This window comes from Lynx rufus, unplaced genomic scaffold (genome assembly GCF_022079265.1).
Source record: "Lynx rufus isolate CCGP_SWC_20201006 ecotype Redwood Valley unplaced genomic scaffold, mLynRuf1.p SCAF_3, whole genome shotgun sequence".
Lineage (NCBI taxonomy): Eukaryota > Metazoa > Chordata > Mammalia > Carnivora > Felidae > Lynx > Lynx rufus.
Window position 1 is genome coordinate 148,832,848 of NW_025814845.1, and position 288,358 is coordinate 149,121,205.

Below are 288,358 nucleotides of genomic sequence, written 5' to 3' on the forward strand. Positions count from 1 at the left end.
AACTCAGGTGCTAAAGTTCATCAAGTTTGGTGCAGGTCTGAGCCGTATGTCTAACTTGGTAGCTCTGTGAGTAATTATTATATGCCTTAGTTTCCTCAGCTCTAAAATAGGAACAGGAAAAGGAACTTTTTCAGGAGTTGTAAAGCATGAATGAGATCCCACACATACTGAGTTTAGTCCAATGCCCAAATGGTTGTGTTGTTTATGGTTTTGTTTGTGTAGCAGATTAAAGCCTATACATACACAAAACACAGCTAGAAAGATAAATTATTTATTCAAAAAAATAGCTTATTTGTTTATTCTTTCTCAAACCATTTCATGGGGCCTATTCTGTGCCCTCACCTATGTTAAGTATTACTGGATATTTGAGGACAAGAAGGCAGTTACTGCTCCCAGGTGGTTGATGACTAATGGGGGCCAAGGCCACGAACAATTAGATTGCACTGCAACTTTGTAAGGTCCTCGAGGACAGGGACCATACATTTCGATGTAACGCATTATCTGGCATAGACTGCACACACCAAAAATATCTGTTTAAAGAAGGAAGGGAAAAGAAGACAGGGATGAAAGGAACGAGAGGGCAAGGTGATGAGAAGAACTATTAAAGAAGTTGTAAAGAAAATGCATTAAAAATGAATGAACATTTCCAGATAGTCACCCTGGAGAGAAAAGATGATATCTGAAAGTGAGTTGTAAAACATGAGGTGAGTAGCTCTGTTCAATTTAGCTCTCTTTTCATCTCACACCGCATGTCATTCTCAGACAGTCCCATCTAAACAGCTTTAAAAGATGAGGTGAGTGGTGCCTGGGTGGCTCAGTTGGCTGAGTGTCCAACTCTTGTTATCAACTCGGGTCATGATCTCATAGCTGTGGGATGGAGCCCCGCATCGCACTAGCTGCTGTCAGCTCAGAACCTGCTCCAAACCCTCTGTCCGCCTCTTGCACTCGCTCAAAAATAAATGAAACATTTTTTAAAAAGATAAAAGTTGAGGTGAAGAAATGCAAGAAAATTATTCCAGGTCAAGGAACGTATGTAATGTTGAAAAATCATAAAATAACACCGACAACTTGAGGAAGTACTGGTGGAATGGAGTGTAGGTTCATGGGGTAGGAAGAAGAGTGATGGGTCATGTCAAGTAAGGCTTGAAAGTCGGTGTTGCCGCAAAACTGTGACAATCCTGATAGTCGAGCTTGGCGACAAGAAGCTTTTCTTTCAGGTGATGGGAATCAAGAAAAACTTGTTATTAGAAGAGCACCTTAACGTGCTTTACTTTGAGAAAGATAATCAGGGCTTATTGGTGACGTACACATGACCTAGACAGAGTGGTGACACAGAGGCCACTTACGAGGGAATTGCACAAATTAAAGCAAATTATGATCCGCCGGGCTGGATTTGGATAAACCTACACAAGAGCCAAAGATCTGTAGAGGCAGTTATTCCCCTCGGCACTTTCTCCCTCCTTCCACCTCAGGGACTATGCATACTACTTCTTGACATCTTCGGGCTACCCACTGCAGGGTTTGAAAAATTCACCCAACCCCGTCCCTTGATCCAGGAAGTGAGTCATCGCTCAGGCAAAACTTACAGGCTGAAACCAGCATCTAAGGTCAGGATGAACAGGAAATCAACACCTGGATAAACATGAGAACAAAAGGAAATAAGAAAACCAAGTAACTGGAAAGCAGGCAAGGGTACGAATGGATAAGAATAGACCAGGAGAAAATGTGAAATGAAACTGGTCCCTGGAAGATATGTCGAACATGCAGACATGCAGTAGCAAAGTATGTAAGTGGATAGAGAGGAATAAAGGAACAAGTGAATAAATTGCAAAAGAAAAATAGGAAATCCACAAAATTTGGAAAAGCAAACAAGCACATGGCACCAATATTGAGACCCTAATGACAGAGACGGCTGTCTGCTTCGGTCTCACTTACCTATTTGATTTCTGCTGGAATAAGTGTCTACCTTTCCCATGGTTCTTATGCACACACCCACACTTAAACACCCCCTCCACACATACACACACCCCACTATGGCTTACACATAAAAGGAAGTAATAAAACAACAAAATCTGTTCCAAGAAGTAGACTGGAACACCCGAACTTGCCTCTCTTATTGTTTCCTTTGTCCTGTAATTCCTGGCTTTGAACACAGGCTTTCAATAGTGTTTGTTTCTCTGGCTCTTTGGTTCCAGCTGGCTCTCACCTTACTGGGCTTCGATATTCATGAAGTTTTCCGAGAAAAAGTGAGTTCCTGCAGCCCCTCACTGGCTGAGCTCTGCCTCCCGTCCCGCTTCTAATAGCTTCACTTGGAAAGTTCGAGAAAGGCAAATCTAAGTCATGCATCTGGGAGCAAGACTGTGAGAGTACCTGGCTCAGGTGAAGGAGTGTACCTGCCAAAAGGAAAGCTTCCATCAAACAGATCCAGACAACTCAGTCTGTCCCTGACGACTAGGATAGAGTACACTCGTCTCTTTTTTTTTTTCCCTTGGCATATTTTAGATTACTTCACATATAAACCGATATCTTGCATGATAAACCCATCTAACATATTGAGCTATGATAACCCTAGAAAATATTGTATAAGCCCGTTGAAAGGAATGACTTTAACATGGGCGAAAACATGAAGTTCAATTCTCAGCGTTCCCTGCTTCCCCAACTACCAATGACGTGAACAGTACTTGCCATGGGCGCTGACATCTTATGAGAAAATGGCCCCAACTATTTTTTTCTTTTCTTTTGTCTTTACTCACTATGACTTCTGCAATATGATATTTTTAGAGTGGAAACCAGAAACCAAACTACTTGTTTAAAGACGAGGTATGTTCCACGAATGCCTATATATACCATACTTGTCAAATGTAATTTAATATGAGGGATAGCTTAGAAGGGATTCCAGACACCTCTACCATGGTTGACATGAATTCTGCCTGAAAAAGATATTCTGCACCAAAAGGCAAGAAACAACTGAAATGATAATTATCGCTTTTAATTCTTACCATTGCAAAGTATTGTGCTAGCTTTCAAAAAATACATTATCTTGGAGCGCCTGGGTGGCTCAGTTGGTTAAGCATCCGACTCTTGATTTCAGTTCACGTCCTGATCTCATGGTTCGTGGGCTCCAGCCCCAAGTCATGTTCAGCACTGACAGCGTGGAACCTGCTTGGGAGTCTCTCTCTCTGCCCCTCCCCCACTCACATGCGCATGTTCACTTTCTCTCTCTCAAAAATAAATAAACATTTAAAAAATACATTATCTCATTTAATCCTCATAAGAAACCATGAGGTAGATATTAGGCTGCAGTTTTACACATAAGAAAATGAAAGCTTTTTTTTTTTTTTAATGATTTATTTAAGAGAGAGAGAGAGAGACAAAGGGTGAGCACAGAGGGGCAGAGAAAGAGGAAGATACAAAATCCAAAGTCGACTCCAGGTTCTGAACTGTCAACACAGAGCCAGAAGCGAGGCCCAAGCCCAAGAACCATGAGATCATGATCTGAGCTGACCTCAGATGCTTAACGGACTGAGCCACCCAGGTGACCCTAGAAAATGAAAGTTTTTAAAGGCGCTAAGTAAAATGCCTAAGATCACATAGCAAGGACATATGTGAAAACACACTAATAAATCATATGTGTAAAAGGCAAAGTATAGTAACGAAAAAAAGATGTCTTTAAAATTATGCATGTATATCAGCCTAAATTTTTCATTCCTTTAAATTCGTGGTGAGATTAATAGATCTGCTGGGCAGTAAGCAGTGATCTAACTGACAACGGACTTTCTTTAAAAGGCGAAGCAAAAAGCCAATGTTCAACTTTCTCTTGCCAACTTTTCTCAAAAAAAAGAGGACATAATATTGAGTATCATCATCTCTAATAAATATTAGAATGTTATCTTTTACAATTATGGATTCCTGATATTTATAAGTTAGCTTATTTGTTCTTTTTTAAATGTTTTTTAATGTTTTATTTATTTTAGAGAGAGAGAGAGAGAGAGACAGACAGACAGCTTGCGAGTCGGGGAGGGGCAGAGAGAGAAGGAGACACAGAATCCTAAGCAGGCTCCAGGCTCTGAGCTGTCAACAGAGAGCCCGATGTGGGGCTCGAACTCACAAACTGCAAGATCATGACCTGAGCTGAAGTCAGATGCTTAACAGACTGAGCCACTCAGGCACCTCAAGCTTATTTATTCTTTTTAACAAAATACTAAATTCTCCCCTGTGGCACACATCATCCTATATCCGGAAGATCCAATGGTAGATGAGGAAGCCAGTGTCCCTGTTGTCATGGAGCTTACATTCTAGTTCTAGTTCAAATGAAAGAATTCCCAGTCGGCATCAGTGATACAAAGGTTACAAAGGGCTTATATAGAGAGTAAAAGGATGGGGGAGGGGGGTTGTCAGAAGAGATGATCTCGGAGCAAGTTTAGTGGACTTCAGCTCATTTGGTCCATCCAGCCTGCATCTTGATGATTTGTGAACTATTTGTTCTCAGCGCTGAGAAATTGGGAACACATTGTCGGCCAAGGTGCCTACTCCACCTACCATAGAGGGTGGGGTCGTGGTTCCTTTCCCTCATAACTGTGATTTGTTTAAGGATGAGCACATAACCCACCTGAGGAGAACCAGAATCTCATATTTTAACAAGGAAGAAGTTCTCATTCTGGTAGAGCCATTAAGCTTGTAAAAAATAGTCTGTGTCACCTTTATAACTTAGAGGGAATTTGTCTAAGAACCAAAATGGGGAGGGGTGGGGGAGAGAGACAGAGGGAGATCTTAACACCAAACCCAACTGTGACTAAAGCCACAATCCACCTCTGCACATTTCAGTTTGGGGCCAATAAATTACCCCTAAGTTGCTTAAATTAGTTTGTCATTGGTTCCTGTATCATTATTCATGAAAGATTCATGGATTATTCACAGGTGAGATTTAAGCTTTGGCATGAATGATATGAAGGAAACAGCTGTGAAGAATATGGAGAAAATAGCACCATAGGCAGGGAAAATGGGACGTGAAAATTTCCCAAGGTAGGAAATAATTCTGTAGCTTGTTCTAGAAACTAATAGTTTTATCACCCAGTAAGAGAAGATAATACAACAATGCTTACTATCATTGATACAGATCAACATTTTACTGGAGTTCCTTGCCAATAAAGGAAGGAAGTATTAAAAATAAAGGGGGGCAGGGTAAGAAATGAGGAGATATTTGTCTTTATAGAAAATTTAAAGTACACACACACACGCTGTTAGAACAAATAAGAGTTCTTCAGAAATTGTGGGAGAAAGATCAATACGAAGAACTGAGTGGTGTTTTTACACACCAACAATAATCTACTAGAAAATGTAATCATATAAAAATATTATATTTGTGATAGCACAAAGATAGTGTTTTTATGAACAAAATTAATAAGAGACAAGCAAAACTGCCATACAGAAAAACTGCAAAATATTATAAATGGACATAAAATAAAATGAAGAAAGTTCAACATTACATATGTTTCACTTTCTCCTCAAATTTACAAGTCTAATGCAATTGCAATCAAGATATCCAGGGAATCTTTTATGAAGCTACTGAAGGGAAAACAAAACCTAACTCTATGCTCTTAGGGTCTATGAGTAGGCCTAAGAATTAAGTTGCCATAAAACAGATTAACAAGAGAAAAGCATACAGATACTTACATGTAATGGGAGCCTCCGTAGGAAAATGAAGATCCAAAGAAGTAGCAAGTGTTTCTTTAGTAGATTGAACAGAGTGGCAATTCTTAAAAAGGAACTAAAATGTACAGGGAGGTTAAAGGAAGATCAGAGTTATTTTAACAAGATCTATCTGTACAGATTTTTCTGGCCTCAATCCCCTGTAATAGAATGTTTCATTTCTCCTGGTACAGAGAAAGCATCTTTCATATGTTTTATTTCCTGCTTTTAGGAAGAAAAGGAGAAATCAGAAGTAGCCCTTTTGAGGGCACGTGTGTGGCTCAGTTGGCTAAGTGTCCAACTCTCAGTTTCTGCTCAGATCATGATCTCACGATTTTGTGAGTTCGAGCCCCACATCAGGCTCTGTGCTGACAGTGCAGAGACATCTTGGGATTCTCTCCCTCTTCCTCTCTCTCTCTGCCCCTCCCCTGCTCATGCTGCCTCTGTCTGTCTCAAAATAAATAAATACATTAAAAATTTTTTTTAAAATACATCCCCTTTGTATCTGCTGTTTGTGAAGTGCCTTTGGATCAAAATAATGTTTATACTCAATGGTTTATGTTTATGCCAAATATGCTACATGGCACATTTTCCCACCCTTCACTACCTAAATTAATTCTAAAATTCATTTGGAAAAATACAAACCCAAAAACCCAGACAATTCTGAAACCTAGCCAATCAAGTCAGAGAGTTCTTTTCTAGTATCTTGCTCAACGAGGGATCTACGACTAGGGGCATCAGAGTGTCCCAGAGGCTTGTGGACGATGCAGAATTTCACGTTCTGTCTCACACTTACCAAATCAGAATCTACATTTTAACACAAGGTAGGGAGGTGATAGGTATTCAAATTAAGGTTTTCAGAGCAATCATCATTGTACCTCCTTCCCATAGATCTAACCTTTTGGACTCTCGGATTATAAACTGGGGCTTGGGTTATATGATTTATTTTGCTTTCATTCTGTATGATTTGCTTCATATGGTCAAGGTCTAATTTAAAATTTCTAGATATGCCTTCTCTATATATAGATAAAAAAAAAGACAAGAAATATTATCCAAACTAGCAATGTATGCCTTGAATTCTACCATATTAAAGGAACACCATATTATCTAATTATTCTCTCCTAGAAGTTATTTCCACATGAAATACAGAGAAACAAATGAAACACTAATTACTCATTAAAATGATTTAAGTTGTAGGTTAAAAAAGAAGCTAAAATATTCAGGGACGTTGTGGCTGCCCTCTAAGACGTCTGTGGTAACATACTTCCTTTCCTTCTTTATTTATTTAATGTTCCCTTTTGTGTGTGTGTGGTTGGCTTTCTTGCTGTAGTTTATGGCAGCAGCAGCAAACTTTTATTGGTTTTCGAGTTTTCCCTGCCAAAGTTCCACCTGCTGTTCCCTGTGAACTTTCATCTCTATTATCAAAAGATCAAGATTCTGAGACATTGCTTTGTTTCTTCCAGCATCAGAGCATGGCATTATTTGTAGAATGGTATAAATGTGCCTTTTCTCCTTTGCTTTTCCTTTTATGCACCTCACCTTTCTACTACCAAAGGCATGCTTTTGCCTTGAGATGGTCTAGGATGGCTTAACAAAGAATGTAAAGAATCAACAGAGTTTTATATATAAAATAAGGTTTTTAAGACTACAATAAGCATATAGGCTTAAATAAAAAGCTTTACCCCAAATAATTTCCTAAATAATATAGTAATGTCCAGGATCTGGTCAAGTTGACTGTTAGTATCTGAAACCGCCAAGGATATGTAAAAGTCACGATACGATATAAGGGGAATTCTTGCCATAAGGGAAGAGGGAAAAACTAATTCCTTCCTCTCTCAAGGAAGCATGGACTTCAGGGAGGTAGAGAGAGGGAGAGGCATGGGGTGCAAAATCCATGTCCTTGTGGGATGAATTCTCAGAAAGCGTGCATAGATTTGGGGAGGGAGATGCAATTAGAAGGGTTTGGGGTCCTATTCTTGATATAAAACTCTGAGTGGGGTACTGTCGTCTATTGTGTGGGGTGACTCAGCGCTTGCATAGGGCTTCTGCAACAGAATAAAGCTGACGTTATGGCAGAGAGAAACCAGGAAAGCGTAAAGAAGTTAGTTCTAGGTGGCCCTTGATTTCCATGTGGTATAAAAGGACTCCAGGTTACCTATAAGAAGAAGCAGGTAGGTTGAGAGCAAAGAGGTGCCCTTGGGAGATAAGACTCACAGCGGTGAATGGTTAAGTGACCCTGCAAGAGAGTCTGTGAGGTCTAGGTGCCACGTTAAGGAATGTGGATAATATCTGGAACATGATGGGAAGCCACTAAATAATTTTTCAGCAGAATACCATAGCTAGCTACATTTTGACTCAGTTGTCCAAGTTTTCCAACTCCATGTTGACACCTGCACCATCCACATGCTGGGTTTTGGTCATTCTTAACAATTTTTGAATTTTCTATACCCTTCATGCCACCTTGTATTTGTATGTCTCCCATTTCCTGAAAATTCATCCCCTTTCTCCACTAGCCAGGCATTCCAGCTCTTTAAACTTTGCTCAGTCACCACCTCCTCCCAGGCATCTGCTATGACACAACCACACCCAGTCTGCATCCCCAACCTGAGGACTACATTTCTCTCATCAGGGTTTCCCAAATCCCTGCAATTATCCTCAGTATTCTCTTCTAGAACTACTCTAGTGCATTGTAATTGCATGTTTTTTTGTCTGTCTGCCCTGGGCTGATCTCCTTGAAAGGCAGACGCTCTCTTTTATCTCTAAGCATTAGCATCTAACATAATGCCTGGCACTCAGTTAACACTCAATAATGACTTCTTGAAGGAAGAATTTAAAAAGGCACACAAGTTGGTAAGCAGGCCCAGTTAATTATAACTGCCTGGAAAATCAGAGTAGATTTTTCTTGGGAGGTGAAGGTGGAGGTGGAAAATAGGTCTTAGAATTCTTAATTTTTGATTTTTAATCCTTTAAAAAAATTTTTTAACGTTTATTTATTTTTGAGAGACAGAGAGAGACAGAGCATGAGTGGGGAGGGACAGACAGAGAGACAGAGAGGGAGAGAGAGAGACAGAATCCAAGCAAGCTCCAGGCTCCGAGCTGTAAGTCGGAGCTGATCATGACTTGAGCCAAAAGTCGGACACTTAAACAACGGAGTCACCCAGGTGCCCCAATTTTTAATCCTTTTTAATAGCATATAATTCAAGGTTCCTAAATATCTATTTTTTGTTTAAAACTATGTTATATCACTCATGGCTAAGTTAATATAGCTACATAAATGTCCAAGAATAAGTTAGTATTTTCTCAAAAATGTTACTTATGGTTGTGTTTAGTGTAATTCAGGTATCTGCCATACTTATTGGGGAAAAAAAAGCTTCAATTTCTTCTCATTGCTAAGAAGTCTGGTAAATTTTATCCATTTTCACTGTTGAAAACGCATTTTGCTGGCTTAAGCCTCTCAGCTGTAGTTGGATTTATAGAAATCTGCTTGATACGAAGGGCTTCTTCTCATAAGTTTAGAGATTTCCGTTTCACATGGCTTCTCTTTCCTGTAACTCTACGCTTCTTTTTTTTTTTCCCAAGCAAAATAGAAAACTCAAGGAGATAATAACTGCATATTCAAAATATTTGATTACTTTCATCTTCCTTGCTAATTAGTTGATTTTTTTTTCAATTAAGCATCTTAATCTCCTTATCACAGATGTTAATTACTAGGTTTGAACATTTCTTAATCTTTGTAACTTTTGCAATTTCCCCTGAGACAGAGGTTCTAGAATTTATTTCAGGGTGTAGTGAAAATCATAGACCAGAGCACAAAAGAAATATAAAGAGAGACATATAAACATACCCATATATATATATATACCCATATATATATATATACCCATACACACACACACACACACACACACACACACACACACGACATTTATATATAATTTTGAGGGGTCAGTTAACAAGATTTATTTATTTATTTTATTTTTTTTAATGTTTATTTATTTTTGAAAGACAGAGAGACAGGGCAGAGAGGGAGAGGGGCAGAGAGAGAGAGGGAGACACAGAATCTGAAGCAGGCTCCAGGCTCAAAGCTGTTAGCACAGAGGTGGATGTGGGGCTTGAACTCATGAACTGTGAGGTCATGACCTGAGCTGAAGTCAGACACTTAACTGACTGAGCCACCCATGTGCCCTGATAAGATTTATGTTTAAAGACACTCTACCCTTTTTTCTAAGTATTTAAACAGGTCTTTGGTATTTTAAAAGTTTTCAAATATAACCTTACATTAACTTACTTACAGAATAACTGATATTTATGCTAAGTGCTAGAAGATGTATATACACTGTTATCATTTAAACCACCCAACCATTATTCTTTCTTGGAGACTTTTTTTTGTACTTGCATTAAAACTACAATTTATGTATCAAAATATTGCTCTGATTTGGATTTATGTAGAGGTAACTGGAGAAAATTGAGACATTAATTGTACCATATGGTAAGAATTTTCCAAGTGCAGCTCTGTGTATATCACAACCTCTTTAAAACCATGGAGATTAATTTTCCTTCTTTTAGGAAAAATTAGAGAATGATTCCACTTTATTGTTAAGTAAATTTAAAACAATATGGATAGGTTCTTTAATTTTCTACAAATATATAGAAACATAAGAACAAGTGCAGTTGAGGATATGGAGAAAAGGGAATCCCCATGCACTGTTGGTAGGAATGCAAATCGGTGCACCCTTTGTGGCAAACAGTATCCATTTTCCTCAAAAAATTAAGAATAGAAATACCATATGATCCAGTAATTACACCCTGGGAGTTAACACCCACCCCCCCAAATAAAAACACTCATTCAAAAAGATATATGCACACCTATATTTATTGCAGCGTTATTTACAATAGCAAGGATATGGCAGAAACCTATGTCCATTGATAAAACAATAAGGAAAGATGTAGTGTATGTGTGTATGTGTGTACACACACAATGGTATATTACTCAGCCGTTAAGAAGCATAAACTCTTGGGGCGCCTGGGTGGCTCAGTCGGTTGAGCGACCGACTTCGGCTCAGGTCATGATCCCACGGTTTGTGAGTTCGAGCCCCGCGTGGAGCTCGGAATTTTACAGACGATGAAATGAAGGCAAAAACAATGCAACATTTTCGCCCCAAATAGATGATGCTGGTAGTACCTTCTACTTCTAGCAGATGGTGTGACCAAGTTTTTAGTTCAGGTAGTCTGCCGCCAGTGTTCATGTTCTTAACCACTTTTATACGCTGCCTTTTAAAACACGTGTGATAGAATTCCCTTTGTGTTATGACTAATTACATCTATGTGGATATGATTCTTCTAATCTGGTCCTCATCTTGCATCTCTGAGTTAATTGCATCTTTCTGGAGGACAGGGTTTCTATTCAGTCTTTAATATAAATCATCACATGTGTCTACAGCTAAGGGACGATAAACGATTACAGCTAAGGGATGAAATGATAATGCCACTGGTTATGTTGGTCACCACTAATATCAGAAGGCAATAATTGTTCTTCCTTGAAATCTTCCCAGAACCATCAATCATTAATGAAGCACATGTTATCATAGACAGTAACATCACGGTGAATCACAGGAATTCTCAGAGGGACGTACATATTAACATATTGTTTATATGCCGTAGGCTCTGAGTCACAGGGGCGAACTGCCATAACACAACTGGCCTCTAGGTACTACAGTAATTCTTCTGAAAAATGACTTACGTTGCCTGTTATGTAATACCATTGAGAAAGTTTTCCACGTTATGCTCCCCTTTGTGACATGGTCAAGTTCTATTGGTTTAGGTACTTTGTTTTGTTTTGTTCTGTTTTGTTTTTCGCCTTTCCTTCAGGCTGTTCTATTATGTGGGCTTGTGCAACAGAGTTGAAAATAATAGATCCTTAAAATTCACACACAACATCCAGTCGACCTTACTCTGCCTCAATTTATTAACAGCGGTAGACACCGAATACAAGGTATCATATTCACACTAAATTACTTGCAAACATATATTGACTATGACCCATCTTCTCATTTTCCTTTCAACGTATTGACTTTTGATGTAATTCATCAAGACCCCAAATTTACCACGGATGTTTTTTTATATTTACCGCTGGAGCAGTGTTTGTTCAAATTCACAGTTGAACATGTCTCACTGACATTCCCTAGTGCAAAAGGATTCAAATGTTTGAGATGCTGCAGGTGGCTTTCAAATGTATTCCCCCGAGGTATGAACCTGTTGCCAAGGAAACAGTTTGCGAATGTTAGTAAATCTCTCACTTCCTTGCTTTTTCACATGTCCCTGTGGTTTGTGCGTGTGCTGAGCCCATTTTGCAGAGTTCTGCTGGCAGCTGCCACCCTCACTATAAATACATTAGAGCCTCATAAAGAACTAAGCAGAATTGTCTGGGAGAAAATTCTTCTGGTTTTCTTTTCGGCGAGAAAGCAATAAAAATAGAGGGTGACACTGATTAGAAATAGTGTTACCAATTCAAAAAATCTTGAGTAATAGGGTTGGAGGGAATTTGGAAAAAAACCAAACCCCAAAACGCTGCAATTGTAATGGTAGCAATATTTAAGCTGCATCGTACTAAATAATCTGGATTATTGCAAATCTGAATGTTGATAATTCTGGGAACTATGGGATTAACAGGATAGATATTAAAGTTTGGCTTATAATAATATTGTTTCCTGGGACAGATAAAATGCCATTTTATGTTTTTAAATAATCTTTTTAAGCACATTACGAGTTCACTACAAAAACTTACTATTACCTTACGATCCAGATTCTTTCCTCCTCTCAACTTCCCAACTTCAGTGCATGAATGGAGTCATAAATTCTGAATGTGAGAGGTTTCTGGTGCACTAAAATGTATTGTTTATCTATTTTGAAAAGGTAATTTAACTCTGTCTAATACAGAGGGGCATTGCATGAAGCAGATAAATATGCCATAGACTGGACTGGTGCCTATACCCAGTCAAAATATTCATATTTAATCTTATAAAAGAATTTTTTAAGGAAGCTAGATTATGAGCATACTGACAAGCCATCATATGCCTCAAATTTCTACAATAAACAACATTTGGTATTGGCTGTATTTCAATATTTCATAAAACAGCTATGTAGTCATTGATCACTTCCTAGATAAGTGCTTGTTGTTGAGGTTACAAAAGTACCATATGGCCCCTGCTCTGAACAGTGCAATTCTAATACAAACATGTAAACAGAGGAATGATAGTCATGTGGTATTACAGATGAATTAAGGAGAACGTATGAGTTTTCTATTGATCCTGCCCCTTACTACTAAACTTTTAACTTCATCAAGAGGGAGATTGTGTAGGGGCGCCTGGGTGGCTCAGTTGGTTAAGTGTCCAATTTCAGCTCAGGTCATGATCCCATGGTTCATGGGTTCAAGCCCCGCATTGGGCTCTGTGCTGACAGCTCAGAGCCTGGAGCCTGCCTCGGATTCTGTGTCTCCCTCTTTCTCTGCCCTTCCCCCGCTCATGCTCTCCCAGTCTCTCAAAAATAATAAACACACACAAAAAAAGAAGGAGATTTTGGAAAATAACAGTCTTGCTCTTTACGAGGAACAGCTTATTCATGGTTTCATGCCTGGAAGGACATAAGTTTTAGGGAAAGGTCTAGGTGACTGAAAAGGACTAGTGCTAGGTAGAAGGCTATAACTTTTGGCATTTATAACAAAGGAGAATGTACATATTTTTGGCCTTGAGCCCTCTTTCTTCACTCCTGATTTTTCCCCACAGATGACCAGAGACAATTAATCTGGCACAGAGGTCACTGAACTACTACTAGATGACCCTCAAGGTTTATATCACTTTTATATGCACCCGTTGTCTCACTTAGGGTGGTACATATTGAGTAGAGACCCTGAACCAAATTAGTCTCCCCTGAATTCTACAATCTGGAGATGACATAAGGCAGGTATGAATTTAAACGAGGCACAAGAAGATAACATATTTATGTTGGAACATTTAAATTAAACTCTACTTGACCTTATTGTAACAGTTTCTAAACTTCCCGAATCGTATAAGAATTATTTTATTTGTTGAAAAACACTTGGGATTTGTTTAAACTATGACTATGGCATGATTTATGTGCTTGCTTCTCTGTGTTTGAAAAAGGCCACTAAGCAGAATGTATACACTGTAGAAACATCAGAAGGACATTTTATTATTAATAAATATACAGAAGCTGAAAGTAAACTCATAGTTTCAACTTTTATACTCTACATCAAACAAGCAATAAAAATATCATAAGCTTATTGAAGAATAAAGACTTACTGAAAGGGAGATGTAAGGGTGAATAATGAAGAGTACAGAGGCATCCAAAGAACTTTTAGACATTAGTTCAATGCAAAAAATTTCATGTTCCCTTTCTCTAATATGTTTCTTTATATTACAATTTTAGCAGACTCAGCATGATTTTTGAGGGCAGATGCCAATTCTTGTGTTTTTCAATTATTCTGATAGGAGGGGTGATTTTTGATAATTTTCTAAATTATAATTTTACCATGTACAAAAGATATTAATTTATATTTTATTTTTCTTTGAATAACATAGAGCAGAGATGAATTAAAGAATTTAATCTAAATGCTTTCCAAAATTAGAAATTCATGCATGAGATGGGTGCCTGGGTGGCTCAGTCAGTTGAAGCATCCGACTTTGGCTCAGGTCATAATCTCATGGTTCATGGGTTCGAGACCTGTGTCGGGCTCTGTGCTGACAACTCAGAGATGAGACTGCTTCGAATTCTGTGTCCACCTCTCTCTCTGCCCCTCCCCTGCTCTCACTCTGTCTCTCTCTCAAAAATAACATTAAAAAAGAAACATTTTTTTGTTTAATGTTTTGTTTAATGTTTAATAAAACAATTAAAAAGAAATTTTAAAAAAGAATTTCATGCACAAGAAAAAAGTGTTTTTTGAGATAAAAGTTTTAATGTCTAATTAAAATATTTCTATTTTTATTGTTAAATAGAAATTGAATAATGTTCCACTGAAACACACACACACACACACACACACACAATGGAATATTACACACACACACACACACACACACACACACACAATGGAATATTACTCAGCCATAAAAAAGAATGAAATCCTGCCATTTGCAGTGACATGGGCGGAGCTAGAGAGTATTATGGTAAGTGAAATAAATCAGTCAGAGTAAGACAAATACCGTATGATCTCAGTCATATGTAGAATTTAAGAAACAAGACAAAGGAGCAAAAGTAAACAAAAGAGAAAGAGACAAAACCAAGAAACAGATTTTTAACTATTGGGAACAAACTGACGGTTATCAGAGAACAGATGGGTAGCGGGATGGATGAAGCAGGTGACCAGGATTAAGGAGTGCACTTGCTGTGATAAGCACTGGGTGACGTAAGGAAGTGTTGAATCACTATATTGTACACCTGAAACTACGTAACACTGTAAGTTAACTAAGTGGAATTTAAATTAAAAACAAAACAAAACAAAAACAAAACAAAACATAAAATTGTTTATTCCTTGGGGTTGTCTGGGTGGCTCAGTCGGTTAACCATACGACTTCGGCTCAGGTCATGATCTCACAGTCTGTGAGTTCGAGCCCCGCATCGGGCTCTGTGCTGACAGCTCAAAGCCTGGAGCCTGCTTCGGATTCTGTGTCTCCCTCTCTCTGCTCCTTCCCCACTCATACTCTGTCTCTCAAAAAATAAAAATAAACAGTAAAATTTTTTAAAAAACTTGTTTATTCCTTTAGCTTCAATATTATTCAATTTTTATTTGATTTGGAATCTGTGAATTTATGCAAATGACATCATTGAGGTGAATTTATGCAAATGACTATAAAAAAGCTAGAAAATGGTGATGTTAAGAAACAGCTGGAAGTAGCAATTTGAGTTCTCTTTTCACACTCTAGCCACATGATTATGACATTGTGGCTGTAAATAAATACTATAATATCATGGTATTCAGACTATCCCAATGCTGAATAGTTTTATTTCATTAAGAATAAAAACAAATTTTGTTTCATGGAATACACATAATTACTTAAATTTGATGAAAAACGTGGTGCCAATTTGAAGCAGTTCTTTCTCTAAATAGAAGCTGTCAAGTTGATTAAATTTGAATTAATTGGAAATTCTTTGGCTTTATAATGAGATAAGCACTAATTAGAGCCCTACATTTGGATTGGAAACATACATGTATTTTGACCTTGGAGAAGACAGAAGAGAAAGGAAATAACAGAAAAGTAATATGATAGCAATAGAGGCAGAAAGAGAGAAAAAAAAAGAGTGGAGAGAGAGAAAGCACTGATAGCATTCTTTTTTTTAATTTTTAATTTTTTTTAGCATTTTATTTTGATTGTGTACTTGTGCTTTGCCTGAAGAGGACATTTAAACAAGGCTAACGATGTTCTATGTTTCCATTGCTGGATATTTTCTGTACTGAATTTTTTTCCTATTAAAGATTTTGATGAATAGTTAAAAAAATAAATGGAAGTTAAAATTCAAATGAAATAGGCATATATCTAAAGCCAGAAAGAAATAGTAAAAGGAAATATCTAAAGTAACAAAACTTTGCTTTTATGGCTTAAATAACACAAGACCATTGCTACATTGAAGAGATAGATTTTAAGTCATATATTGAAATAGGCAAACTGCAGGACATATGGTTGAACTCAAACTTGGTCATCTTGACACATATTTTGATTTCCCATGGATTATTTTCTCTCTTATTTTTTGCTTATTTTTTCTTAAATATTTGACATGCAGGGGCCATATCTTCTATAGTATTAGTGGCCAGTTAACTCACTCAAGAAATTAAGCCACTTAGGTCAGTGTTTCAATGCAAAGATGATGGAGAAACCAAGTAAGAATTTTCTTTATCTCTTCTCCTTTCCTTTCTTATAAAGTTATCTCTACACGGCCTTCTCAGCCTTTTGGCATCCAGTCAGGTGGGGAAGAGTAAGTAGATATAAAATGAAGCACAGAGAAGAGGAACATGAACTTAATGTTAGGATGTAAATGGTGATGGTACTCCTGCACATGTTTTCTTCTTCTTTCTTTCTTTCATTCTTTCTTTAATTATATTTTTAGAGAGAAAGAGAGCACATGCAAACGTGAGGGGGGAGGGGACAGAGGAAGAAAGAGAATCTTATTTTTTTCAGAGAGAGAATACATGCACATGTGCGCACACATGTGCGAGAAGGGGGGGGCAGTGGGAGAGACAGAGAGAGAGAGAGAGAGAGAGAGAGAGAGAGAGAAACTCCCAAGTGGGCTCCATGCTGGGATCCCACAACCCTGGGATCATGACCTGAGCTGAAATCAAGAGTCTGTTGCTCAACCCAATGAGCGACTCAGGAGCCCCATGTTTTCTTGACTTCAAAATTAATACATACCCTCAGCGGTAGCTACTCTGTATTTATGCTTCTTAAATTAGCTCAAGAGAGACTGTATGGTTCCCAGAAATGCTTAAACATTTCCACCAAGAACTGTTAAAGAAATTGGAATGGAAATGGGAAGCAAATGGTGCCTATAGCAGATTTTCTTCTATGACACCGAACTTTTCTATTTGTCTCATATTTTATAATCATTTTATTACATTTCTTTCATGACGTAGGATTCTCAAACTTTAGAGTACAGTTGTCAATCCAGGAGGATGTTAATATTTATCTTGTATCTTCTAATTCCAGCAAATCAGGGCTTTCTTATTTTAATTTAAAGATTAAGAGCAAGGATCACCTGAGAGGGTAGTAGCATGTCTGGTTTCAGTACTTACTGGGATTAGTAACATTGAGCCCAATTCCCTTACGTCTTTAGGCTCCGTTTCATCACTTGTAAGATAATAAGGTTTTTTTTATTTTTAAAAAAATTTTTTTAACGTTTATTTTTGAGACAGAGAGAGACAGAGCATGAATGGGGGGAGGGTCAGAGAGAGAGGGAGACATAGAATCAGAAGCAGGCTCTAGGTTCTGAGCTGTCAGCACAGAACCCCACGCGGGGCTCGAACTCACGGATCACAAGATCACAACCTGAGCCGAAGCCGGTTGCTTAACCGACTGAGCCACTCAGGCACCCCATGAAATAATAGGGTTTGAGTAGGTTATCCCTCCAACCTTATTTAATAAAGGCGTTAAACAGAAGAATTACACTGACTTGTATAATTTTTAAAAACTGTAATATACTTCTTATGTCAAAATATGGCCTTCGATCATTCATGAAATTAGCCTCATCATTTTCAATGACATTTATAATTCCCAAACCAATGAGAGGGAGCCATCTTGTGGTTTAGGCCCAGAGTGATCTACATTTATAAGACAAGAATATGTAATCTGCAAAAATATAATAGCCTTAGATACCTTATGAATGTGATCAAACATTTTAATTTATAGGTAATTTTAAAAACTCCAATTATGAGTTTGAATAGTTGTTCTTTAGACAATTTGGGGGATATACAATAAGGATATGCAGCACATAGCATGTAACTGCTTGTGATTTATTTTGTGAAAACCTTTCAGTATGTAGAGTCAGCAGTTGTAATGCTTACTAAAGGTACGAAAGGGGTTTGGGCCATCTCACTTAGGAAATAACATAATAATGATATTAAAATAGATAATTGCATATTACTTTTTATATTCTGTAATTATATTTCCAAGTCATAAGAATCAAACTTTTTGATGAGTTAGGGATTTAAACAGGCTAATAATGGAATGTGAGGTTGTCAGATTTTATTGTTTTAGAATATAATATATAACATATATTAAAACGTATGCACGTTTAGGGGCACCTGGGTGTCTCAGTCAGTTAAGCATCCAACTCTTGATCTCTGCTCAGGTCATGATCTCACACCGATGCAACAGTTAATAAAAAATATGCTCACAGTGTTAAATACTATAACATTAATATTAATTTATAAAGTTTCCTTCTAGAAACTAAATTATATTGTCATTAGGTAAATAAGTCATATGAACATAGTTTCCCTACATGTATTTCTTTACGATGTAAAATAACATCTTTTTTCATTAGTTAACTTTCACAAACACTATGAAAACAATACTTACGTAATCAATTCAGCATCTAAATGGGTTATGCTTTTTTAGATTCAAAGTGAATTACAAAGAATATACAATCCCTGTTTCTCATTATTCTTCTTTTTCATTCAAAAAGGGGCAAAAACAAATAGTTAGAATTGGAAACATATTTATTGGCTATATGCAACACATGAATTTAAATTCCATTATTTTAGAAGATCGAGTCTTATTGATTACCTAGAAATGGTGTAAAGTGTATATAAAATAAACCTCTCATCCATAACACATAGTTCCTGCAGATGTTACTTCCTTCCTTGCTTTGCTCCTGAACTTGGAAGAAGCTTTCCTGTTTGCCACCCCTTGAGGTTTTCACTGGCCTAATCAGTAAAGACTCAAAAAGATCTGTGGATGATGATTAGAAGAACAAAGGAAGCAGCCAGAGATAACAGTATTATCAGCAGGTAGACTTGCAGTGTCCATTCTAGTATTTGTTAAATAACAATACACAAGATTAAAACTATATTTATTTCAAGGGATTTAATAGTCCATTATGAACCACTTTCTGGCAATTAAAAAAAATAAATCTATGTTTTTGGATTTTCTACTCTGTTTTAAATATTTTGGAAGTTTGAATAAATTCACTTAGTTTCCTATCTATATTTCATACCAAACTTTTTTGATTAGCTACTTAGGCAATACAACATCACAGTACTAAGAATGATCTTTCATAGAATAAACATTTCAAACAAGGCCAATCGTGTAAATACTTTTCTGCAAAAAGTAATTGTTTCAAAAAAGACTGTATAAACGTATAAATGCAATTATTTCTGTACCGATCATTTAGAAGAGGTTTTTTTTTTTTTTTTTCCCACGAGAAAAATGGAATCTGACATAAATTCAAACATTGAAAGAATAATGAATTATATGGGTGACTTGAAAACAGAGACTTATTTGGAAGAGCAAGAGCCATTCATTAGGTTACACATGTAATTGTGTTATGCATCAAATTATCATGTGATTTCTATCTAGTGTTCTATCTAGTGTTCGAGAAGTTCTCGAACCAGTCATTTCTCAATGGACTATGAGTGAGCCTTCTTTCCCAGCACAGCTTCCGGTCAACCATGTGAATTTTTTTTCTTTAAGTTTTATTTACTTATGTTAAGAGAGAGAGAGAAAACAAGCTGGGAGTGGCAGAGGGAGAGAGAGAACCTGAAGTAGTATCCATGCTGTCAACAAAGAGCCTGACCTGGGGCTCGAACCCACAAACCACGAGATCATGACCTGAACTGAAATCAAGAGTCAGGTGCTCAATTGACTGAGCCACACAGCTGCCCCCTGAGTGAAATTCTTAGAGCAATCCACTGCTGTGTAAAGAGTAACTAATGTGATAACTTGATATGACAAGGTATGGAGTCAAAAATAATGAAACAGAGAAACAAAATATCTGATATTTATAGTATACTATCAGCTACTCTAAAGTATACTAAATATAGTAATATGGCTTCATTTCAATTTAAGATTTCCAAGGATGGGTAAATAAAATGTACACTGTACAAAATGACAAAAAGTATATATTTAGAAAATAAGTTTCTCAAGGAAGAAAGCAACTGTCAGCAAGAGTAAATTGTGATAAATTACCTGGAGAAAAACAACCAATTTAGTGGTATTGGAAATAGTGGATATAATGAAAATAATGAAAATATTTTCATTTTTTTTAAGTTTATTTATTTTGAGAGAGAGAGAAAGAGCAGGAGTGGGGAAGTGAGCAGAGAGAGAATCCTAAGATCCCAAGCAGGCTCCGTGCTGTCAGTGCAGAACCCCACACAGGGCTTGATCCCATAACCCTTTAGGGACCATGACCTAAAGCCTACACCAAGAGTCGGACACTTAACCAACTGAGCCGCCACCCAGGTTCCCCCATAATGAAGATATTTTAAATCATTGTAGTACACATTGATTTTTAAAAATCATAGTTTACCAATAAACTATAGTCACATTATGCTTATTCATATACATTTGTTTAAGCATCTATCACATATACATACTTCTGGCACTTGTACTTACTGATGAGCTTGCCTGATTCTATGGAAGCATTTCAGTCAAGAATCTGCTGACATTATATAAACTATTAAAGTACAACTCAAATAATGAAGGCCAAGTCATCAAAGAAAATCATAATGTCAATTTAGCAAGGAATTTTCAGTCTGTCAATTTTCCTGAACCTTGTGCAAGCTAATAAATGTATGAAATTCTGTAAAATAGTGTTACTAGGCTCCCAAAAAGAGAGACTTGTTATCACATACCATACTGTAAAATTTTTAGTTTTTTATACATTAATTTTTTCTCATTTCTGTAATATTATATTGTCACTAAACCCCAGTCTTCTTATGTAAAGGAAAAAATATTCCAGATTAAAAAAAAAAAAAGAAAAAACACCAGTGTTCCATTCTGAAAAGATCTTTATGAGCAAGTGAGGTAAAAGTCATTTATTCCATAAACAGCTTTTAAGGAAAAGTCTTTTAAATAAGCAAAAATTATAAATATAATAATGTCAAATCATTTTTCTAGATAGTAACACATGTCTCATCTATCCTGAGTGAAAAGCTCCATTCACTGTTTCCCTTATCATACTTTTCCTATAATAGAATGCATATATTAAAGCTTCTCTAAATGATATATCACTGAGTTTGTGGCCTAGATGTGATGGTTTCCATCGGAACAGAAATCTAGTCTGACTTTTGTCACGAAAACACTGTGACCCTCTGATAAAATTTGATCCTTGTAAAAATGGGACAAAAGAGGTATCCACATTCTTGAAAAGTGTTCATTTTTATTGTTTTTGATCAAATTATCTACAGTTACATGATAAATACCATATTCTGTACATGAGTTAATGACTCTGATTAGAGAGTTTGTTAGTTGCAGAAATGAACTAAAGACGATATCATGAGAAACAAGTTGATAAAATCATGCATACATTTGTAAATATACTTTCGGCATAGTTTCCTGAAAAAATATGACATCATCTGGACAGGAAGACAGACAGACATCAGACTCAGGAAGACATGTTTTAAATGTACAGAAAAATAGTTAACACCATAAAATAGCAATACCTTTTTTTTTTTTTTGGTAGTCTTTTAAACAGTTTGGCTCACTAACAATAAAGTCACTGTATGTGATATTAAGATGGCACACTGAAAATATGTGGCACATTTTCTTTTTCTTTTCTTTTCCACAGCATGTTATATAATATTCATAAAATGATGGGCTACTTCACTCTATTTCCCCCCCACCCCCCAGTATTATCATCTGCCATATGCTAAAATATAAATTTAAGGAATTAAGGAATGGCTATTGCATAATTCAGAGAGATGAAAGTGAAAGAGTGCAAAACTATTCAAGCATGTTTATACACAGTCTTACATCTGAATCCTTCCCCGGCCTCTAACCCGCAGCTCCTTTTCTCTTTGTTGACATTAACAAGCCAGGTTGGATAATGTGTATGCTGGTGGGGCTACTGAAGGCACCTTTGCTGAAGCTACCTCAGCGAGAAGCCAACTATTAAAATAAAACCACTTCGTTCATTATATTTTTCTTATAGCTTTATTCTAAAAATATGATTTCCATTTGGCTAAGAGTTTTTCTAATTCATATTACTTTGTAGGGTATTATATAGTATCTTCGTATCATGAAATATATTTTAAGTACTTAATTTAAAATTATTGCTATGTTCTAGGAATACACTTAAAGTTACTGCAAATAATTTCCATAGAAATTTGTGTCGATTTCTAGTTATCTATATAGACAATTAATTTTATATGTCATTATTTTATAAACCTGAAGACATCTCATCATTGTTTAACACATAAAGTGCATTTATAAATGGCTTAAATGAGAATAAAACTAGTCATAAGGGGTTGAGAAAATGGTACTGAGCCTGAACATATACAAAAGATAGGAAAAATAAAAGATGCGTTGTCTCAAGGGAATGGAGATTTATTTGCAATTTACCAAGTAAACGTCATTTCTTAACAAAGAAAAGCTTTTTTTTTTCTTTAAATTTAGATCTATGTCACAGTGGAACAGGCTGACTTCAGAGTAATCAGTTACTACCAGTTACTTAAGAATTTTAGAAGAATTTGGACAATTTTGTATCAGGAGTTTAATGGTGAAGATTCTGAATTCGGGAGGGAGCGTGAACTGAAACGCCTCAAAGGTTTATTGTTTAATTCTGTGAATGTAGATGAGAGAGCTAAAATGAATTTAAAGAAGGAAAAAATTATGAAAATATCAGGTGTAAATCGAATCTTATTAGAAAAATAGGTTTATGCATGTTCACGTCAATTGTTCTCACTTGTGGAACTTTGCCAATAATCTAGATGTTTCATGTTTTACCCCAAACGTACTGAATTCAGCACTTAGAACAATGGCAGTTACATAGAAGGTGCCTGACGAATATTTATTTAATCAGTGATTGAATGAATTATAATCTCCTGTGTTGAACATCAACCTGTATATATTTTTCAAAGCACATAAGGGATTCTGATGTACTGCCAGGGAGCAGAATCATTATTTTTTAAAATAGTATTCTACCACCTCTAAAATTTTCCTTTTATTTTACTTATGTATGAACCATAAAAGATACTGAGAAAAATGCCTGTTAAGACACTATGAAATCATCTAGTATTACTGTTTATTACTGGAGGCTTTGTAGACGGACAGTTTGACAAATATTTAGTCCTTCTTCAAGGATAGTCCAAGTGGTGTTTTAGAATTCTACTGTTAATAGTTGGAGAAAATTTTGACCCATATAGCTCTATTCGTGTGTTGTTGAGGCAAAATATTATGCTTACATAATTAAGAGATGGCCAAATCCAGTGACTACTCTGCTCATATTTCCCACCAGGAATCATTTATCTTGAAAGCATATCACAAAATCCCAGAAAAGTTGACTTTTTTTACATTTCCAATTTGAAGGAATTATTCCATTAACAGTCTGTAAGAGTGTGTGTATGGGCACACATGTGGATGAGTGCATTTGTGCAGAAGAGATGGAAAAGGAAGGAGATGTAGGCAGCATTAAGATGGAAAGTGTAAAAGACAAAAATGAGTAAAAGAATCCCTGCTGCTAGCTCAGGAGTTCTCTTTCTTTTGTTCTAATTTCTGGGAGAAGCTTCTCCAGAATATTTTCCCTGCCCTTATTATTTTCAAATCCTAGGGAGTTAAATTTTATGCACCATGGGTTCTAAGCATCTTTGTAATGGAAAAATAAGCATCACTACTTTTTTTTTTTTAAGTAATGAAAACAACAGCTGTCTCCCTATGGAGGTTCACTTTGTTTCCAAAGAGGAATGGGGGCTGGGATAGAAATTAAATTAATACAATTTGTAGTGTACATTGCTTATTTATTCATGAATAGCATATATAGCAAAGAGCATAAAATGGGACCGTTATATTTTACCACTCCTTATAGTACCTGAACAAGAAAATAAAAGCCTATGTATCTGCTGAAGAAGACATTTCTTAGAAAGGAATAAAAGTACAACTGGTATAATGGATATTTCAATCGTGTATTTGCTTGGGAATACGTATTTATCGTTACTATACTAAGAAAGTGTGCCCATATACACTGTATTTTTCTAAAATACTGTATTAAAAATCACCGGATGGTCTCATGGCCACAAGCAGTAATTCTTATTTTTAGCATCTCTTTGAAATGTCAAAGTGAATGAAATGATGCACTTTAAAGTCTACAATCTAGATGTCATAGAAACTAGAGCTCACTGTGATTAAAGATTAATTGGTGATCACTGAGATGGACAGGATTATTCCCACACTGCTATGAATGACTATCATGGCCAAAATAGAGGGATGTGGTAAGAAATTATGAAGGCAGTGTGGACAGTAAGACTCAGTTGTCATTATATTCAAAATGTTGGTCTTTTATAGAATTCTAAGCCTCAAGTCATACCTTTCCACTGCCCATTATTAGATAAGTTCAGTTACAGAAAGTGGTCTTGTCAAAATTATTTGAAAAACTATACCTTTAATTTTGCTTAAGCAGATTAAGCAATTGGGATATAGTTTAAATAGATTTAAAAATTTTAATACTTGGGGCGTCTGGGTGGCTCAGTCTGTTAAGCGTCCGACTCCGGCTCAGGTCATGATCTCACGGCTCGTGAGTTCGAGCCCCGCGTCAGGCTCTGTGCTGACAGCTCAGAGCCTGGAGCCTGTTTCAGATTCTGTGTCTCCCTCTCTCTCTCTGACCCTCCCCCGTTCATGCTCTGTCTCTCTCTGTCTCAAAAGTAAATAAACGTCAAAAAAAATTTTTTTTTTAATTTACAAAAATAAAAATTTTAATACTTGTCACTTAAGAAATTGTGCAGTCTTTGTAACTAAGTTATTTTCTGAAATGCACATGAAAATCACAGTATGTCAGAACTGATTGTGCCGTTTCAATAGCTCTATAGCAGCAAGCAACAGTCCAGAAGCCAAGCATAGGCAATGAAATGATCTGGTTCCAAAACTGAATACCCAAATTAACTAGAAAAGGCTAGTTATCACAATAGTGTGTGTAATAGATGAGGATAATTCAAAAGACAAGCTTCTAACTAGAAAGATGCAAAAAATATTCTCTGAGTCACTAGACAATTCTTGACTAATCTCAGTGAACCAAGGTAACTATTAAAGGTTAATTTCTATTGATTGTAGGCAATTTTTTTGGTTAGATCGTTAAAATGCAAATCCCTGGGGTAGAAACCATACATATTATTTTAATATATATTTAACCAATCTCATGATGTTTATAGTCTTTAACTTGTCAGCATACTGAATACTGATGACTGATGTATGAATACTCATCGACTAAATGTAAGTTTATGCAGTGTGCATGGAGTGGCTTGCTTTCTCTACTAGTTCAGCGTCAATTAGATGAGAAATGCAGATGGTATATGCTGATAAATTTTGGGAGGTTTTTCTATTACCTGTCGTACAAAGTACATGAAATCTGTCTTGGATTAAGAGACAGGACCTCAAAGATTGTTAATGATTGATTGGTCTAAGGACTGTGGCATATTTTCAAACTACAAGTTTCATTTTTAGAGTGCTCTAGTTGTTGTTAGAGACATCTATGAATTTCAGTATTTCCAATTTCCTACTTTTTTTTTTTAATTTTTTTTTTCAACGTTTATTTATTTTTTGGGACAGAGAGAGACAGAGCATGAACGGGGGAGGGGCAGAGAGAGAGGGAGACACAGAATCGGAAACAGGCTCCAGGCTCTGAGCCATCAGCCCAGAGCCCGACGCGGGGCTCGAACTCACGGACCGCGAGATCGTGACCTGGCTGAAGTCGGACGCTTAACCGACTGCGCCACCCAGGCGCCCCACCAATTTCCTACTTTTAATATTGAGAGTATTTTCTACTTTTAATATTGGCAACTCCCATAATCCCTTGAGTCCATTTCATGGAGTGTGTACTTTATAGATGAAAGGAAAATTTAACTGCCAATATTCAGTCCTCTGAAGTGACCAGCAGGTTGAGGTATATCATGTTAAGTACACACAAATATATTGTAAAAAAGTGGGATGTATAGTATGGAAGATATACTTATCTTTCTCTTAAAATCACAACTGACAGTGCTAAAGTAGTTAACACATTTCTCTCTTCTGTTAAACATGTTGGCTTATTTTTTCACATTTTCTTTCTAGAATTCCCATTATCTGCCATAAGGTTTCGGGAATTCATAAACCCAATGTATTCATATTTTAGGGATATATAGGTTTTAAAAACATTTATAGTTTAAAGTTAAGGTAAACATCATTAGACTATATCCATAGAATAGGAATTGATGACAGAACAAGTAGCCAGAACAATCTCTCTCTCTCTATTTCAAGTTTACTTATTTATTTTGGAAGAGAGAGAAAAAGACAGTAAGCTGGGGAGGGGCAGAGATAGAGGGAGAGAGACAATCCCAAGCAGGCTCTGTGCCCTTAGGGCAGAGCCTGACGCAGTGCTTGATCCCACGAATTGCCAGATCATGACCTGGGCAGAAATCAAGGGTCAGAAGCTCAGCCAACTGAGCCACCCAGGCGTCCCAGTTGTCATAACAACCAGGAGTTGGATAGGCTCTGCAGGTGATTAACTACCATGGAGAAACATGTGGAAAGGTTAGAGAAAGGTTAGAGAAATTTTAAAGATCGTTGGCTTTCTTGCTTCCACAGTGGAATCTTTCTGGAATCTATTTTAAGTGGTAAAGAAAGCTCCAGATCCTCCCTAGAGTTGAACTTCAATTCTACTGTTTGGGAAATAAAGAAGTACAGCATATATATATGCTGAGTAAGGTACAAGGTTTCCTAAAAATTCTTATAGTATGGAACCATAAATTTCCATGGTTGAAATACATAATAATAAGAAAAATTGCAATAAACTGCATGTACAAAAGTTACAAACTTTTTAATGTGGCCATTTCCAAATACTTGAAATATCCATATTAGAACTCCAACTTGTATGTGGGTCATTAGTGTATATGGACACGTTTTAATTTCCTCACTATTAATAGTTTTCTGGTTGGTTTAATTTGAAATATTCAGGTTTGACACAGGGTTTATTGCGGCAACTACTACCTTGAGATGCTAATTGCAGTGTGGTTTCCGGTTTAAAACACTCCATAAGTGTTCATTAGAGCGGACATATTCCTTTAAACCTTTTGAATTGAGCCCTCCAAATATTGTCATTGTTGCCATATGAGTCACGACTGTACTTTCTTAGTATAGTAAGGCAACGATAAATACGTATTCCCAAGCAAATACAGAGATTTCTACCGTACCAGTGCCCCTGCTGAAAAATTGTCCTGTGGCTAGTATTTTTACATTCCAAGTTTCAGGTATAAAAGAGACATGTTTTAATATTCTCAAATATGAAAATAGTGATGTCTGTGAATTCTGGGGGGGGGGGGATAGGTGCATTACATTTCTTTTTGCGTCTGGCAGAATTCACTGAATTTAAGCAATGATGGAGAGCTTTTGAAATAGGATGTGTAAAGTACAGAAAAATGTATTCAAGTATTTCAGAGACATATTGAGACAATGTGGTTTATCATAACTTCGAACCACACAGCTTTTCCTCAGGGAACACAAACAACGTTGTGTTCTAATCTATCTTTAGTACAAGAATATATTTCCATGATTTTGATTCATATACACCAGATAAAGAAGACTGTGTTCAACTTTCGGGTGCACAGTCTGCAGAATAAGAGTAACAATTTCTTTCAGTTGTGACATTTGCCTTTAATGCCAAATATGGTTTTTGTATGTTTGCCTGTTTTTTCCAATAATGTTTTAAATTACTTATAAAGGAGGGCAGTTTGGCCCTTCACTTAGCAAAAATCACTGAGCATACATTATTTTTTCACAAGTTATTTTTAAACACTACAACTGGATACACCAAAGTTTAATAACTTTGAGAACTTTTTAGCTTTAAAAGGCAGTTCTTGCTTTTAGTTTGAGATTGACTAAAATTCAGAAAATAATACCATTGGATTCAAAGACTGGCTTATTTTTTCCTCTTAAAGCTGAGTTAATTGTTTCTTAATGTTTAAACTTTTCTCTGTCAACCTTTTGGCACATTGAGTTTCTATTCAGCAAATCTGACCAAAAATTAAACATATCTAAAGAGCATTCCGGAGCTTTTTAAAAATACAACAATAATGATAAAAATAATGCAGAAACATAGCAAAAATTCAAAAGAATCAGAACCTGGTTCAATTTAACCAAGAACTCTATCATATATTTGTACTTAATTACACTGCATGAAATTAGTTAATGCCCCATTGTAACTGAAATAATTCCATGGGTTGCTGATAAATTTTAAGTAAAAATTGTATTTAAAATTATTCACATCTAGTGAATGGCATATATATTGAAATCATTAGTTCAGAAATATAAAAACAACCAATCCTCACTTTATAGAAATGACTTATTTATATAATTTAGAATTAAAATCTTCCCTCCTTACATTTGGAGCTAAGAGTTTGAACCTATATAACTTTGATCGGAAAACTGTTCTTATTTAAAAAATCTTTCATAAATCCATTTTTGTTTTAACTAAATTCATTTTTATCAAAATGTAAATACTATAATCCCATTGAACTTTAAAGTCTCATTCTAAGCTAAAATATAAAAATCTTAATGAACTTTGTTCAATTATATCAAAACATTAAACATAATTACATACAGACAATTAAGCAGCTATTAAAAAACTAACAAAACAAGGGTGCTGGCTTGCGGTTTTCAGTGTTTGGCAATAATTCCAAATACACACCTATAACACTTATTTAAAAATGATAATGTTATTTTCAGTATTTCCATCTTCATTCATAGAGATATAGCTACGAAAAGCAGATTTTGTATATAATATGATCTCTTAAGCCATTTGTTTGAGATTTCCAAAGAGGGAAATATTGTATTTGAAACAATTAGATTTAGTATATAAATAACAAAACTTTTTAATTTTAAATTTATGATTTGAATTTTTTTGGTATTACATAAGTCGGGCCGGTAGTATCTGTATGTGCAATCCTCTGAGGGCGTGAGTTTTCTACAGAATTAACTGATTATTTTCTGTTTTGTAACTATAGCATAAGAACATGTTTTAAAGCCTCAAACTACTGATGTTTAAAGTCTTCAACATTTTCCCTTTTTCCATTTGTAAAGTTAATTGTGCAAAATTTACTTTTGTAAGATTTAATGTCATTGAGCTGAAAAGCAAGAAATTCCAAAGAAGTTTTCACGTGTACTATTATGTGACATTATATAACAACACAAACACATTGGCAATAATATGTCCACTTACAGGATATACTGTGAAAGGACAGATAATCTTAAAGTAATGTGAAATAGAATCCTCATATTTTGTATGTTTATTTTGTATCCATTAAAAGCCTCTTAATATGCCTGTGACTTTGCAGAGCAAATCATAATAATACCTTCCCATATGCCACTTTAATTTGATGGTCCTTATTTGTATACCACACACACACACATACACACACCCATGGCAAAGAAACTTTCCTTTGAATTGATCGTTCGCACTTGCATGCCCCCAGAGGCTTAATCTTGTTGCTGATGAATATCCTCATGCCTAAGAATTTTATAGATAACCCAGTAGAAAATGTTAAAAATCAAAAAGGCTAATGGGAAACAAGCTCGAGAGATGGTGTCAATCTTCTTGGCTCTGTCGATAAAGACCTTCCTCATTTCATCAGGGCTTTTCGGCATTACCTGGACAGGATGGTTTGGGCCCTTTGGGGTCACACCATCTTTTGCTTGCAGACATGGCCCCATTCCATAGGCTGTGAAGCTGAATCGACTTTCCCTTACCTCATCATCCTGTCAGAAGAAAAACATAAGAAAACACTTGAGTCATGGAATAGAGCGTGTATAACAGGCATTTCGGATTCGTAATGTAAACTGTATCACGATAAAGATTACAAGCATATAAAGATTGAGTTGCTTTGTTTCCCATTCAAGTTTTACTGATTTATCCTGCTGCATCATATAAATGTGTCTATTAAGAAATACGAAACTCTCAAATAATATGTTTTATTGGAAAAACTAAACATTCTGGTATTATCTACGTATTGCTACAATATATAAATAAGTTGAGTAAGCAAAGGAATCTATTGGGATCTTATACATGTTCATATACTATGTTTTTGGGGTTTTTTTACATAATGTGGATAAATAATATGATGTCAAGGGGGGAAATATCAAGATCATTGACTGGATTTTTCTTTTTCATAGAGGCAAACTTTAATGTTTATTTCCTATAATTTTTATATGACTTCATTGGAAAATACACTCTAGCTCAAGAACGCTGTTTGGGTTTTGTTATCCTCACCTAACGTGACTTCTATGTTTTACACTAAACCATCTAGAAGACTCTAAGATAGTCATATATTCTAGTTTATATGTGATTATTTTTCAGGTACATGGACTGAGTTTAAATTATGAATGAAATTTGGCTGAAGTTTATTTCATGTTCTGGAAAGATATTGTTACCTTTCTCTTAAATGTTGCAAATTAAAGAATTCTCCATATACATACGTGAAAAGAAAACCAAAATTTAAACCAAAATTTCCTTAATAAAAATATGATAAATGAAATGTGTTCATGATAGGAAAACATGGCATTTAGAGTTTATAATGAAACTCATTAATGAATAATTTAATTTAATTCATTTATTTATAATGTAACAATAGACAACTGCCAATTAATTAGGGGTTTTTTTTGCTACTAAAACTGAAAATTTAAAAGATGACATTTTCTAAAGTTGTTTTAAAGTTGTCAAAGCTCTCCTTTTATGAAAGTAATTTTTAATGGTAATATAGGAGACAAAAGTAATAAATTATTTTGGGTCTGTTTAAGCAGAGGCTCAATAAAATGTATATTACAAAATATGAAACTGAAAAATGGAAATTAAAATGGATTCTGAACATGAGAAGATGATCAACGTTCATGTAATAATGTTTGAAATAGTTTTTTGGGAATAATGGAGTAAGGCAATTTCACATGAAAAATAAAAACAAATAATTCTTAGGAAACAGCTGAACTGTAAGATGCATAAGCAATTGAATTGTGAGGAAACAAATCTGAAGTAAATGTCGATGATCCTAATTATACTTAACTGCTGTTGTAATCTTATAAAAATTGGAAACAATTTTCAGTACTCTTTAAAAAAGATGTTCATTTATACTGGCTTTTTTTTTTAGTTTCCATGGAAATTTTAAGGCTAAATTATTATTTGCCTTGAATTTTTTATGTCCCGGAAAAAAGTGGATATACAAGAAATTAAGCTGTTCCTACGTAAGTGCTAAAACAGTTTCCTTATAATTTAGGAAATCATGCTGCTGTTTGCATTTCAGAAAAAAAGTGTAGATCATTGGAGAATTTGTACAACTTTTGGGTGCAAATCAGCTGAATGCTGAAGGATATATAAAATAGCCTTTTAACCTATATCAACCCATGTGTCCAAAAAAAAGCCATCTCAAAATAGGAAAAAGATAATTTCTCAATGAGCATTTACAATGAGGTGTTGACATATTAGTTGAAGCAATTAAGAGATGGGTTACAAAAATGCTAGAATTTTAGGATTCTACTGTATTTAGTAAAGTAGAATCCATTTATTTTTTCCCCCTAGCTTTACTAAGAAACAACTGGCATACATTACTGTACAAGTTTAAGGTATACAGCATGACCGTTTGATTTACATATACGATAAAATGATTATCACAGTAGTTTTAGTATCCATCACCTCACATAGAAAAAAAAGAAAAGAAAAAAAAAATTCTCCCTGGGATGAAAATTCTTAGGATCTACTATCTGAACAACTTTCCTGTAGATCATGCAGCAGCATTAGCTATAGTCATCATGTTGTACATTACTTTCCTAGTGCTTATTTATCTTATAAACGGAAGTTTGTGTCTTTAACCACCTACCTCCATTGACTACCTTTCTAACCATCAATTTGGAAGAACTTAACTATGTTCAAACCCTTAGAGACTCCACCCCCCCCCACCCCGCTCCAGTTCTCCATCTCAAAACAGAGACAACCTTTTCAAGATTTAAGATATTCAGTGAACAACCACATTATGTTCCATGGCATCTTTCCACTAACTGTGAGTAGAGGGTTAATCTCAGGGCCTGGGCTGATGAATGACTTCTGATCCTTTCAGCATCATTTCCTTGAAAACAATAGAGCTCACTAAATGGGGAAGGTGGAGTTTGCTACATTTACTGCGCAGGGCACCGCTGTGTGATGGCCTGAAGGCCCTTGGGCTACGTGACCAGAACGTAGACAAGTCTGGTAAGAAATAAGGGCTGTGGCTTCTTTGTGTCAATGTGATAACATATGCTCTGACGTTTGTCCGTGGCAGCGCGTCTACATGTGCCTGTGGATGAGGCCCAAAGCAGCTGTGCTCATGAGTAACTGCCCTGCCTCCTGGGGAGATGAGAAAATGCTACCTCTGATGTGCCGGCTGCCTCACATGCTCGTGTAGGACTGAGTGAAGCCCAGTGTGTCTGGAGGGTCTGATTGACAAATTTAACCCCGCATTTCAACGGTGGTGACAGAAGCTGACCTGGCTTTCAGATCCTTTCAGACTCAATATGGCCCAAAGTTCAGGGAGGGAATTTGATAAGAATGTTGATACTGATCCCCCCTGGGGTTGAGATAGCCAAAGTCCCGCGGAAAATAACTGGGAATAAATCTTACTATCGTAATGTGGAAGACAGAGAATGATCCCTTATTGAATTGGTAGACGGGTGATTAACGAGATAAAACCGAAGGAGACCAGGTGATAAAACCGAGGGGAAAATGGCTCAAAATACAATTTTCTTGTCTCCTATTTAGTTGATTATCTGTGAAACTGAAACCACTTGGTAGAAAGAGAAATTAGAGCAAGTAAAGCAAGCGGCTTCATGGCCTGTGTCAAGTCCACTTGGGAGTTGGAAGAACATTGCATTTAATCCCTGATGTTACTTCTTTGCAACCTTAGGCCAACAACACTGGAAACTAGTGAGTATTGTGTAGTCCCGTCCAATAGAGATATACTGGGAGCCACACATGAAGTCCGTGTGTATAATTTTCAATTTAAATTTTACACTATCTACCATTTTAATAAGTTAAAAGAAACCAATGAAATTAAGTTCAGTATTCCATTTTCTTTAACTTAGTATGTCCTAATATGATTTAAATATTTACTCACAGTAAAAAGATCTTCTATATTCTTTATTTCATGCTAAGTCCTTGAAATCAGCATATATTTTTAATACACCTCTGTTCAGACTCTATATTTATTTTTTTAAATGTTTTTCAAGGTTTATTTATTTTTGAGAGACAGAGAGAGAGATAGAGTTCAAGCAAGGGAGGGGCAGAGAGAGAGGGAGACCCAGAATCCGAAGCAGGCTCCAACTGACTGAGCCACCCAGGGGCCCCTCAGACTATATTTCTAGTGTTCAATAGACACATGTGGCTTGTGGCTACCATTTTGTATGAAGCAATTATAACATAAAGAAGCGGATCTCTTTACTGTGAAGTACCAGCTGATATCTGTGGTCTATGCTTTCTAGGATTGACATAGGGGTGTATATATATATATATATATATATATATATATATACCGCAGCATGAAAAACAATGTTAGCTGTGAACGCTGACTTCTAATGTGCTGCAGCTACTGGCCAGCATGTAACCAATGACCCTTTTGGAGCAGGTAAAGTCTGGGGTGGTATGAATCTATGATGAGGACCAGCTTCCTGGTTCTCCCACTGCTGTGACATTGAACAGCAGAAGTAGTTACGTTAAGGGAAGTAGCAAACCTGGCCTGGCCATGTGATAAATAAAAATGAGCCTAGCCAAACCACATTCTCTGACCTAAACTCTGGCAGACACTGTGATTTGGGGAGTCCTCCAGGCGTGGGTTCCGCACGTACTTCTCCTTCTGGAAACGCAGGAAGCTACACATGATTCATGGGTACATTTGCTTTTATAGCTGCCATGCTGGGTTTTGCCGATGGGCAAAAATTCTGGGCTATTCACAAGAAAGATCATGGCCAGAGGTAAATCTATTAGCTCTCTTTAGGTGGCTTTTAAGACACAGAATGAAAATTGACAGGAGTCCTATGAAAGATTTCCTGGCACATTTTTGCCAGCTGGGAGGAAGGAAATCTGTTCCAGTTCCGGCAGCTGTTTCCTTTAAGGAACCCTGTTAAATATGCTGCTTTCATCTCAGAAGTTAAATCAATGATGCTGGTGGGGAAAGGAAACAAAAGGCACTGATATGGGCTGCTGAATTTACTCCATCCATGAAGGCAGTTGAAACAAAGAAGACTGGTTTGAAGGCTGGGCTCTCCTGGCCCAGCTCGGAGTGGAATATCCAGCAGATGGTATCACCTTTGGCTAAATGCATAAGTGGAAACGACATGACACATGCACGAAGGATCTTGCCATTTCTGGTTTGAACTTAATCTCGGGCAGTTGTTTCCTAGCCCAGCTACAATTGGATGTACTAAATGGGAAGCCATTAGAATTGCTTAAACCTTCCTTTGTGGTGACTATTAAACAGTACAAGATTCCAGGAAGGTACGGGGCACTTGGATGGCTCAGTGTGTTAAGCATCTCATTTCAGCTCAGGTCATGATCTCACAGTTCCGTGAGTTCAAGCCCTGCATTGGGTCTCCGCTCTCAGTGCAGAGCCTGCTGTGAATCCTCTGTCTCTCTCTCCTCCTCCCCGGCTCACACACTCTCTCTCTCTCTAAAATAAATAAACATTAAAAAAAAAAAAGATTCCAGGAAAGTAAATGAGACTCTTAGTTCTGATTAAAGAAATAGTGGAAGCAGGGGTGCTAAGTCCTTCATTAATTTTCTCTAGAATAGCTCTATCTGGTCTATGATAAAGCTACATATATCCTACAGTCTGACTGCTGACTACTTGGGGTCACTAAAGAAGTCCCTCAACAGCCTCTACCATGATAAATAGTAAAAACTGAAGAGCTTCAGAAAGACAAAGGAGGATGGTATGCCTTTTTTAAAATATTTCATTTTTAAGTAATATCTACACCCAGCATGGGGCTTGAACTCACAACCCCAAGATCAAGAGTCACATAGTCCACTGTCAGCCAGGCTCCCCGAGGCACTGGTATACTTAACAGACTGGACTAGGGTTTTCCTGTTAGGTTTATACAAAGAAAAAAGCCTGACACTGTGTATCTTCATGTGGTGTAGACCCAGTTAAGGAAACGTGAAATCTCCAGCTTATTATCACAAACCGGTTTGAAAGAGTTTGGTCTAGGTCACTGTCAGAAGGAAGTTGGTTAATGATAAATGGTAGTTTCTCTCTCTGAGGAGAAAGTCAAGGGAGGGTTTCGTAACTAGTGGCCCATGTGACTAGGTAAAGGTAACTAATTAACCTGGTTAAAATTCAGGGCCCAGCCCCATCAGACCAATTTCCAGAAATAATTGGAGGAAACCATTAGGAATGATTTACAAACAATAAAGGACAAACCATTATCTCTTCTGCATCCCTGTATGAGAAAAACAGCTTGTATGTAACACTATTTGTAATTTGGCAGATACATTTTGATTCCTGTTGACCATTTTGTATAAAGTGGCTGGAAGGCAGAATGAATTTGAAAGTGGAACATGGGCAAACGAACTGTGACAGGTCTGAGGCAGGCAACAAATAGCCCAAGTTCCCTCTCTGACGCCTTAAAATCCATCAGCTCTAGAGGCATCTGCTATGAAAACACATGCAGACTGGAATTTCTGAAGAAGACTCAACAGTGGTACTGTAAGACGGCTGCCAGAATTCTAGACTGGAAATCTCTCTGATCTATTTGAATGGCAACTACTGATACTCTCTTGTGCTCTGGTAGAAGCAGTTTCCAAACTGAAGGAACCCAAAGGGCATCAGACTTTATTTAGGCTTAAAAACCCTATCATCCTATGATGGGCAAGGTCAGAAAGGTATTTCAGTCTAAGTTCCCTGATAAAATGAGAACGGTATCTTTAGGAACAAGCGAAGGAGAACTACTCAGGCGAAGTACATCATATCCATGAAAAGGTAGCTTATTTGACAATGGACCAGAGATGGAATCTCCAGCTGGAGCTATCCAGAGAGGTATGAATCTCATGATTCTCTTCCCACTGAGACAAAGCTGGTCACCTCGTTCACCAATAGAAATTTTTACGTAGAAGGTCAGGAGCTAAACCACACCTTCAGTCTAATAAATAATTGTAGTTGAAAGCGAGGTAAGTCCACAAAATGAACTGGCTTGAGAACCGGTGTATGTGGCAGTATCCGAAGTATTGCTCTCAGAGCAATATCTGCATATTCAAAAGCTCTTGACTCTAGCCAGTGGCGTTGCCTTATGGTCAGGCAAGTGGCCCAGGTTAAACGAACAATTAACAACATCCCACGGTGGGAGATGAAATTCCTTATAAAAATTCCAGGGTATAATTAAATTAAGTCAAGTAATGTTTTCCTGGTTGTTAGCTCAGAAGGAGAATAGAGTGCCAAATCAGATGTCTTGGACCGGCCATGGATGTAGCCATGATGGTGTGCAGGCCATGCAACGATGGACAGAACTGTGATATATTCCTCTGTTGTGTCATTGATGTGGTGGCAGCTTGACCTGAATATTAATGAAGGAAAATATTGCTTGAAAATTGCCTTTGAATTAAATCTCCTGAGGATAAGTGCTAACACATTGCTGGCAGATGGAATGCTAAGGTCTTTGACTATGGCTCCTGGAGGATTCCGTGGATTTTAGCAGAAATAGACAGAGTCCATCTTGGGCTTTTTTTTATACCATAACAGAAGCCACAGATGAAAATACTATTAATGGCTTGGAACAAAGCATTTTTATATCAGTTTGGGCTCCTGGAATAGATCTCATTGAACAAAAGAACACATTTAAACATGACCAGTGAACAAAATGGCCCAAAAGTGCAACAGAGTGAGGGCATTTAAATAGAAACTGGAATGAGGAATTAAAACACTTATTACTAAAGACAGGACAGCAAGGACATAAAGAGCTGGCTAGTTCACAGGATGAGTGTGTAGATCACTTGAGTATGAGTGCCAGCAACAAAGAATGCCTTTAACAAGGTTTCTAGTTTCTGGTGGTTGAAGTGTGGGGGGTTGGGAGCAATGCTGTGACGTTATTTTGTTATTCCCACTTACAGACATTTCTTTTGCATTATAATGGTTCTGATATAGCATATCAGATATATATTATGTACCTGATATAATGGTTCTGGGCCCATGATTACATTTTCTAGCTGATGGGATCATTGCTGCTTCTGATCTATTATTAGATCATATTTATATTAGATGATATTAATAGATAGATCATATCTATTTCTTTAAACTAGGAAGACATCCATGCTCCCTGTGAGTGAGGGGACAAAACATGTTGAGTCCCGTGAGGACTTCCCATTAGACGAAGATACTTTATCTGCTGTTTCTCCTGACTTTTATCCTTCTAAAAGTTAAATAAATGACGTGAGACTAAAGCTTATTTCTGTCTTGTAACCATGACTGCGTTCTCAAACCTGTAATCAGGCTATAGTGCTGTAATGAACAAAGCTACTTGACCTCTAGATGTCGGTTTTCATAGAAAAATGACACATTTGAACAATTTAAATTTAATCGTCTTTATGTAGCATTGATTCCTCATAAAATTTGGCAACACCCTGTCAAATCACCAGCATTCTATGTGCATGCAATAATGACAGCCTGGGGGAGGGCAATGTTTCTCACACTGCGGTCCACAAAACACCTGCCTTGGAATCACTGGGACGGGTTGCAGAGATCCAGTTTTCTGAATGGCAATTGTGGAGATTTGTACTCATCAGCCTTTAGGTTGTCCCAGAAATCTGCATTCCCCACAAGTTTTCTAGGTGATCATAATGCACAGCAAATTCTACAAGCGTTTCCAAGAGGCATTAATGTATCTATCCAAGCAGGCTTGAATTTAGTGAAGAAACATCTTTTGAATTCCACTCAAATTTACATTTTTAAGTGGCAGTTTATGAACACATACTCTGGGATGACTTTTGTGTTAGTATTTAACTATTATTTCATTTTTAAATAATTTTCTGTTTTACCTAAGGCTGCTTCTAGGTAATGTTATGTGTAAGGTTATTTATATGATCTGTATCTTTATCCATTTTTAAATCTACCATGGGCCAAAGCATATCCTGGGCAATGGACTTTGCATAATTATGTGTCACAGCATGATAGAGTGCATTACTGTTTTCGAAAGCATCCGGAATACGGTTTCACTAACATCATACTTTCGATTAATTGTGGTGCTGGAGAAATAGAAACACTTTGAACTTCAATGAAAACATTTCCCTCATGAAAATGTCTTGTTCAAATACTTATTTCCTAGTAATGGTAACAAAAACAAGGTGTTGAGGAGAACTTACATTCTAAAAAACATGAAAATAAATTGGGCATTTGCATTATAAAAATATGTGTGTGCTATATAGGAAGTCATTTCCAAATATATCCTTTTAATCTCAAAAATATTAGATGGTCCAAATTTACAATCTGACTCAAGATTGACATTTGAAATGCAAATGTGCAGTGAAGTTCTTTATTCCAATTAGTACTCAAATATTTGTTTGAAATAATTCAGTTTTCTGGAGATATCTTCAGCTTGAGTTTCTAATAGACTGAAGGTCAAACATGTGAAATAGTTAGACCAACATCTAAAACTTTTGACTCAAACACTATATGTTAGCCAATATTTAATGTTGATAAAAGTAAGGCACTTTCCAACCCAAGATATAGGTAATGATAAAAATTAAATAGAATGAGTTAAAATGAGCAAAAAATGAGCAAAAGAACATGGCTGATTTAAAAAGTAAAATTGAAGACATACCTTAATTTACTCACAAGTAAAATCACTTACTATGCTTTAAGCAAGTTAGAAGGGTAGGCAATGAAGAACGTAAAAACCCATTTAGTTAGTGTGCAATTCTTTATACAGGAGACCTGTTTTCACTAAGTTTGAAAGTGAGAAAAATGTTTCAGTAATTAAACATCAAGATCACATTGTGAAATATGCTACATGCTTTTTCATTTTATTAGAGAGTGATGCCAAAGAGTGACTCATGGAACATGCATAGTATAACTAGAAATATTGAAAATAGAAAATCCAAGTCTAGGGGCATTTGGGTGGCTCAGTGGCTTCAGCACCCAACTCTTGGTTTCAGCTCAGGTCATGATCTCATGGTTTGTGAGTTTGGGCCCCATGTCAGGCTCTGTGCTGACAGCTGCTTGGGATTCTATGTCTCCCCCTCTCTCTCCCAAAATAAATAAATAAACTATTAAAAAAAATCCAAGGGCAGAGACAGTCATTCAGTTGAATTACTTCATCTCCATCATATAACAAATATATATTAACATAAGTAATATAAAATTAATATAAAAATTTATTTCCTATCCTCTTCTTAGTCCTTAAAAATGGCCAAAATCTTATTTTTGGGTGTGGGAGTGGTGAAAGCATGAAGCTTGCTAGTGAGTGATAATAAAACATGAAGACTCTACGACAGCATGAATGATGATTTATTATGTGAACTGCTGTGGGGTACAACAGCATTAACTACATTATTTTCATCCTAATGTTTCTCCCCTGGTAGGTGCCTTTGGGTGTTCTGTATACAATCAAGATGTCAAGTAATTATGCCAAAGGTCTTTCTGTTTCAACAATTTTCTGTAACTTCTAATTGCCAAATAGGAGAGTAACAAAGGAAGGAAAAGTGAATTGCTGTTCATTTCCATTTACAGGGTTTCAAAGTGTGTGGATTTTGAAAAGAAAATTTACTAATAAACGTAACAGTGGCTTATTTTTGTTGGGAAGATCTCCATCACTTAGAAAATTCTGAGGTAAGATGAAATATAGGAATGAATTAAAAATTCTTTTTCCAAAATACATATCAGTTTAATACATCTATATACATTTCCGTATTATTTTAAAATGGAAAGCTTCAAAGAATACAATTATAGATGAGATTAAAAATACATTATGGTTGCAAGTCAATTGTCAATATAAAATTATTTAAAATCCAGTTTTCACGAGAACTTTGCATTTATTATTGATGACATGCATTAGTTATGAATTAGCCAAGTTTATGTTTATATATTGAAATTAGATTCAGAAATGGTTTGGAAATTATTTACATGGTAAAATGTAGGCTTAAAAAGATGAATGCTAAGATAAAATAAAACAAAGATGGAATACATACATTTTAGGAGATTGATGAGAAATCAAGGAAATAATTCTTTTAAATACTCATGTATCTATTTCTAGCACAATATGCCAGATTCGTTCAGTGCCAACTCGAATTAAAGGGAGACATAAGATAATATGTTATGATAGGCAACATATGTAAAAAGCTGTAAATGTGTTTTAGTTAACTTTGAGATGGAAGTCACTATAATGCATGCGAAATTAGATTAAGTAGAAGTTACATTATTTTATTGAATGCTATTTTCCTAAATAGATATTTCAGAGAGGATATAGCTCCAAGATTTAGCTGTGTTTAACACAGACCCTAAATATTTGTTTGCAGGAAATCTTTAAATTCTAACAATTTTTGGTTTACTTGAGAGGATGAAATTTTGAACCCCTCCCATATCAGAGTCATTCAAATATAATTTAGTTTGAAATGATTGGGAAACTACTCTTCCTTGGGCATGTATCAAAGAAATTTGTAGGAAATATTTTCCTGCTTAAAAATTATCTTATACTCCAGAGTATAGCATAAACTGAGCTAAATGGAAACTTTATTATATAATTTAATATATATGGGTACCACGTTGCTTTCAACTGTCTATGGAGCCTCATCCCTTCAAAATACTGTATGTATATACACATACATATATGTATATGGATATATATACATATATAAATATATTTATGGATATATATGTACATATATATATTTATGGATATGTATATGTGTGTGTGTGTGTGTGCGTGTGTGTGTGTCCTAAAACTATAGAGCCGAAAAACTGTACAGGGCAGAAAAAACAACTATTTGTTATTCTTAGAAGTTACCTTGAGTTATTTTTGAGGTAAGACAGCATATAAATACATAAGTCAATAAAATAATGACAAGCTTTTGTACAGATAGTCAAAATGCAGTCAATGATATATTTTTTTTTCAAATTTTTGTTTAAATTCTACTTAGTTAATATAGTGTAATACTGCTTGCAGGAATAGAATTTAGTGATTTGTCACATGCATATAACACCCAGTGGTCATCATAAGAAGTATCCTTCTAGATACCCATCACCCATTTAGCCCATCCCCCAAGATAACCATTGTGCTTAGCAAAATATAAACTTGGCCGTTATTTCTCAAATCCAGAACTAATGGCTCATTTTTCTTTCATTTGAGTATATAAATAGCAATGGACACACAATAACAAGCAGGAAGACAGAGGTACTGGAATACTGTGTGAATATGTTTTCTCTCAGTAAACCATTGCATCATTACACTGTGATGCAGAAGAAGCTTTGTCAAATGCATTAAAGCAACCCCACATCATCCATTTCTCTCCACAAATAACATGTATTTAGAAACATTTTGGGCACACCTTTATAACCCTGCAGGACTAAAGTAATGATATCACATGTGGGAAGAGCAACTTCTAACCAAAACACTTTCATATCATGCATACACCCACACATATACAGCACTGGGGGTAAGCGTCTACGACATGGTGCAGTGGGTACTCGGCACACAGCAGGCTATGACAGTGTGGGGTGGGGAAATTTGGATACAAGAGCAAACTTGTATTCTTTCACAATAGACCAAAGATTCACTCGCTCATACCTTAATGGAGAAAAAGTAAAATATAAGAGATTCCACACAATGCTAAGCCAATTCTGAACCAAGTTAAAAGTTTTCTAGAAATAATATTTACATTAGTATAAGGCCCCCTGTTGTGACAAACTTTTTATACTGAGGCTATTTTATTTACTTTGCCTATTCTGCCAATTTAGAGCGCTTGATAAAAGCTATGTAAACCAGTACTCGTGAAAATATAGGGTATTGGATCAACATTTAGACTCATTTAGATTACTTTGATTTAAAGATTTGGATTGCTCAGACTGTTTCTAAGCGAGTTACAGGTTTTAAAAATGATGAATTCAAAGACTTGTTAGTTTGAGAAAAATAGTTTTCAGAAAGTCAAAATAATCATCCCCAAATTTGCACAAGGATTGGAATATTATAAAAAAAGTGGAATTCATATAATTTCCCATGAATGTATTTGCATTACCATTTTGTTTCTTTTTAAAAAATAAGTATTTATAATGGTTGCTGAGGAAAACCTAATTTTTTATCAGAGTTCTTTTTGCATTGTTTTGTAAAGCAATATTTAATTAAATATATAGGAATTAAATTAAATATTTAATTAAATATATAGGAACTAAAGTTCCTATAGGCATTAACTGCTTAATTACTAGGGGTTTAAGTATATTGTCTCCCAAAGAGGTTACTATTTGTGTTATGCAAATACAATGCAATTACATTTTTTCTTAAAATTTATATTTAAGATAATTAAGTAAAAGTAATTGAATCAAGTGAATTTTTTGTTTTTTTCAGGGATGAAAAAATAAAGGAGATGTGGCTAGCTCTGTTGGGAACAAATCTGCAATTTTAGTAGAAAAATCAGTTGAACAATTATATATTATAAGAAAATTTAGTAAGTGCTTTAAAATAATACTGGCCCTAGATACCTGCTATGACATTGAGAATCCTTCAATTAGAGGAATGTAACATGTTTCCTATCTGTTCATCTAACACTGTATGTATTCTTAACCAAGATGTGAGCCAGAATCATCTGGGGAGGTATTTTTAAATGCACTTTATTCCAGAAATTTTAGTTTAGTAGACTGGACTGTTTGTGATTCCCCAGCCCAAATTTCTTGGCTTGGACGTGTTTCAATTCAACCACTGAATGCTATATCATAGGGTGGCCAAGTCAAGCAAATAATATGCTCTCGTATAGATTAACTTTCTAACTGTTTAGCTATTATACTTGGACATGTGACCTTGTGATCTCTTTTTCACCAAAGAGTTCAAAGGATGCTGCTATCAAAACCAAACTCTTTCATTTATTATAAAGAATCTCAACATTAAGAATGGATTCTAAAGATACACAGGTTGGACAAAGCATTTTACTTTTGCCTTATTTTTAGGTCTCTATTTTTCTGACAAGAAAGGCTACAGTTAGAACTTCTTTGTGCAAATAAATTTTCCCTTAATTTTTGAACTAATTTTGCTAAAGCAAATGATTATTTCCTTCATGGAGACTATTAGAAGGTTGCATGTGTTATTTCTGTTTAACATATACTTAAAAATCATTTTGATCCATCAACTATCTCAGTTGATAAGATGAAGGATGTTTAAATATCTTTTCACTGAGTGAGGGAAGACAAATGGAATTTGACGAGAATATCCTTAGCTGAAGGGGGATGGTGGTTGTTTGGATTTAAATATGCAAGGGGCTATGTTTCCCCACCAAACACTGCCTGGGTGCAGAATATGCTGTCTGCTTTTTTACTGATAACCACATTCCTCTACTTAGAGTTAAGAAAGCGAATTTACCGTGTCTGAGAAACGGTAAAACTTCTCCAATGCAAAAGCTTCTGTCTGTGGGAAGGTAAAGTGGACCAAGAGGGATTGAGAAACCAGAGAATCAAGTCATATATGAGTAAATATAATTGCACAATTGGTTTTAATTGCATATATCATTTTCACATACACATTAATCGATTTCACATATGCAAGGTATGCAACCCCCAAAGTATGAAATGAACTTAAAAAAAAAGCTATTTTTTTTTTCCTGCACTAAATCTCAGTTACATTATTTGCTCCCTGTATATTTCAACTGGTCGTTAGAAAATAATAAGGTATTACTATTTGTGCATTTCCGTATTTTCCTAGAGAGCCTCTCACTAGAAAATTTAATCTTGTCATCTTTCTGTGAACTAAAGAATAATGGGCTTCAGTATGTATCCTGATATTCTCATAGGTAGTAAAATTAAAGAGCTGCTTTGGTAGGATAATCCTTTTTGAGGAGGGACCAGAGTTGAGCATCTAGACTTACAATACAGTCTATCATGTTACCCATTGGACACTATGGCTGTTGGATGTGTGGTAGGTGTGGAAAATGCCCGAGCTCTTAGCCCTCATTTGGACACCATGTACCTAATACTTCTCAGCACCTGGCTGATACATTTAAAATTGTATAGAAATGAGGAGGGAGGTAGAGAAATGGACAATAAAAGCAAAAAAGCAAACCAAAATGAGAAGAGGAAATAAGCATTACTTTGTATTAATATTAGAAGGAAAAAATGGTCTTTATCAGTCATTTACAAGGAAAGAAGAAACAGAAGCTTAACCCTTATGATAGAGAATTTTTTTTGTCCTGTGATAGTGTTTCAGCCAGTGCTAAGTGTCATGAGAGAAAGGAGAGCAAGTAGGTAGTAGGAAGGGAGAAAGAAGGAGAGGAAAGAGACAGTAAAAGAATGAGAAAGGTACAAGGAAACCAGTAGATGGGGGTGTGATGGGGAGAAGAGGATAAAGAAAAGTTATACTCTCCATCAAAATGTGTTTCAATATATAAATAATGTGCTTTTATTTTCATAACAACTTGATCAAATATAAGCCCAAGCACTGTGTTAGTCCAATGTGTTGCTCAGAGAATCACAATCCTGATGTTCCTTCCATGCTATTGTGAATTGGGTATTTTTTATGATTTGGGGGAGTCAAATAGATAGGACTGAATACACTATCATGTTAGAATATGTTTACTGCTCAGTACTGAGAGATCATGCTCTTGGGGTTTACAAAATTTAAGGAATATATAAATTGCAGCAAATAATTCAGAAACTATAAGGAATCCTTAAAAAAATTAAATCCTTTCAACATCCTTAAAAGTGCATACTGCATGAACCAAACTACTCTGTTGAAGATTTGAGCATGTTTTGACTTAAATATTCCAATATATGGGATTCTAGACAAGTTTCTCCTGTGCATACAACTTTGACATTTCTCTATTGCATGTGAGTCCATTTGCTTTTAAATGTCAGTTGGCACTTTCATATTAAAAGAAGTAAACTCATAGATATGCTGGTCAATAGAAATTTTCCCTTACAGAAAAGCAAAGGGGGTTGATTGGACGTATGTGCACATATAAACAGAGATGACATTACAAGTCTTAATAGAGGGGAACGACCCCATTCTGCACATCTACATTCAATTATGAGATTATTTCTACAACTTCTTGTGGTCTTCTAATGATGTTCTAAATACAATTTCTTCTGGGTTTCATTTAACAGGTGTAGCCAGGCAAAAATAGCACCTTCTTGTGTTTCCCATAGAGCTTCAGAATAAACAACTTAACAACATGAAAGTATGCATAAACTTTTCCACATACTTTTACATGAGTATCATAGCATTAATAAATAGATATTGGTTTATGGAAACAATTAAAGGAATTAGTTTGATGAAAAGGAACAACTTTAATAGTTATATTTGATGACATGTTAAGTCAGACCATCAGTAAGATCCTCACACTGCAAGTAAGAAATGATATATTTTGTTAATTGAAGCAAAAAATGGTGTTGTTCCAGGAAGTACATTAGAAAGAAGTTGATAAATTCTCATGTCACCAGATATGTTGTGTAAAGTAGACCTAGGTGTCACCATTTTCTCCCTGAAGCTATTTTTGACAATTTCAGTTTCGATTGGACAAAACCAAAGGAATATTCATATGATCGGGTCCTCAGATTCCATTTCCTCTCTGTGCCACTGTATTAAATGTAACAAATTGACTTTCCAGTGAAAATTGGTATCCCAGTGAACCCAACGCATTTAATCACCTACCTTATTCTTTCTCTTTCGTCGAAATCTCAGAAGTTCTTTGTGTTGTCTAGATACAAAATTTACAGCCGCATATTCCAGAAGTGCTGAAAACACAAAAAGGAGGCATACTGCCATCCAAATGTCAATAGCTTTGACATATGAAACCTGGCCAAGAGAGAAAGAGAGAGTGAACAAACTGATTTGTACTGTGGTTTCCACTGAGTACAAAACTGAACATCTGATTCTACATTGTACCATTTATATCATCTTGAAGAAGAAAGGAATAAGATCAATACTTCTTGAGCTTAATAAACACTTTTTAGAAATTAATTGTGCAAGTTTATATATTAATCATACATCAAAACTTATGTATGTTTTACTAAATAAAGTTTGCTGTCAACTGAGGCACAAGACCAAACGTATGATTAAGACAAAATAAGTTGGAAATGTAATTTTACCTTCAGTGAAATCTGGAACAACGCTTGAAGAAAACATAAAGTAACATCGAAATATAGATAATGCCATTTACATGTTAGTTCCATGTTTTCTTCATTATTTTTTTTTACTTTGAAATAATTTTAACATTAGCAAATGTGTTGCAGGAACAGTAAAAAACATAAAAATAAAAAACAAACAAAAAACCTCCCAAGTTCTCCAGTTGTTAATATTTGACCAAATGTCAAATATATTTCTCTCTATCTTTATCATTTATGGCCTTTCCTTGAACTACTTGAGAGTAATTTGCAAACACGATGCCTCATTACCCTAAAATACTTGTATTTTCTAAAAGGAAAAGACAGTCTCCTCCTATATAACTCTAGTACACCCCCAAAATCAGATTGACGTTAGTAAAATACAACCATCCAACCCAAAAACCCATTCTCATTTCAGCAATCATCCAAATAATGCCCTTTTTACCAGAAAAACATTTGTCCTTCCAGTCCAGGATTTAATCTAGAATTATATGCTGTCCCTTGGTGTCAGATCTCTTTGGGCTTCAATGTGGAACATTATGGTCAGCCTTTTCTTGCCTTCTGTGACCTTGATATTTTGGATAAGTGCAGACCAGATTTTTTTTTAGTGTCTCCCACTTTTGGCTTATTTGATGTTTCTTTATACTCAGGTTATGGGATTTTAATAGGAACAGTGATGCCCTGTTCTTCAAGTGTATCATATCAGAAAGCACTCAAAGTTGATCAGTTGGTTAAGGTGCTATCTACTAGGTCTCTCTATTATAAAGTTACCAATTTCTCTTGAGTAAATAAATATCTTCTTACTCATTAAGTTTCATCCATTAGACCTTGATGATTTTTGTCTGAATCAATTATCACAATGATGATTCCACACGTGGATTTCCGAATTCCATCATTCCATCTACATTTGTTAGTTAGCACTCTACAGTAAGAGAAGTTTGTCTTCCACATTACTTACATCAGTATAGACAAGTAATGATTTTGTTCAATGGGTTACCATGCATTAACATCACTATTTTGATGCTCACATTACACAGATTGGGTCAGTAGGAGCCCCTAGAAGTTAGGCCATGCATCCTTTTGGCAAGTCTCCATGATTTGGGTACTTTCTCACTTTCTGGCATAAGGCATTCCAGACTTATCTGTAATTTCTTGTTCCAGTATTTGACTGAGGGCTTTCTCTAAGAATCCTTTTTTTTTCTTTTTAACTGAAGAATGACTTTTAGAAACCAAGGATCTGGGCACTGGGTGTGCTCATTGTTTCCTGGGTATAACTACTTATAGGCCTTCTTAGTAGGCAGAGTTAGGAATGATATATATACATATATAACTAATATATATGATATATGATATATATACATATATATGATATGTATATTATATATAATATGTATAATATTATATATAAATTATGTATAATAATATAATATAGTATATAGATATAATATATTATAATGTATTATATAATTATTATTATATATACAACATATATATAACTTACCTATCATCTATCTCTGTATCTATCATTTATCTATCTATATTGAAAACATGAATTCACACTGGCATCTCTAATTCCAACTCAATATGACAGGGTTCACTCTAGTTTTCACTCTTTTCATGATGTAACAGTTTCTTGGACAGTGACAAACTTGTCTGATTCTTTAACATATATTTGAAGAGTCTCCCTTTATGTAACTAGTATCTTAATTCCGCTGGCCCCCTCCAGCCTCAGCCCCATTAATCCCAGATGCCTTACTGACTCGGGCCTCACACCCAAAGTCCCCACTGGCTGCCTTGGTCCTGACCATGTCCTTGACCCCTGGACTTTGGTCCTGCCCACCCCAGCCAGCATCGTTGACCCTGACTACCCCCTTAGCTCCACAGGGTCTTCCTATCTTCTGCCACCTCAAAGGTAAGAAAGAGAATATAAAGAAAGGAAAAGGAAAACAACAGAACAGAGAAACTTAAAAATTATTACTATTTTGGCCATGCCTGGGTGGCTCAGTCCGTTAAGCATCAAACTTCAGCTCAGGTCATGATCTCCATGTCTGTGGGTTTGAGCCTCGTGTTGGGCTCTGTGCCCACAGCTCAGAGCCTGAAGCCTGCTTCAGATTCTGTGTCTCCCTCTCTCTCCGTCCCTCCCCCACTCACACTCTCTCTCTGTCTCTCAAAAATAAACATTTAAAATTATAAAAAAAAAAAAGTATTACTATTTTTGATAGGAAAAAAAAACACAAAAAGAAGCGAAGCGAAACAAGGGAACGTAAAAAGGAGGAAGTATGTCCCTATTTCCTAGAAACAGATTCATACAGACCAAAGACCTTTGGAGGGAACAAGTCAGTAACCTTTAAGAAACTGCTTTAATTTTTCTCTCAGCTTAATGGTGTGGTGATTTGATGATGCGATTGAACAAATGTTGCTGTATGTCAGTTGCTTAAGGATGAAAATTTTCTGTAAGTTTTAGTATCTTTTCTTATTGAATATGTATGTGCCTGTATTACACACAGTGTTGTATCATGAAAGCAATATCAATAAAATCATCACCTTTTGTGCCATGAGCATGAGATAACTCATTTTGTTAGATAACTTAGTCTTGCCAATTAGGTGTTGGAAAAAATACTCTCTCATTTGCCAGGAATGAGATTAAGAATGAAAGACATTTATGCGAAGCTTTTTTTTTTTTTTTTTTTTTTTTTACATTCTTCCTGGGAAATGGATAATTACCTAGAACTTTGCTTCCCCACTGATAGAAACAAATGTCCCTTCCCTAAGAAGATGTGGATCCAGGACAGCAGAAATATAGACGAGATGCAAGCAAAGATGTACTAATTACTTCTTGGAACTCAATGTACCTTGGAGATCAAAATCTTATGCTTTAGAAATTTGACTAGTTCTGTGCTGTCTGTATATTCTGTATTTTTTTCTCTCTTCATTCTTCATATTTAATGATGTTATTTTTGTCCAATGTCAACATTTGGAAACCTTGATCAAATTTAGGTTGTGGTTCAAAGGAGAGAAGTCTATGATGGGGAGAGCAGTAAATACTAAAGTGAAGAAAAACCCCTCTCCCACCCTTCTCAGTTGGCCTTTTAGGTCTCAGGCTAGACTTTGCCCAAGTCTGGCTCAGAATCCCATGGCACTTGTGCTTAACTGAACACACTGCACTGTAATTGCCTATTCTTTTTTTTTTTTTTTCAACGTTTATTTATTTTTGGGACAGAGAGAGACAGAGCATGAACGGGGGAGGGGCAGAGAGAGAGGCAGACACAGAATCGGAAACAGGCTCCAGGCTCCGAGCCATCAGCCCAGAGCCTGACGCGGGGCTCGAACTCACGGACCGCGAGATCGTGACATGGCTGAAGTCGGACGCTTAACCGACTGCGCCACCCAGGCGCCCCTGTAATTGCCTATTCTTATTCTCTTTCTGTTTAGACTCTTTGCGGGCAGATGTCATCTCTGAGTTGTTCACCACTGCAATAATGTTTGGCATGTGTGCACATATTTGCTGAATAAGTGGACAGATAAATGAAGGCGTAAAATGTTAAAATACAGGTGAAAAATGAATCACAGATGATGATTTATGTGTAGCTTCGCTTTCTGAAGTGATGTTTTGTTCATATCTTGGAATGGATTAATTATCTTTTAAAAAGAGGTCATTTCTTGACGCTTACAACGGTGTCAACCTACATATGAAATATGTCAACAAGGGAGCCCTCAACATCTCCTCCTCTATCTTAAGTGTGACTTCCAGGCATTTTATTTCAGGGCTGTACTAAGTGTCCAATTGTTTATAAAATATAGATTTAAACCTCATGAGTTCTACAATTTGCCAGAAATCTTTGGCTGCCCTCAAATACATACTGTCCTGGAAGATATAATACAGATTTCAAAAATGCTATCTCAAACTACACCATTCCTGGAAGAATATGACTCACAAAGTATGTGCTCATTCTTTAACAACCTGAATCTATAATGTGAACCAGAGACAAATCAGAAATTTAATTTCCGTATTAATCCAATGAATATTTCCAATGACAACAGAGATAGGTATACATCATTTATGCCTGCCAGGGTTCTGCTCATTGTGAACAGCTCCCGAGTGTTAAGCCTGAAGGGCTTACTTTCCTTGTCCTCTTCTCTGACCCCCTTCGCCAATTTCAACTCTTTTTCTCCTCTGCTACCCTCACTGCTCATCTCGGTACAGCAAACTCAGGATGTGGGAAGTTTGGAACTCTAGGGATAGTAACTAAAATATGGACAACAGTTCTTACTCCAACACATGCACAACATACTCATGATATACAACACACCCCATGTGATTCAGATTCATCACCGTCTTTCCATCCTCTACTTGTTGCTGTCTCTTGGGGAAGACTTACTCCAATCAAGAGGCAGTTCATTCCTCTGAACCACCTTGTCAACAGTCCCAACGTCCAATGTGCTGTTGGAAGCATGATTCAATTTTATGCAACAATCCCTTCTCGATATTACCCCTTGAATAGAAAAGTATGAGAAAATAAAACCTAAACATTTACTAATTAAATGCGCCAGTCAGGAGGACCTTTGTCCTGGAGACCCCTTCAAAGCCACCGTACCGAAGATTGCTTCCTTCTTGGAGCCCACTCTTCCCAGGGCTCCCATGACCCATGTTTTTCAGGTTTCTCTTCCTCTGCTCTAACACACTCTGCTTTGGGGGCCCTTCCTCCTTATCCTGCGTTCCTCAGGTATACAGTCCAGCCACTCTTCTATTCTAACTCTGAAGTTTCTCCCTATTCAACCTCATCCATTTTCATGGATTCAATTCCTCCTCTGTGCTCATGGACCCCAAATCTAGTTTTGCTCACTAGACCACTCTCTAGCCAGCTTTCTTACCTCTTGGATGTCCCATGCACCTCAAATTTACTCTGACTAAAAACAAAAGCTATGGAGCACCTGGGTGGCTCAGTCAGTTGAGTGTACTACTCTTGATTTGGGTTCAGGTCATGATCCCAGGGTTGTGGGACTGAACCCCATGTTGGGCTCTGCACTGAAGAAGAGCCTGCTTAAGATTCTTTTCTCTCTCCCTCTGCCCCGCCCCCTGCTCTCTCTCTCTCTCTCTCTCTCTAATAAAAAAATAAAAATAAATAAGAAAAACAACAACAACAACAACAAAGCTATGAAGCTCTACCAGACTCTACCAAACAAATAGGAAACAAACGCAACTGCCTCCTACTCCCCATTAAAAGGCTATACTCTGAAGTTGTTCATACCCACACTAGAAGTCCTCTTTTTCTCTCATATCAAAGACCCAGCCCTGTTATTTATACTTTCTTTCTATTTCTCAAATTTATCATTTTCTGTCCTTCCTACGGCCATCCCATTGATCTCAACCACAATAATCTGTTCTTCAGCCCCTCAACTCTATCCCCGACATAATCACAATAAGTGATTATTTTTAAATGCAAATCCATGCCTCCTTCCACTTAAAACTCTTCCTGTGCTTTCACTTAATTTAAAGTCTCAAATCTGTTTTAGGTCAAGCCCTTCATGATTGGCCCCCACCTTACTTCTCTTACCACATGCACTCAATCTTTTTTTTTCATTCAACATTTATTGAACATCATTGATGTACCCAAGTCCAGTTCTTAGTGTGTAGTTACAGAGATGAGTGAGATAAATAAAATCTGTCTTTAATGGAACTTACATTCCATTTGGGGAAATCATACAATAAAAACACAGATATAATTTAAAAGAAGTGCAACAGAGAAACCACAATGGGGTAATGGGAAGAGAAGGGCAGGGTGAAGAGAGTTATGCTAGATAGGGATGGTCAGTGAAGGCCTCTGAGGATTGATATTTACCATCTTATGCCACTTCCTTACTTGCTTATTATGCTCTAATTATACTTCCCTTCTTTTATATTTTGGAATCTGAAAGCAACTGACAAACCTCATCCTGCCTCAGCAGCTTTTCATCCCTCTTATTTTCATCTGGAACATTCCTTCTTTTGGGTTTCCTTCAGGTCTCAGCTTCGACAAAATATTCTTAGGGAAACCTTCTCCAGATGTCCAGACCAGGATAGACTTTCTCAGCTTCTACCTCCCCTTTCCTTATAGAAACCCTTTCCCAGTCCACTCTTCACAATTGTAATTCTATGTATTTATAGGCAAGTTCTACAGGATGACTGGTGGCTAGCACCACTTGAATGTTATTTATTTAGTTAATTGTTCTATTTCACAATCTCTAAGTGCTTTCTATTTTTCAAAAACCTTGGCTAAGGGGATACCAAAATGAGTATGTTCTGGAGAATTTCAATGAGAAGTATCTATAGTGATATTCTAACAAATTATGTCTAAGCAAACATCAAATTATTCATCTTATTATTGACCTAGCTCCACCAGACTGACATTATCTTTTTATGTATCTTTCTCCTTTTAGGCTAATATATCCCATGGGCTAAGACAAAAGCCAGGTCTTATTCATCTTGGTATTTCTAGGACCTAGACTGTGTTCATCATGCTCTGCATTCGCAGGTCATGTTGAATTGATTCCATGTCACACGGAAGGACTTCAAATCACCAGCCATTTATTATTAGAGAAAAATTATAACACTTAACATGCCAGGAGGTGTTCTTAGTAGTGTCCATAGAACTACTGAATCTTCTTAGTTGTTGTCTAAAATTAACACTTTTAATCCTCACCATTGAGGAAACTACTCCCATCTTAAAGATGAGACTTAGGCACAATAAAGTAACTTGCTTAAGTAACTTGTCTCATAGTAACTGTTATGGACTGAATATGTCCTTCCAAAATTCAGACATTGAAATCTCACCCCCAAGGTGACAGCATTAGGAAGTGGTGCTTTGGAAGATGATCAGGTTGTAAGGGCACAGCCTTCATGAATGAGGTTAGTGCCCTTGGAGGAAGGGTCCCAGAGAGCTCCTTCATGCCTTTTACTAGCTAAAGGATCACCATCTATGAACCAGGAGGAAGACTCTTACCGGACACTGATTCTGCCAGTGTCTTGATCTTCAACTTCTCAGGCTCCAGAGCTGTGAGAATAAATGTCTGTGGTCTTTACAGCACCTATTCTATGGTCTTCTGTTATAGGAGCTTGAGTTGACTAAGACTGCTACCATTCTGCAAAGCCAGATTTGAATACAACTCCTCTGGTTCCAAAGCCCACAAACTTAACTACTATTTTCTATCACCTAGGTTTTAGGCTGCTTCTTTTTAGGCTACCATTACATATCGACAACTGTGAATGCACTAAATAAGAATACTCTCTGTACTTTAGTATTCCAGCCTCTTTAACTTTTATCTGGTAGTTAAGACTGAAATCAGTACGCAAAATACATATTGTAAGGTCCTCTCTATATGCTGATCCTAAAATCTTACAAACAGCTTCCTAGCAAACAATGTAGAAAAAGAGACATGAGCATTGTATTTACCACATAAAACAAACCAGTTGCTCTGAAGAAGCAAAACCAGATCAGGAAAGCATTTTATCTTCTGAAATGCAATGAAAGTCCCCTCAACAACATTCTTACATTAGTTAAAATGAAGTGTTTTTATGAGCAGGGAAACCATTCCCTACTTGTCATGTGATAATCTAAGAAGAGATCAGTTTGATAAATTATCATTTGAATATGCAAAGCTAGGTTACTGCAAGGCCTTGTCTTTCTCATTCTAAAAAAATGTTTTATAATGTAGAGAAAGGAATATAAGAATTATTATGTTCTATGGACTTCTTATGTCAGTTTTTTCCCCAGAAAGATTATGCATTCATTCTACTTTTAATGTTATCATTAGAAAATAGAGACAGTCTGCTTTTTGTGTCCCAAATATATATATATATATATATATATATATATAAATATATACATATATACATATACATATATATACATATATACAAATACATATATATATACACAAATACACACATACACACACACATATATATACTGATAATGATAAAATACAATTATATATTAACATATATTAATAATATATATTATAACTATATATTATTATAATATATATTATTAATATATATATATTATATATATATATATATATAATTGGACTTTATCATTATCAGTCACAGTCATCCTGGCTATAAAGACTAGAATCAAATGAATCAAATTTCCTTGACCTTGGGGAGCAATCGTGTTCGGGGAGCTTGTCTAAGCCTGAATTTCTCTACACCTATCCTACCAATGATGCAAGGAAGTAGGTATAAGGATTCAAGCTAGGATAGGACACAGTAATCCCCAAATCTCCATAATCCCCACAATCCCCAAATCTCACTGGCATGAAACAAAGAACAATAAAAGACACTGCATGTCCACTTTGAATTACATGGTGACTCTTGTGACTGTCATTCTTACTGGGACCTCAGCTGATAGGGCAGTCACTATCTGGAACATTGGCAGCGGCGACAGTACAGGAAAACCTGGCACTGGTGGGTCTCATGTTTGCTAACAAATACTCCAGGCTAGAAGTGGCACCGCTCACTGTGTTCGAAACTTATCAGCCGGCACTCCTTCCGGTCAGCCCCTACAGAACTGAGAGGTACAACCTTACCATGTGCCTGGAAGGAAGATAAAGCCAGCACGAGTGGCAGACGGAGTAGGGGTGGGAAGGTTTCCACTAGTTTTATTTCTGAAACAAAAACAAGGATTCCGGATTCCTACAGGTACAGAACTGAGGACAGTGTGGATAGGATCTAATCACGGCTTACGATGTCTCCATAGAGAACTACAACAGCTTTGTTGAAGAGCAAAACTCACTGCTTTATTTAAAAAAAGAAAAAAAAAACAAAGCTATTAATTAATTAAAGTGCGGCAGAAACCTCCCTTGATCTCCAGCCCAAAATTTCCTCAAACCTTAGTGTCAGGTCAGAATTCAGTAAAATCAATTGTGATGGGATATAGAAAATAGAGTCCAGGTAGCATTCCGAAGCGCTAACGTAATCTAGGACAGATAGTATATTGCCTACCTGGTGGCAAGTAAAGACAGGCAGGCTGCAAGCCAAATTTAGGCACGGGAATAAGTTTGCCCGTGCTCCACAGTGCCTTGAAGAAGAAAAGGAACGTGCTTCTAAGTATGGAAGGCACCTCCCAGTTAACCATGGTGCTCATCTCCACACTTAATAACTATACCAGAACACTCTGCGGTTAACTTATTTGTGCCTATGCCCTCTGAAGCCATTTGATTTTGCGTTCTCGGAATTCAGAGTAGATATGCGTTGCATACATTTCAGACAACCCTTCATAAATATATTTACCTTGACCCTAGCTTTTGGTAAGATTATTAAGTAGCAGAAATTTTAGAACACATTCCTTTACAAGGTCATTGGGTGAGTTGTGTTACAAGTATGGCACCAAACGGTGTAGTCAAGAAGACGGCCAAGATACATGGCTTTACTTTACTCCGCATAGAGGTGGTTGAAAGGATTGTCTACTGGGACCGATAATGCCTTAGATTACAGCTCACAGATGACAGTGCATTAGTGAGTAAATATTTATTAGACTATAAGCCAGACTACTTATTTATAGTAAATTATAGTTATTAAATTACAAATTATAACTATTATTAGCCAATAGTTTCCAGAAATAGACTTTTAAAATGCATTTACAAGCAACACGACTTAAGAAATTGATTAGACCAGAACCAGGAGTTGAGGCTCACAAAATCTCATACAAACCTACATGTTGGCACTCCAGGGAAGGGAAGGGAAGGTAGATTTTCCAGCAAACATTTGAGAGTGAATATTTTGTCAATTCTCTTCTCAATCTAAGTTTGCTGTTTTTGAGAAAGAGGCAGAGTAAAACATCACATTATATTGCTTTTGATTAGCTAAAATAGCCCTTTCATTAGGGTGATTTTTCTCACTTTAAAGGCAGTCAATTTTGGTAGATACTCCCAGTTCCTTAGAATTGTCAAGTAAACTGTGATGAACAGTTCTGGCTGTGGAATGGACAAATGACTCAAGCATACAACGAAGTGCTATTCTTCTGAGATACACTGAAAGATTTCCTGCCTGTGTCACAGCTTTTTTCTGGGAATTTTCAGATCACACTGACTATTCCTCAATCTTGGTTTTGTAAAATCCAGATTGTGGTATATTTGATCCTACATTTCTCCCTGGTGTAAAACCCGTATAAGAACTTTCCATTTTGTAACTTTTATAGGAAAAAACATTAGTCTCAAAATCGTTTTGAGCTTCTTTTAAGACCTAAGACGAGAGAGAGACAAAAATAAGAACAAAAGAAAAGAATAAACACTGTTTTAGAAATAGGTATTAAAGTAGTATAAATTGGATATGGAAAAATAAAAGAAACTATGTGAAAAACTGTTTTCTTGGAACACCAGGCAGTGAATCACACAGCATAAGATTTTGTGAACTTTGCCATTTATCACCCTGGGGAGCTACTCCCAACGGCCCAGGCTAACTGCTGTTGCATTCATACTGATTATGACCCTCAGAAACCTTAGAAAATGAATGGTGCTTCAAGTACAGTATTTCTTTTCCAAATAAAGGTTTTTATTTTAAGAGATGCAATCATAATACAGCAGAACTGCATTATTTCCTAAGTAATGGATTTGGCCAATCCCTCCAGTCACCAGATAAGAAAGGTGCAATCACAAAGGCTAAGGGATTTGGAAAGGTCATCTACTTATCTCTGACTTCTCCCTCAGTTATGGGAGTTTTTCCATCATCCCTTCTACAGGGTAAGGCTGTTATGTTTAACATTTAAATAAAACTGTAAAATCTAGATACCAGTGGAAATATTTCTTAGGTGCATGCTGTTAGTTACTGGCATTTCTTTATATATTATCTGTTTTAACTGCTCAGTTAAGGATGAATTATACCTTTGACTTCTTTCTCCTCTGTATTTTTGTACAGGAATCTCTTTATTTCCATAATATTATCTTTGTTTTAACCATATACCTTCCTAGCCCCTTTTCTCTGAGTTCTAAGATCCTTCATTTACAACTAGAACTAAGAGTTCTAAGACCTTCATTTACAACTTCAAACAGGAATCATAAAGACAGAGGAAACCTGTTAGTTGCTTAACCACACTGATTTAGGGACCATGTTCTTTATTCCGCTGGTGAGAGGGAGTTGTACTCCATTTTAATCTGTCTGGAAGGTTTGTGGTACGAGTCTAGGATGTATGTGAATGTGGAAAAAGGAGTTACTAAAACATTATTTAGGTAAAATTGTCTCAAAGTGGCATATACTTGTTTTGCTTTTAAATTTAATCTGATGCCAAAGCCATTGTATTTTATCATTTTCTAAATTTAAACTTTGTCATTTGATTATGTGCTTTTTCATAATTGGACCATCAGATTTAAGAATATATGCAGTGGCTCTGACTCTGTCACCTATCAGAAGACAGGCTTGATACTTGTTAATTTTCAGTTTAGGGAGATCTAGGAAGCCAAGTAAATGTAAATTTATGTTAACCAAGTAAATGTAGATCTAAGGTTAAATGTAAAACCAGTTTGCCCGTGCAAACTTAGATAGAAATTTATCAATTTCTATCCTTCTTATTATAGGAACTACCCTATGTTTAGGAATTATCTGTTTATAGATAATAGATAAAACACTAATAAAATTGGATGACATACACATGCATTATATTCTGTGATTTTTAACAAAAAAGGTATGAAGAAATGACTTTCATTTTCTATGCCTTTTTATTTTTTCTTTTTTTCCCTAGGTGAATATAATATGAAATCAAACTCTTAGTATATTTATACATTAAAAAAAATAAATGTATTGCTTGCATCAGATATTCTATTATAAGTTGAATACAATTGCTAATGGGGCACCTGGGTGCCTCAGTCAGTTAAGCATCCAACTCGGTTTTGGCTCAGGTCATGATTCTCACAGTTCGAGAGTTTATTTGCTTTTTTTTTTTAAAGTTTATTAATTTATTTTGAGAGAGAGAATGAGAAGCACAAGCAGGGGAGGGACAGAGAGAGAGAAAGGAAGAGAATCTCAAGCAGGCTCCCTGCTGTCAGCACAGAGCCTGGGCTATATCCTACAAGAGATCATGACATGAGCTGAAATCAAGAGTCAGGCACTTAATCGACTGAGTCACCTCGGTGACCCAGCAATTTACTCTCCTTTAAAACTTCATTTTTTTTTAGAAGAATGAAAACTAATTAGATAAGAACACAATAGTGAGTATAAACCCTCCAGGTTTCTTTCCATCCTTCTCTTTTCAATGCAATCTCACATATAGATCTTTGTGTCCCCACACAACCATCGTATCCAAATAAAAATATAATAGTTCAATTGCTATTTTCTAACATTTGTAATCACTTCTATAAATTATGTTTTTAGGAAGAGTGAAAACTTAATATAAAAGCTATCTTTGTTATATCTTCTAAAATCAATATTTTTATTACACTGTAAAGTAGATACTTTCAATCTTTAATTTTTGTCAGTAAGTTGGTGATTCTCAAGTGGAAAAATATGGTTATGCACAAGAGTAATTCACTTGAATTTTTACATTCCTTTAGAAAGACATGATAAAATGACAAACTCTCTTCTTTTCCAAGTTTAGACTGAGTACTAAGTAAATGTTTAAAAGTTCTTGTCTTTAAATATCTGCATGATATTTACTCAGTAGACATATATCATGTGCTGACTTAGGTTCTGAGGATAGAACTATAAAAAATCTTTTGTTCTCTCAAAAATTTACTTCTGATGGTTTTCCCAAATTGGGGGAAAAAAGCAAAAAGAAATTATTTAAGATAAACAGCTTTTAGTGCAGAATTTGAGATTTTCAAAGCCTACAGGCTTCTGAGCTTGTGTGAAATATTTAATTGACAGTCCACCTTTGAAATTTCTAGTGTTTCTTAATTTCTAACATTTAGTAGCTCTGCTCCAAATGACATGTCCATAGTGGTGAGGGCAGAGTGGCATAGAATCTTCCAGGAACTCTTCACTCTTTCCTCTCCCCATCCCATTTTCTCCCCTTGTTTTCTTGAGTATTTACTAATATGGCAGAGTCAGGTCTAGGAAAGGAGACAGACAGTTTTAACAAACCATTGTCCCTAAGGTAGATGAGATTATTTCTTGACAATCCTTTTTTTCTCCTTTTCTGTTCAAGGTTACCCTGTGGGTGGAGTCCATTCCCCACCCCCCTTGACTTGGGTTTGGCTATGAAACCTGGTATGACTTACAAAATGAGAACAGAAGTCACTCTGTGTCAGTTCTGAGCAAAAGCACTGCAAGTTCCTGCTTGCCTTCCTGCTTTCCTACACTCCTCCGTGAAAAGAACATGCTACCCACACCTCCACTCCCAAAATGGGGAGACACAGGGAACAGAACCTACTCCACAGCCTAGATCCAAGTCCCCCCAAGTCAGCCAATCTCAGACAAACCCAGAAGAGAGCTGCTCACAGGCAGCTAACAAGGCTGTGAACAAGAATAAATGTGGTAAACCATTGAGACTTGGGGATTGGTTGTTATACGGAATAACTGCAACTTAATTATACTGAAATGGTTTTGGGTTCTAAGACTATATTGTGTTAAGAGCTAGGGTTTGGATGAAGTTGGAGTCTAGAGATTCTCTGGCCTCTGCCAAGCTTGTGTCTGGGTGTGTGTGTGTGGGGGGGGGCACATGCACATACATCTGTTTGTTCAGCATGTTATCTTTAAATATTCTCTGTTATTACAATAAGTTTGAAACTCATTTTTAAAAGACTAATCTAGGGTGTGCATGGTAATATTTGTGTACTTCTGCAGATGATATAAAACAGAAAAGATGTAACAAAGCTGGACCTTTGCTGGTCCCAATGAAAGAGAATGAAAAAGGGATAGGAGTAGGATTTGAAGAAGAAATAACTGATCTTTGAAAGCAGGAAAGAAAGGGTAAGATGTATGTGATATTGCTATATAGCTGAGATCTTCCCAGAATTCCCTCGTGCAGAATCTTGCTAGAACCCATAATTTCCAAATTAAAATTATATTTTGTCCCTTCTACCAATTTTCTCTATTCTGATCCATCTCTAGACATAATAAAAAATATAATTCCCTCAGTGCCAAGATTTTAACTAGGTATTAGTATAAATCAAATATATACTCAAAACTAATTAAATGATTATTACCATCTTCTCTTTCACCTCTAATTAAACCTGAGTCTCCTGGGAAGATTGCTTTTCTAAATGTAAAAAAAAAAAAAAAAAAATCACAAAATGTTGAGATCTTAGAGTTTGGGAGTAAAGTTTTAAGGTGAGTGGGTCTTGCCTTTAATTCAGCTGTCTAATCTATTCTGTGTGTGTGTGTGTGTGTGTGAGACAGAGAGAGAGAGAGAGAGAGAGAGGATGGTGGGGAGATGGCCCTGGGAAAAGAAAAGAAAAAGAAGACTGAATATTCAGGTTTATTTCCAACTGGAGGAGGAGGGCCAACCACAAATACATCTTTTTCCCTTCTTTCTGGGCTTGCTTTCTTTCTTAGGAAAATCATCTCTATTCTGCTTCCCTATCCAGCTATAGGTTTACTCCCTGAAGTCTGAGGCCTGAGTGTCCCCTGTCATAATGTATTTCACTTCCAAATACATTTTTCTTTAAAACACTTACCTCTTTCTAAATACATCCGCTACTCTCCACCTCTATGGCTACCAGTCTAGCCAGACCATCACCTGCTCTAGACTACAATTGTTTGTTTGGAGTTTCTCTGCTTCCACTTCTACCCTTTCTATCTGATCTTCAAATAAAAGTCAGAATGATTACTGCTCTCATTAAAATCCCTCCAAAATCCACTAAAAATCAACCTGATCTTCATTAAGGTTTATAAGACCATCCATGACGTGGCTCCATGGTCATCACCATTTTTTTCCCTCGCTCATTCTGCTCCAAGCACACAGTGTTGAAGAGTGTCCCTAAAGTTATACAACTTTATAAAATTGCTGGCAATAGGCTGTATGGTCACCCTCTTCTTGTCACCTAATGTAGGCCCTGCAGAAACTCCATATAGTTCCACATTCCAAGAAATGAATCACAGGGGTCTTTTTGCTTTAGACTATCACATGCTTGATTTATTATGACACTGTAGAGGGCAATGCAACAGGAAATATCAGAGAGGAATCTTTTCAGCTCTGTAGTTCTCAAGGTGCTGACTAAGGTATATCCTTTGAGACTTTCCAATTTTCTACCCTGACCCTTACTTGACTGATTTCCAAGCTCCTTTGTATCCTGCAGGAGATGCATTGGCACACAGCCTGGACAAAACACCAAGCAATTACCATAAATTAATGATTTATTGTTTCTTCCTCTTCTGTCTGATAATCTTCTATTGGTTTCCTGAATTTAATTTTGTTTTCCTACTTCCTAGATTTTGTCAGTAGGAGAATGGTGGATATTTCAGTGGCAAGATTTTTAGACATCTTGAAGGTTCTTTTGTGAGGTTGAGAATATAGCAGGCCTTAAGGTGTAGGATTTAGTCATCTGTTCCCAAAGGCAAGTGTGGGCCCTCACCTCTTGTCTTTCTAGCACCCCAAAGTCACAGGATAAAAATTTCATTTTTCAAGAGATTTTCTCCTCTTTTGAATGATCTCTTCGAATAGGTTAATTCTTGTTGTTTATCCTTGATCATCAGTGCTTCCCTTCCTGAGTTCTAATATACATAACTGAATATGTTCTGGGGCACCTAGGTGAGTCAGTCAGTTAAGCATCTGATTCTTGATTTGGGCTCAGGTCATGATCTCACTGTCCATGAATTTGAGCAACACATCAGACTTGGGACTCTCTCTCCTTCTCTCTTTTCCTCACATGTGCTCTTTCTCACTCTCTCTCTTTCTCTCTCTCTCTGTCTCTCAAAATAAATTAATAAACTTAAAAAAATAATAACAATATGTTCAACCTCCCATTCCTTAACTATCACAAAGCCTAAAATGATACGGTCACTTTCTCTTAAGATATTACTTTGCTAATCAATTATTTTTTTGTGGGTTGGAATTAAATCTGTTATCACATTTCCATTGTGGTCATTGTTTCTATGATTTAAGAGATGTAAAGGCTTTGTATACATTTATGTATATAATTAACTCATAATTGAAAATTTATTCCTTCCCTGAGATCATAGTGAAATTAATGATTTTTTTAAAAAAATATTTCTTATATCTTAAGAAATAGTATAAAGACATCCCAAGACTTTCTTTCTTTTTAAAAAAACTTGTGTCTCGGGGCGCCTGGGTGGCTCAGTCGGTTGGGCGTCCGACTTTGGCTCAGGTCACGATCTCGCGGTCCGTGAGTTCGAGCCCCGCGTCGGGCTCTGGGCTGATGGCTCAGAGCCTGGAGCCTGCTTCCGATTCTGTGCCTCCCTCTCTCTCTGTCCCTCCCCCGTTCATGCTCTGTCTCTCTCTGTCTCAAAAATAAATAGTTAAAAAAAAATTAAAAAAAAAAACTTGTGTCTCTATTCTTTTGTTTTAAAAGAAAAAATTGTTGCTTTCTTTATTTCTGTTTCTTCCACTCAGACCTTCATGCTCTCCCAATTCTGCCTCAATGTCTGTATTCAAATGTCTTTATACTGTGTCTCATAGAAGCTGTTGCTTTCTGAAATGGAACATTTTGTTCTCTTCTTTCTAGTTGACAACTTACAGAATGAATGTGCTTTCATTTTTGTTTAGCTCATGAAGAAAATCAATGAGTAAACTGGCAATTTCCTTTACAAATTGACTATAGGACTTCAACTATTTTAATCAGAGCCCTTGAGACATTTATACCTATATAAATAATCATTGAGACTTATTAACTTAATCTTATAAGCAGACTTATAATTTTCACTTGAACAATATTTTATAAAGCACTAGTTGATGTGAATCATTTTGAAAATTCAATTAACTGTCAATAAAAGTAGACTTTATTTTGAAAGACAACCATTAAATTTTATCTAGGCAGCGTGAGCATTGTTAAATGTCAAGTTCTTCCTATATGAAGTAACATTTTAGTGATAAAATGTCCTGCCATCAGCTTTTATTTATTTAGGCATTTTAATCTAATAAATTGAATCATACAATGTGATTCAGTAAGAGTTAAGGAAGCCGTGACCGTAGATTTATAATTTGCTTGGCATTGCAGATAGATAGCATCAAATGCACAAGAAAAGCTACTATATTCTATTACATCTCTATGATCGTAATGAAAATAATAGTGAAGCTTGTTGGAAGCTAGACAGGATTACTTAATTTAGATACTAGAAATTTTTCTTAGAAGTCATTTAGGAGAGGAAAATAATTTTCTATTGCTATTTTGCTAAATGGATTAAAAAAGCTTCCTATGTTTTATTTCAGCATATGTCGTAAAAGGAAATATTGGGTTCTTTTATAAACTTCATAGAGAGAACAGTTTATTTTAATTCTGGCAGCTCAGCATGGACTAAAATCATATTAGATAAGCTTTCCTTTTTATTGACCTATGGCAACTTAAAAGCCAGAGGAGAAAAAAAAAACCCACAAAAATAATAAATGCTACATATAGCACTATGGGTGCCCTCATACAATACTTGTAGGAGTAACTGCCGTGGATTTTTCTTGAGATACATTTGGCAATACGTATCAATACGTACAGCTATTAGTACAGTGAATCCAATTCTAAGAATTTATACTAAGGAAAAGTGCAAAGTATATGTAAAGCTATACACACACACACACACACATATACATATACATACACACACATACCACACACACATACATATTCATGAATATAATGTCCATCATATTAAAGTTCATTATTGTGTCAGTCCTAATAGTAAGCATATTACTATAGCAGCACATCCATGCAATGGAGTATTGGGCCACCATGTAAAGTTACTGTGTAGATTTCACTTACACACATGTTTTATAGATCTCTAAATGTTTAAAAATCTATAGATAAAAAAATTCCACAATGTATAAGAGTGTTACTGATATTTAAATAACTGGGGATTATAACACAACTGCAAAGGAAGATATCATTGGTTTACAGAAATCTTCCCCATCTATTTCTGTGATTTACAAGTTTTTTTCCTTGGTTATACATTACCTTAAAAATTAGTAATCAATACTACACCCTGTTGAAAAAGAAATGACGAAAGCTGGCAATTGTATCTATGTGAATTTTCTAATGTAAAAATATTTTCTATCTGCAAATATTTGTGCAAATGTATGTGTATGTCCATTTAGCACACTTACCTTTGGTAAGGACGCTCGAGATCCTGAACTCTGTGTGGTCATAGTCAGAACAGTAGTTATTCCCAAGGCTACCCTGGCTGGAGCGGCATCCATATTGATCCAGAATGAAACCCAGGATAGAATCACGATCAGGAGACTGGGAATGTACATCTGGATCAGATAGTATCCCATTTGTCGTTCAAGATGGAATCGCACTTCTATACATGTAAATTTGCCTAGTTGGTTGTAAAATAAATGCAGCAATTGGTAAAAATAGGTCTTTGTATGGTATCAAATGTCACATTTTTTTTTTATATTCTGTCCTAAAATTTTCCGTGACAGTGAGAAGGGATCCTAAATCATATATGCAAATTGGTTTCTGAAAATATAGTTTTCTTCTTGTTCTGTAAGCGTCTGGAAGCAACATGAGAGTATACTTACCAGGAAATAGTTTGTAATCTTATTACTTCACATTTGATTAGCACTTCCTACTTTGAAAGTACTCAAACATCTATTATTTCACTTGATTCTAGCAATTGTTTCTGAGATAATACAGGAGAAGTGTGTGTCTATTACATAAAAACCTTCTTTACTCATTGATGGGTCTGTTTAGTACTTATTTAGAGCCAGGTGCTATTTGGTCCAGAGGCCTTTACATTTACTTTAAAGTAAGTGCTAAAGGAAAAATTCAGTTGAAGATAAATACTTCCTTAAATGTAATTTATATAAATTATGCATTAATAATTTGGAAACTATTAATGCAAAGAAGAGCAAAACATGTTATTTTCCATCAATAAATTTGAGCATAATTTAAAAACACACTAAAATAACCTGAGATATATTTGCTCTATATATTTACGACATGTGTCTCTATTATGGTAAGTAACTAATAGAGGAATTAATTATGTCTTAGTTAACCATTTTGTTGTTATCTCTGCTTACCCTTGGACTATAGTTCTTAGTGCTATTACCATGTTATCTTTCCCTAAAATAACTGTTTATCTGAATAACCAAATTCTTGGTTTTATTAAGGTCAGTGAGTTAACACGCTGACCTTTTTTTAAGTGACATTCTCTGATCCAGTTGTGAAAGAGAATCACAGAGCACATCCAAGAAAATTAGTAGTGTATTCTTAGATAAGTTTCAGTGCAAAATTTCTAGAAATGTGGCTTGAGCCACGTGCTACTGTGATGCATGGGACAGTCACTAGATGAAAGGATGGATGAGATTTCAGAGCTTAAAATCCCTAACAAAGTTTCAGAAACTCTGGGGAAGTTAGATTCCACTCTTTAGTGATCAGAAACATACACACAAGCTATCTATGTTCCTTTCATCAATTTATCAACTACATACAGAATGCCTAGAAATTCTTGAAATATATAAAAATAAATTTAGATTTTTAAGATTATATTAAAACATATGGGCTCTGTGCTGACAGCTTAGAGCCTGGAGTCTACTTCGGATTCTGTGTCTCCCTCTCTCTCTACCCCTCCCCCACTTGCGCTCTGTCTCTTGCAGAAATAAACATAAAAAAAATTAAGATTATATTAAAATATAAAGAGTTAAATAATGAAATAGGGTAAGAATAACAGACATTTTCTTGTTATCACTATTAATAATCCAAGTAATCTCATGATATAATTAATAATAAATTAATTGATAATAAATAAAAATATACACATGTATACCACATGTGTATGTGTGGTTCTAGAGAGAAAAATGAACAAGTTATACAAATTCTGATATAAGCACTGGAGCTTCTTTAAGTACATTTATATTTTGGCTATCATTTTATTTTATTATTAGTTATTTAATTATTTTACTTTTAAGGCTTAAATTTTATTTCTTGTAAGTGATTCAAAATTTATTTTGATTGATTCATTTTTTAGTTACAAAGTAAAAAAAAATGCATTTTAGTCTCAATTTTTCTTCAAAAAAAAAAAAAAACCCTAGAGAAAATGTAAAGAATCATTGCAATTCAATGATAAAAAGGCAAATAATCCAATATAAAAATGGGCACAAGGTTGACTATTTTATGGCAGTTGAACTTTTTATTTGGGTTGTCTGTAATTTGCAATTAAAATATCCTGGCTGAGATGGATCAAGCAAAAAAAAAGTTATTAAAAGCAGGTATTAAAGAGAGGATATTGCTACTTGGAGAAATTAAAAGGATTATAAAAATTACTAGGAATAACTGTATACCAACAAGCGATGAAATGTACAAATATATAAAATGACACATATTACTGAAACTGATTCAAGAAGAAATAGAAATCTGAATAGGCCTATAAAAAGTAGAGGTTGAATTAGTCATTTTAAAACTTCACACAAGGGAAAACTAAAGACCAGAAAGCTTCACTGGTGAATTCTGTTAAACATTTAAAGACAAATGAATAACAATCCTACATAAACTCTTCCAGGAAATAGAAGGGAATACTTCCTAATTCATTCAATGAGGTGAGTATTACCCTGATAGAAAAACCAGATAAAGACATCCCAGGAAAAAAAATGTATACAGCCAATATCTCTTATGAATATAAATGCAAGAAAACCAGAAAAATACTAGCAAACTGAATCTAGCAACATATGAAAAGAGCTATACACCGTAACCAACTACAATTATGGAATGAAAGCAAGTTGGCTTAGCCTTAAAGTCAATGTAATACACTATATTAATAGAACAAAAACCAAAACTAAATGATCATCTCAACAGAAGTAAAACTTTGTGAAAAATCCAACAGTCTTTCATAACAAACACAACAAACTAGAAACAGAAGGGAATTTCCTCAACCTGATAAAAGGCTTCTATGAAAAACTTACAGCTAATACCATACTTAATGGTGAAAAGCTGAGTGCTTTCCTACTAAATTCTGGAACAAGGCAAGAATCTCTTCTCTTGCCACATCTATTAAGCATTGTAGTGAGAGGTTCTAGCCACGATAATTAGGCCAACAATTAAGAAAAAGGCATTCAGATTGAAAAGGAAGTACTAAAAGTATCTCTATAAGCAGGAGATATTACCTTGCATGTGGGAAATCCTAGAGAATTCACTAAAAATCTAGTTGAACTGCTGAGTTCAGCAAGGTTATAAGATATACTATCACTATACAAAAATCAGTTGTGTTTCTCAACACTAGCGATAAACAATAAAAAATCAAATTAAAAAAAAAACCAATTCCATTTATAATAGAACCACATAAAATAAAATACTAATAAGTAAATTTAATGAAAGAAATGCAAGGCTTCCACACTAAAGAAATACAAAACATAGCTGAACAAAATTAAAGAAAATTGGAACAAATGGAAAGTCATTCTGTAGTCATTAATTAAAACACTAAATATGGCTAAATCAAAATACTTCCCAAGTTGCTCTACAAATTCATTTCAATCTCTCTCAAAATATCAACTGCCTTTATGCAGAAATTTACAAGCTGATTCTAAAATTAGTATGGAAATGCAAGGGACCTAGAATAACCAACCAATACAGCCTTCAGGGGAAAAAAGAACAAATTTGGAGGACTCACATTTCCCCATTTCAAGGCTTGCTACAAATCTACAATAACTACAAAACATGGTCATCTCATATAGATATGCAGATCACTGGAATAGAGCTGAAGTCCAGAAATGATCATTTATGGTCAACTGATTTTCAGCAAAGGACTAAAGCTATTCTATAGCGAAATATCAGTCTTTTCAATAGATGTACAGGGAGAACTTTGTGTTCACATGCAAAAGAATGAACATCTACCCCATCTCATACTATTCAAAATGGATCATAGACCTATATGCAAATTCTAAAACTACAAAATTCTTAGAAGAAGGCATGGGGTAAATCTTTATAGCCTTGGGTTAAGCAATATTTTTTTAATACAATACCAAAATCACAAGAAATAAAAGAAAAAAAGTGATCAATTTGGCTTCCTCAAAATTAAAGGTTTTGGGGCTTCAAATGACACAATTAAGAAAGTGAAAAGACAATCTACTGACTGGGAAAAAGCATATGTAAGTCAATACTAAAAAAGAGAAATAACTGAATCAGAAAATAGGTAAGAAAATTGAATAAACATCTTTTTCCAAAGAAGATATGCAAATATCAATAAGCACATGAAAAGGGGACCCAGGATGGCTCGGTCTATTAAGTGCTTAAGTGTCAGATTTCAGCTCAGGTCACAATCTCAGGTTCATGAGTTCAAGTCCCACCACATAGGGTTCTGGGATGACAGCACAGAGCCTGCTTTGGATCCTCTTCCTCTCTCTCTGCCCCTCCCTTGCTCTCTCTCTCTCTCTCTCTCTCTCTCAAAAATAAACAAACATTCAAAAAAAGCACATGCAAAGATTTTCATCATTACCCATTAAAGAAATGTAAATCAGAACCACAATGAGATATTGTTTCACCCACTAAAATGGCTATAATAAAAGAGATGAACAATAACAAGGGTTGGTTAGGATGTGGAGAAACTGGAACCTTCACTGACTGATGGAAGGGTTGTAAAATGGTATGAATTCTTTGAAAAACAGACTGGCAATTCTTTAAAATGTTAAACATAAATTTATCACATGATCCAACTTTCTACTCCTAATTATATACCCAAGAGATATGACATAGATCCACCCCAAAATATGTATATGAGTGTTCATAAGTGGCTCATAAGTTGGAAACACTCCCAATGTCTATCAACTGGTGAATGAATAAAAAAAACAAATGAGGTATATCCATACAATAGAGTACTATTTGGGAATAAAAAGGAATGAAGTATGAAAATATGCTACCATGGGGATGAATCTCAAAAACATTCTTCTAAGTGAAAAAAGACCATCACAAAGACCACATGTGATTCCATTTATATAAAACATCCAGAAAATATAAAGCTATAGAGACAGAAAGTTGACTACTGATTACCTAGGGCTGCTGGATGGGAAGGAGTGCTAATGGTTATGAGGTTTATTTTTTTTAGGTGATAAAATGTTCTGAGATATGGTGATGGTCACACACCTCTGTAAATATACTAAAAATCACTGAGCTGTATTCCTTAAACAAATGAATTTTATAGTACCTCAATTATATCTCAATTGAGTTATTGCATTGTTTTAAATGTTTATTTATTTATTTTGAAAGAGAGAGAAAGAGTGCGAAAATGCAAGTGAGAGAGGGGCAAAGAGGGGAAGAGAGAGTGATTCCCAAGCGGGTTCCACACTGTCAGTGCAGAGGCCACAGGCCTCTGTCTCACCAACAGTGAGATCATGACCTGATCTGAAATCAAGAGTCAGATGCTTAACCAACTGAGAGCCACCCAGGAGCCCCTCAATAGAGTTGTTTAAAAAAACAATTCCTTTGTTACAAGATGAACAAGGTCTGAGGATCTAGATAACATGGCAACTAGAGTTGATAACACTACTGTATAATTGAAATTTGCTAGGAGAGTAGAATGTAAATATTTTCATACACACAAAAGGTAAGTATGTGAAGAGATGGGTGTATTAACTAATTTGATAGGGGAAATCCTTTAACAGTGTATACATATATTAAATCAGCATGCTGTAAGCTGATTAACCTATTATTTTATGTCAATTACACCTCAACACAACTGGAGGGGAAAAAAAGCCTGCTTGCCGATACAGAGCTAAAGGGAAAGTTTCCTGTTTAGAGTAAATCTGCCCCTCCCAGGAAAAGATTGTAATATTCTCACATGTACAGACAAATTCTCCATGTTCAAATCCACTTTTTATTTACTATTTTACTCAACAAATACTTGTTGAGTATCTTCATACTTCAGCAGACTGAGGAAACACAGAAATAGACTATATATAATCCTTGGCTTTCAAAACTTTTGGTAATAAAGGAAACAATACATAAGTAAGCATAGAAATTAAAGATAAAATTTTAGGCAGTGAAAGCAGTAAGTGGAAGGGGGCATTTGGGCATTTAGCATATGCTTGTTATGGAGTCATTTGAGCAGTCCGGAACTATGTGAGAGTATTGAGTTTGGGACAATTTGAGGAAACAGTATGTTTGTGTGTGTAGAAGAATGTACGTAGAGAAGTACGTATGTAAGTATAGAAGAGCATGTGCAGAAGGAAGAGCAAATACAAAGGAACCAAAGCAGGAATCGGTGAGTGTACGTAAGAAAGCAAGCCACTGTGGCCAACTCATAGAGTAAGGGGAGACGTAGAAGAGGGTCTTGGGGAGACCCCGAGTTTGTGGCACTTTGTCACAGCAGCCCTAGGAAACCAAATCACTAGCTTACACCAACTCTAGTCGCTTCTTAGCATCTCTCTAAAATTTGCTTGTCACTGTGACTGCCCCTGGAGACTTGAGCCAGGACCCTGGTATTGACCTGCTTGCCCTTTATCTTTGGGTTGAGATCTTAACCTTGAACTCCCCATTAAATTAAATATCAGCCTCATCCCTGGGCTAAGAAAACAGCAGTGACTTTTTCACCAGGTACTATGAATTGATTAAAGAGATAAAAGAGATTGAAGACCTTGTAGAGTGAAAGGTCAGGTCACAGTACCGGCAATCGATGAGCCAAAGAGGAATCATAGTTACTGTAAGGAAATAATAGGAGCAGCAGCTGATGCCAGTGGGAGGCTGTGGACTAACCGCACTGAAGTGATGACTCACTTGTGGGTGGTTTAACAGAATTTGTAGGAATGGTTTAGGCAGCAAGAATAAATATTATGGGAATAGTCCGTACTGATTGAGAGAAGAGAACAGATCTCATGAATGTGCAAATATATCAATCCTTGGTGTTAAAAACAAAATCTTGGGGCGCCTGGGGGGCTCAGTTGCTTGAGTATCTGACTTCTGCTCAGGTCATGATCCCCCGGTTCGTGAGTTCCAGCCCCGTGTGGGACTCTGTGCTGACAGCTCAGAGCCTGGAGCCTGCTTCGGATTCTGTGTGTGTGTCTCTCTCTCTGCCTCTCCCCTGCTCACACGCGCTCTCTCTCTCTCTCTCTCAAAAATAAATATTAAAAAAATTTAAAGTTAAAAACATATATCTATCCTCAAAGGCAAAAGGCTGCTGTGTCAGTGTAAGTAGTAGGTGCTTAGGTAACAGTAACTTGAAATGCATAAAACTGTAGCCAAAAGAGAGGTTTAGGCAAATGAAGCTTAAAAAAAAAAAAAAAGCAATTTCTTTTCATTTTGTCATCAAACACAACGTATATTGTCCAAGAAGAGCTAGAAAGTACATTTTATTGTTCACGTAGAAATTAAAGGAACTTTTTTTTTTGAAACATCATTTAGACCGAACTATGGGCTTTTTGCAAAAGAAAAAAATAGATATAATTGAGCATTTCTTTGATCCTATACGAATCAGTTATATAACAACATGCATTGAGTTGAAGTATTCGTAAATTTCACATGCATTTGTTTTCTGCTGTCACTATGAAAAATACTGAGCTATAAATAGTTAAAATAATTAATCTACCACTATAATTAAGAAATATTGAACATCATAAAACCAGAAGTCACAAGCATAATAAAGAATGCTCAAACCCTACCTGTGTTGTAATGTTTAGTGCAGTATCGTAAATCTTTCTCTTCTTTCAGCAGAAACTGGGGCAAAGTGAGTCCTTCGGCCACTTGTACAGGCGCCTCATCTTGCCATTCAAAAATGAGATCATTCATTGTGTACCCAACTAGTTAAAACATAATAAACATATTAATAGCATAAAAGCGCATTCAAAGAAATAAAATTAAAAAAAAACAAAAAACTTGTACATTTCACATAGGGTGGGAAGACCAGTGTCATCTTAACTCGATAGACTGACAGTTTCATCTCACCAAAGTCTGTTGAAATCCATTCTCATAGAATACTCACCAAATAATGTGAGAAAACATAGTAGGTTAATAAAAACCATGACATGGCATATAGAAACTTCAAAGGACATGCATATCCATTGTTTCCTTGGAATGGGCCACAACAGAATTATTACAACAGTTCATTTTGGTTCCACTCCATTAGATATCTCCTCACCTCTCAAAGTACTCAGGATTCTTTCAACAAAAACTGAAATTGTTACTGATTAGGAAAAGGCCTAAACTGTAATATCTATGGGGGAAAATATCAAGGCTTATATCTTTCTTTCTCTCTCTCTCTCTTTCTTTTTTCTTTCTTTCTTTCTTTCTTTCTTTCTTTCTTTCTTTCTTTCTTTCTTTTTTTCTTTCTTCCTTTCTCTTCCTCTTTCTTTCTTTCTTTTCTTTCTTTCTTTCTGTTTATTTGTTTATTTATCTTCAGAAAGAGCGAGCAAGAGAGAAATACAGAGGAAAACACGAGATGGGAAGTGACAGAGAGAAAGAGAGAGAGAGAATCCCAAGCAGGCTCTGAACATTGTCAGTGCAGAGCCCGACATGGGGCTCAAACTCATGAACCATGAGATCATGACCTGGGCCAAGATCAAGAGTCGGATGCTTAGGCGACTGAGCCTCCCAGGCACCACAAGCCTTCTAGCTTTCTTGATTTAATCATTAACTATTTTAGTTGATGGCATTTGCTTCTACATTCCAAATCCCAAAATGAACAAAATGGTATTTTAAATAGAAATGCCAGCTATTCAGAGAAACTCAGAGTACAAAGAAAATCCATGTGAGACAGTTTGTGGAGGAGGAAACTCTTGCACATACTATCGGTGAATTCAGGACAGAATTAACCAATATATTTTGTAATAAGTCAGCATCTTTTAGTAAATGAAAAATTCATATTTATATAGGAGTGGCACCTAAGAAAAGAAGGATTTCATCTTCCCCCTGTTCTGAATGAGAAGCTGCTGAAACATACACTTAAAGACAAAAAGTGAATGGAGCTTTTGGAGGAAGACTGCTACCATGGAGGTAGAGAGAGGACATAGGATCTGGCTTCTGAGCTAAGTCAAGTGGGCGATAAAGGAAGCAGGAGCTCTAAATCCATGAAGCAGCAAGCAAGGGAAATTGTCCCAAACAAGCTATCCTGGAAATGAGCTGGTGTTGTAGGGAAGAGGCTGTTGGGTGATTAGGAACAACTGGTATGGAGCAGATTTGGCTGGACAGAGCAATGTGTACGGAAGGGAACTGATCATCCTCCCTTCTCCCACAATACCTGGAAAAGAACCTTCCGGAAAGAGCAGAATCTGGAGTCAGAGGTTCAACTGCACGCACCTAACCCTTGGGCATATCTAGTAGAATATACCCCACTGTTGGCGGGGATGGTAATAGTGAGAGCATCAGTGATTAGAGATAGGATCTCTCTGGACTTTGCGGGAGTCTGCTGTCGAAGTTTTAGCACAGTGTCATCAGTGTGATGGCTCCTTATGGAGCGAGAACTATTTGCTAGCTGTTGGAAAGTCACCTAGAGTGAAGGCGCATGTCTGAATTCTGGTTTCAGAGCAGATATGGGAACCTATAGGGCTACGCTTGATTTGCTTTAACTGTAATACATTTCACTGAACCTCACAATTAATGATTTGGTTACTAGTGATTAAAAGGCTCTTCCTTATATTCATAAGCCCTCTGATATATCCATTATAAATACCATTTTACCCAGAAAGAAAATACATGCAATTTCTTAAAGATCAAAGGTAGTAAAACAGGGGTGGCTGGGTGGCTCAGTCGGTTAAGCATCTGACTCTTGAATTCCCCTCTGGTCATGCATGATCTCGCGGCTTGTGAGATCGAGCCCCATTTGGGGCTCTGTGTTGATAGCACGGAACTGCTTGGGATTCTCTCTCTCCCTATCTCTCTGCCCATCCCTCCTTGCATGCTTTCTCTCTCACAGTAAATTTTAAAAAAAGACATTAAAAAAAAGATATTAATACAGGCACCACTGCTTATCTGCTTCCAGGTAAGACATGTGCCATATTCTCCCATACCTGCAATGACTAAGACAAAATATGTGAGATTTCATCCCAATTTAGACAGACCAATGGAGAAACTTCATTTTGTTTTTACATTCTAAGTTTTTCTTGGGGTCTTCTGTGAAAAGAAACGAGCTCTCTGAGATTTCCTCAAAGCAAGCTGTAGTCTCTAATGCCATTTATAGGCAGAATTTTTAGCTTCCTTATGTTAGACAATTGCCCACACAAAGTGACTTAGGTATGGGAAACTCATAATCAAAATATGCTAGCTCCTTATGGTCCCTAAAATATCTGCTTGAAACCAGAAAGATAATAGTCCGATGGCATGGATGGGGGTAATTCTTTTGTTCTGAGAAATTTACTCGGATGTCCAAGGAAGATAACTAAATGGTAATTTTGTCTCAATAAACCTTCAAATGTGACTTAAAAAAAAATCAATACTCTTTTCCACAGTTCAAAGTGTTGTAACATTCTTATGCTCTTGTTTGGGAGATCTTGATATAAGCTTGAGAATGTTAAGGAGAATAGGATTGACTAATGAGATCAAGGTGGTGAGGTGAATTGCCTTGTATCATAATGAACTTCACAACAAGAAATACTCTATTCAGGGAACAGAGACATTAACCCTAATTTCAGCCAACAATCCCATATGGTAGCTGCAGTGAAACACGTGCACAAATGGTTCAATGCAACCAAACGTTCAAGTATTTACCGAGCACCAACTGTGTGTCAGACATCCTCCTAGGCTGCAGGGATGGTGAGGTGTTATCACAGGGTAGAACGTAAATGGCAGGGGAGAGGTACAGAGTGCTGAGTGCATTCAGAAGGGGGATCTATGATAGCCACTTAGGCCTCATTTGAGTTGGACCTTGAAAAAAAGATGTGGCTTCATACAAAGAATGTGAGAAAAAATAAGGCCCTCAGGCATAGAGAATGCTATAATTAGTTGAGGGAAACTGCAAACTCCCAGGGTTTGTAATAGAAATAGAAATAGCTTCGTTTGTTCTAGAGCCAGTTTGCACGAAGGCGATATGGAATGAAAAGATAAATTAACGTAAGAGTGTGTGCATTTTAACTTCCAGGTTGAGAGCTTTGATTTTTTAACATTCCCTGTGGGCAATGATGAACAATTGGAATCTCATGAGCGGAGGAGTGAGATGACAAAAACTAGGCTGTAGGAACATTAGCAAGATCCATTCATGAGTTTCTCAAGGTCCCAACTACTTTCATAATTATGAGAAGACATTCACCTTTTTCCTTGTGTTGACATTCGCTGGATCGGATGGTGAAGAAACAATGGAGGGTAAAACTTCTGGTGCTTTAGCATAATTAAAGACAATGGCAACAAACTACCTGCGTGGTTATTGTGTTCTTAATGCCACATCTTGTAGTGTAGTACTAACAATGCTAATTCTAAAGAGGGTCTACCATCCTTGATGAAGCAGTAACAATGATCATTTTATGACATTTTGACTCTTATGTAAAAGTCCTTTTAATATCCTGTGTGTTAAAATGTTAAGTACCGGGGCGCCTGGGTGGCGCAGTCGGTTAAGCGTCCGACTTCAGCCAGGTCACAATCTCGCGGTCCGTGAGTTCGAGCCCCGCGTCGGGCTCTGGGGCTGATGGCTCAGAGCCTGGAGCCTGTTTCCGATTCTGTGTCTCCCTCTCTCTCTGCCCCTCCCCCGTTCATGCTCTGTCTCTCTCTGTCCCAAAAATAAATAAACGTTGAAAAAAAAAATGTTAAGTACCTAGAAAGTACTTCAGCTGCATACTGTTTTATGATGGTTCTTCTAAGGAAGAGTACCGGGGTGACTGATCGGCCAATTACACCAGTTGTGTTTGTGTGTGTGTGTGTGTGTGTGTGTGTGTGTGTGTGTGTGAAATATCATTTTTACCTGAAAAAAAAAAAAGGCTGGTAAACTATAGTTATTATTTATGGCAAACCATTTTCTCAAAAACGAAGGAAGTGAGTCTATCATATTGAGGGAAATAACTGAGAGTATTTGTCATCAATGATAGATGTTGAACTTTCAAGTCAAAATTGGACTCTTGGAAAAATTGTTTACGCGATACTTAAGGACGTTTAAAGTTCGAGACTTAAAGTTCGAGAGAGAGATAGAGAGTGGTGGGCAAGGGGCAGAGAGAGGTGGGGGAGGACAGAATCCAAGCAGGCTCCACACTGTCAGCATGGAGCCTACCTCGGGGCTCGACTCACAAACCGTGAAATCACGACCGAGTAGAAATCAAAAGTCAAACGCTTAAACTACTGAGCCACCCAGGCATCTTTGTTGTTTTAAAGGGCTGAGTAGTGTTTCATTGTACGTATATACTACTTTTCTTTTTTTATCCATTCATCTGTCAATGGATATTTACATTATTTCCACTTCTTGGCTATTGTAAATAGTACTGCAATAAACATAGTGGTGTTAATATTTTTTTTTGAGATCCTGATTTTAATTCTTTTGGAAAAAAAACATAGAAGTAGAATTACTGGATCGTATGGTTCCTATTTTCAATTTTTGCTACAACACGGATGAACCTTGAGGATATTATGCTAGGTGCAATAAGCTAGTCACAGAATAACAAATACTGCATGATTTCACTTATATGAGGTATATAAAATAGTGAAATCAATTGAATAAAAGAGTGAAATAGGGACTGAGGGTGAAGGGAAAATGAAAATTACTAATCCACCAGCCTGAAGTTTTAGTCAAGCAAGCTGAATAAGTTCTAGAGATCTGTGCAGCATTGTACCTGCAGTCAACAATAATATATCCTTAAAAATTTAAGAGAGCAGAACTCATGCTAAGTGTTCTTGCCACAATAAAATAAATTTTTAAAAAGTCGTTTGCACTCTTGAGATGGCAAAGAAAAAAAACCTCTCATTCTTTTCCAATGGTCCTTAAGGAATATAAGTCAGAGATAATATTTCAGCAGCTTGTTTTGTCAACATTGGGGATTAATTAAAAATATATTTAGGGAAAAATAAGTTGAGGAAACTTCGAAGTTTCAGGTCTAAGTAACTGAAAGGTAGCTATGCCACAGTCTTTACTTTATATTTCATGTCATTAGAGTAGCCTTCTCTGACCATCTTATAAAATACTTTTCTTCCAAATAGTCTGCACTAGTTTTTTCCTGTTCGCTTTTCCCACAGAACTTATCTCTACTTGACATTGTATATATGCATCAAGTTTTTAGTATTTTTCTACCTAGCCTCCAAGAACTGAAACTTCATAAAAGCTGAGATTATTCCATTTTGGTTACTGGCATATTTTTAAGTACCTAAAATAGTATATGGCATATATCAGTAATTTGAATATTTAAATCAGAAATAGATAAGGAAGGAGGTAGGGGAGGGTGTGTGTGTGTGTGTGTGTGTGTGTGTGTGTGTGTGTATTTTATTTTTTTATTTTATTTTAGACAGAGAGAGCATGTGAGAGGGAGAGAGGGTCAGAGGGAGAGAGAGAAAATCTCAAGCAGGCTCCACACTCAGAGCAGAACCCCATGTGGGATTCGATCATACTATCCCAGGATCATGACCTGAGCCAATATCTAGAGTTGGATGCTCAATCAACTGAGCCACCCAGGTGCCCCTATGTGTGTACTTGTATATGAAGAGCTTATTTTGGGGTACCTTGAGTCTAAGATGCCAGCAGAAGATGCAGGTGTTGATGGTCATAAGTCTGAACATTGACTTATATGTTGAAAATAGTTGAAATCATTCACATATGTTCTGAAAATGAGGTCAAGATCAAAGATAAAGGTTTGAAAGTCACCTACCTATGGATGATGATATTAAAATTACACATCTTGGTTTGCCAAGACAGCCCTATAGTACTTATTTTTTTTCCTCATATCCTCTCTGGCTTAGCATTTGTTCTAGATTTTTCATTTTAAAATTTTATTTATTTATTTTATTTTATAGGGAGAGAGAGAGTGCGATTGGGGGAGAGGGGCAGAGGGAGAGAGAGAATCTTAAGCAGGCTCCACACTGAGTATGGAGGACTTGATCATACAAATCTGAGATCATGACTGAGACAAAATCAAGAGTCAGATGCTTAACTGACTGAACCACCCATGTGCCCCAAGATTTTTCATTTTTAGATTAGGTATTATTAGTCATTGTTTTAAAATACATCATTGTTGCTTTGACTGATCTTCAATTTTACTTCTAGATTCTCCCATGGCATAAGAGTATGAGACTATTTTAATAGTTTCACATTAAATTAAATTTGTACAACAGCAAACATCCGGAATGGTCCATCTGTCTTTATTGAATTCTTCCCGTAACGAAGAAACTACCATCTTCCTTTCAGAGGATGCTGACTCCTGAATTGAATGGGGGCAGAAGTGTGTAACTTTCCCCCTCTGCTGCCCACTTGGTGCACAAACCTGTGACATCTGTAAGGTGGGTTAAAGTATCCAAGTGTCATGGATATGAGTTACAAAACTATAAGTGAAAGCTGAGCAGTGAATGCTTTGAAACCTACAAACATTTCTTTATTTCATTATTTGGCAACACTCTTACATTTCACAATAAATCCTTTTAGCAGAATGGGCTAAAAGAAATGAAAGTTCAATGTTCATTGAAAAATTAAGCAACAGATTTCTATTTTACAAGAAAGTTGATGATGAATGTGTAACATCAATAAAACATTGTCTATATCTAACATTCACAAAAGCTCCGTCCACATAAAAGCCACAGGAACACAGAGCTAAAAACTCATCAGCACCTACTTCAAAAGATACAGTCCTTTCAAGAACACTGCCCAAAGATGATCATTTGATATGTGCATTTGTAGGGAAAGCATTTACATATTACATTATAGAAACCAAGTCTTTATTTATATCAAACTGTTGCTTTTCTGAATTAATTTGACTCTTTTTTCATTTTAATTTTTCCTGGAAAAGTGCATGATGGGAAATTTGCAAGCAATGAAATGATGTGAGGCTTGTTTCAGTATCATTTCCTACTTTAAAGAGAAAATTGGTTAAATTAATTTTAAATTAATTTTTAAATCTAATTCTGTAATCAAAGTAAAGCTTTTGGAATTACATTTGTTGAAGATGAGCTATGTAATGTCACTGTAAATTCCATTGAGAAGTCTCTCTTAAATTCACTTAAAAAGTTCAACATTGAAAATAAATGTCACTTGCTTGTGATAGAGCTGAATAAAATCTCTGTTGGAATTCATCACAGTTGTAAAAAAGCCAGTAAGTCACAGGGATAAAAGGTACAGCATAGGGAATACTGTCAATGGAATTGTAATAGTGTTGTGCGGTAAGACATGTTAGTTGCACTTAAGGTGAGCACAGCATAACTTAAAAGAAAAAAAAAGAAATCTGTGGAGCTGCAGCGTTTTTGGAATTAGTTATGATGCATATATGATTTATTTTATATCCATAAACTCTTACACTCTATCAATGAAAGAGTAGCAGTAGTCATTAACATTTATGACTTCTTTATTGGAACAGAGCACCTGAACTATATTTCCTTGTATCTGACAAAGCTGATGTAGAATTAAAAATTACATTTGATTATGGCACAACAAGCCTTCTCTATTTACTGCTTGTTATCTGGGAAATTTTTAAGAAGTATGAACATTTGAAGAAGTATTTTGTAAATCACCGTGTATGTTCTGCAATTATATTGAACTTTTGATAAATATGTTCTCTAAATTTTGGTTGCAGTTGTTTAAGATCAGTCGGAAATATTTAATCAAATTATTTTAAGAATGGAACACTAAAATTTTGCATTTTGAAGCTTTTAGAAATGGTAATTATAAAAATAAAATTTCTATGCAGGAATACCTTGAGATTAATCCCTATAATATAAAGGAAAAAATAATAAAATCTTAAATGACATGCACTATTTTTTTATTGGAATTTGATAGCTGTGTTTTGGAATGGGAAGATTATATTGATAGACTGCTTGTTTTTAATTGGATAACTTATATTGAAATGGAAATGGAATTGAGAAGACATATACACCCAAATCTAAATTAGACAAAAAATTAAAAGATTCCTAAGTAGAAACAATTAATTTGACTGAGTTTTGTCCTAAAAAACATATTTATTGATAAAAACCCCTCTTATTCAAGACAAAGACAATATCTATAAAAATAAATGGCTTAAATAGTTACATATATCAATATAAAATACATAAAATCAAGCTCTGACTTTATCAAGTATTGTAGCTACCTCAACTCTAGAGAACATTTTCTCATTGAAATCATTATATTATATGGCACGGTCAACTGATAGTGTTAACACTTTCAAATTTAATACCAAAATTGCAACTTTAAAGAGAATTCCAATTATTTTGGTTTTCTCTTTAATATATATATATTTATATACAAGTTATACATTTATATATATAATAAATATACATAATATATAAATGCATGTATTTATTTAGAAAGGACATACTTTATTAATTATTATTATTTTGAGAGGGAGAGAGGGCACCAGCACAAGTGGAGGCGGGGCAGAGTGAGCAAGAGAGCAAATCTCAAGCAGGCTCCATGCAGAGCCAGAGGTAGGTCTCCATCTTCAGACCCTGAGACCATGACCTGAACAGAAATCGAGAGTCTGACGCTCAACTGATGGAGCCACCTAGGCACCTCAGAAAAGATAGATTTTAAAAAGAAATAGTTTAGGACTATTTAATTTACCCATTAACATTCTAAAAAACCTGTCAGTTAATAAATAGATATTATAAAATACAATAATTTCAATATCTGTGGTGCCTTTCCTTTAGTCTTTTAAGTGTCCCCATTTTAAGAAGTTATAGGTTACCCTGGGGCGCCTGGGTGGCGCAGTCGGTTAAGCGTCCGACTTCAGCCAGGTCACGATCTCGCGGTCCGTGAGTTCGAGCCCCGCGTCGGGCTCTGGGCTGATGGCTCAGAGCCTGGAGCCTGTTTCCGATTCTGTGTCTCCCTCTCTCTCTGCCCCTCCCCCGTTCATGCTCTGTCTCTGTCTGTCCCAAAAATAAATAAATGTTGAAAAAAAAAATTAAAAAAAAAAAAAGAAGTTATAGGTTACCCTGATAATAGGGAGGACCTTTAGCACCCTGATGGCAATGAGAAGAAATGAGTGGAAGACCACATGAACCGACGTCATTTCGCCACTTTCAACCCTTTCTACCCTCCACTTCAGGATGTTTCACCATGGCTCTGCGGGGCTGTACCTTCACATCCAACAAAATCTGAGGCTGGTAAAATCCAGTTCTCTTGGCATCATCATACTTTTGATGTTTCCCTTTGTTGCGGGGATACAACGTTTCAGCCATACCTTCCAATCAGTTCTTATCTTACATTTACTCAGCCTTCAGGCTTTGTTCTAAAATCTTTTTGTTCCCTCAAATAATATGATATGGAAGCTACTTTGGTGTAAACCTCATGGTGGATCAGTTAGAAATTGAGATTCCCAGCCGTATTACACGTTCATGAAACATTTATAACCGTATGCATGGCCCATGTGTGTGTATAAGCGCGCGCGCGCACACACACACACACACACACACACACACACACACAGAGTAAAAGAAGAGGGGTCACGACAAAACTGGTTAACACTAGTAAGAAAGGATTGTTCAGTTGAGGCTAAAACATGTTTTTGTTTTTCAGTCTCTTTTGTTCAAATTTCCCAGTATAAACGTGCTGGTTTTGAAGACATCATTCAGATGTATTATGTTATCATTAAAAAAAAAAAATCAAATAACCTTTGGTTATTTAAAAAACAGTTCAAAAGACTACAGGAAAATAAAAGAAAAAGGATATTGTTTAATACCTTATAGTAGTATGTAAAAGAAATACTTATTCAAAGGGAAGGTATGACTGACAATATATTTAAGTTGAAATCCGTTTTGAGAGTTATAAATAAACTATAGATTCACGTTCAGTTTTAAGTGACCTAGAATCACATTTGGCCCAGCTTTCTCAGTCAAATAAAGGAGAGAGAGAGACTGAGATTTCTCGGTTTGACACAGCTTGCAAACGCTGATGTCCTTAACTAGGAGCTGGAATTTAAAAAACAAGAGGAAGAAAATGCTCACTCTTGGCACATGTTTGCTGATTATTGCCAGGAGGAATATTACCCAAGTAAATTTTATTGACTTGACAAGGAACAACTGCTATGTCAAAATGTATTTAACTAAAACATTTTTATTTATAATGTGTGCATTATTTTGAATAATCTTACCGTTAACCAGGTTGTTAGATGTGGTTTCGTTTAAGTTATAGGCCTGCTAAATTATCTTAATAATTACACTTTCTCTAAGACTCTCTGGTAAACTAACCTATAACAATTACTCTACTAGTATTTTGGCTACTAGAACTAGATTTAAAAAGAACTAATGCTTGTTATAAATTTGTGAGCTATTAATTCACAGAAGTTTGCTCTGTCCACTTGATAGTTGTGTGACTGTGGGAAAGTCACTTTACCTTTCTAAACCTTCATTTGCTGATTTTTACAATATAAAAATAATAAAACCTATCTCATTAAGTTGCACTTAGGATTAAATCAAATAATATATGTAAAGGATAATACAACCACTGTGATGTCACCTTTTTGTAAGACACAACTACACCATCTTTTTTTTTTATTGTCATGTGTTTAGAATATCTGATAATCAGCAAAGTCAAATTAGAAAGATGAGGACAGACTGAGACAGAATAGTCATGGTGTTAAAAGGGTGCAATAATGTTTAAGTGGGGAGTAATTTTATGAGTAGCTAGTTCATCAATGAATATTTTTGTCTCAGGGAAAACTTGCTTTCTAACTAACATTGTAACTGTAGAGGCTTCAGTAATAAATACTCGGAAAAACAAGAACCATCTGTATCTCTAACTAGCCAGGCAAAAGGCATAGAATTATTTTGCAAAATATCCACACTGTTTTAAATTATGAAAGAGCTTGAAAACAGTAGAGATCATTAGGAAATAATTGTGAGAAATCTTCACCAAACTCCTTAAATAGTCTCCAGAGTAACCAATCTGCATCATATCAGATGTGGTTTTGAAATGAATCTGCAAACTAAATAACAAAAACTTCCCATCTGTCTTTAGACCTTTCCATCCAAAAACCCCATTAAAGCGTATTTTGAAAGTTTCTTACAATTTGTGTCTAATTTTTTTTTTTAAGTTGACCTTAAGAGTATCTTTTCCTATAGTTTTAGGGATTTAGGCTGTTCCTTGTGGAAAAGGGCCCTTTCCTCCCTGAATTATTTCCTTGTATTTTCTTTTCTAACCTGAGTAATTAAAATTTCTTTAGCTTTCTCACACTGGTGAGGTTTTCCTGTTTGGTTGCCAACATTCGTCTTTAGATAGGAAATCAGGAATTAGATCTTTTATTGATATAGTGACATTATATACACCATGTCATCTTTGGCTTCTTATAAAAAATGAAGCTTTATTACGAGTCTAGGAAATTATTACTCAATATTCTACAAAGATTAAAAATATCCTCCATCCCTTACTTTGCCTGGGAAACCTGTCAATTTCGAAATTTTCTTTATGGTATAAATCAAAGGCTGAAAATTAAATCTTTCATTTTGGTCTCACCCCTATTCCCGCACATCAATTTCTACTGCCAATCCCTCAGGGGCACAGTCTAAGTCATAATATGGCTGTGTTTCCTTGCCTCACAGATTAGCTATTTGTGAAGCAAACAGACAAAATGCATTTATAAATAAAACTGTGATATCAGTAAAAATTTGTCTTTTGAAGAGATAGCTTTGTGTTTTATTTCCTACAGTCAATTAAAAAAAGAAAGGATTAGGGGCGCCTGGGTGGCTCAGTCTGTTAAGCGTCCAGCTTTGGCTCAGGTCATGATCTCGCAGTTCAGAAGTTCAAGCCCTGCGTCGAACTTGGAACCTACAGGCATCCTTAGGGATATATTATTGGTTCCGTTCCAGAGCACTGTGATAAAGCAAATATTGCAATAAAGCTAGTCAAATCATTTTTTGGCTTCCCAGTGCATATAAAAGTTATGTGCATACTATACTATAGCCTATTAAGTGGGCAATAGCATTAAGTCTAAAAAAACACACTGTACCTACCTTAATTTAAAAATATTTTATTACTAAAAAATGCTAACCATCATCTGCGCTTTCAATGAGTCATAAACTTTTTTGCTGGTGCAGGGTCTTACCTTGACACTGATGGCTGCTGAGTGGTCAGGGTGGTGGCTGCTGAGGATTGGGGGGGCTGTAGCAATTTCTTAAAATAAGGCAACAATGAAGTTTGCTGCATCGGCAGACTACTTTTCACCAATGATTTCTCTGTGGCACGTGATGCTGTTAGATAGCATTTTACCCACATCAGAACTTCTTTCAAAACTGGGCCGGGGGGGCTCCTGGGTGGCTCCTGGGTGGCTCAGTGGGTGTAGTGTCTGACTCTTGATTTCAACTCAACTCATGATCTCACGGTTTGTGAGACTGAGCCCTGAATCAGGCTCTCTGCTGACCGCACGGAGCCTGCTTGGGATTCTGTCTCCCTCGCTCTCTGTCTCTTCCTTGCTTGTGCTCGCTCTCTCTTTCAAAAATAAATAAACTAAAAACAACAACAACAACAACAACAAAAAACCTGGAGTCAATCCTCTCAAACCCTCCTGCTGTTTTATTGACTAAATTTATGCAATACTCTCAATCCTTTGTTGTCATTTCAACAATCTTTACAGCATCTTCACCAAAAGTAGATTCCATCTTAAGAGACCACTTTCTTCGTTCATCCATAAGAAAGAGTCCCTCACCTTTTCAAGTTTGATCATGAGCTTGCAGCAATTCAGCCCCATCTTCAGGCTCCACTTCTAATTCTGGTTCTCTTGCTTCTCTCCCACTTCTGCAGTGACTTCCCTCTCTGAGGTCTTGAGCCCTTCAAAATTTTCCATGAGGGTTGGAATCAACTTCTTCCAAACTCCTGTTCATATTGATATTTTCACCTCTTCCCATGTATCACAAATGTTCTTAATGGCACCCAGAATGGTATATCCTTTCTAGGTTTATAATTTACTTTGCCCAGATCCATCAGAGGAATCACTAAGTATGGCAGCTATAGTGTTACAACATGTGTTTATTAAAAATAAGACTTGAAAATCAAAATTACTCCTTGATCCATGGGCTGCAGAATGCATGTCATGTTCGCAGACTTGAAAACAACATTAATTTCACTGCCCATCTCCCACAGAACTCTTGGGTGACCAAGTGCATTGTCAATAAGCAGTCCTGTTTGGAAGCAAATCTTTTTTTCTGAGCAGATCTCAACAGTGGGCTTAAAATATTCAGTAAACCATGCTTAGACAGATGTGCTGTCATCCAGGCTTTGTTGTTCCATTTAGAGCACAGGCAGAGTAGATTTAGCATAATTCGTAAGGGCCCTGGGATTTTTGGAGTGGTCAATGAGCATTGACTTCAACTTAAAATCACCAGCTAACTTTGCCCCTAACAAGAGAGTCAGCCTGTCTTTTGAAGCTTTGAAGCCCGGCGCTAATTTCTCCTTTCTAGTTAGGAAAATCCTAGATGGCATCTTCTTTTGATAAGTGGCTGTTTCCTCTACACGAAAAATCTGTTATTTAGTGTAGCCACCTTCATTAATTGTCTGAGCTAGATTGTCTAGATAACATGCCGCAGCTTCTACATCAGTTCTTGCTGCTTGACTTTGCGCTTTGATGTGATAGAAATAGCTTCCTTCCTTAAATTTCCTGAACCAAACTCTGCTAGCTTCAAACTTTTCTTTTTTAGCTTCCTCACCTCTCCCAGCCTTCACAGCACTGCAGAGAGTTAGGGCCGTCCTCTGGAACACCTTTTGGGTTAAGGGAATGTGGTAGCTGGTTTGATCTTGTATCCAGACCATTCAAACATTGTCCACATCAGCAGTAAAGCAATTTTGCCTTCTTATCATTTGTGTTCACTGGAATAGCACTCTTGAATGCCTTCAAACTTTTTCCTTGTTATTGGCTAATGGGCCATTCCAATTTGGCTAATTGGCATAAGATCCCTAGCTTTCAGCTTATCTCAGCTTTTGACATGCCTTCCTCACTAACCTTAATCACTTCTAGCTTTGATTTAAAGTGAGAGATATGTGGGGGCACCTGGGTGACTCAGGCAATTAAATGTCCAATTCTTGATTTCAGCTCAGGTCATGATCTCATGGTTCCTGAGTTTGAGTACAGAACCTGCTTGGGATTCTCTCTCTCTCTCTCTCTCTCTCTCTCTCAAAAAAAAAAAACAAAAACAAAACAAAAAAAAAACAAAAAAAAACCAAACAAACAAACAAAAAACTTTTAAATAAATAAATACAGTGAGAGATCTATGAATTTTTCCTTCACCTGAACACTAAAAGGCCACTGTAGAGTTATGAATTGGCCTAATTTCATTATGTCTCAGAACATAAGGAGGCCCAAGGAGAGGGAGAGAGATGGGGCGATGGCTGCCCAGTGGGGCAGTCAGAACGCATACATTTATTGACTGAGTTCGCTGTCTTATATGGGTGTGATTCGTGGAGCCCCAAAACAATTACACTAGTAACATCAAAGATCACTGATCGGGGCGCCTGGGTGGCGCAGTCGGTTAAGCGTCCGACTTCAGCCAGGTCACGATCTCGCGGTCCGTGAGTTCGAGCCCCGCGTCGGGCTCTGGGCTGATGGCTCAGAGCCTGGAGCCTATTTCCGATTCTGTGTCTCCCTCTCTCTCTGCCCCTCCCCCGTTCATGCTCTGTCTCTCTCTGTCCCAAAAATAAAAAAAAAAAAAGATCACTGATCACAGATCACTGTAAAAAACATAGTAATAATGAAAAAGTTTGAAATATTGTGAGAATTATCAAAATACGATCCAGAACCCAAAGTGAGCAAATGCTGTTGGAAAAAATGGTGTCGATGGACTTGCCTGATGCAGGCTGTCACAAACCTTCCACTTATAAAACACACGTAATGTCTGCGAAGCACGATCAAGTAAAAGCGCAATAAAACGAAGTGTGCCTGTATACATGGGGCACCATTCTTTCCTTTGGCTTCAGAGGAATTCTCAGTGATGAGATTTCAGCTTTCTAGGTCACTTTAAGGATAAAGTTCAGTTTTACTGTGGTTAGTTCATGTTGATTTTAAATGGCAGCAGAATGAATCACTATGATAAACCCCATTTGAATTGCAGCTAAGACATTTCTATTTATAGTTAAATATTGAAAAAAGGTAATTTTGGTTTTCTATTTTTTCTTGAAGTTCAGCGCGAGTGCTACATGAATGTACGTTCCATGAATAGAATAAGAATATTTGAAAAACAATCTCTAGGAAACACATGTTAAAATGTTACAAAGAGTTTTCAGTGACTTTCTCTGTTTTACCTTTTCTGTTCGTCCTCCGATTTTCATTAAACTCAATGATGCTATCTTCTTTTCCTCTCTTTTGCGCTTTCTTTCTTTCTTTCTTCCTTTCATGTTTATTTTTGAGAGAGAACAAGGGTGCGCAAGTGGGGGAGAGGGAGAAAGAGGGGCAGGGCACACGATCTGAAGTGGGCCCCAGGACGACTGCAGAGAGCCTGATGTGGGGCCTGAACTCAGGAACTGCAAAGATCGTCAACCCACTGAGCCACCCAAGTGCCCCCTTTGCTCTTTATTTTTAAGATGACCTTCAGGAATCTCGTTTATCTTCACGTCTTCAAGCAATATTGCCAATCTTATTTCTCTATATTTTCACAACCATTTCTTATTCAGGCTGCATTCCAAAACATCCAGGAATCTAAAACAAATTTCTGGTGAAGTTATGTATTTTTACAAGAAACACAGCATATTTAAGCAGAAGTCAGCTTCTGCACTATTTTCTTCATGAATCGACTCTTTTCTAACTCATGTAACTGAAGCAACACTTAATCCTTGTGATTAAAAGAAAACTTGAATCGTCTTTATGCTTAATTCTTTATGCAAGTCATTGAAAAAGTCCTCAAAATGTTCTGTTTTTCTCATTATTGTCTCAGGTCTTTGAATTTCTCGTTAATTTATGATGACATTAGCTATCCGCAGGGTATGGATTTCTTTTCATTCTCTTTTTCAAATACAGCTTTTGCCTCAGGTTCTTTTCTAATGTCCGATCAGTAGATATGACTGGAAAAGATGGAGTGCTCAGGATTTTCTTGTATTGTTTCCAATCTAGTGGACCCACTATTATTTTCTTCTCTTCACCCTGCATCTTATATGCAACCTAATTTCTTTTTTTCTTTGAAGAGTTTCTCCTAGGTTCTTAGACCTTTCAAAGCACCAGTTTTAGGTTTTTTATGTGATTCTTTGAATGCTCTATTATTCCTTTTTCGTCTTCTTGAATAAAAGGCTTAGCTCCATGGTTGTTAGTACGAAGTTCTCCTTTCTTTCTTTCTTTCTTTTTTCTTTCTTTCTTTCTTTCTTTCTTTCTTTCTTTCTTTCTTTCTTTCTTTTTTTAATAAAAGATCCATTTTATTTTACAGGATTTTGAGCTCAACAATCTCCTTTATTTCTTTAAACAAAAAGTCACTTACTAAATGCTATCAGTTTCCAGATCTACCATTGCATAGTAATATGTAATAATTATTGGAATATAATTTATAGCAACTTTATATTGTAGTTAGTCATATTGCATTTTAGAGAGAGATCACAGTCCATCATGTGTTGATTTTTAGGAATTGATTAAAGCTTCCTTTGTGGCTTTTGTAATTGTAACATTTTTGTAAATGTTCTTGCATGCTAAAACAATGAGTTTCTCTTTATCTATCTTTAAATTACTTCTGTTCCCATATTTATACCTGTGCTTTCAAGTAAATTACTGATTTGTCTATTTTTTTAATTGCAGTTCTGCCTGCTTTTGCTTTATGTATTTGGAAGTCATATGGAAGATGTTTTTATAATTATTACAGCTTCTTTATATATGATTTCTTTATCAACATGTTACTCAAGCATTTGTGTCCAATAATTTTTTTCTATACTTATTTTTTTCTGATATTGAATTATTGTCTGGGAATTTTTTAAGAAACATTTCTAGATACATATTTTTTCTGTCTTTTTCCCAAAATTTTTTTGCATAATGGTTTTAAAAAGCGTTTAGTTGACAACATATTGTTGGGTCTTAACATTTGTTAACATCTAGTTTGAGAATCCCTATTTTGCTATGTTAATTTAACCTTTGCATTTGTTTTAATTATGGTAGCATTGAAAGTTATTTTTGCTCTTTTTCTATGCTTCCTCTATACTATATTTTCATTTCTTTCATTTTTCTCCTTTCCCATTTTCTAGCTAATGAATCAGTATTTTTTAGTTCTGGCTCGAAAGTTATTTATTCCCTTTCATGGTACCCTTGGCTTATACATTTATTTATTTATTTATTTATTTATTTATCTCATCAGTTTCTATCACAGGACTTCTCTTCCCCAGCCCTCTTCCTGCCCACCTCTTTCCAGTAACTTGCTTCTCCAAATGCTAGGAATTGTGTGTCACCCAGGATTTTATTTTATTATTTTTTTTTAAATTTTTTTTAACGTTTATTTATTTTTGAGACAGAGAGAGGCAGAACATGAACAGGGGAAGGGCAGAGAGAGAGGGAGACACAGAATCTGAAACAGGCTCCAGGCTCTGAGCTGTCAGCACAGAGCCCGACGCGGGGCTCGAACTCACGGACCATGAGATTGTGACCTGAGCTGAAGTCGGACGCTTAACCGACCAATCCACCCAGGCGCACCTCACCCAGGATTTTAAATCCAAGTCATGAATATACACTTTTAGGGGTGTGAGGTCATTGCGAATTTAGACAAAATATACTTCTCTGAGTATTTTATTCACTTTCAGCACTGCTCTTCCCTTAGTCACTTTCCCTTTTGTGCTAACAGTATCCATGAACATATACTTATCATTTGTAGGAAGAACACCTCAACTGGTCCTCCAGGTCCTTAAAAACAGGGACTTTTGTGCTTTACGTATGTTGTGTTGTGTGGAATATGATACTTCATAGATATTTTCCAACTGACGCTTAGATGAATGAACATTGCTCAGGTCACTTAAGACCGTCCTGACCAGTGACAGACATTATTGAACATTCACTGAATTTAAGAAACGTGGATCATTACAGACCATTAAAACCTTTGCCTTTACTAAATGGGTAATGGTAATTAAGGAGGGCACTTGTGTTGAGCACTAGGTGTTACATGTAAGTGACAAATCACTAAATTCTACTTCTGAAACCAATAGAAAGATAGATACATAGATATATAGATAAAATCACACTGAAGCTTTGGCAACCCCTCTACCTGACACCGTACACAGAACTCAATCCAAGATTATTAAAACAAAACAACACACACACACACACACATACACACACACAAACCCTTTGCCTTTGGAGCACCTGGGTGGCTTAGTCGGTTGAGCATCTGACTTCAGCTCAGGTCTCAGGTCATGATCTCACAGTTTGTGAGTTCAAGCCCCCACACTGGGATCAACTCTGTCAGACTGTCAGCACAGAGCCCGTTTTGGATCCTCTGTCCCCCTCTCTCTGTCCCTCTCCCACTTGTGTTCTCCCACCCAAAAAATAAATATTAAGAAAAAAAACCTTTGCCTTTAAATTATGTGTCTTTTTTGCTCATTTTCTATGCCTCTCAACCCAATTTGCTTTCTTTTTCTCCTTTGCAGTCAGAATTCAATCAATAAAAGACACTAGTTTCCTTATAGCTCTTGCTTTCCAGCAGATTAACTTGTCACTTTAAACAGTTATTAAAATAAAAAAAAAAAGTGAGTGATTGCTCTAAAAGAGTTCACGAAAAGTATCTTGAAGGATTTGACTTCAGTAGCTTCTGCTTTGACAAGATTTTCTTAGCATCTGCTAAAGAAGTTTGATAAACAGTATCTCTGTTGTGAGCTTGATTAATGTTTAATAAGGGAGCAGGAAGTGTTTAATGACATGTGAGGCAAACTATTCGTTCCTGATAAAGGAAATACGAAACAAGAGGGAGGGGGCAGGAGGCTCTGTTTTCCCACTTAGAGTTTTTGATTGATTTGGAAATGTTCTGGGAAAAGCAGAAACAATGAAAGGTCCTGTTATGTCAGCTTTTTGTCCTGCAAAATAGCCCAGTATGCTTTCCTTACCCTAAAAAAGAAGTTCCTATGACCCAGTTATCCCTCAGGCACTGTACTCTTTCCCATCTTTCTTTAGTAACTAACATTCACGGAGTCATAGATGTTACTCACCACTCCCACTTTCTCATCATGGACTTAAAAAAAACACATAAAACTTCGAATCCAGATTTGACCCTCACCATTCTAACCACATTTGTCTTTGTCATAAATAACAATGGCTCTGTTTTCAGTTGCCTTAATTTTTTTTTTTTTTGGTAGCATTTGATGCTGTTAAACAGATCTCAGCAGTTTCTTTTGAGATTGAATGATACTGATTTTAATTTGCTATCTAGGACCATCCCTTGACTGGAAGTCCTTCCAACAACCTCTAAATGCAGGTATTTCTAAAGGGTCCTTTCTTCTTTGTTTCCCTCTCTATCCTCCTTCAGAAATTTCATCTTACTGTTTGAACCACTTCCTATATGGCTTTTAATAGTGTATCCCCACTTCTAACTCCTCCTTTTTGGCTTTCTATAGTTAAATTCCCCAAACCTCGAATATATGAAGATGAGATTTGTTAATATTCCCTTCCACATTTATTTCTCATCCTACTTTTTTCCTCTGTTAATATTTCCAGTATGATTCTATTTACCTAAGCTCTGAGCTCATCTGCTCCTAGAGACACTGCTCCATTTTGTGTCAAAGCAAATGAAGGGTGGTAGCCTCTTGCCGCCCCCAAATATGCCACGTTAGCACAAGGATTATTTTGGGCTAAAGATGCTTGAAAAATAGTCGATGCCAGAAGGACACTCTAATCCCCTCCCCCCCTTTTTCCCTGAAAACGGGAGATAAAAACTCTCATGTGAAAGATGTGTTCCCTATACCAGGAAAAAAGAAACATTCTTCAGTAGGGAATCAAAGCCCAGAGAATTCTGTACAGACCTCGTTAAAATAATTCTTATCTTCTTCGAGCTTCCCCCGCATAGTTTAGTTACCTTTGCACAATGGCCTCTCCTTGTTCAACCTGCTATAAAACATTTAGGTTTTGCCATTTCTCAGTCTTCATTTCATTCTGAGGAATCCCACATTACATAAAACTTACATTAAAAAAATGTGTATCCTTTTCTCCTGTTAATCTGTGTTATGTCTGTTTAATTCTCAAGCCCAGCTGAAAAAGGATAAGAGGGTAAAGATAAAATTTTGCCTCCCTTAGAGTATCAACCTCTATTGTTTCTACCTTCCACATCATCCCCCTTTGTCCCTACTTTTCTTCTTCTCTCTTTTTTTTCTGAATATTATAAAAACTTCTTTTAAAAAAGATGTTTATTTATTTTTGAGAGAGAGGGAGTGGTAGTGGGGAAGGGGCAGATAGAGACTAGAGACGGGGACAGGGAATCCGAGGCAGGCTCTGTGCTGACAGCAGCTAGCCCAGTGTGGAGGTCGAACTCATGAACTATGAGATCATGACCTGAGCTGAAGCTGGACATCAACCAACTGAGCCACCGGGCACCCTATGAAACCTTCTTAAGTAACTGTGGTTCATTTGACCGAGATAATTTTTAAGAACATTAAAAGCATAATATTGAGCAAATCCTTTTCTTGCTCCTAACTCTTGAACTGCTCCTCCTGCTTATTGGATAATGACAAGGGAGCATGAGGCAGGCTGAAGGTTAAAGCACAAGCTAGCACCCCCAACCCCAGGTGGGATCCGTGTACTATTCCTCAAACACTCCTGGCTGCCCAAGAACAAAGAAAAGGGGTTAAAGTGCTTGCCATGGTAATATGGGAAACTAAGGCAAATGGAAAATTAAATTCCCTTACTGCCTATAGCCCACTGACAAGTCCTTGAGACTGGCAGAGTGACCTCCCTCTAGGACCTCAGCTGCCTCCATGATGTCACTTTGCTGGGGGCAAAAGAGACCCTTAGCTTAACATTATCCCAACCTGGAGGATCCTGTAAGTCAACTTCCTTTATCTCAACTGCCCCAAGATATATGCTGGCAATCAGACTCCAAGCTTATGGCCCCAGATATATATCTAAAGGATCTCATGACTGAGGTAGTATTAAACGGTAATAAATGGTGTTTCCCTAGGAACAGCTAGACCCTCAGGGTCCTGGAAACGTGTTTCCAAAATTCCTTAGAGACTTACTCTATCCCTGACCCCCTCCCAACCTGAGGGTATACAATGAGTTACTGGTCATGACCCCATGCTCTTCCTGCCATGGGTCCTGTCCCCTTGCTTTAATAAAATCGCCTTTCTGCACCAAAGATGTCTTCAAGAATTCTTTCTTGGCTATTGGCTCTGGACCCTATGAACCCCCCATCACCCCAAAACTTCATCAGGTAACATCCAGCATGTCTGGTTTAGTAATTAGGGCAGTCATTTGTCTGAGATATTTTGCATATGATTTTTTTCCTGATACCCTTCTATGTACCTCATTTTGTTTGCAACCAAGATACAGAATCAGCCTATCCTCAAAATGCCTTCATGGTATCCACTGCTCTACTTCTGAGAATCTTTTGTGGCCCCTCCCCATTTAGATTTCTAAATAGCACTCCCAACTAACTTTATTCCTGCGAATGCTTACAATTTAAGAACTATTTATAAAAGTAATGCATTTAAATTTAACAAGGAGTTATGAATAAAGAAAGAGAGACTTCCACTTTCTTGCTTCAAGAAGAGACATGGCCACATTCCCCCATGAAGTAGGCTCGCCATCTAGTGACGGATCCGCCACACTACAAACCTTGCCTCTGAGGCCGGCAAATCTGGAGACCCACCTTCAAATTCTCCTCAAGGAACCCATCAGACAAACTTTTTTTCCCCCCCAATATGACACAGTACCACATAAAAAAGATTACACAATGATTCCTTTTTTATGGCATTGAACACTGAAAAACAATTAACTTTGGGCTGATTCTTTTTCTTTCTGTCTTTTTTTTAAAGTTTATTTATTTTGAGCGAAAGAGAGAGCAGAGGAGGGGCAGAGAGAGAGGGATAGAGAGAATCCCAGGCAGGCTCTGTGCTGTCAGCGCAGACCCTGATGCAGGGCTCGGACTCATTAACCATGAGATCATGACCTGAGTTGAAACCAAGAGTTGGAGACATGACCGACCGAGCCACCCAGATGCCCCTAAGTTTGGGCCGATTCTATAGATAAGTTCAGAGAAACAGAAAAACTTGAAATTTTTATACGTTAACATTAATCAGTGATGTACGTGGATCCACTTTGCAAGACAAAATTTAAAGGAATGGTTGTAAGCTTGGCTAAATCTCTGATAAAGTGTGAGAAATTTTCCTCCTTCTGAGATAACATATATTACATACCCAGCAGAGTATACTCTGAATAAATATTAGCTGGGTGGTGGCAAAATGGTTCGAAGTAAGCATAAGCTTGGGAACCAGATGGTCTGCTGTCACCACCTCCATAAATTGGAACACAATACTCAAGCACTCAAAATGGCCACTTTGACATATGGAAACATGGGGACAGCAATATCTTTTTTGTGAGTATTGAAAATAACATATGCAAAATGCTTGGCCTATAGCAAGCACTCAAGGAAAAATGGTGGTTTGTCTTTAATGATTATTATATTTTTTTACCTTTGGTAATTTGTATAGGGGTATGGCTTTTTTTCAAGCCTAAAAATGTTATTCCTAGGTCCTCTATTTATAATAGTATAGACTGCATGTGTTGATAGACATCACTTTCAATATGCTGTGAAAGATAACATGCCTGTTTAGTAAATATCTGACAAAAACAATTACAAAATTATAAATTACATAATCCATTAAAATTTATATCTACTACACTTTTTAAAGTGCTCAGAAAAAGTAAGCTGTTCATACTTACAGCTTTCCAGTTGCATTATACATGTTTGCACGTCCATTGGAAAATTCTTGAGATCCATTGGACAAGAAAGTGTTAATGTCAATCTGAAAGAGTTCAAAGTAATTATTTTTAAAAGTAATTTATGATATCATACTACTATTCTGCTGTTCAGGGTACAACTGGGAAACAATCTTTGGTGAATGACTAACAAGTATCCAAATAAAATTGTTCCAGCTTGGGTATGTTATTTACTGTAGAATAGCTAGCTGTACCTTTATATAAATCTGTCTTTCAGGGAGGAGAAAAGCTGTATATTTAAATATCCAATCACATTTATTTATTTTGATCATTCATTTATTCCTTTACAGAATGCTATAGATGTCTACTAAAGATCTATATTTCCAGAAAAGACCCTCAAAAAGATATTTGAGTGGTTTCTATAAAATTAATACCAAAATGCCGAAAGGCATAGTTCCCAAGATCACCTGTATAGTATATTTGAGGAGGCAAGTATATCCGGGGAATTGGAAGAACAGGGTGCCGAGAAGCAATCCTATGTGACAACTTTCAGTTGGTCATCTTTGTAACATTGAAGAAGTGGTCCATAAACATGCAGCAGTAATATCAGAGGAAAAAAAATCTCTGAATCTAGAAGACTTGAAAGTTCTAGGTGTTAAGAGTCTTTTGCCGTAGGACTAGGGGGTTTCACCAGGTCTTACAAGGGTCAAGAAATCGTCCTCTAGAATATGTGTGACATAATCCTATGCTCACCAAAACAAACTTTGAATTTGGCTTCGCACAAAGTGAGATGACTGGATGGCACAGACCAGCATTCTGCCCACATTTCCCTTCCAGAAAGTATTTGCATGTTGGTATTCCAGATAATTCATCACTCACAAATATATATATATATATATATATATATATTATCGGAAAAGTATATTACAAAGGTAATCTTTTTTTATATTTTTTTTACTGCTTACTTATTTTTGAGAGAGAGAGAGAGAGAGACAGAGCACAGGCAGAGGAGGGGCAGAGAGAGGGAGACACAGAATCTGAAGCAGGCTCCAGGCTCTGAGTTGTCAGCACAGAGCCCGATGTGGGGCTCGAACCCACAAACTGTGAGATCATGACCTGAGCCAAAGCTGGATGCTTAACTGACTAAGCCACCCAGGCGCTCCAATGACAAAAATAATTTTAAAGGATTACCAAGTATTTGTAGTTCTTGGACCAGAGGAATAAAACAAACAAACCCAAGTTTATTCAAATACAGTTCTTACCTGAGAACTCTCTAGCCAGCCCCTTTCTTTAAAGTATTCCCATTGAAATTCAGCATGTCAGTGAGCATTTCAGGTGGATTTGTTTGCCTAAACTTTGTGACAGTAGGTAGATTATTTCACCTCACTATATTTCAGAGTTCTTTGGTCCAAAATGAATGTAGCAATAGAACTTGCTCTGGAGAAACCTTGTGAACATATATGACTTAATACATGTAAAGTGCTTAGACAAGTATCGTGACACATAGTAAGCACTCAATAGATATCAGTTATTAAGGATTACTAGTATATTCTACTGCTCCAGACTGCTCCATCTACCCTTCCCCAGAATTATATATGATGGGCGAAAAGATGGCTGAATGAAATCGCGCATAAAGCCTATTTAAGCTTTAACAAGAAATAATCAGCAGCCCTACTAAATGTAACCACGTTCTCCAAACTGGCATTTTCATGTAGACCCTGGACATAAAGTTATAATAATGCATGTTCTACAGTGAATACTCTTGGTGAGGTCCAATTAACATAATTTGAGAGATATAAATGGACAGACATGTGAAGCTGTTGAATTTTTTAGAGCCCCAGGAGGATCACTTGACGATCCCTTCAAGTCAGAGTCCCTAGCACACTAAAATAATTCATACCGTCCACTCTTCAAAAGCTGTTTTCTCCTGGCTCAGCTAGGTTAAGTGATCCTGGAAGTAGGATCCTGTAGATCTACAAAGTTCTCTCTTCAAAAGGCAATTGTAAAATCAGGTGGACACAATGTTCTCTGTCTTGCGATGGGGCTTTTTAGAAGTGTATGCACAAGTATATTTTGAACACATGCACATTAATTTTCCAAACTTCCAAGGCTCTCTGGACGGCCAGTTTCAAATGTTGGCTTGGAGGATTAATTCTGTGACCTTTTGTATGAGAGTGAATAGCATTCTTAGAATCTTTTCCAAGCTCTCACCATGCATGTGATGTCAAATTCATATCCTGGCTATTTTTTTTGGCATAAAATGAGAAACATTACATAATTCTTTTAAAAAGAAGGGCTTGAAAGGAATTACTTGGCAAAGAAAAACACACTTTGTAGAACTTCTGTCATAAATCATATCCTGAAAAACATCTGTTTATTGACATTCCTTTGTTGAAAGTACTGTACCATGATGTCTTTAACAACATATGGATTAAAAAAATACATGTCAATTTGGTGGGTGTGATTCTGAATTTCTTCATTAAAACATGACATATAAATTAAAGATACGTTCTGACCACATCAAAAGAAAACTAAATCAAAAGGCAATTAATCACATTCTACTGTTTTGGAAATGAATATCTTCTTGTGTAAGAGAGGACACTAGGTTCTCTTTCTGAGACAAGACACATAAACAGGATATGGTGTTTTTTATTTTCTCTTAAAAAGTCTTGGCTTTGTGAAATAGTAATGTTAAAAAAGATGACTATAATCTATGACTTTAATCAGCTGACCTGATTAAAACTGAGGTATTGTCCATTTTTGAATAAGCATTGCCTAGGTGTCTATCTCAAACATTAAGTAAGTATATATAGAAACAATAACACATCTTTTCTGACTCCATTTTTGGCTCTTTATGAAACTGACAAGTTTTTTTAAACATTTTTAATGTTTATTTATTTAATTTTATTTAAAAATTTTTTTTAATATTTCTTTGTTTTTGAGAGAGAGACAAAGCACGAGCAGGGGAGGAGCAGAGAGGGAGGGAGACACAGAAGCCAAAGCAGGCTCCAGGCTCCGAGCTGTCAGCACAGAACCTGATGCGGGGCTTGAATGCATGAACCGCAAGATCATGACCTGAGTCGAAGTCAGACACTTAACCAACTGAGCCACCCAGGTGCCCCATACTGATAAGTATTTTTATTAGTTCTTAATATTTCTAATTTACTTTTATAAGAACAGCTCTTGACTAATTATCGGTTTTGCAATATTGTCTATAATATCATAATAGGTAATATATCTATTGTACTCACTATGTAGTAGACACTATTTTATTTTATATTTTATTTTATTTTATTATATTTTATTTTATTTTATTTTATCTTGTTTTGTTTTGTTTTGTTTTTAGGGGGGTATGATTTTTATTAATTGGTTTTCTTTTAACATATCTTTTTTTTTTTTTTTTAGTTTCTCTGTTACTCTTTTTTTTTTTTTTTAACGTTTATTTATTTTTGGGACAGAGAGAGACAGAGCATGAACAGGGGAGGGGCAGAGAGAGAGGGAGACACAGAATCGGAAACAGGCTCCAGGCTCTGAGCCATCAGCCCAGAGCCCGACGCGGGGCTCGAACTCACGGACCGAGAGATCGTGACCTGGCTGAAGTCGGACGCTTAACCGACTGCGCCACCCAGGCGCCCCTGTTACTCTTTTTTTAATATAATCTATTGTCAAGTTAGCTAACATACAGTGTATACTGTGTTCTTGCTTATGGGGTAGATTCCCGTGATTCATCGCTTACATACTACACCCAGTGCTCATCACAGCAAGTGCCCTCCTCAATACCCATCACTCCTTTTCCCCTCTCCCCTGCCCCCACATTAACCCTCAATTTGTTCTCTGTATTTAAGAGTCCTTCTGGATTTGCCTCCCTTTTTGTTCAAAACTACCTTTCCCTCCTCCCTTCCCCCCCATGGTCTTCTGTTAAGTTTCTCAAGTTCCACATATGAGTGGAAACATATGGTCTCTGTCTTTCTCTGACTGACTTATTTCACTTAGCATAATACCCTCTAGTTCCATCCATGGTGTTGCAAATGGCAGGATTTCATTCTTTCTCATTGCCAAGTGGTATTCCATTGCATCTATAAACCAGATCTTCTTTATCCATTCATCAATTGATGGACATTTGGGATCTTTCCATGATTTGGCTATTGTTGAAAGCACTGCTGTAAACATTGGAGTACATGTGACCCTATGAATCAGCACTCCTGTAGCCCTTGGATAAATTCCTAGTAGTGCTATTGCTGGGTTGTAGGGTAGTTCTGTTTTTAATTTTTTGAGGAACCTCCACACTGTTTTCCAAAGTGGCTGCACCAGTTTGCATTCCCACCAACAGTGCAAGAGGGTTCCTGTTTCTCCACATCCTCACCAACATGTGTTGTTTCCTGAGTTGTTAATTTTAGCCACTCTGACCAGTGTGAGGTGGTATCTCAATGTGGTTTTGATTTGTATTTCCCTGATGATGAGTGATGTCAAGCATGTTTTCATGGGTCTGTTGACCGTCTGGATGTTGGAAAAGTGTCTATTCATGTCTACTGCTCATTTCTTCACTGGATTATTTGTTTTTCAGGTGTTGAGTTTAGTAAGTTTTTTATAGATTTTGGATACTAACCCTTTATCTGATATGTCATTTGCAAATATCTTCTTCCATTCCACTGGTTGCCTTTTAGTTTTGCTGATTGTTTCCTTTGCAGTGAAGAAGTATTTTATCTTGATGAGGTCCTAATAGTTCATTTTTACTTTTATTCCCTTACCTTCGCAGACATGTGGAGTAAGAAGTTGCTGTGGCTGAGGTCAAAGAGATTGTTGTCTGTTTTCTCCTCTAGGGTTTTGATGGTTTTCTGTCTCACATTTAGGTCTTTTATTCATTTTGAGTTTATTTTTGTGTATGGTGTAAGAAAGTGGTCCAGTTTCATTCTTGTGTATGTTGCTGTCCGATTTTAAATACTTTACATTATTTCTCAACTCACTTATTCCTTACTACAAGTTTATAAGACAGATAAACTGTATTATCCTTATTTTAGAGATGAGGAAACTAACAGGTCAGCTCACCTGACATTACAAGGAAGAAATTATAGAGCTGAATTTACAACACTGGGAGTCCAGCTCTAAGTACCTCTTAGAACTTTAACCTCTAAGTACACTGCCTTTCAAAGGCATTGAAACATTTTTCATGAAAATGAGTTCTCTAATTAATATGACTTTTCAAATTTTATATTTATATAATGCAAGAAATGATATATTTCAGTCAGTATTAATTATTACATTTAAAGTAAAAGATAACAGGGGCACCTGGGTGGCTCAGTTGGTTGTGTCCAACTTTGGCTCAGGTCATGATCTCACAGTTCGTGGGTTGGAGCCCTGCGTCAGGTTCTATGCTGACAGCTCAGAGCCTGGAGCCTGCTTCAGATTCTGTGTCTCCCTCTCTCTCTCCCCCTCCCCTGCTTGTGTGCTCTCTCTCTTTCTCTCTCTCTCAAAAATAAATAAATAAACATTAAAAAAATAAAGTAGAAGATACATAAATAATTCTTTCAAAAAATCAGAGAAATGTAATTAAACTTTAGAAAATATAAGGAATTCCCCCATTAATTTTATATATTTACTTGAGTGTTTTGGTAGTTTCTTATGATTCTATAAAGGTCAAAAACTTTCTGGAGAAATTGGATTGTTGGAGCACTAGAAGGGAGATTCTAACTAGTGTTCTAATCTGGAATTTGTTGTCATTTGATTTTAGAGATGATTATAAAGCTTATCAATCCACCACCAGTGAAATCTCAGTATTATTGATGGTTACTTAAGGAAGCTGATGTAAGCTAAGGACCTCTTCAGAGAAATATGCATAATCACACACATGCAAAATTCTTCTTACAACAGCTATTTTACGGTATTGTAAATTGATTACCCTTGAATAAACAACATCTTTAAAAAGCATCTGTTGATAAGTTTGCCTTTTCTAGTAAAAATTAATGTTCAAAAAATACATATTGTATAAGTAAACCTTAATTCCTTTCACAACCGAATTTCAAAGAAAGAGTGATTATATTTAGTTTATTTTTAAAAATTTTTTTTAACATTTATTTATTTTTGAGAGACAGAGCAGGAGCAAGGGACGGGCAGAGAGAGAGGGAGACACAGAATCCGAAACAGGCTCCAGGCTCTGAGCCATCAGCACAGAGTCCAATGTGGGCTTGAACTCAAGAACCATGAGATCATGACCTGAGCCAAAGTCAGATGCTTAACCGACTGAGCCACCCAGGAGCCCCTGATTATATTTACTTAAAATGAAAGTTGAAATTGTGTTAGGATCTTTGGCAAGTCACTGTGCATAGCATTATTGATATAAAATTTCTTCCCATTATTTGATTTTTTTAATTTCAATTTTTATTTTATTTTTTTCAGTATATGAAATTTATTGTCAAGATGGTTTCCATCCATTATTTGATTTTTAATGAAAATAATGCTCCTGTAATATAAGCAGTAAAGTTGGATGAGTACCTATTAGAATGTATTAGTAAAGTAAGCAGTAGATAACATTAAACTGCCTCTGATGTGCTTCCATTATTTTGTGAGGATTTTGCCATTCTCACTTTACAATTGACAAGATGGAGACTTAGATTAATAACTTGCGAGTGTCCATACAGTGTTCATTTACAGATTCTGGAAAATACCAGAACTTGCACATTTTGGGGGGGGTATTTTTTTGAGGAAGATAAAAATAACTTCACTGTCTATTGTATGCCTAGAACTCTGCTGGGTGCTTTACATACATTATTTCAGGCTCAAGGTAATCAGTATTTTCACTATCATGCATATATGAAAAATGAGCCTTTCACAACCAGAGACTTGCCCTACATCACAGCTGGTAAATCAGAGAGCCGGGATCTGGCTTGGGAGAGACAGTCCTCCTTGGACGACTTGCTGGGTATGTGCCAAGACTGCAGGCCCTGACTATTCTTTTACCTGAGCCATTTCTCAGGGTTGTCCATACAGCTGCTAATTTTGAGAGATGAGACCATGTTGTTCCTTTAGACAAACAGAAGGCTTGCTTCCAGCTTGCTAGAAAGCCAGTGGATTCCCCAAACTCAGTGTGCCACAGCCGTGTCATGGACACAGAGTGTGCGTGATACCCATCAGTGCCTGGTTCATCACCCCAGTGAAATTTGAGGGCAATGGAGCAGTTAGGCAAATTCGCTGATGCTTGTGTTACTTGCTTACAGTGAGTACATTCATTTGTCTCTGACTCAGAGTCTTGTGTCTTCTGTCAGCATCCATAAAATAAGTGAAAGGCTAATTTTATAAGTAGAGTAAAACCAAATCCCAACTTTGACAATCTAAGAAAGGGTCATGTTTCTGGCCCTAAGGGCCTCACTTGAAAAGTACTTCATTTAAAAATTATCAATATAATTCATGGATATCATTTACAAAGTTCAAAGAGTATAGAAAGCATAAAAAAACCAGTTATATTTTTGTCCCACCCATCTTACCCCTGGTTCAGTTCTAGCTTCTCAGAGGCAGCCTTTCTTTAGATACTCCACTAAGATTTATAGTCATATATCCAAATTGCTATTATACTATGCTTGGTTTTTAAATTTGTAAAATTATCCATTTCCTACAAGGAAAAAAAATTCTTTTATACCACACTCCACGCACTTAACTCTCCCATAATACTCAAAATTTAGTTACATAAATATTTATGGTTAAATTAATATTCAGTGCTTACGTGCTATGAACATGTAATTAGGTTCATGGTTACGTGTGGTAGTTTGCTCTAACTCTTGAGTAGCATGTTGTTTTCCTTAGTACTAATAATCGTCTCATCTTAATAGTCAACAAATTCCCTATCAGAGCTACAAATTCAACACACTTCCTATCAGAGCAACGAAGCCCCTCTCAATGGTTAATATAGCAGCTAATCTATCAATTCCTTTTTTTCATGGGAACCTCTATTTTCTTTCATTCTTTCATTCTAATCAGATAGTAATCCTCTGTATCGATGTTCTGATTTTCATATTCTTTCTTTTCTACTTCTGTATATCTTGATATAACTTCTTAGGAGATTTCTTCACTTCATCTTCCAAATGCTCTACTGATTCTTTTCACCAAAGTGAAAAACTTTGGTTTACTATTTGCTCCTGTTATGCTCTGAATGACTCCTTTATTCCTGTCCTAGAAGGATCTTACTTCATACATGCAATTGTCTAATCTACCTAGAGATGATTTTTTTTAATGGTCTCTTCTGCTCTCTTCATTTTCTCTTGAGTCAATACTTTTTCTTTAACTTTCTCCTCTTTTCTCTTTATTTTTCTCTGTATGTTTCTTCTAGCCTCTGCTTCTTTTTTTTAATTTTAGATTATTGTTAATATTATAGAATGGTCTCCTTTGTCTGTTTTTATTTAAGAGTGAGGCAATAAAAAAAAAAAAAAAAAAAAAAAAAAAAAGAGTGAGGCAATAAAAACTATTTGGAAGTCAGTTAGTAGTGGATGGTTCATTGAGTAATGGTCTCAACTGTAGGATAAAACATGGCTGCACAGATTTTTCCTTTGTGGTTCTCTAATCGTCAGCATCTATAGATCTTTTTCCAGAGGTGTATTCTTCTGACTACTACTACTCAATGAAAGAAGTTTAGAACTGGCTTTCAGCATTTTAGGGAGAACAAGAGTTTCACCATACAGTGTGCAAGCCTCATGTAATCTCTATTTTTTTTAGTACAATGACACATGATAGATGCCACCCATGCCTGAAGTCCCTACTCCTGAAGCTCTTGGCACAACCTCTCCAAGATTTTTTTTCTGTCCTGCTTTCTGCCCACTTCAGAAGGCAAAAAGGCAATTTCTACTCTGAAGGACAAGTGCAAGAAGATCAGGAATAGAAATCTCAGCCTTTTGGGGCGCCTGGGTAGCTCAGTTGGTTAAGTGTCCGACTTTGGCTCAGGTCATGATCTCACTGTACGTCAGTTCAAACCCTGCATTGGGCTCTGTGCTGACAGCTCAGAGCCTGGAGCCTGCTTCAGATCTTGTGTCTCCCTCTGTCTCTGCCCCTCCCCTGCTCATATTCTGTCTCTGTCTTTCTCTCAAAAATAAATAAACATTAAAATAATTTTCTGAAAAAGAAATCTCAGTCTTCTTTCTACAAAGTTTAAATCAATTGTTGTCCTTTTATTTCTTTTCTAGCTCTTACTTTCTGAAGTCTGAGCTGCCTTACATTTCTGAAAGTGTGAGGATATTATTTTCTTCCTTTTGGGCTCCCCCTGTTAGCTTAGGTTTCAGCTCTGTTAAGTCAGTTTTCACAAGTGCATTCATTTTGAAGCTTCCTAAAATATGTCATCATCGCTCATCTGTCACTGTCTTCTTTCCTGTTACTTTCATCCTCCTGTGTGTTAATGCCATTTTTACTCCTTATTCAGTTTATTTTTTGTTTTAGTAGGAAGTACAGATAAATGGATCTGTTCATTTATGGATAAATTCAATAAGCCAGGTCTGCCAGAACATTCTTTAAACAAGCAGGAAAGCCAAATCTGTCATGAAACATCGCAGATGTTTCATTTGTAAATTGAGTGACAAATAGCACAACTCTTGTGAATAAAGAAACTGTTAGCCATTTGAAGATTATAAAGTCCTGTGAGATTTCTAAAAACAATTCATAAAAAGTGAAGTTAGTCTGTTTATGTGAGCCAGAGTATAACAAACAAAAACTAGGAGCCTGATAGACATCATCTGTTTCATCTGAACTCATACTGAAAGACAAAAGATGCAACTCAGAATCATTTCCCCAAAATATTACAAGAATGTAAGCAATCTAGGGGTGCCTGGGTGGCTCGGTCAGTTAAGCATTTGATTTCGGCTCAGGTCATGATCTCATGGTTCATGGGTTCGAGCCCCACATCAGGCTGTGTGCTGACAGCTCAGCGCCTGGAGCCTGCTTCAGATTCTGTGTCTCCCTCTCTCTCTGCCTCTCCCCTGCTCGTACTCTATCTCTCAAAAATAAATAAACATTAAAAAAGTTTTAAAAATTTAAAAAATGAATGCAAGCAATCTGTAATGAATTGTCCATATCCAACAAGACTTGATATAAACAATGAAATGTCCATATATAAACTAAATAAAGAAAATAATTACGGAAGTTTTAAGATAATCATTTATTTTAGAATATTTTTCAGGTGTGACACAAATCACCACATATATCCTTTCAAGTTGTTATTTATTGAATTTACGCTTATTTGATATTTAATAGACAAAGTTGAATGAGCTCCAAAGTTCAGTAGTCAAGAAATTTTAATATTAGTGTTTAAGTTTTGGTAATAATTATTGTTATGCTTTGGTATTCGTTTTTAAAAGCGACATAGTTTTCTTAGAAATGCATAATAAATAAAATCTAAATAAGATCTTTTCTAAAGGATGAACAGAGAAGCCCAAGGATATTAAAACAAAAATACAAATACCTGACAGATAATTTATGGAAAATGAATCCCAAATGAGCAAATCCAAATATTCCTTCACTTATAAATATTTAAAGGAAGTATACATTCATAAAAATATAATCACAATGTATGAATCATCTACCATTCAATTTACCTTTAAACTACCCACCAATTTGGCTGATATTAAGAGGCTGTTAAAAATATAGATTTTTCAAGAATTATACAGTTCCTAGATCTGGAACTTGGGTCTATTATTGGTGATTAGACACATTTGGGAAATGGTATAATAGAGGAACTCAAGCAGAACAATGGTAGCCCTTACTCAAAAATCTCAAAACATTCATAAAAAGAAAAAAAAAGAAAGAAACAGTAACACTGCATTTCACTGAAATCAAGTATTTTAAATCTATGACTCACCTTATTGAGTAAAGAACATTTCCATTCTTGAAAATTCTTAACAATTTATTGTCTGTAGTAACTTCATGAAAGTTGGCACCTTTTTCATTGGCAAAGAACAAATCAGGTTTCCAAATGGAGTCCAACATGGAAGGGTCTAGGTCTAAAGAATCATCAGGGTATTCACTATATGCAAGGCGAGGATCATTCCACTTCTGTCGAAGGAAGATATTGACTCTGTAATCCTATGACAGAAGAAAGAAAGGGGGGAAAAAACCTGCTTTAAAACTTTAGAATCTTATGTGCTATTCTTTGGATGCCTCTGAATTTTAGCAAAAGCCACTGACCTCCTTGTGAGCTTTCATACCTCACAATCCTCACTCATTACCACTGACAAGAGTTGTTTAAGTTACAAGGCTTTGCCCATGTTTTAGTGATCTATATATCTCTAAAGAAAAGGCCACAGAGGAGTACACTTTTATCATGCCTATATTTTGCCATTCCATTCAAATTTAACTTGGTTTGTCAGAATAAAATGTTAGGTTGCTATTAGACACTTGAAGTAAAATATTTTCAGCATCACATTTATTTTCTAGAACCATTTCTTTTCGTAAATATCCAATAGCATCCAGAATGCATTTAGTGAAATTTTCTTGAAAGCTGTCTTCTAAAAATGACTATATATACTTTACAATGAAGACACATTTCCTCATGTTTAATATAACAGTGAGTTCCATGAAACAGGTGATTTGGGAAAAATAAAAGGTGATTTTGAAATAAGAAGAGAATAATAGAGGAATATTATTGCCGGTAATCCTTTAAGAAGATTTGGCTGAAGAGTTTTCCCAATTAGACTACTCATAGTTAAGTTTTAAAAGGGGAAGAGTCAGGGGCACCTGGGTGGTTCAGCGTCCCACTTTGGCTCAGGTCTTGATCTCATGGCTCCTCAGTTTGAGCCCTGTGTTGGGCTCTGTGCTGACAGCTCGGAGCCTGGAGCCTGCTTCAGATTTGTGTCTCCCTGTCTCTCTGTCCCTCCTTGGCTCATACTCTGTTTCTCTCTCTCTCTCTCTCTCTCTCTCTCTCAAAAATAAACATTAACAAAAAAGGTGGGGGGAAGAGTCAATGACTTCATCAAATTCTTGCTCACAATTTCTGGACTAATGTATAGAATGACAAAGATTGATAGCCAGTATATGGATATAAGCACCACCTATGACTTTTGAAATGAGCACATAAATTTTAGATTTTTGAAATGAGCAAATAAATTAAACATGTAGATTTCATTATAAGCAGGAGTAAAGTGAACATTTTAGGAAGGTTTTACTTCCATGGAATATAGCCAAGGCTGGAGATATTCAGAGAAACTCAACACCAGTTTTCATCTATTTTTTTATTCTTTGAATACCAAATTACCAGGTATCAGAATATGTAACCAAGCAATCACAAAGAATGTTTCCATAAAATCAGGTCTGGTAGATTGCTTTCTCTCGCAGGGAGGTGAAACTCAGAGTAGTGAATGTTACAAATCTATATGTTCCCCGGGCACCTGGGTGGCTCAGTTGGTCAGGTGACCAACTTCGGCTCAGGTCATGATCTCGGAGTTTGTGGGTTTGAGCCCTGCGTCGGGCTCTGTGCTGACATCTCAGAGCCTGGAGCGTGCTTCGGATTCTGTGTCTCCCTCTCTCTCTGCCCTTCCCCTGATCCTGCTCTGTCTTTGTCTCAAAAATAAAGAAGACATTAAAAAAATTTTTTTAAAATAAATCTATATGTTCCCTTGATCATTATTTGCACACCGAAACCCTTATCTTCTAACTGCAACTGAGGTTACATACCAGATAATATTTTTTTCTGCTTGCTAGGTACCCCATGTATCTTCCAAAGTGACAATGGAACAGAGTTCACTTTGGCTTTTTACCACAAAGTTCACGATAATGTGGAAATCTCACCAGCCACAGGATCTGCAGAACCTGTAAATGGGGATACGTGAACAAGCTTCTACCAGCCAAAGACAGGTCACCCTCTTTTCGCCTAGAATTCAGAATGCCAAGGAGCAGAGCTCCATGGTTGGCGGCCAGTTTTTGCATCGCTTTGCTGCTCTGAAGTCTGTGCTTCAGCCCTGACTACCACCAAAGGAATAATTTCCCTCTGTCTTAACCATAGGAGAAGATGAAAGCAACCCCAGTTATAATGATGCCTGCCAGGAAAAATAACCGACAGCTAAAGAATTTCCTTGGGACTGATTCTTACAATTATATGCATAATTGAGAATACGCTGCAAATGTTCCTCACTGTGAGGCTAAAATAAAAGTACTTTTTTTTTTTTAACGTTTTATTTATTTTTGAGACAGAGAGAGACAGAGTATGAATGGGGGAGGGTCAGAGAGAGAGGGAGACACAGAATCTGAAGCAGGCTCCAGGCTCTGAGCTGTCAGCACAGAGCCCGACGCAGGGCTTGAACTCACTAACCTTGAATCATGACCTGAGCCGAAGTCAGACGCTCAACCGACTGAGCCACCCAGGCGCCCCTAAAAGTACTTTTTAACCGCAGTGTATACAGTAAGATTTGGTTGACTCTCCTTATCCTATGCTATTGGTTTCGTGATAAGCTTTATAGACACAATCTCAGATCTTCCCGAAACACTTTTTGCTCTAAGACTGAGTTTAAAAAAGACATCAAGTATCCTTCAGTTTCTGTTTCTAAATCACACAGGGCAGAAACCACCTGCCACCTGTCACCAAGGCCAAATGTTATCTTACATCCATTGTGCTCTTTCTGTGAATAACCAGAAATATCTTTGTTTACTAACATATTTAAGTCTTTGTTTAGGACCGGGGTCTAATGAAAAACTCAAAAATGGCCATCTCTTGATGACCTAGAAACTAAGCTTTTAACAGTTCTCACAGTCTGCATTTTGACCTGCCTGCAAATGAACATTGTGCTAGGAAGCTTCCCCATTAAACAACCAAATTCAGCATTTTGAAAATAAATTTTTAAAGCTGATTCCTCATAGCCAATGTATCCCATTTACACTAGGCAACCATTTATATTATCCGTGAGTCTTGATCACTTGTGAAAATGTGCAAAGGGTAAATAAAATGACATAGTCAAATAATGCCACCTAAGAGAAGTCCTCGTAACTCAATTTGAAATAACTTGCCTATACTAAAAGAGCAAAAATAAAGAAATAAAGACACAGTTTTGCAAAATAGAGATAATGGATGTGTATGCAGCACATGCAGAAAAATTTAAAATAGACCCACTAAAGCCAGCTTCAAAGTGTGTAATAATTCTTTGGCTATACATAAAAGAAAGACTGTTTTATTAATGGAAGTTCCTCTGTTCACCTGGGCTATACTTCTATAATGGTGAAAATGTAGAAAGGTTATACGCAAGTAAAAAAAAAAAGGACAACGATAAAAATGAGATAATATATATTGAGAATGAAATAAATATTTGTATCTCACATTTCTAAAATCTAGATATGCACTGAATTCATTCATAAGTCATATAAGGCAACTGAATTGACTTTTATATGGAATCATCAAATTTTAGGACAAAGACATTTAATGATTCTTTTCCCTACAAACCCCTTTTGTAGTAAACCCTCCAGAAGCTAATTTTATTTTTTCATCATTTTTTCATGCTACATAATAAATGAGTGATTTGTAAATATACGCTATACTATAGTAATTTATTATTAATATTTTACAGTAACAGTGATGAAATACAGCCATTATTTCATAAATTAGAAGAAACACTAATTTTGACCTTTCAGAAGTCAAAATTTATTATTACTATTATTAGAATGGAATGATACACATTAATAACTTTAATTTTGTAAGAAAATATCTTGTTGACAAAGTTATATACCATGTTTCATTTTGAAAGCAAGTATCCATTCAAATGTACTTAACTTTCATGTGTATGTCACATAGTAAATACCAGGCCCAATATTTAAAATTCTTACACTGTAAGGCACAAAAAAATAATAATTCAATTAGGCGAATATTGTAACATTTTATATACTAGACCCAGAAGTAAATCTTCTTGGGATCAAATCTCAGCTCTCCCAGTGAACAGCTTTCTAATATTCCTGTGTCTTGTTTTTTTCCTCCATAAAATAGGGATGGTTACAACAGTACTTCCCCTGAGAGGGGTGCTTTGAACACTGGATTGATCCACACAAGTATTAGGACCACACTTATTAAATATTAGCTTTTAGATCCTCAAAATTAGAATTCATATTAAATAGGAATTTGGTTGTATTTTCGGTTTATAAATTAGTTTTTGAAATAATAGGCATTTGGGACAGATAATTGTAATGTTGAACCTGGTGACTAGTATCTTACGGAAAATTTACAAACTCTTATGATAAGCTTATCATTAACTTTTTGTATTTACTTTTGCATTTCAACATTTATGTATATTTGTATTTCCTGTCTGTATTCAATTGCCCCTCCACCCCCTGCCTCTATAATTTGTTTGTGTTATAAAGCCCCTTTCCATAATGTCAAATATAGCTGCTTACATTTCACTCTGTGCCTCATGTTATACTAGGTGCTTCATGGATTATTCCTACTATCCTCATCACAAATCTATGAGGTAGGTGTTATTATTTGCCTAGTTTTACAGATGTGGACTGTGAGACAAAGATAAGCTAACTAACTTCAACGTGATTACTGAGCTAACAGGTGGCGGAACTGTAATCCAGACCCATGCATCCTGGTTTCAGAGCTTTGAAGAATACATTGCCCGCATGATTTAGTGCCAGTCATGACTGCCTTGTATGCACACCAAATGTTTTGTAAATTAATGCAAAGATTCTGGGTTTCTGTGGTTTGTGTTTGCTTGTTTTGTAATAAATTTTGGGGGTTACAGACCAACATACTCACTGACAGGAAATCACAAGTCCTATACCTAAATGTTATCCAATTAAATCTAATAGGTGCCAGGTTGTCATTGCTCCATAATAGGTACCCTGGGGAAAGACCAAATTTAGTAAAAACCACAGCCCAGTGTATCACCGAAAATGACACAGAACACAATACTCATCTTTGGCTGCATAAGGGAGTATAGGATTGCTAGAAACTAACGAAAATGACCAGTTAGAAAAAAAATAGAGAAAAATAATCATCTAATGTTAATACAAGTTGTCAACTGCTTCTCTTCCCTCTGGTCTATGATTCAGTTAAGTTTTAAGTTCCCTAGTGTTTTCAGGTCATTTCCAATCCCACAGCCTTCCCCCACTTTCTCCTTTTTTCCCCTGCCTTCTTACTTATTTCTGCCCTCTACTCTCCTTTTTAATCTGTTTCTCTGTCTCTGTGTCTGTCTCCCTCTCTCCTCCTCCCTCCTCCCCACCTCACGCATGTATGTACACACATATTGCCTCTGTAGGAGTAGCCACCACATTTCTATACTGGTGATGTGTGCAAGTGGGTTTCAAATGTGTTGTTACAGAATAAAGGAAACCGATCTCAACGATGCTATCACTGTTGACATCTTGATGTGTTTGTTTCCTTTCTTTTCTTTATCCTACACATTTTCACATAGTTGAAATTATATTGCACATGTGTTTTTGCATCTTTCATTTTCACTTAATGAATTTTTTGCATTTTCTAATCATTCTTAATTGTCATTCCAATAGCTATACAGTGCATTTTTTTTTCAGTGTTTATTCAAATTCCAGTTGGTTAACATGCACTATAAGATTAGTTTCGGGTATAGAATCTAATGATTCAACACTTCATACAGCACCCAGTGCTCATCACAAGTGCATTCCTTAATCCCCATCACCTATTTAACCCCTCTCCCCACCCACTTCCTCTCTGGGAACCATCAGTTTGTTCTCTATAGTTAATTGGTTTGCCTCTCTCTTTTCTCCCCCTTTGCTCGTTTGTTTTGTTGATGCATTTTTTCTTATACAAATAATTTTTCATGTGATGGATTAGGGTCTAGCTCATATGGAATCATACAATTTGCAAACACCTTAAAGGTGTTGATTTACTTACTATAACTAAACATATTTTTGTGTCATGTCTCAAATTTTGACAAAAATTAGGAGTATAAAGTATTATTATTTTTAAGTTTATTTATTTTGAGAAGGAGAAAGCATTAGTCAGGGAGAATGAAGAAAGAAAGAGAGAGGGGGGAGAATCCCAAGGAGGTGCCATGTTGTCAGCACAGAGCCCGACAGAGGGCTTGAACCCATGAACCATGAGATCATGACCTGAGCCGAAGTTGGTCACCCAACCAACTGAGCCATCCAGGTGCCCTGAATATAAAGTATTCTTAAAAATGAATATGCTAGGAATATTTTCAGAAGATACTTCTTTAAAAATACTCTATTAAAATGTTATTATGAAAATACTCATTGCAAAATAGCACAAAAATAAATATTATCACCAAGTAGAGGATTTTTTAAAAACCACTTGGATGCTTTCCAATGATTGTAAACATTTTCATCTAAAATGATGATTTCGTGGAAACTATTACTGCCTTTCTTATTTAAATCTGATTTAATCAGAATGGTTTTACAAATTCAACATTTAGAATATTAATTAATCTTTTGAAAAGATACTTTTTCCAAGTTAAAGAATTCAGTTCCTATCGCTGTTTTTAAAATTGCTGATGATGTTGTTAATGCTATTATTTGAGAATGGTATTTAACCTCATTAAATTATTGGAAACTTATTTGAAAACTGCGATGCTTAACTTGATGTAAGTTTGCCACAGTACATCATTATTCAATGGCTTTCTGCAAAAGTAAAATGTGTATATTTAATGGCACATGCATATATTTGAGCACCTCTATGTTGAAAAGTTAAGATGGATCATTTATTTTTACTAAAAATTCAACAAAATTTATTCAAATTAAGTATTAAAGGGGTGTCTGGGTGGCTCAGTCATTGAATGTCGGACTCTTGATTTCAGTTCAGGTCATGAAATCACAGTTCATGAGTTCAAGCCCTGCATCAGGCTCTGCACTGACAGCGTGGATCCTGCTTGGGATTCTCTCTTTCTCCCTCTCTCTCTGCCCCTCTCTGCTCTTGTGCTTCCCCCTACTCCATAAATAAATAAATAAACATTAAAAAATATATTAACAGACCAATGTTATCCTCAAATTTATTTAGATTCATTCAACAAATGCTTATCACATATTGCCAACCTGTGATTCAGTTGAGTGCTGATGACACAATATTTACAGATGATCTCTGCTATCACTATGTTGCGCAAGATATATCGTAAACAATTAGCTTTCCACCTTATAAGTGCTCTGTTGGAAGCATTGCACAGCAAGCTATGGAAACACAAGGAATATGTAGCTAACAGGGACCAAGGTGGAAGGATCAGGGAAGATGTCCTTAGGAAAATCTAATTGGGCTTGATCTTCAAAGTGAAAAAAATTTAGGTAGGCAAACATAATAAAATGTATCTTGTATTTTGACACAAAATCCAGTAATCATTGTAATTTTGGATGATTAGCACAGGAAGCTGGCTGAATTTTAATATCATAATTTATTTTTTTCACTTGATATCTATTGAACACTTTCTACGTAGCAGGCAATTGCAGAGGATTATAAGGTGAATTATGCATAGTGCCTGTCATCTGGAGGTGAACAGTCTAAAGGAAAGAGAAAGGAAGACAATACGAATCAAAGCAGGGGATAAGGAAGAAATATATTATGAAAATAAGAGCTTTACTGACTTTTACCTGGTGTTATTTTATTTAAAAATTAAAATATAATAAAGAGTGTGAGAAAACAAGGCTTGATGTGTAAGAAATACAGGTATAGATACAGATACTGATGAAAAACATATTTATAAAGACTTGTGCTTCCAACATAATGGTAGATTGGACACATGGAAGGGCCCACCTATTGTAGATTATTTTCTGAATAAAGGAAATATATATATACTTTTTAAAAAGTTTACTGTCTTCAAGAAAATACCGAGATTCTTCAAAGACAAAAATGGTAACAAAAATAAGAGTTAGCTAAAGCCACAGTAAAAGCAGTGACGGTAAATAAATACAAAGGTCTAGATTGGGAAACTGAGTCATGTGCCACCACAAAATGGAAAACCCGAACCTGTGACTAAGAATTAACCCATTAGATCCTCAAGTATATCACAGATTATGTTCAGATAAATGTGTTTATAGCAACAGCAATAATTTACTACAGACATAAAAAGGAGACATGAGCAGGCATGAACTTTAATGGAAATAGCATATCAAAATATGGAATAAACATGTAACATATATTTAAGGAAATAAAAGGTAAATTCAGGACTAGAAGCCAATAATTACCAGGAATATTTGAAAAATCATAAAATAAAATAATTATAAAATAAAAATATAACTGTTGAAATTAAAGACTTGATGGATGTGTTAAAGCATATAAGAAACATCTGAATAAAGAATTTTGTAGCACAAACAAAAGAAACTAATGCACAGATACAGGGACGTCAAACATACCAATAAAGGTAAATAAAAAAAAGTCCATATGAAGACATTATATTAAAACTGTGTTTAAAAGAATCACCTTTCTATTGCCAAACAATATTCCCTTGTATGGAATAGCACATTTTATTAAAAAAAAATAATGTTTACTTATTGAGAGAGATAGAGAGAGAGAGAGAGAACAAGCAGGGGAGGGACAGAGACAGAGGGAGACACAGAATCTGAAGCAGGCTCTAGGCTCTGAGCTGTCAGCACAGAGCCCGACGACGTAGGGTTAGAACTCACCGACCGTGAGATCATGACCTGACCTGAGGTCAGACTCTCAACCAACTGAGCGACCCAGAAGTTCCAGCACATTTTATTTAAACATTCATCAAAATAAATGGAGTACTGATACATGCTGCAACATGGGAGAATCTTGCAAATATTATGCTAAAAAAGCCAGGCACAAAACCATGTATTGTAGGATTCCATGTATATAAAATGTTCACATTAGACAAATCTATGGAGACAGAAAGTAGAATAGTAGTTGGGGAGAGGTAAAAAGTGACTTCTAAAGTGTACTTGGTTTCTTTTGGGACAATAAATATTCAAAAATGGTTGTGGTGATGGTTGCACAACTGTGTGAATACACTAAAAATCATTTAATTATAGACTGACAAGGACGAATCATATGATACATGAATGATACATAAATAATCACCATTATTGGAAAATACTTAGACTGGTGGTGGACTTTGCATCAATAATGAAATCCAGAATATAGTGGGTTAACATACTCAAAATATTAAGAGAATATTATAGTTAATTTGATTAGTATACTCAGTAATAATCTTTCAAAATTGAAAGTGAAAAAATCATTAAAGAAAAAGTTTTCTCTTGAACATTTATAAAGTAGACTTTTAATTAATGCACTTCAGAAGGACAGAATTAAAAAAAAACACGTAGAATGCTGCTCTGAAATGCAAACAGAAATGAGGGACAAGAACTGGAAAACTTTGATATGAATTTGAGTACACTTCTTCTATATAAAAAATTGCTATGAATGGATAATTTATGCGGTTGAAATGAACTGAAATATTGAAAAAACAGTATCACAGGCTATGACTGATCACATAAGACACATAGAAATAAATCTTTAAAAACATGAAAGAGTTTTACCTAGAACACCTTCTAATTTCTTGAAAACGTAAGTAAATAAATGGGAGGAAACTCCATGATTCTACAAAGAAAGAGGAAATGTTACAAAGGTAACAATTATTTACTAACTAGCTGCTAGATTCAGTGTAATTTTTGTCAAAACAAAACAATGTTTTGAGACAATTGATTAGCTAATTACATAATTTGTATAGAATACTACCAAAGGTCCAGGATAGTCAAGGCAGTCTTAGAGAAGAAGAAAAGAGTAGAAAGACTTACTACAGGACCTATTTAAGATGAGTGTAAAACTTTAAAACATTATGGTTGGTTCAAAGACAAAGTGATCAACGGGACAAAATGAGGAGTCTAAAAACAACCGTTCATGTGGTATACAAAGGAAGTAGAGCTGCAGATTACTGGTGGCTGCATGGACTACTTACTAAATGGTTTTGTGTATGACAAGAAGGTTAAATTTTATCCCAACAATAAGGCTCAATAGAGCAAGTTTGGATGAATTAAAAGTTCAAATAAGATGGGTTAAAAAAAAAACCAGAAAACACCGTAGAGTAGTCTAGCCTTGAGGTAGGGTCGATTTTTTAAGAAGCACAATAGTACTGATCATAAAATAAAGATTAATAAATTCCATGATGTCAAAAGTAAGAAATTCTTTTTGTAAGATTTTTTTAGGTTTATTTATTTTTGAAAGAGAGAAGGGGAGGGAGAGAGAGAATCCCAAACAGGCTCCACACTGTCAGCACAGAGCCCAACCCAGGGCTTGAATTCACAAACTGTGAGATCATGACCGAGACTGAAATCAAGAGTTGGATGCTCAACCAACTGAGCCACCCGGGATCCCCTCCAAATTAAGAAATTCTTTTCATTAAAAGCCCACTTAAGAATAATGAAAAGCCAAACCACCCTGGAAGAAGGTATTTGTCACACAGGTATAACTGACAATTGGCTATTGTCAAACTATAAAATATCTCATACTAATCGTTGAGAAAAAGACAAAGAATTGAGTAGAAAAATGATCAAAGGTAGACACATTTCACTGGGCAAAGATCACAAATGTCCAAGAAATATGTGAAAAGTTGCTCAAACTCATTTGTAAGCAAAGCGATGCAAAATGAAGACATTAAGTTTGATGATATCAGAATTTGGCAAACATATAGAGCAAAATAATCCTATATACACTACTGTTGAAAGTAGAAAAAGATGGAAAAAATTGACATTGTACTGTAAATTAAATATGAATACTCAAGATACCAATATTTTAGTTCTAAGTATAGATCCTAAACTCCTGCACATGTACATGAGGAGACATAACACAAAATATTTATACTAGTCTGTTAGCTATAGTAAAAAAAAACAAACCACAAACAAAACTGGGAACTAATCCAAATATGCATTGTCAAGAAAATGGATAATAAACTACAATACATCAACAAAATTAGATATTACATAACAGTGAAATGAGTTGATGCTACTCTCTGCAATAAAGAGGATGAATCTTAGCAATGTTAAATTTTAGTGAAAACAAAGGAAATGTCAAAATATGTTATGGCCCTATTTTTGTAAAATTCAAAACCAGGCAATCCCTCTCTCTTTATCTAGCTATCTATCTATCTATCTATCTAATCTATCTATCATCTATCTATCTATCATCTGTCTATCTTCTACCTATTTCACTATCATCAAAATTGTGAAAGCAACAAAGGGAATTACAACACAAAATCCATGATAGTGGTTACCTGGGGAGATATTAAGGGAATGGGTTTGGGGTGGACTATACAGGTATGTTTAATATTGGTCATGCTTTAGTTCTGAAGTTAGGTGGTAGTTTCAATAGTTTTTGCTCTATTACATTATACCTTGTCACTTACATATATTATTCATGTAGTTATATACCAAAATATTGATATCTGAATATGAAATGAATCATTGGAAATGCTCATTGGAACTGTCTATTCATTTATAGGAAATACACTACACTTTGCAGTGTTTTGCCATTGATATACTTTTTGTAAAATATTTTATAATTTTTCCCACATAGTATTAGCATCTTTTTATTGCACATCTTTTTTTTTAATTTTTTTTCAACGTTTATTTATTTTTGGGACAGAGAGAGACAGAGCATGAACGGGGGAGGGGCAGAGAGAGAGGGAGACACAGAATCGGAAACAGGCTCCAGGCTCTGAGCCATCAGCCCAGAGCCTGACGCGGGGCTCGAACTCACGGAGCGCGAGATCGTGACCTGGCTGAAGTCGGACGCTTAACCGACTGGGCCACCCAGGCGCCCCTTTATTGCACATCTTATATGATGTTGTGGTGGGTGGGGTGATGGCCCAAAGATGTGTACATCATAATCCCCAGAATCTGTGAATGCGCACTCTCATTTAGTGCAAGAGATTTTGCAGATGTGATTAAGAACCTAGAAATGGGATTATCCAGATGGGCCCAATGTAACTACAAGGATCCTTATAAGTGAAATAGAGGCAGAGTCAGTATCAGAGTGATGTGATGTGGGATTGAGTTGGGTTACAATAAAGGAAGGAGGCCATGAGCCAAAGAGGAAGAGAAGCCTCTAGAAATGTAGAAAGAAAGGGAATGGGTTCACTCCCAGAGTTCGTCAAAGAAATCTGCAGGCACCTTGATTTTTGCTCTGTAAAACCCATTTTTGACTTCTGAGCTCCAGAACTGTAGGAGAATGCTTTTGTGTCGCTAATCCACTAATTTGGTAACATTTTGTTACCGCAGCAATTAAACAAACAAATCCTGATACATATATGTCTATTAATTGATTTGCATGCATTATCATTCTCATGCTTCAAAGAAGTTTCTAGAACAATAGAATATTTTGTCAATCATTTGAGCGATAGAACATTTAAGGCAAAAATCACTGAATTCATATGCAAATGGAAAAATAACTCAGAATTCTTCCTGTTTTTAGGAGTCCTCATGAGACACCCTGGTTAATTTCAAAATGATCAGAAAATAATTTTCCTTTCTCAAAGAAATAAGGACAAAGCACACACTCCCTAACAAATGTCTTGCTGGTTTCATTTTATAAGATTTTCTAACTCTGCAGTACTGTACAACGAAGGTTTCCATGCATCACAAAGTGCAGAACACTAATACTCAATGGTAGAATAATTGCTACTAATGTCATCTCCATAATATTCCCCATGTTGCTGGTACCATCTGCTCTATAAACCCCACCACAGGGAGGGTGGTCATTTGGGGCCACTGATTCTGAAATAATGGCCCACTGGGAAAGTGCCTTTCCATTGTCAGTTACTAAACCAGGAGGGAGAAAAAAAACATTTTGTAAGAACTATTTAGAGTCTCAGAAAGGTTATTTAAAATCTCCCCTTGACTTCTTCATTATCCATATGCTTAATTATCCTCTAGAAAAGGGTAGAGTTGTTTTAGAATTATGAAAACATGTTTTTAGCAAACCTAATTATGTACCGATTCTGGAAACATAAAGTTAAGAATTTCCGAGAATTAAAGTAGACTCTCAAAAAATATGTAGACAATACAAACAAAATCAATCCCTATTTTTTTTCAGAATTTGAGAGGTTTTCTCTTACCATTGTAAGAGCAGGGGAGGAGCATAGAGAGGGAGAGAGAGTATTTAAAGGAAATGTTAGTTATTAGAATTTAACAGGATTGGTCAGAATATGTGTGTTGAGTCGATTCAATAACACCGTTTCATTCAGTAAACTCTGATTTGTCTTAGTCTGTCCAAGCTGCTATAACAAAATATGATAGCTTGAGTGGCTTATACACAACAATAATTTATTTTTCACAGTTCTGGGGGCCAGAAGTCCAAAATCAGGATGCCAGGTTGTAGACTTCTCATTGTATCTTCACATGGTGAGGCTGGGAGTCTGCAGGATCTCTGTATAAAATCACTAATCCCATTCATGAGGGTTCCTCATGACCTACACATCTCTCCTAGTCCTACCCACTACCTTTGGCAGGGTTAGGATTTCAATATATGAATTTCGGGGAGGACACAAACATTCAGACAATAGCAAGATTAAAAAAATAAACCACTGGCAAAAACAATAAAGAGCTATATTCTACTGCTCAGTGTGTAAATTTCCGGGGAGGTAAATTTAGTCCATGGGAACGTTCTTGCAGAAGATTTTTTCCAATTAATATAGTTCATTCAGTTTGGGCATGTCTGGCTTTAGAGGTGAAGATCTGGACAGAGTCAATACTTCCAGTGGCTGCTTCCTTTCAATGAAAACTAGTCATTTATGTTCTTCTTTGGTTGTAATGTAGCAAATTCTTCTATGTCTTAATGTGTTCATTGCAGTGCTCCATGAGATCCAGTTTAACTAGAGACTTCCTTCTGCTTCCAGTGCTCACTTCCATTCCTACTGAATTCCCCTTTGCCTGCAGATTGTATGCACAGGCATTCCATCTCAACCTTCTCACAGCCAGCTAGAATGCATTCTCTGCTAAAGCAATCTGTGCCAACAACCACCCCCCCCAAAAAAAAAACCCAAACTGGCACAATCTTCCTGTCTCATGTTTCTGCCCAAATCAGTGTCTAAACTTCAGTTAACTCCATTTGGTATTATACCAAATAGGAAGAGGAAGTTTATATGTTTTTCCAGGTTTAGGCAACAAAGACACGGAAATTCTATCACTACTACTGTCATTCATGACCCAAAATTTGTATCAAAATTTATACCCAAAACAGAATGTGCTTATCTGTTTGCTTTTATTTCTACCTAATGTTAGCCTCATAATTTGTGTGTTCAAATGAACGTAACCGTTTACACATAGCACTTACTACTTTGCAATTTGCATATTTAATGACATGTGGGCAGCGATTTGCTTATTATTATTTATTTTTGGAACTTCCATTAAATAACTGTTGTTCCACTACTGGAACATATGACTTGGATCATAAAAAGATAAATGTCTTTTGGAAAATCAACTATCGTTTGGTCTTCAGAGCATCCTCTCTCTCAGTCAACAATATAAAAGCTCTTCAAATCAAACAGGAAATTCTAAGAACTCACTAACAGGAAGAAAACTTCTCTGAGAATAGTTGAGACATACTCCACACTAAAGGGTGGATAAATAGTGAAATAAAATACTTTATTTGAAGATCTTTTAACTAATATGTTTCCGTAAATGTTCTATGCAAACTGTGTTATGTTTTATTATACGTGTTTTTTTTTCTTTAATTTAAATTGTGGTCAGGGGCACCTGGGTGGCTCCTCCTCTTGGCTCAGGTCATAATCTTATGGTTCATGCCATCGAGCCCTGCATTGGGCTCTGCGCTGACAGTGCGGAGCCTGCTTGGGACTCTCTCTCTCCCTCTCTATGCTCCTCCCCTGCTCACTTATGCTCTCTCTCTCTCTCAAAATAAACATTAAAAAAATAAAATCCTTATTAAAATAAATAAATTGTTATCAAATGCATACATATAATACTTACCATCAGACACATTTAGTACATTCATAATATTGTGTAACCATCAACACTATCTAGTTTCCAGGTCCCTGTGCCTATTAAGCAGTCATTTACGTGTTTCCAGTTTAAATATATTTAGATTTTTAGTTATACACTTATATATTTTTCAAGTTTAATCTATTATTTTGGGATCATGCCCCCACTTCCTTTCACATTTTAATGAACTCTTAGTACTTAGCAATATTAATTTTGGGACAAGACATGATTTAATAAAACAAAAACTAAAATGAAACAAAAAATAGGTATTATTGGCAAAGGATTATTGTTTTCGCGTGTTCATTTTTGCATTTGTCCTTAGTCAGAAAATTGGTCATGTAAATCAATTATTTCAATAAATACTTTCAGTATTTTCAAATTGTTCTAACATTGAGGCTTGTTATCACAATTTTACATTTTAATTGATATTTAAACATTCAACGCTTTTTCTGAAAAACCCCTAAGTCTTCTGTGAATCTTTGAATTCATGAGGGCTTATGTTGTATATGATTTTCTATGAAATGACAGAGGAAAAATATTAAAAGGAGCTAATTTTAGAAAAGATTTAGTGAGTTATATATGTTCAAAATGAACTTAGATTTTCTTTGGAATGATTTCCTTCTGAGCAATCCAGATAATTCTTACCTAGCTATTTGTCGATTTGAGGAGAGGCCAAAAGCTGTGTGGAGGCTATTAACTGCACTTTAGAGCTATAGAAGAATTAACTTCTTTTAGAAACAATTATTAAATATTGCGGTGAAGTGGCCTCTACCCCTCTGGCCAACATACTGCTCTTTAAGTTTTAGTAATCACCTTTAGCCCGCGGGATTGATTGACCAACATTTCTTCTTATATCTGTACATCCTGCATTATTTCCTAGAAAGAACAGAGCACTTCTGCACATCAGAAAACAGGAACCAGACCCCCTTAGACAATTCCCTTGCACAATATCCCAGCACGGAGATAAAACCTGTACAAGCCATCAATGGAGTCTGCACGTAATCAAGAAATGCTTGGGGACCACTGCACTCCTTTTACTGATTAACTGCCTTAATCTCCTTTAGAAACCCCTGGGCTAGGCAGAAGCCTCAAAGTTAGCCTCTGGACAAGAGTCTGCCTTCTCCCTGGGTGGCCAGCCTCCTGAAAGAAACTCTTACTCCTTCCCAGTCAAAACTGATCTCTTGAATATTGGCTTTTGAGCAATGGGCAGCCAAAGATGGGTTTCAGTAATAAATTTTGGCAAGCCAGCCAGGGGCCAATGCCGGTCACTGTGGCACTCAGTTTCCCCAGGAATCTCAAGGCAGCCCAGGCTAATAACTTAGATGGCTGACAGGACGTTAGCCGCTTAGGTGCTCGTTGGTCTCAGGGAAGGAGTCTGAGAGATCTGTCCCTGCAGGGATCTGTCTCAGGGCAACTGCTTCCTATTCTCCACCAAAGCTAGCTGCCAATTTCGCCTTTTGGTTGGAGTGGAAAGGAAAGGCGCATCTGGGGCAACTGACCAGCCTGGGGACTGAATAAGTCCTTCAGAGTATACACTGACACAGGTATCTTTTACTTGTGAAGCAATTGTGTGTGTTTTTGTTTTGCCCTCCATGCTTTTCCCATGAGGAAGGTGTGGCTTTCAGGAAAAACTAAAAGGGAATTGAATAACGGTCACTGAATTTGGAATTTGGAACACCTCTGTTTCAGCATGTTTGTGTGTGTGGAGGGGGGTGTTGCATTGTGTTAAATTTGTGTGGAATAGTAGGATCCATCTCTATGCCACCAAGTAGCCCACTGGGCTGAATCTTGACTAAGTGGAAGGAGTGTCACCAGGACCGTATGGCTAAGAAAAAGATAGTTTTATTGTAACACCACCTTGCTATGTAGGTTAAGCTCAGAGGAAAGATGACCACAAAATGGCTGTCTTGGATTTCTTCCTACCATTGGGTTGTCTCCAAATAGAGGGTGTTGGTTTGGCTCTCTCAGCTTGTCTAGGGAACCATTTAGTTTAGTCAGTGGACTCTGACTTTGGGGAGGATCCAGAAACTAGGAGACTATTTGGTTCAGTCCATAAAGTCCCCCAACTTTGGGGGGGGGGTGAATGCCAACAGAGGTGCTACTCAGTCACGGTGTTGTTTCTTCTGTGTTCTTTCTGAACTTTTGCCCAGGAAGATGGGAAATACACTAAAGAACATCTATTAGGATATATTTTCAATAAATGGTGCAGAGGACTGGAAAACAATCAGAAAACAAAACAAAACACAAAATGTGTCGTGCAGGAGGGACAGGCAGGGGACACAGAGCTGGTGGCACCCTTGCACCTGTTTTTGCTTCATCTTCCTGTTTCTGCATGACTGCCGTCTTGGCTGGCATACCTTCCTAAGTATCTCGGGCACCATTGACTCCTGATCGCCCTACCCTCTCTGTCAAGGAGTGAAAAGCGCCTCATGCTGTGAGACTGCCTTCTTAAGAAGTTCAAATGGAAGCACCTCTCAAATGAACATGAAGGGGTCCAGCAGCTCTCTTGGACTTTAACCATCCACTTTAGATTTCCCATGAAGAGCCCCGGGTAAAAAGTTGACGATGGGAAACAAACTGATTGTTAGTGGACATTGGTGCGAAGTATTTGGTATTGAAGCTAGTTTAAGTGTGTTGGTTTAATTAAAATAGACATGTTTTAGAGTTATCTACATTAAATATTATCTCAGCAGTTGGAGGTTGTGCAAAGGTGTTGTCCGAAGGGGTCTGTTTCCTGTTTTGTGATGTGCACAAGTGCTCTTTTCTTTCTAGGACAGAATGCATGATCTACAGATATACAAAGAAAGAAATGTTAGTTAATCAATCACGGGGCTGAGGATGACTGCTAAGGCTTAAAGACCACCAGATTGGCCAGAAGGGGCAGAGGTTGTTTCAATAACCCACTGTCAAGTTCATCATTCCCTATCTATGGGATTAGGGACAAAGATCCATCTTCTGTAGCTACTTCATGCTGATCAGGGATGATGAATAGATTTTGGAGTGGGAGATTTTACAGAGTAGGAGAATCTGGTTTCCGGCACAAAAGTTTTTTTTTTAATTTTTTTTATGTTTATTAATTTTTTGAAAGACAGAGAGAGACAGAGCACAAGCAGCGGTGGGGCAGAAAGAGAGGGGGACACAGAATCTGAAGCAGGCTCCAGGCTCTGAGCTGTCAGCACAGAGCCTGACGCGAGGCTCAAACTCACGAACTGCGAGATCATGACCTGAGCCAAAGTCAGACACTCAACTGACTGAGCCACCCAGGCGCCCCACTGGCACAAAAATTTTAATCATCTTCCTCCATTTATTCGGTCCCATGTTACTAATTCTTGTACGTTTAAAGGAAGCTTTTCCATTATTTCTGGAAATTCTTACCCAGGTTTGTTTTTATGATCTTAAAGATAAGAAATCTGTATTGGTCAAAAGACCTTTTCATAAATCTTGTTGACGATATAACACATTTTGCAAGGGCATCAGAACAATAACTATAAATGACAAATCATCAAAAATGGACATGGCTAAAGATCTGATGAGAGTTCATTGCAGTGTAGTTGACAAGGAAACCTGGTTAGTTCTGTGACACCCAACATTTCAATGATTAGAGTGTCAAGAGATGATCCTATACCAGGACTGCTAAAACTTCAGAAATGTATATATTTTCTAGAACAGATAGAGCATTTACCCATGCAATACCAGCTAAGAAGGTTTATCATCATTTGTTTGACAATGTTTCCCAAGTAACTGGACATACCAAATAAATAAGCTTCATTCGTCAAAAAGACTTCACTTAGAATTCCAATCTTGGACGCTTGTTAAAAACATCAGAAAGTTTTAAAGTGCATGTTGAACTAGGATTACAGATCATTACAGAACTTAATATTTAATTATGTGTATAATCAAGGTAGTAATAAGAGATTCCACATAAGGTTAGACTATTGTTAGCAAAACTTAGCTCCTGTAATATTGAGAAGTTTTAGTTCTCTTATGTGATCAAAGACCTAATAAAGACAAAACATACAAACTTTGGTTCTGTGGGCCAAGAACAGCCAACTTTGTTTACAATTTCTTATCAAGTGAAAGCCAACAACCCAAGAAAACTTTGTCTTTTTAATAAAGAGCAAAGCAGAAATTCAATTTTATACCACTGTAGTTTTATAATCCATTCGTTTCGATCTGAATCAGTCCTGACCACACACAAAATTATTTTCCAAAGCTTCCAAAGCTTCTCAAACCTTCTCCAACTTTCTTTTTCATTCAGAGTTTGTCCTAAAACTTTCCTCTCCAAATATCAGTCTCATTGTAGGACAAAATTACTTTCTTTCGCCTCAATAACCATGTATTCTCTTTTCTTATGCCTTTCTTACACATCTCCTACTTTCCTACATACAGAGTCGCTTCCCTTATCATTTCCATCAGGTTCAATTATATTTAGCAGAATTTTAACTCTTAGAAACCTTAGTCTACAGTAAAAATTATGTAGTAAACAACTGTGAACTGTTACACCAGAATTCCTTATATTGGAGGTTCATGAATACATTTCATGATTTCTAGAAACACGAGCTTTTCCACACTACAATCTTTTAATAAAAGATAAAGCATGTTTACCCAAACACCTGAGTATCCTCTATTTCTCTAAAATAAGAAGCCAATGTGGACAAACTGATTTTCAGTAATTAATGCTCTAGTATTCTATCCCATTTGGAAAAGACCTAGCTATCCAAGAATTCAAGCCAATTTATCACTTAGCAAAACTAAAATTCTAGGTTATCAATGATTTTGAAAGCTATCTTAACATTTTGTATGGTAAATGTTTCTCCATTGCCTCACTTTCAATCTGCTGGTGTCTTTCACTCTAAAATGTGTGTATTGTAGTGTTGTAGGCAGCATATACACGTTTCTTGCTTTTGTTTTGTTTTTTTTTTGTTTGTTTGTTTTTGTTTTTGTTTTTATCCATTATGATACCCTATGTCTTTTGACTGGAGTGTTTAGTCTATTTTCATTCAGAATGATTATTGATAGGTATGTATTTAGTGCAATTTTATTACTTGTTTTGTCATTATTTACTGTTCCCTTTCTTGTCTTTGTCAATTTGGTCTTTCCTTTCCACTCAAAGAGTCCCCTTTAATATTTCTTTCAGGGCTGGTTTAGTGGTCTTGATCTCCTTTAGTTTTTGTTTGTCTGGCAAACTATCTCTCCTTCTATTCTGAATCATGGCCTTGCTGGATAGAGTATTCTTGGCTAAGGACTCTTCCCATTCTTTGAATATATCATGCCACTCTATTCTGGCTTATCAGTTTCTGTTGAGAAATCTGCAGCTAGCCTTACGGGTCTTCCCTTGTAAGTTAAGGATTTCTTTTGCTGCTTTTAAGGCTTTTGTGTTTATTGCTGTATTTTGCAAATTTAATTACAGTATGTCTTGGTGCTGGGAAGCTTTTGTTGATTTTGATGGGAGTTCCCTGTGCCTCCTGCCTATGGATGCTTGTTTCCTTCCCCATATTAGGTAAGTTTTCTGTCATGATTTCCTCAAATAAATTTTCTGCCATTTTCTTTTTTCCTCTTTGATGCTTATAATACAAATGTCATTATGTTTAATGGAGTTACTGAGTTCCCTAAATCTATTCTGATGTTCCATAATTCTTTCTCTTTTTTTTTCAGCTCCATTATTTTCCATCATTTTGTCTTCTGTATCCCTCATTCATTTCTCTGATTCTTTCAGCTTCGTTCATTGCATGAAACCTGTTTCTAATCTCAGTTATTATGTTTTTCATTACTTTCATTTTCATTACTTTCATTTTCATTCTTTTTTAACTCTTATCTCTGTTGTAAGTGTCATCATAATAAAGGGGACAATCTAACAAGAAGATCTAACAATTGTAGATATTTATGTACCCAGCATGAAAGCATCCAAATATATAAAACAATTAATAACAAACCCAAAGGAACTAATTGACAATAATATAATAATAGTAGGAGACTGCAACATCCCTCTTACATCAATGGACAGATCATCTAAACAAAAAATCAACAAGGAAACAATGGCTTTGAATTATATCCTGAACCAGATGGACTTAACAGATATATTCAGAACATTGCATCGTAAGGCAGCAGAATACACATTCTTTTCAAGTGCACATGGGACATTTTCCAGAATATAGATCATATACTAGGTTACAAATCAGGCCTCAACAAGTAAAAACTGCATTTTCAATGCATATTTTTTTTATCACAGTGCTGTGAAACTTGAAGTCAACCACAAGAAGAAAATTGGAAAGACCACAAATACATGAAGGTTAAACAACATATTACTATGTACAATAACAAATTATGTAAAGAGGCCAAATGTCCATTGACTGATGAATGGATAAATAGATGTGGTATATACAAGGGATATTACTTAGCCACAAAAAGAGCATGGAATCTTGCCATTTGAAATGATGTGGATGGAGATAGAGAGTATTATGTTAAGTGAAATAGGTCAGTCAGAGAAAGACAAATACCATATGAGCTCACTTATTTGTAGAATTTAAGAAACAAAACAAACATTATAGGGGGAAAAAAGAGAGAGGCAAACCAAGAAAGACTCTTAATTATACAGAACAAACTTATGGTTACCATAGAGGAAGTGAGTGGGGGAATGGGTTAAATAGATGATGGGGATTAAAAAGTACCCTTGTGATGAGCACCAGGTGTTGGATGGAAGTCTTCAATCACTGAATTGTACCCTTGAAACTAATATCACACTACGTGTTCGCTAACTGGAATTTAAATACAAATTAATAAAAAGAAATATCAGTCTAGTGTACTTCCTTTATTGATTAACTCCCCTAAACTCCTTTAAAAACCCCTGGGCAAGGCAGAAACGGCAGAGTTAGCCTTTGGACAGGAGTCTGCCTTCTCCTCAGGTGGCCAGCTTCCTGAATAAAGCTCATATTCCTTTCCAATCTAAACTCCTCTCTTGAGTATTGGTTTTCTGAGTGATGGGTAGCTGATCTTGGGTTTCAGTAACAGCAGCCTCATTTAGGATAGTTCTTTAACGTAACAGATGGAATATTTGCTTTTTCTACATGAAATGAAATAACCATTTAACAAAATACAAAATTTACTTTCAAAACAATTACCTAGTAGTATATATGCAACCCACCAAATACAGAATTATAAGAAAACTGTAATCCGTCTTTAGATACTTTGTTTCTGTGGTAGACAGCACCACACATTTTAATATTTCTGTATTTCTAGATATTTGTGATTATGCTTACATATTCAAAAATATTCAAGTGTAGGGTATCAACACAGGCGAAAGTAGCCCATCTCCATGAGTTTTCACTTTTCATAAAATATTCGGCAACCTGAAGATGTGTTCTTTTTTTTTGAATTTATAAAATTGAGGACATCCATATTCTATCAAATGCAAATCCTAGAGTGGGTTTAGCACAATACAGATGCTAAAACTTTTAGAATCTATCGATACATTATTTTCTCTGTGAAATTAGCTTCCTGTTTATACTGTAGTAATTTTATGACAGGGAAGTCACTTCAACTTATGAAAACTAATGGAGTAAAATAAGTGTCCTTACCAATGCCATTATACAGAACAAGAACAAAAACTGAGATCTCCTTCATGTTCATTCACGCCTTCAGCTCTCACTGCATGATACACAATGTGGTGTTAGTACAAATTATACCATCTCAAAAGCAAAGTGTCTTTTATGGTGGAAGATTATTTTCTCCTAGGTAATATGCCCACCCACCAAGAGAATCCCACTGAGTGATTTCGGGTGAAACTAGGTGAGAAAAGTGCAGCAGTCTTTCCTAAATCTCTAACCTCTGAAATTATGGAATATAATAAAATGCTTGTTTTTATAAGCCACTAAGTTTTGAGGTGGTTTGATATACAGCAATATCTGAAATGGAATTAAGTAACTGGAAGTAGATGCTGCAGTAAGAAAATACTTAAAACACCTGCCACTGACTTTGAGACCAGACAGCAGGCAGCAGTTTGAAGGGTTTTGGAGATCTTTTTGGTGGCTGAAAAGATGAGGAAGAAATTGTTATCGGAAGATGGAAAACAAAACAAAACAAAACACCCAACCTCTATCACCTCGGTAATGTGGAAAATAGGAAATCCAACTCATGAACTATTGAATTTGGCTAAGGAGATTTCCTGGAAAAAAAAAATCTCAAAAATGTTACTTCATTTTTTTATGGGCCCAGGGTGAAGATCTTCTCAAGGGTGAGGCTGTGAAACCCTTGTTTATATACCTCAAGAGATTAAAAAGTTGCCTGGTAGATTTTCTGAGCAAGATTAAAAGGTTTCCAAGAATCTTAAGAACATGATCCCACAGAATCTTGATTCTCAGTCCAAAGTAGGGAAAGATAGGAAGCCCACATAAATGGTAAGAGAATTCAACAAGTAGAAGTACCATTGGCTTCTATTAAAATGAATAAGAACAGTTCAAAATGCAGACAGCTTAAAAAATTCTCAAATTTCGGGGTGCCTGGGGGGCCTCAGTCGGTTAAGCATCCAACTTCAGCTCAGGTCATGATCTCACAGTTTGTGGGTTCAAGCCCCACAGTGGGCTCAGTGCTGACAGCTCAGAGCCTGGATCCTGCTTGGGATTCTGTGTCTCCCTCTCTCTTTGCCCCTTCCCTGCTTGCACTCTGTCTCTCTCTGTCAAAAATAAGTAAACATTAAAAAAAAATTGAAAACAATTCTCAAATTTCTACAAGCAGGATGTTGATTGAAAGTCTATTTGGCAGCAAACATGGTTCATTTTTTTATAGAAAAGTAAAGATGACTCAGAAGGCAAAACCGAGAGCCCAAATGGTGAAGTCAAGATCCACAAAGAATCATTTGCAGGGAATAGGCCCGGGCTCTAATTGTGTAACTGGAGGGAGGTGCTTGCTTAGCCTTTAAAACTTCTATGAACCAGTGACTTACAAGGAGGGTGGTACTCCCCAGCCCTCCCCACCTTTGAACGAGAGTGTCTCCTGCAGTTACCCTGTTCTTGCAGCACCTTTGCATGTCAACTATATAGGATGGATGACTTCTTGAGTCCTCTTGATCTTTTGATGAAGAGGAAGCATAATCCAGATGGCCCCTTGGGGAGCCTAATTTACACTTGGACCTTTTCTGGATGGCATGATCCCAAACTTAAGAAAAGGTCATACTAGGACAAGGGAGCTGAGGGTTTTAGAAAGGGGTGTCCCTATTTTGCATGTTGGAAGAATGTGAATAATAGTCACTAGGAGGAAGATTGTGTCAGATTAAAGATGGCCAAGAGGTCTTGCAATTTTTTACTCTTCCTCTTGAAACTGGGGCAAGCCAGCTACCACATATGTAGTTAGATACCCTTGATAAGCTATGCTAGAGGAGCCACATGTAGGTCCCTTTAATTTTTTTTTAATTCGGAGAGAACCTACATTTACAGTCCTATCAAGTGCACAGAGCTGTGCAGATTATCAGGATGCAGAACAGATCCCTGACCCACAAATATTCCCTTCTGCTGCCCTTGATAGTTAAGCCATTTCCACACCTATCGCTTTAAAACCAGTGATATATTCTTCATCTCTTTCACCTTGCCTTTTTTAGAATGTTATATAAATGGAATCATACAATATTTAACTTTTGGAGTTTGACTCTTTTACTTAAGTTATAGTATGATTTATTCCTTTCAGTTTAGTCCTTTCAATTGCAGAATAGAATTCCACTGTATGGACAAACCCCAGTGTTTGTTTGCCCACTGATCCAGTATTTTGTGATTATAGAAAATTCTTCTGTACACACCTGTGTATAGGTTTTTAAGTGAACCTGTGTATAGGTTTTTAAGTGAACACAAGTTGTTGTTTCTCTTAAATCCCACCTAGGAGTAGGATTACTGGTTCATATACTGAGTGCATGTATACATTAGAAGAAAAATAACAAACTGTTTTCCAGATTGGCTGTACAACTTGTACTCTCACCAACAATATAGGAGACTTTCAGTTGCTCCTTGTAGCCTTACCAGTGTTTGGTATGCTCAGACTTTTTTTAAATTGAATTTTAGCTTTTTTAATACATAGGTGTTAAGAACTCATTGTTGTTTTGATTTGAATTTTGCTAATGACTAATGACATTGCACAGCATTTTGTGAGCATATTTGCAACTTATATATATTATATACATAAACATAATATATATATTTAGTGAAGTGTCTGTATAAATCATTTGCCCTTAATTTTTTTTCTTACTATTTTGAGAATTCTTTATATATTCTAGATACCTGTCCTTTGACAGATATGAGAGTTGCAAATATGTTCCCTTTTCTTCTCCTTCTATTAGTAGCATGTTTCATAGAAGTTTTTAATTACGATAAAGTTCACTTTATCAACTTATTTTATAGTTTGTGCTTTTGGTTTTATATCTAAGAACTATTTGCCTAATCTATGGGCATTAAAATTTTTCCTTATGTTTTTGCTTTCTCCTGAAAGTTTTAAAATTTTAGGTTTCATATTTAGGATTAGGATCCATTGTGGGTTAATTTTTGTATAATATGTGAGTATGTGTTGGAGATAATTTTTTTTCATGTTGTATGGTTGATAAATTGCTCCAAAACTATTTGTTGAAATCATCATATTTTCCTGTTGAATTGCCTGTACAACTTTTTCAAAACTCACTTGATCATGTATGTGTATATTTCTAGACTGTATTCTCTGTCATTGATCGATGTGTTTAGCCTTCACTAATACCTAATTGTCTTGACTAATGTCACTTTATAGTAACTTTTAATATTGGGGGACCCAAGTCCTCTAACTTGGCTCATTCTTTTCAGAATTACTCTGGAAATTTAAAAATATTTTCCTTTCTTCATTGATTTGAGAGTTAGCTTATCTACACCTGAAAAAAATCCTGCCGGTATTTTAATTGAAATTTTGTTAAAACTATAGATCGGTTTTAAGAGAAATGACACCTAAGCCATGTGCTGAGTCTTCCAGTTTATAAAAAATGCACATCTATTTCTCTCTTTGATTTCTTTTATCAGCAATTAATGGTTTTTAGCCCATAGATCCAGCATATGTTTTGTTACATGTACATAGTTATTTCATTTTATCTGAAGAATTTATTATTATATTGAAATGGGATAAAATTGAGTATGCTTATGATTTTATAGTTTCTTAATTGAGGGGAACAATGAAATAAATTATAAATATAGACAATATATTTGACAAGTTGTGTTGTGAAATTATTTCTGAAATACAGGCATTAAATCAATATAAGGACTGCATCTGAGTATATTTGGGCTGGAATATTTATGTGTTTAAATTCAAAGAAATTACAGTTGGGAATTTCTTTCATTTAGCAGATTTTTTCTCACTTTACCAAGCACTGTAGAGTGCAAATATTTTATCAATGAAAAATGTTATGTTCTATTATGAGTTATTTGAGGGTTTCAATACTTTCTAATTTAGTAATCATAAAATTCAACTTTGAAGAAGATTTCAAGTAATTTTATGAAAAAAGAATCTTAAAACAAAAAGGAACAAAACCATATAGGAACAAGAACTCATTTTCCAGAAAAACATCAGTGATGTAATATTAGAAACCTACAAATCTAAGGAACTGACTAAGAAACGTGACTGCCAAGACAGTTATTCTGCCTCCATTATATTTAATAGTCAGATAAATTACATAAAAAGGTTTGATTTTTTTGTTTGAATACATACACACACATAGATATGGACATACATTATTTTTATTATTTTATAATGAATTTTATTAGTTGAAATAGGTCTAAACAAATATTTTGTGAATTCTCAATATAGTAAAACTAATCTGTTAGGAAATAAATAATTTTCAAATTCCTTTTAGTCTTAAATTTTTCCTATTTGGAGGAGAAACTATATGGTCACCTGAACCTGAAGCCTAGTGGCAAGCTCATTATATTATAAAGACCCTTATAAAGCCAGCAGCCCAAACACCTAAATACCCATAGGGTCTATTGTAATTTATAGGTACATATAGCCTCTCTTCTGAATGTAAAAGTAGTGCAAATAACTGCATTCAGGGTTCAAACATTGAATCAATTATCTTTTGCTGTGTAGCAAACCGCCCAAAAGTTAGTGCCATAAAACAGCAATTTTATTTGCTCACAATTCTGGGCATCTGCAAAATGGGTTGAGATCAGCTGGGATGGGGGAGAGTTCTTCTGTTGGGCGTTGCCCGTGATCACTAAAGCAACTCCAGTCATTTGGTTGCTTGATTGGGGTAGAATGGTCCTAAGATGCCTCAATCATATGCTTAACATTTACTTGCTGATTGTTGACGTGGTCACCTTGGTTCTGCATCACGTGGTCTTTTTGTTGTCTATTGGGCTAGAAAAGTCTTTACATGACTGTCTTGGGGTTCTAAGGTGGTCAAAGCAGAAGCCGTAATGCCTCTCAAGGTTAAGGTTCAGCAAACTGTACAGCGTCACTTTTGCCACACCATTTTTAATTAAAGCAAAGTAACAAAACCAGTGCAGGTTCAAAGAGAGGGGAAATAAAAAAAGTCACATGTCAAAGAGGTGTGCAAAGAGGTACGGGAGATCCTTGAAAACAATTTACCATAAGGCAGTAGGGCAATGGATGTGAAAGGCCAGAAGTTGGCTCGTGAGAAAACGTGACCTGTATTTTTTTCTAACATGCATGTCTCCTAGAGATATTACTACTTTAAGTCATAGCATTTTCTTAGTACTGAAAAAAATTTTTAATATTATTATAGAAAATTTATAAATTAGTCAGACATCCTTTAGAAAATGATAACTTGACAATTTTTCTTCCTTCTGACTAGACACGTTTCACATGAGAAGAAGGATCACATAAAGTATTTGAAGGGCAGAGACTTCTTGTTTCCACTTATATCCTCAAAATCACAAACAATTTACTAAGGAATATGTAGGCAAAAAAGCTAAGAAGGGCATATAACAAGGGTATTCTGTATTTTGAATCAGGTGAGTATTACTTTAAAACTATAAGAATGCTACCATTTTATGGTGCAGAGTAGGAACAACAGACCTAAAAATGCATAAAGAGATTATTTGTTCTTCTCTGAGTTTGTTTAGCTTTGAATCCAAATAAGTAAAACTGTCCTTTTCTCAGTGTACAGAATAATTGGCATTAGCTAGAAATTCCCCAGCATAGTTTTTTGTAAGAGTAAGCTTTTTTAAAAGTATGACAAAACATAACTCAAAAATTGTGTTTTTTAAAAGAGAGAACTAGGAAGAAAATATCTTCAAGTTTTAACAAATGTTCTTCAGTACGAAGCTGAAAGGCCCAAAACTGAATCAATGGTTCAATATTTGCAGGCATATTAATCAGGAGCATATCTAAATCATTTGGGACTAAGAGGGTCTATCGCCCTATGTTTTAAATACGAGCTATTTTGAGAAATGCGATTTGAAGAAGAGCACTAAAGCTTTTGCTTCAAGTATTGAATTGGTTAGAATGAATTAAGTTTTATAACATATTCCACAATAGCTATAGTACTGAAAATTGTCGCAGCTAAATAATTTAGCCCTTGTGAGTAATGAGGTATAGAAGCCTCAGAAAAGAAAGAGGATTACAAAAATATATTGCATTCTGAATCTAATAGCCACTAGGCTTTTATAGGGCAAGATACTGCTAAACTCACACAGAAATTCAAGAAGGTAAAATAATCTCCCTCTTTTGTTTGAAATATTTGCTTTTTCCTTTCTGCTTGAGAGTAAAAGGAAGGTAGACAGAAATTCAGATGTGCAGTGTTAAGTCATTTGCAATTGTAAAGTCTCCATGATCACAGCAGACAAATGACAGCTCTTAGAGCCTGTCTTCTGGCATTTTATCACTTTTCCCAGAAGGACAAAAATTACTAGAAGAGAATTTCTATGAATACGTCATCCTTTTTCTCAAGATCCCCTGATCCTTGTGAAACCCAGTTTGTATCCTAAGGAGCAGAGTTGAGGGGAAGGGATGATGCCGCAGAAGAGAGGTGCCAGATTATTGAAGGCCCATGCTGCTGGCTCTTTTGTTTTGTCTTGCCTTCCTATTTCACAACTGTGAAACTGTTACAATCAAACAATCTGTTTTGATTTATTGAATTATTGAAGCAATCTGTTTGATTGTATGAAGCTCCATATATGCTGTGCCCCTAGAAGTATTTCTTTCTAATTTTAGATTTACAGAGAAGTTGCACAAATAGCACAGATTGTTTCTGTAAACTTTCACCCACCTTCCCCTAATGTCATACCTTACATAACAATAGCATAGCGGGGCGCCTGGGTGGCGCAGTCGGTTAAGCGTCCGACTTCAGCCAGGTCACGATCTCGCGGTCCGTGAGTTCGAGCCCCGCGTCGGGCTCTGGGCTGATGGCTCAGAGCCTGGAGCCTGTTTCCGATTCTGTGTCTCCCTCTCTCTCTGCCCCTCCCCCGTTCATGCTCTGTCTCTCTCTGTCCCAAAAATAAATAAATGTTGAAAAAAAAAAATTAAAAAAAAAAAAAAACAATAGCATAGGTTTTGAAACCGGAAAATTAGCATTGATAGAACCTGTCTACAGACTGCAAATTCAGTGACATTTCCCTCTAATGTCCTTTTCTCATTTTTCTGGCCTAGGATCCAATCCAAACTGTCACATCACATTCAGCTGTCCATTCTCTGCCAATCTGTGACAATCCCTCAGCCTTTTTTGTCTTTCGTGTCCTTGATGCCTTTGAAGCCAGGTATTTTACAGAATGCCCCTCAGTTTGAGTTTGTCTGATGTTTTCTCACAACTAGATTGGTACTACTCGTTTTTAACAAGACTATCACAGAAAGAATACTCTTCCCTTCTCATTGCGACATAACAGTCGCATTTGATGTTGACATGTCTCGTTATTGGTGATGTCAGGCTTGATTATTTCATTAACGTGGCATCTGCCAGGTTTATTCACAGTAAAATCACAGTGAAGTTTAATTGTTACTGTTTGCATTATATTTTGGATCTCCCAACCCAAATCTTGGCTGATTTCAACTATTTATTTGTTTCTGGTGAGGTGAAACATTATCACAGTTCTAGAAGTCAGAGAGCCATGCAAAATTATTCTCATAGATGCCTAGGGCATTAAAAAAAAACTTCGTCATATCTGAAATTTAGATGTTACATAAAATAGATGTTTACATGTCAGTCAGTGTTTCTATAATTTTCAGTCAAAAAATTGTTGTTAAAACAATGGTGTTTCTTAAAATTGACAGCACCTTAGAATGACAGGCGAACTCACAGAAAGAATGAAGATTTAAATTTGAAAAATTGGGGCGCCTGGGTGGCGCAGTCGGTTAAGCGTCCGACTTCAGCCAGGTCACGATCTCGCGGTCTGTGAGTTCGAGCCCCGCGTCGGGCTCTGGGCTGATGGCTCAGAGCCTGGAGCCTGTTTCCCATTCTGTGTCTCCCTCTCTCTCTGCCCCTCCTCCGTTCATGCTCTGTCTCTCTCTGTCCCAAAAATAAATAAACGTTGAAAAAAAAAATAAAAAAAAATAAAAAAAAAATAAATTTGAAAAATTTAGGTCCATACGGGTGACACTCAGAATTTCTATTTTACATAATTGTAATCAACCTATATATACCACGGCCCCTGCTATGATATGTTATATTATTAGTCATCAAATATTCTGGTTTCTCTCAATGTGGCTTGTTCTTTGAAGAGAAAAGATAAATTGTATGTATTTAAGGTATACAACATGACGAGGCAATATATATATATACCTAGAAAACTGATTAATACAGTTGAGCCAAATAACATATGTCCTCACACAGTCACTTTTTTGCATGTGTGATGAGACCACCTAAAATCTACTCTCTTAGCATATATCCACTGTTCAATACAAAATTATTAACTATAGTCACCATGCTGTACAAGAGATCTCTAGACTGATTCATCCTATATAACTGCAACTTTGTGCCCTTTGACCAATATCTTCTGAATTCTTACAAATGCTTACCCCCGTTAACCACCATTCGACTCCCTGCTTTAATGAATTCAACTTTATCTTTTTAGATTCTGCACACAAGTAAGATCATACAGTATTTGTCTTTCTATGTCTGCCTTATTTCACTTGAAGCTAGCCGTCTTGATGTGGCTTACATTTCACCATTCAGATGCACTTCGCGACATTGCCACAATCTTGCTCGTTCTAAGTTTCTGGAGTTACGGTAGCATTGAGTTTTTCTGCAGCAGAGTCAGAAGTTCCCGTTTCCTGTCCCTAGTTTCACGCTTGTTGGAGGAATAAATATAGAATATTCAGTAAATAGTGCATATCCAATACTTCATGGTGGCCCAGTTGCTGTGACAGTTTCTAGATTCCTACATTTCAGCAGTGTTTTATCCTGGAAGCTCCTGTCTTCCCCTGTTCCTGAATCAAGCAGGGGGCAGCTTTGCTGACAAGGCAAATCTGTACTATAATTCTTCTTCTTTAGCTTTCCAGTAATTTTATGCACATCTAATTCCCAGTGTTAAGTCTTTTTTTTTTTTAATTTTTTAATGAGGTGGTTTCTGTTACAGCCACTGAACACCAACTGGATTAGTATTTGTCACCAGGGGTGAGTTGCCACAATGGGAACCACGGACTGTTCAGTTGGCCTATTTGCATTTGAAGGCCATGCATATTTCAGTTCCTATAAGGAGGGGACGCTAGTAGCACGTGGAAAGCAGTGGTAAAATTAACTGAAAATTTTACTCATGACCATCCAAAGTGAAATGTATGATTTTCATACACTTGGTAGCAGACCAAGTGCTAAAGGCCATAGCAAAATATAATGCCACAGGCATGAAGGATACAGAAATGAGAAGTGGGCCGTTTGCTTCTAATTGGGAGTTTAGAGGGAAAAAAATATATCCAGTTCAGAAATTTAAATTCTTAGGTTATGGCTGGCTGGAGAGCCACGGATTTTTTTCACGATTTTCCTCCAAGAGTCTCTCATCTTCTATACCTTTATGGGTAGAGATTCTATGGCTGAAAATGAGATGCAAAGGATGAATCTGTAGTTTACTAAGCCAGAGACCATATTCTAGTCACTCTGTTGCAGGGTGACATAGATGAATGTTAGGACCTTGATTGGAAAGAGTGAAATTTAAACTGTTAGAATGGTTAAAATTGGGAGGGTTTGGAAACCTCCAAGTATTTCGAGCAACAAAACTCCACTGCCCCTGTGTTTGCGGAAGCAGCTCTTCCTCCGCAGGGTGATGAGGGGCATGCCTATTCTCGTTGTATCCACCTCTAGCAACTATCATTGTCCCACACCTGTACCAAGCATTAGATCCCTGAAAGCAGCCAGGGAGTCAAGTACAGTCAATCCCAGGAAGAGAAGTTTTACACCCCAAGGAATTGCCAGGTGTTTCTAATTTATATGAGCATAAGCACTTACATGGGGTAATAGATTCTGAGAGTACCAGAAAATGGAGTGTTGAAATAAAATTTTAGAAATGATCAAATTTATTGATACGGGTATATCTACAGAGATTCTGAATTCAGTATGTTAGAGAGCTTGGAGTGGTTCCAGTTGTTTGCCCATTTGGTTAGCGGTAAGCTGAAAACAGCAGTGACCTGTGCTGATGAAGTTGATATACTATACATTTGTTAGTCAACTATAGAAGATATCCAAAGACTTGTGAAGTAAGGGCATAGAAACAATTTTAAATATGTAACTAATTCATTCATTCCCCATAGCTATGTACTCTGAGGGGGGCCCATTTATCAGTGCTTTGAAACATACATTGTTGAGTGAAGGAACAACATTTTAAAACAGCACTGTTATGGCTTTCCTCTTAAGCTGGACACATTGCCACTGAAATGTGCTTCCAGATTTCAACAGTAAATGCTAGTTGTCAGAGTGACAGATATCATTTAGCATTACTTACTTAATCCCAGAGGCAAAGTAGACATGATTACATAACTGGAGCAGAATTGGAGTGGGTATTCAGAACATGTGAATTAGATTGTAGATGGTTGATTCATAGGCTTCAAATATATAGGTGGTTCAATAAGGAAGATTCTATTCGTTCTGAACAATCAAAGGAACCCTAGTGCTGACCAATAGGTTTTACTTGAGTTACCAAGACAGACACAAAACTTCACTTAATTAGAAAACATGAGTGAGTTCACAGATTCAGCTCCTTTAGAGAAGGACATCACAAATACATGTCATGATTCTTCCTACAGGGACCCACAGCAGTTAATTTTGACCATATGCTGAGGAACACAAACTATGAAGAACAATGTTTCTGAGAACACTGAACCACATTCTGAGTTAATTCCAGTTCCCAGACATACAAAATACTACTATTGTCAACTGGTCAGAGTAGCAGGTTATGAGCGAGCCAGATAATAATGAAATTTGGATGAGAATTTATCTCACATTTGTTCCAATAGTTCTATGAAGACATTTTGTGGTATTTTCTCATTTCCTAAGTGAATGGCTGGATATATGTAAAGTCATCAACTACAGAATTCTCATATAATCCCTTTTGCCTATGCAGTAAGAATTATGAAGGCAGGAATACCAACGTGGAATTCTCTAAAGCCCTTTTCTTGCCAACATAATTAGCGAAGAGCAGTATTGGATTCCTGGGGGTGCCAAAGATATTAATGACTCCTTCAAAGACTTGTATGATGGTGAGGTATGATCCTTTTAATATCTCTATTTGACTTTCCTTTTTGGCCTGTGTAGAAGACACTCGAATCTTCAGAAATGCCTATGGATATCCTTTATTCAGCTAATTACTTCAGTTATAGCTGTTGTTTCCATATGTATAATCTCTTTGTTGGAGCAAACCAATAGGGTCATTGGCACCTGGTTTATGACTGATGTGTTAAATACATTTCTTCTAAATTCTTAAGCAGAGAACATCAGAAGCATTAACTTTTATCTTGTAGAAATATCTTTGCTGTTTTGCAAAGATGGAATAGATCCAACTCTGCAGCCTAGTTGCCATAATTAAGATCATGAGAACACTGACAGTCCAGCATCACAAGACATCCCACTGGTCTACAATATTGAAGATACCATGCTGCTAGAATAGGTGAGTAGAAAATAACAGATAGCATTATAAGAGCCAGAGAAGAGGAGATAACCCCAAGAAACTCAACAAAGTTTCAGGATATCAAGGAATTACAACATGTCCTGATATGTCTTTAAACATGCAGGGCAAGTTGCTTCCCTCCCACCAAGAAAGAGGAACAATGCTGCCTGGACTTCTTTGAATTATGGCAGCAACATACACCATATTTGAGTACGATGCCTTTTTTTCTTTTTCTTTTCTTTTCTTTTCTTTTTTTTTTTTTTTTTTTGACCCATTCATCAAGTAACAATGAAACTGCTAGTTTTGGATAACAATCAACCTAGAGCTGCCTCTACCCACCCTTCTCACATTTTTGTAAGTATTTTATTCTTTGGACTGTATCCATTTCCATATAAAATAACTAGAGTGTGTTTTATTTTTATGCAATTCAGTGCTGAAAGACCAAAGAGAGAAAGAGATTTGAAATTAATGTCAGAGTTTGAGATGTTTGAATTTGTTCAGCCTTTGGAGGAGATTTCATGTTTTGACCAAGTCCCATGAGATCCCAAGATCCATGGAGGTGGATGATTGAATTTAAGTGAAAAAGATATTTATTAAAGGTGAGGAGGTTGGGGGGATGATGGTGCTGGATGTTCTACCATGTCAAATTAAGGCAGATGGAGAAGACTCTGGATCAGCTGCTCAAGTCTTAGATGGATGAGTAGAGTAACCACAACACTGGCATATGATGAATCAAAGCAGGGGAGAAATGTGGAGACTCAAAGATAGTAGCTTCAAAGCAGGACTGAAGAAGTATCTGGAAGTAGGGGCGCCTGGGTGGCGCAGTCGGTTAAGCGTCCGACTTCAGCCAGGTCACGATCTCGCGGTCGGTCCGTGAGTTCGAGCCCCGCATCGGGCTCTGGGCTGATGGCTCAGAGCCTGGAGCCTGTTTCCGATTCTGTGTCTCCCTCTCTCTGCTCCTCCCCCGTTCATGCTCTGTCTCTCTCTGTCCCAAAAATAAATAAACTTTGAAAAAAAAATTAAAAAAAAAAAAAAGAAAAGATTACCCCAAGACACATCCTAGTTAATGGGAGTGGGAGGAAAAGCAGGATAGAGGCCTGGTATCTGGGTTCTGGGCATCTCTCTGTTGGAAGCTTAACTCATAGAGGGGTTGATCTTCAAGTTCTCGGGGAAGTTTTCAGACAATTTTTAAACATATCTCATGAAGAACTTGCCCTTGAGAGATCTAAGTCACAGTTTCTTCCATTTTTGAGTAAATTATACCTTTATAAAACTTTCTTCTATCTTATCCATGACAGTAATGTCATATGTACTATGTGTACCTCACAAAGATCTGTTGCCACTGGAACAGGCTTGAGGAATGAACTACATGGGAAGTATTTTGAGATCAATTTTATTAAATAGTGAAATATAGGATACAACAGTGGTTACGAGTAAAAGCAAAACATAAATATCATCACAGAAGTAGAAAAGGAGGAGTGCCTGCATGGTTCAGTTAACTAAGCATCTGGCTTTGGCTCAGTTCCAGATCTCACAGTTTGTGAGTTTGAGCCCCACACTCGGCTCTGTGCTGACAGCTCAGAGCCTGGAGCCTACTTCAGATTCTGTGTGTCTCTCTCTGCCCTCCCCCACTCATTCTCTCTCTCTCACTCTCTCTCTCAAAAATAAATAAATATTAATTTTTTTTAATTTAAAAAAAAGAAAAGAAAACAAATATGGCCTGTGTATCAGACATAGAAAATAAATATGAAGCAAATCTGAATGTAAATACAATTAGTGTAGGGGCATGTGTGTGTGTGTGTGTGTGTGTGTGTGTGTGTGTGCAGGCACACATATAAAGTTTGAAAAATAACATCTAAAACAGAAGAAGTTAACACATTAATGAGACAGAGAATATGCTTTGGCCTCCAGTCCATGTGCATTCTTAGTTTTGCAAATAGCCAGGGGCATAAAAATGTATTTCTCCCCCCTCAGAATTCGCAGTGTTTTTGTCCCACTTTCTCCTGCTGTTCCATATGCTACCAAGCGATGAAGAGAAAAATATTAGCTTTGGGCAAGTGAACTCATGAGTACACCTATAAATATAAGTACACTTTGGAGTACACATTCTTAACAATGACAATATTCTTCTCAAGGGAGCAAAAATTGGTTCTTGAAAAATGAAAAAAATATTGCTCCTTTTACATGTAAGTCAGAGATATGCACAGAGTATATAAACAGATACATGGGATATCTGAATTGCTAAAATTTCATAGAGAGGGCAATTAGGGAAAACAATGTCTAAAAATGTTCATTAGGGAGGCATAACAGGAAAAAAATGGTGGAGGAACATTATCTTCCAGCAAACTAAAGAAACAATGAAGCTGAGCTTATTCGTTTCTTTTTGGATCTGCTGTCAAATTTTGATTAATCATATTTAATTTTATAGCACATGGGTGAGGAATGGCAATTATCTTTACAGCAAGTTAAAATATGATAGTAAAATATACTTAGAATTTTTAACCATTTTAGTGACTATTTCTTAGTATGTGTATTTAACATGCATATAATACAGGGCATATTAAAAATTAAATGTTCATCAAAAGACTGAGTGAGCAGAAACTACAGGGAGACCTGATATGGATAAACAATGGTTTTAGAAAAGAGAAAATCAGTGCAAGAACAACCTAAATCAAACAAAATGACTTCCACCAAAGAAGGGGGTTAAATTTCATCCCATTAGCTCAGAGAGGGATCAGCTGTTCTCTTACTACCTCTGGGGGAGACTCATGCACCAGGCCAGAGACTTCCTGGAAGTCTGTAAGTGAAACATCACTGCCTAATCATTGTCTAAGGGATGGAGGCAAGTCCAAGTCGGAGAGAGGGAGATGAGAGTTCATGCTGTTCTGCCATCTTGGCTCCCTCCAAGAGGGAGATAAGAGTTCAGATAGGGAAAAGCAGAGAGGAATTCTTCGGTAATTCTAAAAATCTGTAGGAAGAAGAGTCCCAGTAGGGCTGGAAGACTTAATGGAGACAAAAGTACTCCCAAATTTCCCCTAAGAGGAAAAATAAGACTTCGATATCATCTACAGATAAATTAAATGGGTATCACAGATGAAGGTTGCCCAGGACTCATCTGTGAATATATACAGTTTATCTACTCAATGTTGATATATGTTATAGCTCATTTGTGTTAATTAAACCTCTTAATATAACTTTATGAAAGGATTATTCGTCTTATGCTGTAGCTAGTCTCTATAGGGTGTTGGCAACATTCCAAGAAACTACTAAGGAGAATTTTTAAAAGATGGTGCATATCATAGTAATACATATGTGCTCATAATAAATCTATGTATCTTCATGCTCTCTCATAGAACAAATAGTTTGTTATTGAGCCTTCTTGATGAGATTAAGAACAAAATTATTTTCCTTATATTTTTAAAACCACATCCTGAAGTACTAAAACTCATTTCACACACACAAACACACACACACACACACACACACACACGCGCGCGCGCGCGCATCGTTGTTAAGTAGGGTTAGTTAAGTAGGAACTTTCCAACCAACTCTCTGAACATGAACTGCTTAACTATTTGCCTGCATCTGTTACTATTTGACAGGGTACTTGTGGCCCAGCCTCAGGTCCCTGTCATCTGGCTCTTTTGAGTCCATGTGAAGCATAGTTGTCTTGTTTGTAGATGGGCTGCTAGTTTCATCACAGCAATGGAAACGTGTCGTCTAACTGGTCTAGAGAGTGTCAGTGCTAACTTTAACTCATTCATCTGTCAGAGATTCAAAATCACAGCTGAAGAGGTGTTTGCAATTTAAATTGATTGCCAAGTACTTAACATTAATTGACATGCTAAATTCATGACTAAGTAACAAATTATGACTAGTGCCAATCATCTTAGAGAACACAATTCCCTATCTTGCTGCCCATTTTATCTTTATAGAAGTTGAAATGACATTTTGGAGTGCATTCTTTTAGAAAAATCAAATTCTCTTAGAAAAAGGTTGCATGATAATAAATACCTTGAAGATGAATACCATTGCTATGAATTGTTCATGAGAATCAGATCAGTTTTATGCCATGTTAGGTGGCCAACAAGTGCTTAATTGATCTGGTAGCAGTGAATTCTATACAACATCTTCCTCTAGAGAGGACCACATGCAGATAATAGTAACTTTCCATTATAAATTAGCTTTAGTAGGCAGAGAAGAGAGTTAAGTGACACTACATGTACCCCTATAATCTTCCTCATTTTGTCTTAATCCAAATATTTCAAATGCATCAACAAAACACAATTAAGTTTTCAGCCTGCTTAGCCAGAACAACAGGAAATTCTACAAAAATATGTGGTCCAATAAAGTAGAGAAATTGCAGAACTATGTGCTTGACAACTCCCTTCTCCACTTAAAGCTTTCTTTCTGTTATGAGTTTTTCTTTGGCACTTTTCTCCTGGAGCACTGGAAATATGCTTTTAAAGATCATGTTTGTTTTAATAACATCACAGTACAATTAAGCAATTGTATTCTTTGTGATATTCTTGATAAGAAACTTTACCTGTGCGAATAGGATAGACAGTCTCTTTTTGAGATACATGAACATAAGGACGGTCTTGTGGATGACTACACCAGGCAGAGATTTATTTGTATTTCTGATGGGATTGCCAGGATGTGTAACCTTCATGCATACTTATCTTTCTGCGACCTTTCCCATAAATATACCCTATTTCTGATTCATGCTTATAATGATATTCAGAACACATTCATACTGCCACTCACTGGTTACTCATGCTTGAAATTAAAAGTCTTTCAGACCAATGCCATTGCTATATTTGGTTAGGCTTTACCCATTACTCAAAGTGAGAAAAATAAGATGGTGAGGATAAGATGTTAACAGACATAAGCTTAATGTTAAATGGATAGCAGGATGTGTTCAGGCTTTCCTAAAAGGAAATGGAATAGGGTCCATCTAGTCATATGCTACATTAACATTATTAAATCTAGAAATATGAATTATACAGGAATAGTCATTGAACACTACATGAGGCTCATAAAGTGAAACTTCACAAGAACTTAAGCCATTGACAATAGATACTAAGGACCAATGACTCATTTTTGGAAAAGTTTATAAAAAGATAGAAAAAAAAATGGACTTTCCTTCAAATTACACACATTTCCTTTCAATTGTCATAAAAAAGTTATGGTTAAACTTAGTTGATACCGGAAACAATCACATCTTAATAGTTTAGACTTTTAAGCATTATTCTTTGATTGTCATAAGCACTATAAAATAAGAGTTCTAATTTCTTATCATAGAGAAGTCTACATACAAAATTTTAATGTTTTAATGAACTTATCTATATCAATACAGCTGAAAAAGCAAATACTTTTTGAGGAAAGATAAAATTACAAGGAAATTTTTTAATAAAAAAGCCATGTTCATTTGAGCAATGTTAGCAAACAGTAATTTGATTGCACAATTAGTTACTTAGCTCATATTTAAGAGACTGTAGCACCAATTTAAAATAGTGACCAGGGGGGTACCTGGGTGGCTCAGTCGGTTGAGTGTCCGACTTTGGCTCAGGTCATGATCTCATGGTTTGTAACTTCAAGCCCCACATCAGGCTCACTGCTGTGAGCAAAGAGCCCTCTTCAGAGCCTCTGTCCCACTCTCTGTGTCCCTCTCCCACTTGTACTCTCTCAAAAAATAAAATAAAACACTAAAAAAATTAAAACAGTGACCAGGACTCAGAAATGCAAAATTAGACCGTATTGGGAAGCAATACAAGTAATTAACAGTTATACACTCTTACAAGGATACAGTAGTGAAGTTTTCTTTTTGGAAAAAAGACTCTTTGTTGGCCAGAATACGTGTATACAGATATTCAATAATATATAATTAAGAGTTACTTTGTGCTAAGAATTATTCTAGTTGTTAATGATATAATGATGAATATTGCAGAGTGGATTGCTGCTCTGTGGAGCCCATAATCAAAAAATTCTAGGGGCACCTGGGTGGCCCAGTCAGTTAAGCATCCAACTTCGGTTCAGGTCATGATCTCACGGTTCATGGGTTCAAGCCCCGTGTCAGGCTCTGTGCTGACAGCTCAGAGCCTGGAACCTGCATCGGATTCTGTGTCTCCTTTTCTCTTTGCCCCTCCCCCACTGATGCTCTATGTCTCTCTCCTTCAAAAATAAATAAACATTAATTTTAAAAAAAAATTCTAAGTAAATGTCTATGGATTTTTTTTTTCAACGTTTATTTATTTTTGGGACAGAGAGAGACAGAGCATGAACGGGGGAGGGGCAGAGAGAGAGGGAGACACAGAATCGGAAACAGGCTCCAGGCTCTGAGCCATCAGCCCAGAGCCCGACGCGGGGCTCGAACTCACGGAGCGCGAGATCGTGACCTGGCTGAAGACGGACGCTTAACCGACTGCGCCACCCAGGCGCCCCATATGTCTATGGATTTAAATGAAATATTAAAAAGATAAAGAGTACTTAAAACTAAATTGAATAAGGGGCGCCTGCGTGCCTCAGTCGGTTAAGCATCAGACTTTGGCTCCGGTCATGATCTCAGTGATCATGGGTTCCAGCCCCATGTTGGGCTCTGTGCTGACTGACAGCTTAGAGCCTGGAGCCTGCTTCGAATTCTGTGTCTCTCTTTCTTTCTGCACCTAGTGCACTCACACTCTGTATCTCTCTGTCTCTCAAAAATTAATAAACGTTAAAAAATTAAAAAAAACTAAATTGAATAAAATAATAGGATGTCAATGAAGTCTATTTGTCAAATCAGTACATAGAGTTAAATGCTATCCTAAAAGCCAAATAAAGTGCTGTAAGAAAAACATCATCATCGTAGTGTGTGAATGAATTGCCTTATGTAAGTCATTGAGTTACTTGCTATGAAGAAATATAAAGTGGATTGGTATAAAATTACAGCTTATTTGGGATTTTTATGGATTTCCAATAATTTATTTACCAGTGACAATTCTTAAATATAAGGAATGTGCAGCACAGAAGTATAAAGAGATAGAAACTCTGATGGAGAGAATGAGGTACAGAATATTCAGTGTAATAGATTTTACAGAAAGAACAAAGGGAGTGATAAAAACTGACTATTATTATCTTTAAAAGATTAACATTAATCATAGTAATGATCAGAAAGCAGCAAAAATTCCTAGCAGACAAAATAAATCCATATGTAAGCTAATTCAGAAAAAGGGAGCTAAAACAAAATTATTATTAAAAGTAAGGAAAGTGAAGACATTAAAAAGATACTTCAGAGGAAATGATATTGTATTATAAATAAGTTTATGTCAATAATTTGAAATTTTTAAGGAAATGGACAAATTTCTTAAAAACAACTTTTGCAAAATGTAGAAAAAGTGAATAGTCCTCTATCTGTTCAGGAGTAGAATCTGTAAATGTAATCTTTCCCCCAAGTAAAATGACTAACATGGATGGCATTACTAGTAAATTTTACCAAATACTTATGGAAGAAATGACAGTGTTACGCAAACTATTTTACAGAGTAGGGGAAGAATGAATATTTCCTAATTTTTTGAAACTAGCATAAAACTGATACCACACACTGCTCTTGACAATATAAGAAAAGATAATTACAGTTCAATATCCAAAATGAACACAGCAGCAAAAATCCTAAACCAAATATCATAAATTAAACCAGCAATATATAAAAAGACTAATCAATTATGGTCATAGGGGAGTTATCCCAGAGCTGCAAAGATGATTTTCTACTTGAAAATCAATACATATTTGATTGATTTTAATATAAGCCGTATTACTAACAGAATGAAGGAGAAAAGTCAATCATTTCAATGAATGCTGATAGCACTGAATGAAATTGAATGCCTACTCATGATTAAAAAAAAAAAAACCCTCAGTGTATAAGTAATGGAAGGAAAACTCTTCAGTCTGATAAAGAACATTTAGGAGAAATCTGCAGTTAATACCATTTTTAATTGCAAAATATTGCATGATTTCTCACTGATATCAGAGAAAAGACAAAGGTGGTCATTCTCCATCCATTTTATTTATCATTGTACAGGACTTGTGAACCAGTGCAATAACGTAGGAGGGAAAGGGAGGGAAAGAGGAGGAGAAGGAGAGAGGGAAGAAGAGGAAGAGAGATTTAAAGCGTAAAGAACAGAAAGAAAGGTGTACAAATGTCTTAACCATTTGCATGAGCATATTCATAGACAATACAAAGAAAGTGGCAAAGTAGTACCAAAACTACCTAAGTTATCAAATTCTTAGGATATTTGTCAATATTCTAAGATATAATTGTCTGTATATTTATAGAAACAACTGGAAAATACAGTCTAAATGATAACATTTGCACACACATACATACACACATTTCCAAGCTCTGTCTGCTTAGAGGGCCTAGAAATAATGATACTTCTGTAGCAATGACCGTACCTAGTAACCAGATCTGGGTTTCTAATGCCATTCTCCAATAAAAATAGCCAGGGATCCATGGAGAAATTGTTGATTCTAGGGTTGTAGCAGGGAAGATACAAGATGAGTCTGGAACATCTTGTAGTAGCAGGATGCAAGAAAGTGCACATAAAAAACAAAATGATGGAAATATGTGAAAAGGATACAGGAGTCAACTGAATGACCAAAACTGGAATGACTTGAACAAAAACGTAGATAATGTACTTTTGAATTATAACCCAAAGTATAAAACAAATATCCATGAATTCATACTAGTATAAATAAATCATTGGACAAATAAATAAATGGGGAAGAATAGATAAATGTGTTATATAGAAGAATGCCAGATAATATGATTCCCTCAAGGGGATGGAGAGTAATTCTTCCTTATCCTTAAGTATGGTCCTTGTGCTGCTTTCCAAAGAATATTGTATGGAGAAGGTGAAAAAAGGAGTTAACTTTACAGTGGCGAAGTCTGACAAGTCACTGCTAGTGAGAATACATAGTATACAAAGTGACAGCACACACCCTTGATATCAAGTGAGGAGAATGGCACTTTACCTCTGTGGTTTTCCTTCCAAACCTCATGGCTCCAGCCTAGTCATAAGAAAAATGTCAGCTGAGAGACATTCTACAAAGTACCTGACCAGCACTCAAAACTGTTAAGACCATAAAATATACGGAAAGTATAAGGAGAGGAGACAGGACACCTAAACTTAACATAGTATCCTGGATAGGTCTAGGGACAGAAAAAAGACATTAGAAGTAATAAGCAAAAACTAAAAAATGTACAGACTTCAGTTAATGATAATTTATCAAATGCTTGTCCGTTAGTTGTGCCAAATGTATCATACTAATGCCAGATGTTAATAGTAGAGGACACTGGGAAGGAGGTATGGGGGAACTTCATACTATGTAACTTTTTTATAGATATGAAACTACTCTAGAATAAAAAATTATTTGAAGAATTTTAATGTAAAATTTATTACCATACATCAATACTTCAGAATAAACAAAATATATGACAAGCTCTAAAAAATGTAGCTAAGAATAACTGAAGAAGACAAATAAACTGATACCCTAGTTCCCGGATTAGAAGACTTACTGTTTTGGGGGTTGTTCTGTTTTAATGATTTCTGTGTTCTACAGAAAGAGGGAACTAATTCTGGTAAAGGATATCAAACTCAAGCAAGCATCACATTTATTCTGCAAATATTAGAAATATCCCTTTTAAGACCAGGTATAAAATAAGTTTCACTCAACACTATTTTTGCTAAAACAGGAAGACAAGTAAAAGATGTCAAGCATATAAAGATGAAAAGGAACAAATCAACATATTATTCTTAGATAAAATGATTGCATGAAGGAACTGTAACATTTTAGGGCTAAAATGAAAGCATATTAAACCAATGTAAACAACAATCATATTCTTATGTACCAGCAATAAAGAATTAGAAAACACAGCTAAAGTGTTGCAAAGTAAAATAAAAATAAGGAGTAATTATTAAAATTATAAGATATGTAAAAAATTTATGAGAAGTTCTATCTTTGTTAAATAATATTAGATAATATTTAAGTAAAAGAGAGATACATTATATTCATAGATGGAAAGATTCAGTATTTTAAGATGACAACTTTCTCAACATTCATTCATAGATTCCAGTTTAATTTGTGGAACTTGACAAGGTGATTCTAAAATTTACATGAAAAAGCAAACTTCTACGAAGAGTTAAGAATACTTTGAAAAAGAATAAAGTATGTTTGAGAAGTTGTCCTATTAAATATCAAGTCCAATTTAAAGCTATAATAAATAAGACTGTAATATTGATGCAGGCATAGGTAAATTCAGCATTGGCACAAAATTACAAATTTTGAAACAGACATTCCAACTAGGGATAGATATGACAGAGGTACAATTGCAAACTATTAGAAGTAATTATTCAATTGTGAAATAAATAAAAATAAATACCTGCTGCACATCGTACACATATAAACAACTACACAAAATTCCAGGTGGACTAAAACCTTAATAGGAAAAGCAAAATGCTTTTAGGAGGAGAAAATATAAGAAAATGTCTTTCTGAACTTGGGTGAGAGAAGGATTTCTTTAGACAAAGAAGGACAAACCAGTGAGTAAAACAATGTTAAATTTTATAAATTAAAATAAAAATAATTTATACATCATAAAACATCATGAACACACTAAACAAAAGCAGAATTGGTATTTAAAATGCACATAACAGAGCATTCATGTTCAGAATAATGTGTGTGTGTGTGTGTGTGTGTGTGTGTGTGTGTGTGTGTGTGGTGTATGTTGGTGTATACATTATAAAAACAAACGAGCATAAATGTAGAAGACATAAATGTAGAAGAGGCATTTTGCACAAAGGATACCAGAATGGCAAAAATGAATGAATGAATGAATGAATGAATGACATTCCAGTAAAATGCGTACCCACACTATTAATCAAGGCAGTACGTAATAATGGCAATTATGTCCAAAGTAGGTAAATACTATCTGTGAGTGATGTAAAACATGAGAAAATCTCATAAACTTAATTGTAGGTCTTTAAGACAGAATGGCCACATTAGAGAGCAATACAGTAATATTTGAGCCAAGCAAATTCACTTCTGAGTATCTAACCTTGTGCCAAATAATTCCACTCCCGGGTATATACCCTGTGGAATATTTTGCCTATGCCTGTTAGAAGATAATGTGCAACAATTTTCAATGCAGAGTTTTTGTAGTAGTAAAAACATTAAAAACAGTCAAAATATCCAGCAAATGTAGAATGAATAAATGCAATGTAGAATACTCCTTGAAATAAAAATGAATGAAATAGTCTAAGGCTTATCTTAAAAAACATGAATTTGAACAAAAAAATCAAATTCTATGTGGATATTATAGTATGGCCATTTTGTTCACATTTTCATAATGTAGAATGGAATTTTATGTCTTCATATTAAATTCAGAAGCAAAGCCTCTTTTGGAAAGGCAGGGAAGCAGTGTTTGGGGGAAAAGTACATGGTCAGCTTCAATTTCTTTTTAATGTTTAATATCTTAAGATGATAGAAAAATGAGTGTTATTTATATCACCTATGCAAAAATTTGTATAGGTAATAACTTTGTTTGATAAAAAACTTTATTTGATAAAAAAAATGCACTTAGAAAAAAAGGACATGTAGGATTTTCCATTAAGAATCTGTAAATGGAAAAAAAAAAGAGTCTGTAAATGGAGGGGCCCCTGGGTGACTAGTCAGTGAAGTGTATGACTCTTGATCTCAGCTCAGGTGTGTCACACGAGGAATGGAGCCTACTTTTAAAAAACTAAACTAAACTAAACTAACCTAAAATAAAAAGAATCTATAAATGGCTACTATAAATTTTTTTATGCCATACTGGCTTAGACTTCTTTGGAAATTCTAATTGATGATTCAACGTAGCATGTACAAATGTATGATTATATAAAGCCATCATTTCTGTGAAAAATTGAGAAAATGTGCTATTTGGCAATTCGGTGAGACCACAGCAGACCCTCAGATACTCTCACCCAACGCCGCCATATGTCTTTGTATACAAACACCTGAAAAACTTTTATACCAAAATAGCTAACTTTTTTGTTTTTATTTTGTAAAAATAATTTATTCTATCAGCACTAGTGAAAAGTAATGGTTCAATGAGTAAATATTGACTTAAGGCACATAGCCGAGCAGTTTTCTAACTCTCTGAGAACATATGTGTAACAAGATGGAGAGCCATCTGTTTTTCTGAAGATAGGTTAAGCCAATATATTCAGTTTGAGACACTGCTATATATACACACCCAAATTACTACATTCATCTATGATTTTTTTTTTAAAGCCCAACTTACAAATGCTTTCAGCCTGGCATATAAGCCTTATCCAGAACTCATCACAGGTTTGCAAGAGTTTATGTTTTACTTAGGATTCAAATTAATGTGGAGATCTTAAGCCTCCCCTCAGAGAAGCAATGAAAACAATCATGAGCAACTTTTGTCACCCCAAGTTTAGAAGGCAGGACAGACGTACCTCCCTTACCAAGCCATGTTACAAAAGGGGAAAAAGAATGACTCTAATGATGGTAAACCAACTTTATCTTTAATTTAATGTTTTTAAGAACTGTGGTTTCCCATAGTTGTTCAATCATTGCCTGCTTAAGAAAAATGTGAACTTGGACTAATGGAGGCTGAACACACCCTTAGAGAATCTCATAATATATGACATATGACCCAAATGTGAGAGAGGTAAGGGAGTTTCAAATTTCCACAATATCTATAGAAAAAAAGTTGATGACTATATGCCAAGAATAATAAAATTGTACTCAAGTGAGAATAGTTGGAACTACATTAAGTTAATTAGACAAATCTATACTGGGAAAGGAGGAGTTTCATAGGTAAAAATAAATTTGAGCTTATGCTCTTGGAAAAATTCACATAAATATTTGAAAAAAAACAGATTTGGTACAAGAAGATGCAAAATATGTTAAAATTTTAAATTAACTTAATTTTCAAAAAATTGGTAAATATGTAGAATATCTACTAGAGCTATTTTCTCAAGAATCAAATAATTACCTCAAATGGGACTAAGGGTGATTTTTAAATGTGGAGAGATACAATTGTGAGAAACTACACCAGCAGAGGGAGCTTAATATATCTTGTCAGTAAATAGACATTGAAGACAGTTAATGTCTTTGTTAAGCAGAGATATACAGATTGGGAGAATTATTTAGTTTTATTTTAGATATGAGATCTCAGATACAAAGATATTTATTAATGATTGCAGGTCATTTGAAATTCAATCTTCTCAATTTTAATACATCTTCTTAGTTGAATTAGGCTATTTGTATTGTAAAACCAAAAGTAAACTATATCAGTATAAGGAATGTAAATATTTTAAAAATACATAAATGCTTCCATAAAAATAAATTAATTTAAACAACGTCACAGCAAATAAAATAATGGGACCAAGTTTACTTGCAGAGCTATGATGTAGAAAATATGAATAAAATACATCAACTTAATTAAGTGGTAAGAAAATATTTTATGAATCTTAAGATATTAAATATAGTAAGTTTTAATTTTATTCATTCTTATGTATATGGACACCATGTTGCAGCTCTTCCATCTGATGCCATTAAAAATTTTACAAATATTGAATCTGATTACATGAATAGAAATAGTATCACCTGTTTAAAAGTTTAGAAGACTAAAAAGAGAGATATCAAAGAGGACACAGTAAATTTTATAATAATTAATCTCTGAGGTGTTTGATTAATGCTTATTGATGCTACTTGTGACCCAGAAGAGGAAAGGGATAAATGCTAAAAATGATTTCAAAAAATACATTACGATGGGGTGCCTGGGTGGCTCAGTTGGTTGGGCATCCAACTTCGGCTCAGGTCATGATCTCATGGTTTGTGGGCTTGGAGCCTGCTTCAGATTCCGTGTCTCCTTCTCTCGCTACCCCTCTCCTGCTCACGCTTTGTCTCTCTGTTTCTCTCTCAAAAATAAACATTAAATCATTTTTAAAAAATACATTATGATGGAATATGTGGGAATTGAAAGGATTTCTATGTTACAGAAGGGAAATAAAACTGAGTAAGAGTCACTGTGGGAGTGTATGTATAATATTCTGCAAGTTTTTATGTAATATTATTTTATAAAGGAAGTCTAAAATTATTAAAGATGAGAAATTTAGCTGGTGTCGTCACCCTGTAGATTGTGTGCTATAACCATTTATGGCAGGCTGATGAATTATGCTATAAAAAGCAAAGACCTTCAGGAACCTGACAATCTTTCAGGTTTAATGAGAAGGAAATCTGGCCATGTCTTCTTTTTTCCAAGTCTCTTCCTCCATCCCACAAAGACAAGTAAGGCTGTAAGTCTTTCCAACTATTGCTGCTGAAAGTATTTTGTGGAAGCAATCTTGCAGAAGAGAAAGTATAAACATATTTTTAGGCTTTCGAGATTGTACAGTATGTATAGCAGCGATTAAAAAGAAAGGTTGCCAGGGCTAGAAATACAATTTGGAAAGTCTAAGCAGAAAAAAGCCAGTAGAGATTCCTTCATCTTTAAATATGATTTGGACTAAGAATGTACTGTAGAGGAAAAAAAATTTCCCCCCAAAATGTGTCTCTTCGGCACATGGATTATTTTAGGTTGATTATTTTTAAGAAACAGAAGACTCAACGGAGAGCCTGGGTGATTCAGTCAGTTAAGCACCCAGATCTTGGTCTCAGCTCAGGTCATGGTCTCACACTTTGTGGGATCGACCCCTGCATCAGGCTCTGTGCTGACAGTATGGTGCCTGCTTGGGATTATCTCTCTTCCTCACTCTGCCCCTCTTCCCCACCCCCAAGTAAATTAAAAAAAAAAAAAAAAGTTTAAAAAAACCCCAGAGGACTCAAGAAGTTTTTCTTTTTGCCAACTGCCTGAAAGGATTTAGACAGAGGACCTGTTCCAGGAAGGGAGCTAGCACCATAGATAACTATAGTTATAATATGAACTAGGTCTGGTAGACAGGTAGGAGCCCTAGCAAGGCCTATTGGATTAAAGTCCTCTCAATGTCCCATTGTTTCTGAGTGGCCCAGCAGACACTTGTTTACCAAACATTTACTCTTTTTCACCTTCCTGTGAATTGCTGTCCTTCCCTTTGAAGTCCCAGACTCCTACCACCTTCTCCTTAGTTTAGGATGACATATATACCTCATTTTGCCTGACTATCTTTGAAATCCCTTATGTTCATGCGAATTCTTCATATGTATGTTATTATATTTGATTTTCTCCTGTTAATTGTCTCATGTTGACTTAATTCCTAAACCAGTCAAAAGATTCTTGAAGGGTAGAGGAAAATTTTTCTCCCCAGTAGTACAAATGCAGGATATAAATCAGGACAAAATATTCAATGAAAACCCAGAATATGTCAAAGCTTATAACAGGATCATAGTCATTTTAGAGTCAGAATTGCACCAGAACCACACTGTGCTTATGCAAGAAAATTATACTCATTTTCTCTGTGTTTACACACACATATCTTCATGTGAATTTATATACGGTAGTGAAGATAATTCTATATAATGCCCAAATAAGTGAGTTAAGTTCTTCTTCACTGATGCTTTTATTGTAATTATATTATATTGAGTTTGGTAAAACCACAGAGATGCCACTAAATGACTAAATATTGCATACATGAGGGGAAAAAAGATGCCTAAGTAAAGTCTCTTCCTGTTGAGATAGATCCTCTATGTGCACGCACACACACACACACACACACACACACACCTGTATATCCACCCGTAATAATTCGCATATTATATTATTTATTCTTAGAAAATTTGCTATCAAGTCATTCTGAGATACGTAAAATGAACATAGTTCTCTACTTACTTAATAATGGTTTTGGAAGCTAATAAATTTTTAAGTATTTTACATCCTATTTTAGCTAACATCAATTTTGAATTTTAATGCAAATTATACTTGCTAAATTTAGGAATGGATTATAATTCTAGGTAATTTAAGAACCACCATACATAGTTTAAATTAGAAAAAAAATTGCCTGCTAGACAATTTTACAGATATGAGCGGCTCATAAGTCTGTCTCTGCATTTTAGTTTTGCTAAAATGCACAACAAAAGCTTCAGGGTAAGGTAGAGATACAACAGGGTAAGGTAGAGATACAACATGATCGTTAGAGAAAGTTATAAAATTCAAATCAGAATAAATTTGGTCTGTAATGATAATTGTTTTGGCTTTAATAACTTCATTATATAAAATGTTCTCAACTACATAGTTCTCAACAGAAGTCTCTGTTCAAAGTGTTTCAATAAATTAGGCAGATACCACAATTCACAAAACATTTATAATGTTTGAGCAAATACTATATTCATTTGGAAAAGTAACCAAATAAAGACTCAAAATAATATTATAAACACATTTTAAGTACACAGAATAATTGAATACGAAATTATTTACTTCTATGTTTATGTCTGGTTTATAAAGAGTATTGAAAAGAAATGGTTTCTACGGTAAAATTTTAGTTTTAATTTGAGATTTAATATTTAATTACCAAAATGGGAAAAAACATTCTTGTTTTTATTTACGTTTTCTTTACTATACCATCTCTAAATGAAACGTTATTGCCTGCAGTTGATTACAGTTTAGTTATACCATTAATTTTTTTTTAAATATCATTACACTAATTTTGGCTTTAAATTACATAACACTAGCAGAAAATGTGCCATTAATGTAATTACAAAATACTCCAGTGTGAAACTTGTTACAAAGTAAACATGCCTACCATTGTCGTCTCTGCGATAGAGCCAAAGCTGTTTATGAATATGTTGCATGTGACATTAACAGGAGGGCCTGAAAGAGATTAAAACATAAAGACTATTTAGATACTCATCTAAAATATTTTTAAATAATTCCATGATTTTCATTATCAGTTTTTTTTAAAAAAAGGAACATATATATTTTATATCTGTGTACACACAGATGGATAAAATCGAAGGCAATCACTCTGTGAAATAATCTGAATTGAAAATCGCAAATTCATAGTCTCCTTTGAACACTGAGGTTGGCCATTATATAAGTCTTCAATTTCATTTGGTCTCAGTTTCCTTGATCTTGATATCCCTAATGGCTTTGTAAATGTCTGATCTGGTAAGTCCAACATTGGAGCTCCTTTAGGCTGTTCCTATTGATTTTTTCCTCCCAGTATGGGCCCTATTTTTCTGTTTCTTTTCATGCTACATATTTTTGTTGTTGTTGTTAAAAATTGGTTACATTAAATAATGCAGTGTGGCAACCCTGGAAACCAGACCTCCCACTTGCAAAGCCCAGTTGTTGTTACTGGTGTTTATTATGTTGTTTGTTGTTTAGTGACTTTCCTGGACTAATAGTCTGTATTTCCCCACAGTGTGCAGCCACTGAGGATTCTGTATCACACAGCGTTAGGCAGCTGCAGTGTTAAAACAGTTTCTTATGATCATTTTCTTTTCTTTCTTCTTTCTTTCTTTCTTTCTTTCTTTCTTTCTTTCTTTCTTTCTTGTTCTTTCTTTCTTTTGAGAGCGCATGTGCAAGAGAGCATGCAGGGGAGGGAACAAGGAGGGAACAAGGGCAGGGGCAGGGGAGGGGCAGAGAGAGAATTCAGCTCTCTGAGATCAGGGACCCTAAATCACTACCTCAGCCAAAATCAAGAGTCATCAGCTTAAAGGACTGAGCCACCCAGGTGCCCCTTTTGTGATCACTTTTGTGATCATTTTTAATAAATGCCCTGGGATAGGATTTTCCCACTGAGGGAGTTCCCAGTCAAAGCCAAATAATGATAAGCCATCTGAGTGGTACTTTTCTAGGGAGCAGGCCAGATAAAAATAACATAGCTCTAGGGATGGACTTTGATACCTGCTAGGCTCTGGATTGTAAGCTTCTATGGTTGAGAGGCTGCTGGTTTTCAAGGCTACCAGGAGCTCAGGAGGGGAGCCATATTTACATGCCCTGTTTTTAGAGAAACCTATTAGTTTTACTTGAATACACATTCCTCAGTGTGTTGCAAGCTTTTCAGAGCTCCCGAAGGTTAACTTTGACAGTTTTTTCAGCATTTTTATTGCTTTTTTTTTTTTTGGAGGAGTGAATTTACAGAAAACATCATTCTGCCATTCCAGAAGTCCCCTGTAAGTGTGTTTAGCATTCATCATAAAAACCAATAATTTTTGTTTTTATGAGATCCATTTATTCATTAATTTACTAAATATTTACAAATTGTGTACACCAAATTGCAGAAAACACAACGAGATTATCATCTAGCAGGGCAGAAGGAATAAGATCTCATAAATTGTTTAGTACTTCATGTACTAAACATGTGTTGTGCTGATTCATAGATACCACTTAATCCATATAACACTGCAAATGGGTAATATTACACCACTTATCAAGAAAGGAATTAAAGTTCAGAGAGGATACATAAGGTGCTAATGAATAGCATAGATAGAATTGGAACCACTAGTCTGATTCTAGGAGTCATTTTTTCCCATCATATCAAGTTGTACCATGACCTTCACATAACATTACATCCCAAGTATTCCATTATCTAGCTACAGACTTTATTATTAGGCTGATAGATATATAAATCAGCAACACTGAAATATTATGTGGTAAGGGTTAAAATAACTCGGAGTTAAATTCTACCTACTAGTCAGATAATGCCACACACAAAAACTAATACATAAGCCTTAGCTAAGATGCCTGCCCTTTGCCCTATACCTCTCTGTCCCCTTCGCTAGAGATAATCACTCCAACTTATATAATAGATTCTTTGGGGATTTACCTAATTTTCTCTAAATAATGAACTTATTTTGCTACTTTTAGATGCTCCCATTTTAAGCATATATTCTGATACCCACAGCAGAGGAGGATTTATTTAGCTTTCTTTCAAGCCATTATCACCACCTCCACTAACATAAACCTCTTTTTTTATCCTCCTAGTACACAGATATGGTTACACTGCCATTGTTGTTAGATTAGTATTCACTTTTTACATTGTGACAAGGTAAATATTATTTCCAACCAAGCCATGCAATAAATTACGATTACTTTTCTTTCCCGGTAAACACTTTCTTGAGGTTGATAAACTCTTTATGTATTTCACATAGTTTCTTCCATATGTATCATTAACCTACCCAGAAGTTCTGAAATGTCTGAATTATGTTTCAATGTCAGACTCATCAGATATTTTATTAGCTTTATCTTCCCTTGGATATATTCCAGAATTAGATTTTTTTTTCCCCCCCCTCTGGAGCATAGCAGCCATCTTATGACCTCCCATAATCATTATACTGGGGTTTACTTCCATCTCTCTTCTGTCAGATTGCCTTTCATGGTCCCTGACTTTCCTTTTTACTTGGCTTATTTCTTAATTTTAGTAGAATAAATCCTTTAGGAATTTTTTGAGAAATGATGCATAAGGATGTGAAGCTTTTGAGAATTCATTCCTTCACAATTCTTTTAATGTCCTTTTAATTTATTTATTTACTATTTTTTAATGTTTATTTATCTTTGAGAGAGACAGAGACGGAGCATGAGTGGGGGAGGAGCAGAGAGAGAGAGGGAGACACAGAATCTGAAGCAGGCTTCAGGTTCTGAGCTGTCAGCACAGAGCCCAACTCAGGGCTTGAACCCACGCACCACAAGATCATGACCTGAGCTGAAGTTGGAAGTTCAACTGACTGAGCCACCCAGGCACCCCTAAATGTCCTTTTAACATCTAAATTTGGTAGAAAACTTTAGGTTCAAAAATTTTTTTTTCTGAATTTCAAAGACATTTCTCTTTTATTTTTATTTTCTTGCATTGCTGTTAAAAATTCCAAAGCCATGGGGCGTCTGGGTGGCTCAGTTGGTTGAGCGGCCGACTTCGGCTCAGGTCATGATCTCGCGGTCCGTGAGTTCGAGCCCCGCGTCGGGCTCTGTGCTGACAGCTCGGAGCCCGGAGCCTGTTTCAGATTCTGTGTCTCCCTCTCTCTGACCCTCCCCCGTTCATGCTCTGTCTCTCTGTGTCTCAAAAATAAATAAACGTTAAAAAAAATGAAAAAAAAAATTTCCAAAGCCATTCTGATTCTTGATCCTTTGTAAAGATAAAAAGGAGTCTCTTTGTACCAATATTAAAAATAATTAATAATAATAATAAAACAAAACAATGTTTCATTGGTCAGAATAGTTTAAAATCATTTGTGGTTTCAGTTCACATTTTCTTGATTTCTGGTGCACAATTCTCATCTTTGTTTTTCTACTCAATTTCTGATAGCCATATGTCCTGCTGGAAGAAAGTAGAGGAAAAAAACCCCACAAAATTATTCAAAACTGACGTCTACAATCCATAAGCCAATGGATCCTATGCACATTGGAATCATACGAGGATCTTTAAAAAAGACGGATACCTGAATTTTACCTGGATGCTATGGCATGCAACCAGAGCATTGATATTTTTAAAAGCTCCCCAGATGATTCGGATGTGCAGTGATGCTGGGAACCACTCAGGAATTCCAGACTCGAAAACATCTGTGCCCATTATATCGCAGTGCTAAAAATGAACCGAGATTTTTCTAGAGGTGAAGAAATAGAGAGATGGGTGTCAGGACTTAGAACAAGGCCTTGAAAATGCAAGGCCACTGATATTGATAAGAGAGTTGCCTATTTTAAGTTTGGTCACCAATGCTACTAAAACAAGTAGATGCTGTGCAGTTAGAAACAGACCAAAGCCTACTGAGCATCAAGATGTGTAGAACATAAAATTAAACAGGTAGAGAAGGTAAATTGTTTTCAATATGAAGGATGGATGTTTAAGAACAAGAAAACTTTGGGGCCTTGAGTGGCTTAGTTGGCTGAGCGAGCAATTCTTGATTTTAGCTCAAGTCATGATCTCAGAGTCGTAAGATTGAGCCCCCGAGTCTGCTTAAGATATTCTTTCCCCCCACCCTCTCTCTCTCTGCTCCTCTCTCCTGTTTGTACACTCTGTCTATAAAATTAAAACCAAAAATTAAACACAAGCGGAAAACCCTATGAAAATCCTGAATCCTGGAGGTGCTATAATTATTTGACTATTAGTGAGAAGTTCTTTTTAATATTTCTTTGTCATTTTTAATATTTACAAATTTGTAAGATGGTAAGGGTGTCTTATATGTCACTATGTGAGAGAGGAGAAAACACGAATCTTTTACTTCATGAATATTTTATCCCATCTCAAGAGAAGCGTGAAGTCACAATTAACTGATAGATTTTTTTTTTTTTTGACTTATGTAAGTCTAAGGTATTGAACTCTAAACTATGTACACAGAGTATCTGGAATATTGAAAAAAACAATCTTTCATATTTTCTAGGTTATTCTGTGTTTTCTAAAGAATGCTGAAACTCTATTATTTTCTTTTGCTGTTAACAGTACTATGAATCTGGGGAATATCGTTTAGCCTGGAATAAATTCTCTTGGGCTCTGTTGACTCACAGCCTTTGGAAGATGGAAAACACAGGGCATTGGTATTGGGTTAATTCATCTTTCAATAAAATGCTGATGGAAGTACATCCATGTTGGGGGAACAGCTGTCACTGTAAGGCTGCCTGCTCCATCTGACTGTGAACTCTTTGGCTGAAATTGTAATAAATAAAACATCGAGCGGTGGGGGGCGGGGCAGTGGTGGTGATTCTTCTTATTTTAATCTAGCATGAGGCAGGGTCTTTGTTTTTTTGACTTTTATTTAATTTCTCTTTGGGCATTGAATAAAAAGTGAGGCATCCTTTATTATATTTTTTAATTTCATCCTATAAATTTAACTATTATCTGTATAATTTTAGATAGTAGCGGTGAAAAATAGAACAAAGGTGAACATTCAGCATGGGCTTCTGCGGCCTGAAGTTAGTGATATCCGTTCAGTTGCATTTCTGTGTCGCTTAGGCTTTATGGCAGGCCCTAGTGATTCCAGGAAGGTTCTGAAAGCCTCAGTATTAAGTACTGTGCTAGGCGGATTCCTCTGACGTTTTTGTTTTCTCCCTAAAATGTGGCACTCGCATCCCGAGTTTACCAGAGGCTCGCATAGTAACGTCCATGAGTGAAATAAGGAAAATAACATGGTTCCGCAGAAGAGCAGTGGTCAAAGGAGGAGTGACTAATTGAGGCTTTTTTCACTTATAATTTAAGAGCATGATGTTCAATATTATATGAAACAGATTTCAGCCCTGGCCTCTTCAACATGACTCCAATCACACTCAGAAAGCTCCTTCTCAAGGCAGAAAGTCAGCCTGGTTTCAAAGTCTAAATTCCATGTGGTAGTAAAGTAAATCCCAGTGGTCTGAGGTCTATGCATTAGCGTTTATTCCCCTGGTTGTAAGGTGTGTTCTTTGCCTGATGATTAGAACATACATGAGTGCTATGTGGTTCCCATTTGACTACTTATGTGTGTATTCTCTTCTTCAGCCGGAAGAAAGGTGAATGAATTTAAGCACTAAACCTTAATTCCAAATTTCAAAAATAGAGCAGACACTCGAAATATTTGTGTGTATGTGTGTATTTATATACATATACATATATATATAATTTTATTTTATTTTAAAGTTTATTTATTTTGAGAGAAAGAGAGAGAAAGAAAGAGAGAGAGAGAGAGCATGGGAGGGGCAGGGAGAGAGAAAGAGAGAGAGAATCCCAACAGGCCCTGACCCATCAGTGCAGAGCCTGACGCAGGGCTCTATTCTACGAACCATGAGATCATGACCTGAGCTGAAACCAAGAGTCAGATGCTTAACTCACTGAGCCACTCAGGAGCCCCAATAAAATTTTATTTTTTAAAAAATGAAAAGGGGTGCCTGGGTGGCTCAGTCGGTTAAGTGTCCGACTTCAGCTCAGGTCATGATCTCACAGTTCGTGGGTTCGAGCCCCACATCGGGCTCTGTGCTGACGGCTCGGAGCCTGGAGCCTACTTTGGATTCTGTGTCTCCCTCTCTCTCTGTTCGTCCCCTGCTCTCACTCTTGTCTCTTACTCTCTCAAAAATAAATAAAGATTAAAAAATGTTTTTAAAAATTTAAAAAAAAATAAAAAATGAAAAAAACTGTACTAAAAGTATAAACAAATTTGAAAATAAAAGTCACTGTTTTTAAGCGTAGTCTTGGGCTACATCATAGAATCTCTTTGATGTGATCTGAAGGTATTTGGAATTTACTTTATGAAGATGAGGTAGCCATTACAGATTTCTCATCATGGTTGTGTAGTGAACCAACATAACATAGGGAGTAGCTGAATGGATGGCAAAAGCTTTGAGACAGAGAAAGCAGGAATGTACTGTTATAGTCCAGATGGGAGACAGAATGGCCCTGACCCAGGCAGTGACAGTGTAGATGGACTACAAAGAATGAAATGGATGCAGTGCCATAATGTTTATGAAGCACTGTATTCTGTACTTTAAGCTTCTTCTGGTCTATGGCAGATCAGAGCAGCAGATTAGAGTAATCTTTCTACCTTAGCTATTGATAAGTATATTCAAAAACTTTGTAGAGAATGAAGCTCAGAGAAGATTGTAAATATTCTATTGCCATTACAGAGAGCACCTGTTTAGCAGTCCTTGGCCAATCTGCTACTTTTCTGTGCCAGTGCAAAAGCTGTTAAATCCATCTAATACACTGCTATGTTTAGCAACAGAGCAAATAATTGCGATAGCATCCATATGGCAAATTGTGCCTTTAAATTGTTCATTACATTAGCCATCGTTGGCCCAAAAAGCAAACGACAGTAGTTACAGATGTTTTCAGCAGCATGTTTTCTTTTAGATGTCCCTTAAAGAAATAGAATATGCCTTTCAAATTCAGAGACGGATAAAGGCAAAATGGCAAAGTACATTGCAAACCCTTGGCAATTATGTTATTGCTATTCATACCAGGGAAAAAATTGTTCACAAGGTAAATCTCAAGCCAACAAACAAAGAAAAAACAAAAAGCAGCCCAAGTGTTCATGAAAATGATTCCAAGAAATTTTTAATGTAATGTTGCATTAAAACCTCACCCTTTTTAAAGACCCAGAAAGCAATTGAAAGACTAAATCTCAAAAAAAAATGTATTTACATCTATATGCATGTACATATGTAGGTACATGTCACACATATGTATGTAGTCAGGTCACAAGGAAAGATATTCTTTTATTTTTTACTTGATAGAAATAAATATGATGACTTCAAATCCAGATTTTAAATCATTTGTTAGATACTTGAAAAAAGTTTGAAAATAATAGCATAAAAGTAGGATCCAGTTTCTTCTTTCTGTTCCCTTTCCTCCATTTTCTTCCTGAAAATGCAGTCTTAAAGCCATTCTGTCAGGCAACACAAGATAGGCGTCCATGTTGGGATAGCCATGGGAAGGGTGGGTAAACAGATAGGATGAGAAGGACATCTGGGAGACGGGATTCGCAGCACACCAGGGTGTGGGAGCCAGAGTGAGGAGGATGTTCCTATAGTGGGGTAGCTGTGCTGGTGCGGAGCCAGATTTCTTACTGTCAGAAGAGGAAGTTAAAATGTGGAAACTCAGAAAGTAGAATAAACCAATGCATCAGAGATATCAATGTAAATCATGGTTTTCAATAGAGAAGTAAAAATGGAAATGTAAATTAATAAATACATGAATATACACGTGTGTATGTATATGCCTCTGTATATGTATACACGTATAGATAGATAGATAGATAGATAGATAGATAGATAGATAGATGATAGATACATAGATACATAGATACGGGAATACACCAACTTAATCAGTTAGTCAAAATGAACATTAACAGTGATGGCAAAAATAAACATGGTCCACCGTCTGATAAAATGCACTGAGAACAAAGTAACACTTCTGTGATATTTTTATTAAGATGCATTACCTAAACTGAAGCATGAAGAAAATTACTAATGCAAACTGAGGTACATTCTGCTAAATAAAGAGATAATAATATATTTTTTAAATGTCGTGATCATGAGAGTCATAAAAAGAATGAAGTCCTAGTTCAAACCGAATAAAACAAGGAGAAATGACAACTAAATACAAGACATGATTCTAAACTGGATTTTTTTGCTATGAAGCCAATACTCAGGTAGTTGACAGAATTTGAATGGGGTCCGCGAATTAGACAATAACTATGTATTCATGTTAATTTTCTTGTTTCAACGGTTAGATTGTGGTTGTCTAAGAGAATAAATGTTCTTATTTGTATGATATTCTCAAGTATTGGGGCATGAGTTCAACAACATACTTTCAAGTGGTTAAGGAAAAAAAAAGTTTTGTGCAATATTTGTAAATCTTCTGCTAATTTAGGATTGTTTTAAAATTTAAAGAAAGAGAAATTACTACAGAAAAATACATTAAAAACTAAAAACCAAAGATAACATAAGATATAGAGCCCACCAATGTAAATTTGTGAGCATTTCAGGTGAACATTTATAGTTCTAGGAAGATTTATTATTAATGACACTTTTCTTGCCAAAATGACCTTGTATTATGTAACAATGCAAGTAGAAACTATACCTTTTACAAAAAATAATTGTGAATTTTATTCAAGAACAATAACTCCTGGATGAATAGAAATAGTTACAATGGATAAAGAAGATGCTAATACTTTTCCTGAAAAAAAAAAAAAAACAGGAAGGAAATGAGTTTTAGATACAGATGCCATTCTGGGGACAGAATGTGTTAGAGCAGAATAGACTATTTGCAAACTAGTTTTGTGATGTGGGAGAAAGGGATTAATATAGGGAAATATTACAGATGAAAAGACAGAAACCACAAAGACATTGTAAAGACAGTGTTATTTCTAGATAAAGAAAGTAATCATTGGAAATAGAACAAAACAAAACAAAAAAACCCAACAAATATGCAATAAATGTTTAGGAGGAATATGTAATTGAGTGATTGCTAAGAGAATACTTTCTGTCTGGATCCAAATTACACTTAAGAGTTATCAAAGACCAACTGGGGTCTAAACCATAGGGTCGAAAGAAATAACTAAAATCTAGAAAAAGCTGGTAAAATGGTCAACTGAAATAATATTTTATTGTCTTTGGATATACATTCATTTGCTATTCAATTGCTTTTTCATCTGTTAAACTGGCTTCTAGCTTCAAATGACTCCTGGATGCTTCTATTTCAAGACGGAAAATTGAACCCAGTTTTCTTTTGCTCTGAAGACATAAAATGATGTTATCACACCAAGAATGAGAGGGAGGCCATAATCAGTTTAATGACATAAAATACAGAAGGGAGAAGAAAATGGTTGATGGATGAAACAGAGCAAAGTCTAAAAGAAATGCAGGTTAGGACGGCATGGAGAAGGGAGAGCTACCCAGGGAGACATAAAGCTTAGGGTCATCCTCTGAACGAAAAGAGGAGGGGAGTTAAAAGAGGTCTGCTGGGACAGGCCATGGGTACCTATCTCAAAAATTCTCTGCTTCCCATCCAGGGGCACCTGGGTAGCTCAGTCGGTTAAGCATCCGACTCTTGCTTTCATTTCAGCTCAGGTAATGATCTTATGGTTCCTAAGATCAAGCCCTGCATCTGGCTCTGCGCTGACAATGTGGAATCTGCTTGGGATTCTGTCTCCCTCTCTCTCTGCCTCTTGCCTCAAAAATAAGTAAATAAACTAAAAAAAACAAAAACAAAAACAAAAACACAACTTCCCTGCTTCCTGTCCTGAGGAGCAGGAATGGCCTGGGGTTTATCTCGAAGAAATTCTTGAAGGCATGGAAAACTTTTTCTTTTTTTTTTTACAAACATAGTTTATTAAGGTGATTGGAAATAATACTGTTCTGTGAATCAATGCTGACTTTTCGCAATTGCTTTATTTTCCAGCTTTATTGAGATATGATTGACATAAAACATTGCTCATGGTGCACACTGTGTTGATTTGATACACTTATATACCGCAATATAATTACCACTGTAGCATTTAGCTTCCAGATCCATCACCTCACATAATTACTATTTCTTTTTTTGTGTTGAGAACATTGATGATCTGCCCACTTGGCAACTTTTAAGTGTATAATACAGTATTAAGTGTAACCACAATGCTGTGCATTAGATCCCCAGAATTTATTCAACTTCTAACTCTTAGCAAAAAGTTAAAAAAAAAAAAAAGATGACTGGAGAAAGCTGAGTTCCTGACAGTACTTTAAAACTAAAGATGTCTGTGTTTGGGCACCCGGAGGACCCCAGACCAAAGCTTACTCGACACTCAACACTCATCTAAAGCACAATTCTGTTCAGGGCAGGAATGCCTCTGCCAGATTTCCCTTTCTAGTGAGAGAAATAGCAGAAAACCACCTCCTTACGACACACACACACATACACACACACCAGGCAAAACCTGTATCAGCACTCAAATCAACTCGATCTTTCCTGAACTACAGAGCATTTCGATCACATATAAGTAGCAGCTTGAATAGAGTGAACAAGATGAATAAACATAATTTTTCCTGCAGGAAGAAAAGAGAAATCATTGGGCAGAAAAGAAAAACGGAAGAGGTGAATACAAATTGAGGCACTAAATCAGAAGTCTAGTTAGGGCAAAGGAATCTTCTACTGCCTTCTTTGTAAGAGGCCTGGACACCAATCGGACAGATGAGAACAGGTACTTACCTAAGTAACCAATTTTACCCTGGTTATCCTGGGAGTGTTTGCTTTAAAGAAGAATGAATAGCTTTGAACAAACACCATTGAGGCAGGGAAGTGCTGCTTTCCATCACTAGTATTTTCAGACAATTGAATTTTTACCAAGTTCAGGTACCTGTTTTTTACTGTGGTCATAAACAAAACAAACAGCTAAACATATGAAATAGCACCTGCCTAGCAACCTGTAACACAACTTCCATGACTTCACATTTGAGGAGAATAGTCTAGGATAAAGACGACTGTGAAGACACCAAAATACAGTCACAGAATTAAAATCTTCCTACACATTGCAAATAACACCATGTAAAGGGCGTTGAGGTGACTCAGTTGGTTAAGCATCTAACTCTTGATTTAGGCTCAGGTCGTAATCTCATGGTTCATGAGATCAAGCCCTTCATCAGGCTCTGCACTGACAGCATGGAACCTGCTTGCCATTCTGTCTTCCTCTCTCTCTGCCCTTCTCTCTCTCTCTCTCTCTCTCTCTCTCTCTAAATAAATAAATAAATAAACATCAAATGACACCGTGTAAAATATCAAAGAGTCATTTATGCCACAAATCTGAATAGTCCTCCTTAAGTATAAAGGAAAAAGACAAAAGGGTAAAGGGTATGGGTGGGACATAGACGAGAAAAGATTAGATTTTTTTTAAAAGAAAGTTATTTTGGAGAATAACACAAAACAATGCTAGCATAAGCCATACTTTTTTTTAAAGAGAAAAATATGCACAGTTAGAAAAAAATAGGCTATATGTAAGGGAGCAAAAATCAAAATAGCATATTGATTTTTTTTAAATACTAAATGTCAGTAGGCAATGGAACAATATCAAACTTTTCAGCTAGAATTCTGTAGCTTGATCATCGTATAAAGTTACTTCAATGTCAAATGTATAAACAAGAGATTATCAAGTAATACTATTCAGTGATAAAAAGAAATGAGCTATCAAACCACAAAAAGACATGAAAGATCCTTAAAAACATATTTCCAGTTTGAAAAGTCTTCATGCTATAGGATTCCACCTAGATGACATTCTTGAGAAAACAAAACTCTACAAACAGAAAAAGATCAGTGGTTGCCAGAGATTTGGGGGGAGAGAGAATGACATTCATAGCTGAAGCACAGGGGATTTTTAGGGTAGTCAAATTCTTCTGTACGATACAGACATGATGCTTGTATGTGGGTTACTCATTTGTCAAAAGCCACAAAATGTACATCAAGAGTGAACCCTAATGTGAACAGTGGACTTCAGTTCATAATAACAATACATCATTATCAATTGTTGATGAATAGTTATTCAGTAGTTAATCAATATTGATTCATCAATTCTAACTAATGTATCACACAAATACACGATGTAAACAATAGGGGAAATTGTGGGGGATGGGAGAGGGTATGTGAGAATTCTCTGTACTTTCCAATCAATTTTTCTGTGAACCTAAAACCGCTCTTTAAAAAGCCTAGAAATTAAAAAAAAAAAAAAAGATGATCAGAAAGTGTATTTTTGAGGAGTTATTTTTTTTTGGTTATTTATTTATTTTTGAGAGAGACAGATGGTGGGGGGGGGGGGAGGGGGTGGGAGATGGAGACAGAGAGAGACACAGAATCCAAAGCAGGTTCCAGGCTCTGAGCTGTCAGCACAGAGCCCTACACGGGGCTGGAACTCATGGACTGGGAGATCATGACCTGAGCCGAAGTTGGACGCCTAACCGACTGAGCCACCCAGGCACCCCCAGAAAGTATATTTTTAAATTACTCCTGTTCTGAAAATGAGGAAGTGTTTTATTGTATCTTTGTCTGTGTGGAGAGAGATAGAAATAAAACTTAAAAAAAAAAAAAGAAAAAAGGGAAACTTGGAAATTAAAAAAAACGGTCGGATGTAAATATGAATTCAAGAAACTGCTGGGTACAAGGATTTGGGGGTCTTCCCTTAAGTTGTCTGGATCTCCAAGCCGGTTATATGACTGGCTCTGGGGACCATTCGGTTCAGTCTGCAGTGCAATGCTTTCTGTCACTGTGCCTCTTTTGTTTCTACTTTTCCCCTAGACAGGAAGAGTTCTAAAGAGAAAGAATTTCAAATTCCAGGAAAGAAATAGTGTTGTCTGCCTATTATTTTTGTTTTTAAGATGGAAGCAACAGTTCCTATACATATCATTTCTGTCCTCCAAGGCCACATTTTTAAAATAATGATTTATGCAAAACTCTAATTTCTGTTGAAGGGTCAACAAGTTTAATGACATGTGAAGCTTTATTTGCTAATTCTTTTTAGAAGACTTTCAGATCATTTCCAAACCCAGGTGTTGTTATTTGGTGTATTCTTTATAATAGAAATCAGGGGTGCCTGGGCGGCTCAGTCAGTTAAGCATCCGACTCTGTCTCAGGTCATGATCTCATGGTCCGTGGGTTCAAGTCCCACACCAGGCTCTGTGCTTTGAATTCTGTGTCTCCCTCTCTCTCTGCCTCTCCACTGGTCATGCCCTGTCTCTCTCTGTCTCTCAAAAATAAATAAATGTTAAAAAAATTTTTAAAAAAGAAATCATTGTACTTAACAGAACTAAGATATAACAGAGATTTGGAGTTGTTTTCGCACTCAAATTATCCTACAGGCAAAGAGGGTGGGGTTTTTTTTTTGTTTTGTTTTGTTTTTTTGAGAAACATGATTCTCATAAAAGTTTAAGTAAGTTATGAGTATTATGGAGGGGAAAAGAACAGTTTATTAATTAGTGAAAAAGAAAATGTTGGTGAGTCAGGCATTTGGATGTTTTAATTTCTTTCAGTATTTATTCTTGTAAGTAGTTAATAGTTATATTTAATTTAATTACTAAGATAATCTTTGATACAAGAGACTGTGCTATCTGTGCTCCGTGCCAATTTAAAGTGTTTTCAGAAAATTATTTATTCCTACTTTTGTGGGTATATTTTAATAACATATTTAAAACATTTCATCTTAAACAGGTCAGATTTTTAAAGGTGTAGCTTTTTTTGGGGGGTTTTTTAGAGAAAAATACAAACACATATCATAATTTCCATTAAAGAAAAATGTCTACATCTAGATTTTTTATGTTAGCAGTATATAAAAAATAAAATCAGAGTAACATTTAAACAAAAGTCATTTTATATTTTTATTTTTATATATTTTTTTACTTTTAATTAATGTTATTGAGATATAATTGATATATGGCATTATATTAGTTTCAGGTATACAACATAGTGATTTGACAAGTGTTTGTGTTGCAAAATGATCACCACAGTAAGTTTAGTGAACATCTATCACCACATAGTTGCAATTTTTTCTTATTCACTTTTATGATTTACTCTCTTAGCAACTTTTATGTATATGGTACAGTATTGGTAACTATTGTCACCATGCGGTACATCCCTTCCCCGGGACTTTTTTATCTTAGAACTGGAAGTTTGTACCTTTTGACTACCTTCACCCAATTTGCCTACTCCCTTCGCCCCCACCCATCCCCTTCCTCTGGCAACTACCAATCTGTTCTCTGTATCTATAAATTCAATTCTTTTTAAATATTCCACAAATAAGTGAGAGCATACAGAATTTGTAATTCTCTGACTTATTTTACTTAGTGTAATATCCTTAAGGTCTATCCACCCATATTATTGCAAGTAGCAGAATTTCCTACCTTTTTTTATTTTTATTTTTTATTTTTTATTAACTTGTTTTATTTTTGATTTTTTTTTTTAATTTACATCCAAATTAGTTAGCAAATAGTGCAACAATGATTTCAGGAGTAGATTCCTTAGTGACCCTTGCCCATTTAACCCATCCCCCCTCCCACAACCCTTCCAGTAACCCTCTGTTCTTCATATTTAATATTTTGTCCCCCTCCTTGTTTTTATTTTTATTTTTTGCTTCCCTTCCCTTGAGTTCATTTGTTCTGTGTCTTAAAGTCTTCATATGTGTGAAGTCATATGATATTTGTCTTTCTCTGACTGACTAACTTCGCTTAGCATAATACCCTCCAGTTCGATCCATGTAGTTGCAAATGGGAAGATTTCATTCTTTTTGATTGCCAATTATACTCCATGTGTGTGTGTGTGTGTGTGTGTGTGTGTGTGTGTATACATATATATAGCCAAAGTATGGAGAGAGCCCAAATGTCCATCAATGGATGAATGGATAAAGAAGATGTGGTTTAAGTATATATATACATATATATGTGTATATGTATATGTATATGTGTATATATATATATATGTATGTATTGTGTGTGTGTGTGTACAATACATATATATGTATATATATATATATATATATATATACATATATATGTATATACCACATCTTCTTTATCCATTCATCCATTGACGGACATTTGGGCTCTTTCCATACTTTGGCTATTGTTGATAGTGCTGCTATAAACATGGGGGTGCATGTGTCCCTTTGAAACGGCACACCTGTATCCCTTAGATAAATGCCTAGTAGAACAATTGCTGGGTCGTAGGGTAGTTCTATTTTTAGTTTTTTGAGGAACCTCCATACTGTTTTCCAGAGTGGCTGCACCAGTTTGCATTCCCACCAACGATGCAAAAGAGATCTTCTTTCTCCCCATCCTCACCAACATCTATTGTTGCCTGAGTTGTTAATGTTAGCCATTCCAACAGGTGTCAGGTGGCATCTCATTGTGGTTTTGATGTGTATTTCCCTGATGATGAGTGATGTTGAGCATTTTTTCATGTGTCGGTTGGCCATATGAATGTCTTCCTTGGAGAAGTGCCTATTCATGTCTTTTGCCCACTTCTTCACTGGATTATTTGTTTTTTGGGTGTTGAGTTTGATAAGTTCTTTATAGATTTTGGATACTAACCCTTTATCTGATATGTCGTTTGCAAATATCTTCTCCATTCTGTCTGTTGCCTTTTAGTTTTGTTGATTGTTTTCTTCACTGTGCAGAAGCTTTTTATTTTGATGAGGTCCCAGTTGTTCATTTTTGCTTTTGCTTCCTTTGCCTCTGGAGACGTGTTCAGTAAGAAGTTGCTGCAGTCAAGATCAAAGAGGTTTTTGCCTGGTTTCTCCTCGAGGATTTTGATGGCTTCCTGTCTTACATTTAGGTCTTTCATCCATTTTAAGTTTATTTTTGTGTATGGTGTAAGAAAGTGGTCCAGGTTCATTCTTCTGCATGTCGCTGTCCAGGTTTCCCAGCACCATTTGCTGAAGAGACTGTCTCTATTCCATTGGATATTCTTTCCTGCTTTGTCAAAGATTAGTAGGTCCATTTTCTGGTCCATTTGTGGGTCCATTTGTGGGTTCTCTATTCTGTTCCATTTATCTGAGTGTCTGTTCTTGTGCCAGTACCATACTGTCTTGACGGTTACAGCTTTGTAGTATAGCTTGAAGTCTGCTTTGGTTTTCTTTTTCAAGATCACTTTGGCTATTTGGGGTCTTTTCTGGTTCCATAAAAATTTTAGGATTATTTGTTCTAATTCTGTGAAGAATGCTGGTGTTACTTTGATAGGGATGCCTTGAATATGTAGATTGCTTTGGGTAGTATCTACATTTTAACAGTATTTGTTCTTCCTATCCAGAAGCATGGAATCTTTTTCCATTTTTCTGTGTCTTCTTCAATTTCTTTCATAAGCTTTCTATAGTTTTCAGTGTATAGATTTTTTACCTCTTTGGTTAGATTTATTCCTAGGTATTTCATGGTTTTTTGTGCAACTGTAAATGGGATCAATTCCTTGATTTCTCTTTCTGTCACTTCATTGTTGGTGTATAGGAATTCAACTGATTTCTGTGTGTTGATTTTGTATCCTGCAACTTTGCTGAATTCATGAATCAGTTCTAGCAGTTTTTTGGTGGAATCTTTTGGGTTTTCCATATAGAGTATCATGTCATATGCGAAGAGTGAAAGTTTGACCTCCTCCTGGCCGATTTGGATGCCTTTTATTTCTTTGTGTTGTCTGATTGCAGAGGCTAAGACTTCCAATACTGTGTTGAATAACAGTGGTGAGAGTGGACATCCCCGTCTTGTTCTTGACCTTAGGGGGAAAGCTCCCAGTTTTTCCCCAATGAGGATGATATTAGCGTTGGGTCGTTCATATATGGCTTTAATGATCTCGAGGTATGCTCCTTCTATCCCTACCTTCTTGAGGGTTTTTATCAAGAAAGGATGCTGTATTTTGTCAAATGCTTTCTCTGCATCTATTGAGAGGATCACATGGTTCTTGTCCTTTCTTTTACTGATGTGATGAATCACGTTAATTGTTTTGCAGATATTGAACCGGCCCTGCATCCCAGGTATAATCCCACTTGGTCATGATGAATAATTTTTTTAATGTATTGTTGGATCGGGTTGGCTAGTATCTTGTTGAGGATTTACGCATCCATGTTCATCAGGGATATTGGTCTATACTTCTCCTTTTTAGTGGGGTCTCTGTCTGGTTATGGAACCAAGGTAATGCTGACTTCATACAAAGAGTTTGGAAGTTTTCCTTCTATTTCTAGTTTTTGGAACAGCTTCAAGAGAATAGGTGTTAACTCTTCCTTTAATGTTTGATAGAATTCCCCTGGAAAGCCACCTGGCCCTGGACTCTTGTTTTTTGGCAGATTTTTGATTACTAATTGGATTTCCTTACTGGTTATGGGTCTGTTCAATTTTTCTATTTCTTCCTGTATCAGTTTTGGTAGTGTATATGTTTCTAGGATTTTGTCCATTTCTTCCAGATTGCCCATTTTATTGGCATATAATAGCTCATAATATTCTCTTATTATTGTTTTTATGTCTTTTGAGTTGGTTGTGATCTCTCTTCTTTAATTCTGGATTTTATTTATTTGGGTCCTTTCCTTTTCCTTTTTGATCAAACTGGCTAGTGGTTTATCAATTTTGTTAATTCTTTCAAAGAACCAGCTTCTGGCTTCATTGATGTGTTCTACTGTTTTCTTGATTTCAATAGCATTAATATCTTCTCTAATCTTTATTATTTCCTGTCTTCTGCTGGTTTTGGGTTTTATTTGCTGTTCTTTTTCCAGCTCCTTAAGTCGTAAGATTTGGTTGTGTATCTGAGATCTTTCTTCCTTCTTTAGGACCTCTTATGACCTCTTATGACCACCTTTGCTGCATCCCAGAAGTTTTGGGTTGTGGTGTTATCATTTTCATTGACTTCCATATACTTTTTAATTTCCTCTTTAACTGCTTGGTTAGCCCATTCATTCTTTAGTAGGATGTTCTTCAGTCTCCAAGTATTTGTTACCTTTCCAAATTTTTCTTGTGGTTGATTTTGAGTTTCATAGTATTGTGATCTGAAAATATGTGTGTTGTGATCTCAATCTTTTTGTACTTACTTAGGGCTGATTTGTGTACCAGTATATGGTCTATTCTGGAGAACGTTCTATGTGCACTGGAGAAGAATGTATATTCTGCTGCTTTAGGATGAAATGTTCTGAATACATCTGTTAAGTCCATCTGCTCCAATGTGTCATTCAAAGCCATTGTTTTCTTGTTGATTTTTTGATTAGATGATCTGTCCATTGATGTGAATAGGATGTTGAAGTCTCCTACTATTATGATATTATTATCGATGAGTTTCTTTATGTTTGTGATTAATTGATTTATATATTTGGGTGCTCCACACTTGGCGCATAAACGTTTACAATTGTTAGGTCTTCTTGGTGAATAGACCCCTTGATTATGATATAATGCCCTTCTGCATCTCTTGATACAGTCTTTATTTTAAAGTCTAGATTGTCTGATATAAGTATGGTTATTTTAAGGCTTTCTTTTCTTGACCATTAGCATGGTAGATGGTTCTCCATCCCCTTATTTTCAATCTGAAGGTGCCTTTAGGTCTAAAGTGGGTCTCTTGTAAACAGCATATAGATGGATCTTGTTTTCTTAACCATTGTGTTACCCTATGTCTTTTGATTGGAGCATTGAGTCCATTGACATTTGAGTGAGTACTGAAAGATATGAATTTATTGCCATTAGGATGCTTGTAGAGTTGGAGTTTCTGGTGGTGTTCTCTAGTCCTTTCTAATCTTTGTTGCTTTGTTGCGCATATATATATATATACACACACACACATATATATATATATATATATATATATATATAATATTTTTCATTTTTTTTCTTTTCTCAGAGAGTCCCCCTTAAAGTTTCTTGCAGGGCTGGTTTGGTGGTCACAAACTCCTTTAATTTTTTTAAAAATTTTTTAATGTTTATTTATTTCTGAGACAGAGAGAGACAGAGCATGAGTGGGGGAGGGTCAAAGAGAGAGGCAGACACAGAATCCGAAGCAGGCTCCAGGCTCTGAACTGTCAGCACAGAGCCTGACGTGGGGCTCAAACTCACAGACTGCGAGATCATGACCTGAGCCGAAGTTGGACACTCAACCGACTGAGCCACCCAGGCGCCCCAAACTCCTTTAATTTTCATTTGTCTGGGAAACTTTTTTTCTCTCCTTCTATTTTGAATGACAGCCTTGTTGGATATAGAATTCTTGGCTGCATATTTTTCTGATTCAGCACATTGAATATATCCTGCCACTCCTTTCTGGCCTGCGAAGTTTCTGTGGATAGGTCTGCTGCAAACCTGATCTGTCTTCCCTTGTAGGTTAGGGACTTTTTTTCCCTTGCTGCTTTCATGATTCTCTCCTTACCTGAATATTTTGTGAATTTGACTATGATATGCCTTATTGATGGTCGGTATTTGTTGAATCTAATGGGGGTCCTCTGTGCTTCCTGGATTTTGTTATCTGTGTCTTTCCCCAGGTTGGGGAAGTTTTCTGCTATGATTTTCTCACATAACCCTTCTACCCCTATTTCTCTCTCTTCCTCTCCTGGGACCCCTATGATTCTGATGTTGTTCCTTTTTAATGAGTCACTGGTTTCTCTAATTCTTAAATCATGCTCTTTTGCCTTCATCTCCCTCTTTTTTTCTGCTTCATTATTCTCTATAAGTTTGTCCTCTATATCACTGATTCTCTGTTCTGCCTCATCCATCCTTGCTGCCACTGCATCTGTCTGTGATTGCAGCTCAGTTACAACATTTTTAATTTCATTCTATTTTTTACTTCTTTTATCTCTGCAGAAAGGGATTCTAATCTATTTTCAACTCCAGCTAGTATTCTTATTATCGTGATTCTAAATTCTGGTTCAGACATCTTGCTTGTATCTGCATTGGTTAAATTCCTGGCTGTCATTTCTTCAACCTCTTTCTTTTGGGGTGAATTCCTTCGTTTTGTCCTTTTGAAGGGAGAAAAGGAATGATGAGGTAGAAAAATTAAAATTAAAAAGACAAAAATTAAAAAATTAAACACACACACACACAAAATCTAATAAATGATGCTAGATCCTAGGAGTATTTTGGTCTGAGTGTTGAAAGTGGTTTGACAGATTAGAGAAAAAAAGGTGGGGAAAGAAAAAAAAGGAAATCTCTTGAAAATTTGAAAAAATGAATACACTGAAATAGACTAAAATGAGATGATGGGAGTAAAATAGAATTTGAAAGAATTTACACAAAAATAAAGAATATTGTAGAAAAAATAAAGAAAAAAATTTTAATAAAAATTAAAAATAAAAATGATTTTTTTCTCTTTCTGTATTCAAGAAAAAGAAAAGAAACGAAAAATAGAAAAAAGAGGGAAAAAAGAAATTGTTTGAAAATTTGAAAAGGTGGATACACTGAAGTAGACTAAAATAAAATGATGGAAGTAAGACAGAATTTGAAAAAATTTATACGAATGTAAAATATATATTTAAAAAATTAAAAAATATATTTTTAATAAAAAATGAAAATAAAAATGAATTTTTTCTATTTCTGTATTCAAGAAAAAGAAAAGTAGTGTAAAAGAGAAAAAAAGAAGAAAGAATATTGAATACATGGACCTGCTAACAGATTGAAATAGGACTGAAATTATTTCATTTTCCCCTAGAAGTCAGACTATGTAGCACTTTATAGTCCATAAACTAAGTAGGCAGTAAGACTTGTGTTCTTGAAGAGCAAGGTTGGTCCAGTTCGGCAGGGCTCAGTGTAACTGCTCCGTTCTCCACTAGATGGCACTGCTAGCCTACTGGGTTGGATTGTTGCGGTGCTCATAGGTGCGTATGCACATGTGCAGGAGCAGTGAAAATGGCATCACCCAGCTACCCAGTCTCTAGTATAGGAACTCTCTTCTCCCAGATCAGCAATTGTGCAACTGTCCTGTCTTCAGCTTTTGTCTACTCCCAGCTTTTTCACTCTCCGTGACCAGGCCCCAGGCAGTACCTCTCTCCCAAATTTTGTCTCAGATGTGGCTGTTTTTCCTGGCCCCTTACTTCTGAAGCACTGCAGCTTTGGCCTGTTCCATCCCTCTGTGGGAGGGTCTCACCAAGCAATGGCCGAATGAGCAATGGTCAAATGAGCAATGGCTGAATGTTGGGTGCACCCAGGAACGTTTGCTGGACCCTGCTGCTGCCGGTGCCCTGAGACTGCAGCCAGGTGCCAGCCTGTCCCAGCAAAAGTTCGCGAGATAGTGTAACAGCAGCTTTTCAGGGATTATGGAAAATCACAACACTCATGTAGCACCAGGCTTCACCCTTAACGACCTTGCTCCAGCACCAGAAAATGTGGCCGTTTTCTGGGGTCTGCTGGGACCAGGTGGCTTCAACAGTCTCTACCAAATGTCCTTCCAGCAGTAGAACTGCTTTTCCCCGTGTGGCCCAAGAACCTCCTAGACCCCACTCTGTTCCTGGGGATTTGCCCTTCCCACCAGAGCATCACCAGTTATCGAGATGCAGAGTTGCAGACTTTGTGCTCCCCTGTTTACAGTCTTAATAGAATTTAAACCTTCTCCTTTCTCCTTTCTCCCTTTTTGGTTTAATCCCTGCAGCTGTTTCCAATTTTCCACTTCTCTCCAGCTGCTTTTGGGGAGGAGTGTTTTTCCCATATTCTCCCCCACCGACCTACTCTCTGTCCTCTCTCTGCCTGGAAAAGCGGCTCCCTGTCTGCCACCAGCTTCTCTCTTCCCAAGTTCCCCTCTCCACCCCATGTACCTGCTGAATTCTGTGGTTCAGGTTGTGCAGATTGTTGTGTTAATCCTCCAATCAGTTTTCTAGGTGTGTAGGATGGTTTAGTGTTGGTCTGGCTGTATTTCATGGACGTGACACCCAAATAACTTCCATGCTGTTCCGCCATCTTGGCTCCTTCCCAGTCATTTTATATTTTTAAATAGTTGTTCTCCACTATGGCCCACAAGATAAATTCCCTTTTGATGTACATATACTCATGAAAACAATCACAAATTTGAAATCAATATTCCAGAAATAAATTTCCTTCATGCATTTAACCTGAAATAATTCATATTATTTTTAAATGTTTATATTTTGAAAGGTGAAAGTCCTATCACGTTATTATTATAATTTTCACTTTACTGATTGCTAATGAGGTTGAACATTCTTATTTAGTCTCTGTAAATTGTCTGTGAAGGTCAATATTAAGATTTTGTTTTTCTCTTGCAAAATTTATAACTCCATGAGAGGTTAAATACCCCTGAGAGGTGTTTTCCAATGCTTGTGTATTTTGAAAACACTTGCCTATTATCTGAGTAGTTATCAAAGTAAATTATTTTCTAGATTTATTTTTTATTAACATTTTAATCTTTGAAGATGTGAGGACTAAATCATTCAAGTTATTGTAATACATTATTATATCTACTTTGACAAATTTCCATCCCTATTCTTTTAAAAAATATTTAATTTTACTTAATTATTAAAAAAAAAACTAGTGGAGTATCACATATCACACTACTGATGGTCATGCCCTTAAAATATTACAGTATTAATTCCTTGTCTTTGACAAACTTAGAGGCAAAATATATATGTAATAACCACTTTAAGCTAGTTTGATTAGCCAAATAAATTCTTAAAAAAAATAGACAAAGGGGAAAAAAATCAATATGGCAGGGTTGTGGGGGATGGTGTAGTTTTAGTCTTGTGAGATACCACACAGAAAAACTGAGTTAAATATCACCAGAACAGTTTCTTCACTTCATACTTCTGTCTGATGAACTTTTATTTTTAATTTTTTTTTTTAACATTTATCTATTACTGAGAGACAGAGCATGAGGAGGGGGAGAGGCAGAGAGAGGAGGAGACACAGAATCTGAATCAGGCTCCAGGCTCCGAACTGTCAGCACAGAGCCCAACACGGGGCTCGAAATCACGAACTGTGAGATCATGACCTGAGCTGAAGTTGGACACTAAACCGACTGAGCCACCCAGGCAGTCCAGATGAACTTTTCTTATGGAGGCATGGTGGGTGCCTAGGTACCTGACAATAGAGGGACTGATACAATCGTCTTCTGATATGTCTTGTATTTAGTTTGTTAGGACATATATACCTAAAAAAATATTTAAATATATTTTATTTATATTTCAGTATTAAGCAACAAAATGATGGTCAAAGGATTATGATGTTATTTCATTCAACAAAAAGAAACTGTCGAATGTGCTGAATTTGGGGAGGAAGCTGTGAGCGTTCCCTAGAGACAACAACGTTTGAATGGAAAAACAAGAGTGTTAGCTAAGAACTAATTCATTAAGTTATCATTTTTTTAAAACTGACATTATGGTAATCATATGAGCGTCCACTTGCTTTTCTGATATTCAGAGTGTAAGATATTCGATTCTCTGTCTCCCTTTCTCTCTGCCCCTCTCATGTTCTCTCTCTCTCAAAAATAAGTAAATAGACATTAAAAAACAAATCTCCTCACCTTTAAACTGGTTGGGTTATCAGCTAGTTTTTAGAAATGTTTTTTCATTTTTTAAAAAAATCACTACTTTTTTTAAGCAAAACCAAATCTTTTCAGTCCTTTCCTGGTCTCACACATTAATAGTAATATTAATCACATTGAAGATGGTTTAAAATTTCCTTTGTCTGTTAAGTGATTGAAATGATAAAATGAAAGTAAATTTTCCAAGACAGCAGCAAAGGCACTGGGACCACTATTGTGCAGTTAGTAACTTACCTATATTTTTAGTAAGACCTCCATTGAGTGTTTATGTGGTTTTTAAAATATTCACAGACATTTAAAGATAGAACACATTTTTCTCTTTAGTTTTCAGTGAAAACAAAGCAATACTTTGAACCACTGAATGGAATCACCATAATGAATCTACTAATTGCTGATTATGTTTCTTGCTGTTTACTAAAATGACAACTGCATATATTTCAAGGTCAATTCAAAGTTAGTTCTCAACCTAATGTCAAGGTTACTGCTGTTCTGCAATTTGTAAAAGATCCTCATGATGCTGAAATCTCTTGTTTCATTTATATATGATATCTCTTAAGCTGTACTATTTCCTCATGGCTTTACATTTAGTGTTCTTCTCGTGCAGTTAAGAATATTTATGGTCAACATGCTTAAATCAAGAAATACAATCCATAATATAAATGTCGAAATAATTTTGAAATTGAAGCAATTCATAGTTCTTTACTTATAAATTATCAACAAATTTTACTCCTATATTTTTCTCCTACTACCCATTCTTGGTATTTATCAGTCCTCTGTAAATAATTCTTAAACCAGTGCTAAACAATTCCTTTTTTTTTTCCCCATAAGAACAAATTCAGAAAAAAAATCATTTAGATTATATTGTATTTCTTTTCACCTTTAAGAATAAAAATAGCTTAATTGAATCTCATGGAAATGGTATGTATTATTATTTGGATTATTTTATTTATTGAATAGAATATTATTCAAGATATATTAAATAAATACAGACATAGAAGTAGTTTTCTAATCTTTTACCCTAGGACCTTTGTGGTTCTGGATAATACACATATGACATGCATAAATATGCTCCTTTTCACTATATTAAACAGAAGAATAAAGGTGGGTATTCTTAAACTGATAATTACACTCTTTCTTATACATTTAAGTAAAAATTTTGTAGAGGGAATGATTTTTGAAATGTTATCAGTGGCTTTTAGTTATCCAGACTCTTTACCCAGTACATAAATTCAACAACCGTTTGATTCTCCACAATATAAAAGAGTCTTGCTGTGGGGAATTTAAAATATGGTTTATTGCCAGCTCTAAAGAAGATTCTATTCCAGTGAGTGGAATGTATATATATATTTTTTTCCTAAAATGAATCATCATGACAATAATTACCGTAACAAAGAAGGAAAAACAAACACTATTGGTTCAAAGAAGACGAATTCTGAGAAAAATTAACATAAGAATAGATTTTTTCTTTCAAAACATATCTTTGCATAATTACTGAAAATAAGCATTAGAATTTTTGGTGGAATCAATCTGAAAATTTATTTTGTTTAATAACATTCAAAACACTTTCAAATATAGTAGTAAGTAGATAATTACCTTTAAAATTGGGTCTGATTCGTGCATCATACCCTGATGTCCTCCCCATTAATTTATCCAGAAAGTCAGAAGGTGACATTGGAGCACTTCGAGATCTTGCACTGTCTGTTTCCTTTGTTGCAACCAAGCTATAAATGAGAACATTCAGAGTTTACAGAAAATGACAAGCAAAAGTCTTCCTAATAGTTGTCACTATAAATAGAGAATTAAAAAAATGGAAAGCAAAAGTACCTTTTAAAACAAAAAGAAAAACTTTTATATATTTTATATAGTATGTATACTATACACTATAAGGTGAATATTAGCATAATGACAGATAGGTCTTTATAGACCTATAGACCCATAGACAGATCTACAGTCAAGTATTTATAAGGTTTCACATGTATTCAGCCCAAAAGGTCAGAGGTGACATTATTTTAAGTCTGGAAACAAAGCCGCTGCCAAATTATTAGGCTTTCAAAATTTGTGTTTACCCAAGTTTGACTTCTAACTGTAATTTTTAGTCAAATGTATGCTTAGTGGGGCGCCTGGGTAGCTCAGTCCGTTGAGCGACCGACTTTGGCTCAGGTCATGATCTCACATTGGGTGGGTGCGAGCCCCGCATCCAGCTCTGTGCTGACAGCTTGGAGCCTGGAGCCTGCTTTGGATTCTGTCTCCCTCTCTACCCCTCCCCCCACTTGTGTGTGCGTGCATGCGCTCTCTCTCTCAAAAATAAAAATAAACATAAAAAATATTTTTTAAAAAAAGTATCCTTAGCGAGTCAGGCATAAGAGAAAAATGAAAGTTCAGCTGTGAAGTACAATTCTTACTGCTTTTACTGAGGGGATAAACATCACCTTTCAAGTTTTGTAAATTCTTCTCAATGGTAATAAAACGTCTGTCCTACAGACTAAACAATGATGCTCTTTTCTTCAATTAGATGCTTCCTATATTAGTAACATAGCCAGTTAAATTCATTCTGCTTTCATCTTGTGTCATTCCTCCAGTACATTTTGTTCAGATCTAAAATCTGTGCACTAAGATTGAGAAATTACCATAAATGTGGTCAGTGCACCTGGCTATTACACAATGAGAACGTGTGTCTGGGCAAAGTAAAGAGCTACTGCACTTTTTTCATTAAATTTTTTTGTTTGTTTGTTTTTTGCAGCTGCTCATCCTAGACACTCACACATGTCACTGCACCCCATCCAGCCCCTCATTTACCTAGGCTGGTCCCCGGAAAGCCTGGGCCTGCTTGCTAAGATCAAATGATTCTTTTCATCCACGGCGCTTTGCTCAGGGAAGTGAGACAGACTTCCTGAGCACACATGTGTTTGAAACTGATATATTTAAGCTGATGTTACTTCCCAGAGATTGTCAGTCATCATATCCTCCCGGCTCTGTCACTCAACTCAGAGCATCACCAGACCCTGAACCTTTGTGGTCACAGCTTGATCTCAGCAGTATCAAGTTCCTCCTGCCAGAATTTTTAATAACTAGTGAAAATGGGTCTTACAGCCATCACTGTTAAATTGTGTACCACAGACACAGGCGCAATTTTAAAATCCAATATCAATCGTAATGTGACAGTGACATTTCTGAAAGTGTAGGATCACCGCTAACAGCATCCATGAATAGTTCACAAGGTTCTATCTAGTTCTGGACATTCAAAGTCACTTATCTGCCCGGCGGCTCTCTCTCTGTCTTTCGTGCTTTTTCCAGGGGCAGAAGTTTCTCCTATCTCTATTTTTTGGCTCCAGATTACTTTATGACCCTTTATCTCTGATTATTACTGGGCAGTTGAACTCCCTGCCACCATAATCTCTGGAAAGTTTATTTTAAGGTAATAATAATAATAATAAATATCATAATAATAATATCATAAAGAACCACTACATTCTCAGTAACTCTAGAACTTTCTCTACCACCTGGTTTTAAGTAACTTTCACCTGTAATCTTAAGCAGCATTTGCTCATTTTCCCTGGCCCAAGAACATAGGCAGAAAGGCATTGTCAGAGTTCTCATAACTACAGTTTGCTTCTTCTAAACCATTCCCTGTATTTCCTTTGCAAAATCCTCCCTTCAGTTATCAGCAAATGAACTTCTACATTCTCCTACCAAAAAACACACCAATTTACCTGGATCTGAACCAATAATACAATGCCCTTCACATTTCAAAATAAATAGAATACTATGTATGCGAGACTGACAACCATCAGATTTTGCACTGCATGGAAGAGATCATTCTAGATTATGCAATGATGTGTATCCTTGTAAGAGAGAGGCAGAGGTGTATTTGGTTTTAGACAGAAGAGGGAACACAATGTGACCATACAGGTACAAGCAGAGATTAGAGTGATGTGACCACAGCCAAGGAATGCCAGCAGTCAATAGAAGCTGCAAAAGGAAGAAACAGATTCTCCCCTAGGGCCTCTGGAGGGCTCTTGGTCCTACTCACACCTTGTTTTGGGCCCAGTGAACTGACTTCAGGCTTCTGGCCTCCAGAACCAAGGAAGAATAAGTTGCTGTTATTGGTGGTAATTTGTTGTAGCAGTCAGAGAAAACTCACAGTTTTTTCCCAGTGAGTTTTGCATTAAGTTATTCCACTTCCCAACTCCAGAGTTACTCTTTTCTTCTTCTTTTTTTTAATCTCTGTCTCTTCATTGATATATTCTGTATTTGGGGAGATATTATTGTCATACTTCCTTTTTAGTTTTTTGAACATGGTTCCCTTTAGTTTTTAGTAAAGGAGTGAAAATAGCTGATTTCTTTGAACATGGTTTCCTTTAGTTTTTATTAAAGTATCTAAAATAGGTGATTTAAAGTCTTTGTCCAGTAATTCCACTATCGTTGCTTTCTTCAAGCAGATTCTACCGCTTGCCTTTTTTTCCCTGTGTGTGAGCCACACTTTTTTTTCTTTCAATGTTTCATAATATTGTCACTGAAAACTGGACATTTTAGATGATATAACATGGCAACTCAGTAAATTATATTATCCCTCCTCCCTAAGGTTTATTATTGTTGCTGGTTTCTGTTTTGTTTTTTAATTGGCTTTTCTGAACTAATTCTGTAAAGTCTATCTGAGTGGTTTAGGGATCACCTAATAAGTAGACAAGGATTTTCCTAAATTCCTAAAACCGATATATTTCCCAGAATTTTCTGGGAGTGCTATGTTTATGGAGCCACACCTTCAACACTGAGTCAGGCAATTGACAACTCTGTCTTAGCCTTTATTTCCCATTTGCACAAGGCTTAAAGGCCAGCCAGGGTGGAGAGCTTAAGGTTTTCTCAGGTCTTTCCCAATCATGCACACAACTCTCTGTGTATCAGTTTGCTAGGGCTATCTTAACAAGGCTCCCTGGACTAAGTACCTTAAACAATAGCAATTAATTTTCTCATAGTTCTTGGAGCTAGAGGTCCTAGATCAAGTTGTTGGCAGGGTTCATCTTCTTTGAAGGTCTCTCTCCATGGCTTGCAGGTGGCCATCTTCTCTCTGTTTCTTCCTCTCCTATGTGTTTGTGTCAAAATCTCCTCTTCTTGGAAGATCACCAGTGATAGATTGGGGCCCCATATGACCTCATTTTATCTTAATAATCTTTAATTAAAGTCACATTCTGAGATATTGGGAGTTAGTATTTCAACATAAGAATTTTGAAAGGTTGCAATTAAGTCCATGACACTAGGCATGCTCACAACCCCATACAGATGCGTGGTCTTCTAGATACCCAGAAATATGTGAGCTTTTCCAAACCCCTATGGGCATATCATTTCATTGCTTTTTCTTTTAGGCTTTTTGGTTAATCTGTTGTTTGCCCCCACTGTTACTCACTACCTTGGGCACCTGTGAGGTTAAAACATTGCCTCTAAATATATTTGACCAACATCCTGAGGAAAAAGACTTTTCATACTGAATGAGCTCCACATTAGGTCAAATAAAAGCAGTCTTGCAAGTGGTGTCTTCCATAGAGCCTCCAGACAGTTCAGATAATAACATTTCTCTAACAATGAGGCTTTAAAGGAATTCAGACTCCTTTCTGCCCACCCTGGTAGCTGCCAGGTTGTTGCTTTTTATTGCCGGCTGTTGGTTTATCATGCTACCATGGAGCTGAGAAAGGAGAACAAGAATAGGACAAGTTATAGCCACAAATCCCACTGTTCCTACCAAGATTCAGCTGTTTTTCTTGATTAAACTACTTCATGTGTTACTACAAATCTCTGATTAATTTACAGAGTTATGGAAAAGTTGATGGCCACATGTTTTGACAGTTTTCTCACTGCTTTTATGAAGAAGAGGATTTACAGAGGTCTGTAAAACAGAAATTTACTAACAATAAAATTATAGTGCATTTTTTTTGTACAAAAATGTCCTTTCTCATGTCAAAATGCACTTAAAATATCTGTTAAATGTTGAGACAATGAATTTGAGTTCTCGCAATTTCTTAGGTGCAAAGCACAGTGCTAAGAACCTAAAACACAGAGAACGCAGATTTGCATCTTTAACATATTCACAGTTCAGTAGAGTACTCAGTCTGGGCCCATCTAAAGGTTACAGAGAATCCCTGGGAAGTATCGGTGAGCAGGAGCAAGGAAGTGAAGGTACAATGAAGAGAATGATTGGCTGGCTCCCTTTTTCCTACCACTGAGAGCAAAATCTTCCTGTTTTGTACCAAGAATTCACACCAAACTTTGCAGAATGATGCCTATAAAAAATGGGAAAATTCTGAGCAGATAAATATTCCAGTTTTCTTTACTAGTTCTGTTTCTTGCAATGACACAAGAACCATCCAACTGCTTGTAGACAATTGATTTTATTTCTAAAAATTCACAATTTTTTAAATGCTTATTTATTTTTCAGAGGGACGGTGGGAGGGGAGAGAGAGAGAGAGAGAGAGAGAGACTCCCAAGCAGGTTCTGCCCTGTTGGCACAGAGCCCAACAGGAGGCTCAAACTCATGAACTGTGAGATCATGACCTGGGCTGAAATCAAGAGTCACCCAGGGGACTGAGCCACCCAGGTGCCCCTGAAAATTCACCATTTTGACTCAGAAGGAATGATTGCAAACAGAATTATGTGGAGCAACTGGCTGAAAAGCATCTCTACATCATGTATCCTTTCCTTTTCTGAAAGGGATAAATGTTATACATATGGGAAGACTTCCTATCACTTATAATTCCTGCTCTGACATATTAATCCTAGACTTTCTTCCAATTACAGTAATACCTGAGACTTGCACCATGTGAACATTACTAGACTGTCTTCAGAGAACTGTAGTCACTGAAGAGAGCTTATAGTAATAAACACGGCATGAAATTCCATATGACCAATCAGGAATCTTCCTCTAATTTTTAAATAGTCAACATCATCATCTGTACAAACATATTTTAAAACTTTTTTTTTTGAGTTGTTAAAACTCGGGACAGGAGGAGGCAGTGGGAAGAAATCTAAGATTAATGTATAATGGTTTTTTAGGTAAGAAACTATTTATTATCAAGTTTATTATTTTTGTCTAAATCTCCAAGTATCAATAAAACTGTCATATTTATAGCAAGTTACTAAGGTTATTAGCAAATTACTCATGATCAGTACTTTTGAAAGAAGCAGCTTTGAATTTTTAGAAGACTTTTTTGTTTTGTTTTGCTTTCTGCTATTTTATTTTATATTATTTTAATTTTATTTTTTTTAATTTACATCCAAATTAGTATATAGTGCAACAATGATTTCAGTAGATTCCTTAAAGCCCCTTACCCATTTAGCCCATCCCCCCTCCCACAACCCCTCCAGTTTGTTCTCCACATTTATGAGTCTCTTCTGTTTTATCCCCCTCCCTGTTTTAATACTATTTTTGTTTCCCTTCCTTTATATTCATCTATTTTGTCTCTTAGAGTCCTCATATGAGTGAAGTCATATGATATTTGTCTATCTCTGACTGACTAATTTCACTTAGCATAATACCCTCCAGTTCCATCCACGTAGTTGTAAATGGCAAGATTTCATTCTTTTTGATGGCCGAGTAATACTCCATTGTATATATATCTCACATCTTCTTTATCCATTCATCCACTGATGGACATTTGGGCTCTTTCCATACTTTGGCTATTGTGGATAGTGGTGCTATAAACATGGGGGTGCATGTGTCCCTTCGAAACAGCACACCTGTATCCCGTGGATAAATGCTTAGTAGTGCAATTGCTGACTTGTAGGGTAGTTCTATTTTTAGTTTTTTGAGGAACCTCCATACTGTTTTCCAGAGTGGCTGCACCAGCTTGCATTCCCATAGAAGACTTTTAATATGAACATCTCAAATGTGTTAATTTGCTTGCTTCCTGGACTTGGCTCTTCTTTTTTCTACTGCACTAAGCACTGTATTTATTATCTTTACTATTTTCTACTTACTCTTACCTATTCTTAACTACTCTTAACTATTTCCTATCAACTATTCTTTGAAACTGTGGGTGAAGTCATGTACATTCCCGTCAATGAACATTTGTTGCAATTAAGCATTTTATATATTCTTATTTTTATAAAGACATGCTAGTTACAAGTTCAAAGACTTCAATTTCTGCAACACTGGCAGAAATCTATTTTTTTAAGAATTGAAATCAAAATTCATCACAAAGATATCTCTTACCCTCCTCTTCTCTCCTCTTTGTCCTCTTCATTGAGACAAGAAAATAAAATGCATCCACTTCTGGAGGACAGAAATCACCATTAAATATGGATGATTTTAAGATGAATTTAGTAAAGTTGTCAATACCTATTTACCTCTGCTAAACGCACCTTAAAATTGAGGGAAAATATGAAAGATGTAGCAGGGCAACATAAGGAGGGTTTGAGACGAGTCTTGGCACATAGGGCCACAAATCTCCATGCATCTATTTTCGGGAATTCATTTGTGCAGAAAGAAGTGTGACTTGTGGTGAATAAATCAGTACTCAGAGAAGGTTTTGGGTATAATAGAGAATCACAGTTTACTCTGTATTTTATAGCCATGCAACCAGCCTTGTAGGGCTTCAATTCTTGGTGAAAAAAAATTTCACAGTTATTATTTGGAACTTTGTGAGATTTAGAAATACAAGCAATTGATATTTGTTGCCCCCGTTTGAAAAACAAAACACAGGGGCGCCTGGATGTCTCAGTTGGTTGAGCCGCCGACTTTGGCTTAGGTCATGATCTCACAGTTCAAGGGTTCAAGTCCTGTGTCAGGCTCTGTGCTGACAGCTCAGAGCCTGGAGCCTGCTTCAGATTCTGTGTCTCCCTCTGTCTCTGCCTCTCCCCCACTTGCATTCTGTCTCTCTTTCTCTCCCCAAAATAAATAAACATTAAAAAAAGAAAAAAGAAAAACAAAACACAGTCCTCCATTTCCTTATGGCTTCATTCTTGTTCTGAGAACTAAAGAGAACTGGAACTTCGGGGATATGTGAAGTTTTGAGTATTTCACATGAAAGCATTCTGCCTTAGAAAAGGAATAATTTTTTTTTTCCACGAAGACACATGCAGTGAAGCTGGCTTTAAGTTGATAGTTTGATGATGCTAATTATTTAAAAAGGAGACCATATTGGAGGAATATAAAAGGACCATTCTAGAATATCTCTGGAGACTCAGGAAAATAACTAAAAATTAACAAGGTACTAGGATCTTGATTCTTGCTACTGTGGGCAATGTGCCAGTCACATATGATTATCATTTTAAAGTGATTTCATTCTGCACTCATATCTGCAGTTTGACGGGGCTTAGGCTATTTTAATTGATAATAAATAGGACAAATACCATAGTTGCTTCCTGATCTCTCAGCCACAGGATTCATACACATGATATCATTTAATTCTCATAACAATGTTGCTAGTTAGATATTGCGACCTATGTATTACAGATGAAGGAACTAAGGTATAGAGAGGTTTGCTGCCTAGCCATTTAAACACTAAATGTATGAGCCAATATTTTAAACAAATTGAACTTTACACTGAAAACAACTAGACAAGTTTAAGACAAATCTGTGCACGGAGGAGCTAAAAACACAAGGGAAAATGACGGCTGTGACCTAAGATAAAGGAAACTCACAGAAGGGAGCCAAATATTTAGAGCTGCATTTCTCTCGGGGGTGAGAATCAATTTGAGTAGTAGATGAGGGGTTAGCGATCTATGTACAAGTTCTGAAAGCTTTGTGGATTTAGAGAGAGAAAAACTGGATTCCCAGACTCACCAAAGGGTGAGCTCCTATGAGTTGCTTTAATATCTCAAAGAATTACAACTTTTGAGTAAAAATAAACCAGAAACGTAGAAGCCTTAGTAGGAGACTGGGCATAGCTTAAATCATCTCAATTTCTGACACTAGAATAAAATAATCACAGATGGCTGGCAAATCAAATCTCTAATAAGAACAAAGATAAATTGAACTTCTATTCCCACACACACTTATTCTTTTTTCGGTTTTTTTTTTTTTTTCAAACTTGGTTAATGGTAACTCCATCTTTCCATTTGTCCGGAGGAAAATCTTTTGTAACCCTTGACGCCACTCTTTATTTCACATATCATATTGATCCACTTGGCTCTACCTTCAAACTTAGATCTATAATCCAACTGCTTCTCACCATGTTCTCTTCAATGTCTCTGGTACAACCTGCTTTTGCCTGGAATGCTCATTGGTCATCTCTTCAACTAATTAATTCTGATCTAGGTTTTAGCACCATTTTCTCAAGAAACCTTAACCATTCTCTCTGATTTTGTAAAACCCTGCTAAAATATTTCCTGCATTTATGTTTCTCATTAGTAGCACTTACTACAATTGCAATAGTCATTTTAATAAAATTAATCAATGTCTACCTCTTCCTTTGTAGGAGCTACTACTTAAGCAAATCATGACTGTTCTGATTGTTTCAATAGACCCAGAAGAAATCCAGAGCATCCAGAATAACAACTGAATAAATATTTTTGAAACAAATTAACTACATATAATGATGCAGACGTCAAACATCAGACTATGGCTCTACAAGTCTAGCAGTAATCAGGCTTCAAGTGTATGTTTAATACTAAAGAAGGCCCAATTTTCTCTCCTTCTGTCCTTCTATCCAAGTTAGGAATAGTGCTAATAAATATCAAGGGCAATCACTGAACAAGTATTTAGAAATAAGAAAAAATCAAGACACAGAAATCTGCAAGGGAAACTAAAATCATCGAATCATGAAAATCGTCACTTAAAAGTGGAATTGGAGAGCTGTAAATTGGAATGTCAAGGGTGACCTTTCAACCAAGCCTAGTATTGCAGTGTCTACATTCAGCGTATATATAAATCAGTGTTTTTTTAGGGTCTATGGTGTCTATGTCCCATGCTTGCTAGTGGTTAGTGATAATTACATATTGATTGTATGTTTGCATATGAAGGGTTAATATAGGGTTGTAGGCAAGGGATGTGAAGAAGGAGGACACCATTCAATGGTAAACACAGAGACAGAGGATTAGATAGTGCAGTCGTTTGAGATTTGTTAATCCTAATCTTTATATAATCTTTTTATCTACAAAGTTTGTGTTTTATCATAAAATCACTTATTTTTACTAAACACGTTGTAGAATATTGTGCTCAAAATGTATGGCAAATTGTTATAACTTCTGTGAAAACTTCTACTGTAACTTCTATATAAACTGTCTATTCTCATGAGTAATCCTTTACTTCTTTATAGTTTGGGCATTATTTATTTGGTATTTGGCATGGCTTATTTCAACAGAAAGGACTAAAAGGCCATAACACAGTTAATTAACTCACTGATTTGTAGTTTCTTAACGACTTATTTATTTTAAAGAAAACTAATTAAGTGTTTCAGATACATTGAAAATTACTTAGAATAGACTTAATAGTTTCTGTTATGTGTTCAGTGCGCAAGATAATTAAATGGAAGTCATCATGGTACCAGAGTTGAGGTTCCAGATTGACCGCCAGGAGGCTTATATTTTTTTCCAGTTTTGTCATTAGCAAGTTGTTTTGCCTTGGGCAAGGCAAATATTCTTTTACCAGTATAAAAATGGATACATAAAGTGGCACACATTTTTCACAGATAAATTTAGTAAAAAAAATGACACAATCTACATATATGTTTTGAAAAATGCCAAGTTCTTATGCCAGTGTTTGGATTTTGCATTTAATACCATGGCTCTTTTGGTCAGGGGTATTTTTTTAAGTGAAATGAAGAGAAATTCACTCAAGCTAATTCATGTAAACATATAACAGCCTTGGATGGTTATAATAGTATAACATGATACCCGAATAGAAAATACAGGCAAGTTTCAGGGAAGAGTGAGCAGCATAAAAGAAAAAGATATGATTGACCCATCCCAATTCATAGATTCAACTTACGGTTGGAACCACATCAACTAGAGAGGTTCAAAGTCACCTTGCAAATATTTAGTTGTAAGGGACTTAATTGACACACTAGTTCATTGCTTAAATAATAAATAACTTCTCATTCAGAACATTAAGTCTTTTAGAACTCAATTACTGAGTAAATATATAAAAGCAATTTTTGATTTCTATCATTTCCTGCTCAGTAGTTTGGTTTCAGTTTTGCTATTCTAGCCACATTTTAAATAATTCAAAAGAAGTATAATCAACTTGTGTAAAATTCAGTGAAAAGAAGTATATCAATTTGTATAAAAGTCAGTGAACATTTTTAGGGAGGAGGACTGTTGAAATGGTAGTCCAGAATTTCACACAGGAAAAGACTGACTGGATAGATACAAGAGAAAATATCTCAGAATTTGTTGTGTCATGGAAAGCACAAGAGACTGAAAGAATGTCATTGTGTCTGGAATAGAGGCCAGACAAATTAATAACAAATGAGGCGGAAGAACTGTAGGTACCAGATCATGCATTGCCTTCCAGATCATACATGGACTTTTGTCCGAAGTCCTGTTTGTAAACAATTCAGTGGTCAAGAAGATCCAAGGATGGTTTGAGTAATTTAAATGGCAGTAGGGTTGGAGAAAAGTAGAAGAATCTAAGAGATATCCACAAAATTTAGTGATGGTTTGGTACTGACTCTGAACAAAAGGAACATCTCAAGAATAACTGATCATTTTGAAAATACTTATTCAAAATTTTTTGACACTCCTCCCTTCCAAGGGTAGAGCCCAATTTTTCTCCTGTTGAATATTTACTATACAAAGTGACTTGATGATGGCACATGAATTTCATACTTAAATCGTGAAACATATTGCTATTTCCATCTAGCTCTCTTTTGAATCACCCACTTTTCTCCCTGCCACTCAAGTAGCTACATGGGAGAAACTGAGGGCTTCCATCAAGAAAATTTACCAAGTTCTCAGTTATTGGATTGAGCCACCTTGAAATCAGATTCTCTACCCCAGTCAAGCCTTCATATGACTGCAGCATGGCTAACATCTTTGACAGTAACCTAATAAAAGATCCTACTTAAGGGGCACCTGGGTGGCACAGTTGGTTAAGCACTGGACTTCAGCTCAGGTCATAATCTCACAGTTCACAGGTTTGAGCCCTGAGTCGGGCTTTGCGCTGACAGCTCAGAGCCTGGAGCCTGCTTCAGGTTCTTTATCTCCCCCTCTCTCTGCCCCTTCTCACTCACATACTCTCTCTCTCTTTCTCTCAAAAATAAATAAACATTAAAAAAATTTTTAAAAAAATCCTACTTAAGCTGTACTTAACCCGAATTTCTGACCTAGAGAAACTTTGGGGCTAATAAATATTTATTGTTGTTTTAAGCCACTACATTTTAGAATAATGTGTTATGTGCTAATTGATAAGTGATAATATTGAGTCAGTTTTCTGGATTGAGCAACTATATGTATGGACATATCATTCACTGATATAGGATAGAGTGAAAAGGGGGACTAGGTTTGAGAATTATAATAATGGGTTCAAATTTGGACCTGTTGAATTAGAGGATGTTTTGAAATATCAAAGGGAAACTTACCTACTCTGATAGGTTCTCTGTATTGAGAAACAAAAGTTTGAAAGGATATTTTACTGGATGGTTTCTTTGAAAATTTTTAATAAGCATACTGGCTATCCTACTGACCATTCCTTCTGCCTAGAAGAATCTTCTCTGGATAACCACATTTAATGCTCCCTATCACCTTCAAGCCCTCACTTAAATGACACCTTCTCAAAAGGTCTAATTGAATCACTTAACTAAAAATGTCTTCCTTCTCACATTTTCTCTTTTCTTTCTGCTTTACTTTTCTCTATAAAACTCCTTATTATCTAAAGTATTATTTATTTTACTTTATTTTGATATTTTTCTCTACTTGAAGATAACTTCATAAGATCAGGGATTTTGCTGTTTACTGCTGCATTCATGACACTTGGAATATTGATTGGCAAATAGGAGATATTAAGTAAATATTTTTGGAAATAAATGAATAAATAGTACTTGAAAAATATCACTAGAGTGATAAATAACATTTTTATTTATTTTTTTAAATTTTTTTGACATTTATTTAATTTTGAGAGACAAAGCACGAGCAGGGGAGGGGCAGAGAGAGAGAGAGAGAGAGACAGAAGCATGCTCTGCTCTGAAGCAGGCTCCAGGCTCTGAGCTGTCAGCACAGAGCCTGACGCGGGGCTTGAACTCACGAATTGCAAGGATCATGACCTGAGCCGAAGTCAGATGCTTAATCCACTAAGCCACCCAGGGGCCCCAATACCATATTTTTAAATGAAGAAAATCCTATGTGATCATTAAAAGACGTTGATATGGAACTCAATAAACTTAAAAAAAATTATTATAGTAATAATTATTTTTTATTTTCATAGAAGTTAGGTCTTGAAGATGGTAGTTCAAGTAAGGATATGTTTTCCCAATGATCCTATCTGACAAAGTCAATGATTCAACTCTTTCAACTTTAGTGTAGCTCCAGAGAGCAATAAAAGTACCCTTTATTTGATTTAGAATATCACTGTCTCTTTGGAAAGTAGAGCACATAGAGTCTTTGTCTGGATGGTACTTCATATTTCCTCTCAAAGTAAAAATGCCTTCCTTTAAAAGATTAGGTGAAAACTATGGCAAAGACTTTCCTGAAGTTGATAGTTCATGTTCTTCTTCCATGTAAACAATTTTGATAAATCATTTTTTAATCTAGAGAGTTTAATGCTGTTATTTAGGCATTTGCAATAATTAGGTTTAAAAATATAAATTAAATCTGTAGCCGTATACAAATATATCATTACATTAACAGATGCATGCAAAAGCCTTTCAGCAAAACTATGTTTAATTCCACCAAAAGACAACAAAAGCAAGTTTTTAAGATCTAAGAATAAACTAAACAAAAAAAAATCTTAAATTTCTATGGAAGGTAAAATAAGCAGATTGTCAAGATAAGACAAAAAAAGGTATTTGTTCCCCAAGATTTTATTTCATATATATAACATATATATGTATGTATGTATTAACTATATGTGCATATACATATGTATATATACACCTATATACATTATACATTTTCATATAGACTTTTACATCTATCTATATACACTCACCTATACATACAAAACGCATATTCTTGAACTCATTTAGTTGTACATATGCAGTAAAACCCACTTACCTAAACCTCTGGATGCAGTAGAAGGAATACTAATAAAGTCTGTAGCCAAGGAGTTTAGTTTATGTTATGATAGAAGAAACACACAGTAAAGAAATAAACATGTAACTAATAAAGATAATTAGTGGTTGTTCTATATTCTCAGAAGAAAATAGCCAAGATGATAAACTGATAGAGGCCATATTGGATGGATGGTCAGTAAAGACTTGCTAAGAAATTGAGATATAAGGTGAGTGTAGAGAAGAGTGAGGAGTGTTAGGTAGAGGTAAAGCTACTTCAAACTATGGTGTTGTGACAATCAACAATCTTTTGGCAAATGACATAAACTTGATCTCCTATTTCATAACATAAATATAAACAAATTTCAGATAAATTAAAGTTCTAAAGTATGTAAATAACTAAGATATTTTAAAATAGTTTAATAGTGTTTATTTCTGCTCCTTTGCAAAGTCCTTTAAACTAATACCAAATGACAAAAGAGGTGTAGAGTGCAACTAAAAGACAATAGCAAAGGAGATATCAGCACACTAGAAATTCCTGTAAGTTCTGGAAGATGAAAAGAGGAAATAATAGACAGGTAGGTGGACGGGGAGAGAGAATTTTCAGAAAGGTTAAAAACAAGTGTCTTCAAAGTGAATGAGCTCATTGAATTCAAAAGAGGTTGAACTAATAGAGAACTATGTCTAGAGCCATTATTGTAAAATTACCAACTATTAAGAATTAATAGAAGACCTTGAAAGATTCTGAAAGAAAAAAGAAAACACAAAATGAGATCAGACTGGCTTTAGGCTTTTAAATGAGCATTTGTACATGTTATAAGACATCAAGAACAAGCCTTCAAAGTTCTGGGAAAAAATTATTTTTATTTCATATTTTTAATCCAGTATTCCAGCCAATATGTGAATCGAGTGAGCAGTAGTTAAGTAGCCCCAAAATAAGGAATTGAATAATCTACCCGTATTATTACTTTCTTGGGAAAATCATTGAGAATATACTGCAGCAAAATGAGAGAGTAACCAAGAAACAGAAAACTAAAAGGAGCTGATACAACTTAGAAAGTAATAATGTGATTTCCTCAGATGAGATCTATGCAGAAGCCTTCAAAAAAAACAAACAACATAGCTTTGATCAGACGAGAGAATGCTAAGAAGACCATTTTGCTGTAGAGTGTAGTCAGGTTTTGAATATATCACATAGACGAAACCACTGGATTAAGAGTGTGAGGGGTAAAAAAAAATCAGTCTTTAAAGAAATGTTTAATGTAAGTAAAGACAAAAGAAGAAATTAGAAAATTGAGGGAAAACAAAATGTAAAACAATGAGGACCTAAGGATGTTATTTAGATGTATGGAAATAATTATCAGAAGAAGAAAAACACATAAACATTCAAAAATGGTTGCTCTCCAGAAAGACAGCTAAGTATGAGGAAGATGGTATTGAGAAATGCTGTGAACAGTATCAAAGGTCTCTGTGTCATACAATTTTTAAAAGTCATATTAAAATTCGACTTTGAAAAAGTCTAAAGGATTAGAAATATACAAAAATTTATTAAAAAATTGTTGTAGACAAGACAAAATGAGAGCCTAAAGGGAAAGACTAATGTATTTAGTACCCACATCCACTCTTTTTCTTTATTAAATATTTCTTGAAAATGTACAATATGCCAAGCATCATTATAAGGGTTTTGGATTCAGCAACAAACAAAACAAACCAATATCCTTGATCTCAGTGAGTTTCCATTCCAGCAGAATGGGATGTGATAAACAAGAAATATACAGATTAGTAAAATGTCTGCTATTTTTTAAAAGTTTATTTATTTTTAAGAGAGAGAGAGAGAATCCCAGGAACAAGTGGGGGAGGGCCAGAGGGAGAGAGAGAGAATCCCAAGCAGGGTTCTCACTAACAGCACAGAGCCCAATGTGGAGCTTGAACTCATGAACCATGAGATCATGACCTGAGCCAAAACCAAGAGTCGAATGTTTAACTGACTGAGCCATTCAGGTGTCCCTCTATTTTAGAAGAAAGAGAAATTTAGAGCACAGCAAAGGATGATCCAGAGTGATGAGATATAGGAGCCTGTTAAAATCTTAAATAAAGTATTTATTGTAAGTTTCATTGAGAAGGTGATACTTTATCAAGGCATTAAAGTCAGGGAGTTGGCTACCTGAATATCTGAGGGAAGAGTATTTATTTAAACAGGGAGAGGAGCCAGTGCAAAGGCTCTAAGTCAGGAGAATAATTGATGTATTCACAGAACAAAAAGGAACTAGAACAGAGTTAGCAGGATAATAGTGACAAATTAGATCAAAGGGTTAGATGAAACACCAAATCATGTAAGGACACAAGAGACTTTAAATGGTATTTGGCTTTTACTCTGAGTGAAATTGATGATTTTAAGGCATTGAGTAGACACATGGCATGGCTTGCCTTTCTTTTATAAAGAATCACTGTGCATGACTAACTTGTTCAATATATGCTGGGGTGGGGTCAGGACGATTGACTGAGACTAGTTAGATCATTGTTACAGACCAGGTGATGGTGGCTCAGACCAAGCTGTCACACTGGAGGTGATGAGATGTGATCATATTTTGGATGCATTTTGAAGTTTGAGACAAGATGATTTTCTGATATGTTAGAGGGACAAAAGAGAGTAGTCAAGGATAAATCCACGTTTTTTTGGCCTAAGTAACTAGAAGGATAGATTTGGTATTAACCAAAAATGGAATATTGTGAGTAGAGTAGGTTTGGAGCAAGAAACCGGAGATTGATTTGGGGCATGTGCTGTTTGAGATGTCTATTTGACATCCAAGATGCTAAGTAAGATGCAGTGAGTTTTATGCTCTAGAGTCTGAGAAAGGACATTTGTTTATTGGTTAAGGCACAAATTTAGAAAGTAGATAAATAGATGCGTTTAGGCCTTGAAACTAGAGCAGGTCACCAAGGAAGTAAGTAATACAGAAAAGAGAAGAGATGGAGGAGAAGAAGATAAGAAAACAGCAAAGTTGAGTGGTAAGAACACCCTGGGGCATAGAAGGAAAACTGGTGGGGTGTGGTGTCCTGGAAGCCAGCTAGAGTAAGTATAACAAGGAGGAGGAAATGGCTAGTCATTAAATGCTTCTGGTTGGTCAAATAAAATGACGAGTGAGAATTAGCCATTTTATTTTGCTAAGTGGATGTCAACAGTGATTTTGACAAGTGCAGTTTTTGGGAAATTAGTGTAGTGAAAACCTATTTGAACGGTTTAAGAGAGAATTACAGAGAAATTGTAGCAGTGAGCATGACACTAATGTGCAAGTCATTGAAGTAATGCATCAATATTAAAAAAAAATTATGAATGGACCTTTGTACATATTTGGTGGGAACAAATTGCTGCAGCCAAAACAATATGGAGGTTCCTTAAAAAATTAAAAATAGAATTACCATATGATCCAGTAATTCCACTGATGAGTATTTAGCCTCCCAAAATAAAAACATTAATTCAAGAAGATATATGTACTCCTGTATTTATTGCAGCATTATTTATAATAGCCAAAATATGGAAGCAACCCAAATTTCCATCAATAAATGAATAAAGGAGATACTATATATATATATATATATATATATATATATATATATATATAATGGAATATTACCCAGCCATAAAAAAGAATGAGCTTTTGCCATTTGCTACAATATGGATGGACCTAGAGGGTATAAATCCGTGTGACATAAATCAAACAGAAACAGACAAATACCATTCGACTTCACTTACATGTGGAATGTAAGATACAAATGAACAAAGAAAAAAAGATGAGAAAACAAACAAGCAAAAAGAAAAAAAAACCCCACAGGCTCTTAAATATAGAAAACAAACTGGTGTATGTCAGAGGGGAGGTGGGTGGGGAGATGGGTCAAATAGATAAAGAGGATCAAGAGTACATTTATCATGGGACACCTGGGTGACTCAGTCGGTTAAGCATCTGACTCTTGATTTTGGCTCAGGTCATGATCTCACAGTTGGTGGGATGGAGCCCTGAATCTGGCTCTGCACTGACAGTGCAGAGCCTGCTTGGAATTCTCTCCTCTCTCTACCCCTCCCCTACTCATGCTCTCTCTGTCTCTCAAAACCTTTAAAAAAAAGAGTACACTTATCATGATAAGAACTGAATAATGTACATAAATGCTGAGTTATCACATTGTACACCTGAAACTGATATAACACTGTATGTTAATTGTACTTCAGTAAATAAATAAATAAAACACAGGAAAAAATTATGAATGACAAGGTGGCACCACAAGTTAAACAAGCAAATTAAATAGTAGCTAGCTAATAAGGCATTAATTTCTTATTTATATAAAGGACTCCAATAAATTATTTAGAAAAGGTAATCCAATTGAAGAATGAGCAAAGCATATAGGTAAGTAATTCATAGAAAAAGAAATAGAAACATACATTTAGTATAAAAGAGGATGCTCAAACTCAGAAGCAATGTCCATTCAATTTTTTAATTTTTTTATTGTTTTTTATTTATTTATGTAAGTTCAACTTAGTTAACATACAGTGTGGGATTGGCTTCAGGAGTAGAACCCAGCGATTCATCACTTCCATATAATACCCAATGCTCATCCCAACAAGTGCCCTCCTTAACGTCCATTACCCATTTAGCCCATCCCCTCACCCAACTCCCTTCCAGCAACCCCCAGTTTGTACTCTGTATTGAAGAATCTCATATGGTTTGCTTCCCTCTCTGATTTTATCTAATTTTTCCTTCCCTTCCCCTATGATCATCTGTTTTGTTTCTTAAATTCCACATATGAGTGAATCATATATTTGTCTTTCCCTGACTGACATTTCATTCAGCATAATACACTCTAGTTCCATCCATGTTGTAGCAAATGGCAGAATTGCATTCTTTTGGATAACCAAATAATATTTCATTGTATATACCACATCTTCTTTATTCATCGGTCGATGAACATTTGGGATCTTTCCATAATTTGGCTATTGGTGATAGTACTGATCTAAACATTGGGGTGCATGTCCCCCTTCGAATCATAACTCCTGTAATCTTTGGATAAATACCTAGTAGTGCAATTGCTGGGTCATAGGGTAGTTCTATTTTTAATTTTTTGCTTTCCACCTTTCCAGAGTGTCTGTACCAGTTTGCATTCCCACAAACAGTGCAAAAGGGTTCCTCTCTCTCCACATCCTCACCAACATCTGATGTTTCCTGAGTTGTTCATTTTAACCAATCTGACAGGTGTGAGGTGATGTCATTGTGGTTTTGATTTGTAGTTCTCCAATGATGAGTAATGTTGAGCATCTTTTCATGTATCTGTTAGCCATCTGGATGTCTTCTTTGGAGAAGGGTCTATTCATGTCTTTTGCCCATTTCTTGACTGGATTATTTGTTTTGTGGGTGTTCAATTGTATAAGTTATTTATAGATTTTGGATACTAGCCCTTTATCAGATATGTCATTTGTAAATATCTTCTCTCATTTTGTTGGTTGTCTTTTAGCCTTGTTGATTGCTTCCTTCACTGTGCAAAAACGTTTTATCTTGACGACGTCCCAACTGTTCATTTTTGTTTTTATTTCTCTTGCCTGTGTAGACATGTCAAGTAAGAAGTTGCTGTGGCATTGGTCAAAGAGGTTGCTGCCTATTTTCTCCTCTAGGATTTTGATCATTTAGTGTCTCACATTTAGGTCTTCCATCCATTTTGAACTTATTTTTGTATATGGTGTCGAAAGTGGTCCAGTTTCATTCTTCCGTGTGTCACTGTCCAGTTTTTCCAGCACCATTTACTGAAGAGATTGTCTTTTTTCCATTGGATACTCTTTCCTATTTTGTTGAAGATTAGTTGGCCATACACTTGTGGGTGCATCTCTGGGTTCTCTATTCTGCTCCACTGATCTATGTATCCGTTTTTGTGCCAGTACCATACTCTTTTGATGATTACAACCTTGTAATGCAGCTTGAAGTCAGGAATTGTGATGCCTCCAGCTTTGGTTTCCTTTTTAAACATTACTTTGTCTATTTGGGATATTTTCTGGCTCCATACAAATTTTAGAATTGTTGGTTCACTGGCATTATTTTGATAGGGATTGCATTGAATGTGTACATTGCTTTGAGTATTATTGATATTTGAACAACATTTGTCCTTCTAATCCATGAGCATGGAATGTTTCTGCATTTCTTTGTGTCTTCTTCAATATTTTCATAATCTTTCTATGGTTTTCAACATATAGATCTTTCACTTCTTTGGTTAGGTTTATTCCTAAGTATCTTGTGGTTTTTGGTGCCATTTGTAAATGGGATCAATTCTTCGATTTCTCTTTTTGCTGTTTCATTATTGGTGTATAGAAATGCAACCAATTTCTGTATGCTGATTTTATATCCTGTGACTTTACTGAATTCATGTAACAGTTCTAGCAGTTTTTTGGTGGAGTCTTTCAAGTTTTCCACATAGCGTGTATGTCATCAACAAAGGGTGGAAGTTTGACTTCTTCTTGGCTGTCATTCAGAATAGAAGGAGAGAAAAAGAGTTTCCCAGACAAACAAAAACTAAAGGAGTCCATGACCACTAAACCAGCCCTGCAAGAAATTTTAAGGGGGATTCTCTGAGTGGAGAAAAATAAAAAGAAGCCCAAAGCAACAAAGACTACAAAGGACCAGATAACATCACCAGAAACAGCAACTCTACAGGTAACACAATGGCACTAAATTCATCTTTCAATAATCACTCGGAATGTAAATGGACTAAATGTCCAATCAAAATACATAGGGTTTCAGAATAGATTTTAAAAAAAGATCCATCTATATGCTGCCTACAAGAGACTCATTTTATACCTAAAGACCCCTGCACATTGAAAATGAGGGGATAGAGAACCATCTATCATGCTAATGGACATTAAAAGAAAGCTGGAATAGCCATACTTAGATCAGACAAACTAATTTAAAACAAAGACTGTAACAAGAGATGAAGCATGGCATTATATCATAATTTAGGTTTCTATCCATCAAGAAGATCTAACAATTATAAATATTTATGCCCCAAACTTGGAATACCCAAATATATAAATCAATAACAAACATAAAGAAAACCATCGATAATAATACAATAATAGAAGAGTACTTTAACACCCCGTTTACATCAATGGACAGATCACATAAGCAGAAAATCAACAAGGAAACAATAGTTTTGAGTGACACATTGGACCGGATGGGTTTAACAGATATACTCAGAACATTTTACCCTAAAGCAGCAGAATACACATTCTTCTCAAGTGCACATGAGTGTATATTCTCCAGAATAGAACACATACTGGGTCACAAATCAGCCCTCAAAAAGTACAAAAAGATTGAGATCATGCCTTGTATATTTTCAGATCACAATGCTATGACTCTTGAGTCAACCACAAGGAAAAAATTGGAAAGCCCTCAAGTACATGGAGGTTAAAGAACAACCTACTAAAGATTGAATGAACCAGGAAATTAAAGTAGAAATTTAAAAATGCATGGAAGAAAATCAAAATGAAAATATGACAGTCCAAACCCTTTGGGATGCAGCAAAGCAGTTCTAAGAGGACATAGCAATTCAGGCCTATCTCAAGAAGCAAGAAATGTCCCAAACATACAGCCTGACCTTACACCTAAAGGAGCTAGAAAAGGAGCAGCAAATAAAGCATAAAGCCATCAAAAGAAAGGAAATAAAAAAGATTAGAAGAGAAATAAATGATATAGAAACAAAAAAAATAATAGAACAGATCAATGAAACTAAATGCTGATTCTTAAAGAATACATAAAATTAATAAATTTTATTTATCAAGTCTAGCCAGAATTACGAAAAAGAAAAGAGAGAGAATGCAAAATAGATAAAATCACAAATGAGAGAGGAGAAATTGCAACCAACAGCATAAAAATACAAACAATTATGAGAATACTGTGAAAAATAATATGCCAACAAACCAAACAATCTGGAAGAAATGGACAATTTCCTAGAAACTCACACACTACCAAAATTCAAACAAGAAGAAATAAAAAATTTTAACATACCCATAAGCAGCAAAGAAACATAATCAGTTATTAAAAATCTCCCAACAAACAAGAGTCTTGAGCCAGATGGATTCCCAGGGAAATTCTACCAGACATTTAAAGAAGAGTTAATACCTATTCTTTTCAAACTATTCCAAAAATTAGAAATGGAAGGAAAGCTTCCAAACTAATCCTATGAAGCCAGCATTACCTTGATTCCAAAACCAGTCACAGACCCCACTAAAAAGGAATATTACGGGCCAATATCCCTGATGAACCTGGATGCAAAAATTCTCAACAAGATCTAGCAAACTGCATTCAACAGTACATTAAAAGCATCATTCACTGCGATCAAGTGGGATTTGTTCCATGGCTCCATGGCTGGTTCAACATTTGCAAATCAATCAACATGATACACCACACTAAAGAAAGGATGATAACCATATGATCCTTTCAATAGATGCAGAAAAAAGCATTTGAGAAAATACAGCATCCTTTCTTAATAAAAACCCTCAAGGAAGTAGGGATAGAAGGAACATACCTCAAGATCATAAAGACCATATATGAAAGACCCACAGCTAATATCGTCCTCAATGGAAAAAAAAAAATCTGAGAGTCTTTCAGGTCAGGAACATGATAGGTATGTCCATTCTCACCTCTGCTATTCAACATAGTACTGGAAGTCCTAGCCTCAGTAACCAGATAACAAAAAGAAGTGAAAGGCATACAAATTGGCAGGCAATGCCCATTTAAGCAGAGACTAAATACCATTACAACTAACCAAATTTAAAAGTTTAGCAATATGAAAAATTGATAGGTATATGGGTAAAATTTACTTTTATAAGCAATATACACTGAAGAAAGGCATATACAGCTATTTTAAAGGAGAATTTCATGGTCTATATTTAAATTATTAAGTCATCCTCCTTATGACAAGCATTATTTAATGCAAAATTGGCTGTATTAATAAAATAGGAAATGGCCTAAGTAGCTATAAATGTGTTTTTAAAAATCTCTAATATCATCCTACTTTAGATTTATACAATAAAGCATTCTATGTGTTCCAAAATAGAAAGTATTTAAAGAAATACCATTGAATAAAAGAAATAGCAAGTGCAAAATAACGTTTTTAGCATAACCTCGGGGTCAAAGGGGATCCGAAATAGCATTCTCCCTTTCTCTCTCCAAATGTGGAACAATTCGAAAAATGTTTTCAAAAGGGTGAAGGATTTGGGATAATAACATGATCTTATAACTGATAAAACTGATTCTAGAGAATGTATCTGTTATCTGAAGACACATTAGCTTCCCAACGCTGAATTTTGAATGATGCATATATATCCACACCTTCTCAAGGTCTGAAGTGGAAACGGAACAGAAAAGCACTAGGCTATGCTGGTCCAGATTTTTCTTCCAAACCCCTCAAATAGAAGACCCACCCATCTATTCCGGGGTAGAATGACTGAGAGAATGGAGAGAGACCAGAAGAGGACAGTAATTGTGACCAAGGGGGAGTTTTGATTTATCCAAAATACTTGGATTTTTATACTGAAAACATAATCATGTATTACTTAAGTAATTATAAATAAGTAAAATTAAATTCACATAAATACTTTGAAATTGATTTTAATTAAGTGCCTGTAATGATTAAACTCAAGATCACAAAGGTAAATTTGTGGTTACACATCAGTTATTATAGCAGTTGCATATACACGCTTTTTGAAAAATGCTACATTTTTTTAATGTTTTTATTATTATTATAATTATTTATTTTGAGAGAGAGAATCCCAAGTGGGCTCAGCACTGTCAGTGCAGAGCCTAACACAGGGCTTGATCCCATGAACCATAAGATCATGGTCTGAACTGAAATCAAGAGTCAGAGGCCTAACTGACTGAGCCATCAAGGCACCTCTAAAAAAGTGCTAGTTACATTCCTAATCTCTTTAGTAACGTACAACAGAAAACATGTTGTCAGTATTACCTTTTCTTTCACAAATCGGTGAAATAGTACTTAATTCCTCAAAATGAATCACAAATAATAAAACGTTCCTCATAAATACAGTTGCCCCTCCCTTCCTTCTGAGAAGGGAATTTCTTTATTTTTTTTCCGACTTACCAAAAGAGGCTTCTTCCCTTAGCCTGATTCTAGACCATCACCTCTACAGAGTGTGTTTTGAAATTCTCTTATTCTAGTTGTGTTCACTCACCAGCCACCCCTGCCCCCCACCACACACACTCATCCCTGGTATGCACAAAGTTCACCACCTCTAAACCTATTCTTTTGAATTCAAAAGTGATCAAGGAATTTGCTCTGACTCTGTGGAGTACAGTGTGCTCTTGAACAATAAATTTAATAAAAAAAAAACATTGGATATCAATAAAATCAAAATTGGAAAGGTGAACTCTTCTTCGAATACACTTTATGTTTCCTTCAGTCAGAAGATGGTCAGGGGACTCTAGTAGTCACAATAGTAATCGCTCAAAATCCAGAATATGCCCTGGTCACATGTTTGCCTGCCTTAGGGAATCTTACCAATTCTTTTGCTTAAAAGGCATGTTCTCTACATTGCTTTTCTTTGCTTATCTGACCTGGAAGTGATCCCTCCTCCACTAAATTCTTCTAAGCCATTTGGTTCTGTCATCCACTGGTTTCCATTGTTGATGGGTGATACTCAACCTGCCAAGATCTCCTCCACTAGCTGGAAACTGCTTGGCTAAAGGCAGAGACTGTGTCATATAACTCGTCTTATTGCAACTCATCTCATAGCACTAATATACTACTTTGCTACAATTTCTAGAGTCCTTCTAGAGTTCAGTTTGATAGAGTTCAATTTGACAAATTTGTTCTTTATATTCCAAATATACCTCAACCAGCTTAACTTATCAAAAGATCGCCAGTTTTAGAACGATATTTCTAGTGATAATTTGAAAGTGATTAATCAAATAGATGGAGGAAATGTTATCAAGAATGGTTTTTCTTCTGAATCTTATTTGGCAAGACACCTCTTTGACTTATTTTATTTTATTTTATTTTATTTTAAACTTCATTTAATGTTTTATTTATTTTTGAGACAGAGAGAGACAGAGCATGAGCAGGGCAGGGGCAGAGAAAGAGGGAGACACAGAATCCAAAGCCAGCTCAAGGCTCTGAGCTGTCAGCACAGACCCTGACGAGGGGCTCAAACCCCCAAACCGTGAGACCATGACCTAAGCTGAAGTCGGACGCTTAACCGACTGAGCCACCCAGGCGCCCCTCTTCGACTTTTAAAATATGTACAAATCTTGTTTTAAAAGACACTATAAATTTTATTTAATCTAGGGGTATCTGGGTGGTTTAGTCAGGTAACCGTCCAACTTCAGCTCAGGTCATGATCTCGTGGTTCATGGGTTTGAGCCCCACATGGGGCTCTGTGCTAACAGCTCAGAGCCTGGAGCCTGTTTCAGATCCTGTGTCTCCCTCTCTCTCTGCCCCTCCCTTGCTAACACTTTGTCTCTCTCTCAAAAATAAAATAAACATTAAATTTGTTTTAATTTTTTAAAAGTTAATCTATGTTCATTGTACAAAACAATTCATAAAAATACAATAAAAAATAAGAAGAAAGCATCTTAATCCCACTACCCAGGGAGAGTGATACAGAAATCATCCTTTTACCTGAGATTATAACTGAGTTAGAGATATTTACAAAGGAAACAGGATAGCAGAAGCAGTATTGCTTTGTTTTCAGCTCTCTACTTTCTATTTTCAACTAATTGTGCTTGCATCAGTGCCTACTAATGAAACACATTTTTGTAAATCCCCAAATCAATAAGATTCGGGGCATAAAAGCATGATATTTTAAAGTACCAATCTCTAGAGTCTCTGAATCTGAAAGAGATGTACAGAGAATATTAAAGTGGAGTCATACGAAATTTCTTTTCCTGAATAATACTGAATCAGCAGAGCACAGACATTTAGATTTTAGTGGATATTCCCATTTGTGTGACTGCAAATGTTTATGTTAATGTCACCTTTCAATGGAAGGTGGTCTGACTTATGCATATTGAAGGCAGATTGGACCTTTTTCTCCCTGTGGTGCAGGAAGCCTTATATTTGTCTGACCATTACATCCCTGTAAGAAGAGAGAAATGGCACAGAATGAAGGAGAGATTCAAACACTAAAGTAGAAAAGAGTTTATAATTGGAAGTGGGAAGGAAAGGTAAATATAGCAATGAGTATGGTGCTATTCAATGTCCCTCAAGTGAAAATTTGACTATCCATCAAGGCTTTTGTTTTCCTTTTTTTAATGAAGGTTTTTATTGAACCATATTCTTTTTAAAAATCAAAAATAGAGATGAGGAAGGTATAATCACTGGTGTCAACACCATACTTCAAGAACAGCTGAGGGTACTCACTCTCAGACTCTCCTTTCCTCTGCTCCCCCTGCCTCACCTGGGTCTCCTCCTCCCCTCTTCCCACCTTCCTTCTTTGTATATGCCTAGGCTATTTTGGGAAACGTGTTTATGGTTTCCCAGGAAACAAAAGGATTTTAAAACCCCCTAGATTATAGAAGTTATTTCCTGTGGCAGTGAGAGCATATGTTTTCTTTTAATCAAGCATAACAAAATCCCTAGAGATGATGCTTTATAGGAAAAGGCTAGCCACAGTAGAGATATAAAAGGAATAGTTCAGAGTTGTGAGTCTAAAATGTATGCTAGCGTTGCCACGCTTGGTGTTCACGTGTAGAACATGAGAGCAAAGTAAAATTTTGAAAGTGGGTTTCATTCTTGTATTTTTTAACGAAAATATCAATAAATAAGTCTTACCATGATTCTAATTGAATGAGTCACATTTCACCTTTTAAGGAGTGATGCAATCATTGCTTTTTCTACTTTAGAATAACCGAAATTACCGATCTCACTTGGAAAAATAAGCAGTTAATTTGCATGAGGTGAGGTAGGTTCCACCTCTGGCCCCACCACGTAAATTAAAGTGGTCTGAATAAGGACCCTGTCTCTAGACTTCTTTCACCTATTGTGGAGTGAGGGCACCTGCCATAAGGGGGCTGGGCTGAATCCTCTGGGAGGACTCTGAGCACAGCCCTTCCAGGGCACTAGAAGTAAGGTAGACTCTGGGCTCTATTCTCTTTTGTAACTGTGAAGTCAGCCTAAACTTATTTGCTTCATTGTTTATCTTTATCTCAGCTGATGACCTTGCCTCCTACTTCAAAGAGATAATTGAGCATTCAACTGCTGAATTATGAAATCACAATTCCCATATCTTTCAGCTTGCATATTCTGCATCTATTCTAACCTTCTATCCAGCCACACAAAGAGACTTCTTACTCTTCTGGTTCAAAAGCTACCTTTCGACTACTGCTCTTAAAATTCTTCTTTTTCATCTAATCAGTGATCGTCCCTCCTCTTCCGGACCCCCTCTTGTCTCTTCCTAAAGCATTTCCTGAGCTCTTGGCATCTTTCTTCCGGGCTGTAAACAAGCTTAAATCTCCTGCTATTTCAAAAACACAACCAAAACAAATCAACAATCGCCTATCTCAACTGTGTCCACTGTTACTTCTCCTTCTAGTAGCCTCTTGGAAAAAAAAAAAAAAAAGAATCTGTATTTATCTTTTTATTTAGCTCATTGTTCAATGTAATGCTATCATATTTGTACACGTGTACCAAAAATGCACTTGAAAAGGCTACTAATAATCTTCTATATTTCCTTTTGCTTTTATGGCATGTGATGTTGTTGATTATTCTTTCATTTCTGAAACTCTTCTGTTAGGTTCTGTGACATACTCTGTGCTAATTCTCCTTTTTCTCTTACTATACCTGCCTTTTTATTCCGCCAGTACTTCTCCTTCTGCCCATCCCTTGGAAGACTATGTTCTTAAAATAGTGCTTTTCAAACCTAAATGTGCTTATGAATCATCTGGAGGACATGATAAAATGCAGATTTGGATTCAGTAAGTCTCTGGTGGAATTCAGACCCCGCAGGTCTAATAGCCTCTCAGATGACAGTTATTGTGCTGGCTGAAGGGCCACATTTTCTGTTGCAGTGCCCTAGGCAGGGAAGGACTTTTCCACATCTGCAAGCCCCAGTGATCATAGGTGTGCTATATCCACAGCTCAGCCTGCAGCATGTGAGACAAGATCTGGGGCAGCTAGAGCCAGGCTTGACGACTCTGTGAGTCACCAGGCTCTTTGCCTACCCCAATGGGATGAAATATCCATGTGTACTCAAGTATAAAAAGCCCTGCCCCAGAATTCTAGTCCTCCAATCTGATCTATTCCCAGGTCTCATACTCCCTCCTCTATGCTGAAGTGTTTCATTAACTGAATATCTTACAGGCATGACATTCGCTATCCAGATCTGGAACTTAAATTAGGATACTTTTCTACACGGCTGCTCCCCTTTTCTTCTGTTTTGTTTGTGTCATGGCAGTATTGTTCACCCAGTTACTAAAAGTATGATTGCGAGAATTATTCTAGACTCTTCTGTCTTCCTCATGCCCAACTAGTGGACGAGTCTTTTTTTTTTCCTTTTCTTTTTGTCATTTCTTCCATCTGCTCCTTTCTCTCCATTTTTAGGATGTTCTATTGCTTGACCCTGAACTACTTTCCTTGATGTCAGTTTTGCCTCGCCCACCATCAACATAGTTTCTTTTCAGTTCTCCACGTTACTTCTTTAGAGATTATTTCTGAACCACAGTCTGATCATGCTCCTCTCCTACTTAATTGGTTCCCTTTTGCTTCAGATAAAGACTGAGTTCCATCAGGCAGAATGCAAAATGTGATCTGGAACTTCTGGATCTCCCCCAGATGGCACTTCAGAGAAGTTAAATGTGTCATTTCTATTTACAACGTGGTGGCCAGAAGCTGGTCACAAGGACACACAAAGCTGTTAGGGAGACTGGGAAATCTTTAACCTCTTGGGAGTGCCTTCAGATAGAAGCCCCTTTCTCTTTTCTGATAGCTGGAAAATACCTATGATCACTGGAATCAGAGCACCTATCTTGGATCTCAAGGAAGAAACCATGTTAGGAGTGGCAAAACAACAAGGTAGAAGGAAGGATTGGTAAACACTCATTCCAGACTTTGGCCTGCTCATATCCGTAGTTGTTTTTGTTTTTATTTTTATTTTTCTAGTTTTGGTAAGAAAAATAGAATCTTTCTTAAGCCAATATTATTTATTGTGTGCTTTCTGTCACTCGAAATGAGACTAATCTGAACTAACAACAGCAATAAAGGACTCTGTTCATCCCTTGTTTATCTTGCTACCACTCAACATCTATCACATCTACCACTACAATGGATGTTAGGGGGGTGGGGAAATAGATTTGGAAAAAGCCAACTGATATTAAATAAAGTGAGGAATTATAGCTGTAATGCTAGGTACATACTTTCTGTTAAAGAGAAATTATCACATGTCTGACTATCTTAGTCAAAACAGTTGTACTCTGTAGATGGATAAAGCGCTACACATTATATTTATAAAGTAGTATATTAAATACAATCACTCAGTCTATAGAAAGGTCACTCAACCCTTCAAAAACAGGACTGAGACCATTCCCTGAGTCTTCTTTCTCCAAATTTCTTCTTGTTTTCATGTGTACACACAAATGCATGAACAGAGAAGATAGAATTCAAGAAAAGTTAATTTAGAACACACCTAAAATAAACTAGCTATTTCCTATAAAGGTATACATCTCATCTTCTTTTTACTACTTTTTTTTAGTTTGAATTTTTATTTGCTCTAGGAATTTGAATTGTTTTTTGCATTTCAATTAAACTTTCCAATGCAATCTCTGCTTTAAGTTAATATGGATGATAATGGTACATATACACACAGAGAATGTTATATACACTTTGGCATTTTTAAGTGGAGCAAAATTATAAGTTCACATGTTAATACTTAGAATGAAATATTTAGGTTACACATAAAACCTAATTTTCTACTATAATCTCAGGAGGTACCAATTGAGGTCTGCAGCAGAGTCAGTGTCTTTGATGGTTCTCATCCTATTTAAGATTCACAAGAAGAAAGAGATACCCTAAATTTCATGGATTTAAAGGGAAAAAAAGGATTTCACAATCTTTTAAAGTGGCTTAAGGTTGTACAAAGAAACAACATAAAACAGATAGGAGATATCTAATAATTTCACCCTTATGATCCCCTGCTACCTCTATTCTTTCCAATAAATAAAACAAGATGCTAGTTAAGGACACAGAGGTTCATTTATTCTTACCATGCAGTGGGATATACTATACAAAGTTCGGTCAGTATTTTAATAAGGGTTAAGTCTCTTCCTAAAAAGGAATAATTTAAGAACGGATAGAAAATATTACATAGTGCATATTAGAGTGTTTTAATAAATGTATAGAGAGATTGTTTTTAAGTTTTGAAGGTTAAGATTTCATTACACACGTCATTCTTCTTTCATTTGTTAGGAATGTAACCATTTGTTTATAAAACTATGAGGTCAAAAATCTCTTCTTTTCTTGGATTTTTGTTTTATTTAGTCTGCTAATTAATTAAGTTTCGGCCCTTAGACTTCTGATATACAGAATAAACACATTTAAATAATACAAGTTAATAAAACTATGTGTATATTGACATCAACAGAACAAACGGATATAACACAGCTTATTCAAATATTTTATTCCTCATAATCAAATGATGACAATGAAACATTTTGTTTAGAAATAGAAAAAAATTATTTGAATAAACATTTGCTGATGTTTTCCTAACACCCAAGGATAGTCATACAGATTTTTCCTGTGAAGTTAGTCCTAAAACAACTTAAGCATGGATTTATTAGGAACAGAAATTTGGGGGGCTCCTGGGTGGCTCAGTTGGTTAAGTATCTGACTGTAGCCTGGGTCACAATCTCATGATTTGGGAGTTCAAGCCCTGCATCGGGCTCTCAGCATGGAGCCTACTTCAGATCCTCCATCCCCACTGTCCCCATCTCCCCCTCTCTCTGCCCCTCCTCTGCTTGCACTTTCTCTCTCTCTCAAAAATAAATAAATAAATAAATAAATAAACTGAAAAAAAGAAAAAGGAAAGGGAAGGGAAGGGAAGGGAAGGGAAGGGAAGGGAAGGGAAGGAAAGGAAAGGAAAGGAAAGGAAAGGAAAGGAAAGGAAAGGAAAGGAAAACTTGGGGGTCCCAAGGTAGAACTGTTAATATGAAGTTTGCAATACCCTCCATTTCTCATGGAAAGAGGCCTGTTGCCTCTGCTAACAATGCTTTTTCCTGCCTGAAGTGATCCCCCTTTTCTGCCTGAAGTGATCCCCCTTTTCTGCCTGCTTAACTTCTGTCAACTGCTTAAGGTCTATTTAAATTCCTTTCTTTTTTATAAAGAATTTCTCCTTTCCATTAAAAAAAAAGATGCTTTTTTTTTTTCCTTAATATTTATAATTGCTACTATTTGGGTAGTTGTTCATGACTACATTTTTTATAATTGCCAGCAAAAAAGAAATTATTGTTCAAACCACCCTTCATAGAGTCCCGTGGGCCTAAAACATTAGAAGTATATGAATAAACATTAAAATTCAAAAATAGTCTGTGATATCAATGGTTTCAGTTTATCTAGGGAATTGGAATATTGTCAGTGATTCTGATCCCAGAATTGTGATAGTACAATAATAGAAATTTAGGGGTACCTGGGTGGCTCAGTCAGGTAAGCATCTGACTCTTGGTTTCTGCTCAGGCCATGATCTCATGGTTCATGAAATTGAACTCCACATCAGGCTGTACTGACAGCACAGAGCCTGCTTGAGATTCTCTGTCTACCCCCCTCTCTCTCTGCCTCTCCCCTGCTCAAGCTTTCTCTCTCAAAATAAACTTAAAAAAAATAAAAATTTAAATATGATGTCTTGAGAATATGCATTATTTATTTGATTACTATTTAAGATGTTCATTTAGTTATGTCTTCCCTTTCCAGTGCAAAGATCTTATAAAAAGTATGTAATTAAAAGCTATATATTGATTTAAAGACATAGCATATATATTTTATATATGCATACATATGAACATTTTATATATACATTTAATAATTATTTTAATAACTATTATCATATGAACTATTACTATATATGATATATATAATATATATTATTATAGACACCATTATTATATGAAATGCTATTTGCATTTTTCCAACGTTTAGAAAAGAAGCTGTCACAATATGAAAGCTTGGTACTGCTTCATTTAGTACAGGTGGCGATATATCCCAAATAGGAACAAGTGAGGCATCAGTGAGTAGTGAGAAAAATGAAAACATGTAGATGACTTTTTTCTAAAAAAATTTTTTCTGTAAGATAGAGATAAGAGGCAAGTGGGTAAATATATTACCACAGAAAAAATAAAATTAGGGATAAAGAAAAACCAAAGCGCCAAATTGCTTACCAAGTTTCCTCCTGAGTGCTAAAGGCAGAGAAATCAACGTGGTATTTTTATTTATGCCAAGAAAGAGTTATTTATTTGAAACTGTCAATCTGCTTTTAGAAATAAAAACGATGCTTCATTCTGGAAATGAGTGGGCACTTTCAGTGTGCTAGACACTCTTTCAAGCCCTGAAGATAGAACTGGACATACATTCCTGTTCTACCCTGAAGGACTTCACAGTTCGAACTAGAGGTAAGATTCAGGCAATTACTACCCCCTGGGATATGTGCAATAAAGGCACTTGGTGCTTGGGAGCACAGAAGAGGTATCTTCACCTAGACTTGAGAAAGATCAGAGAAGGGTTCTTAAAGAAGGTAAAGTGAGTTGAGTAGAAATTAGCCAGACAGATAGAACTCACATTTCCCTCCCAGTCATTTGATGGAGTGATCATTTTATTGAGGTTCAAATCACTCATCTTCTCCCAGGTCCTCACCATAAACTATTGTATGGACAGTCTGAACCCAAAGCAACAAAAACAATACCAACAACAATAATCACAGGACAAACTGTTTTCTGATGATTTGGTCACACTTATTGACCATTAATAACAACTTTCTTTTCTATTTGTAGCGTTTAACTTGTCACTACAATTTTCTGAAAATTAGTTTTTGTTTTTATTTTTTAAAAGTTTATTTGGGGGGCGCCTGGGTGGCGCAGTCGGTTAAGCGTCCGACTTCAGCCAGGTCACGATCTCACGGTCGGTGAGTTCGAGCCCCGCGTCGGGCTCTGGGCTGATGGCTCAGAGCCTGGAGCCTGTTTCTGGTTCTGTGTCTCCCTCTCTCTCTGCCCCTCCCCCGTTCATGCTCTGTCTTTCTCTGTCCCAAAAATAAATAAACGTTGAAAAAAAAAATTTAAAAAAAGTTTATTTGGGGCGCTTGGGTGGCTCAGTTGGTTGAGCATCCGACTTCAGCTCAGGTCATGATCTCACAGTTTGTGAGTTTGAGCCCCAGGTCGGGCTCTGTGTGGACAACTCAGAGCCTGGAGCTGCTTTGGATTCTGGGTCTCCCTCTCTCTCTGCCCCTCCCCCACTCGCACTCTGTTTCTCTCTCTGCCTCTCAAAAATAAAGAAAACTAATAAAAAAAATTTTTAAAGTTTATTTATTTTTGAGAGAGAGAGACAAAGCATAGGGGAGGGACAGACAGAGGGGGAGACAGAGAGTCCCAAGCAGGCTCTGCACTGTTAGCGTAGAGCCCAACGTAGGGCTAGAACTCACAGACCATGAGATCATGGCTTGAGTCAAAACCAAGGGTCAGATGCTTAACTGACTGAGCCACCAGGCTCAGTTTTTATTTTTAATAGTAACATATTCTCAGATTTTTATACATATCCTTAACCCTTGTATTGGAGAATATCCAGAGCTAATACAGGTACTAACTATTGATATCCTGTTTTATAACAATTATAAATTTAACTTTAAAAAGAAATGTGTACTCTTTCATTTATCTAACATCAATAACAAAAGAAAGTCAACAGAGTCTACATAATAGAAAAATAAATAAACTTTAAATGATAATAACTCTAACATTCTTTTCAAAAGATATTTGTATGTGGGGGGTGCCTGGGTGGCTCAGTCAGTTGACCCTCAGACTCTTGATTTTAGCTCAGGTTATGAGCCCAGAGTCATGGGAACAATGAGGCTGTGTGCTGAGCCTGGACCCCTCTTAAGATTCTCAGTCTCTCTCTTGCCCTTCTCCCTTGCTCACGCTCTCTCTCTCTTTAAACTAAACTAAATAAAAAATATTCATATGAAATCATGAAATACATATAATAATGGTGTTAGTAGGGGCAGTGATGATTTAAAATTTATTGATAAAATCCTAGTGGTTTGGGGGAACCATATGTATTTATGGAAAAAGATGTTGCTAAAGTTCTAATGCTTTTAGGATTAACTTATCTCACAGGATGTCAATGGAGAAATGATGTCAACCATTTGTTCATTTTACAAAGTTACAAAGCCCTAATAATAAGATCCAAACAAGGAAATACTTCCTCTATTGCTTTAGTTGTAGGACATGACTCAAAATGATAAAACTATACAACTCTAGTCTAAGCAGCATCATGGAAAAATAGCAACCAATACACCATGCCTTCTTGGTAGGGGTGGAAGTTTTATACTGGGGGTCAAAAGTCATATTCTTTTATGTATAAAGCCATGTGTGTGTGTGTGTGTGTGTGTGTGTGTGTGTATATATATATATATATATGTTATATATATGTGTGTGTGTATATAAAACAGATACCACAAATTATATATACTATACATGAGCAAATATATAGTATGCTGTGGTATTACAATTTCATGAAGACAATTAGAAAAAAAAATCTAAAAGTCTAAAAATATCTTTAAAAGGTTCCTTAGGAGGCAATAATGTGAAAAGAAAAGTTGAGAAATAATGAATTATACAACACAAATTTTAGATTCTCATGGTGATAATGAGAAGCAAATCCATTACTTTTCCACTAGATGCTGCCAGAGTAAGTAATATCTGAGATTTGTTTGATCTTCTACCTTTTATGAGATCTTGAACTCAGACTCCCTTTTCACTCTAAGTAATAATACAGATTTAAATAGAATTCAAATCTAAAGTCATAGGCAGGTAGACAGATGTGACAGGCAGATGTTATCTCAGTGCTTACCTATTGTTTATTGAGCATCTATTTCACACATGACATTGAATTAAATATAATGGAGTAAAATAAACATCAGAACAATCCTATCATCATGGGACTTACAATTAAGAGGGAGACAGAAGACTTGCATGAAAATATGAAACACATTTGAAAGGGATGTTATATGTTCTTCCCTCCACAATGGTATATTGTTAAAAATTGAAGTTCTGTTTCCTCAGTACTTCACATACTGCCTGGAATGGATTCATTGTTCTGTAAATTTATATGAAGTCATAGAGAAGAAAGTCAGGGAGAATGCTACAGCCCCTCTGAAACTGGAGACTCCAACCTCCATTCATGGAGTAACTGCATAGAAAAGGTTATCATTTCAAACCATGCCTCACATAAAAGCTCACTTTCCATGAGCAATAGGGTCATTTTAAGTGAAGAAAAGGCATAAAACTCAAGCCGAAAATACAGAGACAAATATTTTGGGAGGCACATATGGGGGGAAAAAGTTCACTTTGGCCAGGAGAAAGTGGAATGGCATTTTAGTTTTTATTGATTAAAATTATTTGATAAGTAGTTTCCTTCTAAGGTAAAGACATTCTTAGTGCTGGAAATCTTCAAGTTTATATGATGACCACCTGTTAGAGATTATTTCTGAGAGATTCTCAAATTTAGGTAAGATATTGGATGGACCAGTTACCTCTAATGTAAGCCCAATCATCCTACAGTGGTGATGGTTGTATAACAGTATCGGAAATATCTGTGTTCAGCTATAATTTCTACCTGGTTATGGCAAATGTTTGATGCACTCATAGAGAATTCTTCATCATTTGCATTGAATGTTATTCCATTCAATATCTATTTTTAGAGGATGCTAATAACCTTTAGATTTTATGCTATTCTTAACTTATACCACTGAAATTACTACTTTTGTGTATTAAATTGTCCTAGAGGTACTGGTAATACTTCTTCCTAAAAGTATCCCCAGTATGGAGATTATAAAAGAATTTTGGAAATGTACTATGACGAAGCTGCTTTTTTTAATATGCATTCTTTCTTTTTCTGACATCTGAGGATTGCAAACTTAAGTTTCCTTAAAATGCTTTAAAATGTGGTTGCTTGCAGTTGATAGAATAGCTTTGTCTTCTGTAGCTGAATAGCTCATTTTATTCACACACTTTCTGTTTGTTGCCAGACAGTTGGTCTGGTCTTGGAATTCTTGCCTTCATTCCAGAATAAGTTCTCTGAAGATGATTCAAATGTCTCTATTCCTGACCCACTCACCTAAGCAAAACAAAGCTACAGCTACACCATTCTCCTAGTGGGGAAAGACAAATAACCCACATTTCCACATAAATATCTACCTACACATGAATTTATTTTCAATAAATACTGTCAATCCAGTATGAAGATAATCATACCGAGAAGGATACGAGAATGTCTGCTGGGAAAATCAAGAAGGATCCACTATATATACTTCATGAAGTAAGGAAAAGTAAAAGATGCGCTTTCCTCAAAATAGTTCCCTAAAAGTCTCCTGAGAAAACTAAGTGATAAAAGGTACAGTCTATGATTGTAAGATTATAAGACTAGTTGAAATTACAGCATTGGAAGGTTCTATAGAAAAGTTTTAGAAAGATATATACTGTTGATATGAGCAGGCCTTTAAGATCGACTATATAACACTATGATAAATTTGTGACTTTGTCACTTGGTTATAATCAGTCTTACCTCCAGTTTAACTCAGGGCTCTCTGTGTACTTCTCTGTGCCCAACTTCACAATGTTCTACCCTTACTGCATATAAATATTTTCTCTATTCTCTCTTCTTTGCATACAATATGATAGCCTTCATAACATTTTGACTGTTAATTCTACAGTTCAAGCATCATCTCTGCAGTCCAAGCTGATGGCAGGATACCAAATCGGCTCCTAGAATTTCAAACTCAAATACTCCAAGCCAAGTTCAGTGTTTTCTTTCTTTCAACAATCCCAATCCTCTACCTGATTTTCTTTCTTTCAGGAGACCATATTCTGGTGAAAAGTTCAAATATAGTTTTCAAATTCTAAAAGAAAGATTATTCTTTTCTTCTTGTAGTTTAGCCATTGTTTTTGGCTTATACAGTTATTACTGTTACTAATTATTATCAGCAATCTTACAGAGATACTTTGTGCCAAGTTAAGAGACCATTCCCGTAATGACAACCATTCAGTTACAAGTATTTTTTACTTCTAAATTTTATCCACATTCTATTGAGAAAGGCAGCTGTTCCTTCTCTGTATTTCTGCAGGTTTGTTATTGTAGCCAGCTCAGTAGTTATTGCTAGCAGAATATGAATGTAAACCATAAATCGAAATTTCTTTACTGAATTTGACTATCACCACTCACTGAGCATACAATATGCCCATTATCATTTCCTTTATGTCTCACTTTTGCCCACAGAATAAGCATCTTAACAAGATCCAGCACAAGTACCAAGTCTTCTGGATAGCTTTCCTATGTCACATTTCCTAAAACATTGCCATTTGTGTTTTTCTTTTGTTACTTGGCCCTTTGTATTTTCTCCCCTGCTGCCCTTTAAGTTCTGTGATGGGAAAGGTGGTAGTTTCTCAATCTTCCATAGCCAAACAGTACATAGCACAAAAAATTGTGCAAAGAATTTGGTAAAGGGATCTTGTTGAATTGCTTAAAATTACACATTAAATACATATTTGTTAATTGACTTGCCTCAGTACGTGAGTGTAGTTAAGGGAGGAAAAAATATATATAGCATAGGAAATATTTTACAAGTTGTTTTCTGAATCTGCAGGGTAAATTGCCTAAGGCATTGACCAGAGAACTGGGCCATGATCCTTCTATACTTGGGAAATGTGTGATTATTTATAGACACAAAGGTAAGAAGCATATATTATGTGTAGCACAATTTTAAAAAACTATATAGAATCCTATTACTGTATGTATGTCCTGTATACAGGAAATCATTATGAAAGTTTATTCTTTCAAGTACATGTCTCTTTAATACTTTACATAAGAAAATAGAGCCAACATTAAAAAGGATTTTCCCTATTCTCCAAAACATACCAAGAGCAAAACCAAGAAATTCTATGCCAAAATGTTTTTCTTAGGCTTCAAAGTAAACCAAGATAGCATTTTATTTGTGATTATCATGAAGTCTGAAATCCACATATTTAGTTTTTGACAGAGTGTACCATAATTTATTCAAGTAGCAAGCCTGTAGTTGATATCAAATTATAAATATGAAAAATAAAATTGTATTTTATGAAAATAATCAATTTAAATGAAATATTTTTGGCAGTTCTCCTGTTTTTAGAATTTGTTCTGCAAGCTCTTCATAATCATCACTTATCTGCATTTCAAAGAAAGCTGAACACTGGTGTTCTGTTCCTTATTTTATTAATATGAGGACTAGAACCCAAAAGCCTAGAAGGATTGTTTCAGAAAACTACAATATCTGAGCGAAGTGTGAAACTTAAAAAAAAAAAAAAACTTTACTGCTAAGAAATTCAGATTTCTCACATCTGTTTATGCAATTTTCTCACTTGTATTTTTAAAAGAATTATCTTTTTTAAAAAATAAATAAAATAAAAAATAAAAGAATAAAAGAATTATCTTTTTTAATAATTCTTCCTTAAAAATTACATTTTTTAGACCTGATATATTCTGATAATGAATACTTCTAATTGTATTGTAGAAGTAAATATTTTTATTTTGATGTTTTTGCCTTCATAAAACTTAACAAAAAGTAAAACTTATGCCAAGACAAATATATCATCTGTGGGCCTGCAATAATAGTCTAAGAAAATGCTATAAATATTTATAATATGTCCCTAACAAATTTTGTACTAGTAATAACAACAGAAACTGTCATACATTATTGATAGAAGTATCAATAGGTACAACTACTTTGGAAAGTTTACAATATCTAATAAAGTTAAACATATTCATGCCCACTCTATGATCCGACAATTCTTATCTTAGAGAAAGTCTTAGACCCAACCCATTCTGCCCCCAAAATGAATGTATTCACGTGCATGCATTCACATGTATTCACAAAATATTTGTTCAAGAATATTAATAGCAGCACTAGCCAAAATGTAAAAAATACCCAAATATCCTTCAGAGAACACTGGATAAATTGTGATGTCTTCATGTAATGGAATACTATATAGCAATGAGAATAAATTATTGTTACAGGTACTAATATGGACAAAACACATAAACATAATGCTTCTAAAAAATAAAGCTCACTCAAATAAGTATTTATATAAAGTTCAAAAGCAAAAAAAAAAAAAAAGAAAGCATATTTATTGTTGTATAAGTCAGGGTAGTGATCATCTTCGGGCAAAGTGGTGCCTGGAAAAGGTATGGTGGTAGGAGGGTGACTGTTTTTGTGAGGTTTTGGCAATTCTACTTTTTTTCCCCCACATAGTACTTATCTTTACATGCCTGGCTTATTTCACTAAGGATAATGTCCTCAAAATCCATCCATGTTATTACAGAATTTCCTTCTTTTTTAAGGCTGCATAGTATTCCCTTGTATTTATATACCACTTTTTTTTGTCCATTCACCTGTCAATGGACATTTAGGTGTTTCCACACCTTAGCTATTATAAATAGTGCTGCGATAAACATGGAATTACTAATACCTCTTCAATATCCTGACTTTAATTCTTTCAGATAAATAACCAGAACTGGGACTACCAGAGCATATGTTAGTTCATTTTTAGTTTTTTGAGGGCAATTCTACTTCTTGATCCATGGTCTCTTCACATGAGTGTGTTATCTTTGTGAAACTTCACATGGAAACTTATTATTTGTGTATGTATCTGTGTGTATATCACATCTCAATAAGATTTTTTAAAATCCTTAAAGCTTACGAAAAGAAGCTTATACTAGTAAATTATTTAATTATAAAAATATATGTTTCCAGTTGCAATTCTTGCCTCCAAATTGCCCTAAAAAGTATTTTTAAGTTAGATACATTCATAAATTAATACTAAATACTTTTTGTTTTCATTTTTTCTTTTATATTTCCTTTTCATTCAATACGAGCAGACCTAGTGATAAAGAATAGTTTTCCTAAAGATATTTATTTTATAAAATATTTCCAGTAGAAGGAGCTTCACTTTTTTTTTTTTAAACTATAGGAAATTTTCTTTTAAGGGGCATCACTGAAAATAAATATATTTACTTTTTTATTATTTTATTTTATTTTATTTTATTTTATTTTATTTTATTTTTTTATTTTTGACAGAGAGCGAGCCAGAGAGAGACAGAGCATGAGTGGAGGAGGGGCAGAGAGAGAGAGATTGGGTGACACAGATTCTGAAACAGGCTCCAGGCTCTGAGCTATCGGCACAGAGACCAACGTGGGGCTCAAACTCACTAGCCACAAGATCATGACCTGAGCGAAAGTCAGCACTTAACTGACTGAGTCACCCAGGCACCCCTAAATTTTTAATTTAAATGATTAAAAAAATTTAAATGATTAAAGTTCTTCATAGAGCAATGAATTACTCTCATCTAAGACCAGTCTAAGAGAAAAATTTTATTCAATTTATAAAAGAAGAAAGGAAAAACTTGATAAAGAATATATGTATCGCACAAACTTCTATACTGGGTACGTATTTTTCAAGCGATTGCATTTTTGGGTTATTCACAAAGAGCATTTTAAATTAGAATTATTTAATATTAATGAAGGTACATTTTTACAATTATGATCATCAATTTGAAATAAAATTTGTGTTAATTTAAATAAAACTAGACAAAAATCAAAGGACGTAATGGTGAAGATTATATACTTAAGAGTATATTATAACAAATATAGTGAATTACCAGTATACAAATTTGACCTTAATGACCAAAATGGTTTAGTTACTGACATTAAACTTCCTAACTGTCTACCACTAAGCTATTCTGATTTATTTGAAAAAAAAATGTATCCCGTCATCTAAGATATTAAGAAATAAAGTAAAATAACCCATTTCACTTAAAACATGAATTTTGTACCCCTGTCCATGAAATTTTTATAAATATAAAAATGTTACACTCTTTGTTTTAATCATGTCACAAATAGTAAAATTTGTGACAATTGTCGTTATAAAAATTTAGTCACATTAAAATATTTTTCACTGAAAATATCCTAGTTTACAGTGGTTCAACCCATACTTCAAAAAAATAATTTTGAAATTATAATAACCGTCACAATTAATTCCTCTTACTACAGTTGTATCAAAATAACATAACTTCCTGTAAGGCAGTTTTTATGAGATACGTTATGTTTTTCTAAGGTGCCCAAAGATGAAAAACTGACATAGCAACCCAGAAGACAATATTTACATACTTCAAATAGAAATTAATATACACACAACTTAGTTATTCCAATTATTAGATTTTAATTCTCTTGAAAAGCTTGAGAGCCATAAAAATGAAATCTTAAGGTATTTACACTAGTAAATTAAAATTTACATTGGTGGTTCAAAAGTCTATATGAGAAGAATCTTGCTTATATATTGTTGTATTAAGAATAGGGGTTACTTTCTCTGTGCCCCTCCCCTGCTCATGCATGTTCTCTCTATCTCTCTCAAAATAAATAAATAAACTCAAAAAAAATTTTTTAAGAATAGGGGTTAAATTATCTGATCTTTTGACTAGTCTCTATTAAAAAATAAATAAATAAATCCCACCAAATATGACTGGACATGATAAGAAAATTACATATCATAAAACAATTTTATTCTTTAGTAGGTTTATTGTAGTATCACTTTCTCCCAAAAGATTATTCTTGACATAAAACATATCTAATGATTTATTTATGACTTTGCCCTCACGTATTACCTGACCTAAGCCCTTTAGAATTGGTACTTACAAGGCTTTAAGTGTTATTTATTTATTTAACTTAACCTCTGGATGTATCAATAATGCTCAGAATTTCTCTGATAAGTAAATGCTTATGTTCTAGATTTTTTTGCCATTTAATTACTTCTAATTACTTCTAATTACTAAATGTTTTCTAACTTTCAAAAAAAAGAGTAACACTCAGAATTTGTATTTCACTTAGAAAAATGACACTCAAAAGCAATTTGAGAAAGAAGACCTAGGTTTTGGAAATAATTTTCCAAAGGTAATCTTAGCTGCAAATAATATGAGGCCAGTTACTTAAAAAGCACTATATAGTGAAAATAGAGCAAAGTTACATGTTTTTAGGGATCTTGATAGACTGCTAGACAGTTTTAGGTAGACAACAATACGATTTAAGGAATACTTTCAATGCAATTTCGAATTGCATTCTCGACTTCATCAATAACAAGTGGTTGAAATCTAGTGCACAGGCTTAAATGAATTCTTCAACTGTTAAATACAAGTGGACTCACCTGAGTAACAGTGCTGCTTCCCAGAAGTAAAATCCTGAAACGAATGTCCGAAAGTGTCTCACGTGGGCCATGATACGGAGAGATTTTCACGATCCTGAAATTAATCTTATCCAAGGCATGGGGGATGAGAAAGCCAGGAACGAAAAATGTGCAATCTAACTCTGCGTGGTGTTGCAGGAGACGAACGCCTGGAACGCTTCAGCACCTTAGACAGCTCCCCGCAGTCGGCAAAGACCCTGTCTTTCAAACACTTGAAATTCCCTTTAGACCCCTTCTCTGGGCATTGAGCAGAAGGAAGATTCACAGGGTTACAAATGTGCAGGTGGTTTACACGGTGAACGCGGAATAAGGGGTGAGATGAAATGTCTGAAGTGCCTAGGTTCTGGGCAACAGTTCACTGACGCTCTAGCAGCAAAGAAAGCTTGTCCTTCCCAGACTCAGACACCGGAGAAAGAATAACAGCAACAGCCGGAACAAGGATGCTTCTTCACCTGCTCCTAGCGCCGCCCGCCGAATCCCACTCTCCACCTTTGAGTAAAACCCGACACCGCTAGCGCGGCAAAGGGAAGCGGGGGCGGAGCCAAACGACACTGTTCTGTTCTCCAATCACGACCGCACAGCGGGACTGAGTGGCAGGCTACTCATCACCGTAGGCCGTGCTTAGCACTTTACCCTTTAAAAAAAGCAGTGAATAACTGGTGCAGAGCCTTAACTCTGACTGGAGGGAGTTGAGGGAAGAAAGCCTCAGGACTAAGCATTGGGAAAGTCAGCGGCTTTTGTGAATTAGGTAGCAAAACAGCGCTGGAGAGACCCTTTTCTATTTTCTTCCGGGAAAAGGCACAATTTGGGAAGAAAGGTCTTTTCAGATGTGACCCCCATCTCTTTGACCTCATATCAAAATGCAGGAGTCAACAGTAAACCCAAACCCTTAGAAAAGGCTAGAGAAGAGCAGAGAATATGGTTCATGAGCATCAGCAGAACAGGAGAACCAGCTGCTTCTAAAATTCTCATAACACTAGCCAGCTTCCTTCTGGCCAGGAAACATTGTTGAGTGGACTAAGTTGAGTTTTCTTCAGTTGTAATAAGGGTTCTAAAAAGATGAAGGTGGGAAATCTAAAGAGATGACTACTTAGAGGCACAATGCCACCCAACATTTTTTTTTCCGTACACACTTTCCATATGTTAATAATAAATTCAAGTGAAGGGGACAACTAGGTCATATGGTACATCTTTTCTTCCATCGTCCATGTACATCTCCCTCTCCTCTCTCTCCCTCCCTCTCGCCCAGCCCACCCCCCCCTCCCTTATATGGGGATTTGGATTGGAAGACTAGAAAGGAAAAGTGTGTGTGTATGAGTGCGTATGTTATGTGCATATTTATTCATGTATCTCAAAATAGAATTTAAAAAAGACTAATACCTATGCTATTAGATCTTTATAGTGGCTTTTATTTACTATCAACCAGGACTAAAGCTTTCATTACTTGAATCTTAGCTTTTCCCTTAAACTCCCTTAGATATTTATTCTGAAAGCCCCTTTTTAATCACTTAACTTTCTCAATGACTAAACTACATGCCAAGAATGTCTTCTTACTCTTTCACACATTTTCTTGTTAATTAAATTCCAGCAGCAATTGACATATTGACTATCCTGTAATTCTTTGTTTAACTGGAAAGGTATAAGTCATTACCTTCTCACCCTCTCAAATGAGGACACAGTGAAAAAAAAAATCTTTTTTTTATTCTTTAGTAGACAAGCTTTTTTACATTTAGTGAGAATAAAGAATTTTTTTATTTATTTTTATATGTTATTACTGTATCTGTCTCTTTCTGCATCTTTGTTTTCTATTTTAAATTACAAACTTCCAGAAGTCTCATAAGAAATATCACTGGTTCTACCCATGAATATTTGTACCCGAGAATGCTCATACAATTTTAATTAACTCAATTTTTCAATGAACCTTTTGAAAGCTCACTAAGAACAAATTCTTTTTAGTTGGTCATTCTTTGAATAGCAATAATTCTTTTAAATACCACACATAATAAAAGAAACAAAACTTATTATATTTCAAGGAGACCTGAATTCCTTACCTTGTTTCCACTATCTAATTGGGTATCTTTGGAAAACTAATCTACTTTTAAAAAATATCTTTATTTAATATATCTTTAAAAATATATTCATTGAGGGAATTGAGTTAAATTACCTCTGAGATTCATTCTCTGGCCCCAAGGAAGCAACCAATGGAAGTTTATTTAAGTGAGCAAATTAATGCACAACATTTAAAATTCTGTGTTTGCATTAATCTGGATAGTTACATGACAGCTTAAAAGATGATAATTTTAGCTATTTCATCTCATTATTAATATTAAAGCATGGAAATATTATACTTTATCAAATTAATATATACCTAGTCAATCAGTTTTTGAGTATAAATGTCATGTAAGAGGACAGTAATACGGAACCTCCAGATTAATGTTTTTTTCATAAAACCATTATTATTCCTTCAAATTATTTATGAAAAGCTATGATCCTCCTCTTTTATTTGTTTGACTTGTCACTGCAGTAAGGGTAATGACCATTATTTAGAATAGAACCTAGCATATAGTAGATACTCAATAATTTTTGAATGCATTAATAATCATATTAGAAACAATATATATTTTTTGAATTAGATTTGTGAATTTGTTACACTACATTGGGTACTAGATTAATTTTGACTAAGTAAATCAGAAATTAATCAAAGAGTGGGTTGTAGTGCTTTGTTTCTTTGAGTTAACATGTAATGATTAATTTTCCAGGACTTCTTGTCTATGGATTTTTATATTGTTTGCTTTTAATTTCTATAAGGTCAAAATGAATTTCATGCATCTACATATTTGTGACAGCTATTCTCATAAATTTTATTCTTTTGAGAATAATAGTCCTGATTGGACGGGTAAGGAAATGAATGTGTTTTTGGAAAAACGACCATTCTGTGGCTGATGAATAACTGACTAGTCCATTTATATAAAATTAAGCTGGATTCTGATTTGCTCACATCTCTGCTCTTCTCCTTATTGCCTTTATTATTTCTCTCTTGAACTAACAGATGATATTTTATGTTATCTAAGACATGGGATTTCAGAGCTGAATGTGATATTAATCTTCATCAGATTTAATACTTTCCTTCTAGAAAGGAAGTAATTGTAGCCTGCAGTGGTTAAGTGATGGTTACACACCCACAAATTTAGCAAGTTGAAAATATTAAACTTGAACTTGGTGCCTTTGGCACCAATTGTCTACTCCCACTGAGCTATCTTTAATAGTGTATTTCTACTATTGTCTCAAACTGTATGTATATTGACTAACCTAGAGAAAAGTAAATCAAATTCAATCTAATGTAAAGCTTTTATCAGATGCTCAGTTATTACTGCCTATGATCTAAAACATGTGATAATATAGATAGATAGATAGATAGATAGATAGATAGATAAAATGATTTGCAATTTAGTAAAAGAGTTATTTACTTTTTTTGAAGTCAATGTAGTATGGGGTTAGAAATAGTTTACTGAGAGTTGATCAGATTCAGTCATATGGGGTCATCTAATCATCTCATCAAAAGGTTATGTATAAGTAAAATGCCAGTTTAAAATGTTACAAAAAGTAATGTCATTTTTTGGAATAATTAGAATATTCACATATTTCAATTAACACTCTCTGGGAAAGTTGAAAGAAAGTTTTAATTTAGGAATCAATCAGAAAGTCACTTGTTCAGGGGTGCCTGAGTGGCTCAGTAGGTAGAGTGTCTGACTTTGGCTCAGGTCATGATCTCACAGGTCGTGGGTTCGGGCCCCGCGTCGGGCTCTGTGCTGACAGCTCGGAGCCTGGAGCCTGCTTCGGATTCTGTCTCCTTCTCTCCCTGCCCCTCCCCCACTCATGTTCTGTCTCTGTCTCTCTCAAAAATAAATAAACATTAAGAAAAAATTTTTTGTAAAAGAAAGTCACTTGTTCAGAACAAATCAAATAGAGGAGAATTAATCTTATTGCAGAGGTAAATATTATCATCAAGTAAGTGAGCCTAGTGAATCTATCTTTTGTACAGGGATCTATCATAATAATCATGACATGTTGGCAGATCAAGTACCTCTTTTGGAATAGTGGTAGAAATATCTAATAATTTATCTCCATTTCCTTGTTCAAGATACAAAGTTTCTCACATGAATCTCAGCAACAGCCTCCTAATTGTTCCTCCTGTTTGCTCTCTGATTCCCCTGTAATTCTCCCTTGTGAATATTAAGGAGTTTTTATTTGTGTCTTTTGTTTGTTTTAGTAAATCAGATGATGGCACTTGTATTCCTAAAACCCGTTAATGCCTTTCCATTGTAATAGACTAAAATCCACAGGAATTTAGAATAACAATCATAAAACCAAAAGCTGGGCTTGAAAAAATCCACAGTTCTCTTTACAGATGACAAGGCTCTGAATGATTTTCAATCGGCAAACTCCTCAACTTCAGTTTTTACTAGTCTCCGTTTTCACCACTATGCACCAGTAACATAAGCTGTTCCTTATCTCATGATTTCTCTACTTCAAACACTCTTCCATTTCGGCTTCTTGTGTCTAGTCTTTTTCTAGCCTTGAATTCAGAGTATGAGTGAATTTTTTCTTTCCTTCTTTTCTTTCTTTTCTTTTCTTTTCTTTCTTTCCATTTCTTTTCTTTTCTTTCTTTCTTTCCTTTCAAAAATATCCTTTTTACCTTTAAATCAGGATTCATATCCTTCATAGATTCAATTATAATTTGATGTTTGCCTTTGTTTGAATACTCCTGGAAGGCAGGGGCAATATGCATCCTTATGTTGGCACAGTGTCTGGCACATTAGGAAGTATCTGCTGAGTGAATGAATGAATGAATCCACATCCTCTGCTCTTTGGTTCTCCCTTTTCTAGAGTCCATTCTTACTAATCTCTTTTAGCCCATTCTTGCTTCACAATTATTTAAGATATTTATATTATGGTTTTCTTTCCAGGTCAAATATATTCCTTTGCCATCTGAAAGTAACCTTCAAGTTTATATGTGTGCCCTCAGTTCACTCTGAGAGTGCCTTATAAGTAAGATGAATATTATCCACTATATTGTAATTTTTACTATTTTAATACTCACTCAGGCTTGTCATCTTTTTCTCCAGATAGTAGTGGTAATTTGCCATATTTCCTTAGGTGACCTTAAATAGTAGGATATTAGAAGCAGTTAATTTATTGAATATTTCATTTTTTTCTCTGAATTTTTGGTATCAAGTAGGCACAACTTGTAACAGTACCTCCAAATTATTTCTTCAAACCACGCATTTATCAACAAATATAGAATTTACAATATGCATCATCTTAGGTGCTTCCTGAATACACATGTGAATGAAAAACAAATCTTGTCCCAGAGGAGCTGCAATCTATATAATATGTAAGATATACATGAATATTCGTTGTATCTCATAGAACGTAAGTACTGAAGGATGCAAAGAGAAATGCTATGGGAACTCAAATGAATTACTTTAAAATGGAAAGTATGAGGGGCGCCTGGGTGGCTCAGTCGGTTAAGCATCCAACTTCAGCTCAGGTCATGATCTCGCGGTCCGTGGGTTCGAGCCCCGCGTCGGGCTCTGTGCTGACATCTCAGAGCCTGGAGCCTGTTTCAGATTCTGTGTCTCCCTGTTTCTCTGACCCTCCCCTGTTCGTGCTCTCTCTCTGTCTCAAAAGTAAATAAATGTTAAAAAAAAATTTTTTAATGGAAAGTATGAGACAATTGGAAAATCTTCATAAGGTAAGGGATATTTAGCAAAGCTTTGAAACCAATTCACAGTTAATTTTTAGAATTTATAATGAAAAAAACTTTGTAAGAGGAGGGTAAAATATCTTCAAAAGCATAAAAGAGAAAACAGTGGGCTGAATAATTTTGAATGATAACATTTGTGTAGTTAACTACTGTATTGAATACTTTGCATATTATCTTAATTTCTGCTCTCAAGACTCTAAGGTATACATAATCTTATCTATGTTTTAATGATGAAGCAACTGAGGTTCAAAAATTTTAAGTGGCTTTTCCAATATCTCAATTTATATTATTGGTATAAAAACGGGGGGTGGGGGTGACTGAAGGAAAGTAGTGAAAAAGAAGTTTGAAGCATATCACAGATGGCCATAAATATTGGTCAAATAATGCACAAAGTTGGGGCGCCTGGGTGGCGCAGTCGGTTAAGCGTCCGACTTCAGCCAGGTCACGATCTCGCGGTCTGTGAGTTCGAGCCCCGCGTCAGGCTCTGGGCTGATGGCTCGGAGCCTGGAGCCTGTTTCCGATTCTGTGTCTCCCTCTCTCTCTGCCCCTCACCCGTTCATGCTCTGTCTCTCTCTGTCCCAAAAATAAATAAAAAACGTTGAAAAAAATTAAAAAAAAAAAATAATGCACAAAGTTAAAAATTGTTGCTGAGTTTTCTGGATGGTTAATAATATGTTAACATGGTTGTAATGGCAGAGATACCTTCCTCCACTTATTAATTCAATAAAACCCCATTTCATACTTACACTCCTGAGGCGATTTTCTCATGGGGTAGATTTTCCATCTCTTACGTGTTGAAATATAAAAAAAACAGCTTTCAAACAAATAAAATGCAAAACATCACAACTTTAACTTGTATCCTTTTCATTTTTGATCTGAGGGGACTTATGAGTATGATTCTTTTAGTGTCATATATATTTCATCACACACTAAATTGCTTATGGCACTCAACTACAGATTGGAGTACATTTTATTTCTCAAATGGGTAATAATACCACTTCATAAGAAATTCAATAAAAGATTTTCTCCAAAACTCTGACTTAATTTGAAAATGATGAATACTGACATATGTTGTTAAATTTCCAGGCTAGAAAAAAAAAAAAAAAACACCTTGAAAAGTTCAGCAATCCCTTTACATACTTATATTGATTCATTTCTAAAATAATATTTTTTACTTCATTAACAAAAAGGTCAGCTGTAGGACATGAACTACTACTGAAATTTGATTCCTAGGCAATAGCTAACCACTTGTGTTTGAAGTCTAAATATTGCAATTCTATTACTTTGTAGGATAAACTAATGATGCATATATTAATCTCCACAGTTTAGCCACAAACACAGTAAGAAGAAACATTAAGAACTTATCTATTTGACATATTAACTAAATAACAAAGTGACTATATAATAACCAAAATATGTTATAATGTGCAATAATTAATAATTTGCCTATATAGAAGCAAGTAAAATCCATAAATTCATACAGCTAATAAATACTTTATGATTTTGACTATTAATTTCTAATTTATAAAAATGAAAAAAATTTATATGAGTTTTATGGGGAAATTATTGCTCCCAATATTCTTTCCACTGTCTTTAAGATTTCCTTAACAGTTTATGTCTGGTATTTGAAAGAGTAAATATCCTTTAAAAAAACAATCATCTCATACATACCTAAAGACTAGGAAAATATTTGCTTAAAAAACCTAAATGTTTAGCTGAGATTGCACAGAAATCTGCCCAAACCAATGAAAGAGCAGGAAACTGAAAAAGCAAGTGAAGCCTAAAGCTGTAAGGATTCCAGCAGTAACCAGCTGATCCTCTTGGTTAGAGCTTCAGTTTTTACCTGATAGTGACTTGGAGGCAAGGACTATAGCTCAAACAAGGGCCTAAAGAGTTATGTCTTTTTTTTTTTAATGTATATTTATTTATTTTTGAGAGAGAGAGAGAGCACAAGCAGAGGAGGGGCAGTGAGAGAGAGGCAGGCACAGAATCTGAAGAGGTTCCAAGCTCAGAGCGGTGAGTCCAGAGCCTAATGCGGGGCTCGAACCCACAAACCATGAGATCATGACCTAAGCTGAAGTTCCACACTTAACCTACTGAGCCACTCAGACGTCCTTATGTCTTTTAAACCAGAAATCCCAAGAATTAATAACCATAGGAAGCAACTATCCACCACAGGAAAAACTATAACTATAGGAAAAACTGTCCATATTCCAAAGGATTCTGAGAAGGAAACTTCTCTGTCTCAGCTTTAGCTCTTAATGGAGGCAGACAAATCTCAGTGAAAAGTTATTTGCCAAAACAAACTTACACAAAGTTTTTGAGCCAGAATTGATACCTCCTAAGGCCACATGAATGCCAAGTTTCAAATATGTATTTAAGTTGTGCTGTGATTGTCGTGTCCTAGAAATCTTGCAGAAACAACTATAGATACTCTCTGGAGGAATATATCTTAAGACCAAGTTTGAAAGAATTCCCGTAGATAAAGTTTCAAGGAACATACACCCAATACCCACCCCCCCCCAAAAAAAAATCACACAAATAGATAGGCCACCATGAATTATAGTCAGCAAAGCAGTTAAAAAAATTAGAAGAGCAGAGGCTAAATGTTGGAATAATGACTAGAGAATATAAAATCAGTGCATTTACTATGTGAAAAGAATAAAAATATGACTGGAACTATAAATTGGCCAGATAGGTCTGAAAAATAACCAAGGAAGTATCTAGAAGTAAAAATTATGAAAGATAAAAAAAAAACTTTGGATAGTTGAAGCAGCAGATTAAATATCCCAAAAGGGAATTAGTGGATTGAAAGGTAGATCTGAAAAAATATACAATATGGGCCAACAGAGTCAAAAATATTCAAGATAGTTTTAAAAACATGGAGAAGAGATTCATAATTTTCAGCAGGCATCAGATTTGTGTTTCTCCCCCTCTTCCCAAAAAGGTATAAGTTAAATGGGGATAAGTAAAATATGACGAAATAAATAACTGAAATTTTTATCGAAATGATTAAAGGCATTGTTCTAACCTTATAGAAGCGCAAAATGTCCCAGTGGGGCAAGTAGACAGAAAACTACAACTAGACTCATCTCAGTTAGTACTATTAAAGAAGAAAAACAAAACAAAACAAAAAACAACTTTCAATGACAATTGTGAAAGCATGGTAAGAAAGGCTTTATTGAAGGGGTATGGGTATTTGACCACAGAGATGAAATGTTGCAGTGGGGGAGAGAAATCAAACTCAACTCCAAATATCGCTTGGGCAAGTAGAAATTAATAGCCAAAGAGCAGGGTGCAGGTCATTTGATAAAATTTACTAGAGGAAACAGGGGCGGGGGAGGGGTGGTGGTTCTGGCTAAAGTTACCTAACAGGATTCTTGCTGCAGGCAGTCCAGCTGACCTGGGGTAAGGTGGGGAGTAAGGAACATGATTAGATACCAATGGCTATCAGAAATTGAGGATGTGGGGTTCTTATTAAAATAATTTAGCAGAATTCTTGCTAAAATTAGACAGTGCAAAGATGAACTCAAAAGTCCAAAAGTCAGAAAAGCCTAGGGGAGGCTGAGTAGAGTTTGGTCAATGAGAAAATCAGTGTCAATACAACTACATAATACTGAAGTCAAAGAAAATTCTCAAAATCCACTACAGAGAAAAGGTTATTTTTAAAAATGAAAATAAGGAGTAATAGCTATATACAGTTTGTAAGAACCAGAAGTAAACTAAAGGATATCAGGAAGGATAAAAGTAAGAGGAGAAGAAAGTACATCAGGGCACTGTTAACCAATAAATAAATGGATAGATAGATGATAGATAGATAGATAGATAGATAGATGATAGATAGATAAAAGCTGGTGTAGCCACACTAATATTAAACAAAATTGAAGAAAATTGCATATTTACACACAAAAAGGGTCTTTATATAATGAAAAAATTTCACCAGAAAGACATGAAACTTCTAAATATGTATGCACTTAAAAATATAATTTTAAAACATGTAATGCAAAAAAAATGGCATTTTTAAAAAGAAACTTTTTTAAATGTTTATTTTATTTTTGAGAGAGAGAGAGAGAGCATGAGCAGGGGAGGGACAGAGAGAGAGGGAGACAGAGGATCTGAAGCAGGCTCTGCACTAACAGCAGAGAGCCCAATGTGGGGCTTGAACTCAAACTGTGAGATCACAACCTGAGCAGAAGTCAGATGCTTAAACAACTGAGCCACCCAGGCATCCAAAAAAGGCATTTTAACATACTATTCAATGGCTGTTAGATCAAGCTTACAAAAAATCAGGATATAAATTATGAAACTATATATATATATACATATATATATAGTGTTTATTATATATATTATAAATACATCATTTAGTATATACATATATAGTGTGTGTGTGTATAGTAAACAAATTTTATGTAATGAATATACAATGTTACCTCCTCCAAATTAAGCATTTTTTTAGGCATGTGTTGAACATCTGTAAAAAGTGAACATAATAATGTATTCTATAAGTTTCAACTAATTTAAAGAAGTGCCATCATTTCAGAGAATGCATTTATGACTGATATTTAATCAAGTTAAAATGAATAACTATGTATTAAGAAACTTGTGGGTACAAACAAATATATAAATATATATCAAATCACAAAATAAGCTTAATGATAATAAAATGCATATTAAAAGCAGCTAAACTGGTGATTAATTAGAAATGTGTGGTGTTAAATGTTCATAAATCAAGGCTGAAAATTAACAATATATGATACATCTTTTGGATGTTGGAATGAACAACTGGATGTTCATAAGTGTAGAAAGAAAGAATAAATGCAGGAGGAAAAATAAAGTGGAAAACAAAGATAAACTAGATGATCATGAAAGCCAAGTATTTGACAAATTTAATAATAATATAATATATTATTATAATATAGTTGTCAAAGTATTTGTAGACAGATATTTCCTTAAAAATAACATAAAAATATAGTAGACAAAGTATGGATATGTAGAATATTTCTTTAACAAAATCAAGAAGAATAAAGACTGACAATCCAAAACAAACATGGAAAGATTTCATGAACAGGAATTAAAAAAAAAAAAGAAATTGGTCATTTATGTAATTTAAGATGTTCAACTTTATTTGTAGGTAAGGAATTCAAATTAAATTATGGGGCAAAATTTTAGAGCCAACAGATTGACAAAATTAAATTTAATCGATAATACCAATTGTTCCAAGAACGTGGGATCAATATAGAACTTATATAGTGATAATGAGAATACACATGATATAAAACCAATTAATCTAATGGTTGTGAGCCCATTGTTGTGTATTTGATTGCAATAGAAAATTGCCTACTCTCCCCTTTTAAATTAGGAAACTTTATAAAAATATTTTCGAGCGGCATATTTTAGAATGTTTCTAAAAGTCCATTTAGTTAAGTAGTTATTAACTATCCTCTTTAACAAAGAATTGTCACTTAACATGGCTCATTAATTCTTTTACTTTTGAATCTTCAGACTAAAGCTTTTTTTCCTCTGCAACTCCCCCCTCCCACCTTTCTCTAAACTTAATTGAAATGCAGACTCAGAGTTGTTTTACTACAGAGCTCCCACTTGACACTTAAATATAGTGATTAAACTCAAACAATGACCTCCTTTAAACCTGTAAGGTTTTTTTTCTTTTTTCTTTGTTTTAATGTTTTGGAAAGGCAATATTTTATGTTTTACCTTTCACTCTGGTGAAAATGCAAATAAATAACCAAAAGGGTGGTTTATAGATAAAATTAAAAACTTTTGTAGTAGCAAACACCTTTGAGTGTTTTATAAAATTCTCATTTATGTTCAGCTGGTAATGTGTAAAACATACATGTGAAATTCTAAGATTGCTTATGATAATGTGTTTGTGGTTCTCATGATCCCTTCAGGTCCTCTGAACTAGAGTCCTTTTATTATTCTATCCACCTCCAGAATTTTGTGTTACAGTTTGCCCACATTTATGGTATGTGGGGTCAGGACCAATCCAGGCCTTCACTGATATATTAGGCAAAGTATCATTTTATATACACATAAAGTATCATAGACAGTTGACCTAAATATGGCTGTTGTGAGTTGAATCATAACCCCTGAAAAGAGGTGTGTTTGGATTCTTAACCTTTAGTACCTCAGAATGTGACCTATTTGGAGATAGAATCTTTATAGACATGATCAAGTTATAATAAATCATTAGGAGGGATCCTAATGCAGTATGACTAGTATCATTTTAAAAAGGGGAAATTTGGACACAGAGATAGATATCCTAGAAAGAAGAGGAGAGAGGCACGGAGAAATGATGGACATCCATAAGCTAAGGAAAGGGGTCTGGAACAGATCCTTTTCTTACAGCTCTCAAAAGGAACCAATTGGTAACACCTTGATTTTGGACTCCTAGCCTCCATATCTGTAAGACAATAAATTTCTGTTAAGGTCCTTCTTCGCCCCCATCTGTGGTACTTTTTAAGTGGCAGCCCTACCAAAGGAATACATGGGGCTCTCTATACCTTTTCTCCAGACTCCTGGCTGTCTTTTCCAAGTCAATTAGCTCTTGAAATCAATCTACAGATGGGAACAGGAGAACCTTTAGGCTTGAAGGAGATCTTGATAGAGAAAACTGATGAGGACTCTTCCTTGGGCTAGAACAGAATCACCATATCTCTGCAATCCCTGGCACACGGAGATTCCCTAGAGGAAAATGTGACATTGATGAAAGTTTGTCCAATGCATGTGATATTAGAAACTAGGGAAAAGCTGGACTATGTCCTCTGCTCTTAAAGTTGAGAATATGCCTGGAGACCTGGGAATGGCAAAGGCTTCATCCTGCTACTCAGCAGGGGACCTGCAGCCCTTCTGCCCCTGAACCACTAGCTCAGGGCTGTAAAAACCAGCCAAACTGCCCCCACTTGTTTACTCCTACCACCAGATCTAAAGGCTAATAGAGAGAATAACAAATCATCTAAGGGATTCTAGCAGCCAGGGAGAAGATCCAGTCAGCACAAACACGTTTCATGCCAGCAAAACAGAGTTGCTCCAAGAGACGGGAAAGTTACTTTGAACGAATAACAAAAAGCCTCAAGAAAACTCAAGTGAATCCCAATCACAAATGCTTTCTGGAACAAAAATATTAAGATTTCCCAACTAAATACTTCAGCAGGTAAACTGAAGGATAGTGTGCTTAAATTGTGAACCCGTTTACGGATATAGAAGATTGAGTAGAAGAAATGTCTCCAAGCACAAAGTGAAAATATTAAGTGGCACAAGTTATGTGGGAAAAACAAAAACCAAAAAACAAAAAACATGCCATTATAGAGTAGATACAATAAAAACAACAAAAAAATTGGACTTCCATAAGAAAAAAAATGAATGACAGAGCTTAAGAGATGGTAAGTAACAAATATATAAAGAAATCTCTTAATGAATTGAATAAAGAACTAAATTATCAGATTGATGAGACTCACTGAACTTCAGACAGGTTTAAAATGAAAAAGAATAAAGCTAGGCATACATTGTTAATTATTAATGTGTAATTAATACATTTAAAATAAAAAAAATACTATGAGCTTTCAGACATATTCTAATACAAAAATCTAAATGAACAATTAGAAAAAAAAACAATTCAGCAATTTATCTAAGGGAAAAAAAATTACTCTGCAACTAAGTGAAGTTCATAGGAAGAAGGCAAGAGCCTTTTGATGTAAGAAAATATGCCAACGTAATCAAGTATCAGGTGCCTGGGTGGCTCCGTCATTAAGTATCTGACTTCAGCTCAGGTCACGATCTCATGCTTCATGAGTTCAAGCCTCCCTTTGGGTGAGCACAAGCCCCGTATCAGGTGAGTATGAGCCCTGCTTTGGGCAAACATGAGCCCCGCTTCAGGTAAAACATGAGCCCTGCTTTGGGCTTATGATCCTTGCTCACTTGTCTCTTACTCACTTGCACCCTCTCTCTCTCAAAAAAAAAAAAAAAATATATATATATATATATATAAACAATAATAAGAGTAATAATCAAGTATCAACAAATTTAAGAAACAAAACATTATTACTAACGGAGTTTGGCAAGATTTGATAAAATTTCTAAATTTCAAAAAATAAAAAAGTGTGCATGTAGAACATTTGGATGCAGTAAATATTGTCAAACATGCTGCAGGAAATATGCTATAAGTTAAAGCTTTCCAGCAGTTTAATAATATTTGGAAATTAAAACATGATTATTCTACAATGCTTTGCAGGTTTTTGTGGACACATTAAAGCATCTGAAATAATGAAATGACTCAAACAAAACTCAAAAGTAGACGCAAACCACTTAGAAAACTCATAGAAATGAGAATATTTAGTACGGTCTATTTATACAATGTTGGGGGACAAGAATTCCTGTCCCTTTCAAGGTCCTTCTAGCTGAACTAAGACTCAAATTGACATGAGACAGATTAACAGGAGAAAATAAAATTTAATAGTATATGGGAATCCACACAGATTCCAACAACAGGTAAAATGGAAATTCCAACAACAGGTAAAATGAGGTATGTATGTCATTTTGAGCTAAGGAGAAAGAGGTAGGGGTCTGGGTATTCAAAGGAAAATAATGCACTTAGAAACCATGAGACAGAGAGGACTTGGGTCAAACTGGCCTTGCTAGGTTCCTCCCTGCCTGCCATACACCATTCATATCATAATAGAGCTATCTATGGTACAAGCTCTCTTCCTGGAGCAAGGCCTTTATATAAATCCTTTTAGGCAGTTGTGGGGAGGTGAAGAGCTTTCCTGTACTAGGTCTCAATTGTTTTAAATTGAAAATAAGCATTTTGCCAAAGCAGTATATTTTGAGGAAATCTGTCTTGAACCCTTCAATAAAATAAATATATTTAGGTTTAAGTGGATAGAGGGAAATGGAGACACACAAATGGAAGAAAATGCACTTACTTAATGCTTCTCTGTCTAATATTATAATCACATTTGTGCATTTATATGAAAAAATATATGATGTAGAGAAAAAATTGGCATCCTTTTCCATAATTAGGGCTTGGAAATCTTAGCACACACTCTTTGGGAGATGGTCTTGGAAAACACTGAATTAAACATTTTTAGACCAGGTTTTCCCATTAGCTATCAGCACAACTATCTCATTTTCTTCAAATTACGTAAAAAGTACTGATGTGAGCCAATCAAAGGAATTTTTACTATATGTACAGTTTTGTCAGAATTTTGTTCTTTCATATTTATTGGTGTTTAAAATTTAAGACTTTTTATATCACATAGACAATATTTATGAGATCAGTTCTATGGCTAAAAATACAATAAATTTTATTTGTTTTGTTTGCTTAAATAAGCATAAGTTTGTGTTGTGGTGCCTGGGTGGCTCAGTCAGTCAAGCATCTGACTCTTGATTTTGGCTCAGGTCATGGTCCCAGAGTTATGGGATTGAGCCCCACATTGGGCTCCACAGTGAGAGTGGAGCCTGCTTAAGATTCTCTCTCTCTCCCTCTGACCCTCTCCCCTGCTCATGCGCTTTCTCTAAAATTAAAAAAAATATAATAATAAAGATATTATATAAAGTTGTCTTAATAAAATTATGTATATTACATATTTTATTTTGTAGTGATTTTTTTATGAGTTCATAAATTTGCTTGCAGCTAAAGGATTTAATCATATTTTCATTACAAAATATTTTCTCCAGATTAGTATAGTTGTTTCCCAGTTAGTAATTCATCCTTTTTTCTGTCTTATAATAGAATTTTCCTATGCACTTAACTTCCTCAAAGGTATTAGCTAGTAAATTAGTTGAAAAGTACTATAATATCAGAAAAATTATGATGTTTTGCATTACAAACCCTCAAATGAATCCCAAACTCTTAAATGCTCTGTTGTGCATATGGTGTATCATCTGTTTGTGGGATAATGCAATTCATTAAGTTTATGCATAATTTTGTGCTCTTACTTGTCTGAAACTACACTGATTTCTTTTTCTGTAAGCACAGAAGTTGGGTTGTGGCTGAGAGGTACTGATCTTTTTTTTTTTTTCTTTTAAGTTAATCACCACACTGTACAATATATCCACAGGATGTATTTATTTTATAACTGGAAGTTTATACCTTTTGACCACCTTTACACATTTTGCCCATCCCCTGTCTCCACCCTTAGTAACCACCAATCTTTTCTCTGTAACCATGAGTTTTGTTTTGTTTGTTTTCAGTTTCCTAAAGAGATCATACAGTATTTGTCTTTCTCTGGGTGGCTTATTTTACTTAGCATTTTGCTCTCAAGTTCCATTCGTGTTGTTAGAAATGGCAGAATTTCTGTCTATTTTTATGGCTGAATAATATTCCTATATTTCTATTTCTATTATATATATTTATATTTATAAATATTTCATATATTTTTTTTCTCTACATGTTCATTCATCAGTGGACATTTAGGTTGTTTCCGTAACTTACCTATGATAAATAATCCTGTTACGAACTTGGGGAGGGGGTGTGCAGATATTTCTTTGACATGGTGTTTTCATGTCCTTTGGATAAATACCCAGAAGTGGAATTGCTGAGTCATATGGTAGTTCTATTTTTTTTTTTTTTTTTTTTTTGAGGAACCTCAGTACTGTTTCCCTAGTGGCTGCACCAGTTTACAATTCTACCAACAGTGCACAAGTGTTCCCTCCCCTCCACATCTTGGCCAACAGTTGTTATTTCTTGTCTTTTCGATAATAGCCATTCAACCACCAGGTATGAGGTGATAGCTCATTGTGGTTCTGATTTGCATTTCCCTGATGATTAGTTATGTCGAGCACCTTTTCAGGCACTGGGGGTTGCTTTTTACTTGAAAACTGGAACAGTTGCAGCTTTCATAATTGTCACACATATTTTATTTTGAAAAAGACGCTCCTAACTTTCTAGTTGAGAAATTTTATTTTGACTCTGCAGCTCATCTACCCATTCAATAGATTTATCAATCCTCTATACTGTATGCTTATATCAACCTTAAAATTATCATAAGTATTTCAAATTTCTATTTACATGTTCGTTTCTTCAACTAAACTAGGAACTGCTTTAAAGATATCTTACGTTGGTCTATATCACAACCTTAGAACTTACTAAAGTACCTGACATTGATAGGCTAAATGAATATTTAGAATGAATGAATAAACAGAATGTATATTTTTTTAAATGCTTATTTATTTTGAGAGAGAGAGAGTCAGGGACGGACAAAGAGAGAATCCCAAGCAGGCTCTGCGTCGCCAACACATAGTCCCACAGGGGGCTTGAATCATGAACCAGGAGATCATGACCTGAGCCAAAACCGAGTCACGTGCTTAACCAACTGGACCACCAAGGCATCCCATAATGTATATTTTTAATAAAAATTGATGTAGCATCTTTTTTGGTGACATGGAATTTTTATCCAGAGAGATTGACTTGCCTTCATTTGATAGTGACAGACTGATGAATGGCTTATTTTCATACAATAATCTATTTTCCATAGTAAATCGATACTATTGAAAGAGATGTTTCTGAATTAGGTACCCAAACAAATGAGACAGAGCTTTAACACCACATATGCACACAAATGTTTCATAGTAGCAGTTTTAAATCTGTGGTCATAATGGTTAGAATTCAGTTGGTTTGCAAAGCATTTTTATTAGCCATGTTCTGAATGTTTTTGAAATTTTAACTATCTGGAGTATTTAATATGCATTTTCCCTTTCTTCTGCCCTGAAGGAGAAATGTTAGAAGTGTAAATATTTTAAAAGTATGAATTTTTTAACACCTTATAGATTTTTTATTTGTGTCCTAGAAATATGATTTAATGTGAGAAAGATATTTATTTGCTAAGACATCAGAATTTTAAGGAAACTTCAAGAGCAGAAAAACATTTTTAGCATTCGATGTAATTGGCCAGAATTCAGGTACCAGCACCGATGTTTCTTCTCCTTGTTACCTTGGCCAAAGTCCTTGTTCTTACTTAGCTTTAGTTACTCATCTATAAAATAAACATTATAATTTGTTTTACACATTTTCTTTTGCCCTTTAATTCCTTCAAAAAAGTCTGACTTTTTTAGAGTTCCTTTTGGAAATTCCCTTGTTAGTATCTGAGAAATTTGTAACTCTGTTACTGTTTGATTTTATCCACTTATAAAGCAACATTTTAATGTTTGAAGACATGTATATTTTGTTAACTTGTAAAATAACAGCTTCTTTTGAGATACAATTTCCATTTGTACCATAAAAATTCATCCTTTAAGAATGCCCATTTCAGTGGTTTTTAAGTATATTCATATAACTATGCAGCCATAATCAGCGTCTGATTTTAGAATATTTTAATTATGAAAAAAAATCCATTAACAGTCATGTCCCATTTCCCCCTGTATCCAGCCCCTGGGAACTGCTAAATTACTTTCTGTCTCTATTGAATGCTCTATTCTGAACATTTCATATAAATAGAATCATACAATATGTGGGCTTGAGTGACTCTTTCATTAACATGTTTTTCAGATTTGTTGTCATACATTGATCTTGATTACTTAAATTAATTTGATGTCTAGCAACCATAAATGCTGACAGTTATATATATTTTTCAATTCTATAGACTATTTTTTAGAACGACTTTAGGTTCGTAGCAAAATTGAGCAGAAGAAAGAAAGACTTCTCGTATGCCCCCTGGCCCTACACATGCATGGCCTTCCCCATTATCAACATCTTCAGTTTGGTACATTTGTTACAATTGATGAGACTACATTTGGACATTATTATCACCCAAAGTCCATCGTTTACATTAAGATTCACCCTGGGTGTTCTACATTCTATGGTTTAGACAAATGCATAAGTGCACGTATCCACTATTACAGTATCTCACAGAATAGTTTTGCTGCCCTAAAAATATTCTGTGCTCTAGCTATTCATCTCTATCCCTCCCTGACTAATCTATGGCAACTGCTGATCTTTTTACTGTCTCCATAGTTTTGCCTTTTCTAGAATATCAAATAGTTAGAATCATGCAGTTTGTAGCCTTTTCAGATTGGCCTTTTTCACTTAGTAAAATACATTTACGTTTCCTTCATGGCTTAGTAGCTCATTTCTTTTTAGCACTCAATAATATTCCATTGTCTAGATGTACTGCACATAGTTTATTTACTCCTTCACCTGCTATTTCAATTTCATTGATTTCTGCTCTAATTTTTATTATTACTTTTGTTTTGCCTACTTGGGATTTAATTTATTCTTCCTTCCTAAAGTGAAAGCTTAGATAACTAATTTTAGATATTGCTTCTTTTCTAATATATTCATCCAACGTTGTCATTTTCCTTGTAAGTACTACTTTTGCTGCAACCCACAAATTTTGATAAATTGCGTTTTTATTTTATTTAGTTAAAAATATTTAAATTTCTCTTGAGATTTCTTTTCTGGCCTGTGTGCTATTTAAAAGTATACTGTTTAATCGCCATGGATTTTGGGATTTTCTAGCTATCTTTTTGTTATTGGTTTCTAGTTTAACTCCTTTGGGATATGGGAACACACATTGCATAATTTCTATCATTTTAAATTTGTTAAGATGTGTTTTATGGGCCAGAATTTGTTCTATCTTGGGGATTGCTTCATGTGAATTTGAGAAGAATGCATATTCTGCTGATGATGGATGAAGTAATCTATAGATGTACATTATATATCCAGTTGATTTATGACGGTGTTGAGTTCAGTTATGTCCTTACTGATTTTCTTCCTGCTGAATCTACCCATTTGTTTTGTTTTGTTTTGAGAGAGAGATAGAGAGAGCACGAGCTAGGTAAAGCAGGCAGAGGGGGAGAGAGAGAGAGAGAGAGAGAGAGAGAGAGAGAGAGAGATACAGAGAAACTCTTCAGCAGGCTCTATACTCAGTATGGAGCCCATGTGGGGCTGGATCCCATGACTCTGGGATCATGACCTGAGCCGAAATCAAGAGCCAGACACTCAACTTACTGAACCATCCAGGTGCCTCAAATGTATCTTGTTCTGATAAAGGCGTGTTGAAGTCTCCAATCCAATACTATTGAATTGAGTGGCAATAATGGAACAATGATAAATAGACCTTCAGTAAAGGTGGTGAGGTATCCTTGCTCGGGCAAGCATTCCATTGTTCTATGATTAGGTCTCAGTCTTTTAATGAGTCTGTGCCTCTGGACTGTGATCTTCACAAGTGTCTCCCCATTTTTTTCACTCCTTAGGCTGTGTAGGATAGCTAGAATGGGCTAGAGTTGGATATTTCTCTTCCCTTGGGTCATGTAGACTCTGATAAAACCACAGCAGTTTAGGCTATGCTTAAATAATTTCTCCTACGGCAGATACTATTAAGAACAGAATGCTGTGGTGTATTTCAAAATGGTTCTTTTCCCCTCCCCTACTGTAAGCAGAAAGGGATTTTTCTAATATTCACTGTGATAACCTGGTAGAGCTCCAGGAGATAAAACTCAGAAAAGCATGGGGCCCCTTTTCTGATTCTAGGTCCCCTGAAGTTTTTATCTCTCAGACTTACTAACACAGAGCCTTCGGCAGTTCATCATTTACAGTTCAGGATTCCCTTCCCTGTGATGATTTCTGCTCATGGGTTTCTGCTCTAGTAAGCTGTGATTCTTCATATTTGCCTATTGGTTTCTCCAAGTTGGGGGGCATTGGTTTGCTCTGTGACATCCCTTCTGCCTTACAGATCTAAGAAAAGCTATTAATTTTTCAGCTTGTTCAGCTTATTGCCTCTTGTTGAAATGAAGTGGCAACTTCTAAGCTTCTTCCCTGCTGGACCAGAAACGTCGAGCTTCTTATAGTTTCATTTGAAAGGCCTAACATGGGGGCGCCTGGGTGGCGCAGTCGGTTAAGCGTCCGACTTCAGTTCAGGTCACGATCTCGCGGTCCGTGAGTTCGAGCCCCGCGTCAGGCTCTGGGCTGATGGCTCAGAGCCTGGAGCCTGTTTCCGATTCTGTGTCTCCCTCTCTCTCTGCCCCTCCCCCGTTCATGCTCTGTCTCTCTCTGTCCCAAAAATAAATAAACGTTGGAAAAAAAAAAAAATCTCAGTGGCTTAACAAAAGAAGTTGTTTAAAAAAAAAAAAGAAGGCCTAACATGACCTTAGATTTTGGGGTTTTTCACAGCTTTGGGGGTTTCTTGGCCTTTTAAACTACTGCATACTTTCATCTACAGAGAGGATCTCACTTGAGCCTAAACTGTATTCATTTTAATACAGGCATATTTAAGCCATTTACGAAGACGGTAGGGTCTATGTACACGTATAAGTGAATACGAAGAAAAAAGTAAATAAAAGTGGAGTCAAGTCATATAAATTAAATGATAAATTAGCTTCGTTTCAGTTCCTTAATATACTTAGCTCTCTCTTGCCTAAAGAAAATAAATTTGCTCTAGCCTCTAAATGGAATATTAAATGCTCTGCATGGTTAGCTTTTCTTTTCAGGTTAAATAATCCCCAGAAGGTTTCCCTGACGTATTCAAAGCAGCCACATACCTGTTATTTTCTGTCCAATCACCCATTTTTCTTTTACTTAATAGGTAATGATTATTTATGGACACACTTACTTATGTTCTATCTTTCCTTTCCTAAGACAAGGTCCAAGAGGTAAATACCCCTTTGACTTCTCTGTGCCTTAAGACACAAATACAAAACAGTTAAAAATACAGGAAGAAAAACTGTCACCGAGATGTCATGTTGCTACCAGGGCTGTCCACAGGCAGAGAAAGCTCCAGGGTACCCGGCAGCCAAGGGAAAACTGAAGCGCCAACCACCAAGCCTTACTTATCTAAACGCAAAGGGTAATTGTCTGAGTCCTCCACCTTCTAAATCTATTATATCCAAAAGGATGTTAGCAAACATCCTGCTTTGCCTATCAAAGCTACAAAACCCATCAGCATTAAACTCCAGCCTAAACTTGATAATATCACAAGATCGCAGAAGCCAAAGTTGGAGCCACCAAAACTTCTGGGCAAAAGGCTGACTTCAGGCTGTGTTTCTTCTACCTCAAACTGTTAGCCTTCTAGCAATAGTCAACAACAGCATGAAGCTGGATCATCCCCTCCTGGAGAACTCTCTAGAAAAACCATGGGATCACTTAATATACAAGAAAAGAAAACTGCAAAGCAGCAGGTAGCAGATGGAGGAAACGCTAAACGTGCAGACCCTGTGGACAATAACCATGTTGAAAATGAAACCTTGGATAGCTTTCTAAAAGAGATTAACAAAAAGAACTTGCCCCAAACCTTGCCATACTCTGAGAAGAAACCAAATTCTAAATTATGGACAATAAATAGCTAAGCCAAAGACTAGCTCATAGTCAAACCAAGAGCAGTTTGGCTCCTAAACAAGCCTTGGGCAAAAGTTCAGGGAATAGTGCTGTTTTGAAAGACAGAGCTAGTAAACAATTTGTTGGAGAAACACAAATTAGGATCCCACCCGTACAGTCACAGCAACTCTCTAGAGGAACAAATCTTGCAAGACCAGGGGAAAAACTCCCAAAGACAGTTTCCTCTCACTATGTTCAGACCCTTAGTAGGACTCGAGCATCAAAGAAACCAGTGGTCGAAGACATAAAGGATATAAAGGTTAATAGAGATAAAAGATAAATATGAAAAACCAAATGAAGCTAAGTTATAGTCACACACTATTACTGCGAAGAAAGTAAAACAAACCAAACCCTGGACATGCCCCAGTGTGTTTCTGGGAGGCTATACCAGCAGACATCTAAACATCAAGCAAAATCAGAAATCCACTCAATCTTATTTTAAACCTCAGACATCACGTGCACTGCAAAAGTCAAAAGCCATAAGCCAAAGTTCTAATTTGACAGTTGGCAGTTTCAATTCCAAGCACCCCTAACTTAACAGCAAATGGAACCAGTGGGAATAAATGCAGCAGTGGCTATCAACAAAAAGCACAGACTTTGGACTCCAAGTTGAAAAAGATTCTTCCCCAGAACCATTTTCTCAATAAGACAGCTCCCAAAACTCAAGCTGGTAACAAAACCATAAATGGAAGAAGAATCCCAAATGGGACCCAAATTAATCCAAATATTAAGAAGAAGATCACAGCAGAGGATCAAAGGAAACACCTGGATGAATGGCAGAAATCTAAGGGGAATGTCTATAAATGGCCTCCTATGGAAGTTGAAACAAAAAGAAAACTAGAGGAAATGAATATTTCATTCTGGAAGAGTATGGAAAAACATGAAGAAAAGAATGCACCACTTGCACTGTCCAAAAAAAATTTAACTCCAACAGAGTGTCTGCAGCTCATTGAAGGGGTGTACGTTCTAATGAAATATTTATCATATTGCCTAGTTTTCCTAGGGCTGAAAATTTTCCTAAATTCTGAATCTGCAAAGCAAAGTTGTCGCCAAGTAAAAGCACCTTTGATGTTATTGAGCTGTAAGAAAAGGCCATTCGAAACGGGGCAACACGGATATAAGAGTTGCCAAGAAGTTGTTCTTCATAATTTGTTAGACCCAAACAGAATCACAGGACTTACCTCTGACTCTTTGTTTGCTGAAACAGATAGAACATCAATAGAAGAGCCAGGCGTAAGATGGAATCTGAAAAGTCTTGTCTTTCTCTAAAAGAGAGAGGAGTTTACAGCAACACCCCAAATAACCAAGACGGAAGAAGATCCTCATCTTGGTATCAAATTACAGATCACCTGGATCCCTAAAATAAGTGGAATGCCACAAGTGCAAGTCTTGAAGCTCCTCACTGTTGTCAGGCGTTCAGCAAGGAGTGAGCACGATTAAGCACCCTGTGTCCCACAATCCGGAAATGCTGCAGGAAGACAATTTAGTAGTAAGCTATTAGAAGTGGAAGAAACAGTGTTTTATATTCTGTAAAAATGAGGCTTCGTAACATTATGGTTGAAAATCCTTGAGTCTTAATGTCTTAATGCCTGTTTTAAAAAGGTGTTTCAGAGCCTCCAGGAAACAAGAAATATCTTTGTCCAGGTGACCAGGAAGAAACTGTCTAATGGACAAGCAGATTATAGGCTCTCAGGATTTAGTAATTCACTGGGCTTAGTCAAATTTAACATCCCCATAGGACTGTGTTTGGTTTATTTGTTTAAGATTATAATTTGCCACAGTTTTATAGCATACATAAATGCTAAACTGTTGAATATTAATTTACCCCACAAGTATGGTAAAACTTTTCACTCTATTGATCTACTTTACTCTCAACATAGTTCTTTTTTATAGCAGAAGGTTTGTGCCACAGTATGATAGACCTTCCTTCCGGCATCTGCCTTAGCAGAGAAGGTGAGTCCTCCCAGCCTGAAGGAGTTGAGCTTAAAAGCTAGCCTCCCTGGGACATCTGGGGGGCTCAGTCAGTTAAATGTCTGACTTCCGCCTAGGTCATGATCTCACCAGTCCCAAGCCCTGCATCAGGCTCTGTGAGCCTGGAGCCTGTTTCAGATTCTGTGTCTCCCTCTCTCTCTTTGCTCCTTCCCAGCTCGCTCTCTCTCTCTCTCTCTCTCTCTCTCTCAAAAATAAATAAACATTAAAAACAATTACATAAATACATACGTTTTTTAAAAAGCTAGACTTCTCAACTAGATGCCATGTGACAGACCATCTGGTCAAATCCCCCCAATTTACAGAGTCGATGTTTAGCTATGCCTTTGCTCAGAGACTGCAAATGATTGCAAATGACTTTTATGTGCAACTTTGACTTCTGTCACAGTGTCTTTGTAGATAAGGGGCAATTCATGTCCTGTCTATGCCCAGGTTCCTCTAATGAAACACAGTTCTGAATTGGGGTAGTCACCTAGCTTTTTATATTCAAATCTAATTTTTCATGTGTTATTCAGAAATGTTTCAAAAAAAGGCCGAGGAGCAAGCAAGAAGGGAGGGGAAGGGACACTTGCTTCTTCACTTCTATTCTTTCCTCTGCTACTTGACACCTGGCCTGAGAAGACAGTACAAACCCCAGAGACTATTCTAGGCTGCTTTTCCTTCCTCCGGGGCAACGGCTCTTGGAAAAATAAAATCAGAACCATTCTGTAAAGGTAACGTATAGAAAACTTAGCCAACGTATTTTGAGTTTTAAAATTTTAGCTTTCCTAATATTTAAGTATTGTCTAGAACAAAAGGATTAAATTTTGTTCAAAAACAAAAGACACTGAAAAATACAGAGAGTGAGAGACGATGAGAGAGAGACAGACAGCCGGAGAGACAGAGAAAAGGGAAATAGTTGTTTTTCTATAATGTGAGATCTTAAAAATTTGAGAACACAAGTCAGAGACGACATTTGTGCTGATTGATGGAGACAGGATGGCAAACTTGGCAGCATCCCTGGCCTAGTCAGTGGGGTCCTCAACATCAGCAGTCAGTAATAATTGGTGTAGACCTGAGCACCAAGGTCAGCCCCCAGGGCAGATGTTTGAATCTGGCAACAGCAGATGGAGTTGTGTCTCTAGTGGGTACTGATAGCATAGCTGACATTTTAGGGGTAGCAATAACTGGGATATTCAGGGAGCAAAAGAAGAAAGGGAAAATGCTAAAAACCATGTAGTAGTCATGGAGACAACTAACTTCTTGGAGCATTGACACTTCCAGGAACCTCTGAAAGTTATCTAAGAAGAAATTGAGGGAGAACGGATTTCCTGAAGAATAAATAGGAACAAGCAGTGCCAGAGAAATTTTACTTTGTGGACTTTTTATCTTCTCTTATTGTTAGACTAAAGAAGCCTACGGGGCGCCTGGGTGGCGCAGTCGGTTGAGCGTCCGACTTCAGCCAGGTCACGATCTCGCGGTCCGTGAGTTCGAGCCCCGCGTCGGGCTCTGGGCTGATGGCTCGGAGCCTGGAGCCTGTTTCCGATTCTGTGTCTCCCTCTCTCTCTGCTCCTCCCCCATTCATGCTCTGTCTCTCTCTGTCCCAAAAATAAATAAACGTTGAAAAAAAAAAAAAAAAGAAGCCTAAGAAACAAAGGTTTCCTTCTGCAAGTAACTAATCTTATTTGCTCCTTTAGGAAAGAAATTAGGAGACAAAAAAAAAAAAAAAATCACCACCTAGATCTAAGGACTGTCTGTATACAAGAAAACAAAGTAATCTGAAGCAAGTACTTGTTTCCTTTTCTCTCTCTCCCCTCACATAAATTTGGAAAAAAAGAATATAAATATTTAGAATAGTTAATTGTTTACTCTGCACTTTGAGTTCAAAGCCAAGTTCTGCAGTAGTCAATGTAGGAAAAACTTGTGGAAAATCTTAGTCACCCACCTTTCCAAATGTTCATATCCCAATCATGCTACATAATTTTCCCCCAGTGAAAAGAATATACAAACACTTGATTGTCTTAACTTTTCTGCAGCATAAAGGGAAATGTATAATAATCCAAACTCAGCCTTGGCATTGCTCTTGTTGTCTTTTGTTCTAAACAATGGACTGTTGGTGGTTACTCATGTTCTATATACCAGTTTTCCATACTTGTGAGAAAGGAGTTTCAGCTTGGTCACAGACTCAAAAATAAATGCAGAGTAGGTTCATATTGGCCATTACTCTTGCCTTTTGGGTTTTTCCTTACTTTGCTTAAATACCTGTGGTGAGTAATGATACAAGGAGTTTTCATGTGTATGACTATAATTTGTAGCATACAGAAGATATTCCATCTCAAATGACTTTAATGTAGTTAGTATGATCTACCATTTCTCGCTATAGATAATGACTTCAACATTCTTTGAAGTTCATGCATTACCTTAAAGGCTTAGGATCCCATCATATTGAACCATATGTTTCATCCAAGTTCTCTACCCTGCATCTAGGTTGTGTTAAAATTGTGTATCTTCTTAGAACACTTAGAGGCTGGCAAACCCTTAAACCAATTTCAAATCAAATTATATTTTATCTTTATAAATGAACATTAAAAATAAAATTTATTGTTAAACCTTGACACCTATCCAAGAGGAATTCAATTTAGAAGTAGTTATAGGGCATTTCTCAAATTAAAGATGAGATTTGAGGGTCAAAGCCAAAGATGAAGCCCTTTATTTTTCAGCCATTTTCCCTCTCCCAGTGTTGCTCTGGGTAATAATACAGGTACATATTGCAGTTGTTATTGAATTTATGATATTATGTGTTTCTTATTCTTGTAAAACTGTCTGCAAGAATAGGTTTTTCTAGTTCCAGAAAATAAGAAATTTACAAATCTATAAACCAGGACCTATAAAGTAATATTTCTTATTCAAACGGATCTCATAAATCATATATGTAATAAATACTTAAATATTTATTTTCTTTCCTCTCAGGTATACTCACATTATATAAATATATATATCTATATATTTATATAAATATAAATCTTTAAACTTTTTTCCTCAAAGCCTTTAGTATGATATTAATATATGAATGATATCAAATTCTAGAGAAAATATAGTAGCATAATATGAATGTGAGGACAAAGCAATATAAATATGAAAAGAAATAAGTAAATGACTATGTGTATTAGTACATCTTTTAGGACAATAGGTATAGTCACAATATAAATGTAAATAAATGATCATATAATATTTCAGAGCTGTTGTAGTCTGAGGATTGTGATGTATTGTCATTTACAGTAACAGCTGCTTCCTTAACAAACTGAAAGAAGTGTTACAATTTTTTTGTTTTGTTTTGTTTTCAATCAAAAGAAAGTGATGGATCTGAAGAGAAATATGAAACACAAACTGGAAAACATAATCTGTGTGCCTTGCTCCTGGAGTTGGATGTTGGGAAAACCACATTTTCACAGCTCAGAGTACCATCTACTGGAGACGATTTGCCTCAAGTGGAGATTTCAACATATCCAAACCCCAAACTAGTCAGGACACTTCATGGCAGCTAGCCAGGGTCTCTTATCCCTTAATGGACCATTGCTGGTAAAAGTCTACCCTTCCCATAACCTGTGTTTGAGATAAATTTAGCCTAAAAATGTGCTGTACCTAAGCTACTCAGTAGGTTTTCTGCCTATTTGGTAAACTTTTTACCTGAACCCCTTGATCTTAGCTCCCAGTGCTGTTTCTTGTGAAAGCAACTTGATCATAAACTTCAAATCATTTAAATTGCCTCAGACCACTTAAAATGGAGCTCCAACCCATGCCTCCCTCTACAACAAACTTGACTATATACTTCCAGATATTTACCCTACTCCCTGACCAAGTCTTTTTTCCAGAATTTTTTTTTCATGTTTTCAGAGAACATTTATCAACAAGAAAAAATATCCATGACAATTAGTAAAATAGAAACCATAAAAGGGGCGCCTGGGTGGCGCAGTCGGTTAAGCGTCCGACTTCAGCCAGGTCATGATCTCGCGGTCCGTGAGTTCGAGCCCCGCGTCGGGCTCTGTGCTGATGGCTCAGAGCCTGGAGCCTGTTTCTGATTCTGTGTCTCCCTCTCTCTCTGCCCCTCCCCCGTTCATGCTCTGTCTCTCTCTGTCCCAAAAATAAATAAACCTTGAAAAAAAAAATTAAAAAAAAAAAAAAAAAAGAAACCATAAGTTACAAGAGTGTATGTTTGGACCGGATGTTTATATCCCCTATGCCTCAACCAAAATTCACATGCTGAAGTCCTAACCCACAGTGTGGTGGTTTTGGAGGTGGGGTTTTTAGGAGGCAATTAGGTTTAGATGAAGACAAGAGTATGGGCTCCCATGCAGGATTAGTGCCCTTATAAGAAGAGAGAGACCAGAGCTCTGTTTCGGACATGTAAAGATACGGCAAGAAGGTGGCCATCTTAGAAGCCAGGAAAAGGGCGCTCAACAGGAACTGAATATGCCAGAACCTTGATCTTGGATCTCCCAGCCTTTAGAATTGTGAGAAATAAGTGTGTGTTGTTTAGGTTACCTAGTCTATGGTATTTTGTTACAGCAGTCTAAGCTAACTTACATAGTATGAATAGTACGTTCTCATGTTCTCCCGGTGTTTTTTGTTTGTTTGTTTGCATGAATCTTCATGTGGGATGCCTAGATTAGAGTTGCCTTTGAATTCCGGGAGTCTAATCCACACTGCCCTGTATGACTGACTAAATTTTTTCTCCAAGATGTTTTTAAAAACTAAGAAATCTATACTTTTTAAGGCTTATTTCAAATACATATGAAATATGTCTAACGTATAAAATTAGCTATTATAAAATTAGGACATTTACATCATGGTGGGAAGCATCATAATCTTAACATATACTGGATAAGCTATAAAAATAAGGCCAGTCATTAACTATGTGTGTACTATGTTCCAGGCACTGAGTTAAAATTTCACATACTGTATGTAATTCTGTCAAGAACCCACAAGGGAGTCACCTATATTATTTCCATAATATAGAAGAGGCAACTGCAACTTAGAGAAGTTAAAAGCAAGACAACAGATCCCAAAATGGAGTTGCTTAGGCTCTGTTCCACATCACAAACTGCTACTTAATTGCAGTTTGGGTTGTAATGGAATCTTAAATCAGTCAATCAAGAGTTGCCTGATCAGCGCTAGTTAGATAATCTGCCTGGTAGACACCTGCCGTCCTGTCCTCCAAGGAAAAGTAACCTTGTAATAAGCAGCCCACTTTTTTTGCCTAGTCTAACTTCCTTGCTCCTGCTCCCTTCTGCCTATAAAAGGTTTTCATTTTGTACAGATCCTTGGAGCTTCTTTCTCAGCTAGACTGCATGCTGCATGATTCGTGTATGTATCATTGAATAAAGTAAATAAGATCTTTGAAATTTACTCAGTTAAATTTTGCTTTTTTTAAGAGAGAGGCTATGTAACTTGTTTATGGTCAGACAGTAGAGAGCAGATCTGACTCAGCCCCATGCCTATCTGACTCCAAAGGCAATATTCTTACTATGTCACACTGACTTCTGTGTGTGGAATGTTAATTAAATCTTACCCACCTCTGAATGGTGGGGTGAGAAAGATGGCCTCATTTCTTGTTGCTTTGGACATGGTATATTCCCTTACCTCTGAGTGTATTTTAGGGTCATATAAGGTTTAATTTTCCTTTTTGTTTTACAATTATATTCAATGTTGATGACAGCCTATAGCTTATTGGTCAGTCTGTAACTGGTGCTAATGAGTTTTAATTTCAGGTAGGTGTTTTGCTAGTCCTGCTAACCATCCAGACATACATACTTAATTGGTTTTAAGGGGCTCTCAGGATTAATTTGAGTCCATCACCAAAAATAGAAAAAAAATAGCAAAAGCTAATGTTCTAGAGTATGATTGGTAGTTCACATGACTTCATGTATCAATTTTAACTTATTTTAAATAATAAACACTGGAATTGCAACAATATGTAGTAAGTTATTTATGTTTATCATCATATGGTTTTAAGATAAATAATAGTATCTCAATATTATCTATTTATGACATGACATCATGAAATATTAATAATAAAATGGGAATATAAAGGTAGGAATATTGATTGTCATGATTTTGCAAACAAGTTTTCAAACTTAAAATCTGAAAGCTAATTGGTTAGGAGTTGAATGTACCATTTCACCTGCCAAGTTCCTTGAGAAAATTTCTTCACATTGGAAAAATGACTTAAAAGCCCAAATCTGCTTACTGTATTTTATTGATTTTTATTTTCTTTTATATAAAATTTTACAATCCATAATTTGACTATGAGATTTAAGGAGCAAAGTCTACCTGTTAAAGAGAATTCATGGTTTTAATCCATAGGTTACAACTAGGAGGAAACTATTCAGCCAGACACTATTATTCCCAGGTCTACTCTCAACCATGAGGCCTGGGAACCAGTTCTTGTCAATAAAATGTGAGTAAAAATGTACTAGGAGACAGTTACTCATGTTTCTCTTGCAAATCTGTGAGTCTTGTGGGTAGAAGCATTGACTACATTTTGTTTAGGGCTATATTTTCAAGGATGGTTGCACAGTAAACAACCCTGGAAAATAGAAATAGTTTCCCCTTCTGGAGAAAATGGCAGGCTTGCTTACAGCCTTGGAAGCTTACATAGGCTTACAGCCTATGTCCACCTGTGGAGCATAGGGCCATAGGTTCCACATACTTACTCTTTAGTACTGAAATAATAATAGGGGCGCCTGGGTGGCTCAGTTGGTTAAGCATCTGACTTCGGCTCAGGTCATGATCTCACGGTTAGTGAGTTTGAGCCCTGTGTCGGGTTCTGTGCTGCCAGCTCAGAGCCTGGAGCCTGCTTTGGATTCTGTGTCTCCCTCTCTCTCTGCCCCTCCCCTGCTCGTGCTCTCTCTTTCTCTCTCTCTCTCTCAAAAATATACATTAAAAGAATGTAAATAAAAACATATTTTCTCTGAAGCAGAAGATACGTATAATTACTGCATATTACCAAAAATTCTAGTTCCATAAGCTCAGAGATTCTCTAATGTAAAGTAACCTACTGTGTGTTCAGGTGTCTGGTTTTATTTGTATTGCCTTTTAGGGTCTGAGGCTTGGGAACTGGCAAAAATAAACACACTGATACTCTGGCTGCTCCTATTGGTGTAACTAATAAATTGTCTTTTGTCTCTGACTTCAGAGTCTTGTGTTTCCTGAAAGCATTCATGAAGTTGTGGTAAGTAGGTGTGGCAGAGGGAAAAGAAAAGAAAAGAAAAGAAAAGAAAAGAAAAGAAAAGAAACAAAAAGAAAAAAAAGAAAAGAAAAGAAAGAAACAAAAAGAAAAGAAAAAGAAAAGAGAAAAGAAAAGAAAAGAAAAGAAAAGAAAAGAAAAGAAAAGAAAAGAAAAAGAAAGCAAAGCAAAACAAAACATTTACCTCTTTAGCTACCCGCCTATGTTCAATGGCTGGGGCTCTTGGATCAAAATGATAAAAGACAGATTAATAAGAGAAAAAAAAACAGATTTAATAATTTATGTGCACACTGGAGTTCACAAAGAAATATAACTCAAGGAGGCAGCCTGATTTGGTGACTTATACACCATCCCAAAGGGTGACAAAGTGTGGGGAAGAAGCTAGGAAAAAGGAAAAGAGGGTTGAAGTCTCTTGGGAAGGGAGTAAATTATGAAAGGTGACTAGGAACATATGGTAAACAAGGGTTGTTCAGTAAGGTTTGTTGTGCAGAGTCTGGGCTAATAGGAATCTAGTCATCTCAGATAATTAAGTGTCCCCATGATAAGACTTGTTCTCCTCTTTCTGGTACAGGAGAAGACTCATTTACAAATTTAAATTTACTTTATAAATGTAAATTTCCTTTACAAAAAAAATATGCTCTGTTTTTAGAGCTTTTCCTGTGTCTGTTCTTCAATTGCCTTCAGCTCAAAATAAGCCTTATGTGAAAGTGGCATATTTTAGGGTTGCATATTCTGGTCCCCTTCACAGGTTAGCTGGCAAGCTAGGGTAAAATCTCAAACTCTTCACAGTTCTTGATGGTTTTGGCTATGAACATGGGATGCTGACAGAGACATGGATTTTTGGACGAGGGAGGGCAAAGGCCCTGCGTTCTAATATCAGTGATATGAGAAGACTACCTAATGAGTGTTGTCACCCAAGTGTTGAAGGGGAGGGCCGGGGGTGGAGGCTGGCGGGAATAATGGTAGCAGTTGCCCGGCTTGTTAATGAAAGTTTAGAGCCTGGGGAGTGAGAAATATGTTTGAAACAGCCTGTATAAATGGTGCCTTGATCATTCTCAATCTTATCTGGGCAAGCAGAGGAAGACATATTATCAGGAAGATGGAGTGGACATCTCCACAGCCGCATCTGATAGGGAATGTAATTGTGGCTACTGAGCCAAAGAGTTTCTAAGCTGAAATAATGTTGGCAATGACTACCTTGCTCTGCAATTTGGAGCTTTACGTGTACTGAAAGCCATTAAAATTTATTTGGTTGAGCCATGAGTGACTGACAACAGAAATTGACAACAAATGTGCCTTGGTCACTAATGAGGAGCCACTCTTTCCCTCTTCACTCACAGGACTTCTTTTCTATTCCAGTTTCATCTGCTTTAAGGATAAAGATGACTAGTGGTAAAGCCAAGATCTTTCTGATCCCAAGAAGGACCAAAGGCCACATACACTTTGAGCTTTGGAATAGGGAGGGTTTCAAAACTTTATCACTGTATTGGATCAGGCACCCAAAGAGATAACCTACTCACTTCCATGGTGAGAGAGGTGCCCAAATACAGCTAATGCAGTTTGGCTAAGGTTTATAGTAGGTGAGAGATGCTAATGTGACCTTGTAGGTAGGCCCTTTGGACCAATTCAATGTACTAGTTTGGTTGCTCCTACATCTAAAATATAGCAGGAAGTGATATATTATATGTTTCACTTCTCATCCCAGTAGTGGCAGCAGGCTGCTCCCAGGAGTCAGGATACAGGAGTCAGGCTTCTACTTTTGGGGTACTGCAATCTGCCGGAGACCAGCTCCAGCAACCAGGGGTTCCTGAAGGAACAATGGCGTCGGTGAAGATAAAACAAAACAAAAACAAAAAACTACAAAATAAAAAAACTAAAATAAAAAACTAAAACTAAAATAAAAATGGACACAGACAACAGCAGTGTGTTGAACTGGCCGATTTATTGCAGTAAACGTGGCATTATATATGCTAGTGATTTCCTCGTAACATACGTCATCTATGTTTTTCTAACATTACCCAATTCTAAAATTGTTCCTTTGTATAATCACCCAATAAGGAATAACATGATTGTTTTCTCATAACGTTCCCTCCTGCCCTTTCCTTATTGATTAATTTCTTCTATTGTTTTTATTATGTATCTATGTTTATCTATAATTTATAAAGTATTTGCTTTGCTGTTTTCACGAAAGGTCATTTATCTCTCAATGTTTATTTATTTTTGGGACAGAGACAGAGCATGAACGGGGGAGGGGCAGAGAGAGAGGGAGACACAGAATCGGAAACAGGCTCCAGGCTCCGAGCCATCAGCCCAGAGCCCGACGCGGGGCTCGAACTCATGGACCGCGAGATCGTGACCTGGCTGAAGTCGGACGCTTAACCGACTGCGCCACCCAGGCGCCCCAAGGTCATTTATCTCTCAACACCTCAAGTGGAACAGTTACAGGGACATGACCTCTTAGTTGCTTCCTTGAACCATTCGTGGTTTTGAAGAACAAAAGTGTTCTCCTGGGTCCGAGGTGCCAGGAAGGGGGCCAAGAGGCCTTATACATTCTCAGAAGAAACCCACGCCTTATACATTCTCAGACAGACAATGCACCTAGGAACCAATGAACCATTCTGTACTTTAACCGACTAGGTTCAATCATCATCATCTGGAATGCCTCCGGGGGGCCAAGTGGGCCTAGGGGTCAGAGTGACCTGTGTCCATAGATACACTCCTTAGTTACCGGAGTGGGGCTTTTGGATCCTTATGTCTCTCCTTCGTTGGCCGCCTTTGCTGGCAAATGCACGAGGCTATCCTTCCTGCAAGTAGAGGAGTCTCCATGGGGAATGGCAAGGGCTAAACGTAAGGCTGCACAATTTTTTGCGGAACCTTATTTTCTTCCCTAATGGTTCTTTTCCCAGAGGGCCTGTCAAGGGCAATTCCCCAACAGACAATACCCCAGGTAGTTTTAAGGCCAAATTACCTAAAAGCGGGAGTACAAGAAGCTTCACTGTCGGTGGTCGGCCTTGCAGTCACCAATCCGTCCACAGCCCGGGCCCTGCCACTCAGGCTGGGATAGCTCAGCTTCCAGCAGCAATCCAACCAAACTTTTTGAATTATAGTACCTAACAATTTTGATAATTGGAACCTGTTGTGGATTGAATCATATCCTCCGGAAAGATATGTTGAAGTTCTAACTACCAGTACTTGTGAATGTTACCTTGTTTGGAAATAGGGTCTTCATAGGTATAATCAAGTTAAGAAGAGATCATAGAGAATTAAGGTGGTCTGAGTCCAATGGCTGGTGTCCTTCGAAGAAATACATTTGGGCACAGATGCATGGAGAGGAGACCACATGAAAACCCAAGACACACAGGGAAGAAGGCCCTATAATGGTGGAGGCTGAGACTGGAGTGACCTAGCAGAAAACCGAGGAATGCCAAGTCCTCCTGACAACCACCAGAAGGAAGGGAGAGGCATGGAAGGAACTTTCTTTAGAGACTTCAGGGGTACTAGAGCGCTGCCTACATCTTGACTTCAGACTTCTAGCCTCTAGAGCTGTGAGGCAATAAGTTTCTGTTGTTCTAAGCCACCTAGTTTGTGGTACTTTGTTATGACAGTCCTAGAATTCCTACATGTGGTTTTGGATTCATCACATCCCTGACATGACTATCAGGCACAGACCCTTTGACAAGCAGCTATTAGTTTGCTACTGGCCTTTTATCAAAACTGAATACCGGGGCATGTGAGTGGCTCAGTTGGTTAAGTGTCCAGCTCTTGATTTCAGCTCAGGTCATGATCTCACAGTCATGGGATCAAGGCCTGCATTGGACTCTGGTTCTCTGTGCTGTGTAGAGCCTGCTTAGGATTCTTTCTCCCTCTCTGTCCCTCCCCCACTTGCAAATGTTCAACTACATACCTGATTTATGGAATCATTGTGAATCTCCCATCTGATATTTTCATTTTAGGGTGGTTCAACTACAACTTGATCAAAAAGGTAGGAAGGACGTAACAAGCCTTACTTGTTAAATAGAAATGGCATGTTCTACAATATAGCCAGTCTTTTTTCATTGGAATCTGTTTTACATTTAAAAAGTGGCAGCTGTTCCTTTGGGGAAAACATAATATCCCATTCTGCAGCCTAAAGGAAATTGCTAGCTCAATGGGACCCACAATTCGCAGAGATTTCCCTAAATGCCTAATCCTGGATCACTAATGGTATCCGCTGGGTTACTAGACAATTCAACCTCAGCCCTAACTATGCAGAAACAAAAACACTGGTGGTCATTCCACTCAGTGGTAGAAATAAAGGCTCTTCTCACATCTCTGGCCAAAACACTCTTTAGTAAATTTTTTACAACATATTTTTTTCTAAATCTTAAACTGTTGCAAACAGTCTATTTGGTATAACATTTTAAACATTGCAAACTGGCAGATTAAAGACATCCTTCTTTGGGATTGTGAACTATAGAAACAAACTGTAGTTGCTGTTCAAACTCCTTTGTCCACCCATATAAATATTCATAAGGGCCTGTTTTCTGATAATACCAACTAGAATCAACAATGGGCTCATAGATAAGGTTTTTAGTGAACTGCTATCCAAAGAATCTGGTGTTAATGAACACTGGAATAACCTTTTCAAAAATTGACTCAAAATATTTTCTAACTCAACATCCTGTACCTTTTCCTCATCCATATACCTTAAAAAGGCAAATTTCTCAATGAATGCAGCTATCTCCAGAAAGGCATTATGTCCTCTCGGGTGTTTCTTGGGCAATGATCAGGATGAAAATGATGGAGGTTGGTAGACTTATTTTGAAAGTTTAGGAATATGCCTTGACCATTTCTAGGTATGATAATTCTCTCTTTCCCCTATCAAGAACTCAGGTCTGGCCTGATTGGTGTACTCTTTTAGTAGCAGTCTACTGTTTGCTGAGTTCCCCTTCAATGGCCCATGTGTGACCTTTTTGGTGATGTAATGGGTTTCACTAAGTTTTATAAAAATTTCCTTGTACTTCTTAAATATGAATTTTCTAGACAAAAGTGTTGTGTGTAGTAGGATATGATTGAGAGAAAATAAAATGTGGTTATAGCTAACTGGAAAGAGCTTGGGGGCTGTAGCAGATGTAGGGTGGCTTTCCAGGATTCCCACCTCTTGATGTATATGCTGGCAGAAAGCTTAGCAGAACTGTGTTCTGATGTCTGAAGAAAGCAGAACTGTAAGTGAGGAACTTGTTTGTTTAGCTAAACAGATTTCCAAGCAAAGTAATGAAAGTGACATCTCCACTTATGCAGGAGAGAGAGAGAGAAATTGAGGATAAAATTGTTAAACAAAAAGGAATCAGAACTTGATGAATTTGAAAATTCTCACCATATTAAGAGGGCAAAAGATGCAAAAGTTCAGACATCACTTCTGAAATCTTGGCTTAGGGAGAAAAGCCAAGGATGCAGGCTGTATAAACTTTTGCTAAAGCTTCAGAAAAAAAAAAAAAAAAAAACCACAAAGTTAGAGCACTGGTTCACACAAAGGGCCTTTTGAAGAGATTAAGGGTGTGCCTCATTGATCATCTTAATCAAACCACAGGGCCTCCAGGAGGCTTAAGGGCATTGACCCTTATCTATCACAGCAGGAAGCCAAGACAGATAAAGGATTAACTTGGAAAAATCTGTAGAGGTGAATTTTGTCAAATGGAGTTAACCTGCATTGAAATCAAAGGGAGACCTACAAAGTTTTTGAGAAGTTTATTTCTAAAAAAAAAACAAAAAAAACAAAAAAACAAAAAAACTCCTCATTGAACTGAAAGTGTAAAATAAAAGACAGTTGTCAGATCTCCAAAATTCTACTGGCAGGAAGCAGACTGATAAAATTATTCAGCTTCAGAAGTGTGCTACCTTCCATAAAAAAGGAGGAATCCAAAGAGTGGACCTGAATGACATGGAGGGTTATGCTCACATCCTGAAAACTAATCAAGAAATGCCAAACATTTGTCCACCTGCATTTCAGATCCGCTGTACCAGTAACCCCTTTGCACCCCCCCCACTAGCCCTCCTTTCTGCCTAAGACTGCTGAAGTGTATTCTACCCCCCAAATAATGCTCTTTGACATATGCTTTAGTTTGAGTTGATTATTTTGATAAACTGCAGACACAGGAGAAACTCTGAAAGCAGAGTAGAAGTTACCCTTTTATAAAGAGTAGCTATATTTACGTGGGCAATTTACATTTAAAAAAGGGAACCTGAACCCAGATAATAACTCTCAGCAACTTTTATTTACCAAACATTTTCTCTAATCACTTTCCTTTGAATTGCCTCCCCTTCCCTCAACATTTTTCTTTTGTCTTTAGCTGAAGATGATATTCAAGGTGGTTGGTTGGACATTTCAGGGAGTTAGTCAATTTTCCTGGGTACCTCTCATGTATGCATGAGGTATACATATAATAAAACTTTTCCCCCCCTTCTTGTTAATCTATTACATGGGGTCTCAGCAAAGGACTAAGACGGGAAGAAGAAAAATTATTTTAGCTTATAGTTATCAATAGTTCTTATGTTAGTCTCACTATTTTCTATTGGTGTTCTAGGTGTTGATGGCTTGTCTTTAGTTTTGCAGGTGCACACATGAAGAAGAAATGTACCCTAGAACTCCATTTAACACATTACAACCAGGAACCCCATCTGCATCAGAACCTTATTTAGATGATGAGATTTTGGACGTTGGGCTTGATGAATGAATGACACCCTTGAGAACCTTGGGAGGCAATGAATATATATTGTATGTAGTAGGAACTTGAATTACTGGAAGACGAGAGTACAGACTATGGGGTACAGACCATAGGGTGGCTCTCTGTAATTCTTTCCTCCATGTGTACATTCCCTTGTGTAATCTGTTTCCACTGATTATGGGCATGACCTATGACAGTGACAGTGATGTTACTCCCATGATTACTTTACAGCCTTATATGCCCAAGGTAACAGTATACCACTGCTGTGAGTACATTATGATATTTGTGTACTACTGGACCTGAGGAAGCAAGCTACCGTGTGGTAAGGAACATTGGTGTCAAGAACTGGGGATGGCCTCTAGTTGCTGAGGTAGTCTCAGTAAGAAACTAAAGTTTAGTACGGCAGCCTAAATAAATAAATTCTGCCAATGACTTGAGGATTTCAATAACTCATATTAAGCCATGACCAGACTCCTGACCTACAGAAATTGTGAAATAATAAATGATAGTTGTTTTAAGCTGCTAAGTGTGTAATAATTTGATACACAGAATAGACACATAATACAGGGATGATGGAGAAAGAAAAGCCTCCGTACTTTGGGAAGAAACACTTTAGACCCCCAGATGTAGGGAGCAGAAGGACAGTATGTATATATTTTTGTCTTTCTGACTACCCAAGGAGTCCTCCTTATGGGGAGGAAGAAAAAAAAGACCCATTACATGCTTTGTGCTCATTATTTTTATGTGTCAACCTGACACATAAAAGGATGGGAAAAGGATGCTCAGATAGTTGGTAAAACATTCTTTTGGGTGTGTTTGTCAGGGTGTCTCGGGAAGAAATTATCATTTGAATCAGTAGACTGAGTAAAGAAGATTGCCCTCACCACTGGAAGTGTGCATCATCCAATCCACTGAGGGCCAGGAGAACAAAAGGTAGATAAGGGGCAAGTTTACTCACTCTGCTTAAACTGAAACATCTACTGTCTCCTGCCTTTAAACATCAGTGCTCTTGATTCTCATCAGCACCATATAGGACTGGAACTTACACCATTGCTTTCCCTGGTTCTTAGGCTTTTGGGCTTGGGCTGGAGCTACATCCCAGGTTTCCTTGTCTTCCCTGCTTGCATTTGGTACATCAAGGGACAGCTCAGCCCCCATAATCACAGAAGTCAATTTCTCATAATAAATTTCTTCTTATATACCCATTTCTGTTTTGGGTCTGTCTCTTTGGAGAACTCCAACTAATATATCCTCTCACAGACAGTTTCCAGCAACTTTAATTTTATTGATTGTAGGGTGTACAACTTATCACTAAATGGCTCAAACACAATTTGATCATCAATCTCATTGATAACTCTACTGGAACATCAGAGCATGGCTCTAACTCCTCTATCTTCCATGAAAAGCAACTGTGATCACCTGCAAATGTTTTTTCAACCCCCATTGCCACATCTATAATTCACTCATTCCATAAGATAGATGGCTGCATATGGCTATTGACATGGACAGGTTTGACTGATTGCTCTCAGGTAGTCCTTCCAAAATCAATGACTAGACTAAATTATTCAAGATGAATAGTAAACCCTAAGGCTTACTAGCAAGCTAGGAAGCCATGTTGAAAGGCCTGCAAGTCAGGCCCCCAGAAAGATGTAGACACATCTGGGAGACGGGTCCCAACAACTCTCTCATTCTAGGGCTATAATTTGTGCCCTATGACTATACATCTTGTATGAAAATTAGTTATTAATGTGCCTTTAACCCATATATGTGTTTACTTATACTTTCATGGTAATTATTAGGAAAATTCAAAGTGTTTTGGGGAACATTGCCATTAGATCAGGTAGTTGTAAAATAACTACTGAGATTTGTCCCAAATGTAGCTAACCTTGTTTACTTGGGGGAACTTCCTGGAAGTGTAACTGCCTCATGAATTAGGTCAATTTCCCACAAAGGGAATCATCCATTTAGCAAAGGTAATACAAAATACGTGCCTACTTCTCTGGCATGGTGCTATAATAGGAAAAGATAGGATAAAATGGCAGAAGGAAAGATTAGGACCTGAGGTCCCTGGGTGGGAAAAGACACATATTTTGGAACAATGTTGGGAATGTCTGACTACAGCAAACCCCCTCAGGCATAAAGTCCCTCTTAAGAATGTAACAGACACCACCTACTCCCCTCAGGTTCCTGTCAGGAATTTGACAATCAAAATACCTAGGTAAACCATAAAACCTATAACTCACAAGGAACGCATGGCCATAGACTACCCTTCATACAATGGAAACGAGCCAATCAGGAATGGACAATCCAGCACCTAGAGTTATCCAGCCAATAAGGGTAGAACCTGAGAAGGAACAAGGGGGAAGAACAAGGGGGCAACCAGAATCTTATGAAACAAGGACTCTTGTCTACTGTCAGTGGGCATTCCTTTCGAATGTCCCCTCTGTAAAGACAGCTTTCCTACAATTCTTACTTTCTAATCTTATACTCTAATAAACTTTTGCCTGCTGCTCATTTTGTGTCCACCTCTTCATTTTTTCGAAGTGGTGAGAAAACAACCTGCCGGAGTCCAGCTCTAGCAGGTCTAGGGGTTCCCAAAGGATGAACGGCGTCAGCGAAAAAGTGAAAATAAAACAAAACTAAAACAAAAATAAAGATAAAAAACTAAAATAAAAAGCTAAAATAAAAAACTAAAATAAAAATGGACACAGACAACAGCAGTGTGTTGAACTGGCCGATTTATTGCAGTAAACGTGGCATTATATATGCTAGTGATTTCCTCGTAACATACGTCATCTATGTTTTTCTAACACTACCCAATTCTAAAATTGTTCCTTTGTATAATCACCCAATAAGGAATAACATGATTGTTTTCTCATAACGTTCCCTCCTGCCCTTTCCTTATTGATTAATTTCTTCTATTGTTTTTATTATGTATCTATGTTTATCTATAATTTATAAAGTATTTGCTTTGCTGTTTTCACGAAAGGTCATTTATCTCTCAACACCTCAAGTGGAACAGTTACAGGGACATGACCTCTTAGTTGCTTCCTTGAACCATTCGTGGTTTTGAAGAACAAAAGTGTTCTCCTGGGTCCGAGGTGCCAGGAAGGGGGCCAAGAGGCCTTATACATTCTCAGAAGAAACCCACGCCTTATACATTCTCAGACAGACAATGCACCTAGGAACCAATGAACCATTCTGTACTTTAACCGACTAGGTTCAATCATCATCATCTGGAATGCCTCCGGGGGGCCAAGTGGGCCTAGGGGTCAGAGTGACCTGTGTCCATAGATACACTCCTTAGTTACCGGAGTGGGGCTTTTGGATCCTTATGTCTCTCCTTCGTTGGCCGCCTTTGCTGGCAAATGCACGAGGCTATCCTTCCTGCAAGTAGAGGAGTCTCCATGGGGAATGGCAAGGGCTAAACGTAAGGCTGCACAATTTTTTGCGGAACCTTATTTTCTTCCCTAATGGTTCTTTTCCCAGAGGGCCTGTCAAGGGCAATTCCCCAACAGACAATACCCCAGGTAGTTTTAAGGCCAAATTACCTAAAAGCGGGAGTACAAGAAGCTTCACTGTCGGTGGTCGGCCTTGCAGTCACCAATCCGTCCACAGCCCGGGCTTTGCCACTCGGGCTGGGATAGCTCGGCTTCCAGCAACAACCCCCAGATATTGAGGTAAAAAATCCTACAACAGTGTCATCTGGGCCTTGGAAGCTTTCATGTCAGCATCAACCCACAGGCTAAGATTGCCTTAGATTTTATCCTTAAGAGCAAGAGTAGTCTGTATGGTAACATAACCTGCTGGATTAATGCCATGGGCCATTTTAATGAAGAGACTTGAAAAAGCCATGTGGTTTGTAAGGTTAGACCTTATTGGTTTATAAGACTTGTTCTGTTAGGACATCGAGGGGCATGTTTGAGATTAATATTGTAGGTAGACCACATCTGGCTTCTTGGAGTCCTATTGATAATAGCCTTAATTAAATGCCATACAAGAAAAGTGAAGGACTTTTGTCATATTTTTCAGAATAACTAATGGAGTAGCATAATCTAATAGGGAACTCTATCAAAAACCAAAATGGTATCAAAATGATGGATGGATAGTTTGGGGAGAAAATTGTCTATGGATCTTTTATGTCTCCATGTCTTACAAGCAGAGATACTGAATGTTGTCCTAACTATCTTCAGGAATGTGTTCATAGAGATAATATTTCCCTCTGGGGCAGACCTATGTATACTTACTGATTAGTATAATAAGGATAATGTCTCCCTCAGAGCAAACAACAAGTATGCTTCTTACCCATTAATAAAGATTCACATTCCCTAAACGTAGGATTCCTCTCCTATGGAATATAATCCACAATGTGTGCAGGTAACATCTGGCCCTCTTGGTGTCACCATATGGAAATGAGGACAGAATATATGTTGATACTCTGGCTACTGCTGTTAGGGTAAGTAATAAACTGTCCTTTGTTTCTGAGTGAGGAGTCTCATGTCCTCTGCATGATTTTGAGGCAGTGAAACTTGTTAACTTCCAAGTAAGGTAAATTATGACCTTTCACAGTTCTTGACAAAGTGATATGTGTCACTTTGGGTCCAACACAAAGGAGAAAATTATATGCATGCTCTGTGCCCCCTCCTTTTTTTACCTCTATCGACCAGAACCATACACCGAAAGGAACTATTTCTCTGAATTGCTTCATGGAAGACAGCCCTCTGCATAATAGGAAAAATTGGTTGTTCTGTTAGATAAGAGAGAAATATATTTTTTAATATGCTAACTCACTGAAATGTTGGGGTTTATTTGTTATAGTGATGGGAAGTGTGCATTAATTTGATCAAGAATGACAGATTAACAAATGTGAGTGGCCAGACAACATACACATGAGGACTTCTGAAAATGTTTGGTAAAACCAGCTATAGATGAGTGCCTTAGGCAGCAGAAGGCGGGGGTGGGGGGTGGGGTTGGGGGGATTCTGTTGACTCATCTGCCAAGTTCTACACCTGTAATTGCAAGGCCTAAAAATCCCATAGCCCCCAAATTTCTCTTCAAGTTTGGTATCTTGTCCCTGCTAGATCCCTGAGCATTATTCTAAACTCTGATGAGCAATGAAGGACTTGCCTGGGTATCATTGAGTTTCCCCTAGAAAATGCTGTTCCCACAGGTCTAGTTTATGTACTGTCTAGGAATTCATCTTGGTTTTTGTTTTTGTTTTTGTTTTTTTGCTTGTTTGCTTGTTTTTAATGTTTATTTATTTTTGAGAGACAGAGAAAAAGACAGAGTGTGAGCAAGCAAAGGGCAGAGAGAGAAGGAGACACAGAATCTGAAGCAGGCTCCAGGCTGCATACATCCTGACATGGGGCTTGAAATCACAAACTGTGAGATCATGACCTGAGCTGAAGTTGGATGCTTAACGGACTGAGACACCCAGGCGCCCCTCATCTTTGTTGATTTATTATTTCACACATATTTATGATTACTCAATTTAGCATAGAAATAGTACTAGATGAGGGGTGCTACTGCAATTAATCATAGACATATGTGGCAATTTATCAATGGTTGAGCAACAGACTAAGAAACAATATTTCAGGATAAAATTGTTGGATAACTGTTATATTGTGACAAATACCTTGCCATAATATAGAAACTGGACCAAGATATCACTAGACCTGTAGCTCTTGGGAAAATTGACTCTAAAAATTAAAAGCATTAGAATAGTTGGCATTATTATTATTATTGTTATTCCTTTATAGTAAGATAAAGGACTAAAAAGAGATTTAAGGCAAGAAAGGCGTAGTAAGATTTTTCTGTTAATACAAGTGGCTCAAACCTGAAGCAAAGGTTTTACTTTCCCTTTTAATTCTATTATTTTAGATTGCCTCAAAATAGCCACAATTAAGTGATAGTAAAAGGTGTGGGGGAGAAACATCAAGAGTTAAGACAAATTTGAATAGTATTTCTAAGACAAGACTTTGGTATGGTTCCTGGTACCTACAACTGGCTAGAAGGAAAACCTACCCAGGTTGTAGATAATTTTATTGCCAAAGAAACCAAATCCCTGGCGTAAAAAACTTTTGACATTTGTAAAAATGTCATTCCTTAAACTTGCCTAAGCAGAAAGCAGATTGCCAAAACTCTACAGCCGTCATGGAGTGTATGACACTAATACCCCCTTACCTGTGTCTAGGCAGGAACGAAGTAGGAAAAACTATGCAGACTGCAGCCCAGGTTTATAAAGAATAATGTTCTGAGTTGTTAGTTTCAGGGACCAGAATCAGGGTCTAATCAAGTAACTTCTACCACGGCCAGAGCGGGATTTGATGACGCTCCTTCACAGGATTATATCTTTGGTGTGTTTTTACCATTCTTCTCTTCTCTGAATCTTCAGGTTTTTTTAATATGAATGTCTTGTTCCTGTCTTTAACTGTAAAATGGTCAGGCATATATTATCATCTTCTAGTTTATAGGACATAAGACCACAACAGTGTATCTGACAGCAAGATCCTGGATTTTGAGGAGAGGTCTCTGAGACCTTGGGGACTGCTTGAGCCAAAATTTAGAAGCAGTCTGAGTGGAGGAAAACAAGATCCACATGGATACATAGGTGAGAAATAGAGTTCTATGGTGTTAAGCCACCAAAACTGAAGATTTCTTACAGTGTTACCCTAAATTGGTGATTCTCAAATTTATGTTCATTTTCAACTCCTAGAAGGCCTTTTTAGATATTCTTTTTTCCTAATCACTCCTCCTGTTAAATTTTGACATCTTAGATATACTCTGTATCTGCTTGTGTACTATACATATATCTGTGCTTTATACATAAAGAGTAGGATTCACCCACCCTCTACCCACCAAGAACCAATTTTTGTCCCCTTGGGGGTGCTATTGCCCCAGTTGAGAATGCACCTCTCTTACTCAAATTCCTTACCTATCCCCTCATACTAACCATTTCAGCCTTGCTTCAATTCCTTGAACATACCAAACTCTTCTGAACTTTAAGAACTCTTTTGTTTACCTTTTTTTCTGTGAGCACACTTCATTTCAATCTTTCCATTGCTGATTTCCTTTAATTTTTCAAAACATTTCCTAACATTTCCTTAAATGTACTTCCACAGAGAAACCTGATTATAAAGTGGTTCTACCATTGTAATTCTGTACTCTTATTTTCTTTCACAGCATTTTCGACGATTTATAATAATATATTTGACTGTTTTGTCACTTAATGTTTGTCTCACTCACTATAGTGAGATATGGAAATTGAAGAGACCCTATGAAGAACTGCTCTTTTGCCCTTCTTCCTGCTTCTATTCTTGTTAGGACCTACACCCCTGCCTTACACACCCCTTATAGTACTGATAATGTATGTTCTCCTTATAAAAGGTCAAGGAGTTAGTGATTCCTTTGGAGTCTTCCACCACAATCTAAAGAGTGACTGGATGAGGTCATCATGTATGCTTTCCAAGACCATCGACTCCAGACCCTTGATGCCAAGATCCATGGCTCCAGGACATAAATGACTTATGGAGGACACCCGAGCCCTTGCCCTAATTTTGACCAGTTTCTGGTTGCCTGAGAAGACATGTACAGTGGACCACAATCCTCAATAAAAACCCTAGACCTCAAGCAAAGATACCCTTCTCTCTCATTTCCTTTCTGAGTCCCCCAGACACTACAGCTTTTATACTCTATCACTTACACTACTCTATAAATTCTGTTCTCACTTTCTCTTGTTTTGCAATTGAATTCTACCCTGCACAGAGCTGAGAACCCTTTAGACTGGTCCTGCAGGACCCCCTCTGGGTCCTTGGACCCAGCCAGCCTACATCAATATGACATTCCATATATTCTCAGAACCTAGTGTTGAAATAAAATGTCTATGCTCAAGATGGAGCCACTCCTGCCCAGTATGCCATATCCTCAAATTGAAGCCTTGGTAAGTTTTATGCCCTTGTGAATGCTCCACTTGACCAGATATGCAGTATATACAGCCAGCCAATCCCCAACTTCCAAATACCTGTAATGCTTTCCTTGTTCTAAATAAGGTCAAATATGCAAGCTCAGACAAACAACTTAAGTCAAATACTCTTTCCTTATTCCCTGATTGACCTGCTGGCCTTATAAGGAAATCCCCAACCTCCTACACAATCATGCTTTTTCTGCATTGCAGCTTCCAACACTACAAAACTCACTCTTGCCCAAACATTTTTGGGAAGAGTGCTCCCCTGCTTTGAAAGATCAGTATTCCCCCAATCCATGCATTGTTTTTTCTTGAATAAGAGACATCAAATTCATCACACAATTGCCTTATTTTTGTCATTTGACATTAGCCAATAAATACTGAAGAGTGGGTATAAAAAAGTATAAGTGAAACAAGGAGGAAAGGAAGGAAGGAAGGAAGGAAGGAAGAAGGAAGGAAGGAGTCAACAGTAATCAATTCCATTCTTCTTTTTTTAACCTTCTTTTCCCCTGTACTTCCTCTTTTGTCCTCTAGAGTTCAAAGTTCATATCTAGTATGGGGGAAGAAAAATAATTTTCCTTCTACCCTTCTGAGTTCATGGCTGAGACGTCTTGTAATAAAAGATTAGTTAACAAGAGGGAAAAAAACCCACAGAAGTTTATTAACATGCATACCTCATGTATACATAAAAGATATCCAGGGAAACTGAGTAACTCCCTGAGATGGCCCAAGCCACCACCTTAAATACCATTTTCAACTAAACAAAAGAAACAAAAGTGTGTGTTTTGGAACAGTTATGGGAAGTTATTGGGAAAAGCACAATAAACAAGAGTAAGGTTTGTTAGCAGTTAGGTCAGTGCTTTCTCCATGGATAGAGTTTTAGATGATTTACACTCATCCTTCTCTTTCTGGTACAGAAAGGGAGACATTTTTAAACATAGAGATTTCTTTTATAAATGTAATTTTCCCTTACAAAAGGACAACTCCTACTCTTCTTTTCAGAGTTTCTCCTGTTTCTGTGTTTCCTTAAAAATAATCCTTGTGCCAAAAAGACATATTTGGGGTGGCATATCATGCTACTTTTCACAACTTATGGTAGTTTGTTGCTATGTGGCATGAACTCATGACTTAATAGATCTAACAATAATGAATGCATGCTGGATGCTTTTAATCACATGGCCATTTGATGCTTCACAATCAGGTACTCAGTCTCTATCTATTATGGCCCCAAATCCAGAAGTTGTACTGAAAGTGGTATACAGTTCCCTACTGAAGATGAGAAGGCCTCACAGTGCTCTGTGCTGTGACTCTCTTATTGGAGCATTCTAAGGACTCTAAACAATGTGCGTGTGTGTGTGTGTGTGTGTGTGTGTGTGTGTGTGTGTTTTCCTGTAACGAGGTTCAGAATATTATAGCATGTGGGCCAAATCTGAGTCAGGGCCTGTTTTTGTAATTAAAGTTTTATTGGAACACAGCCATACTCATATGCTTATGTATCATCTATGGCTACATTTGCACTACAAGTATGCAGCTGAATGGTTATACTATAATAGCAGGGGTGAACAGTTGCACTACATCAGCAGAGTTTAGTACTTGCAAAAGAGACCCTATGGCTCTCAAAGCCTACAATATTTACCCTCTGGCCATTTTCAGAAACAGTTTGCTGACTCCTGCTCTACAACATTATTGGATCTGCTAGATTATATGACCCAAGTGGTAGAGCTGTTTGTACTGCAGCCTACACCTGCTCCTGAGCCTTTTTCTGCTCTGGGCCCCACTTGAAACTGGCAGCCTTGTAAGTCACCTGATAAATGAATCAGACAAGTACTGTGACTCTTTCTTAGTGGTAGAAAGTTCCAATACCCTGACACATACAGGTCATTGGACCTTTAAAATTTCACGAATGTGGCAGGCCCTTTGTTTTAGCAAGGCCTTAACTTAACAAGGCATGTGGAGTACTTGATACTTCTGCTTACTAAGTCCTCAACAAAGAATCAGACAGATGTTCTGTAGAATGCCCAGACAATCAAGACCCCATCAGACTATAAATTGACACAGTAGAGCAGAGTGAAGACAGTTCTTGGGCAAGGTCATGTACTATTTACTCTTCATTTCAGTGAATGTTTTTGATTTTCTCTCCTGACTGGGAATGAAATGTGTTTACTAAATTAACAGTTATTATATTAATTTTCTGTTGCTGCTATAACTAATTACCATAAATTTAATGGCTTAAGATAACCCAAATTTATCATCTCACCTTTTTGTAGATGATCAGTCCAACACAGATCTCACTGGGCTTAAGATTAATGGCAGGTGAAGGCATTCCTTTCTGGAGGCACTTGAGAAGTTTCCTTTACTTTGTTTGCCTTTTCCAGTCTCTAGATTCTGCCCACTTTTTGGGGGCACATGGCCTCCTCCCTCTATTTTTAGAGCCAGTAATGTTAAACTAAGTCTTCTCACACTACCATCTCTCTGCTTCTCTTCCTCTTTACTCTTCTACTTTTTTTTTTTTGACATTTATTCATTTTTGAGAGAGAGAGACACACAGAGTGCAAATGAGGGAGGGGCAGAGAGAGAGAGGGAGACACAGAATCTGAAGCAGGCTCCAGGCTCTGAGTTATCAGCACAGAACCTGATGTGGGGCTCGAACCCACAAACCATGAGATCATGACCTGATCCAAAGTCGGACGCCCAACTGACTGAGCCACCCAGGTGCTCCTTTACTCGTCTAGTTTTAAGGACTCTTTGGGCCCACTTGAATAATCCAGGATAATCTCCCCATTTTAAGATCTGCTGTTAAGCAACCTTAATTCGATCTGCAACCTTAATTCTCCTTTGCTTGAAACCTTGCTTATTCCCAAGGTCTGGGGTTCAGGGCATACATCTTTGTGGGGACTTCACTGTGCATACCACATCAACATACCAAGTGCAGAATCTGTGTGGTTCTATTCTAGAAGATATGCCAAATCTGGCACAGCAGCTATGAGAATGGGTCTGTCACTTAACTATGTGCAATTTCGGTGTTATCTGCCATGAGCTATCTGAATTTTCTTGCAGGTTACTATTAGTGAATTCAATAAGGATATAAAGGAGGATAGAAAACTTGTATTTTTTTAAGTCTTTAAGTTTGGTAAAAACTTCTACCATTTGACTGGAAATTCAATGGCGTCTGATTTCTTTCAACCTCTATTAATGAAGTTTCCAAAAAGGAGGTATATCTGCTTTGTCAAGAGAGATATTTTTCTATGCAGACATTAGTGATATAGAACGTATTATTAACAATATACATTGTAGTAGGGAAGAATCCAAATCGGGCCTCAAGATTTCTGTCCTTCGGTGTATGCATCTTTGTATTATTCTCTCCCCTTGGGTAGGGAATCTTATTGGTTGACTTTGAATTAATCAAAAGGGAGATTATCTGGGTGGGTGTGATATATTCAGGGAACACTTAAGAAGGGACTGAGACTCTTCCAAAGAGACTGAAAGTATTGGAAGGTTCATGACAATCTCTGTGAATTAAGAGCAATGCCTGACCTACAGCAAGCAAGGAAAAGGGATCTCAGTCCTACAACCAAAGGGAACTAAATTCTGCAACACCTGGATTACATTGGACAAAGACCCCTAAATCTGGATGAGAACTGATTCCTGACAAACACCTTGATTTCAGTCTGATGAAACCCTGAACAGAGGACTCAGATAATCTGTGTAACACAGAAACATTGGGAAAACATAAAATTGTGTTAAGAAATGAAGTTTGTCATACTCTGTTATGCAGAATTAGCAAACTAATGCACATTTTACACATTTAGCCAGTGTTAATTTTCCTGCTAATGAACTAAGCAAAGTGGTATAAAAAGTTTCCACTAAAATTAAACAAAATTAGTCTAGCACTCTGTAAGTTATTAAGAATGTGTGTGTGTGTGATTTTAATTACTTTTTTATTAATCTTTTTAATTAATACAATTGCTATAGTCTAAATGTTTGTATCCCCTTCTCAAATTCATTTTTTGAAATTCTAACCCCAAAGATAATTAACAGGGAAGGTCTTTGGGAGGTGCTTAAGTCATGAGGATAGAACACTCATGAAGGGAACTAGTGCCTTATTAAAACGGCTCCAGCGGGATTCCTAGACCACTCCATGTGATGACACAGTGAGAAGGTATTGACTATGAACCAAGAAGGTCCTCACCAGAATGTGATTATGTTGGCTCCTTAATCTTGGACTTCTAGCCTCCAACTGTGAAAAATACATTTCTGTTTATGAACTACCCAATCTAAGGTATTTTGTTATAGCAACTTGATATAATGATCATAATCAACATGATTGTGACATTTCTTAGTGGTCTTTATGAGCATATGAAATACTTGATTTCTATTTTCATATACTTTATTTTATTCATATATATCAGAAGTAATAATGTTTAAAGATCTATTTTATATTTTAATTACCAACATTTTCCTGCATAATGAGTGCAATTGAGTGTGTGTGTATGTGTGTTTCTGTTATACCCAGCTATGAGTCAGATAAAATTGTCTACTTGTTTCAAGAAAAATATTTTGCTTTCTCATTTGTTATAGACATAGTTTAAAGAAAACTTGGGGGCTGCCTGGGTGGCTCAGTCGGTTAAGTGTCGGACTTCAGCTCAGGTCATGATCTCATGGTTTATGAGTTTGAGCCCGGTGCTGGGATCTGTGCTGACAGCTCAGAGCCTGGATCGTTTCAGATTCTGTGTCTCTTTCTCTGTCTGCCCCTCCCCTGCTCATATTCTATATCTCTCACTCTCTCTTTCTCAAAAATAAACAATAAAAATGTTTTAAACAAAAAGAAAACTTGGTATTATTTTATTTGTTCTAATTTTATAAGTAGGTATACAATATTCTACTTATATCAATTTATATATATAATTTTCCATTCTACAGTCAACTTATGTATCTTTTTTGTTTTATTTTGTTTGCTTTTCCATAAACCTTTACTTTTAGAGTATCTTTTATCTTTAAAAATTCTATGGCCAATAACTAGTCTGAAAGGAACATTGAATGCATACACTTTGTTCATTGACTTTACCCCCTAAATCTCCTGTCTGGTGATTATAGGAATAATAACTGTTTAGAGTGACTTACCAAGGTAACACAACTAGTCAGTGGGAGAACCAGATGGCCTTAAACATAATCCATTACTTTTAGACCATATCAGCGGCTATTTTTTACATATATTTATAGGAATAAATAAAATGACAGAAAACTTCACTTATCTGTCCGTGAAAGTCAGTCAGTATGCTATATAAAATAAAATGACCTTTGGAAACTGCAATGCTGATGCAAAACATAGCAAAATAAAACAAAATAAAACAAAGATTTTGAGTTTCCAGGTAAGGTCAATCAATCAGAAATCATGTAAAATACCTGAGGTATCCTAGAAACTCAGAAGTATTAAATATTAATTATATGGAATATCCCTTATAGCTTCAAAAATAATCTTTTTTTAAAAAATTGACTTATTTATTTTGAGTGAGCACAAGTGAAGGAGAAGCAGACAGAGAGAGAGAGAGAGAAAGAGAGAGAGACAGAATCTCAAGCAGGCTCCATGCTGTCAATTCAGAGCCCAATTTGGGTCTTGATTTTACAAACCATTAGGTCTTGACCTGAGCTGAAATCAAGAGTTTAATACTTAACCAACTGAGCCACCCTGGTGCCCTGGAGTATCCCTTATAACTTCTAATTCATTATCTTACACATTTGCTCTATGCTGATTTTTTTCACTTTATTGAGAATGATAGAATGCATCGGTGCTTTTTCTTCTCCAAAATACAACTAAACAGAAATACAGATATCAGCAAGAATGTTTACAATATACAAATTTGTTTTGCTTTGTATCAGTAAAAAAAATTCCTATGAGATTTTATATATGTCATGACAGCCAGTGCAGAATTGAACTGGAAGTGATTGAAGGAGAAGACATTCACAATAGAAAACACATGTTTTATGAAGGCATAGATAGGTTTATAAAGCTCAAAGAAAATAAATGTCTTTGTTAACATCTGTGAGAAACAAGGAAAAATTGGAGACTAACAAGAGATGAAATTGTTTAATTAACAGTATATACTGGAACACGTGTTTGATAAAGAGTTTGAATAATTAGGCAATTTAAAGTAATCCTCATGATTATTCCTGTCTCTGTCTCAGTTCATTTTTTGTTTTGTTTTGTTTTATTATTATTATTATTATTATTATTATTATTATTTTGGAGATGACTTAAACCTACATAAGGTAAACATGTCATGAATGGTGGGAGTGGGGTTTGCAGGCTGTGTGTGGCTTCCACATTATGCTATAAGAGGCAGCTCAGCAAACTGAGAGCATGGTCTCTAGAGCCAATCTCTCTGGTTTCTAATTCTAGTTTAAGCTCCGATTAGTGTCTGATCTTGGAAAGTTAATTAACCTCTGATTGCTCATCTATAAAATATAGATTGTAGCATCTACGTCATAAGGTTATTATACGGCAAATGAGATAACACTTTCAATGCATGTAAAATAGTGCTGGGTGCATAATAACATCCATATTAAAAAAAAGGAAAGGAAAAGAAAAAAAGAAATTCAATCACTTGTGCTAAGCCCACTGAGGCTTACTACCCTACCTAAATGTAGTTACATTACCCTCAAGAATGTAATCTTCACTGGTTGGTGTGGACTCTTCTAGTTAGCACCAATGAGGTAATCTGCCACTAGTCCCCTTCTGTCTGCCGTAGGTGGGTTACCTAAGTCTGAAATAATCCTTTTGTTTGTTCATGACTTTCTTCTTCAGGTTTTAAAAACCTTTCCCTTTTTGTAGCTCTATGGAGATCTTTTCTATTTGCTAGATGGAATCCTAACCAATTTGTGAATCATTCACTCAAACCAATCAGATTTTCAAATTTACTTGGCTGAATTTTTGTTATTTAATGGATTTGGTGGCAGCGTTGGGATGTGAAGTGAACATCTGGCAACATTAAGGGGCAATGAGAAACACAAGCATGGTACCCACACAAACTCCCTTTTCAGTCCTGTCTCTCTCACCATTTCAGAGGACTGTAAGTTCTTCTTAGTTCTGAGCTCTGCTCTATTTGCATCGAGCTCCTTATCCATTTGGCTTTCTAATCAGTTCTCCATTTGTTTGGAATCACTGGCTCCACATTGGGAACTTCTGGTAGTTTGGACCACAATTCCCCATTTGATCTAATAGCCCAGCCCTTGGTTCTGTCCCCAGATTCCACATTGCAAACTGCTTTCTGCAGTTCTCCATTTGTTTAGAATCAGTCTGCAATCCTCATTTGTTTAGGTCTGATGGTTCAATCTGTTCCCCAGTCCCATCTTCCACATTTAGAATTATTGGAGGTGAAGAATTTAGAGTCATTGTTAGGGCCAAAATCTGTGGGCTGCTTCTAATACTGACATTGGGAGAATAAAAACTGCAGAGTCCATGAAGTTTTAGATAAATATGATTAAATCTCTTTCTAAATTGCCTCAATATCCATTAAAGCCTGAGTCTACACAAGGTCTCACTCTAATAACACAAGACCTAATTGCCTAGGGGCTAATCATTCCCTGTACCAGCTCCTGTAATAGACCCATCTTGCCAGTTGAGAAACCTAAAGTGAAGGGAAAGTAACTTCTCCAGGACTTGAGAGTTACTAACAACATAGTTATTCTCCATTTCCCAATTGTTCCAAACCTAAACACCCCTTTGTCTCAAATTCCACTGGACTCACAATGCTTAATTGTTGTGGTTCTTTGTTCAGCCTTTTTAGCATCACTTAGGCCTCCACAGACAATATCTGTTTTTACCCGGAACAATCAATGATATACCTGGATAGTCAAACCTCAAGGGTTCACAGAGGACTCTGTTTCTTCCAAGTACTCCACCTAGATTTAAGCACCCTCCAATTCCCTGGGAAATAGACCCTTCTGCAATATGTAGACAACCTCTTGCTGTGCTGTTACCAAAGAGACATTCATAAAAGATTGCAATCATTTGCTGCAATAGTTAGTTGAAGAGGGACATAAGGTCTTTAAGGAAAAATTATAATTATCTCCAGATACTGTTCATTACTTAGGTCATGATCTAAGCATGAGTGAATCCAGCTATCCAAAAAGGATTAAGCTAGTCTAAAGTTTTCCTAGACCCACAACTAAGTGACAGCTCTTCCATTCTTGGCTAGTTTTTGCAAACCATGGGTTCCTATCTTTTTGTTCATTGGCTTCTCCACTCTAAGAACTTACTAAAATTTCAGTCCCTGAACTCTTTCCTTGGGAACATGAACATGCCTTCAGTCTTTGTAAGAACTGCTGGCTCAAGGGCTACCTTACTATTCAAAACCTTTCACCTTATTTATGTGTGAAAGAGATAACCAAGCCCTTGGAAGACTCACACGAACATGGTAATAAATATAGGCTTGTTGCCTATAACAGCATATAACTTGATTCAGTTTCTCCTGCCTATCCCAGTTGTCTTAAGGCTGTAGCCACAAAGTTAGTAGAAGCCTCAGCAGATTTAATCTTAGGAAATGGCATTTAGAAACCATAAACTGTTCAAACTCATAACTCTGAATTGACTCAACATTTCTCTGAAAGCTGACTAACCTCCTATGAGATCCTTTTACCACCTAATCTGCCTTTCACTATTACAAAATTCTTAATTCTGCTATGTTACTACCTCTACCTGACATAAGCAGGCCCAATAATTGTGAGGTGCTAACATCCAATTTTGTGATTCCATGTCTTGATTTACAAGGCACTCCTTTAATTAACCTGAATTTGATCCTGATTTTTGGTAAGTCATACTGAGACATGGGAAAGAGAATTTGTAAGCTAGTTATGCTATTACTACCCAATATGAACTACTTGAAAAAAGAAACTTTCCACAAGCTACGTCAGCCTAGCAAGCAGAGCTTCAGGCCCTTACCAGAGCACACCAGTAATCAAAAGGATAAACTGTTACTATCTATATTGATACCTGGTATGCCTTTGGGGTCATCCATGATTTGGGGATTTTATGGAAACAGAGGGGTTTTATTATGTCCTCTGGGACCCCAGTAAAAATGGACAAATAAATGATTTTCTTACTGCCAATGTCTTACCTTCTGAAGTTGCTGTCATCAAAACTGGGGTTCACACTAAAAGGACCAAATCTGAGTATCAGGGGAATGCCCTAGCTGACGTTTATTCAAAGGCAGCAACAATAGAATCCATAAAGGTTGTGGCACATGTGGATAAAGTCCACTCTTCTGCAAAAAATGACTTCTTACTGTCAGACTTCTGCCATCCTGACATCCTTGCAACATGGTGACAGTCTGCTCTCGAATTAGATAAATTAAGATGGACAAAGAATGATTATAAATTAGATAAACAGTTGGGGTTATGGAGAATCCAAGATGGCCACTTTGTTCTTCCTAGCTCTCTGGCAAAACCTATCTTTTGGTTTTTGCATTCTTCTACACACTATGGTGCATTCAAGATGACTCAAATTATGAACAGACAATGGTGGGGACATTTCTATAAAATTGCTAAGACAGTCTACTATCAACCTTGCCAGTCAGGTCCACAATCCTAAAAAATCTATTTTTGTCCGTGGAGACCTCAGACCTCCCTCAAGGGTGGTTGAGCACTTGCAGTTAGACTTAATTTAACTGCCACTTAGGATAGGTTATAACATATTCTTACTGTGCATGTTTTCCTTTGCCATAAGGCTGATGCCCTCACAGTGGCAAAGAAACTGTTAGAAAATGTGTCTCACTTGAGGTATACCTTTCATAATCTCCAATGATTAAGGTATGCACTTCACTGGGAAAATCATATGAGCCTTAGCAAAAGCTTTAGAAACTTCTTGGAATTAACACTGTCCCTATCACCCTCAATCATCAGGCAAGGTCAGAAGAACTAATGGGATCCTCAAACTTAAAGTTTGCAAACTTGCTGGGGCAGCTGGGTGGCTCAGTAGTTTAAGCATCTGACTCTTGGTTTCAGCTCAGATCATGATCTCACAGTTCATGAGTTCAAGCCCTGTGTAGGGCTCCATGCTGACAGCACAGACCCCGCTTGGGATTCTCTTTCTGTCTCTTTCTCTCTTTCTCACTCTCTCTCAAAATAAATAAATAAACTTAAAAAAATCTCTAAACTTGCTGGAATTACTAGACTCCTTTGGCCTAAGGTACTGCCTCTGGTTTTTATGACTATTTTCGGTGTCCCCTTTGGAAAACATAAACTCCTTCCACATGAGATAGTCACTGGTAGAACAATGTTTATTGGTATACAATTTTCTGCTTATCTTTGGTGTCTCATGCTTGTATGACCAGCTACTGTGAGTCTTTAACGTCCTCTGCTAAAGCCTATCATTAACAGTTTAAAGGAGCTTCCTGGGGACGTCTGGGTGGCTCAGTTGGTTAAATGCCTGACTTCAGCTCAGGTCATGATCTTGCGGTCTGTGAGTTCGAGCCCACGTTGGGCTGTGTTGGCAACTCAGAGCCTGGAGAATGCTTCAGATTCTGTGTCTCCCTCTCTCTCTGTTTCTCCCCCACTTTCTCTCTCTCTCTCTCAAAAATAAATAAACATGAAAAAACATTTATTTTTAAAAGGTTTCCTGGATCCCAATTCAAAGACTCTTGTTGGTCACAGATGGAGCCTAGTAATTGGGTATTCTGGAAACAGTCCTTGAGCCCCTGTAGAAGGAACCTTGCCAAGTGCTCCTGACAAGTGACACTGCTGTAAAACTAAATGGCATTGAATCTTGGGCACACATCTTACAGCTAAAGAGTCTTCATCTGACATCCAGCTGTCTACAAAAGCTAGAGACCTTGAAACCAAACTGATGAAAAAGAGAAGTAGCTGACATCAAGGTACACTGCTTCCACCCAAGACATCGGATTCATATTTTACCTAATGTGAAACTCTTTCTTCTCTTCTTCCCTTTAGCGTTGGTCTTGGAAGATAATGCCCTCATCCTTATTTCCCAGGCAATTGCTCAAGTGGACTACCTTCCAGTAGCTGGATTTGTCATAGAAAATTCTGATCTATCCATGATTCAAGAGCTCCTCTGGTCCTCCCGGTGATCAATATTTCTTCTATTTCCAATGTCACTTCAAACTACAATTGACCCCTCTGAGACGTTTCTTACTGAGTTTAACTTCTACAACCAGAATATCCAGTACCCTGTTTTTACTTTCTCTGATTATAACTGTACATCCTAAATTAGACACAATTACTTATGTAAATCTTAGTACATTTGCACCCCCATGTTCCCATGATTATTTAGATCAAATCTGCCCCTATTCACTAAGATATCTCACCAGCAACACCCATCTTCACAAGGTATTTGGAATGACTCTTTCTTTCAGGCTAGAGATTTTCTTCCCTTATGTGCTAAAAACCTGACTGACCTCTGGCTAGAATGAGTAAATTCAGCAATCCTTGTGAATGGATCTATTAACAGTACCTCCTTAACAGGAATGGCTCGTGTCCCAGCAGGGTTTGTCTTTGTTTTTGGTGGTTATCCTTTTCCTTGGACCTATGAGTGCTTGGATAGCTGGTGCACAGCCAGACCGTGGCTCTTAGGTTATCTAACTGTGCCCCTAATTTTTCACAAGTGAACTAAGACATGCCATTGGTCAAACTCCCCTGGATTTACATCATTGAGTTAGAAAGGACCTACCACTGAGGACGACTCAAGATGTGTTTCCTTTGGCAGAGTCATACTTCCTCCTTACAAGTAAATGTAAATGAGAATATGTTCAGAAACTTCTCCTTAATACTTGAAGAGATTGCAGATTATATTGCTAAGACGATAGCCGCCCAACAAAGATCCTTAGACTCTGGCCAAAGTTACTCTTGATTATCTTTTAGCCGAGTAAGGAGGAGTCTGTGCTGTGGTCAACACCACCTGCTGCCCCTGGATTAACATAGGGAATGTCAAACTCAATTACAAAACATCACTAAGCAAGCCATTTGGCTTAAAAAGTTGATTCCTTCAGTTGGTTAAGCATCTGACTCTTGATTTCAGTCAGTGCAGAACCTGCTTGGGATTCTCTCTCACCGCCCCCCCCCCAACCTGCCCCCCTTCTCTTTGGCCCTTGCCCATGCTTGTGCTGTCTCTCTCTTAAATATATATATTATAAATATATAAATATTTATAATATATATTTAAATTATATATATTTAATGCTATTCCTTCAACAGGGGTCTTTTTTTTTTTAATTTTTTTTTTCAACGTTTATTTATTTTTGGGACAGAGAGAGACAGAGCATGAACGGGGGAGGAGCAGAGGGAGAGGGAGACACAGAATCGGAAACAGGCTCCAGGCTCTGAGCCATCAGCCCAGAGCCTGACGCGGGGTTCGAACTCCCAGACGGCGAGATCGTGACCTGGCTGAAGTCGGACGCTTAACCGACTGCGCCACCCAGGCGCCCCAACAGGGGTCTTTTTTTGACTTATTTGATTTTGGTTGGTTTGGGTTTTGGAGACCATGGCTCCAAAGTGTTCACTAAACACTGGGAATTATCCTGCTTATTATAATCATAATAATGCCCTGGGGCATTGTATTCTCTCAAAAGCTTCGAATTCATGTTTGCAGCCCCTAAGCACCAAGTAAATTATTTCCTTAGGACTACAACATTAGAAAAGCAAAGAGAATGACCAACTTAAAGATTGTGAACTTGAAGCCATGACCTGTGAATATCACGGGGGTTAAGTAAAAACAGCATAACCTATAGATACCACATAAAGGAACAACAGAACTATGAGAACTGCAAAATGGTAACTGAGAGTGGTGTTAATGCTTCGAATTTTGATTACATATTTCAATTAAGCTGTGAGTTTGATCAAAAGGGGGAAATTTTAAAAACAGAAATAACATGCCCCAAATGGAGTCACCTATGCTAAGCCCATGATGACCTAATACCTAACCTAATCACAGTTACAATCTTCTCCAGGAAGTAGTCTTAACTGGTCAGTCTGGAATTTTCTGGTTAGCACTAATGAGGTAATCTGCCACATAGTCTCCTTCTGTCCCCCTAGGTAGGTTGCCTAAACCTGAATTTTTTTTTCTCTTTTGCATTTATGATTTCCTTTTCCAGACTTTAAACTTTTCCTTTTCTGTAGCTCTTTGGACCTCATTTCTACATCTTGGATGGAATGCCGCCTGAGTCATTAATCATTCAATAAAGCCAACTTGATCTTCAAATTTACTCAGTTGAATTGTTGCTATTTTACACATACAAGGATGTATTAAATGAAAATAAATAAATGTGCTCCTTTTACATTTAGTATACTGCACAGTCACCACATCAACTTCCCAGAAAGGGGATGATATGACATTTTGGGAAAGGTCATAGAATTTGAAATAACTCAGCATGAAATTAGCCAAATAAATTTGTGAACTGTCATAATTATTATATAACAATAATAATTGTTATTATATAACAATAGTAAATTTTCATCAAGATGCTACAAAGAAAGGAAAAAATGTTATCAAACCTCATGGTGCTACTCAGGTTTACTATTATTTTACCCTTTCTCATAAGTGCCTCATATACACATGGATAGAGACAGTGACCTCAGTCACATTAGCAGAACAATTTATAATCACTAGATCTAAGTGGTATAAAATAGCAGGGAAAAACAAATCCAAAAAATGAGGATGCTTACATAGTTGCTTAATCTTTAAACCAAGAATACAAATGTTGTTAATATCTTTATGTATGTCTATATTTGAAAGTTATCTCACATTCTTGATAAACCATAAAGACAAACATTGAGAGCTTTGCAAGTTTACAGGCATTTGGAAGTTAAGATAATTTCTAAAAAGTGTTTCTATTATGTAATAGTGTTTTGGTAGTAACAGTAAACTCTGCTTAGTACAAAACAAAGATTTAATCATAGCCTAAGCCCATTCTCTTCATTAAATTTGCACTAATGAGCAACTGCTAAGGCAATATTTCATTCCAAAACAGGAAGTTTCTACTTTCAAATTTAAATGCTTTTAAATTAGCATTTAAATGTATCCTATAAGCTTGTATCAGGCAGAGTTATTATTCAATAGCATGATCATTGTCGTGGTAATTATTATGTAGCATTTAATGAACACTCACTGTGTATTTGGAACCTTGCTAAATATAGTGTGTTTTATTCTGTGGATTTCTGATGACTTTTTTTTTCCTATTAGAACACAGAATATACATCTCACTTCAAGCCTAACACATAGTGATGAAAGGCTAAAGGAATCTGATGTGTTTTTAATTTTTGTTTCTTAAGTTTCATCTATTCTTTAGAATTCAAGAACTCAAGAGAAATTACTTTTTATTTTATTTTTTTTAAATGTTTATTTTTGAGACAGAGAGACTGAGCATGAATGGGGGAGGGTCAGAGAGAGGGAGACACAGAATCTGAAGCAGGCTCCAGGCTCTGAGCTGTCAGCACAGAGCCCGACGCGGGGCTCGAGCGCACAGACTGTGAGATCATGACCTGAGCTGAAGTCAGACGTTTAACCGACTGAGCCACCCAGGCGCCCCATGAGAAATTACTTCTTAAAATTATAACTCATTCATTGGTTGGTTTGCTATTTGCGTGTGTGAATTTTGTGGGTCTTATTCTGAAATTATGTCGTTTTCAAAAAACAAAACATTTTTAATATTTTTATATTTTATCCAGTTATTTGATTAGTGTTCTTTTTATAAAATGCAATTTTCTGTTTTTATCTGATATATTGTTTATATTCTATAATTTTAATTCAAGCACATTCTTACTAATTTGGGAAAAAAAACACTGCAGTTGCTATTATTACATAACATAACTCTACAAAGCAATATTGAATATCATAATTGAAACATTATTTTTTCTATCCAAAATTGCTCTTTATTTTGGTTAGATTATCAAATATTTTGCTTGGTAATCTTTCAGTGCTTTCCTTCAGTTGCATGGCTTTGATATCAATGCATTTATTGAGACAAAACCTCATTGAAGAGTTGAAACAACCACATTCAACCACTTCCCTTGTTCCTGTGAAAGTCTATAAAAAAACAAATTGAGAAATAAACAAAAAGTCATCACAGAATTAATGTCATTGAACACCAACACTGTTCAATATCAAATATTGTAGTTGGAAGTATGTTACCTTGGACATTTCTTCAAAGTGAGGAAATTTGCTAACGTCAAATCATTTGATTGGAATTATTATCTTTCAAAAGTTTTTGTTTAAAAATAAAGAAATCTTTATAAATACTGCTATTTTAAATAATCTCGGTGAAACAGTGATCACATGGCTTATGAATAAAATATTTTGTGGTATGAGATGTTAGGCTATAAAACCCACAAATTTAACAGGTAGAAAGTAGTTCAATAAGACATTGAATTGTGTTAACATTATTGGTCATCTTGTAACCAAAAATTATTTATCACTGCATAAGGTACATTTCTCACATATATATGTGAATAAAAATAGATAATATAAAAGTACAGGTAAAGGGCATTAAAATTTTCTATTACTAGCTATTTTTCCTTCTGATATTTGAGTGATTTCCTATATAAATTCACATGGAAGTCCATTTGCAGAAAATTTGCTGAGAGTGAAACAATGTTTGCTAAACGCCTTAGGGTAACTTTACACATTAATAAATATTCATTTAAATTCTAATAAGCTTCAGAAATGTGAATGCTAGGGGCATCTGGGTGTCGTAGTCAGTTAAGCGTCCAACTTTGGCTCAGGGCATGATCTCACAATTGGTGAGTTTGAGCCCTGCAATGGGCTCTGTGCTGACAGCTCAGAGCCTGGAGCCTGATTTGGATTCTGTGTCTCCCTCTCTCTCTGCCCCTTCCCTGCTCATGCTCTGTCTCTCTCCCTCTCTCTCTCTCAAAAAGAAATAAACATTAAAAAAATTTTTAAAGTAAATGTGAATCCTATAATTTACAAAAAAAATTATGGATATTATATTTTATTAACAAATAATTAGCTTTGTAAATGTTATTTTTAAAATATTTATTTGTTTATTTTGAAAGAGAGTGGGGAGGGGCATAGAGAGACGGAGAGAGAGAATCCCAAGCAGGCTTGAAGCAGCGTTCAAAATCATAAATCTAGAGATCATGACCTGAGCCAAAATCAAGAGTCAGTCGGTCACTTAACTGACTGAACCACACAGGCGCCCCTTTTGTAAACTTTGTTTTTTTTTTTTTTTTTTTTTTTTTTTAATTTTTTTTTTCAACGTTTATTTATTTTTGGGACAGAGAGAGACAGAGCATGAACGGGGGAGGGGTAGAGAGAGAGGGAGACACAGAATCGGAAACAGGCTCCAGGCTCTGAGCCATCAGCCCAGAGCCTGACGCGGGGCTCGAACTCCCGGACCGCGAGATCGTGACCTGGCTGAAGTCGGACGCTTAACCGGCTGCGCCACCCAGGCGCCCCATTGTAAACTTTGAATAACAAATATTTCTCTATTATTTTTTAATCTTTCTTACTGTCCCCTCCCATGGTAACAGTTTGCTGAACTGCGGTATTATCGTGCAACCAGGATATTAACACTGATACAACCACTCATTTTTTTTCAATTTTCTCCAGTTTTGCTTGTACCCATCTGTGTGTGTGCATGTGTGTGTATATGTGTGTGGGGGGGGGCATTTAGTTTACTACAATTTTATCACATGTGTAGGCTCATGTTAAGACACTTAACAGCTCCAACCTCACAAATTCTTTCATGTTGCCCTTTTATAAGCACACCCACTTCTCTTCCACCCTCTCCCACGGTTCCCCAACTGAATATTTCAAAAATGTTATTTAAATGGTGTCATACAGTATGTATATTTTGTAGATTGGTTTTTTTTTTTCACTCAGCATAATTCCCTGAAGAGTCATTCAAGTGATTGTATTTACACGTTTTATTGCTGAATGGGCTTCTCTGAAACGTATGGACCAGAGCTTTTTTTTAACCATTTTGCTGAAGAAGGACATCTGGGTTGATTCCAGTTTATGGTTATTATATATAAAGCTGCATTAAAAGATAAACTGGGGCATAGTAAAAATTTGAAGAGTTTTTTTGTTTGTTTGTTTGTTTTTAAGAACTTGAGTGCAAATAAATTCTAGTTGGGGAGCATGAAACCAGGAGTGGTCAGGAGTGTTCCACCAAGAAGAGCAAGGGGAATGACCTCTATGGGGAGAAGGGGCAAATGCAAAGAATTATCTGATTGGCTATAGCTCAAAGACCAGTTAGCTGTTTGTGATTGGTTGTCCTTAGGTTTTGATTTTTTAACCTTGAGATATTTACAGTCTTAGATGTCAGTTTGTTTGTACTGACCACCATAGTATTTGAGATACCTCAGTCTAATGGTCTTCTTGTTCAATTAATTTAATAATTAAACTCATAGTGGTATAAGCACTACGCTTGGTCACCATCAGGTTTGAGTTATTCTTGTTTCATCATGGGAGAAAACGGTCTTGCTGTCCATCTTGCTCTTTATCTTTTTTTCTGTTTCTCCCAAGCACAACGAGACCATCTGTGGTACTGCTGATGTCTGTAAACATGCATTTAAGATCCTTGAGTCTTAACACAGCACACCAGAATGACTACAATAATGACTATTAGGAGGATAACACTAGGAGACTTTAGGATACTCCTTAGTCAGAGCTCCCATGAATTAAACCAGCTGATATCAAATAAATCAAAGAATGTACCGGAAGGAGTACCAACCTGTTTTGGCCAACTGACTTTGTTAATTTCTTTCATTTGTTAGACTACTGGAGGTGTTGTTCCAGGCACCACAGGAGGTATTTGTTATAGCACAGATTCCTCCTTCAGCCAGTAAGTAATCTAAGGCAATTCTATTATCCAAAGCTACCTTAGCAAGAAAAGCTAGGACTTTTGTTGTACAGTCAGAGCCTT

The 288,358-nt window shown here is 36.3% G+C and overlaps 1 protein-coding gene and 1 pseudogene across 2 annotated transcripts; one reads left to right on the forward strand and one right to left on the reverse strand.

Moving 5' to 3' along the window:
• Positions 1-29,846: 29,846 nt before the first annotated feature.
• GLRA3 (glycine receptor alpha 3) lies at positions 29,847-224,572 on the reverse strand. Of its 2 annotated transcripts, XM_047092000.1 has the most exons (10): positions 224,454-224,572; positions 182,450-182,577; positions 157,256-157,323; positions 106,397-106,620; positions 95,572-95,654; positions 72,325-72,462; positions 64,843-65,057; positions 46,212-46,355; positions 43,929-43,973; positions 29,847-30,125 (listed from the first exon to the last, which is right to left on the reverse strand). In XM_047092000.1, exons 1-10 carry the CDS (start codon positions 224,522-224,524, stop codon positions 29,847-29,849), a joined length of 1,395 nt encoding a protein of 464 aa, XP_046947956.1. In that variant the 5' UTR covers positions 224,525-224,572. The 2 variants fall into 2 exon arrangements, with proteins under 2 accessions (XP_046947956.1, XP_046947957.1); XM_047092001.1 differs by lacking the exon at positions 43,929-43,973 and having other exon boundaries at positions 224,454-224,524.
• Positions 224,573-244,321: 19,749 nt separating this feature from the next.
• LOC124521188 (cytoskeleton-associated protein 2-like) lies at positions 244,322-248,087 on the forward strand (annotated as a pseudogene).
• Positions 248,088-288,358: the final 40,271 nt, after the last annotated feature.

Coding starts and splice junctions, on each gene's coding strand:
- GLRA3 (XM_047092000.1), bottom strand. CDS start 224,524: ATGGCCCACGTGAGACACTTTCGGACATTCGTTTCAGGATTTTACTTC. Junction 65,058..72,324: donor CACTAAACATTACAACACAG/GTAGGGTTTGAG, acceptor ACAACCAACTAG/GCAAATTTACATGTATAGAA. Junction 43,974..46,211: donor GACGAAAGAGAAAGAATAAG/GTAGGTGATTAA, acceptor ACCTTCCCACAG/ACAGAAGCTTTTGCATTGGA.